The 288,358-nt window shown below is 39.2% G+C and overlaps 13 protein-coding genes and 2 pseudogenes across 16 annotated transcripts; 2 read left to right on the plus strand and 13 right to left on the minus strand.

Annotated features, from left to right (window-relative positions):
• Positions 1 to 4,712: 4,712 nt before the first annotated feature.
• On the minus strand, positions 4,713 to 122,248 carry arhgef10la (Rho guanine nucleotide exchange factor (GEF) 10-like a). Of its 2 annotated transcripts, none has more exons than XM_053316116.1 (26): positions 122,008 to 122,248; positions 113,056 to 113,352; positions 108,949 to 108,976; positions 102,125 to 102,285; positions 99,887 to 99,982; positions 99,662 to 99,786; positions 97,378 to 97,486; positions 96,152 to 96,252; positions 95,610 to 95,687; positions 93,891 to 94,070; positions 92,698 to 92,814; positions 87,040 to 87,132; positions 85,930 to 86,100; positions 83,846 to 83,991; positions 82,813 to 82,985; positions 78,812 to 78,927; positions 77,340 to 77,467; positions 65,800 to 65,900; positions 48,906 to 49,027; positions 32,664 to 32,750; positions 25,470 to 25,684; positions 24,436 to 24,593; positions 20,461 to 20,603; positions 13,146 to 13,317; positions 8,881 to 9,003; positions 4,713 to 8,300 (listed from the first exon to the last, which is right to left on the minus strand). In XM_053316116.1, exons 2-26 carry the CDS (start codon positions 113,345 to 113,347, stop codon positions 7,750 to 7,752), a joined length of 3,786 nt encoding a protein of 1,261 aa, XP_053172091.1. In that variant the 5' UTR covers positions 113,348 to 113,352; positions 122,008 to 122,248; the 3' UTR covers positions 4,713 to 7,749. The 2 variants fall into 2 exon arrangements, with proteins under 2 accessions (XP_053172091.1, XP_053172090.1); XM_053316115.1 differs by having other exon boundaries at positions 99,662 to 99,789.
• Positions 122,249 to 126,720: 4,472 nt separating this feature from the next.
• On the minus strand, positions 126,721 to 161,122 carry chd5 (chromodomain helicase DNA binding protein 5). The gene is made up of 40 exons (XM_053315122.1): positions 161,056 to 161,122; positions 154,553 to 154,704; positions 148,709 to 148,927; positions 148,037 to 148,155; positions 147,220 to 147,461; positions 147,008 to 147,120; positions 146,751 to 146,877; positions 146,291 to 146,457; positions 145,173 to 145,391; positions 144,585 to 144,791; positions 143,830 to 144,041; positions 142,966 to 143,097; positions 142,637 to 142,745; positions 142,279 to 142,470; positions 141,920 to 142,120; positions 141,521 to 141,658; positions 141,228 to 141,349; positions 140,866 to 141,039; positions 140,305 to 140,446; positions 139,730 to 139,861; positions 139,372 to 139,489; positions 139,151 to 139,275; positions 138,710 to 138,959; positions 138,321 to 138,493; positions 137,565 to 137,739; positions 136,200 to 136,286; positions 135,921 to 136,009; positions 135,280 to 135,413; positions 134,490 to 134,634; positions 134,088 to 134,247; positions 133,885 to 133,964; positions 133,551 to 133,746; positions 133,377 to 133,466; positions 133,048 to 133,191; positions 131,507 to 131,615; positions 131,165 to 131,297; positions 130,772 to 130,967; positions 129,680 to 129,843; positions 127,809 to 127,935; positions 126,721 to 126,922 (listed from the first exon to the last, which is right to left on the minus strand). Exons 1-40 carry the CDS (start codon positions 161,120 to 161,122, stop codon positions 126,795 to 126,797), a joined length of 6,009 nt encoding a protein of 2,002 aa, XP_053171097.1. The 3' UTR covers positions 126,721 to 126,794.
• A 1,367-nt stretch (positions 161,123 to 162,489) lies between these two features.
• On the minus strand, positions 162,490 to 166,537 carry rpl22 (ribosomal protein L22). Its single transcript, XM_053315892.1, has 4 exons — positions 166,492 to 166,537; positions 165,987 to 166,097; positions 164,843 to 164,967; positions 162,490 to 162,682 (listed from the first exon to the last, which is right to left on the minus strand). The coding sequence occupies exons 1-4, from the start codon at positions 166,501 to 166,503 to the stop codon at positions 162,538 to 162,540; spliced, it is 393 nt and encodes a 130-aa protein (XP_053171867.1). The 5' UTR covers positions 166,504 to 166,537; the 3' UTR covers positions 162,490 to 162,537.
• A 2,252-nt stretch (positions 166,538 to 168,789) lies between these two features.
• rnf207a (ring finger protein 207a) lies at positions 168,790 to 187,396 on the plus strand. Its single transcript, XM_053315890.1, has 17 exons — positions 168,790 to 168,980; positions 175,316 to 175,448; positions 176,083 to 176,227; positions 176,557 to 176,638; positions 176,734 to 176,809; positions 177,240 to 177,365; positions 177,882 to 177,928; positions 179,317 to 179,389; positions 179,561 to 179,629; positions 179,993 to 180,061; positions 181,250 to 181,356; positions 184,208 to 184,385; positions 184,891 to 185,076; positions 185,356 to 185,407; positions 185,518 to 185,635; positions 186,234 to 186,326; positions 186,867 to 187,396. The coding sequence occupies exons 1-17, from the start codon at positions 168,790 to 168,792 to the stop codon at positions 187,015 to 187,017; spliced, it is 1,896 nt and encodes a 631-aa protein (XP_053171865.1). The 3' UTR covers positions 187,018 to 187,396.
• zpr1 (ZPR1 zinc finger) lies at positions 172,705 to 174,545 on the minus strand. Its single transcript, XM_053315891.1, has one exon. The coding sequence runs from the start codon at positions 174,437 to 174,439 to the stop codon at positions 173,096 to 173,098; it is 1,344 nt and encodes a 447-aa protein (XP_053171866.1). The 5' UTR covers positions 174,440 to 174,545; the 3' UTR covers positions 172,705 to 173,095.
• Positions 187,397 to 197,324: 9,928 nt separating the features above from the next.
• Positions 197,325 to 205,781, minus strand: agtrap (angiotensin II receptor-associated protein). Its single transcript, XM_053316564.1, has 5 exons — positions 205,740 to 205,781; positions 204,483 to 204,517; positions 204,125 to 204,233; positions 202,800 to 203,007; positions 197,325 to 198,444 (listed from the first exon to the last, which is right to left on the minus strand). The coding sequence occupies exons 1-5, from the start codon at positions 205,764 to 205,766 to the stop codon at positions 198,323 to 198,325; spliced, it is 501 nt and encodes a 166-aa protein (XP_053172539.1). The 5' UTR covers positions 205,767 to 205,781; the 3' UTR covers positions 197,325 to 198,322.
• Positions 205,782 to 212,427: 6,646 nt separating this feature from the next.
• On the minus strand, positions 212,428 to 231,503 carry draxina (dorsal inhibitory axon guidance protein a). Its single transcript, XM_053316542.1, is given in 7 exon segments — positions 212,428 to 212,540; positions 214,030 to 214,119; positions 214,405 to 214,494; positions 215,383 to 215,503; positions 219,630 to 219,862; positions 221,147 to 221,667; positions 231,442 to 231,503. Coding segments are annotated over 7 exon segments (1,230 nt in total).
• Positions 231,504 to 236,355: 4,852 nt separating this feature from the next.
• pank4 (pantothenate kinase 4 (inactive)) lies at positions 236,356 to 251,673 on the minus strand. 3 transcript variants are annotated; one of them, XM_053316526.1, is made up of 19 exons: positions 251,515 to 251,666; positions 250,983 to 251,065; positions 250,482 to 250,687; positions 249,632 to 249,815; positions 248,505 to 248,597; positions 248,113 to 248,266; positions 246,779 to 246,960; positions 246,569 to 246,650; positions 245,321 to 245,421; positions 243,012 to 243,167; positions 242,012 to 242,124; positions 241,379 to 241,466; positions 240,924 to 241,075; positions 240,162 to 240,217; positions 239,742 to 239,791; positions 239,326 to 239,430; positions 239,144 to 239,244; positions 238,631 to 238,699; positions 236,356 to 238,055 (listed from the first exon to the last, which is right to left on the minus strand). In XM_053316526.1, exons 1-19 carry the CDS (start codon positions 251,636 to 251,638, stop codon positions 237,809 to 237,811), a joined length of 2,346 nt encoding a protein of 781 aa, XP_053172501.1. In that variant the 5' UTR covers positions 251,639 to 251,666; the 3' UTR covers positions 236,356 to 237,808. The 3 variants fall into 3 exon arrangements, 2 of the variants coding, with proteins under 2 accessions (XP_053172501.1, XP_053172500.1); XM_053316525.1 differs by having other exon boundaries at positions 250,482 to 250,690; positions 251,515 to 251,663; XR_008321155.1 differs by lacking the exons at positions 236,356 to 238,055; positions 238,631 to 238,699 and having other exon boundaries at positions 239,326 to 239,396; positions 250,482 to 250,690; positions 251,515 to 251,673.
• Positions 251,674 to 254,232: 2,559 nt separating this feature from the next.
• On the minus strand, positions 254,233 to 254,864 carry LOC128356120 (transcription factor HES-5-like). The gene is made up of 2 exons (XM_053316563.1): positions 254,742 to 254,864; positions 254,233 to 254,631 (listed from the first exon to the last, which is right to left on the minus strand). The coding sequence occupies exons 1-2, from the start codon at positions 254,862 to 254,864 to the stop codon at positions 254,233 to 254,235; spliced, it is 522 nt and encodes a 173-aa protein (XP_053172538.1).
• A 3,113-nt stretch (positions 254,865 to 257,977) lies between these two features.
• Positions 257,978 to 258,631, plus strand: LOC128356118 (transcription factor HES-5-like; annotated as a pseudogene).
• A 6,364-nt stretch (positions 258,632 to 264,995) lies between these two features.
• On the minus strand, positions 264,996 to 265,561 carry LOC128356128 (transcription factor HES-5-like). Its single transcript, XM_053316570.1, has 2 exons — positions 265,439 to 265,561; positions 264,996 to 265,328 (listed from the first exon to the last, which is right to left on the minus strand). Exons 1-2 carry the CDS (start codon positions 265,559 to 265,561, stop codon positions 264,996 to 264,998), a joined length of 456 nt encoding a protein of 151 aa, XP_053172545.1.
• A 3,593-nt stretch (positions 265,562 to 269,154) lies between these two features.
• Positions 269,155 to 269,720, minus strand: LOC128356131 (transcription factor HES-2-like). The gene is made up of 2 exons (XM_053316573.1): positions 269,598 to 269,720; positions 269,155 to 269,487 (listed from the first exon to the last, which is right to left on the minus strand). The coding sequence occupies exons 1-2, from the start codon at positions 269,718 to 269,720 to the stop codon at positions 269,155 to 269,157; spliced, it is 456 nt and encodes a 151-aa protein (XP_053172548.1).
• A 5,746-nt stretch (positions 269,721 to 275,466) lies between these two features.
• On the minus strand, positions 275,467 to 276,032 carry LOC128356132 (transcription factor HES-5-like). The gene is made up of 2 exons (XM_053316574.1): positions 275,910 to 276,032; positions 275,467 to 275,799 (listed from the first exon to the last, which is right to left on the minus strand). The coding sequence occupies exons 1-2, from the start codon at positions 276,030 to 276,032 to the stop codon at positions 275,467 to 275,469; spliced, it is 456 nt and encodes a 151-aa protein (XP_053172549.1).
• Positions 276,033 to 281,906: 5,874 nt separating this feature from the next.
• Positions 281,907 to 282,562, minus strand: LOC128356112 (transcription factor HES-5-like). The gene is made up of 2 exons (XM_053316556.1): positions 282,440 to 282,562; positions 281,907 to 282,329 (listed from the first exon to the last, which is right to left on the minus strand). The coding sequence occupies exons 1-2, from the start codon at positions 282,560 to 282,562 to the stop codon at positions 281,907 to 281,909; spliced, it is 546 nt and encodes a 181-aa protein (XP_053172531.1).
• A 3,200-nt stretch (positions 282,563 to 285,762) lies between these two features.
• On the minus strand, positions 285,763 to 286,416 carry LOC128356113 (transcription factor HES-5-like; annotated as a pseudogene).
• Positions 286,417 to 288,358: the final 1,942 nt, after the last annotated feature.

Genomic DNA, 288,358 nt, shown 5'->3' on the forward strand with positions numbered 1-288,358 from the left:
AAGCTGCCAAGCTTCCTGCAAAGCCAAACCCCCTCTCCTCTTTTTATCAAGAGAATGAGTGCATTTTGAATAAATATCATACCTGCCACCACTGATATTGATTCTCTATGCCTTTGAAAAACTAAGAATCTTAACTGCACCTTGTATGTGGCTGTCAGGCCTGATGCCCTGTGGAAAAAGTACATTACTCACACTGCTTTTTTAAAGATGAGAAATTGGGCTTAATGAGTTAGTGTCAGAGCTTTTTCCATACTTCACTCTGAACTGACTAAGCAATCAAAACAACAATTCAGATACTACTGTACAGCTCAATGAACCCCCTCCCATGACACAATCTGAAATATAGTAGCATAGTAAAGCCATGACAAGATGGTTATATGACTTCCTCTTGTATCCTAGCACTGTCTTGGGGGCAGTAATATTGTACAAAATGTAGCTGTGTTATTTACCATAATACAATGAAAATGTGTTTAAATAGCCTCCATCTGTCATGCTGAAGAGAACAACACTAAAAGGTACTGTATATCTCTTCCCCCAGGGAAGGAGAGAGGCAGGAGTGAGGAAGGAAATAAAGATAGAAAGGGTGCTGTTGAAGTGTGAGTGAACTATAAGTCAGAAAAGTAGAGTAAAAGCAAGGGGGGAAAAAAGACCAAATACCTGACCCCTGCTTGTAGAAACAGCTATCATTAAAAACAAACAGGCCAATAATGAATATTATGCAGCATGCCTGTGAATCCCCAGATACAGGTGATGCAAGTATTGCATGTCACACAGACAGAACGTGAATGTGAAGACAAGATGTTGTTGTTTTTGATGCTGAAAATGATTCAAGTCATATTTTGCTCTTCTGGTGAAATGCAGCCAGGTTACCGCCACATTCAACACGTTATTTACCTCTGAAATGTTCTCTGGCTGGCATCCAAATTCAACAAAGATGCGGAAGGAGCAAGAGTGGTCCTGAATGCTAACATTCTCATTTTGTGTGAATAGTCAGAGAGATGTTGGCATAAAAGTGACTTGATTCACTGTGAGACATAAAAAGAAATTTTATCTGCTCCACAGTGGCCCCACTGAGATAGTAGCAGAGAGTTATAGCAATAGATATATGAATTGAAGGTCACCCTTCAAAGGCCCAAACAGTCATAGAAAATAAAACACTGCAAGACAGAAGGAAGTGCAGAGCATGTAAAACTGGCATGTTTATACATATAACAGTAAATAAGAAGTGAGGATAGGAGTATAGTGCGCTAAGACATTATATAAATGTGTTTTGAGGAAATTGCCTATAAAACTCCTCAGCTGCACTTCACCTATTATAATTTTACAGACTGCAAAAAAAATAAACGATAATGTCATAGCTGAAGGAAAGCACAGCAATAATAAAGCATTGCAGAGATACCACACAGTACTACATTTATTTTTCAGTGCTTTTATACGGATAGATGGACAAAGAGATAAATATTGTGGGAGTTGATAACTATTCAATACAGGCATGGTGTCATGCCACTAAGCAGACCTTGCTCCTAGGGGGCAAGTTGAATAATGTACAGTGATCAAAATTTCATTAATCTTTTGCATGATTAAAAGGTAGTAAATAAAACATATCTGCAGGCAGCATTGACAGCATAGTAAAAGACAAGTCCACATGAAGCAATGAGGGTTTGATGGGTCGGAGCATTGAACAGGCACTGAGGGAGTTTTGTTGTCTGATCTAAAAGTTTGCTGAACTGGAAAACAATATCTTTTATTGAAATATAGATAATTTTTGTGGTTCATGTGAGATTGACTTTGCTAGGGGAGACAGCCACATCTGACACCAGGATGTGACCCCAGCCGCTCTCTGTGGGGCTGTGCACTGGTTGTTGACAGACATCAGCTCCGAGCATTGATGCAGGGTGATAATAACACCCCGAAACAGCCCTGTGTGGGCCTTATCCTCGCATTCTCTGTATGCAAATCATTAGTTACTGCCTCCTTTGTTAAGCAAGGTTTGTACAGTGTGCTTTTCTTCCTTTATCATTCGTACTGCCAAGCCTGCGGAAATGAAAAGCAATGCAAATATGCCTGGCTCTTAGGAGTCGGCAGATAAAGCAGGGAGACCTTCAAACTGCAACGCTTCATCCGCTTCAGTTTAGCCTTGACCGAGGCATGCAAATTATACCTGAGACGTAGGGAGAGTGACGCCGCAAGCTGCACAGGCGCAAAGCTGGGGCTTGAGATAGGCAAATCTCTCCTGGAGCAGGGTTAATTGGCAGAAAATATCTATAGAAAGGTTTAGAAAAAGGGGTTTGTGAAGTTCCTCCAGAAAAAAAAGCACACATATTTATGCCTTATACTGTTTGAGACTTGACAGTGAAACGCTTGCGCAGCATTTCGACCTTTCATATTGTCATTTCGCTTCTAGGCAAGGATGTGTTCTACTGCTGACCCAGGTACTGTACAAGGCGCAATTCAGCACTGCTTTATCAGATCAGTATTACATTCTCAATTCTCAGTAGAGTTTTATGGACCCTTTCAGGAGCTTCCTGTAGTGGTGTGATACTTATTAGGTTTCTGGATGCTGGTTTACGTATTGGGTACTCTCCTAGGATAACATCTAAGCTAAAAACTTTGGATAAATGAGAGCTTGCGGCAAAACTGAAAAGAGTACAAGTAAACAAAGCCTAGATTATACACATCCACAGAGGATGAGCAGGCATATTAATGGCAGCGAGTACTTGTTTTTCTTGCTGCCCAATTTAATGCAATATCGAACTGAATCAATGCATGAATGGAGAAGACAGGGCTTGACTAAAAATATGTTTCTGTAACATTTTTTTTTCATAATGAGCCTCATGCTGATTTACGTGATGCCAGCAGTATGTTTGGAAGTCTCAGCTGGCTATGATCAGTTTACTCATGTACTGTAAATATCTAAATGTTGCTCTACACACCTGAACCTCTATCTGGACCTCATTAGTCCATCATTTATGGTTTATTTATTTCCGCTAATTTCCTGTATAGGCAACTGCTGATGCCCAGTTCAGCCCCTCTCCCCCACCCGCACCCCTTCATATGACATTGTCAGCACTAAAGGGGGGGGGGGGGGGGGGTGCGTTTATGTGGCATGACTGCTCCATGTGGAGTTAGTAGGAAGACACTGCTATTAATGTAACTTTCAGGTCAAAGGGCAACAGCACCCATTGACCCGATGATTGGTCATGAGGAAATGGCACACTGCTTCATTTCCTACTATGATGGATAGCGGATTGGTACTTCTTTGACACATGTTGAAAGGGAGCAGGATAAAGAAACACAGCAAGGGAGACAGAGAGACAGAGATAGAGACAGGTAAAGAAAGTCAGTGGAGGAGGAGGAGGAGGAGGAGGAGGAGGAGGGGTGGAGGAGGGGTGGAAGAGGAGGATAGGAAATAGTACTAGGGGTTCCCCAGTGTGTTTTCAGCTGCAGTTTCATAACAATCCTACCTGTCTCCCTGAAGTGCAGCGTGCCAGCGATGACATAAGCCGCTGGCACTATACCTAGGATGAAGGTGAGATGGCATAAAGGATGTGACAAAACCAAGTCTCACTGGTGATCATTTAACACAGAACTTTTGCTCAAAAACTGCACTCCTTCAAACTGCCTGACTTTACCTGTAATTGATAAAAACTGTCAATTTCAGGAGACTTAAGCAACTTTTTTTTTTCTTGCCTTTCTCGCCTTGTCATTGCCTTTGTACTTTAACAACATGGTTAATCAATGTGTTTGTTAAAGAGAAAGTAACAAGAAACAAATAAACTGGACTGTGTGTACTTTATTGCGATTTCTACAGTACACTACAGACATTATATTAGATTTGTCTCCCTATTTTTACTCTGTAGTTTTTTAAACACTGATTTCCAGTAGATGTAGAGGTAAGCTCATTGTAATTGGAATAACCAAAAACCAAGAAAAAAGTGAAAGAATAATCCAAATGATACATCAAAAACAGGATTTTCTGGGGCTGAGTCATATTGAAATAGGAGAAGTGTAAAATCATTATCATAATATTGCTTTACAAATGCTTTAATATCTTTAATCCTGAACCACTGTATCTTTCACATCAAGTGTGTTCTTAATGATTCTAAATCAGTCATATAAAAAAGATCACACTCAAACTCATGTTCAAAGATATTTTAATTTAGCATAAGCTTGTTAGACAATGTTTAGACATTTAACATGTACTGTACCAAAAGACACAAGCGCTGTGTTTCCATATGCCTTCAATGGCATAAGTGTAATACTTTATCAATGCTTAAAAGATAACTATTGCCAAGTTAAAGGAACAGTTAGACATTTTAGGAAACATACTTTTTTTATATGCTTTCTTGCTAAGAGTTAGATATAAAGATTGATATTACTCTCATGTATGTATGTTATATACTTAGCTTAACACAAAGACTGGAAACAGGTGGAAACAACAGGCATGGCTGTAACAAGATCCAACTACCAGAACCTCTAAAGCTTAATAATTAACATGTTTTATATAATTAGTTTAATCCAAACAAAAAACAAACTGTAAAAATGACACACTGACTTTACAAGACCTTTTTTCCTCAACAGGTCTCAACAGGTTTCCCAGAAATTGCTTCCAGCGAATAAATAGTCACAGACATAACCCTCCATTAAACCACAACTTAATATTTTTACACTCTGCTGTTATTAAAGATTAAACAAACAAGGTATAATGTAGTACGAACATGTTTTCTCTCAAACTTCCAGTCCTTGTGCTTTTTGCAGCGAGGTGTGACCTGTGTGACCTGTGTGAGCTTCTAAAGCAAGTCCATCAAAATGAAAACATGTCATACAGATATTCTTTAGTACAAGTACACAGATCATTTGCCTCCATTACCTTGATGAAGGCAAGGTAAGACAGCCACTTAAGTGTGTAGCAGAGAAGAGTTGTGCAACATTTAGTTTTGATTTAACCTCATATTTAAGTACTTTCAATCTTTATGTACATCTTGGCAAGAAAATAAATGAGCAAATTTCTCAAAATGTCTAAATTTCTTCAGAGCTGGTCTTTTAATTGCTGATATCTGGAAACACATTGAAATTGCTACAATGAAGTCTTACAATGAAACATGAGCCCTCAGACAGTGTGCAAGTGTAAACAAGCCTACTCTTCAATTATCAATCACTTCATGTGGTTGCCAAAAAGTACAATAGCGTATGAGCATGGAAGATGGTCTGTTAACAGTAAGAGATGTTTACAACAGACAGTGTGGGTAATAACTTCCTGTCTGCTTGTTTCTGGCTAATACAAGAGTTTGTTTAAAACCTGTATGATAATCTGACTGCTTGTCAGTCTTTTTCTAATTTTTAGCAACTGTGCTACATCTCAGAGATTAACTTTGTGAGTACGTTATCATAACAGATAGAAACAAGGACCGAACCTGGAAAAAAGAAAATCCAATTTGTAATAAACTGGTATTATCCTTTAACATCACAGGAATTACTGCTTAAAATTGTTTCACTCTCATCTAAAACATCAACACTGTTACAGAGTCCGCTTTATAAAAAGGGATATTGGTTTAATTACAGTAGTATAGTAGCAGTTTCTAATTAGTAGTACAGTACGACCAGTCATGAGTATTAATATTCTGCGCATGGATAATACTTAGTACACATGTAGTGTAAGCAAATGAAATGTATGAGTGTCCATCAAAGGTCAAGATACTTTTGAGATTAAATCTCAGCTGTTGGCGGATAAGCTTGAGGAACAGTTCAACAATGCAAATTCTATGGTGGCTTCTGTGAAGGAGTCATGTATATTTCATTAGGTTTCTCAAGCAGGGATACAAGCTCATCCTGTTATTCAGACTGAACATCTATGACCATGAGGGTGTTGTTTCTCCAGCAGCAATGAATCTCACATGAATAAGAGTATACATTTATGACGTGACACTGAGATTTACATTTAGATGATAGCATTCAAGGAGAGTTTACATCATCTTTTCTTTTTTTTTAATGATCCTGGCAGACAGCAGGATGTTTAAATGCTTTGAATCAAAGTGGTAAGGAGGAGAAGAAAAGGGAAAATAAACCTCAATGTGGCTCAGGGAAATACAAAACATGAACTTTATGCTTCATCTGTGATGAAGGGATAAGGCGAGAATCCATGTGTGGTGGAAAGGCTAAGTAGACACAGACGTGGAGAACAATGATATACAATAACCTTCACTATTGCTCGGTTTATTGAAAATCCTCAAAGCCATGTTCATAGTCGGATGGCCTCCATCTACATGATTACCAAACAAAAATGGAGATGCGAGATTTTCTTCTAACAGTGATGACAACTTGTTTATCTGAATCCTCATATCCTCATCATAAAATATTAATGTCTGCATTAAACTCCAAGTGTTTACCAAAAACACTATGATGACAGAGGGAAAACAAGTGTTTATGGACAAGGTTTAAATGACTCAGTGGCCTTGCTAATGTCACAAATAATATACATCAATGTACAGTGTGTTAACTGTAATAGGGGCTCATCTTAATCAACTCAGATGCTATTGAAAATGTAGTGAGAATGATGAGTGCATGTAAATATGCTCATTTCTCTTAGGTAGGTTATCTCTGTTGAGACATAGCCAACAGCAGTTTGGATGGCTGCAGCATTTATTACATCATCTGCTTATAGAGTTTAGCTTTTAACTGGAGCTTCCAGCTAATGTGAGTTGTGTATTAAGAAGGCGGTGAACACATTTGCTTTATGCTGATGATAGATGACAGTGAATAATGAAAGATATCTGTCATTTACATAATTTGGACAAGATAATACTTTAAAATGTGATACTGAGAAGATTCTTTTCCTCAAATTAAACTGTAATAATTACAGGATTTCTACAGTGCAAACATAGATTCTGCTATATAAAGCAATGACTTCTTCTCTCCCACCTTTTGATTTTGCAAACAGCAAAAAAAAATCCCAGTTAGTTTTGATGATTTTATGGTCAGTCTGCACTAACATGACCCACCTCAAGTAATCCATGGTAAGCTCTCGGAAGCAAGTCATTTTTTTGTTACCAAACGTTTTTGCGATAGCTGCAGCAAAACCAGAAAAATTAAGTTCTTTTTTTTTTTTAAAGAGAGCCCAGATTCAATTTTGAGACACAATAGAAGGTATCTTACATTCACATTGTATGGGATGAGAGAATGGCTGGCAAAGCTAATAAAGTGATGCTAATGTGCTTTGTGATGCGTTGGTAGTCCCCAGCTTTCAGCTCTTAACAGATGGGATCTCTCTCGCAGGATCAGATAAAAGATGTCCATCTCTAACTCTGCAGAGCATGGCGGATTCAACAAAGGCTGCCTCTCAAAGGCATGCTGTCCATGGGTGCTCACACAGAAGTCCTTCACATACAAGAAATGTGGCAGAGCACACACAGCAATGATGAGGTTCAATTGAGGCATATTAATCTTAACTAAGGCAGGAAGAGGAGCCAGATCAAAATAACCACAAGGAACTAATCTGTGGCGGCCTCTGTCACTGCTGGGAAGATGATGACGTACAGTCCTTACCATTCAAATGTTCTATCGGCTGACAGTACCTCTGGTGAAGAGCATATAGCTTCCTTATTCCACATGCTAAATTATTAGATGTCAAGTTCTGTAATAGTGGCAACACCCTCTCAACACATATTCAAATCCCTTGAATTTATGGAACAGGTGACTCAAGGCTAAGCTGGGATCTATAAATAAGCTTCACCTTGCCATATATTTTCCATATCACACTGTCAGTGGGAGCTGCCATACCATTAGAATATTCTCTAAAGCCTCCCCACTTGTCCTAGTACCTGCTGGTGCACCTTCTTTCAGTCTACGGAAGCCTTTGCCTCCAGAGATAACAGCTGCAGAAATCACCCTGTCTCTGCGTCCCCCGTCCCTCTCAGAAGGACGCCCCCGAACCCACATTTCTGGGTCATCACTGAGCTCATATATAGATCCATCTTCCACACTGTGTTCCAAAGACTCCAGGGAGGAGTCTGACGCCTCATCGCCCAGTGCTGTTAAAGGCCGCCCAGGCAGCCCTGATGTGGAGCGCAGCTTGTATTGCAGCAGAACACCACGTCCTTTGCCTCTCGCCTCTCCCTGGTAGGAACTGGAGTGTTGTAGGGATTCCTGAGAGGAGGTGTCACTGCGGTCTTCACCTCCACAGGCAGAGTCTGGGCCATCAGCGATGGAATCCCTCTTCAGAAGTTCTGGAGAGAGGGTGCTGGTGGTGGCTACCAGGAAGTCCACAGAGCCATAGTGGGCATTTAGAGAGACCATTCCCTTTCCTGTAGGGGGCAGGCAACAAAAATATTCAAATGTAGAGAGACTACAAATACTATACGTCTACAGGGCAAGTATTACAGTATCAGTGACATCAGTTAATGGAAATGATCATGCAAGTCACAGCTTGAATTGTGTGCACTGACAAGAATTGAATCATTTGTTATCAACACTTTCACTGTAATTATTTATGATAATTCTACTGCTGTAACTGTAATGATAGTAGCTACATGCTGTGGTGTGTTTACACATTTTCAATAAAGTAGTCTGGAATAAGATGGTCATGAAGTGAGGTTTGCGCAAGTGGGAAACTAACAACCTCATTCACTTGGCATAATAAACAAACCAGTGCCAGGCAGTTTTTAAATTACCCTTGCAAGAATGTATACAGTATGATTTGTGTGTTGGCTGCCCTGTAATATTTGCACTGATTCCCACAGCCCCAAGAAAAATGTGAAGTGTGACCTCAATAATGGGCAGTGCAGAGTAATTTTCTATAGTGAAAAAAAAAAAACCTCTCCGTTTTTCTTTTGACCTCTCAAGAGCCTGTTCAATCACATTCAGCCACCTCCCTCTGATCCATACCTGTTATTTTGGGGATGCCCTCCAGTTTGGGGACTGGAAGAGTGATAATTAAGCCTTGGGCAGTACCAACCCATAGCAACCCCTGGCAAATTAGGAGACTTGTGACTCGTATGTTCTTTTGACCTGCAATATAGAAAACATTGAGAGAAAATTGAATTCAGTTTTTTTTAGCCACCTTTTATTATAGAATGACACATGCTGCAGCTCTAAATTACAACAATGATGGTGCCTTTTGGAAGAATAATATACAGTATATTTCCCTGATGACAACTTTGATAGACTGGAAGGTTTATATTTCATAGAGTGAATTATGAACTTCTATTGATTGCGTTATTACCTGAAGTTCTTCCAAATTGTGTGTTTAGCAATAATCTGGGTAAGTCTAGCATGATGAACACAACATGATAGCATGAAAAAGTAAAACATACTTTTATTGTTGGTTATCAGTGTTAGCTTTGGGTAGGGTTTAAGCTCTGTGATCAATCTGTATTTGACAAGCTTAACACATGCACAGCACATCCACCTGAGGGTCTGTGTTACATAAGATTATGAAAAATTGGATTTGTCTACTTGCTACTGACCCAGTTGAAAGGAAAACTCATAAAAGCGCAAAGTTGGAAACAAGACTTTTTGAACTTGGTATATTACACATTTCTGTTTTAGATTTCAGTGGTTTTGAAATATTTAGATTCAAAGTTCAAAACGGATATGTAGGGAAGTTCTTGCTAAAATGACAGACATCCTAAGGTACTTCAAATGCAGACATTACAGTCCTTTCAAAACGGGTAAGGCCCTGATGCCCATGGTGCACTCACACAGGAGCATTAAATCTGACCTTTTCTCAGGCCTGGGTGGATGTGAACTGTCAGAGCTTAAGTGACATTTTCCTGATCCTTTTGGTTCTTTTGCTGCAGGTATTACAGCTAAACCCCTCAACTGCTAGAGTTTAGTGCCCTTCGTAAACACTGAACAAACTTAACTTCAACACGGAAAACAGGTCTGATCTTAACTGACAATTAAGAGCGTGGACAGCTTTAAAATAGTTTAGACAGAATATTATAATACAAAGAAGAGATTTTTAAAGACTTTTAAATTAAGTTTAATGTTTAGTCATGTAAAATATAACAGATATCAATCACAAGCATATTATTATCAGACTTTGAATGGACATAAAGTAAAATTAGTAGATATTATTTAGCTATTAGCTATTTAAAAGATTTCTGATACTCACACTTAAGAGACAAGTAAAAGTTAAGTAGCCTTGGTAACATACTCTGATATTTTAGAAATACCTGAATGTCTTTACCTCATCATACATGCACATTGAGCATCCATGAGTTGTCTGTAAGTAGTATGTACTTACAATAGCAAGCGACTTTATCATTGAAAAAAAAATGAGAATACCTAGTGTTTTAAGTGAACCCGCTGATAGGAAAAATAGATGAATAGTGTTGTATGTACTGTATGGTTGTTACAGATAATCAGATTCAGTCAGATATAACAAGTTGGTATTAGTTTTTCTTGCAGTTCTCTGTTAATGTGACAGATGAAGAAATCCAGGGAGAATCTCTTCCACCTAATGAAGTGTCTTGATAATCCTTGAGGATTATGCCGTGACTTTCTTTGGATACAGTTAACTATTTTCTTTTCTTTCTTTGTGTGACAGAATCTGATGCAAGAGTCCACATACATTTTCTGATGTGAAGTTTTCCATTGCAGAAATGTTTTTGTATTACTGTCGGAGAAAGGATAATTGCACACTCTTATTATACATGCACATCCTTTGTTTCCAGTTAACAAAGGGGTGAAAAACATTGTTTGTTGCGGATTTATTTTCGCATTCCTTCTGTGGTCCCTCAGCTCTTGGCTCCCATTGTGGCCTAGTTATCTATAGAACCATTTATCATAATATCCATGGCAACCATAATTGAATTACACCAGCACTCATGTGATCACAACTAAAGAGAATGCTCATTTACATGTGTAGCTGTATTTACATGTTTGTTCTGTATCATGCTCAGATTATTATGATTTGCATTATGAGTGGCTCAACAGTGTCATTAATTAATTCATTTCACTACGCAGAGATGAATCCACCCTAAAAGGAAGCTGATACGGTGGAGGTAGAGCAGAGGAGCGCATTCAGCTAACAGAGAGCAGAGCCCTTTAGGGGGAGACCTTGGAGGGTCACAGCAACGAGTTAGATGCTGGGAAAAAGGCCTTTATCTCCAAACTGTCTGCCACCTGCTCATATTGCCTCAGAGACTATTTGTACTTTGGTTAGAGAGCTTAAGTGAGAGAGTGATGCTCATGAACACCCACTCTTGGGTTACCATGAAATCTGAAGTTAAGTCTGAAGATGTGGGCGCCGGGCATTGTCTATAAGAACAGCGATAAAGACGGATAATGACAAAGGCACTTGAGATTAAGGAGGTATAGCTTAACCTCAAGCAATCTTGCACCTCCAATTTTTGCAGCAATGCACACACTCCGCGGTGTGTCATGGGTTTATCGTGGGAGCCGGTATTTGCCTTAAAAAAGAAGATGTCTCCCAAGATAAATGTTTCCGTGTGATATGTCACTGAGGACTTTATTTTGGAATATTATTTTTTCACCCTAAGGATAGAACTATTAAAGGCATTAGTAGAGAAGAGATCAGCAGTTTCCTCTGCCTCAGAAACTTCTCTGTTGTTTACTGCAAATGGAATTCCCTGTTGAGTATAAATCACATTAAGGGGAGAGGATTATGGGGTATATCATTACTGCATGTCCCAGCATAATTCAAGGAGAAACCTAGGGAAACAAAGGTCCATTGATAGCGAGAAACTATCAGTATTTCATGAGCAGTATCTATGGTTGTAGAGTGTCGGGGGATCCTCTTTTCTCTTGTGAGCTCCACATATCACAATTTAAGTCAAAGATCCTCTTCCTTTCTGGACCCTAAAGACATGAGCCTAGCCACTTTTTTTTTCCTTTTCACCCCTGTAACTTCCCCAAGGGCCAAGCCTTAAGGCTGCCACCTTCCCTCAAATCTGTTGCATATTTCAAGCAGAAGCACTGGCGCTGGGTGAAAATGACCTCTGGGTCACTGGTTTTCTCCAGATACCATGGCCATAGGAGTCTGTTCTCCTTAAAGTCTCCTCTTGAACAAAAGGGGAAAAAGGGAACTTTGATCTAAAAGAGAAAAGTTTGGTGCCTGAAACACATGCCTGTTTTTATACTTTATTCTTCACTCACAAGAGAAAACCTGTTTTTTTTTCTGATGAGGTGGAGTGCTACCACAGCTTTGAGTATTGCTCTAAATACATCAATCACAGTCTGGTGTGACTCAATGAAAAGGACAACATTTTCTAAATCCAGATGCATTTATACCACTCCCTGAAGCTTAAAATGATTTTCACATGTACTGAATGGGTTGATGGCCCACGTGCAGCAGCCTGAACTTGTCGGAAGCGAGCTCACGCTGTGTCTTATGTATCACCATTAGATAGTTCAAGGTATGCTTCACAGCTATCTAATTTGTTTACCATGGTTATTCCCTCTAAAAAAAGGCAAAAACACCCACACTCGCTGATAAATATTTCATCCATCATGAAGGAAGGCACACAGGAAGTAATGGGCTATCTGTGGCATCCTAAACGGACTGCAGTGAAAAGTAAAAGGGGGGGGGGGGGATTTTAAAGCAGAGCGGATGAGATGAAATGGGGAGTGAGAGGGAGAAAGTGGGACAAATAGAAAGTAATATATTAACTTAAAAGGGGAAGAAAACAGAGAGGTATATGCAGAGAAAAAGAAGTAAAATGGGAATGATACTACAGAAGCACCGACGTTTAATGAACAAGTGTTTCCATGGGAACCCTTAATATGGAAATCGTTAAGGTTGCCATTTAACTGCCTCTCAATGACTTTATTTCTTTTTTTATTAATCCCTATCTCTCACCCCATGGCTCTATTATGACTTTGTGAAGGCCTCAGATGGATACTTATTCAGGTCAGTCCCAGAAGTGCAGGACCCAAGGAGCAAGTTGGACAAGACAAGAATATCATTCTGGGGAGGAGAGCGTCATCAGTTCTTAACTGAGGCTCTTTTTAATACAACAGAGAAAAAACTGACCACAACAAATGAAATAAAACTTTGTTGTACAATTTGGAAGTAGCACACAATAAACTGTCATTAAGAAAAACAGTGATGCAGTATGAGTTATGTGTTTCAGTGGGTTGATCTCTATATATGGAGGTCAAGATCAAGTGTGATGTGTGCATACCAGTGTTCAGCAGTGTTGAGCGTGTGGAGATATTGATTTCCTGCAGAAGCTCCAGTGTTTCAGTATGAAAGAGACGAATGGAGGAACCCTCGGAGAACGCCATCCACACCCCTCCACCGGCGCGTGCCATGTGTGCGACGCTGACCATTGGGTCTGGATGAACTTCAAACTTCTGTAATAAGAACAATAAGACTTTTATTAGAAAGAGGCAACAGAGGAAAAAAAGCAATCATCCACATCATCAACAAAAAAAAATTATGTTCATGATAAAAAACTAAACATTTCCAAAGCTGAAATGTTAGCTCTCTCTGGGATTTTATGCTGGGATAATATTGATATCAAGTTGACATTATTTGGGGGACTTTCCGAAAAACTGTTGAATGTAAAAACAAGAAAAGGCAACATAAAAAGACATTTGAATACAAGTAAGGGTTAAATTAGACATTAAAACAAGCTAAACTAGAATAAGACAGATAACACTGGAATGAAAGTGACAGTACAGTGTAAGATATTAATCAAAAGCTTCAAATTTGATTTAATAAAAGGCAGTGGCAAACTGAAAATTATTCATCCTTGATTTAAAAGAGAAGAGAGTCACAGCGGACCTGCTGTTTTCAGGGAGTTTCCTGGGATTTCCAGATATGTGGTGCATAACAAAGCTAAGTGCTGCTTCTCTATGTTTAGTTTTGTACAGAAAGCAGACTTGCCCCAGATGATCTGACAGGTCTAGATAGTTCATAGTGTAGCAGCAGAAATGATTTTTGGCCCATTCAAACCATTCAGTGTTTTATAAACCAACAATAGTATTAGAAAATCAATTGGTTGACAGACAGGAAGCCAGTGAAAAGATGTGAGAACTGAAGTGATGTAATCCACTTTCTTAGTCTTAGTGCGGACTCGAGCAGCAGCTTTCTGAATCTGATCGATTTTCAGGAGACCTGTAAAGACACCGTTACAGTAGCCGTGTCTACTGAAAATAAGTTTTTCCAAACCCTGCTGAGACATAAGTCCTTTAATCCTTGATATATTCTTCAGGTGTTGTAATTGTTTTAATTGGCTGTTGAAACTCAGGTGTAAGTCCATGACACCAAGATTTCTGGCTTTGTTTGAGATTTTTAACATTATCAACTGGAGCTGGGCATTGGCTTTTAATCTTTCTTCCTTAATTTCAAACACAATTACTTCAGTTTTATCTTTGTTTCTGGCACTTTCTGGCAAATTCTGGCACGATGATTTGTTCAATGTACTTATTCAGTGCTTGTATTGGACCAGATAGTCCCCTGGTGATGTGGTAGTGGATTTGAGTGTTGTCTGCATAATTATGGTAACACATTTTGTTGTTTCCCATAATCTGAGCAAGTAGGAGCATGTACAGTAGAGGCCCACGAATGGAGCCCTGGGGAGCTCCGCATGTCACATTTGTTTGCTTAGATGTGTAATTACCGATAGACAAAAGTAGTTCCTGTCCTTTAAGTAGTATTCAAACCACTTTAGTACTGCATCAGAAAAAATAAAAGGTTTTTGAAAAGTTTTTGCTTTCACTTTATATAAACTTATCAAAAACATACAAATCAGTGCAGGAAATTCACGACTGTGACTTTTCAGCATAGGACACACTTTGACAATACAACTTAATTATTGGTATTCTATTCAAAGTTGATTTACTGCAGTGTTCATCTATATCAAAACATTGTCATAAACCTGCCATGACTGTATCAAGACAAGATGAGGTCAGTAGAGGCCACATGAGTCTCTCAAACAGTGGTTGTGCCACACTCGCTTTTCTATAAATAAAGTCTAACTGTGTCTCCTAATTTTGTAATTTACAGAGTCCCTGACGCACAGGGCATGTTTTTGCATCATCCCCCTGGTTTCTATCTTTTTAAAAGCACAATGGGAAAAGAGAGTTTCAGGCACACAGTCTTAATGAGTAGCTTGAAATAAATGCAATGAGCCTTATCATGGCAACACATACCGCCCCTGCGGTCCAAGGCGTGACAAGGGTTGGTTTGGGCATCATCTTGAAACTCCTATCACTGTCAATGCATGAGTTGCATGAGGCTAGGCAATTAGTCAGTGAGAGCAAGTGAGAGAAGATGAGAACGCACCCCCCCCCCCCCTTCCCCCCTCAACCCAAGTACACCGGCGGACAGGGATTACCACCTGTTTGTGTGCCCTTGCCAGTGGGTCCTCCTTTGTTTGAAATTAGGGAAAAGGAAAGAAGCCTTTGATGTGTTTTCTCTTTTAATTGACTCCTCAGCAGTGTGTACTGCTCCGCCCGGGAAAGACTGTACAGTGCATCTCTTCTTTTTTCAAGTGCAGCCGTCAAAAAATTAGATATCCTTAATGAAATGGCACATTTCACCTTCAACAAACCATTGCAATTCAAATGAGTTGACAAGTTTGTAAAGAAAAAGTACACAGTCCTGCTATACTTTATATGATGCATAATTATCACATTAATCATTATCAAGTGTGGTGGCTCTAAGAGGAACTTCCAGCTAATCACTGCCTGACATCCTGTAATTGTTGAATGCCATCTTGACTACCATATGTTAGAAACCACCTGGAAGGCATTCTGTGATAGACAATGTATATAATACTGTCATCTCAATGGGCTGGGATACACAAGATAAAATAAAGTATATACACATTTTTAGAAATAATGTATTCATAACTTTCAAAAGATATCAATTAACATTTAAGGCAATACAACAAAATAAACGTATCCAAATATTTTACCATCAGCATAGAAACCAAACGTGTTACACGGCCATTGCACTGTGGCAAATGCAAGATAAATAAGTACAAGCCATAACTGTTGCCCCCAGCCAACAACCTAGTATTAGTCTGGTGGATCCAGCATTGCTTACAGAGATGAGGTGGTCAGCGAAGCTTGACAGCAGTAATGTGCCCTCTACACTCAACTCGGCAGTGTCACACTAACAGCAACATCCATCCTATAAACCTTCACCAGCAGCTGGAATAACAGCAGAGATAAAGCCACAAACACTACAGCTGGTCTGAACAGCTCATTAGTCCTTCATTACACCAGGTGACAAGGTGTCTGTGTCCTTTGCTGAGCCCTAAGTCCACATCTCCACTGTTAGCTATGGAGAGGCAGTCAAGTGGACATGTGAGTGATAGGAGTAAGCAGATAGAAAAAGACATAGTAATGGGAAGAGGAAGGAACAAGGCCTGCCAGTCAGTATTGATCAAAGGCTCTATGTCCATGCATGTCCTACTTTGTTAAGGTTTGGCTACATTGGGGAGCAGAGAAAGGGGGTGCCTTAGACCTCTACAGAGTGTTGAAGTTTGTGCTGCTCCGTAACAATGTAGAGATCTGCTTTTAAAACCACAGAAAAAGCTGATAGCAGAGTGTTTGCAATCATGTGCTGCAGGAACAAATGCTGGCATGTGTGAACAAATAGAATTTGTGTAAAAATCAAACAAACAAAGAGCTGCATTATCTCCACATTCAAATCAGCCCCTACTGTGTGACTATCTAGAAAATAAAACATTTGATTGGTTGAGTTTTTCCTAATTTTCTCTCCAATTACGTTGTTTCAAATTCCCATTGTGTGTTTATAATTCCTGCTGCTACCAAGCCCTTTCAGTTGGCCTGATGGGAATGAAAATATGGTTTATCATTGTGTACTTTTTCTGATGAGCCCAGATTTTTTGAAATATTGTTTGTATTTGAATTATATATCATCATGTTGTAGTTGTCATTGCAAGCATGTTAGCATGCTGATATAAGCAGTATCTTAAAGAACAGTGTATCCTTACAGACCAACTATTCAGTCATTTCATTCATCGGGGGCCTGGAGCCAACCAGCTGTCATTGAGTGAGAGGCAGGGTACACCTTGGATAGGCCACCAGTCCATCACAGGGCTAACATATAGAGACAGACAACCATTCACGCTTTCACGCTCACATTCACACATATGGACAATGTAGAGTCAGTTAACCTCCGCCGCATGTTTTTGGTCTTTGGCACGAAGCTGCAGTACCCGGAGAGGAGAACATGCAAACTCCACACAGAAGGGCCCCAGCTGGCCGGCGGGTTCGAACCCTGTGAGGCTACAGTGCTAACCACTACACCACCGTGCCGCCCACAAATCAATGAGTGTGTCTGAAAACCCTGAAGTCAAAAACTGTCAAAAGTATAATTTTAAGGCTTTGTGTGCTTGCAACAGGACATCTGCATCTTAAGACAGATGAAACAGCATCTAAATCCTCACATTCTTTGCAGCACATTTGTCTGTCTCTTTGCTCGCAGCCATTGTATTGTTGAGGTTTTGTCAGCACTATATTTTTATTGTATCCCCACTGGGGTGGAGTGTACATAATCAAATCGTACAAAGCTAAAGAGTACACAGAAATGCGTAAGTAGTGAGGATCCTTTGGGTTCCTGTTACAGGTGAGTTCAACACGGTTGAAAGTATACAACCATGTTTATTTTAAAAAGACTGTAAAATGTTTTATTTGAATAACACTGTATCATCAAGGTATTGACTGTGAAGATTTTAAAACTGACTTGTGTAAAGCAGCAGGGTGCAGGAAGAGCAAAGTCATGGATAAATGATTAAAAAGTACAGCAAATCTAACAAAGCAATAAACATCCACAGAGAAAAACAATGTATAAAAATGAAGTAAATATGAATCCATGACCCTCTAGCCCATTTCCAAGTCATAGAGCTTGGTACGGTGGCCAAGTTATGCTTCTCCAGATTCTGGATATGCACCACAGCCCATGTGAAGCAAGCCCTCATGAGCCCACATTAGTGAGGAAGACAAGGTTAGCAAAGAGGTAACCATAGCTGACCTGTTAAGCTCTGTGGGAGATACAGTGAACCAGAACTGTGCTTCAACTGCGTGGCCACTCAGCTGATTAAGCCCGTGCCCCTGGAGGATTGGGCTAAGGGAAAAAGGTGAGGAATAAGAGGAGACATCCCTAGTCAGCTCACTACTGATTATAAGGATCTTGAGGCCGGCTCAATAAGCAGGTGTCTCTGTATTTGAACGTCCAGATTTGTCAGCTGCTTTTTTTCTGATTTGTTGTAACTTTTAAGAGAAAATGTAACTTATAACATCTGTGATCGCAAAGTGAGTAGGTGGTTGTTCATTTTCCCTGCTGATAATGTTGCTACTTCAAATTGAAAATGCAAAAAAAAAAAACACATGCATTTTGTTAATAGTCAGTGTTTTTGTTTGGCTGCTCAAATTTAGCATCATATTTTTTAGTTGTCATCAACCTCCTTATTTATCCAGGGAAAGTTTTCTTAGCACACATGCTACGTTTCAACACAAAAGGCTTCTAACCATTCACACAGCTACGCACATTCACATCTGGGAGCCATAATTAAATGGTAATGGTTTGCAGTTCAGCATCTGAATACCATATTAACATTACCCAGAAGAGTGTGTTTTCTGTCATTCATTATTGTCTACCACAGCCGGAGAACTCGCCCCCATGTACCACCTCTAATGGCACACACACACTATAGATGAACACCTTGGAGAATGACTGCACAAAAATGGAAGGCAAGACAGAGAAAACACCCAGGTTGATTTTCGCGAGATAATGGTGCGCATTCCAGCACCATAACTCAGAGCTCAGAGCGCTACAAGAAAATGAAGCTTATTTGTGTGTGAGAGCTCCAACAACTACAAAGGGTTTGATTCGTTGTCCATGCAGCAGCTCCAGGCAGTAAATCTTGATGACATCACAGATTAGAAATGCTGGCTCTCTTAGGCTGTGTGCATAAATCTTTTCAGAAAATGAAAGGAAAGGAACATTTCCTCAAATGCTGCAGAATGAATAAATAAATAAATAAAAAGAAAAAAAAACACCTTGTCTGGCAGTTTCACTGATGAATCCATCCATAAAAGTATTCAAACCATGTTTTGGAGAAGACAGAATATTTTTCAACTGGGAAGATGGGTGGAGTTGACCTTGCAGATAAGAGAAGCAGAAATCTAACATTCAGTATTTGCTTGAAGCTCATTATTTAATTGCTTTACTGGGACATTTCTTTCATACAAAAAGCGTTTCAATTTCCAAATGTTTTAAGATTGATAGGTTTGCTCCCGAACACTTTAAAGATAATGGGCCTTATGCATGAATGTTTTCTTATTTTTCCTCTTATATTTGTTTTTGAACAAAGCAACATGGAGGAAAATAAGAGACTCAGCCTGCTTCTCCCAGCCGCCTGATGAATGCCACCTGTTCATGAGTTGGTGCGCGTTCATGTGAGCATTAGCATAATCCACACCTTTAAAAACTGCCATAGACGGCTCTATGTTTCGCTCTGTTTTGTGGGTCAGCAATCATTCACAAAAGGTTCCCAGAGTAAGAGTAAAAACACAGCGCAAATTCAAGTCACTGCTGTCAGAAATCAGAAGATAAAAACACATGACAAACTTAAGAGTGACAGAAGGAGATCGGGAACAATTAGAGAATGTAGATCAATCTAACGTCATCACAGCAGCTCTGCACTGTGACAGGAAAGACAGGAGGCTTTGACGTGAAGTTAGATGTTGGAAAAAGCGTTCTGTGATGGGAGGCAGTGAAGGGATAGTGACAGTCACAGTGATATTAGTAGAGGATATTATAGTCTACAGTGGGTGATGTTACACTGTCAGCTGCAGCACAACATGATGCTGGACAGAGACCTGCAGAGAGACACAGAGGCAGCTGTCGGGAGTGAGAAAAGTTTCCAAGCAACTACTGCAATGTGGAAGTTGATCATAAAGTTGAGAAGAAAACTTTTTAAATGAATTGGCAGCCTATATGATGAAAATATGCTTAACAGAATACATATTTTGTATTAAATTAGTTTTTCTTAAGTATTGTATTAAACTCAAAATGAATGCAGATTAAGGCATTAGAATTGTGAGTCAAACATTTTAACTAAGGCAGAGGTGATCTATTCATCACAGATCTGGACTACTCATGAATTGAATTTGTATCTAAAGAGAAAATTCTAAGTACAATAAAACTGATGAATGACACAAATCTTCTTAAATGAAGTGTGCTTCTAGCCTGAGGCCCCATTGTACTTAATTTATGTTTTGCAATGTGCACAATAAAACATGGAAACCTGAATTATTTCCATCCAGTTTCAGTGATTTCCATCAGGTGGAAAAATTAGTTTTCATGACTTTACCTTAAAATATTTACTATAGTATTTATGCAAATAGAAAATGAACAGCAAACACAGTGTTCCATGATTCAATATACGCAGACAAACTTCCATAATGTCCAGCTTAAAGGCCAGAGCAACACATTACTGAGTTTTTGTAAATTACCTGAGTCTTGAGGCTGGAGATGTCCATGACTGTGACGTAGTTCCCGCAGCTTGCCCACACTGAGTCATCCAGCACCAACAACATCCGTACTGGTTCTGAACCCAGATTTACACATCTGCAGGAATCAGGGTCCCAAAGATCATCTGAAAAAACAATTAAGGACAATTACTTAATATGATAGTCAAAACTGTGAAGAAAGCCTTAATGTTATAGATTATCATTACAGCTATAACTCACAATTATATTAAAATAGTACTTCACCAATTAAGCCTGGCAACTGCTATTACATTGCCGAATTCACCATGAACACATTTAAAAAAAGGAACAAAATCATTTCCTTGTCAAAACCTGGTGTCCACATTCTCCACAGTGCAACAGGGCTGCCAACAATTTAGACACATTAAACTGTGTTGTGACAGTAAAAGCTAATGCAGCCTCGAGCCGCTAGCCTCACGTGGTGATGAGGTCTGGTAACCTCACTTCTGTCAAACTCCACACACCCCCAGATGTTTTTCATTTTTCAAAATTGTATTCTTCAGCCCCCATCAGAGGCAAATTATCAGACTCTGTGCAGGTCTCTCTGGATCAACAAAAGGCTTTATGCAACTTTTTTTCACATATGCAGCAGTATACTCCCAAGACCTGTAAACAGACTTTGTTTAAAAATCAGTGAAGCTCTCCTTTAATTGACTCTACACATGCTCCACTTCTATTTGAACATTGTCACATTGAGCGAAGCAATTAAATTCAATTCTTCCCACTTGTACCACAGCAAGTTAGCTTGGTGTTTACTTTAAAAAATACACTTAGAGCTATTTAACGTTGCTGAGCAATTATTAAAGCATCAATGGAAAGGCTCACAGTGGAGGCTTGTTTCTGTCACTCTAATAACATGAAAAAAAAAAAGAAAACAAGTGAGAATATGAACTACAGGGTGACTAAATAAAAAGACTGTGGACTTTCATTTCAATAGAAGACTCCACACACTGTGCAGCACAATGTTTGCACCCCTACCACCAAAATTAGTTAGTCTGGTGTACACTTAAGTCCATATTTCTCTCTCTGTCTCTCTCTCTCTCCCTCTCCCTCTCCCTCTCCCTCTCTCTCTCTCTCTCTCTCTCTCTCTCTCTCTCTCTCTCTCTCTCTCTCTCTCTCTCTCTCTCTCTCTCTCTCTCTCTCTCTCTCTCTCTCTCTCTCTCTCTCTCTCTCTCTCTCTCTCTCTCTGCTTCATCAGTAAAAATGAAAAAGACATTTTTTTTTCTTCTTTCGCTTTCTTTGCTTTTAATCACAGAGTACACGTTGCAGCTACCACAGAAGCACATTATAAAGTGAATTACATAAGCACTTCCTTTACTATGCGTTAATGAAGCACAATTAGAGTAGAAAGTGCACCCAGCCATTTAATTAACATTTTGCGTTGTTTATTTCTGCCTTTCATTGCAGAATAGCTTTACAGTGCCTTCTGACTCCCACAGGTTAATTGCTTGGCATGTTATAAAGGTCATTTTTCCACCTTTTAAAATTCACTCTTGTAAATGTCCCACCAGCCCGTTACGCTAAGCAAGACCAATGCCAATGCTTTTTCCCTCTTTAACATGGGTGTGGGGGAAAAAAAGGCTTGTCGCACCAGACCAAACTACTCTGCCTCGTCTTGCTAAATATTGTCATCGTCATTTGATGTCTGATGTGTGCATATATCGGTGAGGAAAGCTGGAGCGCATTATTCACTAAGTTACATTGTTCTATGTGTATTCATACGGCTTTTGATACAAGTCTCAGCTGTAGCCTTGGCATTTCCTGGCTGCTGCAGACTTGTTTTTAGACAGTAGCACGCTAGTCAAGGGCATAAATCTTTAACAGATGTGCCGAATCCACAAACATTTCCCCGGCACCCTCCAGAGCTTTTCTCCTGTCCTTTTTTTTTTTTTTTTTTTTTTAAATATATACAAAGCATGAATAGTAATATTTAATCGGCATGCAGCAGCTTGGTGTAATTAATCACTCTTTCTGCTTGAGAGGAGAGAAGAGCACAGGAGGAAAGCAAGCACATTGACATACTGTGGCCAGGTAAGAGGAATCCAGTGATAGAGCTATTGTGCTCCTGCTGGCAGCGAAGACCGCAAACCTCTGCTGAGATGGTGTTAAGCCCCCCACAATGCATGACTAAACATGGCATGCCATCTACCACATGGTGAAGTGTCATTTTCATACAGTCGGCTTGAAAATCATCACCAGGAATGGGAAGTATAACATAAAAGGGAATTTTATTCTAAGGCAGTCTTTTGAGATGTAGTCTAAAATTAATATAATGTTACTAACACGCTCATTCTAAAAATGGGTATACTGAAAAATGTAAGCCAAGTGACACATAACACTGATATTTACACAGTGTGGAAACATTTCAATAACAACACAATAGATGTTTTCCTACAGAGTTGTTATAAATATATAATGCTAGAAAACTCATTTGTTCTAATTAATTCACTGTAGAAAAAAAAATGTTTTTGTTGGTTAACGAGCAAGAATTTAATAGAAACTTTTTATATCTCATTAATAGACAGGAGTGGCCGACATACAGAAAAAAGTAGATTAAATATCTAATAAGCCTATATCAGTTTCTAACATAGATATTTTAATAGTGTAATTGATTGCAACATTATTCCCTTTGTTTTGTCTAGCTGCATTTGTATTACATAAATGCTGGGGTTTACAGTGATGACAGGCCTTATTTACTGTATCTAAAAGATATTCAAGTTCATATAAATAGCATTTAGGAAATATATATAGATTTTTTTTTTGGTCATTTTTCATTATGTATTGATCATTTCATTAGGTAAAAACCTGATTTACATTATTATACATTATTGTCATTCTAGATGTGTGAATTATTGCCAATCGTTGATAAGATGCATAACTCCTATTCAGCTGACGTAAATGTGCATTAGATATATTACATTTATGTGAATCTAATAAGAGTTAAAAATAAGAGTTATCATTCAACTATCTATATATTACTCTGTTCAGACAGTCAGTATCTATACATTTTCAAGATGTTTCAAGGCTTGATCAAAACCTAAAATGCTTACTAATAATTCTTTTTTACTTTAAAGAATCAATAAGCTGCAACAGTTTGACTTCCTGTTGACCTCTGAGTAATCATGCAAGAAGGATGTGAGTAGATGCATACGAGTTATCACAGAACAGGATGCTCTATTATCGATGAGGGTGTGGTTCCAGCTGCTTGTCACTGCTGAGCTGGTGCAGGCTCCTGCAGAAGTAGGAGCTGTTTTCACTTTATACACAGAGGTTCTGTTTCTTCATGACCTCCAACTTTAAGTCCACTAATGAACTTTAATGCAACCTTGCTTGAGGAACAAAGTGTTTTAGTTCCTCTAGTAAGATTGATGCACACTCAGGTTAACACAGACTAAAGATTCAATTATCCAGGTCTTTCTGTTTTGTTTTCTATTTTAATTTTCATATTGGGTTTTGTTGTATTATAATTTCTGCATTCAGTTAATACAAGGTCAAAACTGAGATATTGTGCTTGTGCTGTTATCTTTCATGGTTTAGTGAATACATTCATCAATATATTGAGTTATTATAAAACCAGGATGTTTCCCCTTAGCCTCTCATTAGATATTAAAGAGAGTGAGAGTCATAGTTTACACTATACATGTTTTTATTCAATGAGATCTCTCGGTCACTATTTTACCCAGTACTAGAGTTTAAAGAGGTTGAATGGTTTGTCAAATACCACATAAAGTGTTCCTCTTTATAAGCCTTTGGAGAAAGGGGTTACAGTTACTGTATCTATCATCATATTACATAAATACAAAAAAAGGAGTCAATGTAAACTACGACTTCTCACTTTCCAAAAAGACCACACATTGAGGGTGGCAATAGGCACCACTGTGACAGACACTAAACTACAGCCATCAGTCTGGAAACAAAGCAACCTTGGAAGCACCTTACCATTGTTGTTTCTTCCATAAACCATCATGTTCCCGTTCCGCAGGCCTGCAAACAGGAAGCGAGAGGAGTGCTTCAGGCACAGCACAGGGCAGCCCTCTGGGTTATGAAGGGTCAATAGGCACTGTGCTGCAGTGTCCACACTGCCGTAGACCAGAATGCTAGAAGAACAAAAGCAACACAAGCCAACATGATAAATGAGTGTCATTTGAAATGACAGAGTGCCTCGTTTTCATGCAGTTTGATTTAACAGTGCACTTTGGAGCAAAGCATTGTGTATGTGCAACCACTCTGTCTTTCTCATGTTCGAAATGCCATCTGAACTTTGCTGCATCTTATTGTCTTCTTCAGAATGACAAATGCACATCGCTGTTTGTTTCTCCATGTCTGAGAAGAAAATGTTAAACAGCATTGGAGTTGACAGTTTTTCAACTGTGCTAAAATGCTGAAATTGTATTTCATTTTACTGTACGTCTTGTTTCTTTTTCCCTGGACAGACATTTATAATGAAAGGGGATGAGTCAGCAAAAAAATAAACTGCTGAAACATGTCCTCTGATTTAGGTTTTTATACAAACAACTAAACACTACTGTAAATGAACATTATAGAATAGTGGTAACATAATGACTGATCTGAAATCTAAGAATATTATCTTTCTGGAATAAAAAATCATTCACTGTAACTATGACAGGAGACTGAGATTAAACCTATCCTCAATTACACGCAGTAGGAAGCCAAAGGTTTATTGGATTTAAAAATGAAACAGTGACCTTAGAAGTAGTGACAGTATTGATGCTGTGTTGGGTATCAACTCTGAGTTCTTGCTTTGATGAAATAATGACAAGCAAATCTATACTGCTAGAAATCTTAGGGGACCGTAACAACAGATAAGGGCAATATTTTACAAATGAAGATCTGAAGGGTACTGAGAGAATAGCATCTGTGCTCTTATCATTTTCAAATTTTTGTCTTGTCTTTTGTCTATATCAGCACAAAAGATTGGGTATTTGTTTGTCTCTGTGATAGCAGCATCTCACCGTCCATTGTCTAATCCAACACAAATGTTGGCTCCCATCCCCGAGGGGGCCTTCTGAATTCCAGTCTCCACGTCCTCAGTCGGAGAAGGTTCTGGCACATATTCCAGACATCGGACCGCAGAGCCTATTTGCAAGCTCTTCACAGCCCTTGGCATGGGCCTGTTGAGGGAAAATATCTCTATCTGGCCCTGAGAGCCTTCTCCTCCACCAGCCACCTGTAGGGAGAAGAAAACCTAGTTGTAAAAGGTCAAGGCCCCATGTTCCGGCGCACCAATGGACTGAATCGTAATGCTATAGGTAATAAACTATGCTGTTGACACATTTTAAAAAAAAGACCAGACCAGCCTCTCTTAGATAATGCTTGCAATGTGTGTTTTCTGCCTTCAAATCGTGTAGGCCAGAGGATATTGTCTCTTAAACATTCTCTACCTGTCAGCAATTTAGATTTCAAATAAGTTCAAATCAATTATCCTTTCAGACCTTGTCGTTTGTAGTGCCCCCCCTCCCCCCTCCCCCTTTTTTTTTTGAATATCACTTAGAATTTTAAACACATTATGTAATGGATTCACAATGGCATCTCTCCAACATCAAACAATTCTTGAAACTCTGCGATCTTTTCATCAGAGAAGAACAGACAGGGCTCTGAGTTGCTTAACACTGAGGCTTTTTTTTAGAAATTACAAGATCAAGTGACTGATCTATTGCCCAACTCACTTCATAATAATATTAAAATTAAATAATTTTCAATAAGTCAAACTGGCATCTGATATTAACATGTCCAAGGTCACACTTAATGCTTTGTGTCCCAAAGAAGTAAACACAAGCATAAAAGAAGAGTTGTTGAAAGGTGGGAAGCTTCAGTGGCTCCATTTGGACAAAGTCTCAATCAATGGCTGTAGATGTCTGTCCTTTTTTGAAAAGAGAGCAAATTTAGAAAAAAAACTCCCTATCAAACAAAGCAGCTAACCTTAGATATTATCAAAAAAGGTCGACCAATCATAACAAGCTTCCCAAGCTGATCCACACCCACAGGATGTGTGTCTACCTCAATAGAGGTTTGATTTCCTATGTGCCACATTCATATTGGCCTTTGTGTAAGCCTGTCAATGCCAATGCTGAGAAAACGAAGACTGCAGGAGCCCTCCAACCTGTCTCTAATGCATTTCCAATTAAGGTGCCATTGCTCTCATTCCCAAACAATTAAAGTGTCCCTGTGGGTTTTCAATATGATTTCATTCATTACTCCTGTTTCAGGCCTAGTTGGATGTCCAGAAAAAAAATGTCCATCTTGGAAAAGAAGCACAGCTGCTTGTTGCTAGACACCGAAGATTTATTCTCTGTATGAATCACATCGTGCAAATGTGACATGAGCTAAATATAGTCTTTAGCTCTTCTCCTCCATGCTCACCCTTATTTGCATGCAATCATTTGTTTGATTTGTATCAGCGTGCTGAATCTGGACAGGAGCGATCCTGTGGGCTCTTGAGAATGAGCCAGAACAAATAATGGTCTGTTGCACAGGGTGAAAAGAAGATAGGGAAGACTTATCTTGCAGCGAGGAGCCCAAAAAAAAGGGAAAAAAAGAAACACAGCTTCAAGTGACTGTGTAACGAGAGCCAGAGGCAAGGCCCTTCCTTGGCCAGACTCCTCCACAATTTATACAATCACGTGTCTATCTGTGCTTCCTAAACCCCTCCATACACCACCATCAGCACTATCCCTGTCATTGAACACAGTCGCCTACTCTTTTCGATTCAATCCCCCAGATATCCAGTTCAAATACTGTGCCTGGACAAAGTCTTCACTACTTATTTAAAGAAATAGATCTGGAGTCATGCCCTGGACAGATTCCTCCTCTCAACTTGGGAGAAGCAAAAACTTCCCAAACAGTAAATGCCCTGCCAGCATTAATTAGATTGGTCTGGAAGCAGCGAGAGAGCGTGGGAGAATGGTCATGATGGCACACTCAATGCTCATTTGTATTTATTACATTAAGAAAGCAAAAGCATGGGTCACCAGATTGTTGTAGTCTGAAATGGCCTCATTTCAAGTTTCCTATTACTGACACTCTAATGAATCCTGACTTCCTGATATAGGTGTATAAAATGAGAAACTTAAAAGGCAGATTAAATGCAAACTTTATCTAAAATTGTGAAGTAGGATGTTGGGAAAAGTGGGACAAGGAAGGTGAAGGCAAACAGGGAAACACTGGGGTATCAGGCTGATTAGACACAATGTCATTACTCTGATCAAAGCACATAGAAATCCCCATAGCCCATCTCACTTTAACATGATTAGTGTCATCCCTTATTTGACAAGCCTGCCAGGGAGGTAGAACCAACTGGGGGCGGAACGCTCAGCCACTAATTATTCTTGCCGGATCCGCAGGCCTTCTCTATTATTTTTTCAGTAGATCCCAGTTTCTCTCTTGCTTTGGTTACATATCGTACGGTACAGTATGTAACATGCACAATAGTGAAAGAAGGTCAGATGTGCTCACTTCTGAAATAACTACTTGTCTTGTTTCCAGAATTTCTGGAGTGTGGATAAATGTACTGCTAAATGGATTCACTTTAAGGTTTTTATTTCATTTGTAATAAAAATGTCTTCTGGTAATTCAGGCTCTTAGGTGAAAGGCCTTCTTTAGCTGGATGCCATGCTCAGAAATTCTTGCGCGTGCCACAGCCCTTCAGTTCACACCAGACGCGTATTTCTCTGCGCCGATTGGCAAGCGGCTCTGCTCGTCGACACTTGGAGTTGTTTTTTCTCACTGTCTCTGTTTGCGTGTGTATGACAGCTCTCTCTCTTTTGTGTGTGTGTGTGCATGCACGTGCCTGTGTGTGTTCATCTCGTGCTCTGATTACACACACACACACACACACACACACACACACACACACACACACACCGCATTTGTCAAACAGGGTGTTTAATTATTAAAAAATAGTTTTATTTTGAAATGCTTTATTTTGAAAACTGGATTCTCTCGTCGTTGCTTTGTTTGACTTTCTGCCCGGCTTGACACATTCAGCCATGGCACGAAAATGGCTCTGCTCCTCAGCGCTTTGTAGGTAATCGCAGCGCTTCCATGTCCGGTCTGAACCTGGCCTTAGACTTCCAAGACTTGGATCTTTACACTTAAGACTTGAGACTTTATATGACATGACATAGACTTGTCTCCAATGACTTTAGGCTTGACTTAATAATGCTCTACTAACAGGTATCTTTGCTGTATGGCTATTTGGCATGTTTTACAAATATTGCTAACTCAGCAGTTATCAGTTATAAATACTGATAACTGCTGAAACAACCATTAATGGCTTACTCTTCATGAATGCATGCAGTTGTGAATGAACTGAAACATTCTAATCTAGCCTTCAATCATTTTACTGGAAGTATTTTCCTTCCAGACCAATGTTACACACAGCATGTGGGAAACCTACCTTTGTTCCTCCAAATAGTGTGGAAGGACAAGGACAAGGTCAAGGTCGTTGAAGTCATCTATAATAACACGTTCTTATAAAGGATGAAGGTCAGAGTGGCATAGGCGCATTCAAACAGATAACACAATGCCATAAAATGCCAGAGCTCCACCATATCTCCTCTCTCCCATCTGAGTGAGCATCCACTAGTCTTTAGAATAGCTCCACAAAAGCAATTAAGTCTTACAGACACTTAGCCGTACTGTGTCTCCTGGAGGGCCTACACTTTATTTAGCCACCTCTTAGGTCGAAAAAGGATTACCTGATAAATTGCCCACCATCTTCAAAAAAGAGGAAGAACAAAAATTGAAACGTAAAGATTAATAGCAGATTCTTGGCAACATTTTTTTTTCCTCTCGGAATTTCTCTCTCTTTCAAGATCCGTCTTAATTCCCACAAGTCCAGGGATTGTAATGTGATAGTCTGACTGCACTCATCATAAAACACCCTCCAGCAGTTATCTACCACTACCCTTTATACCAGGGGTCTCATCACATCACTCACAAACTACCAGTAGGTCATAAAAGTTTGAAAAGAATATGTACATGAATTTGATAACACAAAGTCACTTGATAAACCTGTTGAAATTTCTGTCCAATCATATATCACATATCACAGACATCCCGCCCCCTTATGACACAAAATGATTATTTGCCAATCAGCTGTTGAATAAATGAGTAACACTGTCGTCAAGTTTGGTTACATGAAAGACGCTGACAGGCTACCAAACACACACACGATTTTTACAGTGACTGCAGAAAAAACCAGGCCAATAGAAGGGGAACAATAAGACTCTTTCATGAGGAATGGGACAAATGTGAAGGACAAGTGTGTATGTCTCATTTGTGGTGTAAGTGTGTCAGTTGGTAAAAGATGCAACATCGATTGCCACTCCACAACAATTGTTCACAGGACTTCCCGGCTGGTAGCACTCTACCAACACAGAAGATAAAGGAGCTGAAAACAACACTTAAAATACAACAGTCGCTGTTTACTAAAGCGGAAAAGATGCAGCCAACACAGCAGCACAGACTTTAAAGTGACACTCCTAAAAAAGCACAAAAAAATGGTGAGAGAGAAAAACAAGAGGTGATGACTCCTGTGGCTGAAACATTATTCAAGAACCATAAAAGTGAGATAGAAATTATGACTGAGTGACCTGCTGCTAATACTGTGGCAAGGAGAGTGTCTGTGCAGCCTGTGAATGCAGCAGAGCAGCTAGAATGGGATGTTGACAGGTGCAAATGGTTTTTGATTCGATGTGATGAGTCAGTTGACTCTAGTGATATGACCCAGCTGGCTGTCTTCGTTCGGATGGTATTTGACTTTTACACAAAGGAAGAGTTTCTGATCTTACTTCCACTGAAAACTACAACCAGAAAAGTTGATATTCTGGTCTGAAGGACAATTTTGTGAAGAGAAAGATCCATATTGAAAAGCTGGTGTCTGTAACCGCTGACAGAGTGCCACTAAGAATTGTATGCCCACTTTCGTAAATTTATAAACTATCATTGTGTCATTCATCAACAGCTTTTATGCTTAGAAAGTCATGGGATTTATCATGTCGTATTAAAATGATCAACTTTGTCGGAGTGAAGGCCAAGCAACACAGAAGCTTCACACTGTCCCTGGAGAATGATCTGATGAGTATAATATCCAAACTGAAATCAGATGGCTAAGAAGGGGTAAGATACTACAGATTCCCTTGCTGAGTGAAATCAGGGTTTTCATGGAATCAAGGGAGAAGGATACACCATATGGTCTGGTGCTGAGCAGCCTACTTGATCTTACATTACAGCTGAATGTAATGACGCATTTCCACTACACAGTTCCAGCACTACTCAGCCTGACTCGACTCGACACGGTTCCAAGAACGACCTTTTCCATTACAAAACGTACCTACTCAACGTGGGTGGGGTCGTCATAGCAACGGCTCAGCGATACTAACGTGACTTCGTTGTATACGTGACACAAACACATAAACAATGGAGGACATGGAGGTGATGGTGTACTTGCTGCTGTATGTGGCTTTCTGTCACACACAAAGCAACAAAATTGAGCCGTGTGGTTGTAACACTGTTGGCGGTATTTAAAAATGGCGGGTTTGATTCTTGTGTGGGACGGCTCATGACTCTTCCAGCGAAGACTCTTCTGACCAATCAGTGGCCGGCAGTCTGTTGACGTCACATTTTAGTAACGGCTCGGCTCACTTGGAACCTCAGCAGAGCAGGTACTAAAATAGTAGCAGGTACCAGGTACTACCCCTAGTGGAAACGCAAAAAAAACCGAGTTGAGTCGAGTCGAGTCGAGTCGTGCTGGAACTGTGTAGTGGAAAAGCACCATGTGTGACTAACTGAACCACTTGAATCTATATTTACAGGGTAAAGAAAAGGAATGATGTGATATGATCAATGCTGTTAAAGTGTTTTTACATTCAGCAACTCAAAAACTAAAGGTTTCAGCAATCATCCCCAGTCTAAAACTGTTGGAAAGTCATGCAGAGGCAGGTGATGCTTTGAATGTACACAAGTATTGTGACCTACTGTACAAGCTTGGACAGGATTCAGCAGACAGATTTAGTGACTTTGAGAAACTTAAGCCCTGTGTGACACTTATTGCCAACCTCTTCATGAGGGTGGACATAGGTGAGATTTCGGGACAGATGGCCGAACTGTTCTGTGTCAATCCTGTGGAGATGGAGGTTATATAGCTGCGTAATGGTGCCCATCTAAAATCTCAACAGTATTCACAGCATATCTGGACCATTGTAGTGCCAGAAAACTATAAGAACCTTAACCAAGCAGCTCTGAAAATGTCTGCTTTGTTTGGGTCCATATAACTTTGTGAAATGTAAGTTCAGAGCAAGACTGACAGACAAACATGTCAATTACTACATAAGCGACAGCCCAAGTGGATACACTTAAGCACACACTTGTCTTGTTGACTCCATGTAGTGCCAGTCATCTCACTAACTGCAGAAAGACTGAGACTGTGAACCGCAGGTGATGAAGGTAATGATAACTTTTTCTCTGACATTATTATTTATTATTATTTGAATTATAGTGTGAGCTTGACACACTGAAAATGTAAAAAAAATGCCTCCACACACACACACACACACACACACACACACACACACACACACACACACACACACACACACACACACACACACACACACACACACACACACACACACACACACACACACACACACACACACACAAAACATGCTGGTCAATTTAAGATCTTTTGAAATAAAATTTGATTCAATAGCAACATTTTGTGACTTTACACACAAAAGAAGCTCATTGAGTTCCTCTGAATAAAGATCAGCCATGTGAATAAAAGTTACTAATAATATAAAACATGAGTAGCTTTCAGCCATTTTAATTTTGTCAAATTAGCTCTAAGAGGTAAAAAGGTTGGTGATCCCTTTATACTGTTTTAATTCATAGTTTCCTAACGACATTTTACAGAGAAAAACTGAGCTTTCTTAGCCTTGAGATAATTTTTTTAATTCATTTTTTAAAATACGTAAATGAGAACTAAGTGTAGAAAGGGCATTTCAGTGGTAGTGGTAATTGTTTTAAAAGCCAAAATGTTAAATATGAATATTCCTTGTCATTGATTCTAGTTATTTGGCATTCAAATGTACGTGTGGGTGTGTGTATATGTATGCATGAATGAGTGTAAGCAACATATTACTTACCCAGAGATAGCCTTGAGGTAAAGAGGTGCTTGCTGCAGAGAAACCCAACAATGCACAGTGGACAGGATTGTGGAGGGCAGCTTCAAGCTACAAAAAAGAAAAAGAGACAAAATTAATATTTATCTATTTTGATCATGACTAAACACCAGCATTTTCCTTTTTTTTATTCTTTTGATGTAGTTAGTAGCAAATTGGCACTGCCTTGTATCACTTTTCAACTGGTGAATATAACTTTGCCGTCAACAAGTACTTTATTTCACACAGGAGTTGACAGCTTCCTGCCCACATTATAAGATGTAAAAGCAGATATATCACACCATACATTTTTCTGAAAGAGTCAGTCAGACACACTATACGGTTAAATAGAGTATCCAAAAAACATTTGGACTCTTCTTAAGATTTTATCTCCACAGTGAATTCATGTTTTGATAGATATGTGTGTATAGTTTGTATCTAAAACAGCAATTGTATAAGTTGAACGCTAAAAAATAAAAAAGGTGATGGAAACAAACAAGACTAACTCTGCAATGTTCCTATCAGTACATAACCTGCAGGTCTTACATTTTAGATTGCTTTCTGCTTTCAATGCCAAGATCATAAGAGCAACACTATAAATAATGCTCCATGTATCAGTCAGTATTGGAGGCAAATATTAAAGTTTTGTTCCAGTTTCAACCGTCATTACACAATACTTGATTTCTTTCTTTTTTTTTCCATCCACAGTTTTGGTGCTTACTTTTATTCCTGCTGTCCACACACTTATTATCAGTTTCCTACCATGTATTTGGTATGTTTTGTTCAGCAAACTTGACAAGAAAGTGAATAACAATTTGACAATAGTAGAAGGATAGACGGTTAAAAATCTTTCCGTTTCCTGGTTATTTCAAAAATGCATAAAGATTGAGTTTATGATTACATGATTGGTGTAATCCATTTCTACACCACAATCATTTCAAGCTTCAATATACACAGAGCAATCACTTAAAAGACACAGGGGGGTTAGTAGAACTGCACTGTGACATTTACCTTTAGAATTGAAATTGGTCAAACCTGTGAATACACAAGAGGCTGAAGTCCTGAACCAAGGATGCTGTTTGACTATTTATTAGCAATACAAAGAGCCAACATCTTACAAAATGGGAAAAGGAATCCATATTCCGTAGACATATGGCAGATTTGTTTGCCTGAAACGCAGAGATGGAGGTTGACATTTACAGTTAGCTGATGTGCATCAAACCTCTGCAGTGAAAGCTGCTTTTCTAACCAGCGGTCTATCTGGTATTGAATTGATTATTATTTTCGGTGTATGACTGCTGAGGGTGGGCCATGTGACAGACGGAACAGCTAATTGTGTGATGTCGGGCTGGTGGGGTTGTGAATGGGTGAGACGTGGATGAGAGAGGGGGGAGGAAAGAGGAGGGGGGGGGGGTCAGCGATGAGTGCAGCACGTCTTTAACTGTCATCCTCGACGGCAGCAAGTATCAATCACGGGTAATTTATAGCCTCCTCTGGCCAGGATCCTAACCCCTTTTCTCTCTTGTTGGGGGTGTGTATGTAAACAGTAAACACCAAAAAAACATACTAGCCAGTGCTTTCCCCATCTGCACTGCAAGGCTATTCCTCCACTCCCCCTGTGTCTTTCTCCATCTATTCAAATTCACTATGCAGATGCATGGCTTATCCTCTCTGTCAGTCTCTCAGTCCCACGCTTACATTTTTTTTCCCCATCTTTTACCTTGTTTTATGCTTGCTCTGTTTCCTCTGTCTCTACCTTTTTTTTTCTCCCTCTGCCCTTCTGCCAGCCTTTCATCAAATGCAGTGAAATGTTTTTTGAAAGGTAATTAAGTGGCAGTCTTAATAGGTACCCATATGGAAAGCCCTGTGGTTAAGAGAGAGAGAGTGTGGCTGCGGACCAGAGGGACTAGAGCACTATTGTGGACTGGCTGCTGGTAGTTTGGTTGTGGTGGATTTTATCAGCCACCTGAGACTGGCAAGCATGGTAGGCCAATTTTCACAGGCATAGATTGCTTTGTATGTTAGCACTCTCCAGAGTACACCTGACAATACTAGCGGGATATATCCACGCTATCAGAACAGTCCAATCACAACTTCATAAGGTATTCAAAAGCAGAAATGTGCACTGGGATCACTCAGATAAAGAGCTGATGTGTAAATGAGGAGGCTTGTTTCTTAATGAGATATCCACCATTTGAGAAATTTGACGCCTACACTTGTAAAATGATTCTGGGTATAAAAAGGAAAATCTCATTTCTGAATATTGTACAAGTAATTAGCTATTTGCAAATGTCACAGTGTTGTGCTTAAAATATTTAACTGTCCTCCCTTCCATAAGGGACAATGATTCACACTAAATCCATAAAATCATGAAGTAATTAGCACAAGACGTGTTTTTTTTTATTAAATCAATCTGGAATGAAACTGCTATTACATCAAGCAACATTTTGTATGAGAATGGCTCACAGGATACACAAGGATACCACAGCAAGGACAGATTGTGTTCCCATTAAAGTGCAGACAGTGACTGTGATCAATACAGTAAACCACTCGTCCACTTATTGAACTTCTTTAAACAGCCAATGGATAGAGCCTGGGTGAGCATAACAACAAAGCCTGTGAGATCATTTCTACCTGTGAATGTGCAAATTATATCGACAGACACACAGGAAATGGAGGTCTTCAGCAATGACCATATCAGTGGCGATTCCAATGCTAATAAGGTATCAGTGAGGCACCATTTAAAAATCAATGCGATCCAAGCTTTCTTCAAGTCAATTGTCAGTCTCTTTTATAGCACTGTGTCTGAGTTGGTGCATGTGTGTGCATGTGTGTGTGTGTGTGTGTGTCTGCAAAGCTGTAGGTGTGAAGTTGAGAAGCTGAAGCAATTCCCAGGTGTGGAGGCAGGATGAGAGAGGAAGGTGAGCCTGTAAGCTGGTTGAGGGAGGTTTGATGGAGGACTTCAGGGAGCGTGGGGAGGATAAGGGAGGAAACGGGCAGGTGAGCTAATTAAAGTGAGATTTGTTGATGTGATGAGAGGGCGGCCTCCCAGCTGCTGGTTACCAATGACCCAATGGTCGACAGAGAGTCCGCCCCACCCATTACCCCAAGAGGGCGCCAGCCCATATGCTAGTTCCAGGTGGCAATAGTTAGCAGAGAAGCATCCATTGCTTTTATGTAAGATAAATGTAAAATGTGTATAATTAGATCTTTTCCAGGGAATGAATGGATGGGACCATTTATAGTGACTGTGAACACTTTTTGCCTAGTTACCCAATGCTACATCTACTGGCTCTATATCTCAACAAATTTAAGTAGTAGTGATTATTATCCGTGGTTTAATATGACTGGGTAGAGTTTTAGTAATTAATGTATATATTTAATGATTGACTCTCAGACTGTCAGAGCAGTGTCCCCTGGTAAGAATGACTTCCCCAAAAGAAGTTAATGTTGTTTTTCTTCCCAAGGCTACACAGGTGCGCTGTGTTTACTTACAGCAATATTCCTCAGTAAGCACTATGAAATCTGCACTCAGATATGTGGAGGACACGCATCGGATATGATAGAATTTCTATCCAAAAGGGGTCCATGCATCATATTAATCGGGGCCTATAATGTTATCAATGACAAGACACACTGCAGCCAGCATTGCATTGTTTGGCCTCCACCATGCATATGTAATGGATTCTCTTTATTGGAAATACTGCTCTACAGTCACTTATGAAACAATGCATTAGGTGAAACTCCTGAGCACACATTTCTGGACTGTTCAAAAGAAGAAAAAAAAAACAACTACTGCATAGCCTCCTGAAAATCAAATAATGAATAGTATCTCCAAGAAAGGCAAGAGTAAAGAGAGCTGGGTGCTATATTAGACCCAGGGAGAGAAAATATGCCTGTATTTTTTTTATTTATTTTTTTTCTAATTCCATAGTCACAGTGCCTTCCTCCCAATTCCACATACCAACAATCTTTTACACGCACTAACAAGCACTAATAGAAAACTTCCAGTGTTTATTAACTGGTAATTGACTAGTGCAGGCGCTCCCTCCCTACTGCAACCCCACTGCCTAAGGCTACAAGCAGGAAGGCCGCAGAGTGAATCGCCAGTCAACCTGAAATTACTTACATCCAGAGCACTGCTACAGGTAATGCACACTAAACAAGCTACTAACATAAGAGATTTTTGCAAAGTTGCTGCTCAGTTTATCAAGAAAGCAAGCTCTGATGAAAAGTGACACTACTTCATTGCTAAAATATAAACGGAAGCTGAGCGCGTTAACCATGTTTGGTCTCGATTTGACCTTTTGAGTCAATTTGATTTCGCAACTCAAACATTTACCAAGGAATAAAACTTGAATAACTTATTTCTGACATTAAACTGTAATCACTTAAGATATAATAAAATAGATCCATATTGTACATTTAGACATGTAAGGAAGAAAGTAGGACATTTACTTCTTTGATTCATTGTAGATTTTTCTTTCTCAAGAGCTTGATATTCTAACTGAGGGTATAAGGAAGTCAAATGAAAAAATCAGGGCAACTGGGAACAAAAACAAAAGAGATCTGTGAGAAAACTGAAAAACAGATGGTGAGATCTGAACTGAACAAGAGAGAGGATGACTGTTCACTGTGAGTATGCCTCACTGGCATAACTCAGCAGGGGGGAGTACCATCTAATTTTCAAAGTAAAATTACCAGGATTACTGAGCCTATACGACTGATTCTGAACATACAAAAGGTAAGTACCCTAAAATTGAGACCTTACTAATTAAACCATGCTTCACTGACACACCTATGCATTTGCTTTTACTCTTTAACAATTTAATTGTGTTTATTGTTAGGTGGGAAAGTGGTCTTTGTGCTCTCTATCTATGATGCTCTTGTTAAAGCACAAGTTAAATTGACACGACGAAGGCTGTTACTGAACTCACTCCCTTGACTGCTGTAACTCTTCCTTTACTATTATATTCCCCTGTACAATAAACACTCTGCAGAACACAAAGGGATTGTTAAATACATTTGAGGGGTTTCTGAGTTGGTTAATGGGAGAGTGAAAAATATTTCTGATACTAAAATATGTTTATTTTATTATATTATCCTTAGATGTCTGTTTTTGTCTAATGAATTACTGCATAGTGGCTCTTTAGACCATCAAATTATACAAGTACAACAACTTTGTTTCTCATTTTAATTTTTTTAATAGGAAATACATTGAAAGACTATTAATAACATTACCAGCTGTGGTCTTGAACCAATAAGAAACTGTTTTCCAGCAGGTTTCTTGCTAAAGCTAAATACAATAACCCGTGAAGTAAGGTCTTCTATTACATTACATGGCTTTTCTACACATAATTTCACCAGGGTGTCACTGACAAATATATACTATCCTATATCTCTTACAGACATGTGACAAATTAAAGGTAAAACCAACGTAAAGTGTCTTGGTAAAGTGTTGGGCCACCACATGTCTCCAGAAAAGTTTCAATTCACCTTGGGTTTTAATAATATGAGTCTCTGAACTCTACTAGAGGGAAAAAACATTCTTCCAAAAGATATTCCCTTATATGGTGTTTTGAAGATGTTACTGGAGGGTGCTGTCTAACATGCCATCCAAAATCTCCCATAGGTGTTCAGTTGGGGTAAAATCTGGTGACTGTGAAGGCCATAGCATATAATTCCCATCATTTTCATCAAACCACTCAGTGATCCTTCGTGCCCTATGGATGAGGGCATCAGCAGAAGAAGAAGAAGACTACTCCCATCAGGATAGGAATGTTTCATCATAGGACTAAGGTGATCACTCAGAACAACTTTGTATTGATTTTGAGTGACCCTTCACTCTAAGTGGAAAAGTGGGCCCAAACCATTCCAGCAAAATGCCCCACATAGCATAGTAGAGCCACCAGATCCCCGTTGAGCATTCAGACCTCTACCAGTTTTTCCTTTAAGTTGTCTCCTGCTTGTATCTGATGGTAAATTTAGCTTCTTTGAACATTATTAAGCTTTCAAAATGGTGGGAAAAGTCTTTTAACTAAAGATTTAAATAGATCTGAATCAGAACCCAAAGGTATTTTACAGACTTCGTGTGTAGAACGATTTTTCAAGTGACATGGCACAGTCTCGAGAGATATCACGAGTAGACGGTTAGCTACTGTATTGCATATAAGCTATTGTATTCAAACCACACTATATGGACATGTACACTCCGATGACTCAACCATAGCGAGACAGCAAAATGTTGTTTGCTCATTATCTGTTTTCCAATACATCACACTCTCTAATGAACCTAATACAAAAGGACAACAGGATCAAAGTTGGAACTTGCTGTTCATGTTATGATTTCATGAGCTAGATGTCACATCGTGATTTAAATTCCTCCAGCATCTCCAAGCAGAGATCAAAGGGCCAACCACCTGCTGTGCTTGCAGGCCTGCGTTGCACTCAGAATATTCAAAGTCATTTGAAGACAATAAGATTAAACCATCTGCATGAGAGGGCTGAGTAGACAGCCTGATTTTTAACTCTTGATAGGCCTGTATCAGGTCCTTTAGAGGTGGTTAGGACTTGCGGCAAAACCATGTGGCTATCAGCTTATTATTAAAACCAGCTCAGGACATTTCCTTCTATTTAATAACCAGTGTCTGTACAGTACCGATTCCCTGTCTCCCCTGGCTATGCCACAGATCATATCAGCAATAAGTGGAATGAAGTTGGAGAGTGGTTTTGCATATCGCTGCTCAGAGCCACAGCCTGACATTGGTAGGACATCACAAACTCATATTCATGACTCGACTGAGATTTTCTTCCTCGTGTCCTTCACCGCTCCTAGCTGAACGATTGCAACACGCCCAACAAATGTGATGCAAATTCGTTGTGTCGCTATGCCCCCTCTTCACGCACACAGACACACACTCACACACTCACACAGATACAGACGCACACACACACACACACACATACACACACACAACTCCACAGACCCACACTGCTGACTCCTGCGGTCATGGCAGTTCCAACTCTGGATGAAAGCAGTGTACTGCCCCTGCATTAATGGGTTCAAAAGAGGACTACAGGCCAAAACTTCTCTGTGTAGTCAATCACTTCCTCCATCTTCCTCACCCCTTCTGCTAGAGACAGGAGACATCGGCACAGAGTCCAGAAAAGCTTTGCATGAGCAATCTTAACCCACCTCTAAGAAAGAAACTGACACAACGGTTTGTCAACATGGAGTAGTAGATGAAACCCCGGGCACAAAGAGGGGACAAGGCTTTCCATAATCCTTAATATCAGATGGCAGGAAACACAGAACAAAAGGGGCTCTGGTGCCAGCTCAGATCAAGCCATGTGGCAGTTGACACTACTTTTGCCAAGGAAGCTCTGCACATCAAGGAGCACCTCTCAAATTTTGAGTCTGCCCCTACAATCCTTGGATCCTAATTCTATGGCCTGTTTGGCATAACATCTGACAAACACAAATCACAACTGTTTCACAAATACTAATCCACTACAATTTAGGCCTGATTGTTTCCAGTCTGTAATATGATATTTTGAAAGTTTCTTTTTTTTTTTGTTATTATTGTATTTCTTTTCTAGCCATCTTATCCCAATCAGCTCGGGAGTTTGTTTTGATTACAGAGCTGAAAAAGGGAATGACAAGTTATCTTCTTAGTTTCAACTGACTGAAATCAAACTGTGGAAATACTTTCTAAAACATATAAAAACTGAAGTGAAAGTTCACATTTGCAGCTGCTTTAAAAAGAGACCAGAAGGTAAAGACATATCCTTAAATATCTTAACATTGGACGACAGCAGTAAATGAAGCAGCATTCAGAGCGGTAGTAGTCCATGTCTTGAAAGCAACAGTAGCAGGAAGACTAATTACCAGTGAAGAAAATAAGGAGAGAACATGCCACTGCAACAGACAGGATTGGTTTGGCACAATAGGAAATCAAAGAGAGGGCTTTCTTCCTCCTTCTTTCAATTGATGCAGTTTTTGCCCATCGTCCTCTCTGCATTGATGTATAATCACAGAGGAAGAATGTGACCGAATTACCACATTTAGCAGATCTGCAGGATTTCCCTTCTGGGTGCATAATTTGTTCGTGCATGCTATCTTGACAAGTACAGAGTGAGCACAAACCCTAGGCCAGAGAAGAACTCTACTCTGAGGCATTGCTAGAGAGTGTCTATGATTCCTGTAATTAGTATGTTAACTGCCACAGCAGCAGATCAGGCCTTACACAGATGACCTCGCTGCCAAGCAGTGGGTGTGTCTACTCTGTTGATATATATACATGCACCATACTGCCCTCTATTGAAAAGGAGAGAATTTAAGTGAAATCAGTTCATCAGTTTGCATGTAATGGAAAGTGTGGATGATACATGATACAATTCATATATATATATATATCCAGTAAATTACTCTCTATCAAACACCTTATGTTGCCCTCCTGTCTTTACAACAGCAAACTAAAAATCCCAAATCAAAAACAAATCTTTGCAAAGATCCAACAGGACATCTATGGTGGGATGAAGACTGCTGAGATGATCACGACACGATAAAATGATTATATCAACATGTCAGTGCTAACGCTGCATCTTTGATATTTGTAATGTTTATTTCAATACGCCTTTGTTCATTTCAATATACACACACACAACATCAACATGGCAACTTGCCAGTATTGGCCAATGAATGGGAAAGGCTATACTGTTGGCAAGCATGGCAGCTATTCATAATATAACTCTTCTACGCTCTCATGCTGTTGGTAAAAATAATCTACTATAAAAACATTTGGTATGATAAAAACACTATCACACATAAGAAAAAAAGAGAATCTGGACAATTTGAACTAGTCTAATAAGCTTTGGACATTTTGCGTCTCTGGAGGAATTTTCTGTCTTCACATTTATTTCACAAGTGCTTATTACATTTCTGAATATCACACCTACAGAGCGTCTCGTGTTATTAACTTTGAACCTGTCAGTCGAGATTCATGCCGAGTGCAAACCCATCACAGCTATATTTCTGCTTCTGTTGTTCTTGCATCTTTGTTTGCTGCTTAAATAGAACTTCAATTCACTGCAAAAAGGAGGCACAACTGGGATTTGCCGCTTTTGGCTTGAAAGTATCTTCTCACTATTACTTAAGTTTAATAAACTTGATTTCTGATGCTTCTTAGCCCTGGCAGAGAAGAGATCTAGATCTACAAAGAACAAAGTCTGACCTCTGCACACTTCTGGTGCATTGGCCAAGATGTTGGGAACTGTCACAACTCCCTCAGAGTTGTTCTCTGCGAATGCCAAAGTTTGACTTCTGCTCCGACCTCAACGAGAGGTCCCCTTTGATCGGGAGTGTTAAGCAGTCAGAGCTTGTGAACTGTCACTGCCCCCTGTATTTGTGACAGTGATATGTTTGGTGTCTGGATTTGGGTTTTCCTGAGCTGAGCCACGCTGACCAGAAGGGCCAAGCCGTATCAGTTTCAGCGATAAGTCTGCTGTGATCCAGCTTCACACAGAGAAATTAGATTGACACATCCGTCTGCATTTTCATATTCTGCATGCCAAAAGCTTATCTGCCCCCTTTGAACTTGGAGGATGAGTAGGAACCATCTGTTTTTTTGTTGAGAGAACTGTGGTCCGTCTTTACAGGGGCTTCTTACTCTAAGAGTGGCTACAAAGTTTACTTTACTTTTGTGTGAAAAGGATTTTGAGTGCATTTTAACATACAACAATAATTAACCCTCCTGTCGTCCTCGAGTCAAGGAAGGAAGTTAGGAAGAAGAAGAAGGAAGGGAAGGAGGGAGGAAGGGAGGAAGAAGGAAGGGGAGGAAGAAGGAAGGAAGGAAAGGAGGGAGGAGGAAGGAAGGGAGAAAGAAGGAAGGAGGGAAGGTGGAAAGGAAGGAAGGGAGAAAGAAGGAAGGAGGGAGGGTGGAAAGGAAGGAAGGAAGGAAGGAGGGAGGGAGGGAGGGAAGGAAGGCAAGAGAGAAGGAGGGAGGGAGGAAAGAAGGACAGAAGAAAGGAAGGAGGGAAGGAAAGAAGAACAGCAGGAATGGAGGAAGGAAGGAAGGAAGGAAGGAAGGAAGGAAGGAAGGAAGGAAGGAAGGAAGGAAGAAAGAAAGAAAGAAGACACAGTCAAAACAGATGGGGTCAATTTGACCCGGGAGGACGACACAATAATGAAATAAAACTGATCAGGAGATGTTGTTCTGAATTTAATTGCAAATATATTTTTCTCTCAGATATCAGCCTTGCTAAAAACCTTCAGAACACTTTTATTGGTTGAAGGAAATGTAAGAGTGTATATGCATTTAATGCTGTAGTCTGTTCATTTGAGTTGTAGATGCCACATTAGGTTCTCCTTCATGTCTTGAAAACATCAGCATGATATTTGGTGAGAATCTAGTGCAATGAAAATGTAGTCTAAAAAAAAAAACCCTCAGAAATACAAATCAAACATCATGCAGAAATTAATTTTTGGTTCATGAATACACATTGCTTTGCGGGTTTGAATTCTAAGTAGAAAACAATTTGACAAGTCCCCTAAATTAAGAAACTGGTGGGGAGCCACTGCTGACAAACAGTGAGAGATCTAAAAATCATGTGTAGAAATATGGTGAAGTTAAAACAGCCAAAAAGGAGATGTAGAGCACAGCACCATTAGAATTGTTGGTTATTTTCACAATTCATTTGACCCTGACAGTCACAGAAATGCCTACATGCTGTATATTACTCATACTATATTTTTAAGAAGAAGCAATATACAGAGAAAAAGAAAAACCAAGCTCCGAAACAGAATAGTGTGCACTCCCCAAACAGTCTCAAGCACTTGCACATCCTGCTGTTTGTGTTTTTGTGTTTACCAGGAGGATATTACTGCAGAGTTAGAAAGGGAGCTGTTACAGTCTGGTGGATCTGTGGTTAGAATGAGCTTTTAATCCACGCTGTGGCGTCTATTCTTGACAAATCAGAGAGGTTGCTGATATCTCCTACTCTGAAAGGTAGCAAACGACCTTCAAGAAAAACAGAAGTTGAAGCGTTGCATAAGGTGTCAACTTGATGACTTTACCTTAAAAAAATTGTAATAAAAAAAAAAACAGGCTTGAGGTAGAGGAAGAAATAAATCATCAGAAAGGTACTGCATCAGTGAAAGGCCACCTTTTCACACTGTCCTTCTCCTTTTTTAATCCATATTTCATAACACGGCATCTCATCTGAGGTTGATACACTATTGAACCCTTCCTTCATCTTGGCTGCAAGAGCTTTGAGTCATTATGTTCGTAAATCAGTCTTTCACCAGACAATGCCATAAACATAGCCATAAACAGTATATTTGCTGCTGCCAAGGGTGCCGCTCAACAAGCTCATTTTCTGTACATGCAGTCACTTTCATGTGGTTAGCTGAATGCATAGCGGTGCTCTCTTATCACTCCATCAGCAAGGAAGATGGATGACACAGCGAGTAAGGGGGACATGCACAACATGCCCCCAAAAGCACCAGCTAGTCTAGTAAACAAGTACAGACCCTGTGACCCGGTACAGTGTGATTGCACAGATGACAAAGACAGAAATCACCTACTATATGACATGTTTAATGGATTTCCAGACTGAATCACACCCCATCCAAAAAAAAAAAATCACAAAAAAATGTGTGATCTATGTAAACTAGTGAAGTGTATTAGGGGTGAGATGTGAGCAGGCTTTGCAGTTTTCTGAGCTGAGACACAGAAGCTAATCCTCTAAGAAAAAGAGAAAGGAAGCTAACCCTGATGCAGCCCAAACCCTTTTCCAGTTTGTCATTCCGCACTTCAAAGCATACATGATGAAATCCCCCAAGGTATTATAAGAGCTCTGGCATAGCAGCCATCCTCAGCCCTGTCCTAGCCTAATGCCTCATAAACGGAGTCTGGAAACATGTCCCTTTACTATTTCGAAAGTCTTTGTAGCTTTGGATCTTTAAGAACCTTTTAGAGTTGCAGAGGAAGAGGTGCTTTCCTACTGGAGGACAGATGGGGAGTTTGAGATTCATTATGCGGCCAAAGGGATTCCTTTTCCCCCTGACCGTAAAATAGTGCACACACAGGATGCACATGGACTTCTTGAAGAATGGTTAGATCAGGACAGAGACCAGGCATCGATCTTTACAGCTTTGCTGAAAGAGCGTATATATACAGAAATACAATGTGCAAGGAAATATGTGTCCCAGATAGAGACAGGCACATAATGTAAGCCATTCAGTTCCCAATGCACTGTGTGACGCCATTGAATGCCACTTGTTATACTGCTTGCTGAGCTGACAGATTATTGGGCTTTGTAAATACATCCATTATTGGCCTCCATGCTTCAGGCTAACGTAGCCTGTTGGACAGAACTGAAACAAACAGTTGATGAAACTCTGTAAGGTTCATGCAGTCAAACGGGGGAAATGAAAGGGAACAGTTGTTATCATCCGTTTTAAGTTCCAGACACTAAGTACAAACAAATATTACAATCGATGCCAACAAAAGGCATCTGTTAACAGATACAGTTACAGTTTCAGTCGTTCATAACCCAAATTTTAGTATTCCATTTCTCATGATATGAAACAGAAAAGAAATCACTAAATCTTCACATTTTGGGAAAACGGGCAAATGATTTACAAATAATAGTAATTTCAAAATGTAATTTCAGTTTTGTAGAGGAGCCCATTCAAATGTAATCTACAATCTATTTATCTATCATTTCTAAAGGCATCAATCTTGTTAAAATTTGATATCAACTTGCTAGTTTTTTTGCGGAAAATGATATTGATTGCTCCATTTAACAGCTGGTTATCCTATATAGAAAGCTGGTTCAGCTGTTACCCTTTCTGCTACAGTATCTCCTCTTAATCCCTTAACCCAACCACCTCACACCCTCCCTTTGGGCCAACTGCCAAACCTGCTCTGTATCATCTTTCAAAAAATGGCAGAGAGGGCAGCGAAATGGAGCGTGCACTGACTCTTTAAACAACAAGGACCCATCAGAATGTGGTTTGTCTATTAGCCACGATAACGCCTGATTCTCTAGGTGTGTGTAAGTGTGTGTGTGTAAAAGAGGGAGAGAGAGAGAGAGAGAGAGAGAGGGAGAGAGAGACGTGGAGAAAATGAAAGAGATAAATTGAGAGGAGTCAGTCTGCCCCCGCTGTTCTCACTCAGCAGACTTGTGATAAGGTTTATCTCCGGTGCCTAACGAGTTCACCCAGTATCCCTCTCCAGCTCCCACCGAGTGGACCGGGGTGCGCTGAGCAGCACACAGCCAGCAGTGGGTTGAGCTCCCTTAGGTGACCTGTGCGTGTTGTTCATGCTACGCTGCTTTAGAACTTTATTTTCTGTAGGAAATGGCTTCGGCCCCTTCGGCCACATCTCTTTTAATCTGGGATTTCTTTTTTTTGCCTCCTTTTCTTCATCCTTTCTACTCACTGTAACTCAGACTGCCAAGAGAAGCTGCAAGAGCTGGAGAAAGAGATGCTGCGGAGCTTTGGCACAGAGAGGCGTGTGTGTCCCAGAGGCAGTGGCTGAGGCACAGATGGAGACACAGAGAGGGGGGCTGCTGCTGAGTTAAGCCCCTAATCACAGTCTGCTCTGCATGAAGGACTTAAAGTCACTCCATTTAATGCTACCTTCTCTTTAGTCAAAAAAGGGAAAGAAATACTACTGCTTACCTCTTCAGCTTTCTGATACCTAGGCCCCCCATTCTTATCACATCCTCATTTTTGTGATGCACAAAAGTGCATAGCCACAGCATATACAGTAGTCAAAAGGAGAAACGTACATGGACGTACAGTTGCATGCTCAGCAGTGCAAGCATAAATGTTCATGTTTCACATTAGCCTTAATAACATGAGCGACCATTACAGGCTCATACATACATACTCAATTTGATACGCCTCCGAAAAAAATAAAGCCTCATGAAATAACTTCATGGTAAACCACATTTGTGACTGACATGGCTGCTATGCCCTTCACTGGTGTGCTCAGGTGCTTCATTTGTTTGTGCAGGGAGTGGAGAATACGAGCAGATCCTCAGAGATTCAGGGGGTCCCACTGGCTCAAAACATATTAATTGACTTGGCTCCACTTCCAGCCAGATGTAACACACTTTTGCAGAATGCTCGGGAACGTCTGCAAGACCTTTTGGGAAATCCTCCGCTACCATGTCGGAGCTACACTTTCTGCACTTTCACAGCTTCTGTTTCACCTAACCTTCCTCTCTCATCCACATGGCTAGCAGACTATGGGTTGGCATATAGGTCTTAATCTAATGTTGGAACATTGATTTATGCTTGGGTGTCCCACAGCCATTAAGATAATTGCATGATCACTTTATAACATCCTCCCCTGGTGGCAAAGGTAATTTGGCTCCCCCCAGCACCCACCTTGCTCAGTAAGACCCGTAACCACATTATTGCAATAGAAAATGTGGTTGGAAATATCATCTTTCAGTCCCACACATTGATTTCATACCATTTCCTCTAACTTCTAACACCCTTTTAGTCCATCTTTCACCTGTGCTGACCATTTGATCTATTGGAGGCTTCTAGGTCTTAACAGCTTGTATTGATTGAAATTATGCAGTATCTTGAGTAGATGCTCTCATGTCACTTTGTAATTCTAATAGTCTAGGTATTTTTGAGTGAGATCATCACTTAGACAATGTATTTTTAGCTGTTAGGGCAAAGCAAGTGTACTTTGATTGCATTCAATGGGAAATGACTGTGTTAAATGGCACTAAGATGGCTTTCGACAAAATCATTATTAAAATAAAGATTCCTCAACCACTAAGGGCTAATGGCTGCTTTAGAAGAGAAGTTAGTGTCGGTGAAAAGTCAAACTACTTTGACAGATTGATTCTAAGGGAGGCATTTTCCTTCCTGAGTATAAATACTGCCGGTTTATAAACATTAATCACATTTGAACCTGAACTGAATTCAAACTTAAAACTCAGCTGTAACAGGATTCAGTAAAAAAAAAGTCTTCCCTTCATTAGTCATTATCAGTTTTAGTCTTATCGTTATGCAACCAAATGAAAGCACGTGATAGTTCCTTCTTACATGATACTACAGTAAGTATTTGGTTTGGTTTAGAATATAATGTATTAATAAGGGTGATGATGCAAAGTCTTTTTATCTACGCTGTCACCCAAGTCCAGATGTTGTAATGCAGAAGTTAGGGTTAGGGTTAGGGTCAACCATCCCATATTTTACCATTCTCTTTATACCAAGGTATTATCTCTGGTTGTATTAGGCCATTGTAAGTAATATAGCAAATGAATGAGATGGGCTGCTTTATTTTTCTGAAATTTGGCGTAAACACAAACACAAGATAAATCTCCAGGTGCAAACAGACATGGGCTTGACCACTACTCTTTTTGATCATTTTGGTGACCACAGGTTCAAACTAGGCGCAGCTCAGAGTAGCCTCATATATTATTAATAGGAGAAACTCAGAATAAGCAGGTGGAGCTGGCTGAGCTTCAATCCGAGCCAATCACATGACTACTTCTCATCCACCCAAAAGCAGCAACAGGTGAGGAGAGGCTAAGAGGTGAGGTACGCTGAGGTCTCTCAGAGAGAGAGAGAGAGAGTTCAATAAAAACACTCAGCTATTAACTATTAATGTGCATCAGCCATAATATGTTGTCAGTGGTATGATAACATAGTTTTGGTGTTACTCCTCTTCAGCATATCTGAAAAGCCTCATTTTATTTCTTCAAACTTTAGTGAACTTAAGTCCATATGCAAAACATCAGTCTTTATTTATCCAACGGGAAAAAGAAAATCCATATACTTTTAAAAATTAAACAGATTTTCTACTTTAAAAGTGTTCTGGTTAGTGCTTAGTGAAGCACAAAAGTTTACCATTAAATCATGCAGTGATGCTGGAAGCTTTAAACAATTATTGAAGTTATCCGTGCTGTTTGTAAAGTAAGCAGCACGTTGTGAGGGTCGTCTTTGCCAATAAGTTGGTCTGAGCAGGTGGAAACACAAGTGAATGTAATTCCCTAAAAGCATGGAGAGTGTTTCTGCTTCCATAATCTGCATGTATCAGTGTATTTTTTTAATGTATTCATTTTTATCATTTATTTATTTCCCCTGTGTGCCCACAAGCTCGTAGACAAACTAAGAAGTTTGTGCTTTGTATGTGTTGCACTGATGCTATTACTGATGATTTCCCTCTTGTTTTGGCAGCAGTGGACTCTTACCTTTCTCTCTGGTGACTTTGCAGCAAAGACGGGCATGTGAGAGGCAAGCAGCGGACACAAAAATGGAGCCATGGTCTTCCCTTCATCCTCTCCATATAACCAACCTGGTGAATTCTCCTCTCCTGAAAAGAAAAAAAAAGAAAAAAAGGTATTATTTTTAATTTCTCATTGAGGTGGTACCAACACGATGTTGTTATAGTTTATCAGCTTATTTTGTTTGTTTGTATGTTATACTTATCAACAGCAATACATTTCACCCCCACAGTTGAGCCAAGCTGAAAAATGTTCCTTCAAAATACGTCAAAACCACGCTAAATAATTAGAAAGACATTGCCCTACCTCAGGTATGTAATATGAATGGTGTTATTAGCATGTAAATGTTATAATCAGCCAGAGGTTTATTCCCTGCTGTAGGAGGCGAGGCCAGGTACTGCCAACACACGGTCTCAGCAGTGATTAAACCTGCACTTAATCAACAGTGAGTAAGCCCCAGCAGGAAAAAGGCAACTGCTGGATTTGAGTTATAATAATGGATTTACCTGTTGTGTGCGCCATTTCAACGCTCACAGCTCCGTGCTTTGACAACAGGTGCCCCCCTGACAAGGCACTGGGCAAATCTGCCAAAATACTCTTATTATGTAATTTTGCAATCATCAATTTCAATCTACTGAAACTAAATTGTGCATGAAATTTCACAGCTTGCTAAAATTTGCTCCCTGGTTTGTTTGTATATGTTGCCTTGGAATAAGATACGCTTTACATGTAATTTGCCTTGAAGGTGTGATCACAAATGCAACAGACATGCTTGCAGTTATTTTAAAAGTGGACAACAGGGTTAGTTTGATAAGAACATTGTTTTCTCACTCTTATTGTGTTAAATTGGTAGATAGTGCACTTAAGGACCAATTACATGAGTTTGCACAGACAGACAGTGCCAGCTAAAATATATCTTCTAGGAAATCTTATTTTAGATTTTAAAATGCTTCTTTGCTCTTAACTTGCTACTGAAAAAAACGGAGATAAATATAACATCACTCTCGTGACTTGAGTTTTGCAAGAAGGGCATCCCAAATTCAAAGCTGAAGTACATCTGAATAAAAATTGCAAAGCATGGTTTAACAGAGAGAGAGAAACACACAGAGAGAGAGAGAGAGACACACAGAGAGAGAGAGAGAGAGAGACACAGAGAGAGAGAGAGAGAGAGACAGAGAGAGAGAGGTAACAAAAATGATCAAGGACACGAATGAACAACATTGGGTAGTGTTAGGAGAACCTTTGGGAATCTCACAGTTAAATATGATCTGATCTGATTTAATCAATTCTCAATTGAATGAAGAGTGGGCACTATTTTCAGTCCTTTGCTCCATTATACTGTGTCCTTAGTCCACTGAAATACAAGTTAACTGCATTAATTAATGACTCAATTAATGTGAAACCATATTATAGTCTCCTGGCTTTATGAGAATAACAAAATTGAGGTGGAGTGCTCTGCAGTGTTAGTATAAGCATTATAATATTAAAAAGGCATACTATCCAGGATTTGTCAGTTGTTGTTTGCAAACACATCATTCAAATTTGAAAGACAGCAGTAGTGATGCCATGAATCAGATAAATACATTATGTTGTGATTGCCCATACATCGGCACAACCTTGCGGGAAGGTGTCACATTGCCTTATGCATTGGTTTGTTGTGAATGCAGCCAAAGTACACGCTTCTTCCTGTCCGCTGTGGCCTCTGAGTGTCGCTCAGCCCCACCCTTGGTCAAACAGACATACACCGCTTCTCTTTATACATCCATGACACAGACAGAGAGCAGAGGAGAGCCAAGGAGACAGTGATGTAACCCGGTCGCTATGTTTTTATAGAGTCTCGACCTCACATCCTGCGTGCTGTTTTTGACTAGGGGGCTACACACCCACTACCCAAAGTAGTTGATGAACACAGCAAAGCAATAAGGAAATACAGGCAGAGGGCAGGATCTCTGTAGATACATACAATGACGCATACTTCTAATGGGTCTTAAGTGATAACTGAAAGGGATTGTTTTTGCATGAGTCTCTATATAATTTTTTGGAAAATCCTGCGTATTATACCTTTAACTGATGGCACACAGCATTGCCAGAAACACCTCTCACCCCAGCCACAGACTGTTCGTCCCCTGTGGGAACCGCTACAGGAATTTCTGTTCTAGGACCAGCAGGTTCAGGAACAGCCTCGTCCGCTCAGCTGTCACCTTGCTGAACTCTGCACCACGGTAATAGGCCCACCATCCCCCACCCGCACACACTTAACTCCAATGATGGAAAATGTGCACATTTTCACCTTACAGAACGACAGCATCGTCCACCCCTCCAATCCCCGGATATCTTCACAATACACATTCTTTTGTCTATATATTCAAATATTTAGTCATTAAATCAAATTAGAAAGACAGTCAGTCAAGTAGCAGTTTACATCCATGTGTCCAGAGTCATTTGTGCATTTTCTTTCTACTGTATGTGTTCACACACTTGGCCAATAAAGCGGATTCTGATAGGAGTTGTAGTCATGACAGTAGACGATGCTTCAGATATGGATGTTGCTACAAAGGAGCTATAAATTCCAAAACACGGACGCTTTACAATCATCTTCAACCAGGCAGCACAGAAGATTTATACAATTACCACAGTTCCAAGACTAGTGACACCAATTCAGTATCTAACCAAATTTGAAATGCCATCGCTTCATTTTATTCCTTATTACACATTTGTGTGAAACATTTGAGTGCGGGGTCACAGTCACTTTTGACCACGAAATTCTAATCAGTTCTTCAAAGACTCCGAGTGGATATTGATGAATATAATGAAATGCTCTCCAGGTGCTCCTGACTGAGATATCACATTCATGGGCCAGACATTAAGTCACAGTGACCTTGACCTTTGACCACCAAATCTAATTCATTGTTGAATCCAAATGGATGTTTGCACCAAATTCGAAGAAATTGCCTCCAGGCGTTACTATGGTATCATGTTCATGGAAGTAACAGACGTGTGGATGGACAGATGGACAACTACTTGTAACCACTGCCTGTTTTTGATGATAAACTACAAAATGTGTCTGAGTTGAGTTATGCCCTTTTCGTCAACATCACATTATTAACTAACATGTCAAAAATGGATTTTTAACATTTGTGAATTGATTCAGCATCGCAGGAGATAAGAATAAAGATGAATCTTTTTTGAATCTTTTTTTTTTTCAGTGTTGTGACTTTTCATTTCTTTCAATGATTTTCTCTGCTGGGTTTTTCAAGTTTTCTTTTTCAGTCTGTTAAGCACGACAAGCAGAGTTTCATTCACAGCCTCTGAATTCTCAACAGAGAGCATCTCACAACCTCTGCAAATAAAAGTCTTTGCATGGCTACACAACTCTAGGGTCAAGATGTATGAAATTTAAAAAGCAATGTCTGTCTGCATATTGTATGATACAAATCATACTGTGCACTGTGATCACACTGAAAGAAAAGAGCACATTATGTATGTCAAATCTTTTTTTAGGCCATGTTCATTTACATTTTCACAATGTATTCTTAGAGGAGGCCTTCAGGATAAACAATCTACAACAAGATATTGCAACAGTTAAAGACAGCACATCCAATTACTGTAAGTACTTCTATAAGTAATCATACAGTAGTGGAAAAAAACAGCAATTGTGAAAAACTGTGAAAAATGAGATAGATAACTACAAGTTTTAAGTCATTCAATCATTTATATTTACAGTCATCTCCAGTGTTATTTAATAATTAATTTCTTTTGTCGGGATTGGGGGGAAGTGTGTGTGGCCTCTGGGCTGACTATCCCTGAGCGAGCCTCTGCCTCAGCGTGAGGTCACTTATTAAAAGACTTCAACTGAGGGCACATTTCTGCAGGTGGGGCAGCAGGTCCAGTGATTTCCTTTTCCCCTGAGTAATCATTAAGTTTCTTCACCTTATTATTACATTAGCATACATAATTCTTCGTTTGGGTGTGCTGACTTCTCTCCTCACTGAATATGTCTGTCAGTAAAAACTGATCTGGTTTCCAATTTAAGAGAAAGATAGATACACAGAAAGATAGAAAGAGAGAGACTGTGATACATACAAATGGACAGAGAGAGAAAGGGGTTGTGAGAGAGCGTAAATTATCCTTAACCTTCAGTCTTTGCCATGTGGTAATGATGATGAATAACGGTGAACAAATGATAAGCACAGACCTAAATTGAAAACGGCATTAAATAGGGACACGCAGACCACTCACCTCAACGCACGCACACTCTCTTAAATACACACATACACATCATGCACACAAAGCTACACTATATCAAATATACATTTATTTGCTTCAGTGGAACCTCTAAACACAAGAAAACATAGTAATCAAGAGCTGTCATCGTCTAGTTCAGAAGTTATTTATCTATCAGAAAAATACTTTTAAAGTAAAGTCAGTTTTTTATGTTATGTAGACTAAAGTGATCGGTAATAACTTGCTTATAAATAGCTTACTGTTTTGTATGTTTACTAGCCACTACTTGCTAACTCCTACCTGAGTACATCATTGATGTGTATAAAATTAAGATCTAATTGAAAGCATTTTATTCCATGTATTCTGTGTTTTTCCTGGAATATTGCCTTGTGAATTATGCTTCATGCCAAATTCCCATCATGTTGGATTTACCATAAATAGGACTTACCGACTAAGGGATGAAAAAAACAGTCATGTCAACCTCCTATTGGTAATTACAAGTGGGGGTCTGGGACATGCGACTTACTGTGGCTTCCAGTATACCAATTAGTGTCAAATGTGCGGAACTGTGTCGACACAGGCAGCAAACTGCAAGCAAAGCCACTAATGTCAGCAGTCCCATATAATAAAAATCAAAACCGTAATTACGTACTACTACTAATACAATGAACTGGTTATTTTTTTATGTGGGTGGTCAATTAGTTAAATGGAAAAAGCTTTGAATAGAGATTCCACATGCAGTGTACTGTAAAAATGATTCCATATGAAGTGTCTCTGGCCCCTACAGCACAAGGACTATAGCAAGTTCTTACTAAAAACACCTGAAAACAGAAATAGAAACAAAACAAGAATAGAGTAATATGTGTTACAATAAAGGTCTAGGTGTCAGGGATGTAGCTGTCATTTCTCTGTTGAAGGACAAATGTTCACACACATCACCAGTTTGGCTTGAACATGAATTCATCTAGTTTGATACTTCCATACATAGCAATACTGAACATATGACATATAACTTACCTGGATGTACTCGTTCTATTATTATAATGATGGTTCTCTGAGTGAAGGAGAGCAGTGGGCTTTTATAGAGAAAACCTTATAGGACAGTGAGTGCACAAATCCTATCCGGATAAACCAATCTGATAGTTCATCACAGAGCCATGCTCGTATTCACACTACTGGAGATACATCCAACCTCTCTTTTCTGTGCCAGGTAAAATTGGAATTTCAGATTGATCTAGTATCTGCAGGATGTATTGACTGCTGACAGATCTGTGTAGTGATTCCCAACCAGGGGTGCTTGTACCCTTGTGGGAGCTTCTGCAGTAGCCAGGGGGTACGTGGAAGGACTGTGGAGTAGCTCAGTAGTAGATTTGAAAAAAAAAAAAAATAGAAAACATGATTTGTTTGAGACGAGCTTTTAACTATATCTTTAAGAAAACTTCAATGAGAATGAAATACGTTACTGTTCTTTTATTTGAAATTCACAAAATGGAAATTGAATTGAAATGTTTTAACTAATCATCTTGTAATGAATCACTTTAGTTTTACTTTCTAAATATATAATTATCATATGCAGTATGCAGCACTGTAAAAGGTTTCCCATATAGATATTTTATAGATGGATCATTTTGGTATTTATGGAAATAACAACCATAAATATAAAAGTTAGATACAATCACAAATACTAAACAGTAAATTATAAAGAGTAGAAAATTCTAACATAAATTACTTAAAGAATCCAATTATCACAAATTATAACATATTGCTAATAAAAGTAAATTGCACAAATCCTGTATCACATAAATACACAAGTAGAACAATATAAATTGTGTTATAATTTGGTAGTGTGATTTTACTTTTTGCATCATTAGGCTTCCATAGCTGCGCTAGATTCCTCCTACTTCAGGCTCTCAGTATAGAGACCTGAGGTCAACCTGCTCATCTCCTCATCTCATACTTCTGTGAGATATTCTCAGCAGGTAGAAGCTGCAACAAGGTTAATGATCCACACATGACATTATAAAAAGAAGACATGACGTGCGAATGAGCGATAGAAAGCCGATCATCTTTTTTTCTTTCTTTTTTTTGGTGCTCCCGTTAATTATAGATTTCTTCTTGCGAGATCTCGTGCCACAAGCACATTTATTTTCATACTGACCAATAAACTACCAACTACAATAAACCAACAGCATATCTTCCACCAACCTGAATCAGCTGTGGAAACCGAACATGAACACGAGTTAACAAGCAAGCAGAGAAGTCCAAATGGAGAACTTCAAGTGTTGGCTAAATGGTTGAAACTAACTAGACCAAACCTTCTGGGAAAAAACAACAAAAACAAAAAGTAAACTAAACATTCATAATTCCAAGATTGCTTTGCTTTGAATGACAAAATGTCTATAATGATATTCACCTGTTTAATAAATGTATAGTGGGTGGTGTCTGTGAAATAGTTCATCAGATAAGCAACAGTTGGGAACCACTGGATTATGAAGCTAGTAGTCATAAAACTAGATTTACGTTCTTAATATAATATAATAAATGATCTTAATATTAATACAGTAATACTACAGAGGTCCCACCAATGTCCACGGCATTGAAAATCTAGAAGTGTGTGAAAAACAGTTTAAAATGTTATTCTAAAAGCAAGGTGTTGTTACTTTGAACACTAATTGCTCTGAAACTGCACAGAAAAAAAAGCATTTTATTTCTATTTGATGTGTTAAAGAAGAGATTATAGAGAGTTCCACTGCGCTGCACTTTATTTATCTACTGTGTTAACGAAAAACAAACTTTATGAATGATGAGATTCACCGAGCTAAAGGTTAAGGTCATCGACTTTGTACTGAATCCCAGCTACTGTACAATAACTATGTATAACATCATTTATGGAGACGTAGGGTCGGAATGCTTAACAGGGAGATTTGGTTTCTCGGTTTCTTTATTCCAATCATGCTTTTGTTTCAAGTCTTTTGCTGATGAAGATTAATTTGCAGAGCATGGAGCTGTATCAACCCCAGTGACACAAAGGGCAAAGATATAGACTAATTAAATACACCAGTGCAATTGATATTTCCCATGGATCAATGCAAGTGTGGGATCTGTTAATTAAATCCGTGATAATGTTTACTCATCATAAACATTTCCCATGTTTGAGCATAGAGAGATAGGATGATAATCTTTGCTGTCTGACAGATTAATTTTAGGGCTAAGGAAGAATGCCAGCACATACGGAGTAAATGCCTTTTTTTTGAGGAGGATGAGGAGGCTTCTGTTTAATGTTTTTATTAAAAGTGTTATCAAAAGAAAATCATTTCAGCTAATGCATTGAGTAGAGACATTTTAACAGCACCAAACAAACAAAAATAACAGTTACACAAAAGGTTGAGCTAATGTTATTTGAACAGATGCAAAAAAATCAGTCACCATAGCAACCAAGCAATCTGAATCCTTGGGCTAATGAAAGTAATGCCCTCGCAGTCTTCCCTAAAGCCCATGCAGTGCGGTTGATTTTGCATTCTCCCCCCCTCTCTTGTATCCTGTGCGGTAAACATCGGCATGGCACAGGTTATCACACAGTGGATTAAGAAGGCGTGTCAGAGTGTGTGCCAGAACCTCCTAGCTGCACTCCACTCATCTATTGATCCGCGTGCGAGGGAAAAAGCGAGGGACCTGCACACTTAGCAGTGTAACCGCAGGCAACAACCCCCTGCCTGCCCTCTGTTCCCTGCAGTGGGACTGATTGCTTGTCTCAATCATCCTTTCACCACCGCCACCACCACCCCTTCCATTCCACACACACACACACACACACACACACACACACACACGCACATGCACATAAACGCATACTCCCACACACCCTCAACTTCTCTCTTTTGCTTTTCCCTCATTCATTCCTCTGCTTGTGTCTCCAACATCTAGGCTGCAATCTCTCATGATTTGATGGCCTCTTGTTCTTCTTGTGAGGGCCATCAAAGTCTGAAGCCTTAACCCTGTCTGAAAGGGCTGGGACGGCATAGTAGGAAGCAATTAATTCTGAGGGGAGAAAGTCCATTAATTAGGCAATGCTTCTGGCTATTTCACGAAGACGCATCTGAAACAGTAGGGCCACTCTGAGAGACATAAAAGATGCAGTGGCACACCAGGTTATTAATGGACCCTAGGGCTCCTGGCAGAGCACCACCATGGGGTAATTCTCACTTTCTATTTCAAGGCCTCATAACTACACCACATGCACTCACAAAGTGACAAATGCTGTTTATTGGAAACGTGTCTTATCTTGGCTGCCAAAGCTTGACTACCAGAGCAGCTTCAGCATTCTGCTAAAGGACAACAATCTCTAGTTAAACTTTCTTTTTTTTTTAAACCGCAACCAACTACCTGTGCAAATGTTATGGAAACGCTCAAGGTGCAAAGGGTTCACAGAAAAGCTCACAGAATTAACAAGGCATTGTTAATGGGCAATTTACTGATGGGATAGGACTTTAATACGGCATGCAGGAATGACACTAAAAGCAAATATTCACACGTGGCAAAGAGAATGCCACAATACTGCTATGTTTCCTCTAAATGGAGGTAACAGGATAAACACTGATGTGAGGATGGGTCTGGGTAACTGAGTTTTGTGATGTCTAATCACTCACTAAATCATGCATGAGAACATTAGCTATTTGTGGTGTACACCATTCAGGGACATTTCGGAGCGGGGCACCCATTTCAAACTAAACAAGCCCATGGTTCGGTGCGTTTGAAATGCTGATTCAACTGTCTCTCCTGAGCACAGGGCATGCCTGCCTCCGCCTGCAATGACGAGGAAGCCTCGGTGACAGTACACCATCCGTGAAATTAAATCAACAACTCCCTTATTGTAATTACATTTGGTTAAATGGGAAGGCAAAGTGTGGGTGTAATACAATTAACATGTAATTGTCATCCTGACCAGGTTGGTGCTGATCTATTTCCCCAAGGGATTCAATGAAATCCATCACCCCACCCTCTTGTCTACCATTTGTTTTCAAATGAATGATTTGATGAGGACCAGTGTGTCACAATGCTGCTGTGTATGTGTGAGCCAACATGTACCGTTACTCATCTAGGTGCTGCTACAATCAACTGCACATGATGACTCTTTTTGATTGAAAAAAAAAAACAATCACAATTAACTTATTTGCATATTCTGGTATGTGAATGTCACTGTATTCCTTATTATTATTTCGGGGTAAATATTTTAAATATAAAATAAGTGAAACATCTAACCCACTTACTTACAGTTTAGTCATTTTTTTATGTTTTTTTATTAAATTAAATTAATTAAAATAGCAATAGAGTTTTAATTTAATTTTAAAAAGATGATGTGCGACACTTCTCTAGTTGCATGGATGAGGTAAAAGAGTGTATTAGCAACATCAAGGACAAAATTAACTCAGAGAAAGGTAAGACTTAAGTGCTAGGCTCTCCTTACATACAAGCTTGAAAAGGCTCAGAAACCACTGCTTAACTTGTTGGAAAAGAATGATGTTATCACTTTACTTGAGAAATGGCTATCTGAAGCACTGGGCCCCACAACCTTTCCTACAACATGTATCTGTTGTACTCTGCTGTACCACACATGCTCCCCAGTCAGGCCCAATCCAGGCGAACCCCCTCACCAAGTGTCCTCATTATGAAGTTTTCAAACTTCCAAGATACAGTTTGAGTAATGCAACCAGCCAAGGCAAAGTCAAGATGCTGCTCTGTAAACAGGAGGTCATGTTCTTACCAGACCTACCGGTGGAGCTGCACCAGCAGAGGAGGCAGAGGAGATGTGTTTTTATGGGGTAAAACAACAACTGAGATCCCTGAACATACACTATGGAATAGTTTACTCAGCCAAGCTTTGTCTAACCACTGATGGACATATATGTGCGGTTGAATCCCTGCAAGACACTGAGAAGTTGGTTCAGGGTATACAATGCATAGAAGATGCACAGAGGAACTAAACTGGATCTATGGAGATTATCACTAATTTCCTGTACCATGCAAGAAATTACACTGTTTGATGTGTTGAATAAGAAGTGAACCTACAAATGCAAAGGGTAATTTTTTCACCTATTTATTTTTGCTTTGCTTTTTTCCCACTTATATCTAGTTATTATGGTGTTAGCTTGTCATATAATGGCTGATATTTTCATTTAGATTAGCAGAGATGTGTGTTTTTTTGGTTTTCACCCTACCGTTGCCTATATAGTCTTTGTGAGAAATGGACTATCTATATGGCCGACGTCCCTGAAGTGTACCCTAAATAAATGCTTGCTTGTCCATGAAAATATCAGATGGTTACTAGGAGACAAAACTGTCTTTTTTCCCCTTCTTGGGGAAAGAAGGGGAGTGTTGTTTATTCTAGTTTTGTTTCAACTGCTCCCTTGCTTCCAGTAGATCAGTTTGTGCACTTAACTATACCCTAAGGTGAGGGGGAGGGTGGGAGGGTGGGAGGGAGCAAGAGGTTGCTCTGTTCAGGATGACCGCTAAGGGGATTAGTTTATGGTAGAATTTTGTTGTTTTATATGTTTATATGCATTCTTCACATATAACTCTGCATTAAGGCACACTCTTAAGTTTACACTGAAGCAACATCTTTATTCCTTTATAGAGCTGATAATAAAATGTGGTTTAATGTTAGTTTAAGATGACTTCAAATAAGAAGAAAGACCCCCTGGAATGTAAGGGGGATGGGTAAAATTACTAAATTGAAACAGGTTATTACTAGGTTTAAGCAGCCTGATTCCTTTATTGTTTTTATCCAAGATACTACAGTCATTTACTTAATGATGAATTACTGAAGATAGGGAGGATTTGGCCAGACCAGGTACTGGCATTATGCTTCTCCTCTCACTCTAGAAGGGTTATAGTGTTGGTTCACAAGTCTGTGCCATTCAAAGTGATTACTGCTATTTCTGATACAGCTGGTAGGTAATTGGTGGTACAGGGCACTCTTTTGAGTGAAAATATCAATTTGACCTAAATGATGACAATCCCTCATTGCCTCCCTTCCATGTACAGTAATGATAGCAGACAATTTTACCTGCACTCTAGACCTATACCTTAATAATCGTATATTTGTGCCAGACATCTGTCATTCTCAAAGTAGAAAGAAAATACAACAGTTTATAAAGGAGCTGAACCTTTGCAACCCACGGAGAACGCAAAAACCAATTGAATCCAATTAAAGGGGAATATTCATGTGATTCATCATCATTTAAAACCTATTCTCATGTGGATCATTTTTTAATTTCCACTTCTCTGCTACCCAATAAGCTGCATATATGATAGCACTGTTTCGTCAGTTCATTCCCCACTTCATAATTTTACAATGATTTGCAGTTAATCAGAGTTTCTTCTAGATGGCACTTGCACCCTAAAATGTTTCAAGATTATGATTTCATAAAATGTGTTTACTTTGCAATGAAAATGGACTATTAGATGATTACTTGTTTCACTAGCTCCAAATTAAAAAAAATCAAACATAACTGGACTCTGAAATCAGAAAGCTGGAGAGAGTAGCAAACCCTGATAATTCAGTACAATCAAAAAAGAAAAGTAACTATTTGACCTTAAAAGTTGAATATGAGCAACTTTATACAATAGTAGCTGAAAACAATCCATTAAGGCTTAAGCAAACTTTATATAACTTTTATAACTTTTTTTGCTGCTTTCACCTTGACTTTTTGTCACAGCCATGGAATTGTTGGCAATAGCAATAAGATCACATCCTTAATCTTAAGTACTATGACTATAGGGGACATAGAGCATCATATCATATTGATGCAGATGATGCCATAGCATTTCTATCAATACTTTGAAAATTCACATCATTGGTCTTGATATTTATATGTTTATATATCAGTCAATTTGACCAATTTCCCAAATGGACATGAGATAAGAAAATCAGCAGTACCCCACCTATAAATGCCATAGATGGTTATAAGTATCTGGATATTAAAATAACACCAGAGATAAGCACCCTAAGTTAAACTTGTTATGAGCCCATATTAGCTTAAGTGTTGGAAGAAGACACAAGATGGATAACATTGTCTCTGTCCATAATGGGAAGAATAAATATAATTAAGTTTAATATATTGCTGAAAGTTTTTATGTTTTCCAATCGATTCCATTGGCTCCTCTACCTCCTTCTTCATTTTCCCCCAAAAAGTCAGGAAGCTCTTTTGAAATGTTATTTGGAGAAATGTGAAGCCATGACATAGACTTTCTCTTTTGTACTTGTTTTATGATAGGGGAGGGTTACAACCACCAAATTTTCATGGGTATTACTGGGCTGCCCAGTGAAGGGCTTCAATGTTTTGGTTTCTAGAGAGGTTGCTCTGCCTTGGTTACAAATTGAATTGTTGTCCTCAAGGGGTTGACATTGGATAGCTTTTTATAATCGACTCCCTTTAGGAAATGAAGAAAAAAACACGGTTAATCCTTTTGTGGAAAACACTATTATTGTCTGGCATGAAGTACATAAATATCTAGGCGACTCCCCAGTGTTGTCTTGTGTTTCACTAATGTGGGATAACACCTCAGCCCAGTTAAAAATGACATGGGATTTAAAAGTGGTTAAATAAGGGCACAGTTAAACTACTGGATCATTACGAAGACACCAATCTAATGTCTGATGAGCTGAAAGTGAAGTATAATGTGCAACAGAAAAATGTGTTGCTTACAATTTAGAAGCTTTATTATGGCACGCCTAAAACAATCTCAGATGTCAGCACTGGAGATATTGTTAAAAAAAAAGCCATAAATACAACTCTGAAAGTAAGAAGCAGAAAGAGCACATATGAGGGGATGAATGGGGTATAATCATTTCAAAGACACAAACCATCAATGCTTGACTGAGATTAATATAACACTAATAATAATACAATATGGATAATGAGAATGTACATCACTCCTGTGAAGTTAAATATACTTCTTAATATTCCTGACCAAAATGCAATAATCATCAAGGTGCTTTACATCACTACTTGTGTGAATGTGAGGAGATTAAAAAATTTGGGGTTTGATGGTATGTTATACTGTATCTCTCAAATGGCCATTTCCTCAATACCTCTAAGTTCAAAACTGTGTATACTAAGCATTTACACAGACAATTGCTCTCTTACTAACAGAACAAAAAAATGTCTATTCATTTTCAAGTGATGTTTTTATTTTTTGTAGTATTATTATTATTTTATATACTATCATATGTTCAATTTGGTGGAAAGTTGTGTTAAATGTATAAAACCAATAAAAGCTACTTTAAAAAAAAAGATGATTAGAAACTATTAATACATTTTTTTCTCATTCATATTTTAATGAAAATACTGATAAAATGTTTTGCATTTAAACTTTTTGCAATTCATTCACCATTATCCCTACTGTCTGACTTTATTAATTCCATTGCATGCTGGGACAGTTTTCTGGCCCCTGAGATCTCATACAGACAAGCAGCTATATTAAAAACAATCATTAACAAATGGGCAGAGAGCTGAACTTTCAGGCAGTCACTTACTTTATACATCTGGAAAATGTTTTGTCACTCAATTTAAGTAACTAAGCTCTTATTTTTGTTTTTATAACCTTCCAGCTCTTATCAGCTAAGCATTCTAAAACGTTTCCATTAACCTCAGTTTGTGAGGTTATGTGAGATTGCAGATGGAGAGGTTTGACACTGTGTGGGCTGTCAACTATATACACATATATATATTTATATAAATTTATATTAACAATTCCAGAGAAAGTTAATGTGAAAGGGCCCTGTATAATTGCCTGAGGATAAAAATAAAGAAGAAGAAAAAATTAGCACAAATTCTTTTTTCTTTGAAGGATGTTCTATTTGCTTTTGCATTTGTGTCTGTGCAATCTCTCTCCATGTTTGGTTGTGGTTGGTAAGGACTGCAGGGTTTTTAAAAATTCAGTGATATGTGATATATGATACATGATATGAGAGTTATGTCTATGGCTTAATGGAGAAAAAAAAGATACTTCAAAAGCAGCATCTGTAGCAGAACATCTGTCAAGAAGTTTTAAAGTGTCATGCATATATCAAAGTACAAAACACACTACTGGAAATTCAGTTCTTTTTAAATGCATGCTGTTACTCTCAAACAAAATACTGACTTCTTTGGGGTGAATGTTTCCAAATAATTCAGATGTTAAGGAAAAATGCTCAAACTGAACTCAAGTTTAAATACATGCTGTCTGTCATTTTAACAAGAGATGAGTGAATCAATATCCAAGTCAAACATGTTAGTCTTTATTTTCTCTTCAACCTCACTGCCCAAATGTGTGTCTTGAGCTTGATATATTGAAATCGCCTCTGTAATCTATGCCCTCCCTTCTTGGTCTACTTGTCCTAAAACAAGTTGTCATCTCTTATTTTTTATTTCTTGTTCTTGCTCTGTGCTCTATTACTTTTCCTTGAACCTCGGCTTGTTCTCCTTGCACTTGGGTACTTGTCATTTTTGGGGAATCAGAGCTTATACTTCCTCATGGTACTGTCATTTGCCTTGGAGAGTAGATAGAAGTGTTGGCCAAAAAAAATGTAATCTAAAATGTAATCTTTGTTAATTTCACCTAATCAGTTGATTCATCTGGAACTTTCTCAAAGTCAAACAAAAAAAGGTAAAGATTTCAGGTTTATCTTTTTACACACAGGAGCAGAAGTTATGTGACAAGAGCTCGAGGCTGCAAGGTAATAGCACAGACTAACAAAGACAGATTGGTGCTGGCAGTCATTATAAAGTCAATCAATAAGAGAGTAAAAAATAATGTGGAATATTTACATTTTGATAGCATTTTATCTTTGTCTTCAGTTTTGAAGTGTGTCTTTTTATCCACAGCTGTACGATTCAAAGAAATTGAGAAAATTCAATAAACATTTATTTGGTGTTTTGTTCTCAAGTGAATGCCAAATAAATTCTGTTTATTGAATTAATTTAGGCAGAAGGAGTTAGAATGACATATTTCGATACTCCTCTGTTCATTTTATTCTCCTCAAGTCATGTCTGAGGTTTATGAGAGAACTCAATTTATGGTCTCCATAAACATTATAATGGTATGAAGTTTTTCATCCATATGGACAGCTATGGATAACATGCATGATTTGGCTTTAAATATCACCCATGTCCACACAGCAGCCATAGGAGGAGGAGAGCTGCATGTTATAACTATGCCAGTGTCCTCATCAGTACGCCTGGTGTGTTGCTGATAAAGGTGTGAGCTACAAGGAAAGGCTGGGGATCCTGCGCTTCACTGCAGCCGCAGCATCCTATGTGCTCAGCCTGATGTTTTTGATGTCACAAACTATATATACAGCAAGCTCTACTGGAGAGTCTGCAGACGTGCTGTATGCTTCATACATTGCTATACTACTACTGTGAAAGGTGAGCCAGCAGAACAGGGGAATAATCAAGTGTTTGTTGTTTGTGTTTGTTTTTTTCTTTATGTAATGCTCAAGGACAAAGAATCTCAAGATAGACAGGAAGCAAGTTTATTTTCTGTAAAGCACAAAAGCGTCTACCTCTTGACCTTTGACCAACCAAGGTCCCATTGATTATCTCAAGACTATGCTTGCGTATCAAACTCTTTGACAACACATCTATGGCCACTTAAATACAAAAGACATTGAATTGAGTGTCCTTAAATCTACTTTTAATAACTTCCTTTAAATCCTTGAATGTTTCTGCGCAGGCATTCACAGCAATGGCCTCTGGGATATAAGAAACCGCAACAATACGACTGGAGCTGCACACAAGCGCAGACATATTGCATGCACAACAAATGCAGAATAAAGTGTGTATGACAAGGAAGAAACGCTCAAGGCGACTCAGGGAGTAGCAAAGGATGGAGAAAGAGTCTGTAGTGGTGAGTGGGTTGAATATGCGTGCCATCGTGGCCAAATAAGCAGATTAATGTCCTCAGTAGTCGTGTCTTTGTTTTTGCCACTGGATGACAGCATGCATTGATGAGCCCCAGAGAGGAAGATATACTGTAATATAGTGTGGTCAGGCTGCATAGTAGGCTTAGGCCTGGCCAGTGCAAGGCAAGGGTTGGAGGAAAGAGGTTAGGAAGATAAAAAAGAACTGTGCTGCTCCCTGCTGGGCAGGGTCTGGCCATCTTTTTTTCTCAATGAATGAACATTGACCAGTGCTGAGTCTCTACACTGACACGTCAAAATATGAAAAAAAGAGAGACCTAGTCTTCAACATGATTGGTAGAGAATTTAAAATACTTCCAATGTTTTTCCAAGCACAGTAAGTAGCTCTCATCTTTGCTGAATGACAAGTAATGTTTGGCTTCACAAAGATAGATGACATCTTAGAACACAGTTTACTAATTTAACATTTGCCTCTTTCCTCAGCACATAAACTTCCGATGACCCAGTTGAGTGTCTTGGTTTTTCTCTGATTATGTAAGTCTTAACACCAGTTTTAGCCAATAGAGAGTGAAGCAAACACTGATGATGTGTCTGAGCCTCTGACTTAAAACATTGTTATTGCATTTCATTGCATTACATCATCCTGTTTAAATAAAAATGACATAGTAATCCTATCTGTGCGCGTGTGTGCCTCTGACTGTGAGTGAAATGGTGAGTGTGCGTGTGTGTGCTTACGTTGTGCAATCTTGGCAAGGTGCAGACGGTTGACCCAGGAGATCTTACTAAGGGGGTTGGGAGTGTTGAAGACCACCATGAAACTGACAGGACGGCCTGACCTAGAGGAGAACACACACAAACACACAAGTTCAGATGCGGGAATAAATCAGATATATCAATACTGAATTTTTAACTAAGTGCAAAACAACACAGGATATACACACTAGTGCTGGCTCGTCTCTTTTTTTTCATTTCATCATTTGAGCAGGTCAGACAGTCCATATTGCAAGATATTGGGAATATTTACTGGGATTTTATACCAGGCTTCAACTGGATTGCATTGTGCAACCCTGTATTGTGTAATGATAACAAAGCTGAACCATAAACCTTGAAAACAAAATGTACTCCCTTTACTGGGAGAAATAACTGCAGGAACCAATCATTTTTTGTGGTTGTTATGTCTCTGTGCACGCAGGTTATTGCTGTTATTACTTATGGCTTAAGTCTACTGTACTGTATGTACTGACACAGAGCCGCATGAAACAACATGAATGTTACTACAGTATGTTACCTTGAAATTCTGTAATTACAGTAATTAAAATGAATCAATTTTAAGTTTCACTCATGTGGAGTTGTGATGACAATAAAGCACAACGCAAACCTGTGAATCAAAAAGGTTAAGTGGCTTGTACAGACAATTAAATCTCTATCTGCAAAACAAGACAGTGAAGAGGCATTCAACACATAGAGCTTTAAATGCAGAAGGCAGCTCTAACCTTACTGCTACATGCAAGGGATTTTATTTTCATGCCACTACACGCAATAATGAGCTCAGATGAGCACTAAAAACTGATGGCCAAGCATTCCCATAGAGCTGGTAACTGGTAAGAGTTTATGCTACTGAAGAAAAAATTGAAATCTTTGGTGTTTTAAACAATAGTTAAAAAGAAAAAATTCCAATTTAGCAGACTGAAACTTAAATAATGATGATGTCACACTGATATTAAAAGGTCTGCTTATTTCGTACTGATGTATATGAACTTCTAATATCCCAGGTAATTACTGTAAGATTATAGCGTGTTTCAATGATTCTGTTTCAATGATTCTGTTTCCATGTCTTTACTGTGAGACTTATTACTGGGTAAGAGTTCAACAGTAGGCACTAGAAACATGGGAACTGATAGTTCTCCATCACTGCTTACGTTATCCCGGCTGAATTTCCAAGGGGCAATTGACAACAGAGAAGGAAAGGAAAGGATTTTGATGAAAAAGAAAAAAAAAGGAAAAGTGCATTTCATGACACATTTCGTGGGTGTGCTATATGCAAGTAGAACAAAAGAGCCAGAGAAACAAGAGACCAACAAGGAAATTACATTTTTCATTTCATGGGATTTTAAGTTTAATACACAAGCTTTTTTTCTGTCAGAAGAGTTGCTTGCATGCTTGTAGTTTTACAGCGGTTAAGTCCAGCAAGCTGAGGTTTTATGATTCCAGCCTTCAACACTGAGGGCAGGTTGTGATGATCACACAGCCCGGTCGCGGTAAATTGGTTATAGGTGGGCTATGACTCTCAAAATGCTACTAATATGTGGCCTCCACCGGGATCAGGAATTGCCAGCACAGACTCTGATCAGTGAGAGCTTTTTGGTGCCAATTCAAGCTCAGGCACAGTTGGACACCAGACTCAGTGTGTGTGTGTGTGTGTGTGTGTGTGTGTGTGTGTGTGTGTGTGTGTGCATGCGTGTGTGTGTGTGTACACAAGAAACACAGAAATAGAGCAAAAGAAATAGAGAAAGTAGTGAAGATGTAGGTGTACAGGTTACATAATCGCTAAAATACAACCTTGTGTGTTATAGAACACATGAAGCATACTAGCAGTTAATTTTCTGTTTTCCTCGAAACTGCATTATTGTTGGAATCCAAGGAGCCGACTACACTTTCAATCCTCTGCAAATAAATTTAACACTTTTCAAAATCTCCTTTAAAGCTCACAGGTGGTGAGTGTTTGATATATTTTGGTGAAGTATCCCTTTAATATCTTAATACACAATATCCTGGTAAAGCAGAACAAACTTGGCTGAGAATTGATGGTGTTCAAAAATTAAACAAACAAAACTGAATCATTGAACAAAAGTTCTCAAGAGACGGATGCTGTGTCTCGTGCACAACACCTCCTAATCTATTTATATACTATTCCCATTACAAATCCATAATTTAAAGTTTAACAGAGTTGAAAAATGTCCTGTCATGCTCTTCAAAGTAAATCATGCTAATACAGTTTGCTTAAGGCCTTGTTACATGCCACTGACACATATTCATGCTGGATTTTGCATTTCCCCCGTCTATGTATGGTAAATGTCCACATTACTTACAGGTGTGAGTAAGTGTATGTTTCCTAGTGGGTTCACATGTAGAACTGGTAAGGTGCAGAATATTTACCATAGATCCCATCAAAAAATAAAATGAAATACTAAGTTTAATTCACTCCTGACAAACAAACAAAGAAAATAAAGAAGATTCACAGACAAAAATAACATAAAACAGTCTTTATCACTGTAAATGTGTTTTGCTGTACATAACAACTTACAGCAATATATAACCTGTTTCTGGGCAGGTTTATTTTAATTTAGGAAGGAAACTACAGAAAGAGATTGTAACTATATATGAAGTGTATACAGTCAACTTAAAGGGAACCTATTATACTCATTTCCATCTCTACATTCTTATTTTTTGACTCCACTACATTAGCTTTGCATGATTCACAGTCCAGAAAACTCATTTATCTTATACTGCCTCTTTATGCAGTCCTTCAGTTCAGCCTCAGTCTCTTGACAAGGAGTCTTTGCTCCTGTCTCTTTAAAGCTCACCAACAGATGAGTCCACTCTAATCTGATTGGCCAGATGTCTGGATGTTTGCCAAGGGGCAGCCGTATCAGAGTAATGTAAAGTTACAGCTGATGCAAACTCAACATTTACTGCTTCATAATAAAAGCTTTTAAATGACTCAATAATGGGAGATTTTTATTGTAAACAATTTAAAAGAAATTAAATGTGTGCAACAGTAAATTAGCAAAGCTTCATTAGCAGCAGTAAAAACCAACTGTCACAACAAGATATGGAGATATTTAGAGCTCCTGGTTTAGCGGATCAGTTAGAAATACAGGGAGGAATAGAACAAGCAGAAACAACCACAGTGAGATGTTTGATTGAACGCTGTTGTACACCTCCAACAGGTAAACAGCTTATTTTACTTTGCTGTGCTCTGTAATGGAAAAATGTCCAATCTTAAGTCTTCAGGTGCCTCAGACTGTTTTGATTCATGTCTCACTCCATACCAAACTACTATTACTGCCAAGCAGGTGCTGAGGTTCTATAAAGTAGCATGCTGTGAGCTACTTGTATATTTGTAGCAGCATCTCATGAGCTAACAAAGTATTTTTCTATACAAGGATGACCTTTTGGATGATTATTATTTTTTTTATATCCCTGTAAAAGGCCAGGGAGTCCGAATCTGATTCTTGTCATAAATTTTATCATTCGGTTTTGTTGCCACAAAATCAACAGTGATGCTGTCTCTTGGTCTAGTTACTCTTTTCTTACTGTATTTAGCAAGAAAGGACAGGAGACTCATCCAAGCTCTCCAGGGAGCTATTAAAAGAAATATCTGCTGTTGAATATAACAGAACATCACATGTGATAAACCAAAAATTATCTCTCAACCAGGGGTCCGCAGACTGGCTGATCCATGTTTGATAAGTATTACTGGTCATACTCTAGAATGAAATCTTGTTTTGATCCACTCCGGTTTATCCCCCTTTGAAGTTACTGCACGATGCTCTTAATAAAATGTTTTTCTGTATCCATTTCAATTTAAAAGCCCTCTAGCATTTCAGTGGGCAGAAACCTTTAATTTCTTAATAAGACTCTTATTGTGAAATATTTGCATGTTGTGAAAAAGTCCTTGATTTGCAAGGTTCATGTAGCACTTAATATGTAACTGCAAACACACAAACTAAGAAGAGGAACTGTGTTTCACCATAGCATAGCATAGCATAGCATAGCATAGCATAGCAATATGGAGAAATGGCTCTGACTAAACAAAACGGCCATCTGTTTTGGACCACAGTCAAACAGACACTAGTCAACAGGAGAGGAAAGCAAAGCTAGAGAGCAAAACAGGTAATATAAATAGGATTACATCATATTCATGTTGATTGTGTATATATATGCAGTTTTATGCAGTTATTGGGGGTGACTGAGAGGGTCTTCAGGACAGCTCAAAAGGGGTTCCAGTATCCAAAAAGGTTAAAAAGCACAGAGTTAGAGAAACATACAAACTAATCTGGTTATAGACTTCTATCTTAGAATTTAGCTTCCTGAAACACCTACTCAATCACAGTTTGTTAGACGCATCGTTAAATTTAAATATTTGGCGGTCTCTCCCATCAACTAAAATAGATTAACTGCTTATTGCTGAGCAATATAAAATGAGACTGGCATCATCAGCTGTGCATTTGCAATGACTCAGCCAATGTGTAGGCCTATACATTGACAAGGGCACTTTGTTGTCTGGATTGATCAGGATTTATTGGAACTACAGTAAGCTGTCGGGCCAAGGATGAAACATCTTTTTAAAGCATTAAGCAGCTTTCCAAAAATAATGGCCTTGCCTCAGTCACCTGTACAACCATTTCACAGTGATTCTGAGACAATGAAAGAAAGAAATGAAGAGTGCAAAAGAGTGTTTGAAAAAAAAGGGTGGGGGGGGGGGTGGAGGACTGGGGTTTAGGCACATATATGGAAGACAATTCTACATTCAGACATCATTAGAAGGTAATTAAGTGGAGAACGGACCACAGTCTGAAATTCAGCTTCTATCGTACCTGCCGCTGCTGGCTGCAAATTCATTTTAATTTCATAGAGCATGGAAGAAAAAGGCAGAGAGAGAGACACACACGTACAGAGACAGAGAAAGACTGCAGACAAGAACAGAATAAAATAAGATCTCAAACTTCCTTGACATGTTGAAAAAGTGGAGCTTTCACAAAGAAGTGTAATTCATACAATGCACTGCTTAAATATGGCAGAGGCAATTTGCTGAAGACAGAAGGGGAGACAGGGTGTGACGAGAATACAACTACTCACTTGGTTGGATTCCTTAGGCAACACTTCATACCCACACGGCCTCAAACATGCTAAACTAAGCGCAGTCTCCGATTCCTCCCTCCTGCCCGCTGATTGACAGCCGCAGTGCAGGTGTGGTGCACTGCCAGAATGGAGAACTACACTCGGGCATGCTGGCAGAGGGGAGATGAAGAGAGCTGAGAGTCAGAAAGGGAGGGGTTGAGGAGAGAGGGCAGAGTAGGCCAAGGGAGCGAACGGAGGAGCCAGCCCAGCTGATTTATGGGAGCAGGTCAACGCTGAAGCACACATGTGACACTAATGCACAAGGACAGGACAGATGTAGGAGTGAGTGCTGAGTGGCAACCTGTCATGCACCCATCCTTCAGTTCACCTCCACAGAAACAAACAGAGGAGAGAGAAAGTTTGCTCTGCAAATAGTGAGACGAGTTAATGGAGACGGTGTCCCTACAAGGGTTTGTTGATCTAGTTCTAGACAAACTTGACAATCAATCAGAAAAATATTACAAGAGACTTAAGGTATGATCAGACTGAGTGTGAATCATAGAGGTGACACAGTTGTATCCCAAGTCAATACAAGGACACAAGTGTACACAGACAGACAGAGGAGTCACTGTAGGCGATGTGAAATGAGGCAAAAATAACAGAAAGGACAAATATCTCAAATCAGTCAATCACATACAAACACATCTGATGTCTGTGCGGTCAGTACACTGGCTGTTTGTCACATGCATGCATGGACCTAGATTTGGTTATACACAGTGGTAACTTGTCCCTACCAATATCAAGGCATTGCTGGATTGTCCCTACCAACTGTAAGATCTCTGCAGAGTTGCCAGGATTGTGTGTTTTCTGAAAGAAACTGGCTATTAATGATAAAGAGTGAAATAGGAAGATGTGGGAGATACTCAACATGATGATCTGGTACCCTCAACTTCAAGTAGTATGCACTGTTGACTAGAAGCAGCCTGGTAGCAGCAGGTGGACGATCTGAAGCGGTGAGTATTTATAGTTTAAATGTCCCAAACCTCACAGGACTGAAAACAACCCCACTAGTAACAACTAAGATTATTTGATGTTGTATTTAATTTCAGGTGTTAGGTTTTGTTTGCTAATTTGCCATTGCTGCTCAATGCTGCTTTAATTAAACAGTTTTATTACTATTGGTGAAAATTTCTCCCAAAAGCAAATTAGGACATCTGGTCCTTTTTTAAAGAGGAACCAAAGTGTCAGTAACAGTTGAGCTTAGTTAAAAAGAATGTTCTGTAATCAATTCAAACATTAATCTTTGAAATTAGTGGGAGAAATATTGACTATTTGATGCTGTGTCTCTCCTTTCCCATGAGTGGATCAACAGCAGTTATTACTGCATATGTGTCATTAAGACATGAACATTATTCATACGCTAAATTAGCCACAGCTTGTCCAACTGAACTGTTTGTGACTGCTGGGAATCATTTTTATAATAAAAATCCTGTCAGCAGCAGCAGCCTGAGAAACACAAAGGCACATGGCTGAGCTGCAGCCTCTGAGGTGAGCTCTGATGTCTCAGAGACACACAAACAGGTGAGCTGCAGCCTCTCAGCTGAGCTCTAATGTCATAGTGAAGGATCGGGCCATCAAATGAAACTCTTGGGTTATGTGGTCCAAATCCACAAACTGAAACAAGGACAGAATCTCAGGTTTAAAAACTTTACAGGAGCTATTTACAGCTACACTTCTGTTTTAATGAAACAGTTATTGTGACAGTTCATGAGGTTACTTATAAATGTTAATTGTGCTGTCAGATTTATGGTTAATCTATCATATCAATAAAATGAAATGTAAAAATGTAAAAAAAAAAAGAAAAAAGAAAAAAAAGAATGAATAGTATGAGGTAAAAACAGGCATCCACTCGTGAAGTGTAGAGTAGCCATCTTGTGAATAAAGCCTACTGATTGAAATTCCAGCACCAAATGGTTGTATCAAGTTAGCCTTCACCTCTCCTGACAACTAACAATGTGCTACCAGTCACTAACAGCACTTTATTACTGTGTATGATGCAAGATAATGAACATGTATTCAATCTGGTATGACCTTACATACTGTTAATTACCAGAAAATACCTGGTTATCAAAATTGATATGATCCAGGTCTGCACCTTTTGTATCGTACACGTCACTGCTGAACCACAGAATAACACAAGACCTTGTTATAATCTGTGTTCTAAACAAGGCTGATACATTTAAGTTCATTTTAAATGCTTGCACTTCAAATGAGTGAACTTGCACTTGTGTTTATATTGAAGAAGGCGGTGACCCGGTGTTACTTATACTGAATTATCCGCCCACATTATGAAAAGTTAATGCAAGAATTCAAATTAATATCGTTCAACTATCTTTGCTAAGGTTAAATGTCACATCATATTATCTACTTGGGGTTATAGTCACCACATGATTATTACACAGGAGCATTTACTTCTTCATCTTTACTTAATTTAGACAGTTTATATTGTTTTAAAAAATCTGTAATTGTGTGAACTCAACTGCATTAAAACAACTTTAAATTCAGGTTGGAGTCTTATTAGCAGTTTGTTCAAAAAACCTCATCATTTAAGGTTCATTCCACTCAAATCATTCCTAAAGTCTCCATATAAAGAAATAATCTAAACAGTGTGTGAAGAACACCTTGTTACTAAATGATGTGAGGATCACATTTCTCCAATTTTTTTGGACAGCTCACAAAGCAACACAAACTCTTCCATGAAAATGCCCTTTAGCTCCAACAACACTGCACCTGATAACTGAAAGTGAACTGTGGTTATTCCTGCCTGTGTGAATGTGAAGAAAAAAAAGAAAAAAAAATGAGCAAGCAACCTCTTGACAAATAAGGCTGAAAATGGTAGAGCAGAGGTGGGGGTGGATGCAGGGGTGGAGCTATTCCCATTCCATTATACACTAATGCACAGAGACATGACAGATGCTAAAGAAACACTCCGCCATCTTGAGAAGTCATATGTAAAATCGAGTTAAATGGGAAGACATAATCCATCTCTCTGTTTCCATCAGTTTGTGACAGAAGTGTGAAACAGCGACACTCATTCTGAAAAGACACGTTGCTGTGTTTTGTTTTTGTTTGTTTTTTTGTCATTTGTCATATGTCATTTCTCAGTGCTGTAAGGACATAAACAATGAAATTACATTAACTGGAAAAGAATATAATCGACAGAAGGATATCTCAAAATCTGGACAAATAAAACCAAAACAATCTGTAATGATAAACGAAATTATCTTGATCTGTAATTGTGAGAAGAAACCCTGTAAATGGGATCCAGCACACCTCTCTTCAGACAAACCTCTTTGCTGTCCAGACACAAGGTAAGGTCACAAGGACTCTCTAGACACTCTTTGGGAGCATATCTGTTTGACTCTCAGGCTCTCAGACTCTCAGCCAGAATGAACTGGGAAAAATAAAACCTGAATCAGTCTCATGACTGTGAATGTAAGGTTTGCCATCCACCTCAGGTAGCCTGTACAGCCTCCATAAAAGGGCCAATGATAAAAAGAGGCTTTGTGCTTACAATACCTTTCCTTCATGTATGCTGCACTAGTGGAAAAAGAGGTTGGGGATGAAGCAACAAACACATTTTGTTAAACTATGAAATTTGAACTCTGTATTTATCACTTGCCAGTATGGCCCATGTATCTGTGCCTGTGGTTGCTCCAGCAGACGCAGTAAAAGAGGATGTTAATGAACTGCTGTCACACGTAGGCTGCTGCCTTTGAGGCAGCAGTCAGGATTCTCCCCACGTACTCAGTCTGTTTGCAGTGTGGAGGCTGTGATGTGCTGCCTGACTGCAGAGAGTCGCTTGCGGCCAGACAGGAGGGGACCAACTCAGTACAGGGGGTCCCTGCTGCGGCCCCACTCTCTCACCAGCAGAGCAAAGGCTCGACTGTGTGTGCAAAGGCTCGACTGTGTGTGTATGTGTGTTTGTGTCCCTGTGTGTTTGTGTCCCTGTGTGTTTGTGTCCCTGTGTGTGTGTGTGTGTGTGTGTGTGTGTGTGTGTGTGTGTGTGTGAGAGAGAAGCATGCGTGCTTGTTTGCAGGTGCATTTGTCAGTAGCATGTGTCAATGCACATACAGACACAGAAAACACTGTTGTGCCCTGTAGATGGTTACACAGATTAGTGACAAAACGAAGAAGAATAGCAAGGGGAACCCACTGTTTGTGTGTGGAAAATATTGTGGGTGCGTTTGTGTTAGTGAGAAAGACAGAGCCAGGCTGCCCGCTGCTCTCCCCTGCAATCTGCCACTGCTGCACCCTGGGTAGTGTCAGAATGGTTTGGGTACCCACTGTGCCACCTGTCACCCCTAGCCCCGAGGCTCACTGCCGGTCCAGCCACCCGACTCCGAGGCCCAGCCTCAATTAGATTGCTATCACATAACCCCAGGACTGGCTCTTTTTCCCTACAGGAGATCCCTCTCTTTCAGCTGACATTGTTATCTTTTCCTTCTGCCCAAAAACTCTGTGGCCATCTCCAAGTATGAATTTAGCACAGGGCTTGCTCTACATTATTTAACTGTTAAATACAAATCTACATCTTGGACATATGTAGGGGTGGGAAATCTCCTTGTCACTGCAGTTGCTAATGACATTATCTGAGGAACTCAGCAAATGGGGTACCCCTTGAAGGGGAATTCGGGGACTCTCTTGTAAGCATGACATCTGGCTCCACCAAACATCTGAGTAAGCAGATTGGCCCTGCAGGCCTGGTGTGACAGCCGACGAGGAAGCTGGGAGATGTGGGAGAACTGATCTGCACAGCTCCGCTGCTCAAGCTGTCACTTTAGCTTGGCTTGGCACAGTTAGATTCTCCCTGGCTCTGAAGCATTAGACCCACTCTTCTGACTGCCACTGCCCTGCCGGCACAGAGCCAAGTCTTTCATGGGGGAGGTCGATCATCACTCTCACTATTTTTTTCTTCCTCTCCTTTTCCTGCTTAGTCTCTCTCAGCAGGGCTCTGGCTTCTCTATCGCAATCTTTCTCTTTTTGTCCTCCTCTGCTTCTTTCTTATCCTATCCCCACCAGAAGCCATGAAATGGGATCCATTATAATCTGCCATTATTTGCTATTCCTAGTTCCTGTGCTATAGTCTAAGCTACACATATGCTCTCTCTTTGCTATCTTTGTTTTTCTCTAAGTAGGTGTTCAGTCATTCAGTCATCACTCCACCCACCACGATCCACTTCAACATGTTAAGACAGTCACTTTAACATCCTATGTATGACAAGACACTTCTATGTTAAGGATTGCATATAAGTGTATATATTCAGCACATTCAGTTTTCAGACAGATGAGTGAAGAATCTATTAGGGGTCATTTTCTGCATTGCAAGTAATCTACTTGAATGCCATAAATATATGAAAAACATCAGGGGACTCTGAGGAAATAATTTCCCTTCTAAACTATATGGCTCATTAACTTGCTTATCACCGTTTACTTTTGTAAATTCTCTTCTAAAGTCAAATCTAATATGAATCCTAAAGCTGGGAGATGAATGATACTACTGCAGCGTAGAAGAATATTCTACTCCGTTGCTCAGATCGTGTCTTTTTGCAAAGATTCTGTAAACATAAAAAATATATAATAATTGAGTAATTCTGAAGGTAATGTACCAATGTCAAATCTTAGATAAAGGCTCATACACAACAGAATTCAGGAGGGGAAAAAAAGTGTCTCTATTCAATCCTGAAAAACATTTTGTGGAAGCTATTCATTATTCCACCAGAGTACTGAAGCAAGTGTATTATTTGAGTCAAGTAATTACCCACTCATGACAGAATAAACTGTTCCTGCCTCTAATTTGCAAAAGGTTAGTGTGTCCTGTTGGCCCAGTGACCTAAGTGTCATATATGTAACCACAACATGCTGGATTTTCCCCTCTTTCCCCTTCTATTTTGTGCCGCTCTCATTTTGTAAACCAAGCAAAAATGGCAAAGTGTAATTACAAGGAATACAATTTTAAAAAAATATATAAAAAAGTTTTTTTTTAAATTGTCGCAAAGGGTGTAGGCATTGAACTTTGGCTGAGAATAAACCTGCTATACAAGAGATTCCAACGGCATACAAAATGTCAAGATTCTTCATCATTATAACCCATGTTGTAATGTATGATAGCCTGGATCTGTCTATGTTTTTTCTGGTTATTTCATCATTAAGACCTTTTCTGGAATCAACTCTGCTGTATAAATCAAGCACTTCCATCTTTACGAACTTGTTAAATCAATTACCAATATGAGATAAATATTTGGTGTTGCTGTTGTTGTTCATTATGCTGCCTTTTTTTCTTACTCCTATACATGTGTGAACTCACATTTCAAAATAGGCTACGCATTAGATTTACTTAAAGCCACATCTGTATTTGTGGTACTACTCACTTGTCTGGCCTGCCGGGCACCTGCAGGCGTAAGCGACATTTGTTAGCACTCTGGATCTGTTCTTCTTTGATGCGAATAAGCCTCTGCAGAGCCAGACACCAGTCCTGTGCCACGGTGGTGTTCAGGTTCTTTGATGAAAAAACACACACACACACACACACACACACACACACAGTTAATACTTGTTTCTCAGCTGGGTCATACAGTATGTCGTCTAGCACGCATACAAGCATAACATGCATAAAGAGGCACAGTGGTGTAATGTAGATGTATTTACATATTGATATACTTACTAAATCCAGTCACATAAAACCGCAGTACATAATTTGAAACCACATGCTCACGGCATTTTTATCCCGTCAAATATAATGTTGAATTCAATTCAACACCGGCATCCATTTTACAGTAAAACCTAGTCCCTCAAGTCAAATAGTATCAAATCAATTTTCAGAAGTCAATGAGCTGTGGAAAAGTATTTCGTCTTTTTGTGCAGTGGACAACATTATAACTAGGTGGAACCTGAAAATCAGTGATTTAGTACCAGGCCAATATCACTCCTCCTGAGGACATTGTGCTCATTAAGTGCAGAGAGGCAAAGGTGCCGTTATTAGCCTGAGAGGCTCTTTGGTGATTGCTGGAGTATACCTCCTGTGTGTTATGTAGTGTATGATATTGTTAATGTGTTAGTGGCAGACTACTGGGATGTGTCCTGATTTGAACACTACAGGAGGGCACTGCCGGATTCCTTTGCAACATAGCAAATCTGACACTTGTATCAAATATATCAGGAGGAACATCTCATTCCCACCATTGTAGCACTGTTGATGATGAGGAGATAGATGGGAGACTTCATGCTTTTAGAAAATGATAACTCAAGAAGAATACGAGACCACTCTTTGATCACATTTTAAACATCTTGCATGCTTTTGCCATTTCTTTATGAAGAATAGCAGATATTTCTCTCAAATGGTTATCTTTGTGCTATCCAAACTTGATGTATTAGTTTGCAGGGGAATCCAGCAGTTTGAATTAACTGTGCGTATTTCAGTTTTGTCTTTCCTGGCTCTGTGATCCTTCGTTGTGTTCTCAGGGCTTAGGAGTTATTGTAAGGTAAGCTGCAGTTTACAGAATACATTCCATATTTCACATAGTTCCAGTCAATATATTGATATTACACAGCTTACAAATCATGTGTAACACAGAAAAGAGAATAGCAGATGTGAAGGTCAGGATGTGGGAGCATTTTAAAGAGGCATATTTGGACAAAGCCTGAGTGAACCAGGCAAGGCTATGTAGTGATTTGATGGAAGTAACAATCTGTGATTTCTTTGATTTGGCCTGTACAGTCAACTTGACTGAGGAAACCTATGGCTGAGATGTTGCCTTTCTGCTGACTTCATTGAATTATTTTCCACATTTTTCCTGTGAGATAGTCCAGGGACAATAAAAGTACAACATGAAGCGGCATGTACCTGGTATTGTCCCTGCAGCGTGCCCACGAGGAGAGTGACCTCCTCCACAACAGAAAGGTCATGTTGTAGTTCCTGCAGCTCCTGGTAGAGACGTGGAGGCCCCAGGATTGCTTTACCTAAGAGGTGGGCGACACAGAGCTTGAGAGTTTGCGATGTCACTGACATATTGCACATTCCTTTGTAAAAACACATTGAACTTATACGGCACACTGACAACCACACAGCACACACACATTAAATACAAAGACAGAAAGGTTAACTGCCTTAACCTTTTTTCATCATACTCACATCGCTCAACCTATTATTATATTACATATATTAAATATTTATACAGAAGGGGTATTAGCAATTATTATTCAGTAATAATCAATTAGTGCTGCAAGTACTGATTACTTTCATTATTGATTTTGTTGCTTTAATTATTGATTTTTTAATTGAAATTAGTTAATCTATACGAGTGATTTAATCCATAAAACAAAGGAAAAATATCAAATATCAACAATTTCAAGCAGCTCAGGGTTATGTATAAAATAATTCTCTTTTTTGAGAAAGCAAAACCAACAAATGTGTGGCATTTTTTGATTTATTTGTGGCAAAATTGTTGCAAATTAAAGGATAGGTTCACATTTTTTGAAGTCTATCTTAAAACAATCATCATGTACCTAGTTTTGTTTTTGATGATGTAATCGTTCTTCCAATTTATTCTGTCCATTAAGAGATTCTTTTCTGATGCACTTCCAATGGAAGAGATCAGTCCTGTAAAAACACATCCCACAGTTTATATGAGGCTTCAGCAATCTAAATTAGTCACATTCAAAATGTTTATGCTAAATGGACTGTACTTTATATAGCGCCTTTCTAGTCTTTACGACCACTCAAAGTGCTTTACATTACATGTCATTCACCCATTCACACACATTCATACACTGATGGCAGGGGCTACCACGCAGGGTGCCAACCTGCTCATCAGGGGGAATTTAACCATTCATTCTCATTCATACACCGTTGGCGCAGCAACGGGAGCAATTTGGGGTTAAGTGTCTTGCCAAAGGACACATCGACATGTGGACTGGAGGAGCCAGGAATCGAACAGCCAATCTTCCAATTGGAGGACGACCGCTCTACCTCCTGGGCCACAGCCGCCCCTTCATAAAATATATTGAACTTTAAAAAGAATAACTTTGGAAGATATCCACTTGATTTGACTGATTCAGACTTGAAGCCTCATATTATCTTCACCTAGATACATGTATTTTTGCAAAAAATGAGGGCTGTGGATTTTGGATTTTTGTCATCCATCACACACTTTAGGAGCGGACCTCTTCAGGGCCAGTAAGAACAGGAGGAATGACTACAGCAAGCAGTACCTGTTCAAATGTTCATATGAACCCCTGCTTGAAAAATTGTGACCCCATCCTTTAATATTTTCTGCCAGCTTACTATTCCTGTAAAGGGTTAATTTGTTATAATTAATAATAGTTTCAGTACTAAAAATGATAGACATGATTGTGGACTTTTACTTAATAAACACACTCTATGGAGACAACAATGGCATTGCCTCTGAAAACTAGTGGAAGTACAGACAGAAAAGTTGCTTTTGCAAAAACTCCAGTGGCACAAATAAAAGAGTTGCGATGTGTAGATGGATCGATCTTCATTATTTGTGGATTGAGAGTGAATTTATAAGTTAAAAAAAGAGTCAGATGGAGAAACTGTTATTTGGAGCTATGATGCCCTTTTGCTGGCCAAAAGGAATGCAGGTGTCTCATTAGACGCAAAATTCGGCATCGATTGAGGCCCGCTACCTTCAAAGTCTCTCTCTGCTAGTGCCATGAATCAATATCTGTGTCTCCGCCTGTCTGCCATCCTCCGTCCTAGCTCCCTTGGCCCACATCTCCCCAGCAGCAGGCTCCAGGAGAACTGCCTAATTAAATTCTGCAGGTAGATTTTGCTCCAGAGCTGTCCTGCATTGTCACTGCTGCCACATAATGAAGTAGTAGAAGAGCCGAGCCGGTAGGCGGGCGTAGTGAGGCATGTTCCTCTAAGGGGAGCTGCCTCCTTTTGTCTATCCACTTGCATAAATGGACTGAGAGGAAAGCCGTAAGAGGAAAGGCAGTGAGAAAAAAAGAGGGGTGGGCTGGCATTGTTCATTTAAGGAGCTCCATTGCAGCTTTTGGGGTTTAATGGGATCTTTGACACAGGCAGCCACTGACATCTGTCATCTGTGTAAGGAAATCAATAAGTGAAACATCTGAATATAAAGGGGGTATGCTGCGAGCTGCAAGAACAATGTCTTCCTGTTCTCTCCGAGGGGATTGCCTGAACCCCTGCACAGGTTCGTCGAGTCCTCTGGGGGCCTGCTGTTGGCTGCGGCCCGAGAGGTGAATGTGCTGAGTTGTAATCCAGCATAATCCCGTTGTTGAGGCAGGATATGGTTTTCACACTCAGACATGGCTATCCACACCGGCCGCCAGGCACGTAGCTCTCTACTGGGGAAGACCAGAGCCCAGAGGGGTCCATCCCTGCTTTCTATGGAATAAGTCAGCAATCTAGCACTCAGCCGCTGTGCCAGTGATGCTAGCCAGTGGATTTAAAGACAATGCAGTTTCAACACCTGTATCAAAACCTTTGTTTGATCCGCAGCCAAAGCCCACTGGTATATTTCTAACAAAAAAAAAGTGCTCCTAACAGCAGGTCAAAAGAAAAGAAGCAATGAGGGAGGTATAATGGGGGTAGAATGAAGGTAAGACAGCATGAGACTTAACATCTGGCACAGTCAGCTTTTAGAAAAAGAGCACATATATTGGAGGGCCTTTGGTGTGTTAGCAGGAACAGAGAGATAGTCCGTCAGGCATATGAGCAGAGACAAAGGGAAGAGTAAGAAAGACAGGCCTGCATTTCCCTAAAGGCCAGCTTTCTTTAATAAAGAAGGCCACAGGGGCCTGCAGGAGATGAAAAATGACTCAATTTTGAGCCATGCTGAGAGAGTGCAGGATTTAAACTTGACACCCCACAGAAAGACATCACAAGGGATGGAAATATAAATAGATGGGACGGCCTGTCAGAATGAAAATTTGGGGAACGGCCCCACAGATGTTCAGGGAGGTTTCTGGATAGACATGATTAAGGTGACTGCACCATGTCGAAAAGGTAAAAAAAAAAAAAAAGAGTCAGAATTCAACACCCTCTGTAGTGCACTACATTTGCAGAATTAGACACAGGTAAAGGAAGAGAGACAGCTGCAATGAGAGTTAACCTTAAATGATCCCAAAACCTTGCTGCAAAGTTGTGGGTATACGCTACCTGAGCAACACCGAAAACTTAATCCAGTGAGATTCTGAACCAGCTCTCAAAACAGTAGATGCTTGCTGAGCATGACACGGGTAGCTCTGCAGAAGGCACCATTAATATTTAAGTCATGGAGCAGCAACTTTAAAAAGCCTGTACCATTACATCCTGATAAGGCTTTGTATCTCCCTTTTCCCATGGCACATTTATCAGGGATCTCGTCAAGCTCTGTATACACCAGAGTTTTGTGAGGGGTGGTGGGAGAACTAGTGTTTCAACCACCGATTCATATCTACTGCTACTGGCTCTCTAATTGGGCCTGGAAAGGGAGGGAATAATCTCTGCAGATTGATGACTCCACTCTAGATGTGTTTGTGGTCTATCAGAGAGTGAAATGAGACTGTGGGGATGCTGCAGCAGGGGGCTCTCTACCCCCACATCTCTCTCCAAGATAAAACACCCCAGGCAGATGGGAACAAGTGTGACCGTCATCACCATCCTTCTCACAAACACATCCTCAATCAGAGTGACAAGCAGCACGGACGCATCTCCAGCCCTCCCCGGGACACTTGAGAACAGAAACACATTAGCTTTGCTGAGTCAGAGTTAGGGGCTGAGACTAAAAGTCAATCCAAGTGATGAGATTAACTAGAAAATGACACATGTGGGAAAGGAATGAGATGAGGACTGGTTTGTTTGGGGTTTTTTTTCACCTGAAGCACAAGCACCACCCTGCCGTTTGGCCCCGCTCTGTTGGAAGATGGTGTCTTTGTTTTGAGCGCCCTCCTGTCCGACTTCTACTACTTGCACCTGCTGCAAGGGGGCGCTCCACTTCATTGTGTATTTTGGGCCGACAGGGACCAGGCTGCTGATGTCTGGAGGCCCCCTGGTGGAGATATGAAAAAAATGAGAGGAGGCAGTTTAGAAAAAAAAACAGCCTGGGAGATATTCCCTCCCATTCCGCACCCTGCTAACAGCACTACACCCGGCACTCCATAGGAGGAGGTGCTCTTTGAAATGTCATGAAGAAGACTAGGGAGTAGGAATTACAATCTTTATGATCACCCATGTTCCCCGCCAAAATTGTACCCCTGGCTGTGAGGAGGAGCTCATTGCTATTCATGTATTCCTGTAATCAAGCAGATAATCAACATTGTGATCGGTTTGTCAAGATCCTGGAGGGCAGACAAAGTCAACTTTGGGACACTTGAGTTGAATGAGACGTGGAGTCATAATTACTTTGAAGGCTGAACAAGAGAGCTTTAAGCGACATCTTTGACAGGAGCTTTGCAAAATATACGAAATCCCTTTCCTGTTTACTTCTCCCAGGAGAGAGAGAAGGAAAGAGGGAGAGAGATGTGATCAATGGTGCTGTCACAGAAGATAAATTGGAAAGAAACCAAAAAATGTTTTATGTCAGTAATCTAGGACTCCTGTAGCTGTAGTTAGGCATTCTACCATTTGTTTAAAGCTGATAAAACTCCTGCAACTCCAGATAGCGCTCAAAACCCCTAGCAGCTATTTCTCTTTGCTATGCAGTTCGCCAACATATCCTTGCAAAACTTACGGTATCACATTAGAGCCCTGTGCCACCTAATAGATATTTCTCCAAACAGTGCAGTTTAGCAGACTCTCACACAGACTTACACACAGTTTCATGCTAGAACTACGCCTTTTAAACGCATTAACAAAGTATTTATGAATGCAAGGGCATTTAGCTCAACTTGCTTTACAAGAGGGACTTACTTGACATTTATGTTGGCACAGATGAGTACATCATCAAAGAGGAAGACCTTTCTCTCCTTCGACTTCAGGACTTGTCCCCGCTCGCCGTACACAGTCTCTATAAGCGTCTCACAAAGGACCAGTGACCCCTGCTCCGAGTTCAGTTGCTAAAAGGGACACAGCAATCAGATCAGAGGCAGAGGAGACAGCATCACAAAAGGGCCAGTCCTCCAGAGTTCAGTGCCTGGAGGACACACAAGTCAGGCTTGGAGGAACAGATGTCTCATCAGGGATTAACAACACACTCATGCTGCTGAAGGTCATTTAATGTGTGTATACGTATACACATATTAGGCACACAAACAGTCGCACCCATAGCCGGTTCACTCAGCAGACTTAGTGAAAGAGAGAATGCACATGTTCTTACGCTATCTTCGCTTTGCATTCATGTTTACAGTGATGAGAGTGAAAGACAACCTTCAATTCAGTGGGGCTACAGGATTTATGTTTTAATTAAATACTTCCAAGACATGCTTCACATCATTCTTTGTCTTTTTGTCTGTACTCCGCTATCCACCGTACCACTACCACAGAGTCCAAACTGGCTTAACGTATGAGCGCTGGGACACACAATCCTCTCCACCACAATGAGGCAACTACACATGGACAGAGATGCATAAACACTTTTACACATCCGCACATATGCAGACACATTTAAAGAATCCAATAACATGCAATTTATGCTACAGTATGTTGGCACATACAGTGTTTTCCAGTCATCTATATGTTTGGCAAGAGAAAATAGCAACAGAAAGCTTTTTTTATCACTTTGGTCCAGATTCTTTATGACTGCCTAAATCAATAGTTCCAATACTGTGCCAATCTAAGCCGAACTCATTACAATTTAAGTAAAGCCAATATACTGCAAACTGTAGGTAAAGTCCAAATATGGAGTTTGATGTTTGTGATAGTTGAGAAAAGGTACCAATTTTAGCAAATAATAAATCTATGCTGTTTCCATTCTAACACATCTGACCACATTTCACAGAAGAGGATGTCTTATCTGCAGGCAATCTGCAGCTGCTTCTGGTTGTGACTTAGATTGCACACAAAATGAGTCATTGGACAAACTGGGACTGCCGTTTGATGGCCACAAAACTGTACCACTCCCTCAAGAGGTGGGCTGCCAGAAGAATACACCCTTAAAATCTTCAAGCATCAATAGGCACAGAGGGCATTGCTCCATGCACGTGTGCATGAGTGAGTGTGAATCTGTGTGAGTGTGTGCAAAACCCATTCTCACTCACATTGTTATCGGTCCTATTCCGGTGACTTAGATACTTTGAGACAAAGAATGAATATTTCATTGGATGGTTATGGGGGCAATAGAGGAGACTGTTTCCTATTGGAATTCTGCAGCGTCACCTCAGCAAATGGAATTCTGTGTGGAGTGGAGGAGATTGGCCGAATCAGCTCATCTCACAGTCCTGGAAAGCAAGGGCTGATAGAGAGAAATAAAGAGATGGGGGGAGGAGGTGAGAGAGAGAGGAAGACAGAGGAAGATGCAGTCACACTAGAGAAAGAGAAGAAGAGCATATAAGTGGAGTGAGAAAGTAAGCAAGAGAGTAAGCAAGAGAGTGCAAGAGAGGAATAGAGAGAAGGTAAAGTGGGGAGAGAGAGGAAGAGGCAGAGCGACAGTGTGAAAGAGATAGCTCTCTTACATTTTCCAATTAAATGTCTCATTTACCCCCTAATTCTTCTTATTCAGAGCAGCATTTGTTCAGATTTGCAGCGGCAGGACTGTAATTTCAGTGTGGTAATGGAGAGGCAACGCCTCTGCCATTGCATTTGGTACTGTTTAGGGATGATAATGGGCATCATTTCTAGGAGATAATTTCTCTAAATAAAAATGCCTCCGTAGATTAATGTGTGCGGAAGTGATATAAGCGATTGCTATATACTAGTTTAATTTATAGGTGTTTGGCTCACAGTGATAAGACCGCAGAGGAGTTAAAGGGCTCACAGTTGATTTGATTGGGGTATACGTGCGTGTGCAAGTGTCCGTACATGTGCAAGAGGGAGTGTGTGTGTGTGCATCCAGTCACCTTACTGAGCAGGCGATCACTGACGGTGCGGGCTAGTTGTTGAGTCTCTGCAATCTGGTCAGCTACTCTTTTCTGTTCATTCAGCTTCTCTGCCAGCATCTCCAGCTCTGTCAGAGCAAGCTGCAGGGGCAGACGATCCACGTGGCCCTTTGGTGTATTCTTAAGCATATCCTAGCAAAGGTCACAAGGAAAGTTTTCAGTAAAAATCCAGCAAGTAAAAAAAAAAACCTAAACCAGTCTTTGTTTATGATTTAAAACATTCTTCTGTTCTCTTTAGGGTTGTTGTCTTTGCCTTGAAAAGCTTAAATCTTCATCAAATACTCTCTTTGAGTTAAAGTATTCAACTGCTACAGTTTCCAGAGGATGTATGTATGTGACATTGACTTTCCAGTGGTTAAGTAAACATTGTCAAGATCGTTGCATAGCATTTCATACCCATTTGTCAGCAGTGCTGGTTAAGACAAACCAATAATAGAAAATTTGAAAGCTCAAAATGATCAAAGTCTGTCTAACCGCAGGCTGTGTGGCTTGCATGTCTATCTTTGTCCTTTGTCTATGAACACTCTGTGTTGTCTTGATATGCATCTCAGATGTACCTCGGTGGCTTGAGCTCCAGTTCCCTTTAATGTATGATTTAATACATACACTTCCTCTTTGGAGTACTGCATTTAGGCAAGGAGAAAATGCCTGATTCACATTCATAACTTATCTTTTGAATTCATGGATAATCAATGCCTACTGAGGGATGAAATGAGCTACTGCAGTTCCAGCAAGTCAAGCTCAAATCCAAATCTTTGCTCAGAAAGAAAATAGAAGAGTCAGGATGTAAAGCCAGAAGTATGAGAAAAACTTATATGGCTAGCTACTTTTCAAGCTCAGGCTAACCCCAGTGAAAAAATAGGTGAGGTATGATTTCATACTTGTACTTAATAACTTCAAATCCATAATCAATTCTGTGGCCTTGCAGCTTTGCATCTTTATTAGTGTATGCGCTGCAGGATCTTTACATTAACTCTAGTTAATAGTATTCTAGTTTGTAATACTAGGAGGGATTCACTTTATTAAAACAAATGAAATGACTGGCCCTCTACAAACAACATATTTCTTTACCTGCAGGAGCAATATAAACTGAGGGAATCGTTGAATGGGCTTAACCATGAGGCCGTACAGAGTGATCCGGTCAACACTGGATGCCTGCTTCTTCTGGGGGGGAAATAAGGGGAGAATACAGCTGGGTCAGAAATGTAACAAAATAATGTTCGAAATATCCGCACATAGATCCCATGACATGATCAACATTGAAACATTGAAGACTGTAGCCCACCAAATTCAACACACCTGCCTTCATTCAAGAGTTTCCTGAAATGTGAGGTTAAGTGATGCTGTGAGCTTGGTTTGGCACCAAAAACTGCTAATAGATGCTGCCAAACTTACACTGAAATAATTAAAAACAATAACACATTATAAGAGCTTGCTAGATACAGCTATGACAATTATATTCCTACTTTGAGAGGAACTTGACAGAATCCTCTGTAGATCATGTGTAGGCGAGTGAGTGGGTGAATAAAATCAGGGCCAGTTAGTCATATGAGAATATGAAAGAGGAGATTTTTTGAGAGTGTTATGTGTTATGTCTAATATATTACTGTGGGTGTAGGTCAGGAGCAGATATAGTTTTGGTGCAGTGTCAAGTCTGTGTCACGATGACACCATCATTATGAAAAGGAAAATCATTGCACATATTCAGGTGGTATGGCACAAGATCAACTGTGAGACAGAAATAAAACAAAGCAAAAAGAAAATATTTCTTGCTGAAACATAATAGATCCAAGAATGTCAGTTATCTGACTGCCATAGCTAATATGTAATTTGATTTATTTTTACTTTACTTGTTTGTTACACATTTTTCCTTTGCCTGTCGGAAAAATGAGCTGAATGAATTTGATTGATATGTATTAACTTAGCTATATACTTACTAAAATATAATGGATTGACATTAATGTATTGCAAGCTGATAAAAAGCCTGAGCAGCCTTCTTTAGGCCCTCATTGCTACTCCTTATCTCCTTTTTTTGTATATGCACATTTTAACCTTTTTCTAAAACAAGCCTCTGTGCACCTCAATATTATATTGAAGCTCTCTTTTAAAAAAAAATACTTTTGTACCATAAATATGTCCACACGACAAGGATTAAAGGAGTTAGTTTGGCTGGAAAGTTCCATACAACACTCAGCCACAAAGTCACAAGGACTCAACAACCTGTGTCACTGGCCCGCATCTGACTGCCTCAGAGTACCGGGACAGTGATGCATTGGCCTGGAGTGAAGCCACCAGACCAGAAGGTAAGCCCCACTGTCAGGCCCTGGTTTGCTCAGCAATCAAATGCACCTGCAGTCACCTGGGAACAGAGCCGGCACCAGAGGCATCTTAGCGGCCGTGCAGGCCTTCACTTTTCTGGTAGGCTGTGAAATAAGACTTGACCCTGCACACCACCAACTTCAGAACCAGCTGGATGCAACTCATGGCTGCAATATGCTTCTATGCTTCTACAAGTTGGCATAATCCACATATTCCCTTCACTATCACCCATTGAACATGGAGGTTTATTTTACCATCTAAAAATCTTTCATGCATTAGTTTTTTTTCTTTTCTTCATTATGTACTCCTTACTGGTGCTTAGTTACTCGTAGATATTCAGCTATAAATAAATGTCATCATTGATCAGTGGGAAGTTGTCTCTATGTGTTCAGTGTAGAAGACAGTGTCAGAAATAATTCAACTTCCTGGTTATGAGACTAATTAATTTAATGACTTTTTAAAACTGTTTTCCCTTCTAATGGAGCTAGAGCCCCAGATTTCTACATAAGTGCAAAATGTCATTCAAAACTAGGTACATTACATGATATCTACATTATTAAACCTTCAGTCACTGTTACATATACAGTATCATCATCACATATGAGATATAATCAAATTATATTAATAACCTGTATGTCATTTTCAAGGTACAGTGTTTGGTATTAAGTATGTAAAATCTTATATTGTTAATAATATATTGAATAATCGTTAAAAACAAACATTTTTTTTCTTTTTACAAAATTGAGCTTAAAATATAACATGGAAATCTAGATACAGTGGCTTCTTAAATTATATGTTACAAATGTTACAAAATTTGCAGCATATTTGACTTTGTTCAGGTAAAGTCACATGTACAGTACTCAGGCAATCACAACGGATCTAATATTATCCCACAGTACTCGCCCTGTAGCGTAACCCAGCTTCGAATCCATGGAGTTCACTTGTGGAGCAGCAGGGTGCACAGATTGGAGTGCTCAATTTGTACTCACAGAACTAAGGTTGCAATGCGTGGCTGTATTATTTTTCACAAGCCTCTAAGAGGTTCTATATGTCCAGTGGGACAAAGGCCGACATAAGCGGTAATGCAGCACTATAAAATTTCCCCTCCCCAACCCCTGAGTCAAAACCATAAAAGGTTTGGGGAGCACCAAATATAATTTTTCTACCACACCTGACCAGGTGAAATGTCAGTGGATATGGAGAATGTTTTTTGCTTTATGCACTGAAAATGCTTGAGTGGTATCAGGTAGACAGACTGACTGTTGCAGCTGAAAAGGGTTTCAAGGAGAAAATCTCAATCTCTGTTTAGGAGGGCAGTCATGTTCAGGCAAACCTGTCAAACAGAGAAGGTGGCTAAAACCCTAAGACTACTTGAGATGATATCAGTGCAGAGGGCAATATAGTTCACCTGACTGATCACTGTGAGGACATGAGCTGAATTTCCTGAGCTGATAGACAGGCCTTGCCTATCAAACAGAGTCAAGTTTCCCACTGATAAAGGAGCCTGAACCAACAGCATGATCATTTTTAGATATGTCTCATCATTTTGTTGTTTCCATCTAAGGGGACATATTATGCCTTTTCTTGTATTCTGTCATTTATGTACTGTTTTAACTATGTCAAACATGGTCAAAGCTGGGTGACTTAAACATCTGCCTACTCAGATTACGCTTCACTAAACAATTGACCACAGCATCTCTCCTACCGTTCAGTGGGTGCTGGAGACAGGATACTGTCATGTCCAGACACAGACAGCTGCTCTGATGATTTCCCCTATCCTCTCCACGAATGCCCCAAGCTAATTGGCTGGAATAGTGTTGTGTGGCTCTATCTTAGCCACTTTGTTTCCCCATTTACAGAACAAGGGCTGTGTATAAACACCTGATATTTTGCAGCACACACACAGGATGGACAGCTAGCAGACGGTGAGGCAACATTTGCTGAATTTGAAACAATCCTTCACCAGAATCACTGACTCTATCTTTACTGACCACAAGAGGAGACTCCTCTGCAAAGAGGTCTTCACAAGTCCACTCAGTTCCTAGTAATTATCCAGTTGTGGTTTTTATTGTTTGTTTTGGGGTTTTTTTTCTTCAATTAATTTATGTGATTATTTTGAACATTTATAACGATTTCAGGTTAGGTTTTCAAAGGGTTTGTTTGAAATCTGACCAACATTTTAGATCTGTGTATTCCCTTTAAAGTGTATCTTTCCTGAGAGAGGAATAGGCACCATCCTCAGCACAGTTGGAGAGTACGCTAGAGTTAGCTTGCAGAAATAGCATAACCTGAAGCATGAAGGTCATGGCTATTGTCATCCTCGTCACTGTCTCTTGTCACCCTAAGCAAGTAACCTACAGTCCAAACAACCAAAAGCCTCCGGGATGCTGGCAGCCATGCTCCGAATGAGGATCAGCCACACCCACAGGTGGGGAAGCACCAAAATGCACAAGGAAGAGAGGGCTTTCTCCTTGACCACAGGTAATCGTCTCAATGTAATGTTTTTCTTTCGGTCACTGAATGTAAGTGGATTCTTGTACTTTTGGCAAAGATTAGAGCTGACTGGCTGAGCAAGTAACTGCAAATTTCAGTGTGTTGCTCTGCAGAAGACAGTGGTCAAGCTTTTAGATCCCATTAGGAATGAAACCTGTGTGAAATAGAGCAGACCATAATTTCGGTTTCTCAAACAGACAAGTGGAATTGAGAGTTATTTAAAGTATATTTACAGAGGCTTTGTCGCCAACTATTTCTGTGCAAATTACACTATAATGGGATCTCTATCTACTTGTGATCAGGATTTTTTTTTTCATTGTGATATTTTTCTGGCAATGTCTTATCCCTTACTGAGTGGAAATACATTTGTTGCCAGGCAACCTTATCACCGTAGCAAGAAGCCTCGGCATTAACCGAAATGCTGAAACTGATAGAACTGTCCCTTGTGCTAATTTTGCATCCAAACCCTTAACATCTGCTTTTGATGCCAAGAAAATGGGGGAAATGGGTAAAACTGACTATGATACTGGATTTGTTCAGTGAACAACTTCTCTCACAGCTGATATGAATTAGATTAGACCATAACATCTCCAATAGGTTCAATAAAAAAAGCCATCCAAGAACTGATTGATAGCATCCTGTGCTTTATACGTACACAGATTCTAAGACAACTATTGGTCTCAATAATGATAAACTAATGGGACATAATGATCTTTAAATCTGATTTGCTGATATTTCTCTTCTATCAAGGTTTATAATCATTCAGAAAATGACATTCAATCCACTTACTTTTGAAAATTCTATTACATGAAAAACAACCCAATTTATACACAATTCAACTAGATTATCTGAGAATGTAGCTCTTATATTGTATCATAATGTCTGCATACTTTATTCAAACACAGCATTTAATTCTCCAGGTAATTTTTAATGGTCATGTGTATGCAGTTAATGCATCCACAATATTTTTAAAAGCAACATAATGAAATCTGTCATTGATTTATTGTTTTTTCCAGCTTGCGTCTAGCCAATTTGTTACTCGGTTTGGCTTAACATTGCCAGTGAAAGCTGTAGCAGACAGTGAGAGAGACAGAAGAGCCTTTCAGCAGAGAGGACGGTACGCATGTTATCTGGAATAACATGCATGGCTGTCAGCTGTGTGATCTGGTTCTGTAAATCAGCATTACGGCTCAATGATCCAGGTCATAGTCATGCATGAATGCCGGGCACACAGGGAATTGTTAAACTCAGCACATCCAAATAATTTCTTGGCACCCTCCATGAACCCTGGCACATTTTTTCCTCTTGTTCATGATCCATAATTAATTACAAGTTAAAAAGTATAACCCATCTTGATTGGAAGATATCAAATTTCCACTTTCTGTCTTAGGTAGACATTAATAAGAAGTGTTGTTTTGTTTTTTTGTTTTTTGTGAATCAGCTTCTTTTTTTCTAGTTAAGGTATTTGACATTCATCCATTTGCAGATTCCTCCATGTTCCATAATAAATCTTATGGGAACTGTTCAAGATATACCAAAAAAATATCAAGTGCATAGAGAAACAAGCATACAAATACAATGTGAATACAGGACATAAATTGCTTAAATCTGATTGTCACCCTTAATGCATAATACATCGGATAGACAACACAGTTTCACAAAATCAGGACACACTTTCATACTATCCGTGAACCCAAGGTAAATAACTATTTTGTGTAATTAACTTTGCTTTGTCTGTCTCCTTAAAACCTAAGAAGTATAAATTATTGAAGCCTTTTGCTTTGGGGCTTTGTTACATTCGGCATCTGCTCAACATTACAGAGAAAAACAAGGAAAGGAGCAGAAAAACAATTTAGAAAAAAAAATGAGACGACAAAAATAAAAAACTATAATCATACTCTTGGGGGTAAAGCTCACCTTTAAAAACTCCAAAAAAGCCGGTTTGGACATGCATGCCTTTTTAATGAGAGCCATGGCGTTGGTGAAGTTGTTCACGTACTCACTGTATACATCCAGCACCATGGACTTGGAAAACTGTGGAAACAAAAACAAGCATAACCATCTGAATTTGTAACAATAGACCAACAATAAGAGGGTCTAGTGCACTGCCATGTTTGATTATTTCTTCTTTATACCAGCATTCACAAACACAGTCATGTAATTTCCTCTGACATCTTGAATGCCTGGCTAACCATCTTGTTTGTGGTGTGACCTATAGGTAATTTCAATGCAAAGAGAGGCTGGAAAATGGCCACTTAAGTATAGTACTTTAAAAAATTGGTTTGTTTACCATGCCAGTTGCCGCAACACCCTTCACGAGCCATTTAAGAGGTTGGGCAAAGAGGGATGAGGTGGCAGTGTTTGTGTGTGTGTGTATGTGTGTGTATGTGGGAGGGGGTGTGTTCTCTCTCCTCAATTAAACCCACACCAGGCAGCTGATAGTAGCAGTTTGAGGAGTACTGGGGAATTAGCAAATCACATGGAAGAATTAACCCTCTTACTTCGCACCCTTTCTTCAGGATCCTGCCTCTAAGATATTGCTACAAGCCCTGCAGGTACAGACATACTGTCACATGAAAAGGGGCAGCTCAATGAAAGGTACACAATTCCAGCACTTTGATTTTCCAGTGTGGCCTCATTTGGTGGTAGGTCTTAGGATATCAATGGAACAGCACTAGAATGGCCAGCAGAGAAGGAGAGGGTCGAATCAGCCCCTCTAATAGGCAAATAATGAGTGAACCTCATGGTTGAGCACAATGCAAAGCCTCACAACAGAAAACTAAGACTGAACACTATTATTCTAGTGCCAGAATCTGTAAACACATATCCCAAAGAGCATTAGATGCAGTGGAGATATTCATCACAATTGTAATTGATTCCATGTTTGGGGTAAACTGTCCCTGTTTGCTCAATCTAAAACCTGTAGCTCATTATAACTCTGGAATCAGAAATGCCAAGAAAAGAAAATGAGAGCATTTATTCAGAATCCAAGTCTTTGATTGCATTTTAGACAGAAACACACAAAAGCAAATATCCGTCCAGTTTGCGTTTCATCTCACACAGCCATATATGAAGATACATATTAAATATGCTCATGCACGCACACTAACCGAAGCAACAAATAAGTCTCCAATTTTCTCACTGGTGTCCCACTCAGCCACACGTGATGCCAGTGCAATCTGAAACATGGAGTGGCACTGTGTAATCTCCCTGATTCGGTAAAATATAGGCCGGATCTTCCGTGGACTCAGGATGCGAGGATCAGCTTCCATCAGCGGTCTGTGGTATTCCTGGTGAGATTGTAAGAGAAAATTGAGTTTGTTTGTGAAATGTCTGTGTGTGTGTGTGTGTGTGTGTGTGTGTGTGTGTGTGTGTGTGTTATGGCTTAAGTCACTTTCAGGGACACACACCAGGGGAACAGACCAAGACCAGTTTATTGGGGATGTCTTGTGCGATTGGGGACAAAAGCTGTGTCCCTAATTGGTAAATGTTGATTTTTGGGTCAGTGGTTAAGGTTACAGTTAGTGTTAGTGTTAGGTTTACACAAGTGGTGGTTATGCTTAGGATCTCCAGGATGATGTGTAAGTCTATGTAAATACCCCAAAAATGACTTATATGTGTGCAAATATGTGTGTGTGTGTGTGTGTGTGTGTGTAGTGCTGGGGGGGGAGGTGGTGATTGTTTGGGTGGATGTGCTTAATATGAATCAGCAGTCCACATTCCTTAAGCATCTCTTCTTTATAGCAGCATAAATAGACAACTGAGGGATAACAGACATATATCTCTATGAATCGAGGAAATGTAGTCATGGCGCCTGGAAGGAAATAAATCCAAAGGATTCACCCATAAAACAGCATTTGCCACTGGCAAACATGTTAAAAACTCAAGGTGACTCATAATCATAAAAGGCAGAATAATAATGGTGAAAAGCAGCTCCCAGCAGAGTTACAGATGCAAAAGCAACATGGTGGAAGGAGCATTGATTGATTCTTCAGTCAGCACTCACTGGGATTTTAACCTACAAAAATGAGTTGACAGGCTCTTTCTGAATGACAATTTATGACTTCTTTGAATCTGAATATACCTTATTATTAATAATTATGTAAGATAAAAACACAATTTCACACCAAAAAATGTATCTATTCATCAACAGTGATGGTATTTTTTGTTTTGCAAGTCTTATCTGTGCAAATCCATCACACCCAGTGAATACTCTGCAGAAAGAACAGGGGCAGACAGCACAACATGAACAACTGTGCAATTTGTTTTACAGCAATAATGAAAGTTACACCCCTCTATGTCTAATTGTGCTTGTGGCCTTTCATCTTTTTTTGTTATCTGTCTGAAGACACTGCATTTACCACTTGGCTGGACTCTCTGAATAACAAGAGATATTTCAAAAGCCCTAAACCTCACAAAGCATCACAGGCAATCACGTCACTCGACAACAAAGGTAGTGCATTGTATCTTGACAGTGAAAGATTTTGCAGTGCATAAGGCAGCCATTGATTGCTGCTGATTCCATTTCAGGAGCTCCTCTTATTTTTTTTCTGTGATGAGGAGATAACAAGTCTCCTTTCCCACCCTAAAAAGAGAGATTAAAGAAGAGAGGCTGCACCCCATCCTGCACAAGCCTGACAGTCTTTCTCTCTTAGCATCAGCACGCCGCCACAAAAATGAGGACGGCTGTTTTATCAGGATTATTTATGCTGAGACACCTCGGTAATTTGATGGATATCACCGCTTCTCTTTTCAGTGTAATTCATAATGGCTAAATGGTGAAGATATTGCATGTGGCAGAGGAGGACAACAGGGACTTAACAGCTCACCTGCAGGATCCTCCTGAGAGACTCCAGGTAGCTGCGCTCACTCTGAATGATGGAGCCAAGGATATGGCGTCTGACAACCTGCGTAGACAACAGACCAGTCAGGAAATCTAGCACTAAGAGGACATGATGGGACTGCAGTGTGCGGTATGCTTTCACTTAAGCATGGCGCTGGTTGATGGATTGCACTATAATCATGTGTTTGTCACAGGAGGAAAAAGACTCAAAGAGAAGAAGGTCTGTTTGAACAGGCCTCCATCGGAGTGCTGAATCATTTGGTTTTTGCATGTAAGCGGCTGTTCTAGTTGTTATAAAACGCACCTCTTTTCCAAACAGGATAGGGAGAAAAGTGCACACAGGTATGTAAAAATAGAGAAATAACAACTGAAGGTTTTTAACATGATAGCCTAGAGCCTTATCTTTCAGCTTCTGGGTACAGCATATGTTCCCAGAAATGCTGGATTTTAGTACAGTACATGTTTGAACATATAGTAGATGTATTTATTTAAGAAAAGTAAGAAAAAAAATAATCCTCTTATGTGCACCTGGTGGCTGGTCAGCCCTTCTGGCATGGGGCTCAACTGTGGGGGAGGGTGCTTCACTTCTGACACAGCTACGTCCAGGTATCCTGCATCATCCTCCTCTTCTGCAGACATTCAGAAATGAAAAAAGAAAGGTTAAAAAGAGAGTGTGTGTCTGTGTGTGTGCGTGTGTGTGAATGTGTGTGTGCGTGTGTGTGTGTGTGACAGAGAATGAGACAGAGAGAGGGAACAACAGAAAGGCAGCCTTCAGATCTCACTGCAGCTAGAGACACACTGCGACATACTAAGTTTATTACCTCTAAAATATGAAGAGACTTCTGTACTCTCGGAAAAAGAGACAGAAACAGAAAAAGGAGAAAGAGAGAGAGAGAGAGAGAGAGAGAGAGAGGCAGAGAGGCCTTAGGGAAATAAAAGAAAAAAAACTTTCAAAACATTACTGTATCTCTGTAGGAGTAAAGGAGGAGGCACACAGAAGTGCATCTGCAAAACACGATCCGACACACTCTCTTCTCTGCATTGGCACAAAGACATTCAAAACTCAAAAAAAAAAAAAAAATCCCCACTTCACCCTTAACCATAAAGACATAGATACCAGAAGCTTTCACCGTTCCAATTAAAGACTTTGGAATGATAACAGAGGATTGGTGGAAAAGAAATATAATGCCGTGCAGATTCCCCTCGATCAACACCTAAAAATAGCAGCACTGGCCTCTTTACCTCTTTGTGATTGCTTGGAGATTTGTTTGAGGCGTGAGTCTGGTATCTATGGTTTAAGGAGCTACTCAATACTCCATTAATGGATGCTAATCTCCCTCTATTGTCAGGCGACGGTGCCTATAACACAACCTATATTGTATGGCATGAGTTGCTCTATCCATCTCTTTCTCACAAACTTTACTTGACCACATTGTCTGTCTTAAAACTGTGAAAGCCTGTCTGTTTTATTTATTATGTTTATAATCAGTGAGATCTTTCTTTTTCACAGCGCTTTCATTTCTCCCTGAAGGGATTTGTATAAAGAAAAAGTAAGACTTTCAACTCTATCTGCCTGAAACACAACTTTGGCTTGGCAAGCTTCACACACATGCAACTGCCAAAGAGTCAACTGTAAGGAGTTACAAAAGACAAACTTTACAACTAGTAGCCATTACTAAAAATAAAATAACATTCATCCAAAAAAAAAGCCAGCTGACCAACATTTACAAAGTTTTCATACTTCTCTGCTTTACCTAATGTATCCTTTCTTTGAAGGAAGGAAACTTTCCGCATGACGGCTATTTTGGTCTTTTCAAGCCCATCCTTCGTCCCGCTCCTCGCCGCCTTCATGAGCTGTTGAACCTGGTTGGAAGAAGCAGACAGACACAGAGAAGGAGCGTGAGAGCACGAGGAAAGTGGCATGCTGTGGAGACTTGATAACCTATGGTGCTCCTCTAGAGAGAGATGGAGAGGAGTGGAGCTCAGTGGGCTCATCACGAATCTCACCATCTGCGACTCCCTGTGGGTCGTTGTACAGCCTCTAATCAGAGAGTCTATGAGCATATCATGGAGAGATTATGGTAACAGAGTGAGCTCCACATCAGAGTAACAGAGCTGCATCGCTTAGTGCGAGAAAAATTTAGCTGACCACAAACTCCACTCAGAATCACAGAGGCCCTGCAACCAGACTCCACAGACCCAGAATACACCCAAGGTTGGTAGTATTTTTAAATGATGTTACTACAGGAAAGTAGGTCATTATTTGGGGGCAAGTTTGCACTGGTGTTTATGCAAGTAAATGCGCAGAATATTATTTAATAATTGATGTGTCCCATAAATGTGTCTTGATATTAAACCAGACAGGGAAAGAGAGAGAGACCGACAGAGAGTCTCAAAGGAAAGTCACAGTCCAAAGGAAAGCTGGAAAGGATGGTGCAGATAGTCAGTTAAGCCTTTGAGTCAGCTGAGCATACAACCCAGCATATTTCAGCTCTGGGTGATCATCAATCCTATTGGCAAACATCTAGCAGAGTGATTTAAGCTCTGCGACGGGGTGAAAAAAAAAGTGATATAGCTGTGTTCTCTTGCTGCTGGTGAGATACCTTGATGTCATAGTTGTGCTTGCCACCCAGCCTCATGGCCAATTCACGTTTGGTCCTGGCACATCGTTCCCTCAGCCGACACACTTCAGGAGAGAGCTACAGGTGGTGGACAGGGGGGGGGGGGATGGGAGCATTGAGGGCAGGTCGCGTTTAGCCACAAGAGGCGAAGGGAGAAGAAATAGAAAAGGGAAATGGAGGGAAAGTGATGAAGGCAGAAAAAAAAAAGCTATGCAACATTGGGAGTTAATCACAAGCATAGAGAGTGAAAGCTTGGAGTAATGCTTTGGTCAGAGGGGTTATGCTATATAAGGCTAATGGCCACTGATTTGTAGAGAAGGATGTGGGGGAAGGGTGGAGGCAGTTTAGGGCAAATATTATAGAAGCAAACTCTGTCGCAGCTTTCCCAGGCTGCTCAAATTAAGCAGTGAACTGAACAAGAGGAGAACTTCAGGTACACTTGGTGAAAAATTAATCGGGCGAGACTAATTAAAAGCAATGTGTGTTTTTGAAGAGGGCTGTGCAAGCTGAAAAGTATTGCCAGGGCCCTAATAGTCAAGGTTTCTTCATTAATTGTTCAACCAGTGAGGCTAAATTCTTCCTTTTGTTCAGTGGCCTGGGACAGGCATGGAGAGAGAACTGTAGGGAGATTTTTTTCTTTTTTTACACCACACCTTCCTGTAATTACCTGAGCAACTCATTTTCTGTCCCATAACATCAAGCGTTTTTTTTTTCTTTGGGTTTTTTTTTCTTCCCTCTTTGGTCTCCCTCCCTTTCTCAAAGCATGGATTTATCTCAGGCTTTTCTTGGATTACAATGGAGTAATATTCTACACAAACACCTTCAATATGTAAAAATATGTAAAGCTAGGTATACATCTATACATTAATAAAGATTCAACTCAGCACAATACTTTTTTTAATAGCATGACTTCAACAGAAACAGTGCATGCACGTTAAAGGCTGGTGAAGCATTAAGGAAATGCAGTCCGATGTGAATGTGCACACAGTGCCATCATGTGGAAGACCGACACTGTAACCGTGCTGCACAACACTGATGAACAGCATCCTTGGCAAAGAAGAGGCATGGAGATCTAAGGCTTTTCAAACCGAAATACCTCCTGTTTATTTTCATCCCACAACAAAAGTATAAACCCCCGACAGCCTGCTATACATTTTTCATGTTCTTTATAGTTTCCTTCCAGTTCTATAAATAAATAAAGAAAACTATGGTAGGGGAGCAGGAGATGAAATATTCTCCTTGATTATTTTTTAAGTGCTGGAAAGAAACGAACCAAAACAACCTGGACGGGTCGTGATGCCATTTAAAGTAAACACAGGGGATGATCTGTGTGAGATAAACACACATATTAGGCATGCATCCATACACACACACACACACAAACACACACACCACCACCACCACCACTACCACATACCTTGCTCCGTGTTGGTTGTTTGCTCTCGTTATCAGACTGCTCGTCATAGCTCTCAAACTCGCTGGAGCTCCACCCATTGTCTGCGTTCACAGGAGCAATGTCCCTCTGAACATCTTCATAGATATCTGCTAAACACATATAATTACAACACATCAGTAGGTCCACAGCAAGATTATAAAACAGCCAGACATCCTAAACAAACATATTAGTGTGCCTGATACTGACCGTCATCAGGAGAGAGGGGGTCCTCACTTGGAACATCATCATAGATCACCTCTAAAACCTCCGCCGCCTGCGACTCAGCTTCAGGCGCACGTACCGCTGGTAAAGACAACCAGCAGCATCAAAGTAAACAAACATTGTTTTTTAAATGAAAAAAGAGTGGCGCCTATATTCCATCTTTTTTATCTCCCTTTCTGTTTGATAGCTGCACCTCCTGTTGTTACATGAGTTTTTTTTTTTACATTTCTCCCCAAAAAAACAAAGCACACTCACAGACATGCACACACAGCTTCAAACTACATTGCCTGGAAAGATAAAAGACACTGGATCTTCTTCTTGCCTCTGGTTAGGAATTTATACACCCTTTGAATATTTACATACTTATTGTATCATTTGCATTTAAAGTTGTGGTTCCTCAGGGAAATCTGGTTCTTATACATGTTGCCATTATGGCTTTGTCCATGCGACTCAACATGTTTGTATCCAGCTTGTTTGAGCTATTGACCCATTCTATCTCCACGCTCGGCAGGATTTGTCATTAACTGCTTTGAGAGTGTTTCAGCCTAATTTAGCTCAGTGAGCTTTATTGATTTGGTTTTAAACTGTGATTTGTCTGCAACACTTTCGCTTAAGCCCTGAGCAGCAACAATCACTGTTTTCAATTAATCTGATTGGAGATGTGTATTCTGTCATGGATTATTCAACAAAGTTCAGTCAAAAATTTGAAATAACCTTGGACACAATCCAGGAGATGAACTCAGACAAATGTTTTTTCTACAAAAGAGGATTATACAAATGTTCTTTCGATCTTGCTCATTTTCCCCCACGCTTGTGCATTCAGAAAGGACTCAGAATAGAGAAGAAAACAACTGGATTTGGACTTCTCCACTTGACTATCAGCATATCTGCAAAGTGACTAGGCCTCCTGGGGAAATGGGTTTTTATTTTCAAACGTGGTAAACCAGAACTTTCCTATACAGAGACACAATGGCTTTCCTATAAATTATAAATTCATTCACAGGTTAGAGTGTCACTGGAGGCAATAGAACATTTCCTAATTGTTGCAAATGTGAGATTTATAAAACACAGTAAAGTATTTGCGAATGAATATCAGATAATCACATCACAATGTTCCACTACCACAACTGAGGAGTGTTGCTTTGACAAACAGGAAATACTTCATTATTCATAATGATCCATATAAACTTTGTTTGGTCACACTGAAGCAGAACAGACAAGTTTGCCCTCAAAGAAGGTTCAAACAAATGCAAAATCTTTCCTGGAGTCTGGTTTTCAAAAACTAAACATAAAAAGTATCAAATGTAAAAAAATACAAATGTAGCACAGTAATAGATTTCTCATTAAGATCAGTACAGAAGTAGCAATTTATTTAGTCTTGCGTTAACTTGCTTTTCCCATTTTCTCTATTATAATTTCAGACTTCTGGAAGAGAGCTTTAATACAATTTTATTATTAACTCAGTTTAAATAAACAGTACACGTTCAAAATGACAGCAGGGGCCTGTGTGTGAAAATACATCAGAAGAGTGGGGCATAAAAAATGTCATGCAGCATTGCAGGGCTCCTTTACATCTCTCATTTCTGAGCCACCTTCAAATAACAGCAGCACTGCTGACTGAGTCAAAATCCAAAAGCAATTTTCCTTCATGGAAATGGTTCTCTATTGATCCTCATCCTGAATTAATTGGATTCATGTCATGTCTGCGTAGAAATCAAATCATGGCAGAAAAATTTGTGCGTGTGAGCTAGTGAGTATTGTGTTTGTATTTTGGACTGTGTCTGTGTGTGTGTGTGTGTGTGTGTGTGTGTGGGTGTTTGTGTGTGTTTGTGCATATGTGTGAGTCTATAGCTACATATGTGTATCCGGCTACTTTCTCCTTAGAAATCAATGAACCATAAGATGACCACAGGTCTGTAATATGGTGTTCTTGCCACCTTTGATCAAGGTCAAGAAATGCAATGTGTGGTACTAACAAAATACTGGTACACAATTTATATAGCCAATGTCATTATGGTGTGGTCCACAGTACTGTTTACGCAACTCTGGCAGCCCAATTGGTTTTCAATCCAATCTGTCCGCGATGTGAACACTATAATACATAGGTGGAATGAGCTTGAATCCCAAGGCAAGCTTAGGTTTAATCTTTCTGGTCTGAAATTGAACTCTTGATCTACAATATAAGGTGCATCACTTCCCTGTCAATGTAATTTAGTTTTGTACCTTCAGAGATGTCCCTCGAGCCAGAGCTTTCCTTAACGGTTTCCTTGCTGTTGTCTCCAGAATCAGCCCGCACCTCCACAGCTGATGGTGCCACAGGAAGCCTCGGAAGTTCCTCTCCCACACGTGGAGCTGGGATACTGGGATCGGCTGGTGTTGAGGCCCTGGAAGGTACCCAAACATTAGCACAGTTAAACTGACACTGAGTGCTGTGTGCCTCATTACAAGTTAATTTCAGTTAGAGGAAGGGGAGGCAGGGTGGCTGGAGGTGGGGTTGAAATAGTTCTTTGCTATCCAAGCATGCAAATGCACACTCCCTTAAGTCTGACAGAACACACATTGCTGCCGTCAAATGTTTTTGGCTTCATGTTTTTAAGGAACAACAATGATTACCTCTACCACGGAAACGGTGTGTTTTGTTCCTTTTGTCTCGATTTACCATCAAATAAACAGTTGGTGTGTTTACTTGATAGTAAGTAAAGATATATCAAATAGCAGTTGAAAGATTTCAATAAATTTCAGTGGAGCATGAGAGCATGGATCACGTTGTATATTGTGGTTACTTGAATGAGAAACTATTAGAGCTTTTCTCAAGGTTTTTGAAAAAGGAACGCATTTGGAGGGTTATTCAGCTTTGGTGAAGATATGCACTCTGAGTGATTCTCTTATTATTCCTAAGTAGCTTTTTAGACCCTTTGGCCATGAAACCTTTCCACTTACACAGGATCTTAACTGAAACAATAAAAATAGTAAGATAGTGCAGTGCATGGATCCTCTCAGAGTAGTATTTGTGACGAACAAAGCCCTGCTACCATTTCTCACTAAGTTGTGTTAAAGGTGACAACTTTAGCTACCTGTAGGATAACTGCTGATATATTCATTCAGAATAACTTTTGCAAGGTCACATACAAGAACAAAAGAAGAAGAATCACATCTACTGCTTGTTGCTTGGGTTATCTAACTTGCCCCTGAGCACTTTCAAATTATCTGTCATGCCTGCGGCTTACTGTAATCACCGCTGGCTTTTTGAATGAAAACATGCCCTGAACCAGCTATAAAAAACACACTTTGACATCACAGGGGAAAATCTTGTTGACACAGCTATCACATGTCCTGTGTTGATGCTGCAAATGAAGGATTGTCCTCCCCCACATGACTGATAATATGACAGCATCCAGCATGTAGGAGAGTCCCATCTACACTAATTAAATCTGTCCTCTGCTAAACACCTCAGCAATGTTTGCAATGCCAGCAGCAGCAGCAGCAGCAGCAGCAGCCACTCAGAGTGATGGGCATCTTGCAGACAAACAAGACATGCCAGGAAAATAATGTGCACAAAATGCCATCATTTGGAACTGTTGGGGAGGCAGCCATGCAGACACTCACACACTGGAAGAGAAAAAAGAAGTATGCCATCTGTATTCAGTCTTGCAAACCATTATCTTCCCTTGAAGGGTACTGCACCAGGTAAAGCAGGTATTATGAAGAAGAAAGAAAAAAGGATGCACAAAGCACAAGCAGACAAGGATAGAACGTAATCAGTCATATATGTTACCCAACACAGAACAGTGAAAGGCAATATTCACTACATGTGATTCATTTAAATTGTGTAAATTGTCAAAAACTTTTTCTTTTTTGACCTTGACCTTCCTTAGCCTTTCAGCAAACCACAATAATTTAGTGCTTCAATCTAGTCCAAAATCAAGTATTTAAGTGTTACATGTATGTATGTATAATATATGCAAATATAACATATTCTACACATTATGAACTGCGTCATGCTGTCTCTACTGTGCAATAAATCCCACCATATATCTGGAAGTAGATGTAATGCCCTGCCAACATATCATATTAGAAGCTACTGATAGCCATTTGGCTTTATAGTCATGACAGACTGCGAAAGACTTGGAAGTATTACTCAGCACCGTTCTCAATGATGTTGGATGATCATTCGTCTAAATCTAAAGAGCAAAAACGATCTCAACCCACATGAAAACACAATAAAGAAGCATTTGTCAACACATTTCTTACGATTAACTGATCTCTTGTCATTAAAATTGCCAATGTGGAAAAAAAGAGTGGAAGCAGAACAGTAGCAGTGTCTACCTGACCGTACGCATTCATGTCAGGTGTGAGTGATTTGAGCAGTGTAGCTCCATCGATCCAAGCATATCTTTGCACACCCCTTCACAACTTATCTGTGCCTATAAGCCCTAGTGAGTGATATAGCTGAAGGACAGAAGCAGGAATCATTTTTCAATGCAAATGACATAGCCTGGGGCAGAGCACAGCCTAAAGTAGAGGCTGCTTGAATGCAAATCTCACACTTCCATCTGTTTCCATTCCCTTCAGCTACAGTGCTGTGCCAGAGCAGCACTGCCTGCCACAGCTCTACCTGTTATGCCCCCTGGTCTCTCCTGGGTATAGCTGCTCTCTCTAACTGCACAAGCATTGTGCTGACCATACTGATGGAGGTCTGTTTGTCCTCAGGTCATAAATCTCCTCCATAAACAATTGCACACTGCTTACATTGAAGCATTCCCATGATGCAGCGGGTGTCAAAGGTTGCTCCACACATGCCTCCAATTAGACAGCACTCAGGGTATTTGGTTCCTTGTGTTTGTGTACATGTTTGTTCTGAATGCTTCTACAGTATCAACCTTCTCTATGGCTTTCACAGCACATACAACCGAGGCAATTATAACAAGGTAAATGGTCTTAAAAAGAAGTGGCTCTGAAATATAAAATGTCTTCTCTAAACAACATTAGATGAGTTTCTTCAGAAGTCCTGCAAGGCTGCTACGGGTAAAAAGATGAGGTCAAACAAAAAAAGGAGTTACTTTGTTGGAAATAAAAACAGCTGAGGTGACGTTATGCTCTCTTTAGAGCAGTAGGTTAGAGCCCTGTGTGTATAAAACAGACGCATACATGCCATGTTGTCATGGTATCTTTTGTGTGGATCTTTTCATTGCTGAACTTCTGTTCAATGCGTTTAATGAAAACTATCTGTCAAGGGGTAAAAAAGTAAAGTCAGAAGTAAATGTTGGCATCAAACACTGAAGTGCACATAAAACTCACAGGAGAGAAATGCTGCCTTGAGCCTAATAGCTGTAACAAGCTGATGTGCTGTCATTGTAGCTCTAAGAAAAAAAACCCATATGTCTACAATAACAATCGCAAAGTAATTTTGGCAATATTATCCTAAAACTGCTGACAGATCTGGTGGATGTGCTGACAGTCTTAACACCTTGATTGTGGAAAGTGCTATTGATAGCTCTTCTTTAAAAGGCAGACTATCGACTAAACCCAAGTGGAAATGTGCACTCAGCAGAAATCTCCCTGCATGAGAAATTGCCAAGACCTCACTGTGACTCTGTCGCGCACACACAAGCACACACATGCATGTAAGCACACACACATGCAGTAATTCACTCACAAATGCTCCCATGTGCACACAGCACAAACGTATATATACACACACACACACACATACTCACACCTGTGCATAAATACAGATCCTCTTTCCAGCACAGGAAACCCCACAGGAATCCAAACCCTGAAGTCCACTATCAGTAGAGGTTTCTCAGCACACTTCCTAGAAGCCCAGGTGGGTGGCCTGGACAAGTCAGGGGCCCCGCATGACTACATCATGCAGGCCACAGGGCTGCCTTAAATAGACATACCAATGTAAAAGAGTATATATTTTATGTGACAGTCTCTGAATTGCTTTCATATGGTTAAACCTATCTGATGACTATCTAAAGTAATTTAAACAGATGCTAAATGCACACAGCCTTTATGAAAGTAGGGTAAGATTTACAGAAACTACATTTCACTTTTCATTTCATTTCATTTTGTAGTGACAGCTGAGATTCTAATTGCTCAAGTCATGAATTAGGATAGCTGACTTTTAAATGGAGGATCTGGGTTTAAGCTCGCTGTAAGCAAGTCGAAGTATCCTTGAGAAAAGCTCCAACTTCCTATCAGCTCCGGGGCTGCTGTTCTGTTGATGACTTTGACTGATGACCTCCCCCATGGAAGAGGCAGGCAAAAGACAGCAGCCCAAGAGGAATCAATAAACTATCACTTACAGATCTGAGGCCTTCAAGCAGACTGTCATCTTGATTGTGTGAATGATGCTGTCAGACCACACTAGGTTTGAGGTCATTTCACTCAAACACACACTCATCCAAAAAGCATATTAAATATAAGTTGGATTTATGTGTTTCCATATGCAGATGGAGGAGACTTAGCAGGAGGTTTCTAACTCCTATAGTAAAGCTTTTTGCTCTCATTCCTGATTTCCGTACATTTCAAGGGTAATTTCATCCAAATCACAATGTCTATTTCCCTCTTAACTCTTGTCTTATTGAACCATGCAAATTTAGTTTCGTGTGGGAAGATTTTGAGATACCTTAAATATAACCTCTTAAGAACTCACACAGGTGTTTTCAGTTATTCTGGCTGATTAAATCTCCACTCAGGTTGAAGTCCTGAATGTGGCAGAAATGATGTGCCTTCACTGGACTCCATGCCCTAATAAGAATAATATCAGTGTAATTTGTCTCTCTTTAAACATATGCAACATATCTAACAAGTGAATAAAGATGTTGTCAGTCAAACACAGTCTCTACAATACAGTCTTGGAAGGAGGTCCAGTTAGGTAAAAAAAATAATTATAATCACCTGTCTGAATGTTCTTTAGATGTGGGGCTTTACACTTACTTCACCAAAAGGCAAGGCAGTTTTATTTATATAGCGCATTTCATACACAATGGCAACTCAATGTGCTTTACATAAAACAGAAAAACATAATAAATAAAACATAATAAAAACAAAGTACAGAAAAATAGAAAGAGAGAAATAAAATGCTAGAATAGAGCATTAAATATAAGATTGCAGTATAAAATAATAATTAGCTTTAAAATCATTAAAAGGACATAGAGTGCAAATGAAAGATTAAAATGTAAAGTGCTAATAAAGTGCTAAATAAATAAATAAAACAGGTGAATGTGTGTGGCTCATAACACTCAGAAATACAATTTAAATAGCAACACAGCTTTCCAGAAAGTCCCAGTTTATAATTCACACACAATTCACAGTCAACTGTCTACATTTGAACTATTTGCCTATGAAGGAATTGTCCCATAGGCCTTTTTTATTCATTTTGACATGCCACCCCAGAAAAAGCAGAGGTGTAATTCCTCCTATGACTGTATTTTCGTCAGCTTTGGAGATAGTTTAATAAGGCAGCTGTATTCCCTCACGTCCTGCCTTTATTTATTTATGAGTGAATGTTGCTATTTCCTCCTGCTGTGTTTTTTTCCCCCGTCACTTTTCTCACGCTGTCAAAATCCCTTCATTCATAATTACCTGACCAACGATCACAGCAATCAGTCCCTGGCTGCTCTTCTTTAAATAGGCCTACAGTTGCGTTTCTGTCATCCTGTCTGTCAGATCCACTACTGCACACGTCACGTCCTCTTAACTAAAAGTTTCCATCGACCAGCTGATAGATCCACTCCACCACTACCACCAGTATCTAGACTCTGTGGGGATCCCGATTTTCCCGACAACCATTTAGCCTCTGGGAGCAATGACCAACATTTCTAGGGCTTTGTCAGCAAATATCTGGATAATGGATCATGCATACCCGGGCCAAGACTTCCTCTTTTGTGCGCTGGTCGATGTTTACAGTCCGATTAGCAATTTATGACTGTGCAGATAACATTTTGATCAATCTGTATAGACAAATGCAGGCATATGAATGCAGATAAATAAATGAAATACCCTAATAAATAGCTAAATTGTAATCAGACGGTGGCCGATGTGAGATCGCGTTTTGGCCAAAGCGTCCCGCCTCCTACTCTTTGGACTACCTGCATGCACCCACAGCCTGCTCAACCTGATTGGTTAATACAATTAACACTACAGACGGAAACCAGAACAGTTCAGTTCAAAGTCTAGGCTTGTTAACTACAGAGTCTGCATTCATATGCAAGTAGCTGTTTATAGAGATTAGGGGGATTCAGTCTTATCACCTGCCTTCAGATGGCTCTGTGCTTAATGAAGATGTCTCACATCAGTGGAGGCTAATCGACAAAAATCTTTCTGTGTTGTTAATCTCAATAAATAAATAAATACACTTCAAGCTGATCTCTAATAATCCGTACAGTAATGGAACTAAGCCCTTAATGTTATTAATTACACCTGTCTCCTCCCTGCTATGACAATTTAATGTCTGTGAAAAAGGTCCATTGTTTCTGTGAGGAGAGTTTGCCTGAGTTATTAAAATGTCTTTTTCAGTGCCTTGTGCATCACAAATAATTTTCCATTTACGGGATGGCAGCTGAGATTTTAAAGCCTGAGTGAGGAAAACCAACACTATTTGCATGACTACATACCATGAGGGTTACATAAGAAAATGTGTTTTTTATGAATGGGTGAACTGACTGTAAATTAGATTTATCCCAACAGTATGATGGAGTATAAGCAAGGCTCTTGATATCATACTGTATGCATCATCATAGATTAGGCAATCCATTGATTTCCCTCTTGGATTGTATCATCAACATTACTTTATTCCTGACATTCCCACTTGTCACTGTGGGTGTGCCTTGCCATCTGGCATCTAAATGTTGTACAAATAGATGCAGCATAACATTACAGTATCTCAAAGCCACTGTGGTGTGTTTGGTTGGAGTGTAAGCATGACATTATCTCCGATTTACTGACATAACACTGATGTGATGTGGTGTTGAGTTTACTTTCTCCATTGCCCCTCAGTCATTTTCTCCATAGTGTAATAGGAATTAGAGTCAACTTACCAGCTGGGTGACTCACTAACTGGAACATCTGTAAAAATTAGGAAAATGGCAAACATGAGTCAAACAATTCCAAAGCAAATGAAACAATATTCTGAAAAATTAGTGGCAGAACTTCTCAAAAACAAAACAAAAAATCTATCTTTATGTCTAAAACTGAATCACACTTGCTTATACTGATATACATGTGTTCAAATTCAATTAAGAAGAGCTGAACAAGCAAAAGTAAATCTGCTATAATTAGGCAGGTGGTGTATGGTTTCCTTTACACTGATCTATAATGGTTATTCACAAGTCTACAACAATGTATATACAAGCAAGGTGCTGTTAAACAAATGCCAAGATCGATTTCCCTTGGATCCCAGCATGTAAAAGCTTGTCATCTGGTAAATGAGGGATCAGAATTCCCCGCTCTCTTGCTTTGCTGCTCTTAACCCTCGATTACATAACAGACCTCCACTACACACACTACTATCAACGTCCAGAATTCCCCTACGCATCTCCACAGCCCACTTAACGGATTACCACACATAGACTTGGTAAAAAAGCTTTTAATTTAACATAACTTGTCCAAGACCTAAATCTCCCTCTTAATCTGGGCGTGTAATTACCAGGGCCTGTTTGCAACATTACCCAGGTAGTAAATATATCATACTTATATCTACATAACTTCATCCAATTAAGGGGAAAGTTAACTCTGCTCTCTTACGTCTGTGTGCCTGAAGCAATAATTAAATCCTGTAAAGTAGAGATTAAAACCACACACACTGAAGTAGCTGAAGTAGTTCACACAGTGCATGTCTATGAGAAACTGATCAGATTGTATTAACTAGAGAAAAAATATCAAAATTTACATCTTAGAACAAGTTTATCAAACACAACTTTGTGTAGTGACTAAGAGATGTGTAGTGGTTCATGTACAGCTTCTGGATACATGACAGAAATCCTGCAACTATGAATTATCTCTATGATAACATAAATAATAAAATAAACTGGAATACCATCCAGTTTTAATGTCAAGTACCAGACCTCACCTGGGCACAAAAAATCTTTACTGACAAATAATTTACAATTTTATTCTCAGTATTGTATTCATTTTTTTATTATCCTGACGATACACAGTTTTGGTTCAGTCCCAACATCAATAATCCACCTTTACTGTGAGCAAATCCAGACTCTTGGAACAAACTAATGTTGGGCTTTCCCTTTTTTTTTTTTTTTTTTTTAAACACACAAAAAAACCCTCATCAAACCCAGACTTATAGAACAATTACTTTCATACTCATTTAATGTTGTGGTTGGTAGATTAATTGTAATTAAAGGCCTTACAGTCCACCCACAGTTCTCTCACACAGGTGTGCATGATTCATTGTGTCTGATTAAGCCTTCACTCATGACTACCGGGTGTGTCCAAGTCCTTTATCCCTTTGAGCTGCAAAATTCAGCTTATAAAATTCACCTTGTAAAAGTTTACTGTCATAGTGTGACCAAAAGCAGGAAGTGAAAAGAAGTGTATGGAGAGTATGCATGGTTGTAATCATAAACTGCACAAAATGGTTTAAGTAGAATATCAACCACTGTACATTCTCCATCTTGTGGTCTTGAACAGGGACTCAAAATCTACATTAAACACAGCAATTATATTTAGTTTAATCATATTATAGTTTATATTGAGTTCATTTGTTGTTACAGTATGTTGTTTTTTATCAAATTGCACATAGAAAACCAAGGGATGGGTAGTACTGTAAGGCTTTCATCATCAATAGGTATGATAGTTATTCTTTGTTTGTTTTTCAGTGTATAAAATGACAGAAAATGCAGATTATTATTCCCTGAAGCCCAAATTAGCATGTCCAGTTGATAGGTTTTTGTCTGCTTAGCTGTCAAAAATCCAAACATGAGGCTTACTATTGTAGCAGTAATCTTTTCTCAAAGCACTATTAAGCAGTCCTCTTGGCTTTTAAGCTTGACACACAAGAATCTTCAGAGGCTGTAACGTCTGTTCATAAAAAAGACTTTACTGAAAAAGTAAAAAATAAAGTTACAAGATTCTTCTGTGTAGCTCCGTGGGATGCTTAACCTAGTCTGCTTAGGGGGTGGTGATGTCATCTCTGGTATACAGCATTACAACATTTTTAAAGGAAAACTACTAAAACTTAACAAGTATCAATATGGCTCCTACAACTATCATGAAAAAACTGTCAAAACTAGAAAAAAACTCACTTTTAAGAAGTTGGTATCAGAGAGTTTTGTGCTAAAAATGACAAACAGTGGTGCTAATTAATTTCCTTTCAATTGATTAATCATCTAATCATCTCAGCTGGGGATGTGAAATGCTGACTGACAGCATCAGTAGGGTGAGACAATTTCTAACACAATCATTGGTGACATCACATAATTTGCAGCAAAGCTTTGCCGCCTTTACACTGTGCAGAGGTCGAATCATCAGGAGTTAAGTGAGACACCTGTGAGGGCCTTTAAAGAGGCACTACACACTAAAACATGTTTTTTGAGCTGTAAACTCATTATATGACTGTACTGTGAAGAAATATATCAATACTGGTGTTAATAATGACAATAACATCAAATTTCATGGGTTAAAAATGGCTCAACCTGTCATCTGCTGTTTAAAGTCAGTCATGAAAAGGTATGACCAAAGCTGATATAGAGTCAACTATATGGAAATTCTCTAATTCATGAAATTCATATAGTGCAACGATAACACTCACTTCCCTCAGCCTTGAACTCATTTTCAAATGCTAATGGAGAGAGACAGTTTTAGCTGCAGGAGCTAACAGCAGCTACAGCGGAACAGGCCTGCTGCTCCGTCTGCGACTGTTCGCAGGAGGAAGAGCTGCTGGCAGCCACAAAAAACAACATAAAATCATCCTCGCATCTCGCCCTGCAGCTCTACAACTCTCTAGCTGTCTGTAGTTGTTTTTTAAAACATTAAATCACGATGTAACCAGAGCTCTGTTCAAACTGTCTTTACTGTGGGTGAGCTGAATGTGTCAACTGATGGTGAGGGCCCAGTTTTCAGCAGGGCTCTGGTTACACCGTGGTTTAATGGTTTAAAACAACATTTAACCAGCTGATAACTACAGAGACAGAAAGTCAGACACTTAATGAGCTGCAGTGTGAGATGTGAGTGGGGATTTCTGTTGTTTTTGTGACTGCAAGCTCTGACTTCTAGCTGGTTTAAATGTTGTTGCACTTTTTGTCTTCTTCTCATTATTATTACTACTTGTCGCTGAGCAACTCTTGCACTCTTGCCTCACACTGCCACACTCCCGCCTTCCCTTCCCCCTCTCTTCAGCCCCTCCCACTCCTCTCTAAGCCCCTTGCCTGCTTTCTAGTATTTTCAAAATTATGCAGTGGGTGGAGTTAGACTCAGACCCCCGAGGTGCAGTTACACTGGTTGGGTGGAGTGAAAGAGTAAATGATGTCTCTTTTAGGTACAAATACCTCAAAATTGTATCAAAATTATATTATATACCACTGTCAATTGATTAACCCTCCTGTTGTCCTCGAGTCAAGGAAGGAAGGGAGACAGAAAGAAGGAAGGAAAGGAGGGAGGCAGGGAGGAAGGAAGGAGGGAAGGGAGGGAGGAAAGGAAAGGAAGGAAGGAGGAAATAAGGAAGGAAGGAAGGGAGGAGGGAGGGAGGAAAGAGGAGGGAAGGAAGGAAAGAAGGACAGAGGAAGGAAAGGAAGGAAAGAAGGACAGAGGAAAGATGGAAGGGAGGAAGGGAGGGGGGAGGAAAGAAAGAGAGAAGGAGGGAGGGAGGAAAGAAAGAAAGGAAGGAAGGAAGGAAGGGAGGGAGGAAAGAAGGAACAGTCAAAACAGACGGGGTCAATCTGACCCAGGAGGACGACAGGAAGGTTAAACTTTCAATACATTTCCAAACACTAGTCCATCTTGATGCTAATACAGCTGCACTTCTACTTGAGTCAAGTTTTGAATTACATTGCGAAATTGCTACTTTACTTGGAAGCATTTCTTCCATAGTTAATCAGTACACAGTCATCACTTTGGGATTGCTTTAACCAACTGACACACAGCTCAATAATCTCTACAAGTGAACAACCAATGCTCCAATATGCTGAAAGTACCTGTAGTGGGAGTTACATCCTTGGTGGGACTTTCCTCTTGTCCAGCAGGAGGCAAAGGTTTGGAAAGTTGTTGTGTGCTGTCTGTGACTGTTTGTGATACACTGTCTGATGTCCCACTGTCTTCCTTTTTTGACATCTGGACAGGTTTTGCATATTCAGGGCTGACCCCTTTACTGTCCTCCTGAAGTTTCTCCTCATCTGTGCTGTCCTCAAACACAAATTCTTCCCCTTGCTCCTCATCCTCCTCCTCTTCATCCTCCTTTGGCGGATGCTGAGTTATCACAGTAGACATGATAGCTGAAAAAAGACACCAAAGTTAGAAAATTAGATGTCCAGCATTTCAAAGTGACAGCTATGATGAAAAAAAGATGAAAGATTTTGGTATTGAAAAGAGGTGCCAAAAAGGAAACATCAATCCTCTTCAATATCAGACATACTGAACAATTAAGTTAAGTTAATGCTTCTTTCTACAGGGACTTACAACAGTGAAAACATTGCTCATTGCTCATTAGCACATAAAAAAAGAGCAGCAATCATGTTCTAACTAGTCTTTTCTCCTGCATCTGACAAGCTGCACTTAACATTACACCAGGAGTTTCTGCTTGAACTTTAATATGCTATTTCAAGACATTAAAATTGTTGTCTAAACTTCCATCCTTCATATGATGGGAGTTATTTGGATAGAGGCAAAAAGGTTTAGAGGATTGGAATGTTCTCTGGTCTTTATAAACACAGAAAAGCTGCTTAGCAAAACAACACCATATAAAATATCTCTGAGATAGAAATCAGTGTTGCACTAAATAACAGTGTAAGAACCTGGAACAAACAGTGAAAAGTCAGATTGATGTCTTCACTAGTACATACAACACAGGGCACTTCCATTGCAGTGCTTAAAAACTCTCTAAATTAAGGGACTTTTTTCAAACAGTTTGACGGCTTATAAGAAATAAAACCCAAGTTTATGCACACATAAAACAACTCCATATATCAGGTGCAGAGGGAGACTAACAGAGTCTAATCCTAACACTACATAAACCTGACATATGGCGGGGTGGAAAGACTGTTAGCTAAATCAAAAAAAATCTGAAGAGGCTTAAAGGCAGATTAATTAAGATATCCCAACACCCACTGATGAAAACATGTGCTATAACATTAGCAGTTAACTAAGAGGTTAATTTGATCATGTCTTATCAATAAAAACAGGTAAGACAGACAGCAGCTTTGACATTTTAGGAATTAATTAAGAAAATAGATGAACAATTACCAGTACCAGTATTTGCAAACACATAATAATAATGTTTTACAGTGATTTAAGACCCATTCTACTTCCAAAAAAGACAGCTGTGCATGTAGATCATCAGCTACAATTCAATTTGATGTTGACATCCAAATAAATGCGTAATTTTCCATGACACACATTCCCTCAGGTATTACTCAACTGCTTATTATAATTGTTTCACTATTTCACAAAGTGGGGATTCTTCTTGTGTTGTGTTTTTCTACATATTACTGTATCAGCCCCCCACTACCCCACCACTCCTAGCATATGCTTCATATTTTGATTAGCACAGTGTTGAAACATTCTTGGGCCTGATATAACAGTTTATCAGGCTCATTGGGAAATGACCGCATGGAGTGTAGGCGGCTGAACACAGGCCTGACACACCATGCTCGTGGATTCATTGTCAGCACTTATTGTTTAACCGAGGGTTGTCGTGATCTCGGCTATGTTTCTCATAACACTGCTTGCTGACAGCTATATTTGGACATGATGTTTGTTAGAACTGTGAAATTCAGGAATAGTGATAGCTTTGTATCCTGTATTACCAGAATATGTGTGTCTAAAAGGTCTTTCGGTTATAGTTACATAAAGCGAAGAGTGCTACTTTAATTAGAAGTCAATCCGCTGCCTGTTTACAACTTATGAGATACCAATGCAGCCTTTGGATACAGTCACCTCCTCTGTACTGTACCACAAACACAGTCTTCAGCCAGCCCACTCACTGGTCAAATTAACAATGAGTCTTTTGTAGAGGGAGAACTTCTGCTCAGCCTCAGAAAGCATTGTTTCTTACATTCGTCACTGCAGTACTCATTAGCTCACAGGTCATCTGGGCCATGGCTGTACAGTCTGTGGTATCACTCAAATAGACTTTTATCAAAGAAAAACAAATTCCTCTTTGAATAAATTTGTAAGGTTTAATTGACTTTTTTTTGCCACTGCACTTCCACAGTACATATTTCACATTATTTGCTCGTTGGAGTGAAGTGGATTGAGCAAGCATCACAGCGCCCCTGATGTCTTTGAGATATAATTGATATTTTCACATTATTACAAATCAACGAGGCAGATACCGCCTTGAATAAAAGTTCAGCTTGACAACACAAATAGAAAACTAGAACTCCAAAAGTTTTCTACTTAAAATAACCTCCTCAGGATCAAAATGACAGGTATTCTGAGCAAGTTTCTTTCAGGGGAGGCATTTGGACAAGCCATCAAACAGACTCCAGCTTAGAAAAATAAAGAGCCTCTGGAGTGTGCTGTGTAAAAGCTATTCTTAAGGGGGGGAAAATAGGATACATCACAGAATAGAGATGAAACCAACTCCTACACACCCTGTCCCTGACCTACATAGAGCTCTGGATACTCTCCCATGCACTGTGTACCAAATGTGGTAATGAGTGGAGGGATGTTGTAAGTGTACAGTGGATAGTGAACACATCTCATGGGTGATCTGTGGCACACCAGGTCACACATTTGTTGTGCACTTTCTGTTTGAAAACTGCCATCATTACACTGGCTTGTTTTAAATGTGGCAATTCTTAGATTTGTGTATTTATTGGTGCTGTTTTCATTTATTTTTTTATCCTCCATTCAAACTGGAGTTGGATCTCATAACACTCTGCATTTGATTTATGTTTATGTATACCTGATTCGATCTGCATTTCTCTCAGCTCCCCATTGTATTGTGCTTTATTTCACAAAGCAGTAAAGATATGCAATTTGCTTTAAAATGCAATTAAATGACACAAAGAGAGAAAGAAGAAAAAAGGCGTTTCAAGAACAGTAACTGTATTTAAAGTTTTTTGGTTGAGATTCAGAAAATCCACTGGGCTGTATATTTAGTTGTAGCCACTGTTTCACAGAATGCTGCACTTGACCAACTGCAGACAAACCTCACAGCCATTGGTCAGTGGCAGTCGGGTATATCAATAGACAATGGTAGAGAACAGCAGCTGGTGACGACTGAATAAACAGCTTTAGAAATCTAACAGAAAGTCACTGAGAGCACCGCTTCTTTAGGCTTCTCCTTAATAGAAAATGTTACAACAAACAGTCTACAGACAATGACAGGGTTAGGGTTAGACCAGCAAACCATTGACAACAATAAACAGTGCCAGGCGGAGACGAATCTGACTTCTAGCACTCTTTCCTTCTTCGGCTTTGCTGAGGACTTCCTATCAAAAGATACGAATGTGTCTCAGCCAATTTAGGAACCGCTAACAGCTCCTTAAGAACAGATGGAGTGTGTCTTTCTTTCCCTGTCAAAAGGCATAACAATCTGAGTGGGAGGTTGTTCACAGACATTTGTGGATTTCATGGTTTCGCTTAAACGCAATGTTGCCCTACCAAAGATTTAAGAACACAGAAGAAGCTAAGCCTATTGCATTATATATTAAGATATGAATATTTAAAATATCACTTTAAATGAATTTCTGAAGACTGTGTACCATGTGGAATATCATACCACAGTGTAAACCCAGCACGATAAGAGAGTTATCTATACAAGTGGTTCTCAGCGTTTGTTGGTGTGCAGAACATCCAAAATGATACACATCAGACCAAAGAGCCGTATTTGATGAGATGCAGTCTCAGGGATCCTGATCTGGTAAGATTTAGCTATTGCATAACTGTCTATACTGTAGATTGGCAGATTAACAGAGTTTGAAACATATGAACTCATTCTTATACATCCTTTCATTGCATTCATTTCTAATCAATTAAATAATAGTGAAATTAAAATGTAGCACATTTTTCTGGAGACTCCCTGGAGCCCTCTCAAGGATCCCTGGAGGTCCCAAGTCCTTCAGTTTAGAACCAGTGATCTATATTTAGTTTATTCCTACTTCCCCCACATTTGTTATCATCTTGTCACTGTTAAGACATGGGATAGATTATTCATTCAGGAGCCAGTCTGGCCTTCATATGCCCTTGGCTGTACAGAGCCACTCAAATAATGTCAGTCCACAACAGCAGTGATGTGCCGGTGGTGACACATTAGTCAAGGACACAGTGGGAATAACCTCCACCTCCCATCTGCCATGTGGGCACACAGCACAATAGTATACCAGATGCATGTGTGTACTGTACTGTACAAATACTGAATAGAGATAAGAATGTCCTGAATGTATTAACCAGACAAAGCTTTTATCTAACAGTAGAAACGCTTTTGAAAGTGATAAACAAATATATACAGGCTAGACTTTGGAAGATGTTTTTTTTTGTAACACACATTTGTTCAGCACAATAAATCCTGCAACAAAAAGGTTTCTATAGGGCAGTGTTCAAAAATGTCAAACCCCAATCCTATTATTACTTTTACACTATTTGCAAAAATGGTAACAGCATTGTTCTTAATGGCTACAGACAGAAACAGAGAAGAGGAGGATAAGTCTGACATCTATTGCTGCAGACTTTCTGTTTGATGACTGTCATGCTTGTCACCTTTCTGTTTATTTTATAGAAGGAGTGGCTGTAGTAATTATGACTCAAAGTTCACAGACACAGATTATATACAGGGCTTGAGAGTAAAGGTGCCTTGGTAGAAAATGTGTTTGGGATATTTTATTTTAGGCCTATTTATTTATTTATTTTAAACTATCATTCAGCAAATAACAAACTGAACCAAGCACTGACTACAACCAAGCACATCTTCTCTCGCTGTTACTATGGTTACTAATGCTGGCTGTCTACTCAATGCAAGACCTGAAATGTTCCCGTGGTACTGTAGTACCATCAGTCACACACAGCCTGCTGACAGTACCTCACAAATATGATGCACCAAGTTAAAAGAAATACAGTGCTACTCTGGCTGTGTGAGTATATTAGCTAAACCAAACATTCATGATTTCAATATATTATTTTGATCTTTTTTTGTTACAATCTAAGCCTTAAACACTTATCAAACATAGCTGGTACATGAACAGTAGTGATATGTGCCATTGCAGGCTATGCAGTTATTCTGCAGATTGGGAGGGATGGGTCATAAAAATACATTCTGTATATCAACATTTGTTAGCAGATGGATTGCAGGTGGTGAAATAATATATCATTAATGAGGAAAATATTAATTACATTCTCTAAAATGTGAACATAGCAGAGAGCAGAGCAGAGCAGAGCTGCAGAGCTGCAGAGTTGCGGCCTGCTGCTGCTCTGCAGTTGGCAGCTTCATTTTTCAGGAACAAATTACTGACTTACAACGAAGCAAACTAACAACAGGGAATACAAAGAAAAATACAGACACTAATAACAATTATTTCTACAATCATACAAGAGCGATTGCTGGAGAAATTGCAGCATACGCAGTACAAAAATATGAAACTGTATTGCACAGACACAGTTCACCAACTAATCAACTAGGTTAGATTTAGTGATTTGGAGGCCCCAGGCAAACTTAGTCTTTCTTTAGAAAGTAGAGACACAACAGGTTTTGGGACGGTTTACATTCACTTCAAAATGGGTAAAACTGGTTTTCAGTGGCGCACAGGTGGTCGAGTGGTTGAGGCGCATGCCACACACACAGCTGACCACAGTTCAAATCCCGGCCAGAGGACCTTTGCTGCATGTCACACACCTCTCTCCCCTGTGATTTCCTCTCTCTTCTGCTAATAAGAGGTGTATACGCCAGAAAAAAACTTCAAAAAAAAAAAAGTTTCCAGGATGGTGGTGAAAAATATTTGGAGCCCTGTAAAAAAAAAGACATATTTCCACTTTTGGATGTGGCAGGTTGAGTGGATGGATAGATTCCAACTTGTAAAAAGTGGACTTAGTGGACTTTAATGCAGGAGACGGCTGTTTGCTTCCCGTTTCCAACCACTAGTGTCTCATCTCCAACTGTGAGTCAGGACAGTTTTTTAAAAACCCTAACCATGATTGTTGTGGCATTTGCTGTTGCCATAACGACAATGGTTGCCAAATTTTAAGGAGGCAATAGCTTTAACCGACACCACATTTGTGATCATTTCAACCCAAATCATGATCTTTTCCCCAAGCCTAACTATGTGATTATTGCACCTAAACTTAACCAGACTTTAAACTCAGCATTGTTACAACATTACAGTGATTTGTAATGTTGTGGAAGGCACAGACAAATTATGTTGTCCTGCAAATTACTGCCAATGGAGGCAATATTACAAATCACTCCTATGGGTCGTTCCTATGGTAGAATACATGGTACAAATGACCTATGTGGTTGTATAAAAGTGCAGCCACCAAAGTAATCAGTTTAGTCTCAGATAGATGTCTCTGTTTTGTGCACTTTAAAAGTTTAGTATTGTATTTTCATAAAGTTAGGGGACTCACAGGACACAGATACAAGTACAAGAATGGTCAAAATCAATCAAAATCAATGCTGCAGAGACAGAAAGACCTGACTCATAGTCCCTTGCCAAAATCAGTCCTACATTTCCCATAATGGAACTCAATAGCATCTTTTTGTTAGATTTGTTTTGTTAGATCCAAGCTGCCTGGAAAATGATGATGTATTTCAAGCTCCACACCCCTTGAAGAACAGATAAACTACAGGACAATCACCAAGGTTACATTCTCACACAGCTTAATCAAGGCCACCCAAGACAAACAACTGGTTTTGCCCACTGAGGAGTCCTCCCTGTGACACATGAAGCCACAGGAAGTCAAGTCGTCATGTATAAAATTGATGGAATTCCCCTTTAAAATGCTACTCGTAGGAATCCAAAGACAGCGCTGTTTTCTGCTATTTGTTTCTTGATTGTAAGGATAGGATGTCAAACAGGTCAGTTTATCAAAAAGTCAGTGGTGTCACAGATCAAATACTTTTTTGAAGTGTTAATTGGATTTATTGTGTTTATGTGCTCTCTCTTTCTCTTTTTTTGGTTAGATGATGAGTTATAATCTTACTAGCACATGGTGTATTGTTTTATGTTTTGTTGAATGCTTTCCCATATCCAAATCAAAACAGCAGGATGAAGTTATCTTTGACAGCTGAGTGGACTTCAGCCACTTCCTTTGCCAAATTTAGCCTGATCTTGCTGTAGGACAGAAGTATCACAACATGAGCTGCAGTTGAAACCACAGACAGAAACTTCACAGAACAGTATTCTTCAAATTCCTTTTATAAAGATGTGAAATGTGTGACGTAAACAGTCACTAACAAGTATGTTTCTAGCAGGTGCAGTGACCTGACTCCTGGATTCCCACAGTCAGATGTTGCCTCTGGCATCGGCTTTGTCACTGTGTGTTTGATGTTTGCTATTGTGCAGCTTCAGGAAGCGAGGCTTGTCAGTCCAAAAGTTGGATGGCTGCTCCTTTGACATGCCAGTTGAATCACTTATGAACATACACTCCTTAATAGAAGATACAATGCTGGATAATGCTGAATGATATCAAAGTATTCAGGAAGTGCCATGATGTGTTTTTAATATTGGCCAGATTTAATCTTTATAACCTTGCACAATGTAAGATCAAGCTTAAGATATTTCAATTATGGGTTCAAACCTGTGTTGGTCTGCTCCTGTAGTCTGTCATCAGGACTGTTTACAGGAAATAAATTGAGTCACGTTTGGGTGTTGAGATTATGACAGCAAGGTAGATAAGCTTCAACTTGCAAACATTCCTGAATTCGTCCTACTGGATAATTTCCCCACATTACCACAGGAATGTGGTTTGTCTTTAACACAGTATAGCAGTAAACATTTGGCAGACATGCCTCCACTGTCAAATGGCTGATGACTGTGCAATTGAGCAACATGGCCTTGCATGTGTACATGAGATTGCGTGATTGCAAGTTTATGGGTGAATCTGTGGTAAAACTAGGAGGCTTCCCATTGATAGTGAAGTCTTTGTGGTGGCTTCAGACCATGCATGCATGGATTGTTAATGTCTGTGCTGGACTGTGACTAAGAAGAAAAAAATCTGATACAGTGAGTCCATGGAGTTTCTTTTAAAAAAAAGGGGACTTGGACATCCGGCAAGTGAGGCAGAAACAGTGCCCTTGCTCAAAATGCAAATTACTTGGTCAGAGGTCCCTTAGCTCCCCCTTCAACCCCCTCACCCCCATCACCCCCCTCACCCCTTTCCTCCCAGTCTCCCCTCTCTTTTCTGTATAGAGGCAGTGTGAAATCCATCCTGGGAGGGGCTATTGTACTCTGGGAAGTAACCGTCAAATTGGAATGGTTAAGGCCGGACCAGGCCAGGGAATCTCTTTTTATAGCCTGAGGCTGTGGAAGAGCTGTGCAGCATTGCTGAAAAAGAGCCAGCCAGAGGTGTGGGTCTGGGATGAGCCGCCAGTCCTTCAGTCATCCTTCCTGATGTCTGTCTCAGGAACTGCTGCTATCATAACAAGGCCTCACCCTCTGTAGCACTGCTGGCTCTCGGAGGCAGGCTCAGGTTTAATCGTCCATGATGGTGTGTACTCTACCAAAGGGCCACACGGGTATCTGCAATATCCATCCTCTCCTCCTTCCCTTGTCCTCTCAGCTGCCCCATAGCTGTCGGACTGGGAGAGAGAGAGAGGCACAGACCAGAACACCCACCCCCTACTCCACTCCATCGATGGCCCCCTTGGACAAAGCTGCTGTCTTTGCAACATGCTAGCCATGCTGAGAGTGAGGAGGAAGAAAGAGGAGAGACAGAATACACAAAAGAAAGAGAGGAAATGTTTGGAGCATAATAAAAACATGTAGGTCTCTCACCTCCTTGTCCTCAGTAGTATGTCCTCCGAGAAGCTTCAGGCACTCCCTGGTGACCCTTTAATCCTTGTTACCTTCCATAAACTCCCAGGTTTTACCACACTGCCAGGTCCAGCACATTCATCTTTATAGTCTCCTGTGAGTGCTGCAAGTGGCTGAACACAGATTGGAATTCTCCTGTGCTGTTTACTTTCCCACAAGTTCTCCCGGCTCCGTGTGCACTAGCTGCTCTGGATGAGGTAACCCCCGTTTGTTCCCTCCCCTTTCTCTCTGTCTCTCTTGGCTTTCTAGTTCTGTCCCTCCCTCTGTCTCCCCTCTGTGTCCCTCTCTTTTTTAGATGGGTCCTTTCCCCCCATCTGCCCCTCCGGTCTCATTCTGTCCTTTCTTTGGTTTACTCCCTCCTCCCACTCTAGCAGACCCCTGCTGCTGCCCAGACAGCAGCACAAAGCAGGGTGAGGGTTCTCAAACACAACTGGCCAATGGCAGAGTGACAAAGTCAAGCATGCAGCCAATGGAAATCCTAGGGGGCGGTATTTGCACCAATCACTGAGGATATTCAGAGCAAGTGGGCTGGACAGAAGGAATTAAGGGCAATGCTGTGTGACAGCACTTCCGTGTGGGACTGAAGTTATCTGTTCACACTGTTCATGGGACAATTGTATAAATCTGTCAACAATGCCGGAGATTTAAAAGAGGGAAGGTGGTGAGTGATTTGTGGTCAGCAACACAAAAGAGATTTGAAGTGAGCAGCCAAATGCATTGCTTCATTCAATTAAATACCTTTTAATAGATTTTCAAAAGCAAAATAATGCTTTTCATATACAAAATAATAATTCAAAAAGCACTTTGTGTAAAAAAAAAAAAAAAAAATCAAGATTGAAGGTTATAAGTATAGCGCTAATGAAAATGTATTTAGTCAGCATATGAGAAAACCATTAACAGCTTTGGGGTTTTTAATTTTTTTTATTAAACCTTTATTTAAACAGGAAGTCTGTTGAGATGCATCAAGAGATATATGAAAAAAAGAGTAGCCAAAAGAGTAGTTAATACACACACATGCACACAAAATCTGAATGTTCAGCTAAATAAGTGTAAAAGCATTAATTCACTTATTAATCCACTGATTGGATTCATTTCAGTCATTAGCTATATATTATAGTAGCACAGTTTTATATGATATACTTTCTTACATCCTTTTATTTAGGAAATCACATGAAAATATTGAGAACTCTTAAAATAAGTCTGAGAATTTGGGATGAAAGAATGAATTAATGAAAATAATGAAATGAAACTTACAAATATGTCATCATGCTGTCACCGTAGCCGATCCTGAAAATAAATATGATTAGATTCTATTTACTTTAACATAATGATGATAATGATGCAAAACTTGCTGAGTGGGTTAGGGTTAGGGTTAGAATTAGGGTTAGGGTTTGGGTTAGGGACAGGTCTGTTTTAACCCTTAAATCCTCAGGTGTCAGAAGTGTCAGAATATTACTGATATTACTGATGTTACACTAATTATACATATTTCAAACAAAAATATTGATACCAATGTGGAGTCATAATGAAGTTTTCATGCAATATTGTCACACTTTAATTTCATATTCATAGTTTTCCATTTGATATGTTTTGTCTTTGAAGTAGTTTCTGATACTACTCTGTGAATGGTCTGCTATTTTTATCTCTGTGACTACACCAGTGCTTCTATTTCTGCCTCTAATCACATTTACAGGACTGCAGGCTCATGCAGATTGTGACGTGCAGCAGTGGAGAACACTTCACCATAAACACAAGGTAACCTGTGTGGTAAACTCAAGAAAGTCAAGTCAGCGTCTTAATTAAATCTGGAGTAGTCCTCATTTTCAGCTTAATTATTCATGCACACTCATCTTGATTCCTCTGCAGAATGACTACCTGCAGAAGAAGAAGAAGAAGAAAAAAAATCACAATGTCACTGTTGTCCAGAAGATTTATTAAAACACATTGAACAAATACACAGAATACAAATAAAAAGATGACAATTCACTTTTTCATTCAATTGCTATACAGCACAAATATCAGAACCATACACTGCTTGGAGCTCATTGTCTGTAAATGCTAGATACACTACCTCCTCCCCAAAGTGAACCGTCATATAAAACGCTTCACATGCTGTGCATTCACTGCAACAAAGGTGCCTTTTATCAGGGTCTTTTGGTAGCTTTTGAAGCCATGTTAATAAGCATGTACATACATTGTTAACATATTTATAATATTAGACTGAAGCCTTTTTTTTCTAACAGACATTACATTCATACTGACTTCAGTTTGATTGCATTTCATTGGAGTATCGTGTTTTTGACGTCATCTCATGGTCATCACTCCAGAGGGAAAAAGACAGGATTTTGATTGATGAGCACATACGGTGCACACTGCAGTTCTATGGCAACACCATCCAGCAGACATTCATCTTTTTTTTTCAGTTTGATACATAAATCTATATGAGATGGACTTATTTCTGAAAAATCTTTCAAGTATTTACATGTTTCTGAGGTTCTATCTGTCAAGCAACCTAATAAATGTCATAGTCAAGTAATTGTTGGCAGGAACAAAAACACAACGAACAAAACAGCACTGATAAACACTAACAAAGAATAGCGCAGAAATTGATATGATGCTGTTCAAGGTTCATCTCATGGTGGTTTAGAAATGAGTCCCGTTATGTTTTGAAACTGAATTTCGCTTCTGTGGTTGAAGCATGTCTGAGAAACAACAGGCGAAGAGGTTGCAGTGACACAATCTAGGTAAGGTGAAAGGGGGTCAGAAGAGAGCACCTCAGGACAATCATTTGAATTGGCAAAAAGAGAGTAAGAAAATACGCTCACCAACTCTGTACAACACTCCCTCTTCACTTTAGATCAGACCAATTGTCATCCCAACAATTTCATATAAGTGCTGTGGCAATGGCAATAATAATACAAACACGGTAATGCCACTGGTCTTTGGAAAAGAAAAAAAAAAGACAAATATGTCAATAATAATTTGCACTTTGAGTCCAAACATTCGAGCATTGCCTTCATAGAACAGGAAATATAATAAGTTTGAATTTATAAAAGATTGTTTCACAGAGTGGACAGTCACTTTAGCACACAATAGTAGCTGATGGAATGAATAAGGTATGTAGCTATACCATGCTAATGTGTCTTCACTCTGGGTAAACAATATTAAATAGTAAAAACTCTTGGAAGAACTAAAATGTAACTGAAGAAGCTAGAAGAGGAGACATAATCAAAGATGTGCAACATTGGTCCTTAAAAGCTGATATACAGAGAATATTCCTTCAAATGTCGGTTTAGACTGTGACATTACCAATTACAGTCTTTACCTCTGTGGAGAGAATACACTGCATCAAAGAACAAATCATACTGGATCATCTCCAGGTTGGGCCTTGAAGCCCCTTGAATGGCACCAAATGACCAAATACATCTACTTTTACTTTAACATAAAGATAAGCAAACAAAAGCTAAGTTTGCAACAAATACTAGACTTGAGGTGACGTTGTGCTGTAAGCACATATGTTCTTATTCAGTTCTAACAATGAAAGGGAACTGGGAAAGTCCCTGGGATGTAAGAGGAAAAAAAGCCCTCCCAAACTCTCCACTCAGGACTCTGTTCTCAGTTAGGCTTGAACATTGAGGCCCTGTGTGTGGATGTCGACGACATGAGTTCCTGTTTATAGCGCAGCTCTACAGCCACTACTAACATTCAAATATAGAAAGAATCACAAATATTGTACCATACACAGAAATACTCAGTCTTCTCTGAAATGCAATAAAAATCATTTTTGCCACTCCCAAAGTTTCTTCTGCGATCTTCATGTACGATACCAAGCCAGGTTTCTGATTTCACTCATGTATGTATACATATTTTCACTATGATTAAACCTATGTGAGGTAAAATAAACAGCAGTCTCTGAGTATATACAGTACAAGAAGCCAACCCTTGCAGCCGGTTAGTGGTACTGCAGTTATGTGTATCTGCAGCTGTAGCAGAGATTACTTTCTCCAAAGTACCAGCGGGTGGCAGTCTTTAGAGGATTCAGACAGACTGTGTCCAGCTACTGCATACATGATAATAGTTTTTGATGCTTTCAAATAAATATTTTATCCACTGGTTACTACATGAATGACAAAACACATTTTCATTTAAAGTAACAATATTGGCCCTCAGAAAAACAATCTCCAATCAAACTATGACTGAAGACATCCTTAAATCCTCTTCACAGGGAACAAGCTCCAGTCGGGCACAGTCACAGTGTACAGCGAATAGGCAGATGGATAAAAGCAACAGGGTACACGCAGAATGAAAAAAGTCGAGGCTGGCACGAACAAAACACACATTCCAAGATTAGAATGAGCCCCAATCAAGAGCATCAGAAACTCAGTACTGCCAAAGTTTCGCCTTGTAGTGCAGGGCTGGAAAAAAAATCCTCTTTCAGAAAAGCTGCTCCATTTTTCCTCTTAGTCTTCAGCTCTCTAGCACAGGTTAACAAAAGCAAATATCTACTGAAATACTTCTATGGGATCCTTGAAAGATAAAAGTGCAATTGTTAAGATAGATACATCTGCATTAATCAAAAAGTTAATCGCTTTGCCCGTAGACAGAGAGCTTGATTTTGTAGATTTGAAGTCAGGAAGGAGCAGGAGAAAGAGGGGGGGAGGGGTGTGGCAGAAGAGATGGGCAGCTATCATCTGTGCAGTTTCCATCCCTGGGAGTCGCTGACCTCAGGTCAGTGTAACAGAGCTGGTCTAGTCTTCAATGCAGATGACATCACTAGGTTTGGCTGACTTGAGATCAGGCGTGGCCACATCTCTCAAGGAGTCAAGTGACTTCTTGTCCAAATGGCTTGTAGGGGGTGGGGGGCCATTAGATGACACTAAAGAGGAAAGAGATGTAGTACTTATGTGGTTAATTTTAACAAAAGAGAGTGGGAACTAGAGCAAGGTCAGTAAATCCAGCCTTTCATTGCTATTCAGCTCACTCTTTACTTCATTCACCAGGATACCTGATACAACTGCTAAACATTGTCTTTATACATTATCCAGCACTTCACAGCATCAATCCAAAATCTTCTGCAGTAAGTATTAATAACTTTAATGGAGTCACTAGATCCACTGTATAAAGTGACTATTGCTGATTATAGAAATATGAGTATGCATTTCATGGAATTATCCTCTAATACTAAACATGTCTAAACTTTAGGTGATCAGAACCTTGAGGGTTGCTAATGAAGCGACTTCAGAGTTTAGGTGATAAAATAGTTATTGGGGCACTCTCCTGATTTTACACATCAAGGTCAGTTTAGGTTATAGTTGTATAATGTCTTCTGTAGCTCTGAGGGGAGACTTCCAAAGTCTGAAAAGATAATAAAAATATGGACATACATAATAACAGGACATCATGAGGGTTATTTGGGATTAGAGGCTACACATGTATATCAGAAAGACTGCATTACAAACTGAGTTCATGGAGTTGAAAAACATTGGCATTTAACAGGCAAGGAGGCTCTTATGAATGATTCAATTGAGTTGCATTATGGGAAAACTTGAGCCGGGTTAAAAATGACCCACTACTATCCATACTATGAAGGGTCAGAATATCAGCAGTATATAAGGGTTAATCTTCCTGAATGGCATCATCACCTCTAACTGCTGACAGCTGAACTTCAGACAATTACAGTCATATTAAAAACCTTTTGTTATCATATGTTTTCCATGTATATGATCTAATGTAAATGTTAAACAGACAAAGTTGATCCTTACCACTAACATATGGTCCCAGAGGCATCTGGCTGTAGTTGACCATCGGCTGTCCACCTGGCCCTCTGAATCCTCCACCAAAGCTGCTGCTGTACATCTGGGAGCAGCCAAACCCGCCCTGGCTAAAAGGCTGAAGAACACAAATCAATTATTATTCCTTTCTATATTAATGAAAGAGAGATGGATGCTAACAGCAGTGTTGCTTTCATAGAACATTAACAAAAGCAAGATTGCCAACTGTCTCCCTGGTTACAAGATGTTGGCAGAGCAACCAAAAAAGCACAGTCAGACCTCGTGATCAATCGCACTGCTTGGCTGTCACGATGTGTTGTATAACTGAGAATAAAACACACATTCAATTCTGATGAACAGGTGCAGCAGAGATGAAAGAAATGATTAATACAGTCTGTTAAATCCTTTGAGACTAAAATGTGGAGCTAAGTGGTAAAAGTAAACAGCTTAAGGGTTATTTCTTTTTTTTCGTCTTTTACACCTGGGGAAACTCTTCCATGGGGGATAGTGATTTTAAGTCTCCACAGGCTTTTGAAGGAATAATGTGGTTGTTGAGTCGTGACTAGCCAATAGAGTACTTCAAAGTGTTGAGGCCATTTATTGGCTTTTGCTTTTTTCTTCTTCAATTTCCTGAGCCTTCTAGCATATTTTAGTGAGCTTTGTTTCCTCCCTATTATGACTCACCAGCCTTCATTGCCTAGTAACAGCCAGCGGAGTCCAAACCATTAAGGAAGGAGTCAAGTTACTCTTAGTGAGACACCAGTTCAAAAACAAAAATCTCCATCTTAAATGTGTTCAAAAACAAATGAGTCCTGATAATAATAATAATAATAATAATAATAATAATAATAATAATAATAATGATAATAATGATGATGATGATGATGATGATGATGATGATGATGATCAAAGTATCAAAGAAGCTCAAAGTGCTTCAGAACTAAATAAATGACATACACCCAGTGCTTCACATCAAAAAAGACATAAAAACATTTGAATGCATCCTTCATTGGTGGTAATTTAAAAATTAATGGGTTATTTTAGACCCTTTTTAAATTTGATCTTAGCACCCCCAAAAATAAATAAATTACTATTGTATTCTTTTCTTCTAAAAAAAGATTTTCTATGACTTTAATTATTTTGCGGTTAGAAACCGAACAAATATTTATGCTACAGGTTCAAATGGTTTTATTTTAACAGGTTTAATGTAGTTTGGATAGTTCTGTCATTATTATATAGTCTTTCCCTCAGGGTTCATTAACTATCTTAGAGTCCTCTCTGTAGAAATCTGTGATTGTTTATTCTGAACCATTATTATTATTATTATTATTATTATTATACACTATAGATCGCTACGTATTAGTATTTCTTGTTGTAATTTATGTTATCCAGTGAAATGAGTAATTTAGCAGAGGGTTTGAAGACTTGCAGGTCATTGTATGTCAAACTCTCATGAGGATCTGAGCCCCCCTACAGGTCTGGTCCTAGAATCGCCCCTGCTCAGAAGGTATTTCGCCATGTGTGCACAATCTATAAAAAGCGTAACAGAACCTCCCTTTTCCCAACAGATACAGACTCGCCACCAGACTTGATTAACCGAAATAAGCCTCTTTCAGCTTACCCCAGATCATCTTCCCATGGGTTTAACCTCACTTATCTGTGTTGGGTGCAACCTGAAGCTGCCCCGAAACGAAACCACCATTAGTGGCACTGTAGTGGCACCTACCAACCATTGCCCTCAAGCACTTGTGTAACATAAGATCATTTTATTTTTTCACAAAGAGAAGCATGTCTTGTGTGTGACTTGAGGGTTTTCTAACGCCATCTGATCTGACTTCCATGAGCACCTCGTCTCCCCTCACCTGTTGCGGTGGAGGTTCGCTGCCTCGGCTGGTGAGGCGACTGAGAATGCTCCTCTCAGACATCTGCAGGCGGGCCGACACCGGCGGGATCCTGGACAGCATGTTGGGCAGTCGTGTCACATCTGCTTTCATGTCACTCAGAAGTTCCTCCAGCTGGTTCAGCACTGTGAAGGTAGAAAAACAGACAGAGAGGGATTTGACTTGCCATTTAAAGCCCACATGGATACTGAAGTATCAATTAGTGAGGCAGATATCAGTGAAACAAAAAGCAGGGCAAGTGCATGAAAAAGTTTTGAAAAATCCTATTAAAAATTGAATGTAACCACAAATCGTTAACAAAAAAAAAAAAAAAAAAAAGCTCATTAATTGTGTGATCCAGGGCCTGAAATTAACAACTGCCAAGAACTAAATGCCATGAATTTTGTCACGGGAAGATAAATCAATAAGGGTCACAGGCAACAACATTCTGAAACGCTAATATTTCTCAGTTGAATATTTCATTGGTCTTGGCCTCCTCCCAAACTTTCATCCTACTAATCACTGTAAGCATGTTTTGATTGTGAGTCAAATTAGCGCAAAATGAAGCTGCTGTGTCAAACAGGATCTTTACTGCCTGCCTGTTACATGCTCTACAAATATCAGTGATGTGTATACATTTCCATCTGCTTTCTACTCAATTCGCTTCCTGGATGGATGGACCAGTCTGTTTCCAATTAAAATAATTCAGTATTTTAAGGGTAACAAAGAGTCACTTCACTAGAACACATATTTTGTAGTACTATATTGATTTTTAACTGGCTGAAAAACTTATTCTAGTGGCACACAATGTGAAAAGGGAAATGATGAATTATTCAATAAAATAAATTACAATAAACCCCATCTGACTATAATTATATGTCTCTCAGTTCACTAATGAAATAAAAAAAACACAATACAGATTATCTGTGGGCTGACAAATGTCTTAAGTATAATTTATAATAGTAATTTTGCCCTTTTGAGGAGGGTTATTTCTCTTGTGTACCATCCTTTGGCAGGTGAGACAGATATTCTGACAATTACAGCTGTGGCTATTTTTAAAACTGGATGGCAGACCTTTGTGCAGCACGGCATTGGCAGGCTTGTTCCCTGCCAGAGACTCTTTGGACAGGTGCTGGTGGGACTCCGCCAGACATTCCACCTCAGCGAAGCGTGTGTTGAGAGCCATGGCTGGGTGACTGGGGTCCTGGGTCATATTCAGGTAAGCCGCCCGCCTAAGCTGCTCCTCAATCACCAGAGCTTGCTCCAACAACTGCAGAGACAGAGAGACAGAGAGACAGAGAGAGTAAGTAACCAGGACGGAAAGGAAAGCAACAGAATGAAACACAGATATGACGGGAAGAGAAAAGTACAATTTGTTTCAGGTCATTCAGATATAACAAATCCGTTAATCCTTGAATTATTTCAACCTTCAGTAGTTACTTTTAATTATAAAAACTTCACAATTGCCTTAAACCGACGAGCCAGGAACTTGTTCTTCATCTCTAGGTAGTTGCCCTTATGCATCTCCGTCTTGAAGGGCTCGTTCAGAATAGCGTAACGTGGGTCATTCTGAATATCCTGCCAGCGAGCATAGCCGTGTCTGAGTTAGAGTCCAGGTCAAGGATAACAAGTGAGTGCACAGAACTTCATGAAATTCTTCACAAGAAACAAACAGAAAAAAACCATGAAGATAGGTTTGTGGAACATTTTGTAAATATCAGTCCTTGGACTGCAGCTGCCCGCGGTCATAAGTGATTCAGTACTTTGCCAGATGCTGAGCTACTCGCTCCTAAATCTGGGAAAGGATACGTTACGATGCCAGCCAACAGCCAGTAGTCATGGCGACGATGCCAGATGTCATGCATCTTTCCAGAAGACAGCGCCGCTCGCTCTTCAGTTTGCCAAAGGGTGTGCAACTCTGACGGAGTAATAAAGACAGACGGTTTTTACAAAAATACAAAATAATATTTAAGATGTCTCTGGCGGGGAAAGATAAACAAAAGTACATTACCAAGCTATTTCATTAGCACCTGAAATAGAACATTTAGTGAGTTGCATAATCATAAAGTTGGGATGTGTGTATTTATTTATTTGTTTGTTTTTTTGTTTATTCATCCAGCCAGCCGGTCTCATTGAGATACAGGATCCTTCTTTGAAGGAGATCTTGTTGAAACAGCAGCATAAGCAGACTTTTGCAGCCACTATAGGTTCTCCTACACACTTGGAAGGGGGGTGGGCACACTAAATTGGAAACAATCTGCAATCTCACCATTAAATGCCACACAATCCTACACACTGGTCCTTTAAATGAGCTGTTAGCACTTCTTTAAAGTTATAGGTCATAACTTAATCTCATCAGTTATCCCTGCCATTACCTTTGAGCGGCTGCCCCTTCTGTAAGAAACAAAATATGTTTATTTTGTGCATTTGGGCTCAGTGTGAGAGTCTCTACTCTGTTATGCTTGTTTCTCTCCAATGTTCTCTGTATTTCACTAGGGGCAGTGCTTAGCAACCATGATTTATACAGCTGTAACTAGGTGCTTTATGACTATAAACACATGCAAATGTTTGTACAAATATTAAACTGAGAGAGGGGCATAATATTACCTCTAAAAGAATCAGATTAGTAGATCTAGTGCTATAGTTGCCTGTATGGTAAAAGGCTGGAGACATATATTAAAGAAAGAGAGTAACTAGCCATACACAGCATGCAGATGTAAGTGAGTTCTGCAATGTTCTCCATTTATTCACATGAATTTGGACATTTGACAGAGACGAGAAATCAGAGACAAAAAAAATCACTTGCTGACTTTATCACTAACAATGTGATTCTGTTCAAAAGAGTTACATTTAAACGCAGGGTTTCCAGCTGCAAGATGAAATTATACCAATTCTTTCCCCATCAAATCATCACATGTGCTGTCGTACTGTCCTGGCAGCTCTTTCATTATTCACTGTCCATTCATAGTCTCTAGATAGCATCATAACAGTCTTGTCTCTTCAATAATTAAAACTGAACTGCATGATATTACAGACCAATTATATAGACATTTTTCATGACATTTTATAGAAATAACTCTTTTGGTCTAAAAATGTGTTCTGCTGACAAACACAATACACATTTTGTAGCCCTCTAATGTTTATTAATTGACTCTTAAGTGACATAATGTGGTTCATAATGAGGTTGTCTATGAAAACTTTAAAAGTTTCCTGCCTTTGGAGTATAGATTGCATATTTTAGATACCACTCAACCTCTATTGATATACCATTAAGTGCTCTATTGATGCCCCATAAACACACTCACTATGTTGCTGCAAGTGAAAGGATTTTTTTGTAGCTTTGTTCTTACCTGTAAAACCGCCATCAGCGATATTAAACATGAACTTGGCTTTAAATCCATTTCTGTCCTCCCTCCTGCTCTCATCCATCTCATCCAGCGTGTCTTTATCTCCGTTTAATCGCCCCTCTAATGCATCTTCATTTTTCACATCATCTGCAACAGCTGAATCAACAATAGTAACATGAAGGAAATATCTTTGAAGACACTTGGCTAAATTGGGGTTAAAATTTAATATGTAATAAAGGACCACCACTAAAGATTTGTATTTGCTTTACCTTAAAAAGCACAATTATTGTACTATTCATATAGTTTCATTCAAGGATTCACAGCTTGTGTACCTGGCTTATTTTCCTTGTCCTCTGCTTTTGCCAGAGGAAAATCAGTATCTCCTTTTTCTGAAGATTTCTCTGTTTCTTTGCAGAGCTCCACTGAGAACAATAAAGATCAAATTAAACAAAGTACAGCACTGCAAAAAAAGTTATATTTTTCAACATGAGTCATTCACCACTCACCTTTTGGCGAGGTCTGACTGGCTGATAGTTCTGACTGTCTCAAAGTGGCTTCTTTTGAGTTGACAGATGGCTCGTTTTTTTTGGAGGGCGACTCGGTTCTGTCCCTCTCATCTCCTGTTTTCTCCTCTGAGCTGGCCTTGCTCTCTTCACTGTCAGCTGCTTTCTCAGATACAGATGCCGCCTCTGCGCTGGAAGTCTGCCGAGGGAAACAGGAGGAGGAAGAGGAAATTTGGTAGAGGGTAAAGAGACAAGATAAAAGGTGTCTACAAGAAGATGGACAAGACAATAAAGAAGAAGAGAATAAAAGTGATGGAATAGAATTAAAAGGACTTACTTCCTGCTCTGACAGTTTCTTGCTATCTTGCTCCGAGGTCTCCTTGTCCTCAGTGGTGAACAAGAGAGACTCGGTCTTCTCTACAATCCAGAACACAAAAACAACAAGTCAGACTTTTTCAAAAAACTTTTTATCTGAGCATGAACTTTTCTTTGCACTTGTAGGAAATTATATCCTGATATATGCAGACACTTTGTTCTGACCTGGAGGAATGGGGGTGCCGGGCTGCGTAGCAATGGGACTGGCTGGCACAGGGGTGTTGGGATCAGAAGATACACTTTCAGTCAGTTTCTTTAGCTCCATGCCGATGGGAATCAGATCCGGAGAACTCAGCTTTCCATTTACATGCTCGAATTCTTGCACCTACAAAGAAGAGATTAAGTTAAATTATAATATAATTAAAAAGTCTTTAGAGGCCAACAAAACCCACAGCATCTAAAAACCGGTTTGTAGAATGTCTAGAATGATAAAAAGAAGAGCATTTTCCCTTCTCGTCTGCATTTGCCTCCGTTAGACAGTGTGACCTACTTTGACTAATCTCACAGCGTTCCCGCAGAACATTTGGTATTCTGTGTTGAAGATGTCTTTGCTTGAATAACCTGTACCTTTTTCCTGACAAGGGACATGACTCCGATTCGGGTGAGAACATGCTGACGAGATAGTCCCTCACGTGGGACTCCATCAGCAAAGGTCTCTGCTCCATCTGCCCCCGGCTCGCATAGATGTCTCATGAACAGAGACACGTAGGCCCTGTTGGAAAAAAACAACAACAAAAAAACAATAATACATATGACAAGGGATTCCTATTACTATTTAAAACTGCTGTAAAAAAGTATTTATGTCATAAAATTGACTGAAAATTTAATTTTCCAGAATTTAATTTAATTTAATTTAATAAATAAAACATGGAGGATAAAATTAATTAAAAAGGAACATATGTAGAATATCTTTCTAAAATCCTGTCTATGGCAGTTGTAGAGGTAGTAGAAGCAGCACCAGTTATTGTAATATTAGCACTAATATTAATCATAGGAGCAATAGCTGTAGTAATTGCAGTGGCAGTACTGTCATAGTGGCAGTAACTGAGTACAGGTACTTTACTTGAAATGTTAAGAAATCACAAACCCAAATCTAAATTCTGAATATTTATGCAACGTTCTGAAGTTTGGGTAACCCTGAAATTGGCAAGGCCAACCACTGCAAAGTTGATATGAGCACTAGACAGTTTTGCCCTTGGCGAACCAATGACATGTGAGGAGCAAGTAAAATAGCCCAGAGCTACCGCTTCACTGAATGGTGGCCAACGTTTGACTGCAAATGGACTGTGTGAAAACAGAGTTAATTATAGTATCAAATACCACAACTTGGTATATCAGTGTTAAAGGGCGTCATTACCTGAATTCACGCTCACTCTTCCCTCTCAGGTCCCTCACCAGCCAATGGGAGTTGAAAGCATCCTGTGGAGGCATGCCCCAACGCATGATGGCATTGAGGAAGGCTTTCCTCTGGCGAGCATTGAAGCCCAGGACCTTGTAATGAGAGGAAGCAGCTTGAGACAGAAAACTGTGTATACATATTTGAAATAGAAATGTACTCTTTAGTCAAAAAGTCAGAATTGAGCAGAAGAAAATCACAAACTGAGCAGCTTGTACAGGTTGATAAACACACATTCTGGTAAAACAGATTTGCATGTCTTGGGAAGATTATTCTTATTCATAAATACATAAAAACAGTGTAATATAGTATAGTACATTCAGCTTTTGGTCATTTTTAACGACAATTCTATTTCTGTCCTTGCTTACCTCATCCCACAGAGTAGTTAGGACAGCCAAATAATCAGCTGTTTGCTGACACTTTGATCTTAAAGATACACTCCCTGAGTCTGTTATTGGCCTAAATGGTCAAAACCATCCCATCAACAGTATCTCACACTGTTAAAAAAGCTACAAACTGCTTCAAACAGTGTATATACCTCCACGTTAACATGCATGTGAATATCCTGTAAAGTAGACTGCAAAATCTGCTGTCATTCATACCTCAATACTGCCCCCAACACGTGCCAGCAAGGGAGGCAGCGGTTTGTCTTTCTCACTCTTCAGCTGCCGGCGAGACTGTCTGCGCCCACCTACATAAACGAAACAATACTCATATTGGTAGGATCTCTCTTCAGTGTCTCCCCCATGTGAAAAATGACGTATGACCTCAATAATTTCCATAGAATCTTTTGTCTGGTGTAGTGCTATCCCTAAATGTTGTGTTGTTTGAGTAGCTCAGTAGTTATATAAAGATGATAATGATGTATTTTTGCTTTCTACCTTCAGGCCTCTCCTCGAAATCTTCGTCCTCGTCCTCGGACCCCACAGAGTACTCCGACTGATTGTCTGAAAGATCATCCTGCCACTCTGAGCCACACATCAAAGAGAAACAGTACATTGCATTCGCTTCCATTGGTGGCCACCTGAGGGCGCCATGGCACTGCAGATTACTACAGACCACTACAGCTGGGCATGCACACTCAACTACTTCTGTCCTCTGGAAGTGAGGTGAGAGTTGACTACTCTGGCAGACAATCACTTTAAACTTAGAGGGTACTCTAAGCCGTGATGGGTTTTGAAATCTTTACACTCTAACATTCAACTACTGTTGAACCGTGGCCATCAGAACCTTGAGGCCACTCTTAAAAGTACAACTACATGATGTATAACTGCAATAGACACAGAAATTGTATTATGCACTATTAAAAGGAAGTGCTTTAAAAATGCAACTGAGAAGACTTTATAAATGCATGAGATCCAAGAACAGCATAACACACTCTGTAGCTGATTGAATGCAGGTCAAAATCTCCTGCTGAGACTTACAACCTAAGAGGATTTAATAAACATGGTGATTAATTTCTGTGGTGTTCTGGCCTGAACTGATACATCCAAATTATTCAGATAATGTCACCTTGTTAAATCACTAATGAAGCCAAGCAGGCAGCAGCTGGAGTAGTACTGTTCTGTTATTGGATCATCAGCTAGATAGTCAATTGAAATGCGTTTGGTTAAGAGCTATTAACTTGCACTAAAGCCAGCAGAGAGAGAAAGAGTGTTACGCCAATCTATATAATGTTATATTATCCAAAGCTTCAATACAAATGTCTCAGTTTAAAAGCCCAGGATCAAGCTGCTGAAAATATTACGCAGGTATACTTTCATGCTCAGCTCAGAGAAATATCCTAAATAGAACAAATGAAGTGTTAATCCTTAAGATGATCTGTTCAGTGGTAATTGGGCAAACAGCTCCCAGAATGCCATTCAAAACACTCAGTAATGACTGTTGGAGGCGGTAATACGCCGTGCAGCAACTAAACTGCTGGAAAATCATTTGAAAAAGACAAGAGACTAATCCGTATAATGAATGTCAAATCGGGGCACATTGAGCGTTTCCTTTTGAAGATAACAGAGCAGAAGAAAAACCATAGCCTCTTCTTACTTTTAAAAAATACTACTAACTTTTTTGAAACCTGTTTACAAGTCAGTGGTCAGCCAGGAAGCCCTTTTCTATATTCTGTGTATGTATTGTGTATTTCTGCTCATATTTAATTATGGCCTTGATTGCTGAACCCTGGCACCAACTTTTAAAATTAGCGGTGGCATTTATAGATGTGGTGCCCATGGTGTGCCTCTGTGTTTGCTGACCTTGGTCCTCCTGGGTCGTATCGTTGTAGTTGACTTGCTTTCGGATGCGTTTGCCCTTGCCCAGGTTGCGGGCCAGATCCTCCTGCTGCTGCTCGTAGTGATGGCGGAGGAGTTTTTCCCAGTAGTCTGGGTCCACGTTCTCCTCCTGCTTGATTATCTCCCGCTCCACCTCCTCCTGCACATAGACACACACACAGGCAAAAATGAATAAAGGTACTATGTAAACTTCTGTAATCTCTGGAGCAACTGCAAACATTTCTGAACAGGAACAATTGATCTAAATGCTAACATCCTTGGGTATGTGAAAGGCGCTATACAAATCACACCTATTATTATCACTATCATTATTATTAAAATACAGCCTAATACAGATACAGAAGATACAAAATATATAATTTTTTCCTTTTCTTGTACTACATGCTGTTATATTTTGTTGATTCTTCTACAAAGAAACAGTTCCCCTTCAGTATATAAGCATAAAACATCTCTGTTGCTCAACGATTATCCTTTAATTAATGGATTAACAACCTTTAACAATGTAATGACCCTCTACAGTCAATAATAATGTGTACCACGTCACCCCTGTGTGTCCTCATGCATCAGCCAAAAACAATACAGGGCCTGCTCATCAAAACATTACTCTTTAGCACCACCAGTTGGCAAGTCCATCACAGGGTATCTTTATAGTGATGCTGGTTTGAAGTTGTGTGTCTGATACTCAAACTCTCAGACAGAGGAGCTTGAGTATATTCTCACCTCTCCGTCCTCTTCTTTCACCACATACTGAGCCACCTTGAAGGAGCTCAGGTACTCGTTCATGTTCTGAATCTCAGTGTCTTCAGTGGCATCCTGGCTTCGGTCTAACAGCTTTGAGATGGCATCGTCGTCATAGTGAATCACATTGCCCTCCTCACCATCTTTGTTGTCACCTGTTGATGAGAAGCACAACACAAAAGGCCCTTCAATCAAGAAACTGCCATTGTGATCAGAAAGTCATTTTTGAGAAAAGCAGGGTTTCTCCAAGGTCTCATTTGTTTATAATGTCATCAAATAATAATGATCTTTAACAATGCTATAACAGTTTATATATGTCAAGGGTTGTAAGCAGACCAGCATCTATACTGTACCCTGGTGTGCAGACATACCCCCCAGGGTTCGTGCTGCTTCCATCTCATCCTTGAACAGCTCCTCTGTGCCAAACTTGAGGATGTCATCCAGTTCTTGTTTGGACATGGAGCCAGTTTTGGAGCCCAGGCCGGGCCGTACCACCAGGTGGGTCAGCATCATCTTCCTCTTCGCAACCTGAGTGATTCGCTCCTCCACTGAGCCCCGCGTCACAAATCGATAGATCATCACCTTCCTGTTTTGGCCAATGCGGTGGGCTCTGCTAAAAGCCTGGGAGAATCAAATGATGGACCGAGAAAAGAGATAGTTATAGGGGACGGCAAAGAAGTGAAAAGCTGAACGTAACAACATAAGAAGATTATTAAAGCATTCTCAAAAGCCATATAATACAAAGATCTGTTGGTAAAAAGCTATGACAAAAGCATGCGTGTCCATCAGAGATTAGGTGAGATATTCCGTACTTGGATGTCATTGTGGGGATTCCAGTCAGAGTCGTAGATGATTACAGTGTCTGCACTGGCCAGGTTGATGCCAAGACCTCCAGCACGTGTGGAAAGCAAGAAGCAGAACTGCTGAGCGCCCGGTGCTGTGACAGAAAGCAGAGAATCGGTTTGTGTGTCAAAGCATGTGAAAGAGTGTCCACAAAATCACACCCAGATAGATTGTAGATTAGCAAACTCACCATTGAAACGGTCAATGGCCTCCTGCCTTAGGCCTCCAGTAATCCCTCCATCAATACGCTCATATTTATAACCCTCGTACTCAAGAAAATCCTCCAGCAGATCCAGCATCTTTGTCATCTGTAAAAAATAAAATGGTATTAAAAGATTAAGCAACTAATCAGAGTAGAGATTATTAAAATTAATAAAACTGCATCTCCACTCAGAATTATGTTTGATAAGATATATAAAATATCAGTCTGCCACAAATAATTGACATTGCTAGTGGAACAGCTAAGATATGGATGGTTGGATTTTCAGGATTTTCTGGCCACCGATCGATGAAAACTTTCCCAGACATAACATTTATTCAACTGTTACCTGAGAGAAAATAAGAACCCTGTGTCCTTCATCTTTGAGTTTCTTCAGCATTTTCTGAAGCAGAGTCAGTTTTCCTGAGGACTTCACCAGTAGGTTGCCGTCATAAGAACCGTTGGGCAATACAGGAGCCTCCTGCAAATACAAAAATCAATTCCAGACATCAAATAGAGAAGTACCTGCATACTAATAATAAAAACAATAGAAATATCTTGCTTTTATTTTACTGTTATTATAAAGGGCAATTTAGGACACATATTTCCAAAACAGCAGAGGTGGCAAAAGTACTCACATTCCATACTTAAGTAGAAGTACAGATACTTTCTCCGACATTATAAAGTCGCAAATTTGCTAGTTTTATTCTGCCAAGCAGTCACATAGTACAAATATTTCTTTACTTCCCACTTCTGCAAACCAGCAGACAAGAGTTACAACTTTCTGATTAGAGGTCGGTAGAAAAACGACCATAGCATCTCTGCACAGGCATTCCTCTCATGCAACATTCAATTTCATGAGCCAAAATTTGACTCTCAGTATTGATCACCAATATGCATCTACAAGTAGAGTTGCTGTCTTACCACAGCAGCCACAGGGAACAGGTAGGGATGGTTGCAGCACTTCTTCAGGTCCATCATAATGTTGAGCAGGGATACTTGGTTCCCTCCTCCCTTTGAGTTCAGAGCCTCAAAATTTCGCGTCAAGATGAACTTGTAATATTTTCTAAGGGTCAGAGGACACAGATGGGACTGAATCATGAAAAGTAAAAAAAAAAACGAAGTGCAAAATCACATCACATTTTCATATTCATTAAATTCCACTTTTTAAAAAATAAATCATCCCTCAGGCAAAAAACATGATCCAGGAGAGTGGAAAAACAACCTATTTTAGCATAAATTAAAAATTCATTGTTTATGCACCATATCACATTTTAAATCACAAGACTACTAACATTCACACTGTGCAATCGTAAACAGATTTAAAATATTATTTTCCATAATGACAGTAACACCTGCTGTCACATCTACTGATATCAGCTTGTTTGTCCCATTTTCTTGTCTCTCTAGTATGGCCACCTGTACAACTTTTAATGTCTACTGCAGTTATTTTCCCATTAATATTTATTTTATCCCAGGTCATACTTCTGCATTGGGCTGAGTTCCACTCTGACAATCAGCTCTGTCTTTGCAGGCATGTTCTTGAAGACGTCAGCTTTCAGCCTCCTGAGCATGTGAGGCCCGAGCAGGTCGTGGAGCTTCTTGATCTGGTCTTCTTTAGATATGTCGGCAAACTCCTCCAGAAAGCCTTCCAGGTTACTGCACAGATTACAGATCACACATAAACAATGAAATAATAATTAAGGGATTATCTAATTGCCAAGCTATGCATCCATCCATTCATCTGTCTAATAAAGGATCAATCTATCTATCTGATGAAGCAACTAACAGCTACAGGCAAGATCGAGGGGGATTGAAAAGATAGATACAAGAGATGGGAAACTTACTTGAAACGCTCTGGGGTGAGGAAGTTAAGCAGGTGGAACAGCTCCTCCAGGTTGTTCTGAAGAGGAGTCCCAGTCAGCAGCAGCTTGTAGTAGATCTTATACCCGTTGAGAATTCTGAAAAACTGGACAGACACATTTTATGAGATGTGACACATGTAAAACATCTTAGTGGATAAACATTTCCTACTCCTATCTCTGTGTTTTCCTGTTATTTTCCTGTTATTTTCTGTTTCTGATAACTTCCATACTGTTTCTGGAACAGGCAGCTACCAGTGCCAGAAATGCTGTTTTACCTTTGATTGGTTGTTTTTCAGTCTGTGGGCCTCATCTACCACCAGACAGGCCCAGGTGATGGAGCCCAGAATGGCTTGATCTATTGTGATCAGCTCATAGGATGTCAGCAGCACATGGAACTTGATAGGAGTGTCTTTCTGCAAGGGGAAGAGGGAAGAACTTGAACAAAACATATCTAATGTTGACCAATTTGGTGTAAAAATCATGTGTGTGGTGGAAGGAAAATGATTTATTACTCTCTCTACTGCATTGTGCACTAAGATCTACTAATTCTTTATGCTCAGTTAAAAATAGGAACTCTACACCTGAAAATTCAGATGTTAATGTCAAGGATGTAAACCGCCCCAACCCCAAACATCTGAAAACATCCGGATGCGGTGTGTGTGAACATGAAGTACCTTCATGCGGAACACTTTTCTTCCTGATTTTACTGCGCTGTCTTCAAAGGTAAACTCGTTCTCCCTGATGATTGCCCTGCTGTCTTTGTCACCGGTGTACGTCACCACATAAAAATCTGGAGCCCACATCTCAAATTCCCTCTCCCAGTTGATGATAGTTGAGAGGGGTGCGCTCACCAAGAAGGGCCCCTTAGAGTGACCCTAAGGGACAGAGAGAAGAGGTACATAATTTGGTGAATGACTTAAGTCTATAGTACCTTTTGTACTATTAAAATGTGTATGCTTTTTATACCACACTGTGATATTTAGTATGCTATGTCATATAGACATAATAAAAGAGGGCATTCTTCCATCCTCACCTCCTTATAAAGGGAGTAGAGAAACACTATTGTCTGCACCGTCTTCCCTAGACCCATCTCATCAGCCAGGATGGTATCTGTGCCCTGAGCCCAGGAGAACCTCAACCAGTTCAGGCCCTCCAGCTGGTATGGGTGCAGTGTTCCTCCAGTGGCATTAATATACCACGGCTGATGCTCAAACTTGATTGTTGGCTGGTGAAAAGAGAACACAGAAGTACTATTTGAGTAGAGTAAAGGTACAGTATTGTTTATCAGGCTAAATCACAATATAATTCTCACTCAATAAAAAAAAAAGTAAAAAAAGAAAAGCTGTTTCTCCTGTGATTTGACCAAAGTGCATCTAAATACCCCAACTCACATCTATGATTGGAGCATCAGGAGGGACCTCCCTCTTTTGATGGTCATCTTTGAGTCTCTTTCCTTTCCTCACCACCAGGGGGCGTTGGTCCTCCCCTAGAATTTGCTCCCTGGCAATATAATCAAATAATTGCAGCAACACATTTGCATGATGTGCTCAATAACTAAAAAAAAACAGGGGCATCACAGATTGAGGGCAGGGCAGAAACGAAACAACAGCAGATGTGGGTATATTCCTTTGTTTATATCTGTGCGCCTGGGACTTATTGTGAGCTATGCAAATAGGCATGGAAAAATATTAAAATGATTCGTAAGATATTGTTAACCTACCTGTGGTCCCAGTAACAAGCTTTATGACCGTCATATTCCGGGACGTCAAAATCATCCACCTCCCAGGTGCACTGGTCATAGGGCAGGTCTCTCCACTTGATCAGGTAATGCACATCCCCATCTTTATCAAAACTACAGGCAAGGACAAACATAAACAAAAAATTCAAGGTCAGGGTTTTTAGATCAATAGGCTATAGATCAATTTAGATTAATTATGCTGATCAATAATAAAGCTCTGTATTAGGGGAATTAAGTTGTTTTTTAATTATCTGTTAACTGTAACAGCACTTAACACCATCACATTCAAAATCACATGAAAGCCATTTGCTGTTCTTACAGCTGGAGGCAGATGTGTTGAGGAATACTTTTAGATATATAATTTAACTCGAGAGCAAATCTACTACAGTCAAAACAAATTCAAATAAAACTCATGTCAGTACATCTCATCATGAGGTTACAGGCTCCACAATAGGACTGGAATGTCTGGAAAAATCTGCGAAGATAATACCGGGGTTCATTCGGATATGAAACAAATGCGCATTTTCTGTGGTTTTGAAAACCTATCATCTCTAGCATACTCTGAAATTTGCTGAAGAACATGTCTTCTGTCATCTATAAAATTATATTGCATATGACAGCAAGCAAACTGAATTCAGAGCTGCTTCTTCACTTCAAGGATTCTGGTCTCTGCCCTGCAACTTTCACTTGTTCACATCCAGCCGGGACCTCATTCTCTGTCACCGTCTCAAAATTACATTAAATGCCAATTAATAAAAAGTAATTTAAAAAGTAAAAGAAGAATCTTAAAAATGAAGCAGTGTAGGAACCTCAACATGGAGAATGTGTGTAACTGAGTGCAGCCACCTGTGGTTGAGTATCCTGTGCATAACCATCCACTCTGGTTTAATGCCGTAGCGGTAGAAGCGCTCCTCCATCACAGCGTACTGGGGGTCTTTGCTCTTTCTCTTCTCGTTGTTGAGCTCCTCCTCTCCTGAGCCGTAGTCATATGGCGGAGGTTCGTCCATGTCGTTCTTACGCTGGTAATTCCGATACATCACGGTGTGGTACAGCTCCAACTGCACAACCGCAGACAAAACCCAACAATAGATTGTGCTTAGTACCACTCAGCATCACCTCTGGCGAAGAATGCAATGTATAATCTATCCACGGGATTGAGACTAATTTGATTAGCTACTCAAAGTTCCAGAATGGATTTAATGAAAGGAAGACGGCCACAAAATAAATTAGGCAAGCTATCCTGTCTCTTGAGAAAGAAGGCGAGATGTCTGCGGGACCAAGTCTGAAAACAACAAATTGTTTTTTTTCATCACTAAATTAAATGACACTGAGATTTGAGTGCTTTGAATTCCCTACTAATTGTGATTGCAGTTTGGACGGTTTGACAAGTGAAACAATGAGAACTTACTTGTATACTTGTTTAATGACTGACAAGAAAACAGCTAACATTGTAAATTAAACAGCAAAAGATGGTTCATTAAAAACCTCGGTCTCTTGGCTCACTCTTTGTGTTCCACATCTTGCTGAGAGAACACTTGGTTCCTGTGGCCAGAGCGAGCAGAAATGTTAATTTGAGATTGGACCTACTTCTGGTGTCTCACCTGCAGCTCGCTGACCCAGGAGCAGTGCCAGTACGAAAGGCCGGCCCACTTAACAAAGAACTCCCTCTCCGGGTGACCCTTGAGTGGGGGTTTGGTCAGTGGGTCTGTTGGCTTGCCATCAGGGCCTACAGGCAGCTCAGCTGGCAGCGGCGGTTCTCCCCATGTCCAGTGGAGAATCTTTTGTACTTTTCCTTTTAGAGGAGGGCACTAAGAGAAAAAGGAGAGGTGTTGTGATATTATAATGCATGCAGTCATCTTTACATTATGCCACAGAAATGATGCAATATTGGTGAAAATACAGATATACTTCACAAATGTCAGTGAAAATGTTTGATAATATAGTAATTAACAGCGCCCCCTGAAGATTAACTGTTAAAGATTAGCTTACTCTGCTAATATAAGATATCAGATAAGATAAGATATCCCTTGATTAGTCCCACAAGGGGGAAATTAACATTATTAGAGCAGCAAGTGGACAGTAAAAATAGAAGGGCATCGATTAAAAAAGCAAAAAGAACCCTAAATAATAAGTACGAAATACAATAACAATAGTAAAAATTCAGGATTTGGACCCAAAAGTCAGCTCACCATGCAGCGTGGACACAACCACTCTCCGTTGGGTATCTCGGGCAGAGGTGGGTTGAGACAGTGGATGTGGTAGGATGATGGGCAGGTGTCACAGCACAGTAGCTCTCCTCCATCTTTACACACTCTGCAAAACTCCATGTGGTCATCTTCTTCCTCTCCTGGTGCCTCTTCCTCCTCCTCATCATCATCCTTTGCCTCCCACTGGATTCCCTCCTTCTCCTGAGAGACACAGTTACCATAACAATGGTCCAGTGTGCAGCAGAGCGTTAAATACTCCTAAATGAGGTTCACCCACCTTTGAGTTTGACCTAACGTTACCTTAAAGACACATTCATGACATCTGCTGATTGTTTTGATTTGTATGATGATTTGTGAAATGAATACAACTCTGAAGAACATACATGAGTGACTTTCTTGTATACATAATTATAGTTGTTTTCTCACAGCACAAACATAGTCAAACTCCACTAACAGCATTAACCACAGCTTTATGCAAACAATATCTTAGATCAGTGGTTTCCTGTGTGGATATAGGGAACCCCCACAGGGTCAAAAGATAAATCCAAAGGGTTGTGAGAAAAATAAATGTTTCTGCAGAAATCTCTGTGCTTTTTTCCCCCTGTGAAATACAGGATCGTTTTATCTCCTTTAAAGGCCTTTAAAATTTATTAAATTAAAGACTCCAAGATGAGTAAAATCACTCTTTGGCTCAACAGTTCATAACTGATAGACATACAGTATAATCTGTTATGTGAGGTTGTCAGAAGGTCTTACTCTTTACAGGTCGCTCTAAAATATCCCTGTGCACATGCTGTGTATTCAGTAGTATCACAAATCAAACCTGCACAGATTGGAAGAAACTGACATATATGGTGGAAGATATCTTGTGTAATGGAAGTCTAGAACCAAGGTGCATATTTACAAGCGCATTTATGAACTACAGGATCTAAAACATTTATGTTCTAACCCTGTGTTCATGCTAATACCAGTCAATGTCAACATATAGATTCTACCCATTCAGTTCACCAGCTGCACTGTCCCATGAGTCACCGCTTATGACATCCATAAAACTTACACTACCATAAATATACAGTATCTGATCAAATTAATCTACTCACACAGTGTGGACAGCTCCATTTGCCCTCAGGGGCCTTCTCCAACTCAGGGTCCAGGCAGACCAGGTGGTACGCTCTGGGACAAGTGTCACACAGGATGATCTCTCCACCCTGCTGGCAAACCTCACAGTAGTCCTGGTGGTCTGTCTCATAGCCGTCCCCATCCTCCTCTGGAGAAAGGAAAAGAAAGAGGCAAACAGGAAGTGGCAGTTTGCACATAAAAAAGGCACTTGAATGCAACCGCTTAGTAACCAATAGTATAGGTTAAACTACACATTACAAAGAGAGCGTGAGGGCAACATGCCTTCAGAAAAGATTAGCAAAATAAATAAAGCTTAAGAAAATCGTTTTTAATTCCGTTACTCATAATCAAACTAAACAGTGTGGTTCTGAGGGTTTTCAATGGGATTTTGGAGGGGGAAAAAGCACCACAGAGCATGGCGAGCGTATAGAGTAAACATACTTTTTCTTTTTTTCCGCCCACGTCGGGCCTTTTTCTTGGTGGCGGCCCCCGAGGTATCAGAAAGCACAGAGGCACTGTGGATGCTGATGTCATCAAAGTCTGACTCCTCCAGATAGTCCTCCTCACTCTGGAAAAGCATACATACAAACCAAAGAGCTGTAAGCTACACTAAAAACGATATTCAAAGTAAGCAACGTAAAGTATACAGTAGTAGAGTAACTAAGAGGATGAATGAGCTACAAAATAACCAGACATACCGAGGATGCTTTCTTCTTCTTCCCACTTTGGCCCGACTTTGATTTGGTCTTTTTCGGCTTCGCTTTCTTCTTCACCTCTTTTACACTCTTGCTTCTCTTTCTAACTCCTGGTCCTGAGACACACAGATTTAGGCCACAGTTGGGTTAACAGAGTGGTATTTTCGCTATTATTTCTAAAAATATGCGTTCCGTCACAGTTCACTGGGCCTTACCCTTTCCCTCTTTGGTTTTGGCTTTTTTGATTGGCCCCAGCTGAGAGCTCGGCTGGCTGCTGCTGACAGACGTTGGCTGTGCCACGGTAACCGTTTCCACAGCGGCGGCCACAGCGGCGGCCACAGCGGTTGCAGATGCGCCTTTGAACGGGTTGTTGGCACTGAATTCTCGCCACTTGGCCCCTAACACTGTCATCATCTTTGACATGGGAATCTTCGGGTTCTTCTTGGCAATAAGAGGCCTGAGTAAAATCAGGGGGAGAGGAGAGACAACAACAGCAGCTTTATTATTTCACACTTCATTCCCGTTGATGTAATTTCTACTTCCCTCAGCACTGGAGGGATCTGGGTCTTGATTTTCTGACACCCCGCTGCCCCTTAAGTTTTGTTCTCCCTGCTTTGCTGTGTGTATGTCATGTTTGTGATTTGTCAGCCAACAGCTTGAGGTTTGGCACATTGGCCTGTGAAAGACAGTGGGTCAGAGCACCGAGTCCCAGAGCCTCCCGGCTGTCACAGGCATCCAGTAAGCAGCTGACTACTCACAGGGGGCACTGCAGGAGCTCATGCTCCACTTTGTCGGAGCAGAGGCTTAGCCGAGCCAGACAGCCCCAGGTGAGACAGACTCTTTATACCAACATCCGAGCTTTCTAGCTCAAACAAAAAGAGCAGTGTTTGCTCGTCACACCACACTCTACTCTCACTGTGGAGTTTTTGTTGGAAGCCTCTCAGTGAAGGACTCTGACAATCCGCAAAAACAGAGACAGAACAAAGGAGTTTAACAGAAGTTGATAATCCAGACAAGAAATTAGATGCTTGCCTGAGGAACTGGCTGAAAGCCTTGTAGTTGGTGATGGTTTTATAGTCGTCTTCAGTGAAGCCATACTGAACGTCTTCGAGACCCCACTCTTGCATCAATTGGCTGGATGATTTAGGTTCCTAGGGAAATGCAGATGAGAGAGATCAACCTTCATATGTAAAACTATGAATGATGCTTCATGAATAAAATATTGATGTTAAATAAATTAGAACCCTGATGGTCAGACTAAATAATAAAGCAAATGCACAGTTTGCAATTGCTAGACCCTTGCAATACATTCCTACATAAAGGTTTCAAGGATTTAATACACAGTTTGACTACCACAGTGCTGAGAAGGCAGGTAAACACCATAGTTTAAGGTTTCAGTTGTATACTTCTGTTCATGGATGTTAGAGTCTTATGGGCAGGACAGTCATTGGAAAAAGGTAAGGTTAATAAAACTGCACTAAAACTGATTGTGGAATAAATTCATCATCATTTGCTGCCTTTACCCACTGAAACGCCTTCATTGCCTCAATCTGCAATGCAGAGTCCACCTTTATTTAAATCTACACTGAAGACTTTTCATCTGTTTAGATAGGCTTTGTATTCATTTTGTTTCTTTTGTCACTTGCTGTGTTCCTGGAAAATGAACTTGAGTTATGTGAAAAGCGCTTCAAATCACAGACTCACTTTCAAGTTCCCATCATCATCGTCGTCATCGTCATCTTCTTCGTCTCTCTTCTTCTTCCGGGGTTTTTTCTCTTTCTTTTCCTTCGGTTTCTTCTTCTTCTTTTTGGTGGGGCCATACATGCTACTCTCACTCTCAGAGCCTATTTCTGGACGTTCCCGCTCTTCTTCCACCTCTGACGTCTCCTCCAGGTCGCTGTCGACTCTTGCCTGGATTCCTCCCTGAGGCGTGTGCATAGGAACACAGAAACAACATGTACATGTACAAATAAATGCCCACTGTTGGTACTTTGGTATTGGCAGTAGCAGGGCATGAGCATGGTTTAGGTTCATGCAGTATTCCCTGATCTTTCTCAGTCTGGAGCAGATAAATACTGCATGTGCATGACTTACATTTTTCGCAAACTCCAACTATTTTTTTGTTGAATGAAATCTTCACCTAAGCAGTCTGTCTTTGATGTAGTCGAGAGCTGCGGCCAAACTGCTATTTTTATAAATGTAAACAGGCAGAATCTGGCTTTGAATCTTGCTTTCACTCTCCACCTCAGGACATGACTGTGACTGACAAAAGCTTACATCAAAGCCAGATTCCTGTGTCACAGCTGAATTTCAAATCTGAATTTTACCATTGGCATGACAGAGGAAATCTGTCTTCATTTAGGAGTTATCTTCTGAGACAGAATTCCAAATCTAGCGATAAAAAGAGGGGGAATAATTAAAATATGAAAGTCAATGATAGGGCAAATAAGCATGGCATTAATTTTGCCAGGGTTAGGGATTAGAGCTCCCGCAGAGGCCACCCACACTAAAAACATATGCTGTCGTACTATAAAGCACTTTGGATAAAAGCTTCTACTCGATGGCATTTGCATAAATTAAATTACATCACTCTAAAGTGTCACTGCTTAACTAATATAATTCTTCTTCCTGTGATAAAATAGATATTATTGTGTTATATGCTGTTGGTGGCAAGTTGATGAGGAGTCTAATCACTCACATGTTCACCTTTTTACACGTGCTTTGACAACAAACTAAACCAAGAAACAGTACACCTCAGGCAGTGTAGCCAATCACAGCTCAGAGCTGATCTGTAGACTGAGCTGCATCCTGCCTGTTTAATATGAGACATCTGGAAGGCTATATGGATTTAACGGTTAACAGGTGTTGTTTGTGTGATCAAGAGAGTTGCATATGAGCAAATTCATTGGTGCGTGCTTATGATAGCATGTGTGTGCATGTGTGTGTGCGTGAGAGAGAAAGAGAAAGAGAGAAAGAGAGAGAGAGAGAGAGAGAGAGAGAAAGGGAGTATCTGGTGTTTCTCTCGTTATGCACCCCTCACCTAATTACTTGTGTGCTTGTGTGTATGTGGGAGTGTGCATGTTCATATATTTGTTTGTGAACATATTTATCTGTGTATATTTCTGACTGTGTGTTTCTTTTCCTTTAATCTACAAATGCATTTTTTGGTTGCATGCATGTGTGTCTATGTGTGTCTATGTGTGTGTGTGTGTGTGTGTGTGTGTGTGTGTGTGTGTGTGTGTGTGTCTTGTTTGTTTTATAATCTCTCATTATTGTGTGTCTCTTCCCACATGTGTTCATTTGTGTGTCTTTGTGTATGTTCTTATACAGTATGTATGTATGTGTGTGCATGTGTGTGCACATTCTATGGAGTGAATTAGTGCACAGCGGCTTTGTGCTCCGCTCGCTGCCTGTTGCTCAGCAGGCCTGTGTGGATCCATGGAGAGACTTGCAGGCGTTTTGCTCTGTAGCGCAGTGGAAAGGCTCACGTTGCCGCAGCGCCCGCCAACCCTACCAGCAGCCTGGCTGTGTTGCCATGGCGACCAAATTTGTGCAGTGTCTGGCTCTCTCTCTCTCTCTCTCTCTCTCACTCTCTCTTCCTAGTTTTCTCTCTCTTTCTCATAGCTCACCCCCCTGCACGCCTTCATTTTCTCTCACTTTCTCTCCTTCACAACTCATAGCCCCCCCTCCCCATCCCTCCACCCCCCACATTATTTTCTCTCTCTCACTCTCTCTCTCTCTCTTAACAGCTCCCCCTTTCTTTTTCTCTCTCTCACTCTTTCTTTCTATCCTGCCACTCACCCCCCCCTCCACCCCCCCTCCTCCATGCACACACACTCTATAACAGTGGCAGCCAATGGAACGGCGCCATCCAATCAGACACGTTTGCATAACGAGCTTGTTATGCAGAGGCCTGTGGTTGCAGAGCCGGTGCTCCAGCACCCGTCTAGACAAATCTCATTTATGCATAAGAAGAAGAGGAGAGAGAGAGAGTAAATTGAAGATTGTAGATGGGGGATGGGAGTGGGGGTGGGGATGGAGGAGGGAGAAGCAAGCAAGCAGAACCACTGTTGACTTGAGAGCAACTGCAAAGACAAGGTGGAACTGTGCAACAACCCCACCGTGGCCCACAGTTCAATGATAGACACACATCATAGGACCAGAGAGGACACTGGTGGCAACAAAGAGGGTGACTCTACTTTCAGAGGGAAGAAAATCAGATAAGTGCTGATAATGCAATCAAATTAGATTCTTCCCCATAATGGCTTAGCCTTAGGGAGATTGCATAGCATGCCACAGAAAATATCAAATGAGCCAAGAAGTGGATATTCAATAAAATGTAGTTCACCAAAAAATACTGCTGTAAAAACACTATGGCTTCTGAACAATTGCCTCTTCTTTTTTCCCAGAAATCAGCAACAGCTCTTTGTTGACTCACAATCCCAGAGAGGATATTGAACTTATAAAAACAAGATACAGGCTCATCCCAGCCTGACTTCATTTCAGCAAAATGTTAAAGCTACAAGCAGCTCTTCACAGCCTTGTGGAGGTTTTATGGTGGCAAAACCACAGCATCTCCTTTTCCAATAAAATTAACAGGCTTTCTATAAACCCAAATTCCATTGATTTAGTAGATCTTTTTCTTAAAAAGGGCACAGAATATCTCTCCATGTCTACACAGCTCCTTTGTTTCTGCTGCTGATGAGAAAAAGACAAAGGCAGTCTCTCCCTGGCTACCATTCCTCCCACCAGTAACTCTGACCCACGACTGGGATGTACCACTGACAGTCTCTGACCCCAATTGACTTTTGGCCCTTGTTTGACACCAACCCTTGGGGAGCGATTGGAAGTGAATTACAGCAGCAGTGGTTCCTCGGTGGGAGGGCAAGAGAGAAAGAAAGAAAGAAAGAGAGAAAGAAAGAAAGAAAGAAAGAAAGAAAGAAAGAAAGAAAGAAAGAAAGAAAGAAAGAAAGAAAGAAAGAAAGAAAAGAAAGAAAGAAAGAAAGAAAGGAAGAAAGAAAGAAAGAAAGAAAGAGCTGCAAATTGCTATGACGCAAAGGCAGTAACAAAAGCAGAGCGGCATCACGATCAAGGCGAAGTGAGGTGATGCGTGTAAGAGACAAGAGGGGAGAGGGAAGGGAGAGGAGAATACAGAGCAGAGTCTGTGTGTGAAAGGGAAGAGAAGAGAAGAGTGTCAGAGGGAGTCCCCCCCCTCATTAGCTCGGTGAGACCCAGAGCTCAGTGTTTACCACAAGCAGCCAAAGGGCCGGGTGGCAGCCTGGCCAGCCAAGCTCCTCACAGCACTGCTGGCAACTCCAGCCAGCAGAGGGGAACATCCTGGCTATGTCACTGACACTGTTAAAGTCACTGCCAACACAGGCGGGAATCACACTGGGAATACAGTTCAGTGCATTCCTGTAATCATTGAATGAAAATTCATTATAGCTTCAAGGTTTGGTTAAATTTTCCAGAGAAAGTAGAAGTGGGTGAGGCTTAAGAGTTTGCTTCTCGTCTATGTAATCAATGCAACCAGACAGCGTTATGTTAAAGGTGTTGCCCATAGTAACAAACCCACACGTAGCCTAATTATCACCCGACTGCAGTTTACCTCAGCTCTTTTACTTCATCTTTTACGTTTTATGGTGTTGCATCGTATTCTGTAACTTGTCAGATTCTGTGACCTAATTAAGAAACTTAGTCTTCGAGATGTTTTGTGTAGAAGTCCAGTTCCCCTCGGAGTGAGAACTTAATTTAGGTTATGATTAGGCTTTTAAAGATGTCTGGTTAGAGTTAGAGTTGAGATCAGATGAGGGTATGATGAAAAACAGCCGGTGACAAGATTTAAACACAAGAAAACGCAGAAATTTTGCTCTCATCAATGTAATTTCCAGCAGCAGTCAACAGTCTTCAGTGAAAAAGCTCTGATAAAACCACCGTGTGCTACCTGTCCAGCACCAAACAGTAGACAGTAGTCAGAGGTAGTGACTGGCTGGTGAACAGGGGAACATAAGAGACATATTTACACTAGACTTAAATGGCCAGAGATACAACTCTGAAAGAATGCTTTTTTTTTTCTTTTTTTTTTTTGCTTTATGCTAATTTTGTTTTGTGCATAATTGCTAACACAGTTGCCATAACAACTTTAGAAGGTGATAATAATTCAGATGTTGTGAAATAACATGAACTCCCTGTTGCAAATAAAACAATTATTAAGAAGTAATACAACACATCCTGGCACAATTCAATGCACTTTGGGGTTTCGGCTGCTACATCTTAGCCTACATTGACTGGTAACCATGGACTGTAAAATAAACACTGGGCATAGCCGCTGTGACGTCACCCATTGGTTTGTGGACTCCTATTTTGAAACCTCGAGTTTGCACTGTAATTGTCACCATCAAGATGATAGAGCTGGGGCTAACACTAGTGGCACAGTGGATTTACAGTATATGGTTAACTGTGATAATGCAATTTTTTCTCTAACAAGAATCAGGCTTAAAGCCATTAAAACAAAATTTACATACCAGAAAATACTGTATGAGACTCCTTACAGTGTCTTTTAGTATAATCATTTGCTGAATGAGACTTTTTACCTAACTATTACAATTAGATTTCATGAACAGAAAACAAACTGAAATAAAAATGGCTATAGCTACGACTGTACTCGCCTTGCCTGTGACAGCACCCACCTGTCACTCAAATTGGCTAACCTATTAATTATGCATAACTTTAAGGCTCAATACAATTTGAACGAGTGAGACATATATAAAAACTCATAATAAAGTTGTCATGGATTAGGAAATTAGCTATAGCCTAGAGACCAAAACAGCCTCTAAACATATTTAGTTCTGCTGTGAAATTGGGCATTTTGGCATTTCCTCATTGGCTTCATTTTTCAGGCCCAGAGGTTGCCACTTGCTGGCAATGTAAGCTTCTTTTTGGCTAATTTTAGCTAATTTTACATAGTTATTCCAGTATAACACTTTACTGGGTCAATAATGAGTCCTCACTACTTAACATTTCCATCATTCTGTATTTATCACTCTTTAGCAAAAGTAACAAAACTGGCTTAAAAAAATCATAATTGTTAAGGCTGGAAGCAGTTCAAACCTCCAACCTGTTGTATAAATGTTGGAAAATAAAGGCTAGAAAAGCTAGGTTGTCAAAACAACTCTGTCACAGCTCTGACTCCCACTGCTACCTTGGCATCGACACTGTACTTCTGACATGCAGTCCCTGCTATCAGCACTAACACCACTAGCACATATCTACACTCTAAACTGGCACTTGGTGTCCACAGCTTACACTGGCAATAACGGTGACACCGCTGCCAACCTCCCCTAAGCCAGAGACAGTCCACTGCCTCTCATTTAGATTACAGAAGGAGTCCAGCAGCCAAAACACACCTTTGATCCAATTGCAGAGACATCAAAAGAGCGATGGCTTGAGAAATAGAGAAAGTGGGGTACAGCTTGAGCCAAAAAAGGCCTGCCAAGCCGCTGTGTCCGGGGTCATGACAGATGGTATTGAGCGTGAATTACACCTTACCTCCTTTTTCCTCTTCTTAACTTTGGGCATTTTCCCTTCTTTCATCTTTTTGGGCTTCTTCTTCTTTTGTTGTTTGAGTGACTCATCATCAGAGAAGAAGCTGTCGAGCGGCGTGAGGGGAACAGTGTTTCGTTCAACTTCGTCATCCTCATCTAGACACACAGAGACAAAATATTACCTGCTTTAGAAAGTCAGAGTGAGATGAGAAATTAACACTTAGAGCAAAGCGTCCTGGAAAAGTCTGGAGAGGTTGGCTACTGTCGAGTTTGTTTAGTCCGCAGCCAATCTGGCTTGTAAGGAGCATACATTTTTCTATTGGCAAATGGTATTTGGCTTGTGCTGCAACCATTAATCAATTAACAGAAAATGTATTAAATGAACTGATGATAATTCTAGTGATTGATTAAACATAAAGGTATTAAATATTTTCTGGTGACTGCTCAAATCAAATATGAGGTTTGTTTCTTTGTTACAGTGTAAATGAAATACCTCATGGACTATTGGTTGGACAAGATATTGATTTGAAGACATCACATTGGGTTCCAATCATTTTTGACTATGGCTTTTTTCTGATCTTTTTCTATCTTATAAACAATGATTGGTCAATAAGATAAAAAGAGATTAACCAACAGTAAGAATTAGTTGCAGGCCTGGTAAACTGAAAATATGACAAAGTGAAAAGTCAATCAATGTCAGGGCAGCAGGAGCACTTGACAAAATAAACCTCATAATTACACATCATTGAGTGTGGATCAACGTTGAGCGCAAATAGATGGAGTGCCTGCTCTACCGCTAAATGGGAACTCCCTGGAGGACCACTGAGGTATACTGAGCATATCTTCTGCCTTTAATGCTTGCTGGGACTAAAGCGACCTGCTGCTGGTTGTCAGCTGTACTGTCTCAAAGCTGCTGTGTACAAACGTGCTGACTGCTGAGCGCAGCAGACTTCAGTGATGCCATAGTGGGTCACAGAGGAGTAAGTAAGGGAAAGACAATCCCAAACAATACATCACTATAAGGAGACACACAAAGAAATACACACAGGATGCAACCGGCCTGTAAAGGTTGATATCATTCTCTTTCTCCCTCCGTATCTCCGACTGTCTTTCTGTCTTTTTCAGTCTATCCATCTGCGTGTCTCCCTTGCTCTCTGCGTCTCACACAGACAGACTGGAGGGCATGAAATATGCAGCACATGTATCAGAGTCAATCAGCCAACACTAGCCCTGCAGTCTACCACTCGAGTGAGAGATTGGGGAGGAGGGATTCCTGTGTAGTAGACACACAAACCTCACCAACCACTTATCTTCTATTTAGCAAAGCTAGCGGGAGGTAACCCCACACACACACACACACACACACACACACTAGTGGCTTCAAAGCTTTAATCAGAGGCAATGACAGGCTCATTGTGTTTCTTCTGACCACTAGATGAACTGTGTCACCACTTCTTTAGTGTTAATTGGGGGTAACGTACCCATTATTTTTGTAGTGAAGCTGCTTACCGATGACATTTTTTCACAGATATTAATTACCTTAAAATGTGACTACGGTTATGTTAAAATGAAGGTGCTTTTTCCCTCCAGCACAGACTCACATGTTTCTCTCCTTTTTATTTCTCTCTTTCTAAATAAAGCCTTCAGATTATGTATTCACTACCTCAAACAGGAAGCCCTTTTATGTCTCAGATGTACATTCGCTGTATCTATGTCATGATGGGAACACAGAAAGCCTCACATCTCTCTTAGACACACAGATGATGACATGGCTCAGATGCAGATGGAGATGGGCCTGAATTAGAGAAAGCACACAGTCCATCATTTCACACCTTTTTTTTTCCACTGGCAAACTATAATTTACAGGTAGAGCACACATGGCTGATTAGATAAACCAGATGATGCCAGAGTGTATCCCTTGCTCTGATTTCTGTACAATAAATCATTCAAATTTGACAGTGGTGTTGCAGTGTTACTGATGTAGGGTTTAAAACTTTGATATGTGGACTAAGTCGTTTTGGTCCCATGCCAACATTATGGCTCTGGGGATGGCAATGTCAATCTGTTGATCTTTCCACTGCTGAAATATTTCAACACCTATTTGATGGATTGCCATGAAATTTTGTACTGACATCCATGATCCCCCAGAGGATTAATCCTACAGGCTTAGGTGGTTGACATTTCTAGCACCACCAGGTGGTCAAAGTTTTTACTTATCTTGTGAAAATATCTCAACATCTACAAAATGGATTGGCACAAAACTTTGTACGGCTCATGGTTCCCAGATGATGTATCCTAATCACTTCGACGAGCCCCTGACTTTCCACTAGTGCCATCATGAGATTGAGTTATCAGCAGATGGATTGCCATGAAATTTGATACAGACATTCATTATCTCCAGATGAGATGAGTCAGGTGGTCTCCTGACTTTTACTCCAGCACCATAATCCAAACGTTTTTTTTTAAATATATCTAATACTTTGGTTTATGGTTGATACCTACGTAACAAACGGTCTCTCAGTCATTTAATTTAATTTTTATGTAATATAATGCAATTAACAAAAAAATAAACAAAAGATGTCTGTGTTTTACACCTGCACTGCCTTATAATCTGAACCCTTCCTACAGTAAATGGCGTGTGAATTCCACAGAGGGAAAGCCATCAGGGGAATGATAATCTTTCTTCCTGGTGAGTGGACCAGACTGTGCCAGGAGAGGGGGGGAGGTCGCCCAGTCATGTGGCACAGGGAGGTCTGGCACCAGATTCTGTTAGAAAAAGGACCAAAGCTCCACTTGGCACTCAAGCCTTGTGTAAAGTGCAGACGGATGGCAGAGACACAGTCCTGACCTTCCTACAAGGGCTTGGCCATTGGACTGACCCATTATGAGGGAGATTCATGAGCAACTCCCAAGTGAGGAGACTTGAGTTTACTGGAAAACACATTAGCCGTTTCTCTGTTGGCCACTATGTGGAAATACCCACTTAATGTTGCCCTGCATTGCTTGCCATGAAGGAGGAGGGGAAAAGAAAGAGCCAAAGGTTTTCTCCTCTTCATTGATTAAGTGCTTATAGCTCAAACGCCTTCAGACAGACATCCATATACTATTATTAGAAAATGTAATCATGAAAGTGATGAAAGAATATAACCCAAATATCACCATTAAAATCATATCTGTTACAGACAATTTTATGCACAAGATCATTTAATGTGCAATGAAACGCAGATATAAAACACTCTTGAACGCAGCACAACTCAACTGCAAATACACATTAAAAAAGCATCGCTCATGCACGAGCGACGTGCACGCGCAGCAGGAATAAAATGGTGTCAACTTTCACAGTGAGGGATCCATAAATAGACCCTTTTCCAATTGGGGATAACATTTGTAGGCACACAAAAGCCCGTGATAATCTTTCAATTTTAGGGAAGAACAAAACAATTAAAACAGAAAACACAATGGAACAATCTGTGACAGTGTAAGCACCCAGAGTGAAACAAAGGGAATTAGGACACTTTATATGCCACAACAAATAAAGGCTGTGATAGGACAGCTTTTGGGGGTCTAAAGTTCCCCTGGGATGTGCTTTGACATTGTTGTGTTTTAATTGCATGCAAGCATCTTGATGAAGGGAAAAATCTGACCTGGATTCCTGACCTTGTCTGTCACTTTGATGCCTGTTGATGGAGGCTGTGAAACTATCTGAAAACAACTTCTATATCAGTGGCATAACAAGGGGATTTTCAACACTTTGTATATGGATAATGACACGATGAGAAGAAAGATAAAAACAGATGATGGCAAAGATATTGACCATTGTTACTGAAAACCTATTATAATGTCAGAATAGCAGCTCTTTATTGCCTTGTGGTATAGCTTCAGAAAGGTAGGTCAACTAATGTTCTACATGTTTATCCTTCTCTACAATGTATCCGTTATCAGGGTGTCATCATAAAGCAATATAGAGTAATGGAGTCCCTTTATAGCCAACAACACAAAAGAAGCTAAATCATATCAAAGCAGACATATAAAGTAATTTCAACTCACACATGAAAAACGTTTTGATTTTTCAAACTGGATTACTCACATATCTTCACTTGCCTCTTGCCATTGTCAATTGCACCTTTCCTCTCTCGTGCATGCTTAGCCAACTACTGGGTTATTGGGGACACGCATCAGTGATTGTGTTCTCCCTCAGGCTACGGCTGGCAGCCATAGATGATGCCTCAACTGCTCAACGCTCTCTTCTCTGTTTCTTACCTTCCTTTTCTCTCTGCCTGCCTGCCTGCCTTTTTTTTTTTCTCTCCGTATTGAAAACCTCCACATGCACACCTGCTGGTATTAATGTGGCTTATCAAAAAAATATCCCATAAATTATCCTCACAGAAAGAACAAAGCATTGTCGAGAGCAACGCTGAGGTATTTTCAAAAAGCAGTCTCTGGATAGAAATCACATCTATAAAAGGGTAAACCAATTTAGTCATAAGGTTATATTATGATTCACATCCTTTTTTAGTGACAGTGGAAGAAATTTATCAGTTTTAGAGTTTCAGGATCTTCATAAAACACATGCAAGATTAGCAAAAATTGAACCATGGCATCTCAGCTGTGTGACATTTGATTTCGGGACAGTTACACAACATTGCCAATCCATCACATGATTAAACAAAACCAATGTGAGTAAAAGATTTCTCATCTTTTTGTCACAAACACACCTGGACCCCTTTCTCTCTTATGTCTCCAGTATCTATTAGCAACACTAATGAAATACAGTAGGCCTATAGACTATACTGTATTTTATAAAGAGGTAAACCTACTATTGGAGACAACATTTCACTAGATTTTTACATTCCCAACCTTTCTTTCAAACTCACTCTATTATTATAACCAGAAAACTTTCCCCCTATTGTGACGTGAAAGGAAAGCTGAGGGTAAAGCAGCATCTTTTATGTCGTGCCCTTGACATTAAACCATCAAATCGTCTGACGCTCAAAGAAGCTGGAGGAAGAATAAAAGATGAAAATCTGTGGATCTGTTGACTGAGGTGGTTAAACTGACACCATGTCTTAAATATTGCCTGTCTGTGTCCAGTCGGATGCAACAGTGGAGCAACTCATGACACACTGGACCAGGAAACAGACCTGGTTTGACACAGATTTTAATAAATCTACATTCAAATTGTATCTGCTTCTTTTGTTGTACTATTCTGAATTATTTCACCTGGCTTTTTTTTTTACGATGTGTTTTTGTAAAGCACTTTGCAGCATTGTTTTGGGGACTGTTGTAGAAATAAAGTTTATTATCATCATTATTATTTTAATTAAATAATAGGCATAGCTGCTATAGCCCTACAGCAAAGATACCCCACAGCTGGTTTACCTAATCACAGAAGTCAAAGGAACATTTTAATTGAATACAATCAATGAAGCATCAATTTAACTCAATACTGTGTCATCCTTAATTGATTGAAGGTGTCATCTCAGTAGCAGGCCCACAGATAATCAACAGAAAGGTTGCTGGTGTGGACAAACTTACAAAAAGAAAACAAAGCAGCCATAAGTTACCAAATGGATTCTTATACAGGCTTACAGATTAAGGTCACATTTAAAGGAGGAAAAAAAATGACGTATGTAGTACAGTTGGTGTATTGCCAGGATGGTTGACAGATAAATTGCCCGGTCACGAAGCCACCATGTAAACTGAAATGAGCTATGGGTTACTGTTAATTCCACTTAGTCCACAAACAAGCTGACCATGGTCACCAAACAGGACACTAGGTCTGACAGTGAGGAGCACATTTTGATAAGCACTGTTTACTGTAGCCTACACGTGGCTTTCACACCTCTGCGGCCATGCAGTGCAAAGAAAAGAAAAAGAAAAGAAAAGAAGAAAAAAAATGAAAGTTGGAGCAGCCTCCTGATCACAAGTGGAAACAGCAGCGCATCTTCTAGCCTATAACAAAATGAACACGGATGCTGTCACTGTAGCCCATTTCTACTTAAAAGCATATGCACACATTAATTGAGAATGGCAGCAATCATCGCAGCACAACACTGACACTGCACCCAAATACACTGCCATGTTTTGGGCTTTTTTTTTTTTTTTTTTTTTTTTTTTAAACAGCTTTCTGAAACAAACTTGAGTGTTTTTTTTTTAGGACTTGCTCGCAAGCCATTCACTTGTACACGCATGCAGCCCTGTGAAAGAAAAAAAAAATCAGCCTTTAGAAAAGCATGCAAGCAGGGTTTTTCATCATTCGCCAAAAATCAGGCTGGATGTGAGGACAGCCGGGCAAAATACAGGAGAAGAAAAAAAAACACGTTCCCACCTTTAAGACACTAGGTCGTGCAAAAAATAATAGCATGACTCTGCTTATTGCACCCCACCCCTCCTCCTCCTCCTCTCTGGTCTCAGGAACGCAGGACAAGCCCTTTTCCCCGCATTCAAGGCGTAGCGGCGCAAAATAATCTGAAGGACACCCCGCCTCCCCCCCCCTCTTTCCCTCACCTGGCATATCGTCTTCAAAATCCATGTCGTCTTGTCCCTCGTCTTCATTACTCAGCGACCCCGGCATCTTTATCTCATAGCCCCCAAACCCCCTTTTAGGTTGAGAATACAGAAAGTTAACCCTCCAGACGCCGCAGCCCCGTTTCTTTCTTCACCCAAAAAGAAATCTATTCGTCGCTCAGTTAGAATTTTCTTTTTCTTTTTTTTTTTTTTTTTTATTAATTTTTTTTTTTGCAGTGGATCTATGGTTTTTTATCTTCAAGAGTTAAAAAAATATAATAATAATAAAAAAAACATTTACATTTTTTTTTTCCACTGATCTCTATCCAGGTCTTCCAGTCTGAAAAATAAGAAAGACAAAAATGGAACACACATGCCCAGATTGTGACGTCTGGTCTGTTGCCATGACGATGCATCCCATAATCTCACCCACAACTAGTTAGTCATGCTCTCCTAGTTACCACTTCAACTAGTAGTGTGCATAAAAATAAAAAAATAAAAGAGGGAGAGGGAGAGAGAGAGAGAGAGAGAGAGAGAGAGAGAGGGAAAGAAACACAGCAGCGACAACGCCATGTGCCACTAATAGGAGGATACACTCTCTCCTGTCCCTTGCCTATTTCCTATTTGGAAGAATTGACACATAAAACTTCTCTTTTCTGGAGAGAAAAAAAAATACAATAGCAGCTTCTAAAGACTAAAATGTTTAAGCATAATAATTATCTTTTATCTAATCTGCTGGTAAAAATAAATTAATAAATAAATAAATCACACCCATCTCAGGTGGACACGAATCCAAAAAAGAAAACAAATCCAGTTTCTACATTTTGCTTCCAACTTCCACAGTTACTCCACACCAAGTCAATGCACTGAAGTGAAGACTGATGACTGCATGCTGTGAGGAGGAGTCCTGACCGCCAGTGGTCTAACTGTTGTCAAGGTTACCACAGCTGTAACACAAGATGCCCCGCAGAGCTCACCAGAGAGAGCACATGAAGTTCAACTTCACTTCATCTATCAAAATACATAAATCAAAAGCTTGAACTGTCCTGGCTGCACACACACACTGAGGTTTCATTGTTCAGTTTTATAAAGTGCAGGTGTACACATTTTAATGCCTAGCAGTCTATTTACATTATTCACTTATGTACTTTTAACTTTAATGATTATGTACATGCGAAAAGTAAGTATTCTTTCCATTAGGCTGGGTACTTCTCTCTTTGGAAATCTCAATAGAAGTCTTAAAAAAGGTGTTTAAATATCTTGTTTAAAGGCACCGCTCATTTAGATTACTACAATTCTGCATCTGAATATTAAAGTATTAAAAACTACAATGGCAGAGAAAAGGATTTGTGTTGTGTTCATAGCTGTGGTGTGTAGCTCAGCTGTGTTAACACCAGAGGAAAAGTATATAATTTAAAAAAACAACAACGCTGATTTATTTTTCCTCTCTCTTTTGAAATTTTATTAAAAGGGATGTTGGCTTTAATCTTCGTCCTCTTCCTCCTCTTCGTCCTGGTTGATCTGGAAGTAGCGCAGCTCGTAGCTCTCCTTGGTGTTGGCCACCACTCTCAACCAGTCCCTGAGGTTGTTCTTTTTCAGATACTTCTTGGTGAGATACTTCAGGTACCTGGAAGAATTGAGAAGAGGGGATGAACACCGTCAACTTTTTACCCAAATATGTCATTTTCATAATTTATTCAACTTTTTAAAAATATTTTGAGCTTCGGGATATTAGGTCACACAATATTATCAATTTAATGAGAGATCAAGGTTAATATCAACATCTGCCAGTGATCATTTCCACTGTTAAATATAAAATGCACCGACAGTCACCCTCTGCTGGTGGACTTCCAAACTGAGACCCACATAGTCTGAATTCTGGTTGCATGAAATGTGTCTTTACTTTCATTCTTTGAACTGAGTTTATTCAAATTCGTGTAATTAGATTCTTTTGGTGACCTCTTGAACTTTTCTATAGTGCCATCATACCAGAGTTTAACTAACCCTACTGTATTAATCCATTGTGTTATTTAAGTGTTTGTCAAAGTAGCACAAACTGAGATGATTATTAAATGTTGCCAAAGGTGAATAAAACATTTAATTCATTGCAGTCCTGTTTTGCTGCTGAACTGTAGTGGTACACACACACACACACACACACACACACACACACACACACACACACAGGCCGAGGTTATGTTTGAGGCGATCCAAACATTTAAAAAGTTGCTCTTTCCACCCAAAATGTCCAGTTAACTCTAAATGATCCACAGCCCTTGATGCAAATAGGCCCCTTTTACACAGATGATGATTTGCCATGTCACATTTTTATTTCATTTAGCTGCTCTGGTTTCAGGGTCCTGGTTTCCTGCACACTGGCTCGCTGTCATGGCTTACGTCATGGTTAGATAATTCTGAGGCTATGTGGGAAAATTGTTTTCAGAGCTTGAACTTCCTACTTTCCAAAAGGGTAAATGTAAAACATTTAAATGGCAAAGACATTATTGGAAACTTTGGAAAAGCTTTCAATTACTGAAATCTCAGTTTTCACAACACAATGATGAGAAAACTGTTCAAAACTAAGTATATTCATACTGTTAACTGCAGCAGTCTCTTAACAACTATGTGCTTCAGTTTTGGGATGTGATTACCTCATTTTATAATACCCAAAACTCTAAATTTATGGACGAACCCTGAAGCACTTCCAAGCTCACTTATACTCAGATTCTTTTATATTCACAATACATAATACATATAATATAATACATTCAGTTGTGAATGGCTTCTTTTTTAAATACACATTTTAGGCTCCATTCTCAAATTCTCAACATCCTAAGTACAAAAGGCACAGACTCCAGGGAGGCCAATCATTCAAAATAATTGATTCCCAAACCTGCATGAGACCTGCTGGTGGAATACAGCAGGAAAAAGAAAATGCTGCTGGCTAAACAAACACAATGTGTTAGCTCACCAGCCTGACAAGGTCATGCCAGTGGTGCATGTTGATCGAGAAAACAGCTGACCGCAGCCTCAACTCTCTGGGAAATGGTGAACTACAAACCCTTCATATCTACATTTCTACTCTACAGAGGTGAGCTCTACATTCAACAGATATATTTACAGGTGGAGTATCGCCACAAGATCTAGCCTCAATTAAAATGAGCACCGGTGAAGTTCGACTTATTTGGTGATTTTTAATGTCGTCACTATTGTAGTTCTTTATGCTCCAAGTAGATGAAAACCCCTGCCTGAAGACCTGAGAGAGACCTCCACACTCAACTATTTAAACAGACTAAAAATATTACTTTTCACAACAGCCAATGGCCACTGTGTGTGTGTGTGTGTGTGTATTTTGACATTTGCATATTCTGCATTGATTCAAAATGTGAATGCACTAAATCCTGTTGATGCATATTTATCTTCTGCAAGTACACTTTCACAAGCATATTTTTATTTTACGATTGGATTTTATTTTATGTAAAGCCCTGTGTATGAAATGTGCTGTGTAAATAAAGTTTGACTTGAGTTATTTGCAGTCAAGTACTCCTTATTTTAAAGCCAGTAATATTGAATAATCCCTCCCTACATATTACTTCCTCACTAATTACTGCTGTTATCAAGTTCAGAGACCTTTTCAAATTAGACATGTCACACTTCTGTCACAGTGTCTTTGCTGCCCTGTTGCAAGCACTGTTCAGATCAGCTGTTGAGAATCATGAGATGGAAAAAAAAAAAAAAAATCCAGTCAACTGATAAAACATGACAGAGTTGAACTGAATTGTTTTACCTCTTTGAGAAGGGAACTTCAGAGTTCACTGCGATCTTGCTCTTGCTCCTCTCAATGGACACCACTCCACCACCAAGGTTTCCGGCTTTGCCATTCACCTTGATGCGCTCCTGCAGGAACTGCTCCTGTAAACAGAGAGGATACAAGAAGTCAGGCATTGCAAAAGGGATAGTACACACAACCCTGAACAGACAAAAGCTGTTGGAATAAGAAATGTTATATCAAACGGTGTGATGCACTTACCTTGCGAGGCAGCTTGATTCATAAGATCATATGAAAATCCCTCCTGTCAGGCCTTAAATGCTAGTGTCCAAACCACCGGCGGTTCAGACCAATCACTATTAGGGCTTTGTATTGTGTAAATAATTATAATACCAGTACCAATCCAAGTATCCTTACAATTATACAGATACTTCACTGGATACCCATCATGTGAATAGAAGTATTACATTTCATAAAATGCCACAACCTCTTAAGTCCTCCAAGCTTAATTTTTTTTTTAATTTTTACACAAATGCATGTTTAATGTCTTCAAAGTGGGCCTATCACTTGTTGCATTGATTGACTGTGAGCAAGTCCATACAAATAGTAATTTTCTAGCTCTGGGTGCAAAAAGGATCAATTGTAGGTATCATTTGATGAGAGAAATTTTGATACTACTCTGTATCAATTCATTTCGGTCCGCACCTTACAAAAGGTATTGAGTACTGACACCCAGCCCTGATCAGCATTCCTACTCTCATGAATCAGCTGCCTCGCAAGGTAAGACAGTAGTCACTGACGATTCATCCAATCATATGCCAAGTATGTTTTTGAAGGTGCCTGCCCCTTTTCCAACCAGTTTCCAAAGGTGATTTTTCGGATGGTTCTGTGTAACAAACCATCTGGCATGTCAGATTAGTAATGAACAGATAGAGAGTTTCTTCCAAGCACTGACAGGTGACATATTATGGATGACATCTTTGTTAGTCTCCATTTAAAACCATACTGGATGTTAGTGGCCTGCCTGTAGCCATCACATCCAATAGCTAAGGATTGATCCCTCTGATATGACAGCAGTGTAAGACACTCAGGGGTCTCTTATCTGACAGCTGCTACACACTGCACATGTCATTCTGATGAAAGATGGGACTGTTATACTCACAAAGTTGGCAGCATCCATGATCCCATCCTCAACGGGGTGAGTGCAGTCCAGGGTGAACTTCAGGATCTGCTTCTTCCTCTTCCCACCTTGTTTCCTGACCACCTGCTTTTTCTGGGCAGAGATTATAGAAAAAGGGTGACTCAAACTGAACTAAAACCACAAAATTAAAGAAGTAGCCAGATATTGATGTCCATAGCTATACTGCTACTACCACTGTGTTTTCAGGGCTATTTATGACACCGTATTCAGTTTAATAATACTCATTTTTTATCATCCACGAAACTTTGCTGCCGATGTCACGTTCATCTGCTGCTAGCTAATGTTAGCAACAACAGATTAGCCCAACGTGGTTACAGCCGACATCGTAAAATAAGCTTTAAAATAGGCTCAAAACATTCACAGCACATTTAATAAGGTACACTGATAATATACACTCCCGCCAATGAAGAGAATAAGATAAAATATATCGTCTATACACAGTTTATTTGATGATTTTAGTACTCACAATCGGGGCCATGGCTGACACTCTCAGCAAAAAGGAAAGGGGGACGTCTGCGCAGGGAATATAATACCCGGCCGCGCCATCGAGCGCATCGATTTATCTGAAGTCGATTAACCAAAAAGAGTGGTTTAAACCGCAGTCTATGGTTTAAACTTGAAAATAAAAGATTAGTATGAGTATTAAAAATGTAGTTCACAAGCTAAATCATGTAGCTCCTAAATAAATAGTATATGTGCAACAAGGTATCTTTTAAACTACTACCATAAACTACTAGCATATGTTTTAAATGGGAAGAATAAGATAAGATATCCAATCCAACTTTATTTTTTTAAGCACTTTAAAACAACCATAGTGGACCAAAGTGCTGTACAGAAGAAAAGACATAGCTCACATAAGGCATAGAATTGCATATATAAAAAACTCAAATAGAATAAAATTAATTAAAAGACCTAAAACATGAGTAAAAACAACAGCCATACAATAAAAACAACCAAATCAAATAAATAAAATCAATGTCTCACAAGGTGTCAAAGGCCAAGGAGAAGATATTCCTTTATTAGTCCCCCAATGGATGAATTTGCATTGTTACAGCAGCAAAGTGGACAGAAAAATAGAATACCAGAGCAGCAATAAGAAAGAATACTAGGCCTAAATACTAAGTACAAAGACAATAAGAAGAAGAATAGTAAAAATATGTAATAAAGATAATTGTGACATTATTATAGAAAGAGTTCAGTCTGCAGTCCAGTCAGTGAGCCAATATTTCCCCCAAAAAATATCTGCTCTGTGAATAATAATTAACAAGTATGTAGCCAGTGTGTTAAAGGACTTATTCATAATTTTTCAACTCTGTCTTAAAACTGTCAGGTGCCTTAATGAGCTCTGATTTTTTTCTGGCCATAATTAATCCTCCTGTTCATACTGGATATTAGAAAATCTCTTCATAATGCTCTTACAATTTACCTGATAATAGAGCAAATATGTATTTAAAAGATTATCTCAAGTTGATATGAAGCTTGAGCTGTTGAAATGGTGAGCCTATCCTTTAAACATAGGTTTTTATTCATATATACAGTAAGGCTTTGTTACAGTTACTGCCACCCTATATTTAATCACTTTTAACCCTGAAGTCACATGATATTGGTACTCAATCACAGACTAGCTTGTTGCTCTATACTTTAAATTAGTCAGAAACAAAATAGGAAAAATGTAATTCTCTCATAAAGCACCTTACACTTGGAACAATCTGCAAAAGGCTTTAAAATTAGATTATTTACCACCACTACAACAACTGAGCAATCTACATGGCAACTGATAAAACTAGACAAGACTGTCTGATAAGGTTGAATTCTTCATAGCGAACTAGTAAGTGGACCTTCATACACCATCATGCTACCAAATGAATGAAACCAACACTACATGTAACTCTTTCATTGCACTGGTAGTGATGTAACACCTCTATTTTTATCATATTGCACGTTTGTTATATATATTATCAAGCTTAATACATGTGGCACTTTTCTAATAAAAAAAAAAGTTTATATAAGAGTTTATAAAGGGCTTAGAGTTCATTAAAAAGCAATGCTTTGTATGACAAGTTGGAAGAGTTCCTCTTAAAGTGTTGTGGAAGATTTGCAATGGTGTAATTGTCACACCATTCCTTCCACTCACTCTGGCCTGGGGTCTGAGACGTATTGCCGTATGACATTAGAAATAGGGCAACTGTAGTTTTAATCGGTATAGGGCAGCAATACCAAATGTCCCTTTTGCACTCTGGCAACACTTGGGGGCTGGCATGAGGTGTGTGCTGTCAGCTGCCTAGCGGAGGGACCCCGTCGGCCGGCTATTGAAGAGTTTCTGCATTGTTGTCATTCCAGCTGGGGGTAGCAGATAGCAGCACTGAAAGGTAAGACAGTGGCTGTGTGTGCTCACTGCAGACTGGCCTGTTGCATTTACAGTAGGTTTTGTTAGCTGAATATAATGTTGTTGTCAACAGTGTCCCTGGTTGTTGTTTAATTGCCGTCTGTGGATTGTGTGCTATCACTGAAGCTCCAGGAAGTCATCACATGTCTGACAAGGTAAGAGAAAAAGAAGAATTAATTCAGTATTAAATGAACTGACTCATATCTCAGCTTAGCCAGCCTTATAGAGAGTTGAACTGTAATTCTACACCAATATAACATAACACATGCCACAGCTTCTTTGTTTGTGTGCTGACAATGTGATGATGTAGCACTTTAAAAGCTTTTACTCCAGTTATACACCCACATACCTGCCATTCTTCACGCACTCTGTTTACAGATGGCAGGAGTAATCTTCACCAATTTGGACAACCTGTGCAATGTGGATTGTACTAATGTCCACCCGCTGGTTTGTCACCTGTGCCACGAGCAATACCAGTCCCCGTGTTTGTTGGACTGCTACCACATCTTCTGTGCACGCTGCTTACGAGGCCGGACCAATGACAGTCGTCTCAGCTGCCCCCTCTGTGGGTAAGAAATAGCACTGTGAGGTTGATCTGGATCAAATTAGGCTGCATATCAATTAATCATTTTTTCTGTTGGCACTGGAAATGTCTGTCATTTCTGAACAGCCTGATAAGAAGTAAGTAGTTTATAATCTTTATTTCCACACGCAAATTGTATTACAGACTGACACTCTGCTCTGATACTGTTTACAGGCAGTGTTGGGGAGTAACTAGTAACATGTAACAGTGTTAGGTAATTTAATTACAAAATAAATGTAACTATAGAAAAAAATTGTAGTTTAATTATAGTTACTTGTGAAAAAGTTGATGACTACAAAGCGGCTACATCTGAAGTCAGACCTATAACAGTTTTTTTCCTTATTAGTTACTGAATACATATATGGGTTAGCTTAAATGGTGTCACAGTACCAACTGCTGAAAATATTCGTTAAGTAGTAAGCAAAAAGTAATCAAATGTAATAAGTTTAATCACTTTGATTAAGTAATTTAAATACTTACATCACTTATTACATTTTAAATAGAGTAATCTGTAACCTTCCCAACCCTGTTTACAGTTTATACAGAATTGAGCTGCAACAATTAGTTAATCAATAGACAATTAAGTGCAACTATTCTGATGATTGATTCATTGTTCAAGTCATTTTCAAGCAAAATGTCCAAAACTGACTGGTTCCAGCTTCTCAAATGTGACTAATTGTTCATTTTCTTTTTTACATGATGGTAAACTTTATGTTTTTGAGTTTTGGGCTGACATTTGAACACATCTCCTTTGAACTGTGGGAGATTATAGAGAGAATTCTCTGACTGTTTTCGGACAAATTGTAAAATAATCAATGAATCAATGATTGATGAAATAATTGTCAGATGAATCCATAATGAGATTTATCATTACATGTAGCCCTAGCACAGAAAGACGTTTCCTTGTGTGTTGATATTATTAGAAAAAAAACCCCCCTCAAGCATGTTAAGTGTTCTTTTGTATTTGAACTAGAAATGAATGTTGAACACAGTGTTTGGTGTCTGTGTAGGATATTCACACCTATTGTGTCATAAATCCCCAAACAAACAGAACATACGAGGCCAAAGGTCATGGACTGTTTTAGTGGATTATAAATACACTCAATTTAAATTACAACCCCTCACAGCTTGATAATACTATTTAATGAGCAGGTGATGTCAAACTGCTCAAATATGATTAAGCTTGGAGGAAAATATCATGTCGCTCCTCAGAGGGTTTGGTGTGACGAGCCAAATTTCTCCCACAGGCCCCAGTTTCGGCCAGCGTTGCTGAAAGGGATTCGTTCCACATAAGTCGATTAGTAGATTGGTTTGGTTCCTGCAGGAATATTGAGGAAAATCCTGTTGGATTGAGAGTGAGGAATCAGTGTCTCTGTTTTGGTTTTAGGGGTGTGTTCAGTGACCCTTTTGCTGGCCCGGTGTGGGTAGGGCAGACCTGAGTGGCTGGAGCAGCTGCAGGGTCATCCCAGTCTCTGATTTAGCCCTTGTACTCAACACTCGGCAGGGCCGGCAAGTTCCACTAAGATCACTCACACAGCAAACAAAGCATAGTGGCATTTGTCACCGAGGCCAGCAGCTTACAGCAATCAAAAGCAGTCACATGATAGCAATCCAAATCATCCCCTATTAAGGAATGACTCGTGGTTTACAGTCACCTTCAGGTCTGCTATATAAACTTTACTTGATTAAAAGACAAAGGGATGGATAGAAAAGAAGTGTATGGTGATTATAACATGAGTCTGTCTACACAGCATCAGATTTAATTTGACCCAAATGTTTCATTCATCTCGTGCGAGGGTGAAGAGATCAGCAGATAAAATGTGATGAGGGATGGGTTTTAATGTGACTACATTATTATTAACTGCTCTTATCATGTTCCCTAGATGCAGTTTCAAAGTAAGGACTGCTTTCATGAAAGAAGAGCAGCTTCTCAGTTCCGATACTGCTAAATCACAGATACCGCCACCTTTTCTCATATAAAGTTTAAATATATTTGAAATCACAGTGACCCTGAGCCCTGATTCTTTCCACGTGTCCACACTTTACTTTGAGCAGTGTTGGGGAGTAACTGGTTACATGTTGATGATTACAAAGGGGGTTACATCTGAAGTCAGACCATTAAGATTCAGGAGGGTTTCTTCCTCATGTTTCAATATTTAACATGTTACTGGATATATATTTAGCTGTTTTTAATTCTTTGAAAACTATGGGTTTTTTTTATGTTTTGTAAATAAATCATAGCATGGGTTTAAATGGTGTCACAGTACCAATTAACTTTGGACATTTTTCATAAAAATATCTTTATTTTATATTACAAAATCTACATGAAATGATGATAAATAAATCTTGTTTTTTATAAGCAATGATGTCACTTATAAATCGTTTATTTGTTCATTTAGATTTTGGTAGGATTAATGGGTACACTTATCCCAACAGTTGAAAACATTCATTAGAAAATGTAAAAAGCTACATTACTTTAATTGAAATAGTTACTTATTACACTTTAGATAGGGCAACTAGTAATCTGTAATCTATTACATTTCCAAAGTAACTTTCCCAACCCTGACTTTGAACTAGTTATTGTCATTTTAATATGATGATACAATTACCTAGACAAACTCTGACTGAACCTCAGGAGACTTCCACATGTAGCTTACCTTACAGCTATTTGATATTTCACCTGTAATTCATATATGCATTATAATTCAGAGTAATATCAACATGATTTTATTCATAGTACACAGTACTGAGAAATGAGAGCAGAGTAAAAAAAAATGCAAGCATTTTCTATGTAAATCCCCCAGTGGGCACAGAGCTGCTGTGCTCTGCTGTCTGGGTTCAGGCTGCAGGGGTCTGCTGCCTGGCAGCTACTATTTCCAGCAGCAGCAACAGCAGCAGCAGCCTGTTAACAGCTGCTCACTCAAGAACCATGTAATCTAGGAATTCACTACTCTGCTATTAGTGGAACACAATAGAGCCCTGTTGCTATGAAAACTAGATAAAACATGCACAGCAGAAGGGGAGGAACATTTGCATCAGAGCAAATGAATCAGATTGAGGTTAACAGACATAATGTTTAAATCAAACAGGCCAAATATGATGTAGCACTTTTCTACCTGAAATGAAATGTTTGTTTTGTATGATTGTTTAACTCTATAAATAAATTAGCTTTTCTCTAATCCAGTATTCAACAGAGGCAGAACAGAAGTGAATCCCCACATATTTTAATGATTCATTCATTAATTTAGTCAAGCAGTCTGAGTTTCAATTCAAATGCCAAAGATTATCTTCTTCCAGCTGCTCAAATGTGAAGATTTGCATATTTTCTTTACACATATGAAGATCCCACTTTGGTGTATAATGGACATTTATCACAATTTTCTTACATTTTGTTGACAAAATGATTAACAAAGAAAATAAGTGACAAATTGATATTGGAGATAATTGTTAGTGGCGGCTCTGATATTTAATTATAACAAGATTATCCTCTAAAACTGTCCTTAAAAAGCAGCCCAAACACACACACGTGCTCATACTACAATATAAACCCTGCCTGGTCGTCAAACTACTTATGAAAATTGGTGCAGAGAATTCATTTGAATCTACAATATAACAGCAAACATTACATGCTTGTCTTTTAACATCAAAACAAAAGAGCAGAGCCAAACTTTCAATTTAGATCTGACTTTAGATGATGTCACACTTCCAGGTGTATAAAACAGATTAATTAGTAACACTGTGTGTGGCCCGCTGAGATCATTTCTTTTAACAGAGTGCCATCTCCTGGGATGTCACAATAATGCAGCCAACACAGAGTTCAAAGGTTTCTCTTTAATAATGGCAGCAGCACATTGAGATACAAATAAGGATTCTTGTGTGTTTTTATGCTCAGTTTTTTTTTCTTCACTGCAAATTTAGACAACTTAGATTGTATTTTGTGATTAACGTACTGATTGAAACCAACATTCAGCCAGTGTTTAACTCAAAATGTATGAAAATGGCAGAAAACAGCGATATAATTACACTGGTTTATGACATAATTATAATTATATATATATATATATATATATATATTTAGTCCTATAAGCTGGTGCAGGTGGTTCAGTCATCCTCCTGATATCCTTCAGTCTTCATATCATTCAGACCGAGATCTTCATTCTGCTCCGTTGATCGTGTGTATTTATCGACAGTCATCTCAGGATCTGGATCTGGTGCGTACACGTTCTGCAGGTAGCTGTTCCCCGCCGGGTCATCCAGGACGACGTGGACGTCCATCTCTCCGGCCATAATCTTTTCTAGCTTCTCTCCAAACTCCTTGAGCTTCTGCACCCGGTCTGTGCTGCCGCTGTCCCCGCAGATGAAGGGGTTTTTGGAGACGATCAGGTCCTTGATGTCTTTCAGAAGCCCCTCCAGAGTGGTGAACTTTCCCCCCAGAGCTGCCATCCCCAGCTCAAACTCCAGCTCGGGGATGAGGACGGAGCACGTCTCCGACTTGAGCACGTCACGGGTCATGTCTGACGGGTCGGTGATGTGCAGGGTGATCTTGGTGCCCAGCTCCTCTGTGCCTCCGCCTGATTTCACCTCGTTGGTTCGATGTCCGCAGCTGTCGCAGTTGGTGGCCATGATGATGACCTCCTTGAAGTGAGGGATCTGGACGAGCTTCATGTTGGTCGAGGCTGGAGCGTTGCATTCTGGGCAGTTGGTGTCGAACATCAAAACCTCATTCCTCATGGTGTCCAGGTCGTTGCTGGGTTGCTCTTCCTCCTCCTCCTCCTCCAAGTTATCTTCAGTCTTTATCCCCAGCTGTATGTCCTGCTGAAGGCTCCGCTTGAACGAGGACACAGTCAGAGCCTCATCTTTCTGAGGGGCGGCTGGATTCTCCACAAAACTGTTACCAGACGGGTCCTCGATCACCAGCGTGAACTCATCCTCCACCTCTTTTAACTTTCTCAGCTTCTGGATGAATTCATCGATCTTCTCGGCCACCTCAGGGTTAGTAGCTCGTCTGACAGCTTGATCTTGCTCCAACCCTGCAACAGCTCGGTCTAAAAGGCCCTCGATGGTAGAAAGAGAGCCTTTCTGTGTGAAGGGAGGGATTTCAAAATCAAGCTCAGGGATCCTGGTGGTCGCACTGTCTGCTTTCACCACCTCTCGGTTCAAGTCTTGTTTTGTTTTGACTCTGAGTGTGTAACAAACACCTTGCTCCTGGATGCGGCCAGCAGACTGGATCTCGGTGTTGGACCAGCTGCAGTTGTCACAGTTGAAAGAGCTGACAATGATTTCCTTGAAGAAAGGTATTCTGGTGAGAAGCAGACGTGTGGTACCGTTCTGGTAACAGTGCATACACAGACTCTCTATCTCTGTAGGTTGCCAATCATCGTCGTCGGCGTTGATATCCTTGAAAACGCTTCCGCCTCGCACATTGTCCTCTGAGATAACTGACATGTTTCCCTTTATGTTCAGTCTGTTGACATACGCTGTAGCTGCTCACTGTGTCGCTCCTTTTTACTGGAACTTTCTAGATGACAAGCGGCACACGTTTGTATCAGCGTGTTTCAACAACCTTCTTCCGTTTCTTCTTCCGCGTCCTCTTCTTCTTCTACGGCGGCGGCGTCCTCACGTCACTGCTGCCCCCAGAGGTTATCTACGGTACTACACCACGCTGTGTCTAAATATAGATCTATATTTGTAGCATTGGAAACCTTTTTATTTTGTTAGGTAAGTTTCATATCTACAAAGCCAAAATATCAACCCCCCCCCCCATTAGTTAAGTTATTTTTAACTGAAATAAAATATTGTATATAAATATATATATATATATAAATGAGAAGTTTATCAAAATCTATTCAGAATGTTTCAATTGAAGATGTCTGTCACTTTTACTTTTACGATTTATTCATTTATTTTCTTTCTTTCTATTGAAATGATTATATATTATTTATACCTTTTTAAAAATCTTTTCTTTATGAACTGAATTGACTGAATAATGTTTCTTCTCCAGTGAAATCTGTTTTTATATGGTCTACAATATTTTCTGTGTCTGTGTCTTTACATGCTTAAATCTGTTATGGATTTGCAGACAAATTATATATTCATTAATAAACTACTAGCAAACTTAATCTAAATCAAGTGTGTACAAACTCATTACGATTCTTCTTTCCACTTCATTTAATTTAATCAAATCAAAGTATTTGAATTATTGCTGACAGACTGAACTTGTAGAATGAAACAGATAATTTACAATATTATTAATCTGAAGATAAATGTCATAATTCTCACTTAACATATCACTCAGCCTGTCTGAACTTGTGTTTCCCACAGATACACATCCATACTTAAAGGGAATAATGCCCTCCCACCAGAGGACCGACTGCTGAGGTTTCTGGTGGACAACAATGCAGACACTGAGGAGACCGTGCAGTGTGCGAACTGTGATCAGGAAAGTAACAACAAGGTACAAAGTGACAGACACATTCACATCAATCTGTATATTATATGAGGGCTTCACCAGAAAATGTTATGACTTAAAATAATGATTATTGAATTTTGTATTACAAAAAACACGATGCATGAGTTGCTTAATGCCAAATGATGTAAAATAGAAACTAAAGATTCAACAGCTCCATGTATTGTTTGAGCAGAGTGTGTCCTTATTACTGCTGACAGAATTTCTTTTTAACTCTAATTTTTTGCCCTTTAGGCAGAGAAGTGTGCATAGGTGACTTTACTTTAAAGAGCATTCGCGTTTGCAACACAATATTGAAATTATGGATGTTAAAGCCATTATATGTAGAATTTAAAGTGCTCATAGCAGCTTTCAATTGATTCTGATGGTATAAATTTTTGTTAGTAGAAATATCCTGCTGGAAAATGTTGCATAATTAATTACTGTGTTCCCTTTATGTGCCACTTCAGTGCACCTTTTTTATAGTACCAGTGGGGTGTGCCAAAGTCAAAACATTTAACATTAACCACAAATATAGTCTCATATGGCCTTAAGTAATGATAATAATGCGTAAGGCCAAATTATTTTTCCCCTTTGTCTTTAAATTGATTTTTATTTGTTGTTGTTTGTTTGTTTTGTATAGGACACTGGGGTGATGTACTACTGTAACACTTGTAACCAGCCACTATGCAGCGCATGCAGGGAGCTGACACACAAGGCCAGAATGTTTTCCCATCACGAGATCGTATCCCTGGCCAAACGCACCAAAGCCAAACACAGGAAGTGCTGTGAGTGCCACCTGTACCTCACTCACTCCAGACGTGTTACAGGCCAACAGGGTGTTATTACACCAGAGTAAAAGTGTGTTGCGCATGAAAGATGTACTCCCTGCTGTGCTCTGCTTGAACCTCTTGGGCTACATCTTAATCAAATGCTCAAATTACAAGTAAATATAGAAGGCAGTGATATGAATATGAAAGGCATGATGTTAGCACTAGGTGGTAGACTTTGACCAATGTGAGTGAGCCTGTTTTAAATCACAAACCTGTTCAATGGAGTAACAGAATGTTCTAATGCTCTTGTGGGCTGAAGTTAAATGACATCTCCATCTCCACAGCTCTCCATGAGGAGCCCTACATCCTGTTCTCAACAGAGAATAAGTCCATGCTTTGCATCAGGTGCTTCAGAGACATGCAAATGTGAGTGAATCCACCACACAAAATGTATGACTGCCAGAAGTTTTTCTCTTGTCTTCTCCTCTCCTCTTAAATGAAGTGTTGTTTGTTCACCACAGGGAGAGTCGGACGCACTGCATTGACATCGAAACAGCTTACGTTCAAGGATGTGAGATGTTGGACCAGGCTGTGTTGGTGAGAGAGTCCTGTCTGTCCATCTACATATTTATTACACATTCACAAAAAGAACATTATAAATAATTCAAGCACTCAGCAGCAGTAATGATGTTGTGAAATGTAGTGCAGGTGTGCTCCAAATGTGTTAAAGTAATGCTTTTTCTAAAACAATATTTTGCACGTTTCTAAATGAAGTAGGTTCAAACATAAATAATGGTGATTAAACTTCAGTGCTTGTGTTAGTTTCGGTCCTTGGATTGCAAAAAACACAGGCAGTACTGCATCAAAACATGTTAACTAGTATAGCTGTACAGTAGAGTCGTCTCAACTGTGACTATATTTCATCATTCTCTGAGCTCTAGTTCTGATAAAGCTTCTGATGTTACAGTCAGTAGTAGTAACCCACAGTGGCCTTTCTTTGACAGTGAGCTTGCTCCTCCCTCTGCAGGTGGTGAAGGAGCTGCAAACTTCAACTCGAGAGGCAATCGTTCTGCTGAGAGCAATGATAGGAGAAGTGTGTCTGAATGTGGAGGAAGAGGAGAGCGCAATCTGTACCCTGTTCAACAGTTTGCAGGTTGTATAATCATACTGATATGATATATTTCCTTCAATCCCAAAACTATTATGATAAATAACATTATCACAATGTTCTGACTTGTGTCACTTTGCATGCCAGGTGGATTAAAACACATTAAGTCAGTTTAGAAAGAGTACGTTAAATTGTCACCTGCAGAAAATGTAACTAAAGTGGCCAAAAATGACTTTTAGTTTTTATTTAAGAGTATTCACCCTGTAATTCTGGCTAAATATAATGTTCATAAATATTTCTCTAAAGTAGTATGCGCTGTAAGTTACTATCCCTTCCATCTGACTCCATTAGCACTGCCTGGCCACTGGATGTCTCTGTTGATCTAATTGTGAGAAGAGTGCAGTTCCTTTGCATAATGAGTAATAAGAGATCACAAACCACCAATTTACAACCATTACTTTCCACAATCTTGATAATTCATTAGGTATTACCGAGCTTAAGGCCATTTTCACAGAAGTATAAGGAGTAAAAGGGGCTGTTTTCTCTGTTCTCATCTAACAGGAAAAACTAGCAGAAAGGAAGAAGATTCTACTGAAAGCAGCTCAAAGGTAAAATGAAATAAAATAAAGATTTACTGTTCTTATATAAAAATGCTCCTGTGTTGCCGTGAAGCTCACATCACATTATTTACCGGATTGAATGTTATTCTCCTGCTGTCAGTAGGTTATTTGATATGTTTTTTCCCCATTGTATCATGCTGCTTTGTACTCTGGGTGATGAATAGCAGCACCCTGTTTACTCTGGAATAATCTCCCTCCTCACCAAACACATTTTCTTGGGTGATTTTCATTTTAACAAAGCATGGTACTAAATTAAAACCACTTCAGTGGGATTACATATTGCAGTCAGTGGTTGGAGCTTGTGTGTGGATCCAATCAATGAATATGAAGCCAACTGAGAAGTATCAGTATACAAACATACAGTATGTAAATGATATACTTTTTCAAATCCATAATAAACTGCTGCAGGAAAGCCTGGATGCAGAAAGCTGATTGCCTCCACACATTTAGCACCTACTTCATGGCCTAATGCACCCATTAATGTGTGTAGCTGTTTTCAGCACTTAATACCACCCAGAGAATAAGATCTGAACTTTCTTTTTTTTTTCCATTTATGGCAACCTGCCACTAAGTTACTCACTATGTAGCTGCTTGTGTGCAGTCACATGACTGTAAAGAGATGAAAAATTAACAAATTACTTTGGGAATAAAAGGCTAATGTTGACCACTCCCAAACCACTAACTTGACACAAACGCACAAGTATTCCCACGTGTCTGTACAAGATTTCCTCTACATTAATGAAATAATTAATAATTAATTATCTTACAACAACCCTACAGGAATCATTAAAGTTTGATTTAATGTCACCTAAGGTTTTCTCACTAATTAGTCTCAAAAACAATTATTGCACATCAGTTACATTTTTACAAGAGATTGATGACTAATCACTGAAATGATATATATTATATATTTGAAGAGAAACAGACTCAGCAACAATTCAAGATGCAAAAAAAAAAAAATCTGAATGAGAACCATTTCCGAGCACTTTTCTGTTTCAGTGTGTGCTCATGTGCGCAATTGAAGAAGAACAATTTAGTGCATGTGAGTGAGTGTATCAGGTTGCACTCTGTGGGGATCTTTAATGATATTTTTTGTGCCCAATGTCCTCCATCTCTCTTTCCCTTTTTCTCCATTGCCTGGAAACCATCCAGTGACTGGGTTCCCGGAAAGGTGTTAAAGGCTATTTATGTCAGGCTTTGTGTGTCCTGTGCCTGTGTGTTGTTACAGGAGAAGACAGATAGATTAGCTTCTGGAAATATGAAGTATGTTGTTTGTGGTTACACCTCCCTGGACTGAATCCACTGTGCATCTCAGCACGCATGGATTTGAGTGTGTAATGTTACATGTTTGTGTGTGTGGTTGTGTGTGCTTGCAGTCAACATGAGGAGAAGGAGAAAGCACTAAAGGAACAACTTTCACATCTTTCTGCACTCCTCCCAACCCTCCAGGTACTGTGGGACACAATAATGACCTCATAATGAATAATTATATCATATTTCTTGTCACAAACCATTGTAATGCTTTCCCCAACACTTCTATATAGTTACAGTTATTGGTGGGATTCAATTTAATGCAATTTAAATGCCATTCAGTCAACCTTTAACCTGTGATGTTTTTAGGTACACCTCGTCACCTGTTCTGCCTTCCTCAGCTCAGCCAACAAATTTGAGTTTTTGGATATGGGCTACGTGAGTACAGCCTCAAATAGAGGACTTAAACTATTGACTATAATCCATTATTATTGTATTTCATTAGTATTTTACAAAATATTAATACCGTGTCAAAGAGGAGCGTATAGGGAAAGGGAAAAGTGAAAATATACAACATAAAATATAAGCATGTTGGACAAAAACTGTGAGCAAATAGTGATGATGTATACTTTGACGCTTAACCTATGGGTACAAAGTTTATTTTGTGAGGAAGTTTTCTTAGCAAGAAAGAAGTTACAATGTTAGCTGGGCTGAATTGGGTTTTAAATGGAGGCTGTCCATAACGTCTCAATGAGGTGAAAGAGGTCACTGAATCACACTCGGATGTTCTTGCTTACACAGCAACTCATGGAGAGGCTGAAGAGGATTGTAAAGCTCCCTCACCGACTGAGACCAGTGCAGAGCAGCAAAGTGAGTAGGAATAGCAGAGCTGGAAAAGGTTACCTTCACAATGTAATCCACTGCAGTGCACTCTTTAGTTGTTTCTCCTGCTAACAATGCAGTTTCACCTGTTTTTCTCATATGGCCTTGAAGCCCAGCCTCAGCTTTTCTTTAAAGATAAATGAGTGCTGGGAGTTCTAACGGTACAAAACTGCACAACAACCAGCAAAATGTAATGAAATATGACACAATGGTTGTGAAAATGATTATTTGTGAGTATGATAGTTCACTTTTTACAGAATAATTTAAACTCATGGGCCACCTAAGTCAATCTCCAGGAGAAAGATAATAATTGGTCCTTGAGTTACTATTATTGTATTTTTAAAATGTGGCAATGTGTTTCTGGTGGTAAGCATTACCTGCTGCAGTGTTTCTCCACACAAACCAGCATTCCTACTATAGATAAATCAGTACTTATTACTATTAGTATACCAGGCAGTGATAAACAGTGGTGAAGCAGAAACATACAGATTGGTGACAAACCCTAACCCTACCCCTAAGTGTCACTTATTGAGGTGTTAGACTACCACAAGCCACCAGAACAGCCTCCATACAAGTCGTTATTATTATAGATATTTCTTAATTTGGTGTTTTGATGATGGTGGTGGACAAAGTTGTCTAAGACTTACCTCCAAAGTCTCTCATTCTGCTGGTGTTCAGTTTGAGATCTATGATCATATTCTTTGGATTCTTTGAAATACAAAGAATATGATTCATATGATCTTCATAATCATTCAATCATTCAGTATCATTTCTAAAGTTTAACTGTTGTACTAAAGATGTCTCCTACTTCATAAAGTCAGTGTTTGTGCACTGGAGGCTTCAAGTTTCCACATAACGCTTGTATAAGTTAAATATTGGACCAGGATTGACTTCCAAACTATTTGTGATGTCACAAATCATGCTCGTAGACCGGCCCCTTTAAATCAGCTATGAGCACAGAGAAACTTTCCTCCTTTAGCAGATGAGTGTGAAAACAGCCCTCTGATGTCAAACTCTACACATACATCATTCTGCACAGACAAGTGAAGTGAATCTCAAACATTCAACCTTAGGTGCAAGAAAAACACGTTTTATGAGTGGAGGGGGACTTGAATAGAAAAGGTGTCTTGTTCGCACTCTTTGTCTCCCAGCATGAATCTCTCTGTGTTGCATTAGATCAACACAGACTACCGCAGTGAGTTTGCTCGCTGTCTAGAACCCTTACTGCTGATAGGACAGCGCTGCCCTCCTTCTGTCACCGGATCCACAAGTGTTGGAACAAGGTAAGATCATTTCCCTCAGTGTCCCTGCTGCCAAATATCTTTTAAATGTAATCATCAAATGATCTCTTCCTGTAAGGTTTTAGTTTGCAATGTCCTTTGTTGTCTGAATATCACCATGGCATCTTTTGGATGCTTCCAAGAACGCAAAAAGTCTGGGCAGAAAATTTCACACTTGTGAGGAATCCAAACCCAAAATCCCCGAATGGTTTACAAGTACAGATGGTAGACGGCAATGACTGCAGTGAGAGGAAAGGAGGCGCCATGCTGAGTCCCACTATGGCAGTTATGCTGCCTGTCTGTAAGCTCTGTGCACTGATATGTTTATGTAATTCACCTTGTTGTATGAGTACTGGGAGGGCTGCAGTCGGCCTTGTTTTAGAAAGCGCCGGTCCTGCTGTGGCCAAGCCAGAGAACACAGCAGAAAACATTACAGGAGAATGATGAATGAGTGTGGTGGCCTGTGGTCACTGTATATATAAATACACGTGATATATGTGATGCTTTGTTTTTCTTGGAGGTCAGTTGTTAAATTAGATTAGCTGAAAAAGAGAATGCATCGAGAGGAGTGGTTATATGACTAGACCATATTGTCTTAGATTTTAGTAAAGGTGCTCTTTAATGTCATAGATTCCTTTGAGAAGTATATTAAATGCAACCTTTATTTATCACTGCTCTCTATGACTGCTTCTCAGAACAAAGAGTTTTGTTCCCTCTCCACGTACACTCACAAACACCCCATCCCATTTTTTTCCACATCAGTGTCTCCCAACTGTTCGCAGGTCCTTAAGCCCACCCACTAATGCCAACATACTGACAACTCTGCTTTCCAACTTGTTCAGTGCCTTGCCAGTGCAAGATGCAAAGTGGGCAGGGACTGGTGGCCGGCCGACTGGCACTATTTTTATCGTAACTTCACAGAACTCTCTGGGATTCATCTGGAAGTTGGCACGCAGGAGCGGACGGTTCGCTTTGTTCCAGGCCCGCTGATGTCACTGCTTTAGCATGGGCAAAGTCTTTAATTGGCATCAGTGGTGGAAGGACAGAAGCTGGATGTGCAGAGGATGACATGTGTATGACAGAGAGAGAAGGATACATGCTTTAGACAGATCTTTTGATGCATCCGCACTAGGGAAGAAGTCAGGAGTAAGAGTATACAGACTGAAGGTAAATTGCTGTATATTTTGTAATCTTTAACTTACTGAAGTTTTATTCTTCTGTATAGAGCAAAATTAGACTAGAAACATGCATGTGTCTGATTCAAACACACCATGAGCATGTGATGTGTGTCTAAACTTGCAGTAAAAACCCTGATGCATTTATCTTTTTTTCCAGTAGTACATCTCTGAGTAGTAATGCCTGTAGTGGAGATTCAAGTGAGTTTGATTTATAAGCCAAGAGATCACAGATCTGCCAGGCTTTCTACTCTCTTTTGAGAATTTCTGTTAGTGAGAAGATGGCAGTGGTTACACAAGGTGCTTGACTTGTCCGCGCCATACTTCACTTCACAGACGGAGGAGCAAATGGGTTTTTTCTTACCGTATGGTACTTCAGAATGCCGCCCACGCTCTGTAGCCTGTTAGTCAGTACGTCTGTTGTGTTGTTGTGTCTGATACGTCCTAAATTCCAGTCTGAAAGCTCTTTCCCCCAATAGTCAGTCGATAATGTAGGATGCAAACCCGGGCAGGGATTGGTGCATGGCCAGCTGGCCCTATTTCTTATCATAATTTCACAGAACAGAACAAGTACAGCCATGTTCTTTCATGCAACTGATGCTTCTGCTTTAATACTGGCAAAGTCTTTAATTGGTTGTGTAGGGACACAGTCTGGAAGCTCAGAGGACAATATTTGTACGGACACGTGAGAGAGATGTATTCACACCTAGGCTATTACAGAATGGCTTCAGGGCATTTATGCTGTGTTAGGCATGAAGCCAGGGCTCATGGTGATGGTGAAGAGATTTGAGTGTTATGAGTGACAGCACATGCTCTCCTCACTGTCAAGTGTGCTGATTTACGTCAGACACACAATAGAAAGAGCGGGGGAGTACTGTCTTTTGTGTTTATTCTGCTTCAGGACTGATTGAAACTTAAAGGCGATAATTTAGTGTTCATTTAAATGAACAGAAAAGTTTCATTGTATGAAATGTGAACATTTTACCTCTTTGCCCACACTTTCATGGAGAGATGGAAACTACCATGGAAGTGTGCTTCAGTGAAGAACTTAGCTGCTCAGGTGGAGGAAGTGACATATCAGCAGTTTTGTTGACTGAAGAAACAATAAAAAGTGTGTGTTATAGCAGAAAACACAAAGATTAAAAGATCAAACAGAGATTAGATCATTGTAGATTTGATTGCACCTATGAAAATTATTAAAAGGTATATATCAGTCATTTAGAAAGTAGAATGTCATTGAAAATAATAATACTGTAACACAGTAACATAAATTCAGGATCAGTGTGTTTTACATACAGTATGGACACAATTCCCAAATAATGGAAAACTCTGGGACCCAAAAAAAAAGTATACTCAAAATAATACGAAAATTGCTTCGGGTTCTGGGTGTTTTGAGCAGAGTGAGAAGAAAAGGAATTATATAATATCTATACAGTGAGCCAAGTGTGAGAGCAGAGCCAGTTTATTGACCAATATAATCAATAACGAGATTGAATTTATTGAACACAAATCATTTGAAGAGACAGGTATCAGATAGAGGTAATGTTTTGTTGCTATAAAGGGTTGATGGAGAATGATGCAATTAAATGTTAGAAACACAATTATTAATGTTATTACAGTTATTATTGAGAGGGGAAAAAAGGCAGTTATGATACTTTTTGTTTTTAACCTCACCTCAGGCTCCAGTCCCCTCTCTCCATGTCTTGCCACTCTCCATCTCTCAGTGAGATGCCCCTTGGTTCTGTTTTCGGGCGAAGGCCCACATCTCACCGCAACATCTGCACAAAGGTCCTCCTGGCTGAGGGGAGAGAGACACCCTTCACCGAGCACTGCCACAACTATGAAAACTCCTACAGGGTGAGTGCTATATGAGTACATTGACATTTTTTTGCCAATTTGCTTTTGTCCAGAACATGTAAAATTGATCTCAGGTGTAGTAAAGTAGAAGTTACTGTAAAGTTACTGTAGAAGCTTCATCTCAGAGCAAAGTCAAAGATAAGGGCATTTTGTTACTGTGAAAAAAATGGAAAAAGTAGAAGAGACTTTGGGAATAGTTTACCAGAAGTACTTTATATTTTAAAAGATGAGTCCATAACTAGTTTATGAATCAATCTGGATTGAGGTTATTTAGTATAGCTGCAGCAATACTTCTTCCTGAGGAGACATCTCTGATTCTCAAAGTAAAGCAGCAACATAAATTCCTCTGAGAACTCATCCTCGACCTGTCGAGTGGCCAAGAGAGGTTTTCACGCTCAGATGAACTTCACCTGGCATCTGTACACCTATCAAATCTCTACTGCTTTAAAGACATTGAAACAAAGTGTCATATCCTATACTGTATACTGTGTCTGTGTGTGTCCAGATTCTCCAGACAGAGGTTCAGAGTCTGAAAGACCAGGTCCAGGAGCTGCACCGAGATCTAACCAAGCACCACTCAATCATCAACACAGATAAAATGGGCGAGATCCTTGACAGATCGCTGCACATTGACAGCCAAATAGCTTCGCAGTACTCCACAGTGGAAACTATGAGAGTCATGTTTGAAGAGGTATGCCAAGTGATACCTTGATGATTTGACCTTTAGTATGTACTGGTATTTATCAGGCTTCACTGGAAGAAAAAAAAAAGTTTCCTTTGTCCTCAGTCAGTGCTGCATACTAAAAAGTCATTGTTAACCATTGTTATAAATTTAGGCTTCTTGGAATGCAAAGAAAGGGAGGGAAAAGAAAAGTAGCAAATGTCAAAGTATCCCACGAGTCGACTGATTGCAGTTAATGTCATATTTTACTTCGGGAGAATCAGCTCATTTATCTCATTTTCTTCACAGATGTGGGATGAGACTTTTCAGAGGGTCACTAACGAGCAGGAGATCTATGAGGGTTCGTCTTCAACAGTCACAAGACAGATTTGAATGTATTGCTTAAACCTTTATCTCTATATATTTTGATGTCCTCATTTTACTTACATTTTCTGTGTTTATTGTGTCTAGCCCAGCTTCATGATCTGATGCAGCTGAAGCAGGAGAACTCATATCTAACTACTATCGCCAGACAGATCAGCCCCTACATCCTGTCCATCGCTAAGGTCAAAGAGAGACTTGAGCCCAGGTGTTGTATCTAGAGGATGTATTACCTTCATGCTATACTCCATCTGCTGCTATATTACTTGACTGATGACAGTAAATAGGAGCAACTGGAAACTCCTCTTACCTCCTAAGGGGCTATCCCTGCTTGCAGCATGAGGAGGAGATATTTATTGATAAAAAAATGTCAACAAAAAAATGTCTTGTAAACAGTGGTAGTTGTGCTTTATGGTTAAAGATAAATATATGATATTCTATATTGTTTTTCAATGCCATTAAACCCTGTAAAAAGATCCAAATCAACTGTGAGTTGTATGCTCTAACACATTTTCTCTATAGAGCTTATTTCTCTGAGCCTTGCGTGTTCATTTATTCCTTCACCATGAAGATGGGTACTACACCATATATTATATTAACCACTAGGGCTCCAATTTTGTATTCATGCACAGCTGAAAATAGTGCACAAATTACTTTTTGAGTAACATTTATTAACAACTACAATGGGCAGCTGCTTTAAGAGATTACTAAGCAGAGACTAACACATTGTTGGTCGTTATTTTAATGGATTTTTTTGATTAATACAGAATAACCCTAGCTTTATTATTTCAAAATGTATTTTCTAGGTTTCAGGAGCCTAAAGAGCACCAAGATGACCGCACAGAAACAATGCTGAAAATCTATGAAGACAGCACATTGACCAAAGGAAGTCAAGACAGGTATGAACTGTAGTCTTTCTACATGTAAAGCCTTATGTAATGCTAAATTTAACAAAAAGTAAAAGATTTGTAGTTGCACACACAGCTCCAATACATATAGTTATAAAAACAGCCAGCTATACATTCAGCTACAGAAACAGGAAGCTTTAAAAGCTTCCCCCGGTGCAGGAATGATTTGATTGATGAGGCAAGATTTGTATTTTATATGACAATTTAATTGCATTGCTTGTCTGCAATCTTATATCTGGCCGTATGATGAAACGGGCGTTGAGTTGTATTTTAAAGAGGAAATCTTCTTGTGGCTGATTTGATTTGCAGAGCTAAGGAAGAGTTTGAAGCTATTCATATTCTGTAGTGACAAGTCTTGTTTTACTTGTCTCACCGGTGGTATATTTGGTTTCTTATGAAACCATGTGGGCTGAATATTCTTGTGGGGATGACAGGATAAAACTTAAATCTTCAAAACAGTTAACATTTATTGAGTATGTGTCTACGTGCTGGATTTTTGGAGTGAAGCCCCTCATTTATTTTGTTTGACAGCGACAACCAGACGTGTGTCACAGACCAAGAAAGAGACAAGAACAACCGCCCGCTGATTCTCGAGTCAATGGAGAGCTCTGTCAAGACCAATCGGCCAGGCAGGCAGAGGGGCCCCGCAGAGACATCCAACGTCAATGAGATGCCTTCATAAACACCTGTCATTTGATTTCTGTCCCTCTCGCCCCTTGCCTGCCCCTGTGCAGCAGCGTGCCTTAATTCAACTATAACAAGCCCAGGATGGTATGTGGCTTCCTCGGCTGTCCAGATACTGTACATAACATCTCAGCTGCAGGGAGCTGTCAACAGCTCCAAGGTGGAAACCTTTGACAGACTATGCCAGCACTAACTAGATGTGGATGTGGAGGTCAAAGACATACGACAGCTTCATTGCTCAAGATAACAACACTATAAAGAACCGCTTTGTTATTATTTAAGAGCCATGAACTGCTTTAATGAGAGATCTGGAGTGGAGTGAATAATATCCCATTTGTCTTTTTGTTGTTTTGTTTGTGTTTTGGCTGTTAAAATGATAAAATACGCTGAAAGTGTGAATTATTGTTCTGTCCGTTTTTTTTACAGTGTGACTGGAATTGCTTTTTTGCACTATCTATTCTTTGCATAAAACATTTTTTGGTAGGCTGAGGGCTTATGATGGATGACTGGCCAGGTCTGATTCCCTAGAAGATTGTTGAACCGGTGTGACAGCACAGATGGAACACAGCAAATGCAATGATGTGTGTGTCATTCTGGGTGTCAGTGTAGGTCACATGTTGTGTGTCATGTGTATCAGCCCTAATGCATCAGTCTCCTTCAAAAAATGAGGCAGTTGTTTCCAGGGGACGGTGTCTGCAGTTCCCCCGCAGTTTCTACATCTCCATGCAAAAAGTGGAAAAGCTGGAATTACAGAGGTGTGTGAATGCAACTGGCCTCGCCTTAACCCCAATCTCCTGCTATTTTTTTTAGAATCCACACTCCTACTGAATATCCCAGTCTAGCAAGGCACGGTGTACTGCTCTATGAAATATATTCCTCTTAGTTTGCCCCTCCAATTCATCACATGTCAGTGTCAGCAGCATGCTTTAAGGCGTTTGCCCTGCAGGAAATCAGCAGGTAACTGTGCTGCTCTCTTACTTCTCCTCTCCTCCTTTCTTCTACACCTATTCTCCATAATTAGTCTGGTTGGTATTTTAAACAGATCCCATGTTGAAACTGACAAGAAGTGGAGCATAGAGGTATTTACCCTCCCACTGCAAAGGTATGGTGATCTGGAGGAGCTGCCATATATCACCAGCAAAAAAAAAAAAAAAAAAAAATTAAATTGATTTCAGGAGATAGTGGTGCTATGAGTAAAATATGTTTTTCTTTTTGAAGGACTTTTTATTCTGAAGAGAAAAACATGTTTGAGAAACACACTGGAGCAATTCAAGGTGAACCCTCCCCACCTGCTACCTGCACAGAGACAGGGACGGCCCATATTCTTGGCACAGCTCTGGATAATAATGAGGACCCAGACTGATGGCCTCAGCAAACAGGAGGAGAAGGTTATTTACATTATATAGACTGAGCTAAAGTGGGTTTGTTCAGAGCCACGGCTGCACAGAAAATATTGGGGTCATGCTGGCCTTAAGGAACAGTCCTGCTCTGCAGAGGAGTCAGAGGTGCAGATTCATTAAAAATACATTTGTGACAGCAGAGTAACAAATGGCTGTGCCTCTGCTCTGGTCCTGTACTCCCTCCCCGTGGTCATTCATCATCTGCGCTCATCGAACCACCACTGTTCATTATTCTCTCTCTCTCTCAGTCCCTGCCGTGCTCCCTTACCTATCGCCTGAGGGGTGGAAATAAAACTCCGAAGGTTATTTCAGTCCGAGGGAAAAAAGTAAATTTTTAGAGGTATTCATGGCACAATTGGAGGTAAAGTTCATAGAGAGATGGCTCTCATTTGTTTAACAATTAAGCGGGACACACCTTTGCTCCATTCACTTTACAGCAGGTGCCAGCATAGACACTGAAGGAAGAAAGCTGACTGCAAGGCTCCTTTTTTTTTTTCAAGTCTTCATCACATAATTGAGAAAAATACCATTAAAGATAGAAGAGAAAGAGAAATATAAGATAAAATGAAACTTTAATGACCTCCATGGAAAAATTGGGTCACTGGAAAAATAAAAGATGATCACATTTAAAAGAATACAATTAGAGCAAATACAGCAGATCGAGATGGGGAAAAAATGGTATAATGAGGATAAAAATGTTACATACAGACCTTCACTTGTTATAAGCAGGAATGATACAGAACTCCAATTGGCCCTTAAAATCCTTAATGACTGAAGACAGTTTTACAGATTCATATATTTTTATAGATTTTTATATTTGAATTATCGATTGCGCCTTTAAAACTCGATGAGAGCATATGGGAGTAGTCCAGACTTGCTATATTGCACATTAACTTGATCTTAAAACATGGTCCCTGGACAGTTTTCAGGCTTCAGTTCTCAATCATGTTTGAGACGCATTTCTTTCTACTTTCTGGAAAATAATTATTTGGCCTTGAGTCTTATACCTGTAGTGCTGTTTTTATCACCTCTGATATATATTGTATAACAAAGACTTTACAGCAATACTCAGAGCTCTGTGAGGCATGATCACATGATCACAATGACAAATGTTAACATGCTTTTACCATGTTGGTCACCATCTCGGTGTGTTGGTGTGTTGGCATGCAAACATTTGCTCGTTAATGCTCAACAAAATGTCAAACATCTGAGGATGATGGGAATGTTTTGCAAGTATTTACAAGTATCAATCTAAATATAGGACCATGTAAAATTTGACCTGATAGTGGCGCTGGATGTAAAGTCAAGAGAATCTCCAAAGTCATAACAATTCATCTCATGGGGAATTGTTACCCAGGGGGTTTTGTTACCCAGAACAACATGCAAAAAACTGGCAGTCCATCCAATCCATCAATAGTTACTGAGAGACTCAAAACCACAAATGTCAACTTCATAATGATGCTGGAGGAAAAGTCAGGGGATCACTAATGTCACTGAGATACATTGTCTAACAACGATGAATGTTGGCATAACATTTAATGACAATTTATCTCATCAAGGAGACTGACTGGCCAACATTTGCCACATAGAGCAACATCACTACCATCACTAAGACTTTCTCTTGAATCAGTGATGATGGCAAGACTTATATGAAAGAGCACCAATATAAAGATGATTGGATACTACTTATTAATTTTGGTTTTAGTAGTTTAGCTTAGAATACACTGTTGCATCCGCAATATAATACTTCATATTATTTTTGGTTTAGTTTGTGGCAATACTTTCTGCTGTTTCCTTTACAGTATCTTCATTCTCCATACTATGACCGCTCTCTGGCCGCAGGCATTGAAGCAAACTCTTGAAATATTCATCTTGTTCAATGAAAATTGCTGTGATCTGTGCTTGACACCGATGTCTGTACTTTAAAATTACGCACATGTGGATACCTTGATTGTTTTAATCAGCCTGATGAGCTCTAAATTGGTTTTATGGAATGACTTCATCTCCAGCAAAGTCCAGCTTTTATTAACCTCCTCCCAGAAATACTCTCTAGAGAACAACAAGTCACTGTTTTGAGGCTATTTTGTTTCATTTTTAACAGAAAAATCAGTTCCTTGCCTAATGGTGGGGGGGATTGTTGGCTCCCTTCTTTACTGGCTGCTGTAGACTGGAGGGTAATTGGAATCAATTTTGATGCTGTTATCGCTGGTGACAGATGCACAAGGCCACGGTGTGAAAAGGTCAAGGGTTGAGAGAGCCCTCCCAAGAGACCAAAGATGCTTGAAGCATAAAAATGTCAGCCCTGAATCAATTCCACATGTGAACACTGGTTTAATCTCTGTGGTGTTTTGAGCATGACTGCTGTAGTTTTCTTACTGCGGGCCACTGAACAGCTCCAGACAGCAGGTGAAGGTTCAGTAAGATGTTCAAGATATGGAGACGATTACTTTTTCCACAGAGGTATTTCCATCTAGGGATTCCTGCCAAAAATCTCTCTGATTCTTTCTCCTGTGTGCCCAAACTCAATTAGAGACATGTAGGTCAAAGCATGTCAATATTCTTTATCACTCACTGCTACTGCGCTGTATAATTAACCCAGGAGTCAGAGCCAAGGGTTTCAATTTGACCCCAACATCTCCAAGGGTCATATTTTTACTCCCATCCTCTTGGCGAAGTGTGTCAAGGAGAAAACAAGGTATTTGCATTTCCTTTGCATTTATGTATTAAAAAAACATTGACATATGATATATTGTCATAGGCTGATCTCAGTCTGACAGTTTAGTTTACACTGAGGTGAGGAGAATCAAAACAGAGAGAATTTGTGACAAATAGAAAAAAATAAGAGAAAAATAAGTATTACTGTTCACATAAATCCACCAGTAGGGGAGACTGGGGTTGGTTGTCACACTTTTTACTCTGGTGAGAATTACTGATCATCAAAACATCTTTCAATAATCATTCCTACATTAAATGGAAGCTCATGGTCTTGGCTTGAAACGGGTATCCCTTTCACTTTTACAACTTATTGTGACAAGAAGTAATTAACCATCAAAGACACTCTGATGCATTGTGACAACCAACCCCATCACTGTGTTGGTTGTCACATGATACGGGGCTGATTGTCCCTATAATTATCAACGGGGTTTCAGTAAAAAAAAAGAAAAAAGAAAAGTGATTTAAAAAATGTGTAACTTTTTTAAGATAGAAACACCAAAAACATTTTTTGAAATGAACACCACCTCTATAATAGTACTCTTCAATGCCCCATGTGTTTAAACCATGGATTTGAACCAGGTGATTATTTGTTTAAATTAGCCTCTGTTATAAGAAGTAAAATAAAGGAATTTACAGTGCTGAAAAAAATCTAGTCTCTATTAAAACCATTGTTTCATAACATATCAGTGTATGGACCACATGTGACAACCAACCCCGACTGACTTCTTGACAAACATTTTAAGCTAGCTACCACATGGCTTTAGTTTACTGGCTAAAAACGGACTCAAATCAAAGCGATTACCTTTAAGTGTTTGATTTTTAAATGACTAATAACTTTCAATCTTTTACTACAAAAACAACACCAACATGAAAAATTACACTCCCCCTTAATAAATACAAAACATCTCCTCACCTAAATGTTTTCTGTGTGTTCCACAAAATGACCAGTGTAAAATGGGCAGGATGTTAAGCTAACATCCTGCCCATCGGATATCCACATCGGATATCCACATCATGTCACAGCGCCCTCTAGTGTGTCTGTAATAAGCACTGTGACAACCAACCCTGGTCTCCCCTACTCTAAAACATTAGGATTTAAAGTTGTAAAGATAAGAGTGTGGTATTGATTTTGATCATTTATTAAAGTTTGACTTGATAAAGAGGCAGAATATTACAAGAGACCTGCAGCTAAATCATTTATTTCAGGCAGGTAAGTCACTTGTCATATGTGCAGTGGATTTTCTGTATCAATTATGAAGAAGTAAAAGTTCTTAGTTTCGCAGTCTGAAGAATAAACAACATAAATTCTTTTTAAAAGATCTATCGGCCAATTTGATTTGAGAAATATTGGTCTCCTGAAGATCCTGTGAATATGACATTTCTTATTGCGTTGGAAGTCTGCTTGCCCTGAAGCTGCACAAATTCATTCTTTCAAAACCTCTCCAGGGATTGTCACTAATGCAATAACAGAGCTGACAAATCGAGTTCCTTTTATTGCGTCGAACAACAATGGCAGCGAGTGAGCGTGTCCTTGACTCAGAGGAATCACAGGTGTGACTATGAGGATGTGTCAAACCTGCATGCATGCAAGACTCTGGAGAGGCAGCCCAGCAGCTCCTTATTAATCAACAGCTTGTTGGGCTGCTGGCCATGCACTTATGTTCCTCTCCTCCCCCCACCTCCTTCTTCTTTTCCCAATCCACTTTCACCCCCGCCACCACCACTCTCTTCCTCCATCTCTACTCCCCTCCTCCTCCTCATCCTCTTCCCTTTATTTTATTTTATTTTATTACAGCCACGGTATCCCATGCTGGTCAGGAGCTCAGTACAAATTAATCATTAACAGGTTACCTACTTAGTTAATTAACACCTCTCTGAGATGTTTTGTAAAGTATAAAGAAAGACACAAAACACAGCAGGATTTAAAAAGAAAATAAGACTACACATTGATTATTGTGAACATTTTAAACACATATTCTGTAACTGCTTTTTCGGCAATGTGGAAATTGCCAGAAAATTCCTGCTTGGCCCAAAGTACCCAAATTGATTTAAAATCACTGCTCCGCTCTGCTAACATCATTTTCCACTGCAAAGTAAAATAAGCTGATTACCTGTTAGAGGTATGCTGGTCGTCTAGTGCAGAAATAATGTGTGCATTATTTCTAACTGACCCACTGTTTGAAGGCAAACATGTTGTTGTTGTTTCAATTTTGCTCCACTAACGAAGCTCCACTAATTTAGTAAAGAACACTTTTCACTTCACAATAAAAGTCTCCATTTAGTAATTTAAAAGCTTTTAATTTGGAGCAGTAATGTAGGCAATGTTGGGTTTCCATCATCAGTAACTTAACACGACTCATATGTGCTGCCTATAGACAGTTGGATAATCAGAGCAGAGTGAGCTCATTGAGAGGACCGCCTTGAAGAGACAGGAGCTGAGACTGCTTGTTCATTTGCTGCATAAAGGGTCAGAATAAGATAAATAAGGATCCTTGTAATTGTGAATCATGCACAGTTACTCTAGTGGAGTCCAAAAATAAAAACCTGGAGCTAGAAATGAGCATAATAGGCCCTCTTTAAGATTCTTGGCAAATTACTGCAACCACATGTTTCTCCTTGTACATCTTGTTGTTTTTGCAGGTCTGTGAAATGCTTTGCAGGTTTATTGGCTGACATTTCTATTGGCTGACCCACAGTATGGCAACCAATGTACTGTCCATGTGCAAACTGGCTCTAGATGCTCTTAATTCTTCTTTTTTTATGGCCTGAAGTGTGGTTGTGTGAAGTTGTTAGTGGATGTAAGAATCACTGTATCTTTCCTATTGTTACTTACTGGAATAGTTTCTTTTAAAGAGAGGACTCAAGTGGATAATTGACCAAAAGTTAGTTTATTTTAAATTGTGTTTTATTTTGAAATGTTTTGGTGCTACTAAACTTTTTCTCCATATACATTTGAACTGTGTGCTTTACTATGTTTTACACATTTTATGCCGGCTGAGTTTAGCAATCCATCAGAATTAATTCAAGTGCACAAATTGAACACACTTTTCTATAATTAGCCGCTAAGTACTTTATTCTTTTAAACTTCCTAGTAAAGCTGGGATATTAGTCTGTAATCACAGACCCATGAAAAAAATGCATTCCATGTTTTGTAATGAAATAGTTTATCTCAACTTTAGGCTGGTGTTCCTGTACTGTGCAGGTCATGATAACTCACCTGATGACATTTATTATTTATATTTATGTTTCTATGTATTGTACTGTTTTTTTGTTTTTATGTTTTTTATGGTGTGAATTTGGTTGTAGACTGCTGTTGCAAATCAAATTGCCCCTCGGGAACAATAAAGACTTTCTAATCTAATTTAATCTAATCTAATCTCAGCAGTTTACATACTAAACATGTGTTGCAACTTGCCAAATAATGAGCATACACTTGTTGCTTACAAAAAAAGGTGGACTTATGTTTTCTTTTATCCAAAGGGACTGACATCCAAACTCAAAAATTCAAAATCTGCTAAAATTTAAATAAGTAAAAATGATTGGATTTCTGCTGCATAGTTAAATATACAGTCTTTGTGGTACAGACAGGGGAATGTTAGCATGTGTTTATGCTTATGAATGTGGACAAGATCGCTGTTGCTACTGCAGTAATAGAAATTTCATTCATGCTTTTTAACAGGCCCATGGGGCACAATATACTGAACAAACAGATGACAAGGCTTTTGCCTCAAGAGGCTACAGCTCCACAGCTGAACACACTTGAGGACAATAAACGATTCAAACCAACTAGAGTTACTGCCTTGAAATAATGAAAGCCATCAGGGACAGAAACCTTGAGTGCAAGTTCAGAAAGTGTGTGTACTACTTTGATATTTTAGATAATTTATTGGACTACACTTGTTTTCACTTGGGGTACGGATGAAATATGAAAATCAGGTGTGTGTATTCCAGGTGCATACATTATTATCACTCTAATTACTCTTGTTATATTTGCTATGCGGGAGGCTGCAGACAGAATATAAATCTTTCACTTTCATGAGACTTCATATTATTAACATTTTAAATCAAGTGCACAGGTGCTGTTGGTTAAACAGAGTTTGGAGTCGTTGAACGTGGATTAAAAGTGAAGATGGTATGTCTGTGGAAATAAGGAGAGTGTCTGGTTACAAATAAAAGCAGAGCAAGATGAGAAGGATGAGAGTAAACAACATGTGTGACAGAAAAGAAGAGAAATAGATCAAAGAATGGAGAGAGATGAATAATGAATGACAGCAAGAGTGAGACTTGTATTGTCTCGAAATACTTCACATTATTCTACATTCAGATGCAGTTTGTTTATGTAAAGATGTGCATGGTTTACATGATTATTAAGTTTCATTCAATTAATTTTCTTTCATTTCATTTTTATTTATTTTTGATAAAACTTGCCTCCAAATTTCCAAATCAGAAGCAACCTTGAAAAGAAAACGGTTCATAACAACCAAAACAAATTGTGTCAAATATGATCAGTCTGAAAAAGGAACATTTTAGAAAATCAGGGCCAAAAAGGCAGAGCATAAAAACAAGCAGCCCACATCTGTCATTTTTCTTTTACAGTCTTGACTCAGTGAAAATTGGATTTCAGTAGCAGTTGTAACAGTTAATATCATGGAAAATTATTTAGCCTTGTGCCTTTCAATCTTATTTTTCTCAGAGCATAAAAAAGCTACTACAGTGACAATGTCTGCGTTATTTTAGGATCTACTCACTTTATGAAGAGGATTGTTGAAAGAAATCAATCAGCATGAGAAAAAGATGTATTTTCTTGTCATGTTAGTTGATTTTTTTTAACAGTTTCCAAGAAACATAATATGTAAAGCAGAATTCATTCAATTCAATATGTTTAACCTCAATGTGATGTTTTTTCACAGTACAGTATCTTGTAGTAGTCTCTTACAGGACATCATTTAGCTTCATTATAAACCCCTGCTAATTGCATATTTCTGTTAACATGCTTAGTGCAAAATTTGAGTTTTTTAAAATGATATTGGTAACACTTTATTTTAAAGGTCATTTCCAGATATTTAATGGTATAATATTTTACTAACATAGTGGTGCAATTTGGTACAAGTCATAAGAAAAAACATTAGGTTGGTAGAAAAGAACCCTAATGTGGGTTCCCAGTTGTTAATTTGCAAACATCCTTGATAAATGTCTTAAAGTACTTAGTTTGTTTTAGTATAGTCATGTTACATTCTTTCTTAAAAACTCCTTAATGAGCACATTTCCCATGAAAATGAAAAGTTAAACAGAAACTACTTTTAGGAAATTGTTGGGAAAAATATACACATGAAACTAAAGCTCAACCAAAGTAACCTTTTCACCCTTTTATAAAATTTACCAAATTGCATCACCCCTTACAGTAAAATGTCCTCAAACTTAACCATTAATTACCAGGAAACTAATAGAAAATTGAAGGACATGTAAAACAAAGTGTTAGCATTATTCTCTATTAACAAACAAAAAAAAAAAAGAAATTACAAAAACCAATGTATTATCTTTTTGTAGATATTTTGTCAATCCACAATCATCTGCAAGCATCAAGCAGCACTTTATGGGGGATTGTTTTATACCATAAAAAGTGCAACAAACAGCAGTTGAGGATTTTGATCTTCTATCCTATATATGGACATAATATTAAATGGACATTATACAGTAATGTAGTGACTTAGCAGGGGGGGGGGGGGGGGGGGTTCTTGAAGGTTGACCTGTGGAGGGAGCAAGGTAACGTCTTCCTGGATACTGTGTCTCATGTGCATTAACTGAATGAAGATAAGATTACAGGAGGTATATCAGCAAATAAGGTGCCTCATATGATCTATATGATGAAGGACCAAGGCACTACACTGGTGATCATTTCACATAACCATCATAGTTAGCACATCTCAGATCTGTCACAAAGGTTATTGTGATTTCAAAACAGGAACTTCAAACTTGTAACATTTTCAAAAGAGAACTGACTGAGAGAACTTATAAGTCTGTAGGCACAACGTCCTCTTACCTTGCACTCTAACCACTATCACGGTTTTGTAATTTGCAGATTAACACTTCATTCAGTGCTGAATGAATAATGTGCTGCTACAAATATGAACATTTCAAGGTTTAAAACCCTTCATTTAACATTTTTAATGTGAAAAACTGCCATGCTTCATGTCCCCTGTCTTTATACAGTAGGAGCAGTTCGACAGCTACAACATGTGGTCTGTCTATTTATTTAAACAGGTTTTACAGTAGGAACATTATGTATTTATGACAGCCTATAGGCCCTTCTCTTAAATTGACAATAAGTATAAAAATGACAAATTTAAAATGGCTTTAATTGAGAGAAAATAATTTTATCTACACAATGAATTGCTCTTTACTGGATCAGTGCCAGATGTAACAGTCATCTTAATAATTACTTTGCATAGATCAACATCAAGCTATAAAAGGTACCATAAAGTTCTTGCTTGATTTTGGTCATAATGTTTTCAACTCAGTCAAAAGATTTCACAGCTCTAATAAGATGAAAACGTACAAAGACACAAAGTAGCGTCTACAGCATGACACTGACATTCCTTTCAGTTCTCTTGTGTATAAAACTGACCTGTGCTTTAAGCATTACAGTGCCTTAAAGCAAAAACTAATTGGAAACTAATAATTACATACAAGGAGCAAGTAGCTTTACAGAACACAAAGAGAAAGGGACAAAACTCTTCATGTCTGTAAGTGACACATTTGTAAAATGACTAACTTGGAAAAACATAAACTGACAAAACTGCCATAGAAACAACAGTTCCATTCAACACCTCTCTACTAAAAATAGTAGGTGGCGACAACAGTAACACAGCATGGAGTGGTAGAACAGCATTTCCTCTGTATTTATTCAGCAGTGATGTGCCAGCTCAGCAAAAAATGTTGCCACCTTTGGAGCAAATATGGCATTAAAATAGATTTGATTACACCACATTTCACTCTAAAAAGCCAAACAGAGTTTGTGATTTACCATCATAATACTGTTCAATTTGTTTTCAGTGCTGCAATTTGCAGCAAACTAACTGTACAAAACACAAGGAGCGATGTGAAATTGATTTTAAAATTGCCCCTAAGCACTGTACTGCTGCATAAAAAGTCAGAGGAAAACACTGCATTGTTCACCGCCTGGCTCTCTCAGTAAGTGCGGACTGGTTTGCTGTCCTGGGCCTGGTTGAAGGGGTTTGCTGGACTGGAAGACTCATCCTGCTGGTCAATGGACTGGTAGGCCTCTCTGTTTCGTGCCACAGAGGGGAAACCTGCAGAGACAAGCCAGAAGTCTTTAACAAACACAACCCCTGTCATGCAAATGTATGATTCATGATCATATCTAATCAAGGCCCCTGTTTATGGAGCACCACCTATTGTTGATATATTCATGCAAAGAAGAAATTAAAAAAAAACTTCCTCAAATGGTTTTTCACACTGATTTCTCTTACAAAGATTTATGATACTATTGGGTAGATTTGTTATCTTGACTGGAGCATCTGGCCACCTTTGGATAAATAATGATTATACTGTTGGAAACTGTCAACATAAAGTAAAGCACACGCTGCCACTGATGAACACTGGATTGAGAAAAAAGAAAATTACATTCAAACCAGCTATCGGAGTGGTGCTTAAATTCCTCTCATTTCATCACTCTGACAGTGAACTTTACATCCACATCTGTAGTTTGAGGACAGTTTGGCCACAGGAACAAACCATTACCCACAATCTGAGACTGGAGTGTGAGTCTAAACAAACAAGTAATCCATAATCATTAGATGGGTTTACACTGACAACCTGCTCACACACACAGCTCCTGGATGCACTATACCTCACATATACTTTATAATTAATTCTATAAAGGCAGTATACTGACATAATACATCTGAAATGTCTGAAGGGGCTCTCAAAGATGCCGTATAATAAACAACCTCGACTCTGTCATGACTAGAATACAAATCACACGTTTTTGAAATTTCAAAAACCTCCACAGTCTTACCTCTGCATGGCCCAGGGTCCCATTACTGTGATTAACATCTAATGTTAATTTATACTGTTATTCTCATTGCAGAGAATTTGGAATATTTGAAGAAGAAAAAAAAGTTTTACTCATGCAATTGTGGTATATATTACATTTTATTTAAAAGCATAAAAATATAACTCTAAAGGAATGAGATATGTTGACGTCAGCAAACTTTAAATCATGTCTTTTTCTAAGTATAAAATGCTGCCTAAGCATACAAACATGTCACAGTCACTGTCTATTATGAGTCAACATTTTATTGACTTTAATTAGGTTCATTTGAGGATGTGCACCATCAGGCAGTGCTGCCTTAAATATATGCAAGAAAAAGGAGGCACACACACCCAAATGAGGTGTCTGGAGAATAAAACTATGAATAATACATGGATGCAAAGTTGCAGAAACATATAAAACACATATAATACAACAGACATGAATACAAACATACAGTGCTGGCAAACAGAGCTATAAGAAAGGTCATGAGAAGTGATGGAGCAGACAAGATGAAAAGGCAGATGCACATAATACAAAGAGGAAGATGGACAAAAAACATTAAAAAATTAATAATTAGGAAAGAAAAGTCAAGAAAAAAAAGTATTCTTTTTTTGTCCTGCAGCCTGATTTGTAATCTTACTTCCTGCATGGAAGGAGATGGAAGAGGATGATTGGAGTAGGGAAACAGTGAAAAAGGAAGAGGGCAGGAATCAATAGCGGCGGCCAATAAAGGCACTGTCAGCACTATCCGTGGTGCATCGACTGTCCACAGAGGTCTCAAAGTCTGAGAGGTCAGCAGTGGAGAAGAAAAAGAGGAAGAGGAGAGGAAGAGGAGAGGAGAGGAGAGGAGAGGAGAGGAGAGGAGAGGAGAGGAGAGGAGAGGAGAGGAGAGAAGAGAAGAGAAGAGAAGAGAAGAGAAGAGAAGAGAAGAGAAGAGAAGAGAAGAGAAGAGACGAGAAGAGAAGAGAAGAGAAGAGGAGAAAAGAAAAGAAAAGAGAAGAAAAGAGAAGAGAAAAAGGGACAAAAGACAAATGGTGAAATCATGACAGGAATAAAGTGACAAAAAACATGACAGTGCAGTGTGATGAAAAGCAGGAAAAACTGGGAGTTTACAAATAATGACGTGCAAGAAAAAAGTACAGGGAAATGTAGGTTTCATAATGACTGAGAACTGCTCAATTGCTAAACTATTGCCCCTCTTAGTTACTGTTGCTATGCACGTCGAGCTTTCTGTTGTAGCACAATTCATGCTCATGTTTATAATGATAACGGTAGAAGATTTATCTCAAAATTATTGGTAATTTTTTGAAACAATGGGGTGTATGATTTCTGACAGAGAGACAAAATCAGACTTTCATTTTTTAACAGCTCACAGTGGATGTGAGTCATGAACAGAGTCATTTGTGAGTAGTATGCTAGTGATGACCAAAGTGTTGCAAAAAATAGTCGATTAATCAAATGACAGAAAATTCATCTGCTACTACTTTGATAATTGATTTGTTTTGAGTAGTTTTTAAAGAAAGAAATACTAAAAAAAAATCTGATTTCAGCTTCATAAATATGTGTTAGTCGTGACTAAAGAAGACATGAGGTTTCATTAACCGATAACTTGAGAAAATAATTGACGGATTACGTGATAATAAAAATAATCATTTATTTGCAGCCCTAGATAAGCTAACTCTTAAGCTTTAGAAGTGGCCAAACACACAGTTTAATCCATTCCTCACAGTTCTGCTGTTGTGGTTTTCACTAAAAGCCTAAAAAAAGATAAAGTGACTTTAAAATATAGCCTATGGACTATCGCTCTTACAACAGCCCCACGCTTAATGCTTCAGCATGCTGCCAAATCAAATGCCTGACAGTATCTGCCATGCCCAGTTACGACTACTAAAATATGATGTGTGATTTCTCAGTGTTGCAGCCATAACTGTATAAAAAGCAAACATACGAGTAAAAAATAAATACACAAACACAATAGGATTTAAATGACAGACGAGGGCCGGCAATTAAAAGCACAGGGAGCCGTGGATACCTGAATCAACAATTCACTCAGATGCACCTGATTGCCTCTAGTTCCCAGAGTGCTGAGTGCAGCAGGGAACCATGTTAATGCCAGCTACGCAATCAGACAGCAATTAAAACGTGCATTGTGTGAAACCAGCATTAGCTACATTCATCAGTCGCTACACAGTCAATCACAGTCTAATGGACACACCTGCTGTGTGTATGTGGTGATTCATCAATATTCAATTATTCTCAAACATGTAAATCAGGACGTGTATTTTGTCAACTGCAGTGCTTCATGACAGTGCAGGAGAAATTGTACTACTTTTCCCAGTGTGTCAATTACTATTTAAGCTGTATCACAGTTAATAGTAAAAATTAGTCTTTTTTAGCTTTATACCCCCACCGCCATGTTTATTTGTGTCATTGTATTTGGTGGTTTTTTTTACAAAGGCAACCACTGGGTGTGTTTGGACAAGAGGACAAGGAAAGCTCACTCTCCCCATGTGGAGCCATTCTCCTCCCTGTTTCCATCAAACCACACATAACAAATGATGAATACGACCACTTCTGCTTAATCCAGATAGATCAGCAACATTTTGAGGGATTAAAGAGTCCAGCAGACGTCAAAGCTCGGTGGGATTTCTGATGGAGCCTCTCTCAGCAGAGCAAGTCCAAGCCCACAAATCAATGACCACACACACCGCTAATCAAATAACACATCTTCAGTATCTCCTGACTAGTCAATGGAAGAAGTGTACTTATCACTTGTTTGCCCACAAGGCGAGAACTATACACACAACGGTCAATAACATCACAAAATCTCTATTTCTGTGGACAAACATGCTGCTCTAATACAAACTCTATCTATGTTTATTATCACATCCATCCTGACCTATTTTCTATCATGCCAGGACATACGTTCGTCAGCTCACATGGATCAATAATGTTCCTTCATGCAGAATAAGCCTGAGTCAAATTGGTGGCCGAGATGAGACACAAACGTTATAAACAACTCGTGGATAAATGATTTTCCTGCCCAGCCGAACTGCAGCTCAGATATTTCACTGCATTTAAAGTCTTGTGACTGTAACTAATTAGTTTGACTGTGGAATCATCTGCCAGTGGTTTAGCACAGAGTCTTCCCAGTTTGTGCTGCACTTGGTAGGCCTTTCATGACAAACAGCATAAAACAACACAGAGGGGAGCCTCAAAGCGCCCTTGGACACACGCATCACACTGTACCTTTAGCTTTGGTCATACTCATGCATTTTTTGTGGGGTGTGGGAAACCTGAGATATTTTAGAAAAATCTCTCACTGCTTCATAATTAAACCAGACTGTGATCTTGTGAGTTGAAAACCCTGAGTTCAATTTTTTTTGTGTCATCTGCTTCTCAAAATGAAATTAGATCACGCTCAGTTAATTTTCTGAGAATTAATTCCAATTTATTAGCCTCATTTTCCACTGTTCAAATCTTATTTTTGGAAGCCTCTCAACCTAAAATCTGCATTGTGTGAACTCTTCCTTATAACCATTCTCAGTGGCACACAATCACCTTATATTACTGTACTTGAATGAGTGAAAAACATCTGGGGCCACTCACCAAAGTTGACGTTGTAATCTCCTCCACGTTCCCGATACATTTGGTAGACAAAGAAGCAGGAGGCAGGTTTGAGCAGAAGACTGAGGATGGCCATCCCTGCACTGAAGCGAAACACATCACGTCCCCTCTCTGCATAGTCATTCAACGGGTAATAGATCCCAAAATGAATGATGTCTGTCAATATCGTCACGGTCATTCCCATGAGATACTGAAGAGAAAAGACAAAAAAAGAGACAGATGGCTTGTCTTAATGGACACACATGGCATGTTAGGCTTTTTAACTTATTATATATGTAAGCAATTGAAAATGCAGTATAGTCCTTGCAACATATGGTACTGTGTGTGTAAAATAAAGTAATCCCTGTGCTGAAGAACGCAGCTTTCTGAGGGGAAATGAGAGAAAAATCTTACTGTACACACACTGGGTAAAAAACTGACTGCCAGAATGTCAAACTGACAATTTCAGGCAGTGAAGAAGAAGTAAGGAATATAAAACACCTTTGACTTCTTGATGAAGATCAACTCTTTGAAGTGTACTGTACTGTATGTGTATCATTATCAGATGATCTAGGACAGTCATTGGTATCAGAAATAATTCTTTAAAAGCCAGAAATGTGACTTAAATATGTGACTAGCTGACACTTGAAAAGATATACTGAACACGTTCCAGATATTGGAGTTAATGGTTAAAATAAAAAAAAAGCATGCAGTAGGCTTCACAGCACACGAGGAAGCAGGACTTTCTTCCAGATCCTGTACAACTGATTGAATAAGAGAGTGGTTGATTTGACTTTGAAGATAGATGCTTTATGAACCACAAAGAATCATGTATATTGGTTTTTTTTTTTTTCAACTTTTCTTTTCTCTCTGTTTTTCAGCTCAGTCCACCAGGATCTTCACTCAGGGACTAAAAAGTAACACTGGACTTTAAAGCTCAAAAGCCTTCCTGATGGCAGTAGTTGTCACAGCTTCAATCCAACACTCACAGAATCTATTACTGTCAAAAGTGTCATTGAGCAAGAAACCGTGGCTACCTTCTCACTCCAAACCCTCAGCTGTCGTGTATTTGTCTGGCATGTGACACATCTTCACAGCCAGGGTGGTGATCTGCTGCTTCAAACTGACACACTGTGAAAGGCACAGCTACTGTACTCCATGCTGAATTAAGACAAGCCTATCTTTCTGAAAGCTACGCTCACAGATTGTCCCAGATTCCACAGACAAATAGGTTAGCACGGATACGCAGTGCTGTGCCTTAGAGTCCTGTACGTGTCACATGATGGTACAATTACAGCAAGCGTGAAGGAATCAAGGCGAGGACTCACCATGAGCACGGCATCGATCGAGTCCCTCTGTGCAATGGCCCAGACCCCGATGGCTAAAACAGTGAAGTTCCCCCAAGCAAAGGAGGGGGGCAACCACGCCATGCATCCCCTGCAGCAAACACATATTTTAATAATGTTTGATTACATAAAGTATTTGGAAATAGATGTGTATAAGTACCTAAAGCCTGAATCAAGACTTTGAGTCAATCTCTGTGTGAGCATGTGTATGTGTGTGTGTGTGTGTGTGTGTGTGTGTGTGTGTGTGTGTGTGTGTGTGTGTGTGTGTGTAAGGTGCCAGAAGAGGAGAGAAATTCCTCAGGTTTGTGAAGAAAAGAAAAAAAACTGCACTCGCACTCACCATACTGTAAGCAGCCAGTGAACCAGTACTATGGCCTATGATAGAAAACAAAAGACAAGAGTTAATAAAAAGACATTTAGAATTGTTAAAGACTTCTTAAGATGAGATGATTATTCAATTGAAAGAAAATTAATCACCGATAATTGGATCAATCATCTGGAGACCAAAGATTCAAAACACTATCTGGTTCCAGCTTCTTCATTGTGTAGATTTCCTACTTTATATTTCTCTGTTTATATCATTGATAATTGAATCTCTGATGAGTTTTAAGTTGGTTGGATAAAACAAGACATTTGAAGCTGTCACTCATTCTGTGAAATAATGAGAATAATTGATAGTTGCAGCCTCAGTCAGTCTGTGTGAGATCACAAAACGACAAATCAAGACACCTCTGAACTAAACTTTAAGTGATTGATCAGTTTTCATCGTGTATAAAATACAAAGCTGCATCAGGATGGCTGATTTCATTGCTCCGCAGATTGCTGATTTGAATTTTTACCCAAATCATGCACAATTTTCCACAGATAATCACATTCTGAGGTACATTTACATTTCTTAATTTTCTGCTTTTAAAAGTTTAAGTTTCTGAGTTTTGAAAGTGAGTGATTTTGAACAATTTTAATATTTAGAAATATGGGGGGAAATGACATTACTTAATTTAATGGTGTTTCCTTTGATGGTTTCAATATGACATCAGTGGGAATCTTTTATCAACAGACATGCGTTCAGCCTGTTCCTCATAGCAAAACCACTATCTCTAGTTTCAAATCACATTTACTGCCACAGTTCCTGCACATAACAAGTGACGCAATTATCAACAACTAACAAGATATTGGTTAATGTGGTGAATAATGGAGCCATTTTATTTCCACTAGTCTAGTTCCAAGTAGACTCTATTTCAGCTTTTGTTTGATCATTTATTTTTTTGATAGCAGATTCATTAATATGTTGATATTTCTCATAATGTGGTGCTGTCAACAGTTCTGTTGCGCATCACTGAAAACCACACTGTGCACTTTCACAAACTTTTAGAGGGCTAAATAACTTCTTCATCTTTTTACCACTTAACAAAAATCACAAGTACAAATGTCATGTGTGTCTCAAGAAGAAGCAGGTATTACTCACAGAGGAACTTCCAATGAGTAACAAAGTTTACATCAACATCAAACTTTAACACCGGTCTTTGTTGAACACTTTACAAAGGCAGGCTATCATTAACACTTCCAATATCACAATGAAGTAAACAGCAAACCTCACCTTTAGATTTATGGCAGGGATTTCCATAATGAGGCTGTTTGGACAAAGCAGCTCTACCTTGATCCGATTCAGTGCTTCAACTTGTTGAGGGCTACATGAAAAAAACTGCAGGTTTTTCTCTTACACAAACTTCTGTGCAAAACTCCTCCTCCCCTCTGCTCAGCCTGCAAACACAAACCATGTGACAGCAGCCTGACTGTTTCCCATGTGACTCACACCCTCACCACACACCCTCCTCCTCCTCCTCCACCTCCTGCTTTCAACCCTTCAGAAAAAAGGAAACCACATGAGCATCAGCATTGGTCACAGTTGTGTGTGTGTTTTTTTTTTTTTTAATTTGCAGCCTTCAGTGAGTGCGGTGTCCCTCCAGTGGTTTGCTATGAATGATCAGGAATGTAGCATGTCCGTTTGAACATTATAAAATAATAAAAACTCTGCTCGGTTCAGCTTACAGATAAAATAATTGAAATATATATATATATATATATATGTATATTAAAAAAATGTAAAAATTAAAAATGTAAATAATTTAAATTTAGTATTTTACCATTACATTTTTTACTTGTCACTCAAACAAAATAACATGGCATGCAACACAATTAGTGACGGTTGTAAAGGCTGTAGATTTGTGCCAGCAGCAGTCTGATGATTTAAAATGTGACTGAAGACAAGAATTTATCCAGCAGGGACTTTTGAAGTGCGATACAAGCACCAATATGTTTAAATTAATCATGTAGACTGTAGCTTGAACAATTTCAGTCAGAAACATTTATAAAATAATATGTAGACCATGCAGCACTACATCTCTAGTGCTAAACAAAATATATGTTGGTAACCAGCTTCATAATGTACTCAGGCACAACGTTGCTTTCAACTCAATCCTAATCTCAGCACGCAACATGCTCACATTAACAATGTTAACATGCTAACAGGTATAATATTTGTCATTTTCACCATCTCGTGTAGCATATTAGCATGCTAACAGTTACAAATTAGCATTAAAGTCAAAGTAGAGCTGAGGCTGTGAATGTCATGCCATAAATTATGAAAGTATTGGACAAATATAAAGTTTTACCTGTGCTAGATGAAAAGTTCATATAACCAAAGTTTATGAAGGGAACATGGATGTTTAAACTACATTGCTTGGTATAAAAAGGTCAAACTCCAGAAACAAGTGTATGTAGAACAACTTTATTGTTAGACCTGAGTGTGGCTTGTGGCCTTCATCAGAGACCAATGCTGAGGGTGGGAGGGTGTTTCTATGTATTCTTAGTTATTTTTTGTGATTTCTATTTGTTGTCTTTGTGCCATGTATTGCTGCCTTGATATTTTAAATTTCCCCTCAGGCATTAATAAAGTAATCTATAAAGAACAACTTTATTGTTAGACCTGAGTGTGGCTTGTGGCCTTCATCAGAGACCAATGCTGATGGTGGGAGGGTGTTTCTATGTATTCTTAGGTATTTTATGTGATTTCTATGTTTGTTGTCTTTGTGCCATGTATTACTGCTTTGACATTTTAATATTTTAATAAAGTAATCTATCTGGAACAACTTTATTGTTAGACCTGGGTTTGGCTTGTGGCCTTCATCAGAGACCTTAATGAAGGCAACAACCCAAAACGTGTTGGTCTAACAATAAAGTTGTTCCATAAACCTAAATGTTGCTGGTGTTTTGACCTCTTTGGACTATTTTCCCTTCTCTGTGTACTTTGGAAGTATAGGTGAAGTTGTACCAGAAACCCCTACTCTGCTTATAATTTCATGGTATCCAATAACTATCATTTTGATATTTTGCTCAAATCCACATATGTAAACCTCAGAACAAAACTCAGGGGAATGAATCTCATGAATGTCTTTATTCTTTAAAACTTCATGCCAATAAAAATCAATCATAAATCTGTTGATATATTTCAGCAATCAAAAGACCAACAGATACAGTACCAGCAGCCTGAACAGACATGGATCGTAGCATTAAGGGTATAGTTATGTTAAGGTTAGGAAACGTATTGGTTGGTTACACATACAGATTGACATTCATTGACTTAGACTTCACTCACAGTAGATCAAACCGAATCTTAATCCTTTTCAGACTGATGTTCTGCAGTGATGGTGCATTTTGTTGACTTTGGCAGGTAAAGTTTCTAAAAGACTTTTCTCCTACACTTTCAATTCTTTGTTGGTTCCAAGCAAATTACTGTATTTCAACAACTAAAGCTTAGATTACCATGAAATTCAGTATGGATTCATAGTCCCCAGAGGATGACTGCTATTGATTTCTAGAGACCCATTCACCTTTTGTCTTGAGCCACAATCAAAATCAAATAGCTTGGATCTGGAAACACAGCAACATTGCAACAACTCAGCTAGACAATCAGACAGAGCTCAGCACCTCATTATCGATAGGACTGATGGTGAAAACTGTAAAAATAAGACCCACGTTTTCAATTAAATCAGAACTGTATGGAAAGTTTTTCTGTGTGAAAAGGCTCAGGACTGGTGCATATGGAATCTGCAGCTTTTGAGATTTCATTAATTCATTCATCAGATTAACACATTTATACAGTCAAATAGTACAGAGAGAGTAGATACTTCACTTCATTAAAGATATAATGAAATGAATAAGAATAGAAGTTTTTCCTTAGGACACATTTTGGCAACTGAGCCGTCTCCCTGACAACTCTACAAACTCCACATGTGCCAATGAGGACAATGAGATGTGTTTGAGAGCTCTGGAAAAATGCAATAGGCTGATCTTGAATTATTATATTTTTCTATTAACATTATTATTATTAACATTCATACTCCTGTTTATATCAACATATAGGATACAAATATGTTGAAATAACAATACCTATCTATATACCTATACTGTACAATACAGTGCAAAGTTTTTGGGGACTGAAGTAGCCTAAGTTTTTATTAATCAATTAAGTTTATACAAATTGCTATAACGTGAATTGCTATGAAGTTTATACATAAAGTTTATACAAATTGCTATGACCACGCTTTGCCTTTAAAACACCAATTCTCCTCAGTACACTTTCACACAGTTTTTCAAGGTACTTTTACTTGGCAGATTGGTTGTTTTAAGCATTTTGGAGAAGTTGCCACAGTTTTTCTGTAGATTGACGCTCTCTCAGTTGCTTCTGTGTCTTCATGTAACACAGACTGACTCCATGGTCTTTGGGGGCCATACCAACTGTTGCAGGACTTTTATTTTGGGGTCTTTGTCGTGCTGCAGCATTACAATTTCTTTTCATACCAATCAGATGCCTCCATAATGGTACTGAATAATGGATAGGAATCTAAACATATAAAGTACCCGACTTTTTTCTACTTTCCTTTTGTTTTGGGCCACTGTTCACTGTTCTACATGCATAAAATCATGAAATATTAGTCACGTCTCGGTACTGTGACAGCCCCGCTCACAATTGCTTATTCAAAATGGTGTCAGTCTTGAGATTTAAGCACATTTAATTCTTGAACTCACTGTAAGTCACCGTGGAAATGGGCAACAACCAAGTCTTTAAAATGCTAATGTGAAATGCACTCTTGGTGATTTTTTTCCCCCTTTCTACAATCAGACACACTCTGACACATCCCTTTTCACTTTCTGTCCACTTATTTCTTAAAGGAGATGAGCCATGGTGTATGACTCAAGCATGGCAGATGGCTACTGCGCTCGAAAATCGATGCGAACCCTGACCTCCAGGTGACCTCTGACCCCTTTGACAGCACATGATTCAAGACTTTTCTCCCTGATTGAAGTATTTATCCTTTCAAATAAATCAGAGACTAATTTAGCAGCCGTAATAGTCTGCGTTTGTACGTATGTGTGTCAAAATTAGATCGGGGTGTGACAGATGGACATTTATTTAATTTGAGTCATAATGACTTTAACCATCAAAGGAAAAGCAATTCAAGGAGAAACTAATGTAATTACAAATAAACAATCCCTTTTATGTCCTAACCTGCAGTGACAGACTTCACAAATGATTGACAGACTCATAAATGCTGCAAAGATTATGTTCAATATCCATCTTCCACATGTCATTTATAAACATTATATCTATTTTTAATGTCCAATTTCCTTTTCATCAAATGGTTTATGGGTTTGTTGTTTTTATTGTCTCTGAAGCTGTAGAGAGACTGCAACATTTCTCCCAGCTTTGTTTACTCATATGTAAATTGTTCTCACTGTTGTACCTGCGTCCTTAAGAGAGTGCCCTAATCTTGAAAAGTTAGATTAGGATAGCAACTTTGGTAATTAATTACTTAAAGAAAAGCACAAGAAAGGTAGAAGTGCCTTTACGGTGCTGTTGATGTGAAGCTGCAGCTCTGCCGGGATGTAGCTGCGTGTAATCTATCACTCTGCTGGCTATGAGCCAACAGTGTACTCCACTAGAGCGCTCTGTCAGAGGTAAGTATTAAAAATACATCACTGCTGCTTTTATTCTGCAGCCGTAAATCAGGATGGCACAATCACAGTCCAACTGAGCTGCTGGTTAGGAAAGAAAAATGAGTGTTACTTTCTCCAGCTAATCAAATATTGATATGGATAGATTTTCAGAGGCTTGTGTGTTCGGATCATAGACACGCTGAATGTTATTGCTTGCACTTACTCTAATGTGTCGTAAGCTTTGCATTAAGAGGTTCTCGCACAGTTCAGAGTGGTTGGGGGATAATGAGCTTCAAATTTGCAGTGTCCATTTCATCGAGATAGATGACGCCTTATACTAATGATTCAAAAATTCAAATTTTCCAAGAAAGGATCCTGTTTTTGGAAATGTTTCATGTGACAAAATCAATTCTGAGAAAAGGTCATGTACATCCTTGTAATACCAGTTTCATGATTTCAGATGTGTGAAAAATAAGTCATTAAAGTTCCTATGCTTCGTCAAAACAGCAGCTCATTTACCTTCTCCAGCCACACACCAAAAAATCAGGATCTAGCAGGGTTCCCTTGTGAAGTTTTAAATGTCTATATGAGTTGATAGTAGTTGCATCAAAAGTGCTTTCCCCTCTAAACCTCTTAGTTTTATTTCAAGAGCTGGTTACACCCAAATAAATATTTCACAACAGAAGCAATCAATAATTTTCTTTGAATTTTAATACTGTTGGTTCATTTTGCTGATAATACTTCAGTACTTTTACCTAAGTAGGTTTAATCAGGCTTTGAAATGTTGCACTGGATGTAACAGAGTATTTTTTCATGGTTGTACTGGTATAGTTTTACTTAAGTAAAGGATCGTAATACCTCTTTCAACACTGCCCTCAAATGGTTATGGTCTTGAGTTTGAGTTTTCCCATCAGACAGCTCCAATAAAACATAAGGACGGGGCAAGATCTGTCCAATGTGACCTGCTGCTAGACTGCATCTACACTGTGATGACTGCACAGACAAAATAAAGTCATCAGGTCATGCCCCCATTATGATTATACATTACAATAGTGTGGTCATTTGTCAATATACTATATTGGCACAATAGCATCTGTGCATGTTGACTTTTTAAGGACTGAAATTCAGATTGTAAAAAAGAGTAATTCATGCTAATGCCTAACAAAGGTGAAGATCAGTGTTTCTAAATAAAGGCAGGTTTACACAATAAAATGATTATCCTAGTAAGAGTTTAATCATGAAAACAAAAAAGGCAGAAAAACACCATATATAGACAAACATGTGTTTAAGTACAGTATAAATAAAACATATATTAAGACATGTAAAAGGATGGTTAGACAAGCATCTTTGTTTATCATACTACAGTTAAGTACATTTGAAGAGTAGTGGTATCAATTTAAAAAAAAAAGCTGTTGGCAATTTTAAACACATTTATATTTACAAGTCAGGAGAGTCTGGTTCAAACTGCATTCACAGATGATTTCTAGCATTTGTTTGGATGGACATGGTGCCAGGAAACAAAGTTCATACAATCACAGAAAGTATTTATGTGTAATTTCTGTTAGTGACAGTTTACTTCACTCAATCTGAATGATCCTGAAGCAGTAAAAGTCTCCTGTCTGGGACTCAAAGCACATGGAACAAATACTAAAAACTATTTGCGAACATTGTTTGACTCAAATCAGCAAGACAGAGACAATTAAATGCAGGAGAGACTGTGAGAAACATTTAAAGAAAAGCTTTCCAAACCTCACACTGAGTGCTCAATATGAAACTAAATCCATACTAACCATCATTGTGGTGAGTATTAATACAAGTATTAACAAGAAGATGTTTACAAATTTTATTCAGTGATGTGTCGCCAGCCAGGTGAATCTTTTCTACCAATTTTAAAGTAAAAAACAAAGTGACTAAATTAAATGGTTAATATGGATTGAGTGAGTTTTGGAAAGCCCCTCTTTCTGTTTTACTTCAACACATGTAAACAATACTTTTTCAGTGATACTGGAATGAACAAACCCAAATTCAGACTGATTCTAAATTTAAAAAATAAGTGCTTAAAGATGGCAACTTGTTGGATTGAAAAGAGTGACACGTCCCACAATGCAACATGTAGACAGCATTTCTATTTTATGGCATTTAGAGGCTTTACGTTGTGGGATCGATTTGAAAAACCAGCAAGCCGTCACCTTTAAGTACTTGGTCCTTTTAGCAGTGTCATGTTCTGTCTTCTGTGTCAGAGTGGTCTTTCCTGTTCCTTCCCCTTCTTGTCCTCCACCTCTTCCTCCTCAGATAGTGATGAAGCCTCCTTGGTCACTGCTGACTGACTCTGGCACCACACAGCGACCCCTCCTCCTGGTCACACGCCGCTTCCGGTGGAATTTAGCGTAACAACGAAACCCTGAAAGATTGTAAGTAACATGTTACCTGAATAGATTAAACACGTAGATGTGCTGTAAGACATACAGGAAGTTAACATGTATGTACTGTGGATGAACTGCTCATTTTCAAACCTACATTAACTGAGTTTTTGGACACTTGGGGGCAGTGAATACAGGCAGTAACTGCACCACTGACATATTATCAACTTATTAGCAAACAGCTGCTTATTTACACATCCAACGGTTATGGAGCAACATTACCATCTCTGTTTTTGCTCTCTACCAACTCCTAAAGGAAATATCTGGCTCTTTAGCTGCTTAATGCTCCTCTATTACCCCTTTTCCACCGAGCTGGAGCTGGTACTGGTTCGGAGCCAGAGCCTGACTAAGCACCAGTTCTTTGCTTTTCCACCACCAAAGCTCCAGCCCGGAGCCTCAGAACGGGAGCCAGAGCAAGCACCAACTCTTTGCTGGTCTAAAGCAAGAACTAGTACTTGCTGATTAAAGTACTATTTTTATCTTTTTTTTTGCCAGAGCTGTCGTCTTCTTTTTAGTTTCCATCAGGCTAGATGCCTTGCGCCATGTTGCTGCCTCTCACTGGTGAATCATGGAAGTGCTTCAAAGGTGCGCGCTGGCTATGTTATACAGTGACGTAATCGCGTGGCACCTTGGAAAAGCAACAGGTTCATAAGAGATGCTTGGATTAGCACCAACTGACCACTGGCTCTAGCACTAGCTCAGAACCAGCACTGGCTCCAGCTCGGTGGAAAAGGGGTATATGTTCACCAGTTAGTTGCTAATTGTGTCTGTTTGCTGTTTGGTGATGAGCAGGTAGTATACAGTGGGTTTTTAGAGCTTTTTCTCTAAAATCAGCTGCCCACTGAAGCCAAAATCAACATTATAAGAGTGCTAAGAGTGAAAAAACTGCTGAATTGCAGGTGGACAGCTAAACAATGGGGTGAATATCATTATATGGCTGTGTAAAGCCGAGGGGAGCTGCAGTGATGCTGATAATTCTCTGTAGGTTCATCACTACGAATGACACCTCTGACATTACACACTGTCATTTAACACATTATTATTTTGTTTAAAATGCTTTAAATGTAGAAGAGCAAACACTTCCTTTGAGTAAAAATATTTTCTGTTTCATTTCACATAAACAGCAAAATCTGCAGTGATATAAAAGTAAACCCATTTTTATTTCACCACCTTTAAATATTTATGAAATCTGACCCCAGAGTAGTTTTCTGTTTACCACTGCATCACTCAGCTACTAATTTGGGTCACTGTGGGCACCTCTGCTCATCACTTTTTTACTATTTAAAATCTTAATGATAATGACATTTGAGAGAATGAGTTAAATGCACCACTGCACATGAAATCAATTATTTGTCTTGCTAAAAGAGAAATGTTGAAACTTCTACCAAAATGGGAAGTAGCAGCGGCATGTATTGTATGACGCTGTTAAAACATCACATGAGTATGACTGTGTTCCCCTCACTCACTCACCTTCCTCACACATGCAGTCATCATAGCACTTGTTGTTGAGGCCTCTGTTGTGAGGTTTGCACTCGTGTTGTCTCAGGTCACAACAAGAGCCTTCAATAGATCAAAAAAATAAAACACATGTTAAAATCACATGGAAATACTTCATATGAAACACAGAAAAACTATTCTTCATATAATTTAAATACACAAAGAGGATGACAAACTCCAGCATGTCAAGTGTCAAGTACAGTTTTCTTTTTCCATTTGTATAAAAATGATTCACTGATGCTATTACATGATGTGTGGGTGTTGGAAGTTGATGGTATTTGTTGCTGCCAATTTGCAAAGTTACCCAGTTTTTCTGGTATTGAGAGCGACATGTAGATGCAGACTGACCTGGGAGGCAGTCCAGGTGGTGGTCACATGGCTCGATCGCATCAGCATCTGCAGTCACATTTCCACTGAGATTCTTACTCCGCCTCTTGTCTGCAGCAACAAAGAGAAATACAGTTTTAAAAAGTTAAATAGTAAAGGCTTGTCCTTCATACAGATTGGTTAACTTGTCACTTAAAGACTAAATTCAGCTATTTTTTGGTATAAACTGAAATACAGTTTTAAGTGAATAACATCATTTGTGAGGACTTGTTAAGCTTTTTAGGTCATGGTCATATGCTTTTATTTTGCATAATTATGGAAATCAGTTCACATCATAAATATCTTTGTTATTAGTATACCCAAAAAGTAAAATAGAATTAACCTTGCACATATACAACATTATGAATTAAACATTTCGGGGGCAGAAATTAATTTCATATTACTGATGCTAGTCACACAGTTTAGTCTACGGCACTGGTTCCAAACCTGGGGGTCCCGACCCATATTTGGCTTTCTTTTAGGGGGAAACTTTCTTTTGATACATGTCTCAGTATTGAAAGTTTATCTCTGTATTCATTTTTTGAAAACTTAATAACAATACTTTCAAAATGTGGCAAGAATAAGTCTACTAACGCCAGGGAGGAGGGAGCACTGAATATGGGTTTAAAGGATAAGAGAGTTATGAGTTTGGCTTCATAGAAATAATGGACAAGCTCAAAATTGAGTGTTTCATTTGCATTGAGAAATTGGTGAAATGAAAATCTGAAACCCTGCAAGTGGAAAGTGGGAGTCACTAATGCTTACTGGCTACCTTTGATGCCATAAAGTGATTTTAAAGTGCAATTCCAAAACCTTGACATCTGGGTTTGATTGAACTAATTGCCAATAATGTAGGCTAATATTTTATTTCCATATAATACAATAATCTGTTATAATAAGGATAATTTGAGTTGGATTATTTCCACCAACCACAATTCACAATTCAGGCTAAATACTGACCTTTCTTCCTGGAAGACGGCCAGGTATCCACAGGTTTCATGTCCTCATAGTCTGTCCAATCAAAGAGCGCCATGTCCAACGTTGGCATCACTTCTCCTTGACCTTTTCCTCGTCCAGCCCTCTAAAAAAATGAAACACATTACACCTCATAAGTCCTATTCAACCACATTTCAAGAACATTTGAGCCTCACTCTTGTTCTGTATAGTAAATCCACAGAGAACAGCTCAAACATGCTCATATGCAGATCTGTAAACACCTAATCCCATCTTCAATTAGTTTTAGCATGCTGCATAATATCTTCTTTATTTATTTATTCAAAGACAATTGTGAGCAGAATATGAAGATGTGCATTAAAAACATGCATTAATCCTAAATTTGACCCTATCCAGCATATGAGTCCGCTGTAGAGAATTCATTGGAGAGATCAATTCTGTCTCCACGGATGAATCTTCACTTACTTCAATTAAACCACAGCAGCAGCAGTGGGTGGCTATGACTGTGTTTTTCTGGCTGTATTGCAGGTAAACAGGTTCAGGGTGAAACACGTGAAACACATCAAATCTTATTGTGATGCTTCATCGATTCATAAAACGCCCTCACTGAGACGACAGAGATTGCAGAGCGTTAAAAATCAATCGATTGGTAACAGAGAATATGACAATATATTTTATGGGATATGTGACCCACAGTCAGGAATGAATCAAATACATTACAGCATTTGCATTTATATACATATACAGTATAGGAGGGCAGTTGGCAATTAATGGAGCCTGCAGCTGATCAATGCTGAGACAAATATTGACATTAAGCTTTTTATTCCTGAATTTCTTTTATATGAAGTCTCCCACTAACATTTGGCTAGCACCTGCTTCTGTATTTGTAGTGTTCTTAGGGGATTTTACTTCAATTTGAAACTTTAGTCTCTTTTAAAAGATGGTTTTGGTCTTTCGGTCATCTCATCGGACTATTCTTTGAGTTTGAAGTTGATCTCTGTGGTCAAGAAAGTACTGAAATGAGCCAAGCATCAGAGAGTACCATGTAAGAAATACCATGTGTGCCGATGCTTGAGGTGTTTCAGTGGTCATAGCTTTACAATTGAATGTAAGAAAGTTGCTCTGTTTAATTAATAGCAAATTATAATCTAACCTACTTACTTTCATAAATCCCTACAGTAATGATTTCCCTAGATGGTGTTCTTCAAATATCTTTCTGCCATCAGTAATGTCATTGCTCTTTCTCTCCAACACTTTCATCCTGTTTCATATAATAAAAATTCCAATCCATGGTCCAGGTTATAGACTTTAACACCTCAGACAAAAAAAAGAGTATAAAACAAACTTAATTAATTAAAATTGATAACAAATTTCAGAAGGTTTTACAATAATCTAACTCAAACATTTAATACCTACAGTAGCACTGATGTGTAATCATTCACACTTTTTACATATCTACATATGTTTTATGTTTCAAGATGTGGTTTTACTGTGTGTAGTTTTCAAATACAACATGGATGGATAAAAGATACTGAATTTTGTCTTTTCTGCTTGCTCCCTGAAGTTGAAGTCAGTAGTTGGACACGTTTGGACTCAGACATAAATCCACATAAAGACTGACTGTCATAGTCTCAAATATTTGACCTCAGTAAAATATTGTTATTCATATGAGCGTTTGATGGCACTGCTGTAAAACAAATCTCCTCAGTGAATTGCTCCTCTATAACTCTATAACAGTACAAGCCATAAAAAAGTTACACCGTCATTTCCCTCACAGAGAGGAAACTAAATAGAAAGGTTAGACAGTATAATTAAGTCAGTCTCTTGGGGGATTTTTGGTTCCTGAAAGACATCTATCAAAAATACGCTCTTCGTAGAAAGAGATCCATACTTGTTTCCTTTCTGCCTTAGGATATGGGCTTGTATGGAGATATCAATTAGATTAATTGCAGCGGGCAACCGGCTCGTGTTCGGCTGCTCATTAAACCATCAACAGAAGATCGAACATTAATTAAGAAGCTTGTGCCACTGAACCAGGGTTCAGGAGAGGCTGAAGAAATCACTTTTTGACTTCTGCACCAGTCCGATAATATTATCTCCTGGGATCTCAGATATTTTTCTAAACCAAATACCAAACAGTCCAGTCATCAAACATGTTGACTGACCCGGGAAGTCACACAGAGTTACGAAGACTCAGTTTGTAAAGTCTCAACCAAGAGCTTCAAATTTAGATGTTAAATGTTAAATGTCACTCATTCACTTTGTTGATGAACGCTAAAATAGTCAATTATTTTGTGGTGGGTTGTAATGCTAAGCTAGTAGGGGTACATATACGTATATGAGGAAAGCAGTGATTCTGGGTACATATGGAGGGCCACAAGCTGAGTTTGTTCTGTCTTAATGAAAAACTCTAAAAACTTTAAAGGTCAACATTCAGACTTAGTTTACATTTAATTTAATGCAGTTCTGGTTTAAGACACGGTTTTATATGATATCAGCAAAAGTGCAAACCTACAAGGAGGATTAAGTAAATATAAGACATTTTAAAAAGTGTTCCCCTCATTGGACAACTGGTGGACATAGTTATGAGTCTTAAGGCAACTCCTATTATCACACATCATTAAATCCAACACTACATTAAGTAGAACGTATAAAGGTGACTTAAAGGTTGTTAAACATGTTTTTTTCAGCGTAGGGTGGGAGGGGCTCATAAGGATCATAATTCATATCTTTACTCATGCTGCACCATCACTGTACAGCACTATGGGATTAATTACATACTGTTCATTTTCTGACCCTTCACAGTCTCCTCTCATAAATATTCTCTACAAATCTATTTTTCATTCAATAAATACCTCATCAGTCATTAATAAATGGATGATTAATCTTTCATCAAGCTTGCAGAGAACAAAGAGAGTGGATTCTTTAGTTTTTTATGCTATTTGTTTTATGCAGAATAGAACATTTTCAATTACACCATATTATTATGCTTTATTATCTAAAAAAGGAGAACACAGCAGCCATTGTGGTATAAATGGATGTTATTGAATAGAATGCAACAACATTTATTTCTATGTATATAAATGTGCATTTCCTTTCTTGTATATTCTGGGTCACTTTAGGAAAAGTCATAAAATGTAAGGTTTTTGCTCCTCTCAAATATAAATATGGGTCATGTTTGATCTAAACAGAAAAACACTGGCTAAAAATATGACTAGTATGTCTGTAAAGGCAGAGTTGAGGACATTTCTGCATTTTTCTAAGGTTTCTTTCTTTTTTCTTTCTATTAATGGTGAGTGTGGACCTGTACTAATAGTACTTGAAGTCACTTTATGGGAATGAATATCTAGTTAAAAATCATTTTAAAGGAACAAACAATCTTCAATCAAATCTCAAGTCCAGCTGTCTTCAAACTCTCCACTCCCATTTCCACTGGATAAACATCTCAGTTCACAGAAACATCTTTAGAAGTGTGTTTTTCTTCAATAAAACAACTGTCAATCAAACAGTGTTGGCAATTCAGTAACTATGGCAGAATTTCCCTAAGAACGCCCAACAAGCTGTTGGGTGGTTTTCACAGCAGCCATGACAAATGTTAAAGATTTCCTGACATGGGCCCTGGTTCAATATCTATTGACATGAGGTACCTTCTTGTCTAAAAAGTCTCATTTGTAACGGTCATATGATTAAAGTAGACACAAGCAAACCTGTGATGTTTTCTTTTTTTCTTTTTGTCCCCCTCATAAATGCTGTTGATGCACACTGTTGAAGCATCATGCTGGGTGAATGTGACAGGTGGCGAGTGGTGCCCCACGCACTCATGCAGATTTTTTCTGTGTATGTGCCCACAGTCAGACACAAAAAGGACTCGGAGCTGTGTGTGTTCAGCACATACATTTGGTCTTGCCTTGGTTTCTCATCACAGAAGAGGAAGGTAGTTATATGAAGTGTGCTGCTGGGCTCAACTGTGTGATTTTGATCCTAAAGGCAGTGTTTTATTACAGAGAACACGGTCATATCTATCACTGTGACCAAGAGCCAGTGAGTTTGGCCTGCTGGAGGATATTTTTCAGAAGGAGCACTCTCAGGTTCTCACTGTAGAGAATGTCATTTCTAAGATGAGCTATGAGGTTTGCGGCGGCGTAACGGCAGTAATGGGGCCCATTTTCAGTCTATTTCCCCTGCACACTGGAACCACACTGAGGCACAACAGACGCAGCCTTTAATAAGCACTTGGGTTTCGCTGGGGTTACCTGGGGTTTGGTGGAGGCCGGGGGCAGCGTTGGGGGATGCTCGTTCATCACCGTGGTAACCATAGAGGAGCCGGAGCCAAAGACGGCGGCGATGGGGGAGGGGGAATCACTGGGCGGGGTCACGCTGAGTGAGTGGGAGGCGGCAGAGGAGGCGGCAGAGGAGGAGGAGGGAGGCTCGTCGAACAGATCTCTGTCCTTCAACGCGGAGCTGAGCACAGGCTCCGGAAGAAACCCTGGACGGAGGAGAGAAAAGAGCAAATATTGCATCTAAAATGAAGTTTCATGAGCTCAAAATTTGCCTTTTTTTAAACCAAAATTTGAAACATTGAATATCTTTGTTTGTTGTGTTTGATTCTTTATTCATTAAAACCTCAGATGTTAACAAATGTTTATAGAGTTAATAAAGGAAATTGTGTGTCCAGCCTAAATAATGGAAGATGTGTCATTCCTAAATGTCTTATTGGGTTAGTTCACCCAAATTACTAACAACACATTTTCATTTTTTCCTTAACACAAGATCCATTCAGTAGCTGCTCTGGAGAGTTCAATTGTTTGAGACAATCTTCCACAGCAGATAGAGTTTGCCTCGTTTTCACAGAATTGGAGATGTTCAAATGATAAAACATCAATAAAGTCTGTATAGTTTGCTTGTAGAAAGTTTCAACATTTACAATTTCTGAGCTGACAAAAGCTAAAGCTGCTGTTTTCTGTGAGAGTGAACTTTCAGTCTGAAGGTTTGGGTTGTATTTGGCCATGTTTTGAGGTATTGGTCTCTTTTTCTACTACCACTACAATTCAGTGGAGGTCAATAGAATTACATTTGTGGTGCTTGCAGAATCGAAAAGTTACATTAAAAACAATCAGCAGCAATGAAACACTGTCCCTGTTTTTCTGGATAATCCATGGCCTTGCTGTCTACAGTTTTCTTTGGGACAATCAATTCTGTACAGAGTAGATCCAAAGCAACTGTTCACAATGGAGTCTATCTAGAATAACCACAACAGTGTCCATGGAGAAAGAGATGTCGTTATTAAATTGTTTAATGTAATTATTTCATTGGTTTAAGCACCACAAACACAATTCAATTGACCTCAATTATATTAAATTGGAGTTAGAAAATGCTCTTTTTTCAATTTAGGTGAACAGACCCGTCATTTAATCTAATCTGAGCTCATTCCTGTTGCCTTACAATAAACAAGACAGACCAAAATAGGCCTATTTAAGAGCAGACGTTTAGACTTGTCATAGTAGGAAAAGCGTAGGTGTTACTAATAACATTAACATTCCATTCAAGTGTCCCAGTAAACCATGACAGTGTGACAGTAAACTGGCATGCATAAAACCTGGACCCTGAAACTGATTATTTACACCTGTGGTTTTCCTATTGTGACATGTCAGAACGTCCTCAGTAAAAAAAGACAGAAAGCTTCGTCTTGTTTGTCCAACAAGCAGCTGTGGAGAATTAGTTAGAAAGGGGGATCTACTTTTTTGTATGTCTGGGTCTGCTGGCAGCTCACCTTTCCCATGTCGCCCCTTGTCACGTTGACTCCCTTGTCTCCTGTGCTCAAAGTGATGACCATGCCCAGACCCATGTCCGTGCCTCCTCCCCTTGCGTGTCCCCAGAAGGTGGTTCTCCCGGGCCAGTGATGAAGTCTTCATGCCCATGCGAACTCTGTCTCTGTCTCTTCCTGGGCCCAGCTCCAGTTTCACTGGGCTCAGACCCTCCAGGCCTGTCCCATCATCCTCAGGCCTGGCCAGGGGATGCATGGGCCTGTGGGAGAGCAGCCCAGCTCCACCCTGGGCACCACGGGCACCCTGGCTCCCGTGCCCTCCACGGCCCCTGCTGTAACTGTGGCCCTGTAGGCCCTGCAGAGGGTGCTGTAGGGCATTGCTGCCACCTGCTGAGGTCTGCGCCTGTCTCCTCTTGCCGTGAGGAGCTCCGGGCTCAGAGCTGTGTGATGGTGCCAGGATAGCACACAGGAACACCAGGAGCAGACTCCAGGAGAGAGCCATTGTCTGTAAAGCACAATGCCACCTGCTGGGAAGAGAAAATGCATTTTAACAGTGCACATATATGTTGTATAAGTAGATTCAGACAACAGGTACTGAAACAGAAGGTAGATTTTATGATTGATGGTGATTATTTAGAAAACTCAGGTAAGTTTCTTCTGAACAAACCAATTTAGACGGATTATATCAACATTTCACTGGACACACACAAATCCCATGATAAGACTTTTTCATGTTTAAGAAGAATTTACTTTTGTTAAAATCTGTGTTTTAAAACCTCTTTTAAAAAGAAAGAAAGACTCCAATACAAATCAGTTTTTCACTACTTTCTTGACATGCAGGATTAACATGAGCTGTTTTGTGATTTCTTGATGAAAACAAGAAAGAAAGCAATTATTTGTGACATAATTAACATCTTTATCAACTGTAGAGATTTAGATTATATTGAGAACGTATGGACATTTTTATATGTTTTGAAACTTTTTACAGTATTGCTAGCAGCTATAGATTTTGAATCCAAGCAAGCTGCAAACTTTTCAAAGGTTTGATATTCAAACGATATATTATTTAGTGGAGTATTCCTTCAAGGCAGTATTGGTGACTGTGGAGCCATTCATGCTGCTATTTAGGAGTCTAGTAACATTAGCTCGTCTACTTCAGCTTTTGTATATGACAACAAACTACAAATTAGCTCTCTCTTGTATTAAATAAAGACATGGAAGTAGTAAAAATAACAGTCACATAAATCAATGTAACATCCCTCAAAGAGACAACCCTCAGTTGGCTTCAAACCTCAGCTGTCTTACGCAGAAGCTCTATCTGAAACCACAGACGTGTTGTACTAGTGTCGGGTATTGTACTGTGTATGTGTTCTCTTCTCTGCTCTATTCATTCTCCCACAACACCACCCTCCCAACTCAGATTGCATCTCTCAGCCTCTTGAGCGAGCCCCATTTATCTGCACTTGGTAGGGTTTGAGGAGGCGATAAGAGATGGACAAACACTTGTGCCTCTTTTTTAGAAATGACTTCCCAGCCGTCATTCTTGTACCTTCGGGGCTTACTCAAAATGAGATACTGCACTGTGCACATCCTTCATCACTGCCTATTCAGTGGTCTCAAGGGTCCTCCAGCTGTACCTTTCATTACAAAAGTCAACATATCTGCGAGGTATGCCTGAACTGAAACATGAGGTTCTGTATATCTGCATTAAAAGCCAGGCGCCTTTTCAAAGTGTGAATAAAATGATAGCGGTGAATCCAAAAACCAAAGTGCCGGATAGGAAGGATTTTTTTTCCCTTTTTCATTCTCAGTTTAATCAACCAATGTACCAAGTCACACAGCAGCCCTGGTTCTATTTAAATTGTAGTTTATTTACTCTCATAGTGACATTTCCTTTTATTTTGAGTTATGATGGCATGAGGAAGACCATAAAAAGTTGTATTTCTTGCAGGGGTGATACAACTGTTATTTGAAATATTGCAGCATTTACAGTATGAGCCTTTTTTAAAAATGTAACAGTATGTAATATGTATCAATATTACATTTAAAAGCTAAAATTGATGTTTAATGCAGCAAGCTTGTCATGCATTACATCAACAAAACTCCACGTGTTAAAAATCTAAATAACAAATTTGGGTTTTTTTAATTCTAATTTGCTTGAAATAATTATTTGTAATCATTTATAATTATCTCATGTAATCACAATGCAAAGTGCATCTCCAATACGCCATGCTTTATTGACCACAGCCTGCAAAAACCACCTCGGACACCAGCTGTGACCTGTAGAGCACCATAGATACCAAGTGTATTATCATCATCTCATATTAGAGCCTCATTTTAAGGATGGGGCTAGAAAGAAGTGTGGAGGAAGGATTTATTGTCTCTTTTATTTACTGGCTTTTATTTCTAAACACTTTATATATTGGTTGACCCTCCTTGTTTCTGTTCAGGTGGGATGGGAATTGGGTGTTCTAGTTTGAGATAGACTGCCTAATTTTTCTGTTGCACAGCACTGATGTTATATTGCAAAATGTTTGTTGAGGAGAAGAAAGCAGAGTGTACTGGGCAAGAGATGTGTGACATGTTCTTAATTTACACTGCAGTTTGCGCTGGTCTGTGTGTGTGTGTGTGTGTGTGTGTGTGTGTGTGTGTGTGTGTGTGTGTGTGTGTGTGTGTGTGTGTGTGTGTGTGTGTGTGTGTGTGTGTGTGTGTGAATCCTCAAAGTTAGAGTGTAGGCTATTTAATTACTGCCACACCCAATTTTGTGTCTTTTTTTTGTTCAAGACACCAGATAACACCAACACCAGTTATTCTCTCTCTCTTTTTTTTTTAAGTCTGTCTTGTCATGTAAGATGTCAGGTTGGAGGTTGTTTCTTAATATAATATGGTTTGTTTTGTACTCCACTTTAATAGGCTAAGACAATCCATTGCCACAGACACACAAAGCCATTATGGTTCTGTGGCAGGCGACTCCTTTGTGTTAAAAGACAAACGGTGGTGCAGGGCGTACAGAAAATCAATGAGGGAGAAGTATTGAACTGCTGGTGATGGTGTGTGTGTGTGTGTGCGTGTGTGTACATGTGTGTGAGGTGGAGTTAGAGGGGGTAGATAAGGTCTCTGCTCTTTCATCACACTGACACAAACCAAGCTGAACACACACACCCATGGGGTTTTTGCAGTTGGTTATTTAGGTGTTTCTAAGAATGGGACAGAGGTGGCAGGTCGTGTGTGTGCGTGTGTGTGTGTGTGTGTGGAGTGAAGAGGATGCTGGTGATGTCAGGGGAAATTTACAGTGCTAATGCAGGCAGCACCCAGGAGAATTTAGAGGCAGACTGCGTCGGCTGGCCTCTGGGAGTTCGACCAGCTGTGCAGTTTGCAAACAAGAGTGTGAGGCTGGCTGCTGAGGTGAGACCTTTATCTCCAAACAGGCCTTCAGGGTGTCGGGAGGGGTGGGTGTGGGGTGGGGGGGGTGATGGAAGCAATCGGCCGTGTCACGCACAAAGTGTTTAGCCAGGATTACACTTTGTCTGTTTGACACATGAGGTGCTGCTGGTGTCAAGCGACCTGTACACCGTGCAGACAAAAGGGTGATTTAGAAAGAAAACATTCAAACATAACTGTGAGACGGAGCAGATGGAGGAGTCTGCGTGATCACGTCTCCAGAGTCCTCAATATACTGTACAGTATGTATTACAGGAATAGTTGACAAGTCGGGAAATACGCCAATTCTACTCCTTCTTATTCATCAAAAAAACATCATCTATGAATATTATTCATTTAAAAGTTTAATTGCTGGACACAAGATGTTTCCTACTTCACTGTAAAGTCCTTTCCTGTTTGTGCACTGGATGATTCAAGTTTCCACATCACACTTGGCTCTCCTCCAAAACTGTTTGTAATGTCACAAATGAATGCTCGTAGGCTCGTACCTTAAAACTGTATTTCCAGTGAGCACAGAGAAACTTTCCACTTTCAGATGATGAATGTGAAAACAGCTTTGTAGTCTCAAACTCTGCACATAGCCACATACATCATTCTGCACAGTGAAGATGATCAAACATCTAATTTAAGGAAGAAGTGGAAAAACACAGAGGAATATAAAATACAGACAGCAGCTTGTTGGCTCAGCTTAACACAAAGACTGGAAACAAGGAGAAATTTGTCCAAATGTACAAAAAAAAGAAATGTGAGAATGACAAGTTTACAGAGGGGTTACGTGTGATACTCTTTCTTGGCAAAAGTCATTTCCTGGGATATTGTTGAAACTACAGTCTGTCTCAAGCTGCAAGTAACGATTCATTGTTGATTGATCAGCAGATATTTTTCAATAGATCCTTTTATGTATAAAATTGCAAAAATAATGAAAAATGCCTTTTATATTTCTGATTATCTCCCAGTTTTGGGATTTCTTTAGAGTCAAACAGGAGTCAAACAGTTCCACTAAAGGACTACTCCATCCATAGCTTTTTAAACTATCGTTTGAGCATCATAAACTGGATCTCTTTCAAATATTAGATGATAAAAAGATAAATTTCGAACTCCTTTAACGCAAGATTGAGGAGATTGATTTCTGCTGTGACAGGATTCAAATGGTTGATGTATTCATTCCTTGTCTGTACCTGCATATATCATTTAGGACTGATATTCAAAACGTTTGGAGAAAAAAAAGAACTTGCAAAGAATCACCTGAATTGGAGATAATAGTAGAAGCGGGGTAAAAAAAAACCCCACAGTGATATGACCCTACAAAAGATTAATTTTCCTGACATGAAAGAAAGATGTGACGCCTCCTTAGAAACAGAATACACCGTGCATCAACCCCATCAAACCTCAGACCTGAATAGACCTGTCATCTGAAAGGAAAGGCAAGCAGTGACGGAGGGGGAGCGAGTATCTCCTCACAGCAGTACCCTGTTTTCCTCTCTCAGACTTTCATGTGCCGCTAACAGGTGGTCCTTTGAGGAACATAGGATGGGGGATGATAATGGAGCACTCTGGGTGGCATTCCGGGTTTTAAGCGCAGTCTCTTGTGTGTGATAAACAATCTCTGCAAACAACACAGCCTCCTGCCAGAGCCTGTATTATACATGGCTGTGTGTTGTAGGTAGGACACAGCAGGGTGAGCATCTGCTACTGAGGCGATGGGAGGCCAAATGAGCGGCCTGGAACTGACGGGTTTCAATTCTCAAATGAGATAATCCACCACAGCACAGCAACATTTCAACAGACTGAAAGTGTACGGTGAAGCTGAAACAAATATGTTCGGACTTAAGCTTCAAAAGTGTCAGAATAGGTTTTAATTTAAAGAAAACATATTGAAGGCCCTGAAAACTGATTTTGATGGTGGCTTACATGATCGCAGCATTTTCTAACAAAGATGATATTTCTGTCTGTGCTGTTTTTTTTTAATTTGAAATCTTTTTCATTGGATCAAAAAGGGCGAGGCTCTGTTAGTAAAATGTGATAAACACACCAAACACATTTTGATTTATTAATATTTTGAAACTAAATTTGGTGATTTGACTCATGCTGCCATTCAAATGTGATGAAGCCACGCCCACACAGTTCTAAAGAAGCACATTAGATTAGTTTTTTTGTGTTAAACTCTTAAATTCAAACTTAAATTATGCTTTTTCTGGGTTTACGTCATTTATATACTGTTATGGTATCAGATATCTATTTAAAACATGGTCACAATTCCAAAACCTAAGATGAATTCATATAGAAACGCTGCCTACTGAACAACACATCCTTTTTCATTTAATATGCTCACATGAAAAGTTCAGGCAGCGTTTTCCTTGTCCAAATCCATCCAGAGCCTTTTCAAATGTAAATGTTTGACTTCAAAAAAAGGAATTTACTAGAACTGCAAAGACTGGAGCACTGGCTCTTGTGATAGACCATGAGGATCATTTTCAATTTAGCCTTTTTCTTTAGTTCTTTAAAGTCCACATACTGAAAATACTCCAAAAAGTAGAGGCTTGGATAAATTGAAAAATAAAAAACTGTCTCCGTTTTAACTTCAGATATTCAGAGTTTGATCAAATCCAAATTTTTCAGTTTTTAAAATGACTTCATTACTTAAAATTTTGATTTAATGTAATTATTATCATTAACTCTTTACAATAACACTAATGATTTATAATATATATTTTATATTTACAGCTTACAGTCAATCAAAGATACTTACAGCCAAATAGAGCAACATCAGAAAGTAAGCAGCCAAAAAAAGATGGTAATTTTGTTTGCAGAGTTAAAAACAAAACTACTAAATAAAAAGATGTGTGCCACATGGTCTGTATGTGTCACTGCTCTGAAACCCACCAAGCTGAGCATATACACCCTGAGATTTACAGTTGGCTGTTTCGATGTGTCTCGACTCAGGACAGCCTTTGAAGTAGAGAAGATGCTCGTGATGTCAGGAGAAATTTACAGTGCAAAAGTATAACTGTGTAAAAAGCAACAAAGAAAACTTTTTAAAAGGGGCGTGACACACTGTGGACACTTTTATATCTCACTTTGACCTGAGTCTGGAGTTTTGATCTGAACCGAAGATCTGGAGGTTGTAATATTGAGTTGATGGATATCTAAACTCAGCAGAGAAAGTGTGTACTGCAGTATAAAATATCATAAAACTCTTGAATCAATGCTGTATTTTCAGGAAGCCAGAGCAGGGAAGCTAAAATGGTTTACATTTTGTTGAAAACACAATAAATGTGTGTGCCAGAAGCTTTTATAACCTCAGCGTAGAGTGTGCGACAGCCACCAGGGAAACATGAATCATAACGAGACTGAGATAAGTATGAAGTGATAGGTAATCTTGCAAGAAATTACAAAGGGGGCACTATTGGAGGGCTGGATGATTAAGCTCTGATGAGATCAGAGACCTCTCCAGTCTGTGATCAATTGGTCTGTCCCTTAAGCAAAGCAGAGCTTCTGCAACACACTTGTTATAAAAATATACTTAACATCCAGCGGATTCAGATCTGTAGCTGAGATAAGGAAGGCGCGCAGAAAAAAACGCTGTTATTAAAGTGCTGCATCTTTAAGGTTCACCTGCTGTGACACCAAACCTCTAGGAGCCATCTGCTCCTGTTGTTTTATCTTTCATAGCAACCAGCGGGGCCATAAGGATCCAGCAAACAAAGACTCCAGAAACAGGCTGTTGATGCAGGACTGTCATGTCAGGCAGAGGCCACCTTTAAGACTTCTTTCTCCTCCTGGCCACATACAGAGATCAGAGGATTTAATCAGGAATACTTTCCAGTCTATTACTGTCAGAATCACTCTGTAGATGTTATCTACCAGATCAGAAAGTCATTGGCTACCTATTAATCAGGCTTATGAGCATGTGCTGAATGTGTACATTTATTATAAGCTGTCAAACGGGACCTACAGGTCACTGTAGTAGTGTGTGGCTACAGGAACAAGCTAAATCTCTCCTTTTACTGTCATGACTCACTGAGCAGCAGAGTATCTCCCTTAAACAGGCATGGTAGATAATAAGAAAAAATGCATCATTAAATATGATGTATCACAAAGAGTAAGTGTTTTGTCCAGCACAAATACAATAATTCAGCTTTGCTTGAAACAGAGCCAGTCCTCTTTGCCGCCAAGTGATAAAGCAGAATATTTGACACATAAACACTTCTATCTCTCATCTCTTGCGAAAGAGTTCTAATTTACGCCACCAAATTATCATAAAAATCAGCTCAATAACAAGCATCCAAATTACAGCTTCAGTTAATGTCTCTGCATAATAAACACCTCTGCCAAGCTGCAGTTAACACCATAAAACATCATTTCCTTGAGGACCAATATCACTGACTTCAGCAATATTTAAAAAAAAGCTTTGTCTCCCAAAATCCGCCACAGATAATATAGGTGAGATTCACACATTGACTGGGAGGTTTTTTGCAGCTTTTAGGTGTGTATTGGATGGTGAAGGCCCCTGGAAGCAGTACAGGGTGATAAAAAAAACAAGAGCCATAAGGAAGGTCCATCTGTCAGCAAGTGAGCCGGAGCAGAGAGCAGGGAGACACAAAATGATTCAGTGGTAATTTGGTCGCAGGTACAACAGATGTGGGGCGAGACCAGAACATTGTCACTGGTGCATAGAAACATCAGCATCATCCTGCGATGTGGCCCTTATCTCCCATTTGAGTGCACACACACACACACACACACATTCACATCCCCAATCACACATCCACACACTTTCTCTCTATAACAATCACTGCATGCACACAAATACACACTCACAGCAGGGGGAACCTCCTCCAGACACCCACATAGAGGCATGTTCCAAAAATGCTGTGAGACACAAACAGCACCAGAAGCACAGCGAGAGGCATCCCACAGAGAGAAGAGAGAATGGGAGAGACAAAAGGGAGGAGGAGGAGGAGGAGGAGGAGGAGGAGGAGGAAGAGGGAGGGAGGGAGCGAGACACTGAGAGGAAAGGAGAAAATAAGATGTAATTCTGTGAGAGAGGAGAAGAGTGAGACATGAGGGAGGGAGAGGAGAGGAGAGGAGAGGAGTGAAACTGAAATCAAAGCAGGAGAGAGAGAGAGAGAAATAGAGGGAGGATTTATCCTGTCTTAATTAGAACAAAGTGTCGGTGGCATCTTTCATTTAGTGGCAGATAAGGACAGCAGCTGAATCCCCCTCTAACACAGAAAACAAGAAAAAGCATTTGGCTTTTCAAACCCAACAATTAAACTTGTACTTTGCTATAACCCGTGAAATCTGGACACCTGGGTCTGTATGTGGACGTTCTGCCTGGGAACAGTTTGACCGATCAGCGGGGGGAAGCACTCCTGTTTAGAAATGGTCAAGTGAAGCATGCAAAACGCATTATATGAACCCCAAAAGTTTCTCCCTCTTTGGTGGAAAGCGGATGGGCGTTGATTGCCTGCCAATGTTGAAAGAGACTTGATAAAAACAGATGCAGCCACGCTTGGCAGTGACGTTGGAGGCCAGTTTCACACCGTGATGAGGAGACTGGATGGATGTAAGAGTAATGTGGCCTTTTGGCTGAAAATCAAAAATCTGGATAAAAGAAATAAAGAGACTTCCTTGTGTAATGACTGAAAGGACAAAATTAAAACAAATTGCAGCACTTACAAGATTGTTTAAATCCTTTTTTGGGAGGTGGGGGGGGGCATTTTTAGGTTGGATCCTCTGTAACTTGGAGATGAATGATGAAAATTCAAGAATACTTCATGACAAATTTATTTACCCATGAACATCAAATGATGTTAGTGTGTCCTCAGGCCTCTTTTTATTTTCATATAAATCACTTATTAGTGAATCTGAGTTTTGTTTTGGCTCGAGGTCAACTCGCTGTGGGGTCTCTCCACACTCCTTCTGATCACTGTGATGCTTCCCTGCTGATTGACTTGCAATTAATTAACATCAGCTCGTTAATGTGAGTCCACAAATATTGCTATGTTGCAGTGTGTTTCACTTAATTGCATGGTGTCACACTGACAATCCCAACTTTAATCTCCTCTGCCTCCCTACCTATCTCTCTCTCTCTCTCTCTCTCTCTCTCTCATACACACACACACACACACACACACACAGTTTCGCTCCCCCTTTGTTGTGCACTGAGCAACAATGAGCTGTCAAGAAGAGATAATCGCTGCAATCATTTTTGATTCTCCTCACCATTCATCCAATAAATTCCTTTGTGATGTTGATCTGATTTCAGAGCATGACAGCGGGCGACACCACGCCACAAAAGTTCAATTGATTATCGGGTTAAATCTGTTTTTCCGTATCAAACCAAATCTAATTTTGCTGTTTGCAAACAGTCCTCCTTGCTATCATCCATCTGCATCTCTCTCAAAGTCAAATTGCCTTCTTTTTTATCAGAGAAATAGGGAAGGACACATTTGCATTAATTAAGTTATTAACTTTTGGAACATTATTAAGATGCAACATCGGTGCGTTTTTACGCACAGGTGTAAAATCAGATAATAGCCTACAGTGCAAAGATTATTTGTAGTAAACCTATATTTCAATAATGATTCTAGACAATTACAGCTACAAAACTGAGAACTACAAATAATCTGTTGTAGCCTCTGGGTAGCATCAAATAACCAACGGCACTTCGGGGGATATAAAATACCGCAAAATAAGATAAAGTCACAGTAAAGTGATTTGTGCAGCACTGAAACACTAAAAATCCCTTTAGAGAAACCAAACCAGAGATTTTCCGTTATAGATTAAGATGAAACGCCACAAGCACTTACAGTGAGAATAATCCAGTTACTAGATAAAGAGAAAGCCATACCCGCGTTTGTTTGTGGTTGTTGTTTTCCTCTGATGTTGTTTAAGGTTTGAGCAGCAGCTCAGTCATATGGCTGCAGGCTGACAGCGGACAGGAGCCAAACACAGCGCAGCAGCAGCAGCAGCACCTCTGTAGTCCGCTCTCCGTGCGCCCCGGGATGTGCAGAGCATCCGGACTGTCTTCTCCTTCTTATGAGGAGGAGAGTCACTGGCTCCGGCTGCGCGCTCCCGAGTGCGCGTCCCCGTCAGTCCTGGCTGCCTGGTTGCCTCTCGGCGGGGCTTGTCCCAGCAGGTGAGACAAGGACAGAGGGAGAAAGTATTGACACAGGAGCATTGGCATTCCTATCGGCACTTCATTCGCTCATTTCCTTGAGAGTGGATAAAGATTTTACATAAGTGATCCATCAAAATGTTTTTTCACAGCTTCATGATTGTCATCTCAGACATCCACAGTATTTAAATGTCCAAAAGCACCTCAACTGGATCTAATTGGCTCCAAAGTACACACACTTTTACTATAGTTTGTTTCAATATGCACTTATATTTTAGGCAATAGTGTGTATGTAGTGTGACTAACATTTGAGGAAGGTCCTCTCCTTTTTTAATATTATAGTGCTTCATCAAATTTATAAAGTGAGAAATGGATTTGCCTAAACTGGACAGCACCCTGACTTCAACCCAATCCAACTCAGGAAGGATTTCAGAAACACTGTACTGAGGTCATAAGTGCTCCCAGACCCACACCCACCCACAAAAATCCAACTCACTGAAAGACTTGGATTTGTATTTTCTTTTTCTTTTTCCCCTCAATATTCTTAATGTTACTTTCTGTAAGATTTTGTTCCCAATATGAATGTTCAAATTATGTTTCAACGCCTTCTTCACACTATCAGGAACAAAATCCAGGTCGCTAAAACCAAACATTTCACAAAAATTAAGAAATATGTGTCCTCATTGGTAGCTCAACGACCCTGAATCCAACACCTCTAGGTAGAAGTGGAACACCAACTGTGAGCCTGTGGCCTCAATACCCAACATCAGTGTTGGACCTCTCATGTGGCTTAATGGGAGCAAATCCTGTAGCCAGCTTCCAACATCTGGTGGAAAAGGATAAAAGAAGACTAGAGGCTGTTATATCAAATGATTTTGGGATGAGTGTACTGTATGGGTGTCCACATACTTTAGTCCAAGTACTGTATGTTACACTTGATCTGCAGGGTTTAATTTCTACATTTTAAATCGATTCTTTGTCCTTTAAGAGAAATAATAAATATACAAAGGGTGTTTGTGGCTTCTTGTATGCAAAACATATGATTGATCCTGCATTCAATTATATATTTTCTTCTTATCTAGCCATTCACTAACTAGCATTGAGTTTGGTTTTTCATATGGTGGATATCCTTTGTGAATCCTTGTAACTGCATTTTTCATGCTGTGTTCATCCTTGATCTTACACAGTCAGTTGACTGCAGAGTGCCAGCAAGACTAATTCAAAATCTACACTGTGAGCCTGTTGTGTGGAGACAGATTTAATGTTGTATATTTGGAGAATGATTGTGTATAAATCACTTGGGGGAATTGGTTGACATTTGGAATTTTAGTTTGTTTTGTCTGTCCGCCTGAAAAATAGCTTGTTAGCATTATTGAAACCAATGAACAAGCTTTATTCTTATTTAGTTTGAATGCAAACAATGCTGACAAGCCACTTAGTGGAGTGTGAGAGTAACACAGTGGGGCTGAGTCTGCTGAAGGAAGATAACAGACCCAAATTCAAAATACGTTCTGAGAGCTCAAATATCTTCTTTTGTAAAGGGACCAATTTTCACTCTAATGTATATAAAACATGCACTATGGCTTTATATGTGTTTGATGCATGTTTATGTATGCATCTTTCGTCTGTTAACTAGATAAAACACTTCTAAAAAGAGGCTAGTTTGCATATTGACCCTTCATTCAGTATTGCTCCTACTCAAAAACATATAAACAGTTTGGGAGGTTTCTTTTTTTATTGGCTTCCATCTTAAGTTGAGATTTCCTCATATTGCTTCATGCTTAAAGTCTGTGAAGGCGTATTTGAGCATGATATCAGCAGTGCTGTAAAGTACAGGAAGACATTTGAGTGGGATCCCTGTAGCTTCTGCTAACTCCTGTGAGACTGAAAAAGCTTTTCTGGAGATCATAATGGGAGTCGGTGTCAGTGATACCAGTGCTGGAAACCAAACTTTGTTCAAAACTGTCAGGTACACAGGAACTGCTGGCAATCCAGGTTTTCTTCACTGAGAATGCTAATGGGTGGAGTTGGTTGTATTAAATCAGTCATTCCCATCCAGGGGGGGTACTTGTGCCACAGGGTGTACTTTAGCATTTGCTAAAAGGTACGTGGAAAGATTGTGCATCAACTCTTTGAAAGTTGAAAAACTTTAAATTATAGAAATATATATATACATCTACACATTATCTGTGTTTGGGAGGAAAATGGACACACAGTTGTAAGACCTGAACATCGCGTGACGAGACTGAGAGCGCATACAGCAATCAACTAACAGGAATAGTTGTAAGATGCAGCTTTAGAAAAGAAACCACATCATTGACATCAACAATACCAGGATCACTGTATATTTATAACTGCATAACCAGGATCTTTTATGTAATTTATAATGTTTACTAGTTCAAAATTGATTCAAATGAACACCTTTGATGGTTAACCCTCTGACATAATTTGAATGTGCTGTCACAACAAGGCTCTCCCTAAATCACAGTGTCACTTGCAAACAACATTTAACCAAAGACACCCAGATCTATAAGAAAGAAGAAAAAAAAAAAGTTGTTGCAAATTAAAAAAGGAGTCACAAAACAAACTAACTGTATTGTAGCACAAAGTATCATATTGTAAGTTTAAAGTCATCTTACCAAATTGATGTTATTGTAATTCCACAAAAGGTTCAGCTACTGTGTGTTGGATTCAAAGCTCAAGAAAATACTGCTATAGAAATCCCTGTTTACTGTAACTACAGTAATTAGTGTTATGCAAACAACTGCAGTCAATGCGGCACTGTTTTCTCAAGGCCTGTGTGCGTTATGAGCCTTGCCTATATTTGGAAAGTTGTACAGTGAGAAATCATGCAGCTGCAGAAACACATCCATGCCAACTGGAATATATGATGTTATTTTATTATGTCAAATTTTTACAATGCCAGTTTATCTCCAGACACAACCAACTTTACCTGAGAGTTGCATTGTTATATTTTTGGATCATTTTAAATACTTATTTTTAGAGTTGGAGCGATTAGTCGATGAATTGATTAGTCGGCAGAAAATTAGTGTATCCGAGAAATTATTTTAGTAATTATTTTAAAGTAAGGATGCCAAAACATTTGCCTGTTTCAGCTTCTCGTGAAGCTTTGATGCTTTTTTGTCATATATGATGATAAACTGATTATCTTGGTGCAGGAAATAAGATATTTGAAGACGTCACCTTTGATTGATTAATTGATTAATGGTGAAAATAATCAGCAGATTAATAAATAATGGAATAATCATTAGTTGCAGCACATCTTTACATTTCTACCATTAGACCAAAGTCAAATAGTCAACTAGTGTTCATGGCTATCTCCTGTTCAGATTTTGGTTTGTTCCTCATCCTGATCAGTCTTTCATTAAAGTCAACCAAATCCAATCTATTATTTTGGGCTTCTCTTTTCATATCACAGCTGCAGCTACAGCATAGATGAGGCTACAGTGACATTTCATTTAAAGACTGTAAAATAATAAAGCAACTTAAATCAGAAGAGCAACATCTACAGCTCTGTTCCCGTGACTATAACCGAATTAAACAAGTTGAGGTAGCCAGGCACAGTACAATGTGGACTATTGGGAATTATTAACTATTTATGATTTATATTTGTATTTATGGACAGGGAATACAAGGGAATGTGCAATATATTATTTACTTATATTTGAGATTTTAATTGGACCTTTCTGCATGTTTCATGAATTGAAGTGTGATGGCATTGCGATGTTGCTGCTATGGGTGATTTGGATTGTTTGTTTGTTTGTTGTTGTTTTTTTAAATGTGTCGTGATGTGTTGTAAAACTAATTGCCTCTTAGAGGACATTAAGTTTTTCTAAGTCTAAGTCTTTATTAACGATTTCCTATAATATTTTTGTATATGTAGAATTTAAACAGACTTTTGTATAATATCTGCACCCAGGGGGTATGGATCTACTGTGGCAGGAAGCTTTGGTTGGGAGTACGAGAGCCTCTTTTAATCTCCAGTGTGAACTAAATACTAAAGATTCAGCTGCAGTTTTTCAACCAGCAGCAGTACCTGAGAGTCCTGGTTCACCTGCAGAATATCACTGAATTAGATGCAAAACGACTGCAGATGATGCAGTCCGAGGGTCATGCTCCCATGTTAGAGGAGTGGCGGACCATTTACATGTGAGCTTAGCAGACCGCTGTCTCATAATTCGTCCCTGAGTGTGCTGATGCGGCAGAGATACATTGCTGTCCATGTGGGATATTATCTAAAAAGAAAAAAGTAAAACTGTAAGTACAACACAAAAGAGAAGACTTGACATACATTATAATTCGATGTCACTAAATCCATGAGGATGTCTTGCAGATCTGGTGTGTGTGTGTGTATTTGGGGTGGAGGGAGGGAGGGGAGGGGGGGGTTAGTGGCAGTAGCAGTGATGAGGGAGAGGAAAAGCAGGAGGACCCCCTGCCAGGCCTCCTCATACATTATCAGCTCACAGCTTCCCAGCAGGCATCACCCACCACATACCAGGATGTCAAGCCTTTATACCGCCAGGGGCAGGTTTAGTTTTTTAATATGGGGCACCTCTCAACTCTCAGCTTCAAGCAGTCAAACTCTTCTGACACATCCACAAAGTGAAAGGAACACACACATGAAGAGGAGTAAAATAAAATGTTTTAACCGTTTAATTAAAACTGATTGTCAGGAGAATAATACATAAAATTGTGCTTGGTGTGCTTAACTGAAATTATATGCAAATGAAATGTATATACATACACACACACACTTGTATATCACATATATGTACAAATGTCAAATACAGTATTGCAATGTGAGTCTACATGTCAAGCAACTGACTTGACTTGAAATGTTTTCACACCGAGACGAATCTGATCCTGCCTTGAATTTCGATATTTAGGATGAAGTAACCAGTATAGTCAGCCACTTCACAATCACACAGTGTTTTATGTTTGTTACAACTAGGTGCTGCAGTATTATTGCCATCAAACGATTGCATTTTGGATTCAGAGATGGATTAACAACTCCAACTTACACATGCCAGGTAATTACAGTGAATCCATGGACTCGTGCCACGGCCGGCTCAGTGACAGAAAGTTCCATGTGACGCTTTGATCAGATACGGAATATTTGAACCTGAATATGCAGTGTTAATTTTGACACCAAGCACCGTGGGAAAGAATTTGAGAAATTATAAAAAACCTACTTCACAGTAGAATACTGCCACCTTGTGGAGGAACACGCCCTAATTTCTTTACTCTGTGATAAAGTGCTGATTTCTCTCACTGGTCAAACATTTTCCCTGATTCCACTTTAACAGCTACACAAGTGACGATGATTCATTTCTTAATCTCAATTCATCTACTGGCAGTCATGAAAAACAGGAAATGAATTCTTCCTAAATTATGGTGTGAAATTGCTGGGAAGCAAAAGCACATATCTGTTTAGTGTTGTAGCCTTCAACTGGAATTAAAAGCGATCTAGTTGAATTCAGAGTGAATGATGCTTTTATCACATCAGCCTCAAGGCACATTAAATACACTTTTTTTGTGAAAGTGTTACCACTGAAAGCTATAATTACCCATACACCTCTCTCTAACACACAAACACACATCAGCCAAAAAAAAATCTAATTTTCCCATGTGGGTGCATGTGTGTCGTGTGTCGTAGGCAGCATCTCATTGACATAAATAAACTTTTTCATTTTTCTACGAGTTGAAAGTTTCAACTGTCAGAACAGTGTGTAAAAGTTTACTGAACACAGACAGCGATGACTTCCTCTCCCATGAAAACAGACTCCAGGCGCTGCATGAAATCAACAGTAATGATGGCAGCAAACTCAGTGATTGTACAGGATACTGAATGGAGACCTGCGTAAAAGCAATGCAAATCATCTTTATGAAACCAGCGCGAAAATCAACAATGTTTTAAAATAAATCTGTTAATGATCACCTTTTTAAATCCGCCTAAAATTTTACAGTCAGCTTTACAGTCGGTCGTTCACTCAGTGGCAGTATACGATGTCCATCCTTACATTCGGAGCTCCAGTTTGACTTCGGCGTTCTGTCCCGCTCAAACGTGACGTTCCTCTCGCTCATTAGGGCGTCAGCGCTGCAGAGTCCTCGCTGGGTTTTTCAGGCGGTACCTCGTACTTGAAGACCACGCTGAACAGCTTCCCTCCCAGCCGGTCGGCCAGCCACGAGTTCTTGATGACGGCCATCTTGAGGCTCTCGCAGCTCAGCATGGCGTAGTAGTTGGTGTGAATGGCTCGGCCCATGCCCTCGATGATCACCAGGTCGGTTTGTCGCTCTCGCACCACCATGGCCAGCACTTTGTCCAGACGGCTGGGGAGACACAGAATTTGTTTTATTATGTAGAAACTTGACGAGAGGTACCATCTTGTTTCAAAAGGTCAGCATCAAACACTTCACTGATCACGGTAACATTGTTTCTGCTGCAAATAATCACAATACAGAACAAACAGGTTTCTACAGCAGGCCCAGTCTGTACTCTGCTATTAATCTGTTGATTATTATCTCAATTACTCAATCAGTTGTTTTTGTCTGTTAAAATGTCAGAAAATGGTGAAAATATCGATCACTGTTTCTTAAAGCTCAACCTAAATGTCTTTCAATCCACAACCCAGAGATATATTGAGTTTACTGTCAAAAACTGAAGAAACCAAAAATTATTCACATTTGAGAAGCTGGAAGCAGAATAATGTTATCATCATGACGTATAGTACGGCCACAAAATCTGGAAAAGAATAGCAGGACCAGATGCCTGTGTCAAGAAAAAAAGGTGGTGGTAATGAGCTGAACTGTGTTATAGGTGTCATATTGCCACAGTATTGGGATCATATGGTTATCTGGGCTGGCCTGGCGGTCAATGTCAGATGTAAAACTGCCAAATAACCAACCTCAGATCCAAACAGGGAGAACTGGAACCGCTCTGGATCAACATCAACCTGTCCTCCCTCAGTCCAGCCCTGCAAATCAAACAGACCACAGTTCACAGCTGCTGTTGCTCAACTGCCTAAAAATCTTTTTAGGCATGATATTACACATTATTTTTGATAGAAAAATTCTCAACATAAACTCCACTTTACTGTCATGGCCTACATCAGCAGATAGAATAGTTCAGAAAAGCTTCAGAAACACGAATTAGACTTTGTGTTGAGAATTGTTTTTGTCAAGCTGCTGTTTCCAAGTTCAATAATGAATCTACATGCTGAATCATATATCTTATTTTTGATGTTACTCATATGTTTTACAGTGTAAAAGTAAGCAGTGTCAGTAGGTTCTTTATTGTTGGCTGTGGAAATAACAGATCAATAGCTGCATTTTTTAAAGCTTGAAACAGATTTTCTGTCTGTCCTTGTTCAGCAAAAAGATTGCATTAGTTGTTTTCAACTTCCTTCATTAATACTCACTGAATCACTGAATCCATGGCAGCGATTCTTTCTGTCAATATTTGGAGTTCACCATTTGTTACGTCGTTTAAAGCCGGGCCCGAGTTGCTGGCCAACACAACCTAAAGGCAGATGGATAGAAGAGTTGTAGTAATGTTTTATCAAAATAACGGGTTTTTAATGACACTGCTGGCGTCCCTTACCTCTGTTCCCCTAGAGAGAAGCTCTCTGACAAAAGGCATCACTCCTAGAATGATGTCTACTCCACTATTATCTACGAAAAACAAGGCACACTTATGAGGAGGACCCTGCAAGAGAAAAACCAGGATGGATTGTATTCAAGCACTAATCATCAGCAGCAGAGAACACAGAAACAGCATCACAAGTATATGAAATATTACTAATGAGCGCTGTTATCTCTTTCCTCTTTGTGCTCAGTCAAAACATGGTGGTGCCTGGTACTGTCAGTGTCTGAGTTATGTGTGTGTGTGTGTGTGTGTGTGTGTGTGTGTGTGCATGTGTGATTCATTGTGCCGTCAAGTGCCTTCGATAAATCCTCTAACCTCCCACCAACAATGAAAAAATGAAATAAGTAAAAAAAGCAGAGAAGGAGCCTGACCCTTTGTCTCTCCAGCCACTGGTCAAATGAATCAATGAGCCACGGCCGCTCTGTCAGGAAAAAGAAACACAAAATCACTTTCAGACACTAACTCAGTGCACTCAGAGTGATTCCAAATATCCCTCAAAGTCACAGTTTTTCTATAGCTACTCTTGTTTAAAAAAAAAAAAGACATTAGAAAGACATTAAGAAACAATGAAGTGGGTGTGATAGTGATAGCTATTAATATGTGGTTGGCTGAACTCTGGATGTTGTCTGGTTGAGTCAATCTGTATTTACATCTTACATTAGCATGTTTTTCCGTGTCCAGATAAGGTATCAGACAGATGATGTGGCGCAAGTGTGTCAAGTGGCTTGGTTGCAGAAACTAAAAAGGTAAAATTGTGTAAAAATAAGGTTAACGAGAAGAACCTCAGATACCTTCCAACTGCCGTTTGGCTTCCTCAAACCCAAACTCAGGATCGGACTCCAGGACGCTGCATGACATCAAGACAAAATATGCAACAGTGTAATTATAAGACAGATATCTGAACCACAAGCAGAGAAACCACAAACCTCGAGATAAAATGTTACTGCAGCCTGGCCAGTAAATCAAAAAGGGCTGCTGTCTGGTGTCTGACTGAGCTGCTCTCAGACTGGGCGATATAATAAATGGCATGAATTCAATCAATTTATTTTTCTAAAGAGTGAAAAAAGTATTTTGAGAGATATGGCCAAGAAAAGTTGGCTATAGCTGTCAAAAGAGAAGATTACTATAATTCCCTGTGATCAGTCAAAGCTTCAGAAGGCAACACATTACTAGAAACTAGAAATACTGCCTCACATGTTCTCGTGTTCCTCACATACTGCGTTCACGAGAATATGACGGACGTACGCTCAATCTGAAAATATCATGAGTGTCTCAGGCCACAGCTGTCGTCGCTGCAGTGACAGAAAAATCTATGGTAAGTGCTTAAGTAATAATTTAGATGATTTTAATGAAGTTCCTTTCTATCCATGCTGCCTGCTATTTACAGGCTGGTTAATTTAGGGTTGCTTAACTTAACCATGGCAGAGAAAAACTGCCTGTTTTCTCGTTCAAAGACTACCCTCCTCTTCCTCCTCCAAACCATGATCAGCCAAAACAGAGCAGCCCATCAACCGAGCAGCTCAGAGGGTTTAAAAGCTGTTAACTCCACTCACTCTGACACAGCCTTGGCTCCCCAGTCAAAGACATTACCAGCCAGGACGCCCCTGACCAGGGCAAACTGTCTCTCCTCCCAGCTCAACGCCTCCAGGGACTTCACTGCCTTCAGATAATATTTGAGAGCTGCATCGTTCTCCCTCTGTTTAATCTGCAACAAAAGAGAGATATGATACAGCTTCCAGTTCAAATGAGAATAAAAGACTGTTTATCTAGCTGCATTCAGAAATTAAAAAAACAATATTGACTTTGTTAAAACATGGGAATATGTTACTCATGTAGAAACTCATTTGTAAAGTGGATGGAAACACTGTGTGAAAACATAAACGGTATGAAATACATGACACCGATCAGTAAAAAGGTCAAACCGGCTGTTTAGCACACACACAAAAAAAAAAAAAAAATAGAAGAACACAAGCAGAAAACAAAATTGGTTGATAGATTTCACTCAGACCTTAGAGTAGGGATCAGGAAAGTTGAACTCGTTTAAACAGTGTTCCCTCGTGTCTAACAGACTTCTGACAGTGAGGGATCCATAAGCACTAGGTGAGAAGAGAAGCACTCTACATTAGCCAGAGAGAAAAATACACACACACACACACACACATACACACACATACGCGGGCACACAAGCACACACACAGACACACACACAGACACACACACACACAGCGGTTTGATGCTTTCATGTATTTGATCTGTGTTGAAAGAGACTGTATCACAGCTTGACATAACTGTGTATAACTATAGCAACCTGAACATTTAAAAAGTAAGAATTATTGAATTTTCCTTTTCCTGGTTTCTGAAAATATGGTATTCAAGGTTTTGGGGGGGGGGGGTTTGCAACAATCATTCACTTTATGTCCACTGGCACAATCAGTACAGCTATGCTTTCACAGTGCACCCCATTCCTAAAAACTGATACAGTCAAGAGATTTCCCTTTTGTCATTAACAGCACGTGTAGGCAGTTAGAGTAGTTATGAAGATATGAAACTAATGCAGACGATGAAGAAAAGAGTTGAGTTTTAGTCCAATAAAAAGGGGTCGAAACAGATGAGAGAGCAAAAGTGGAGACAAGTTACTTACAAAGGCTGGTGGCGGAGGGTCTGAAGCTTGTGTCTGTATTTCTGACGGAACTTCTCCGCTCGCTCGGCTGCCTCCGGCATGTCAGGCTGGCTCGCTACAGCTCTCTTCACCACCTGCTCGAGGAAACAAGAACAGAAATCAGCCACGTTCACAAAATCTGAGGCTCATCAGCATTTTACAAAAAAAAACACAGTAGTTTCCAAATGTCAAAGCCATGTGTCTCGGTGTAAATTGCAAAATGAATTGTGTGATTTTTTGGGCATATTTTAGTGCCAAAGCGTTTTGCAATGTGTCTTTCAGTCACAAATACACAACATTTGATTGTTATTAGCTTAGAAATCATATGTTCACTGTTGGTATCATTGCAGAAAAAATAGACCACAATACAAAATGTTACATGTGGATTGTGAACACTGTATTTGTTTTTAATAATCCTGTACCCCTGCACATTATGCTATTAGAGCTGCATGTCATCTATTTTAGCTGTGTTTTTTATTTGTCTTTAAAGCACAATGGAGTGGTACCTGCAATGTCATTATATGTAAATATAATAACAATAAAGCTTTCTATATTCTATATTCTTTACACAAGCAGGATGGCCTGTTCCCCTCTCCTTCCTCTATCTCCATCTGCAAAACTCCAAACAGTAACAAGAATGCTTAAGATGCAGGATTCAAAATTAATATATGTATACAATTATTCATTTAACATACTTGATGCACCAATCATCAATAATATTATAATTCACCATATAATGTAACATAACACCTGGTCACCATTGCATACTGTGGTTTGATCCAGTGAAAATATAATTTGGCTTGAATGCAAAACAAAATCCAGTAGTATTGGAGGCAGAGGTAGAGAGCTTTACAACCCACAAAGATATTTTTTTGCAATACAGATTTTAATATGAATTTATGAGCAAGATAAATAAATGTTAAGGTCATTTTATTTTGGTTTTAACAGATTTTTCCATCTAAAACATAATCTGCTGTCTTACCCCGTCCAAGGCCTCCTCGAAGCAGTACAGCCAGTATTCACGGGCCAGAGCGTCCTCGGTGAGGTCCACAGTGTCAGGGATGTAAGAGGAAGGGTCCTGCAGCAGGGGCAGGTTCACCAGCTGCCTCTCCAGACGGTCCATCTCCAGCATGTCAAACTACAACACAACAAAGAGAGAGAAGATACATACTGTCTGTTTTATGTATAAACTCGCTTCTTCCAGCTTGCAGGGTCTACTCCATATTATATCAATTACTAAACCACCTTCATCTTAGCAATAATGTGAGAGGCTTTACTCTTGTTAGGTTTTTTTTTTCTTCAAAGAAAAAAGAAAGCTGAGAGGGAGATGCAATAAGGAAAAAACAGGATTAATCCAAAAAGCCAGTGGGAGCAAGCGGATTCATTAATTAGAGACACAATCAATAGTCCATTAGAGGAATTCAGTTGTTTTCAAAGAACAAATTGCGTCAATAGAAGGTTTCTTGAATGATACGTCAACAAGGATGGGCTAATATCTATTTTGAGTCATTTGCTGTATATAAAGATGGACGTCATGACAGCTCCCCAAAAGTGAAGCCAAAAAAATCTTGATCGCACCCTGGTGGCCGGCTACAGTATAGGTCATAAGTGTCGCCGCCTCCAAGTTACTGAATGGGACATGAGGCAAACTACAAAAAAAAAAGAACACATCAAAAATAAGATGTTTTCTGTCATTTTACATAGTTCCTATCATGCTGATGTTTGTCTAAGTGCTCATTCATCTAATAAGGTTATTTTGGGGGGGCTTTTTTGCCTTTATACAACAGTAGGTAGCAACCACGATGGTCATTGCTTGGTCACTGCACAGACTCAAATGATCTCACACAAGCAAGACAGCAGCTCCAATAAAGGAAATATTATGGCTTCACTTTTGCACAGTTATAACTGGTGGAGACTCCTCATCCATATTTATATACAGTCAATGTTTTAAGTCTTGTGTCACACTTTGTCATTTGGCACTACTGAAAACTAGTTTATTAAAGCAGGGGATAAAAAAGGATTTTCAGTGATGAAAGAAGGCCCCGCGACAGCTAATGTTGTAACAGCTCTGGATGTTCTACAAGGCCTGCATGCTCAAAGTGTCACACCAAGCAGTCAAAAAGTAAAAGTTCACACAGTTATTGGCTGTCATGAGCATTAAACCCTGTCACATGAAATTATTCCGTAACAGCTAACACAATAGCAAGATCTCTTGCCAAATTAAAGCTATGCTACAAATCTTGCTCTCAAAAAAAAAAGGGGGCTGGAGAAAGTTCCACAGCAAGTTGCTCTTACGCAAGTGAGCACACATGTGAAGGCCTGTCACAAGAGTGTTTAGGACTACATAACAAGGCACCGTGAGCAGCAGCAATATGTCACCAAACCAGTGCACACAAGTAAAACAGGCGGAGATACTTACGGGAAACTGAAGGAGAGGTTAGACAGAAGAATGTGTGGAGGGGAAATGAAAAGACAGATTATCAAAATGCAGAGACTAACGAATGTCTTTGTATGATGTTTATGGATTCAGATAGGACTGTGGTGACTGCTATTGCTATAAATGAGATCAAAAATAAATTAGGAATACCACCTCACTCACAATGTTTGAAGTGAAGACTTTGAAAGGAATTTAACAAAAAATGTGTTAAGTTTGACTTTTGATCAGCGAATTCTAATCCTTTCATCCTTGAGTCCAAGTGGACGTTTGAGCCAGATGTAATTAAATTTCCTCCAAGCATTCCTGAGATATCGCGTTCACCAGAATGGGATGGACATGAGGTCACAGTGACCTTAAAATCTAATCAATTCATCCTTGAGTCTAAGTGGAAGTTTTTGCCAAATTTGAAGAAAATTCCTTCAGGATGTTTCTGAGATATCATATACATAAGAGAATGAGACAGACGTGAGGTCACAGTGACCTTTGACCACCAATATCTAATCAATTCATCTGTGAGTCCAAGTTGATGTTTGTGCCAAAGATAAAGAAATTCCCTAAAGGTATTCCCAAGATATTGCGTTCAAAGTATGGGGGTGTATAGACTAATTGATAGATTTATAGACAACCCAAAAACATAATGCCCCTGTCCACAGCTGTCACCAGTACATACATATACTAAATAAATCACAAAAGTAAAAATCTGAGATATCTGAGTGAAGAGAGTGGGAGAAATGGAAACCAGTGAACAATTAACAGAGTGAAAGTAGGTCATGAGGTTTGAAGTAGTGTCTCATGGTACTTGACCCAGCTTCAGGACTTCATATCTGATCACCCTTTGCTTCCTATAGACTCACCGTTCCACTCCGTGCACGTTGCATGGGATTCATATCTGGAGAAACGCTCATCAGGCCTGAGCTTCCCGCATAATTCTCACCCCAGCTGTACTGGTTTGGATCTAGAGGAGGCAGAGATGCAGTTATTACTGTATTATTTATGGCATAACATACACTGATATAGTTTGATTTCAAAATCTGTGTTATACCCACTGATAAAATAACATTTTGTTATTATTTTTATCTTTGCTGGTTCTTATGCTCCGTTGAAAGTCTTCCATATTCTTCCAAGGCAGTTAGTTTAATGTATTTATGTCAAGAAAAGACTGACACTGAAACAGGAGGTTCTTAGTTGTTTCACAGCTGGATTCCAAGGTTTTATATTTATACCTGATGTCACTGAAAACTTCATGCAAGAATTTATTTCTTTTAACACTACAGACCCTGTTTAAACTGCACAAGCACAGTGACAAGTGTAGCACCGTAGGCGTACAGACAGCGCAGGCATCTCCATGTGCACCTGCTATTTTGGTTCTTGTGTGTGAAGCAGTGCAATGTGCTGGATGAAGGTGAATGTAGATCAGTGGGTGTGGTGGTTGTTAAATATTCTTTCAGCTCAGCAAACAGAGAACTTTTCTTCAGGAAATGTCAGCTGTGTCTAGAGTGTGTTATGACATGAACACACATCACCACAAATCTGTATCCAAAGACAGATGGATTCATTTTTTGATTTGGTGAAGCCAATTATATGTTAACATTAGACTGACACTATTTCAGCAATAATTATAAAATATCTCACTTCATAAATTCATTTTCTGTACCCATTTTGGTTTAACTGAAATAAATAATGCATAATCCAAGCATTAATCCTTTGTTGTAAAACATTTGCAGCCAGTACTTAGTTTGATCTTGTTGATAAAAATCACCAAAGCAGCAGCAGATTGACGTTGCACCAGAAACTGAGACATCTGTTTTCAGGGAAACATTTAGGACCAAGTTTCAACCAAAACACAATGAATGTTCTTGCCCTGCTTCATTTGAATGAACCTCCCACGCCTGCACTTCTCCTCCCACATGTGCACCATGTGCTCTGCAATACCACAGAAACATGTAAAGCAAGTTTCGAGGTCAAGAAAATATCAGTCAGCGCACTGCTTGTGCTTGTTGTCACAATTCCATGGAAATAGGGTCTTACAAGTTTACATGTAGCCATAATGTGTGAATGAGGACTTGCATAATGTGTGAAAAATGCACAAGATATTTCCTTACTGTCCTCCTCTGCTCCTTTAAGAAACGCTCCAATGGCCCCAAGATAGCCTTCATGCCTCAGGAACAAAGCCTGAACTTCACCCTATAACAACAAAAGAAAAGGGGGCGTTAATATGACATTTTGATTTGTTCAGTAGGTAATAAAACAGTGTGTGACTAAGCTGGGTTATCAGTATATCTGTGAGAATGAGAAAACTAAAGAATATTTGCCTTGGTGAAGAAGTTGATGCTGTAGGTGATAGTGTGCATGGTGACAGGGTGTCCTCTGATGAAGAATCCTCCAAAGTACACTCTGGACAGGTTGTGTAGTTTGGCATACAGACAGGCCAGCTGTCCGATGTCGTTGCTGATCATATGTAATAAGCTCTTGGCCATGTCCTCTTTAGAGAATTCTACAATTAAGAACAGAGTATTGTAAACATGCAGGCACATGTAAAGAAATTTCACTGGTCTCTGATTATTTATGGACTATTAGGAATCTAGCAGTAACTACATTCAATGGGGGTGAAACTTTTCATGTTCCAATGGGAAAGCCTCAAGCTATGTCCAACCTTCTGTTCAAAACAGTGACAAAAGTTATATGAATATCTAAATGCATCAAACTTTTGAAATATCTCTCATTATACAAAATATTACAATATGCATTGGACCGGCTGTTTAACAGCAGATATCAATGTCAAAATCATTGTCCATACTTTCAAACTGAAACTGTATAAACCATTCAAGACGGTGGCAGATGGGCAGTAACAGCCAACACAAGTTGTGAAATTCTGTGGAGCGATGCCACCTCTGCATTTCTTAACAGTTACAGTGCAGCACAGGGACAGAGCATAGCTGCATTAGATCTGGGTGAAAGGTAATCAGTGAACTTTAACACAGGTTTGTAATAAAAATGGATGCAAAATGCTCATTTTACTCTGCCATGGTGTGTAATGGAAAAACCCTCACTGCATGCAAGTTCCATTCAAATCATAGCTCAGTGTGATTAACCCCAAAACAATAGAAAAATGTCATAATAAATACCATAGTAAAGCAGTGAACTCACTATGCAAAGAAATCTGTCATGAGTTAACATCAACTGAGCTTTAACAGCAGTCTGAAGCTGGTGCTTTATAGTCACAGGGCTGCAACCCAACACATGACAACAAGCATTTTGGATGACTGAAATATGAAGTAAGTACTGAGCCATATAGAGGACTAGTCTGAGCAGAAAAGTGGAGTATATTGCATGTGAATTTCTATCAACATTGTGATAGTTTTGTGAAACTAGGTCACTACTGAAATAAATTCTACTCTGCCATGGATCTAAGCTGCTGCCCTCAAACATCAAAAGGAGTGAGTTAAAACATTTTTACAGCCACCTTTCATGTTCAACATGGGTGGGATACTGCTTTAATGTATTTTTGATCCAATCAATTGAATGAACTGCAGATATGAGGTACACAATATATAGTCTGTTATTACAGTCTTCCATTAAAACAAACCTGGACATATACATATATAAGAGCACAGGGCCACTTAAAATCAAAGTGCCCATGCATTACCTTTGTTAGCAGTAGCAGACTTCCCAAAACTGCTTGCGATAAGATCTCCAGTCAAGCCCAAGGACCCGTAAGATCCTCCGTAGATATCTTTAACAAGCATATCAACATTTGTGTGCTGCCCTTTAGAAGCCAACTGTAGCAACTCGTCAAATCTCTACAGGAGACAAATGGGAAAAGTTCATGTGGCTTAAGGGAAAAAAAATATTGAATTTCACTATGACTGTTTTTCTAATAACTACATCAAAAGAGGAAAATTAGTTGTCTCACATAGTCAAGAAAGTAGCAAAGAATTTAAGCAGTACTCAATCTTTAATGGTTGACTTCTAAGTAACAACGAATAAATAAATAAATAAATAATGTGCTAGTAAAGGAGGTCAAGTTATGCAAGATACCTTGGTTTTGGTGAGCAAGGCTCCAAGGCCCCAGAACGTCCCTCCACCTATCGAGCTTCCTCCTATACGTTCAAATTTATCCTCCGATTCAACCTGTTGAAGAGGGAAAAAAACGACATATTGCTTTTAGTAAGAGCACAAGATCTTTGCCTATACAAATGCAAATTATCAGGAGAAAAACACATTTGCACAATAAGCACAGGATGTATTGTCACGAAAACCTTCATATGCTACAATATTCTGACCTCTAGTAGCACTATGGAGCCGTTGTCTATGAGTGGGTCCCCATTTTGCGTTGCGCATACATGCACAAGGGCACACATATAGACCAAATAAACAGTCCTATCAATGGTTTTACACTATTCCAATGAGCCACACATGTCTGTACTGCACCAAGAAATTCAGCAATGCACCAACAAAGGTGGGGAATAAGAAAACTGCAAGCTGGTAAACACGAATGTAAACCTTGCAGGATTTAAAATGCTATTTTTTGTATAAGAGCAACAGGTTTGGTTACCTAAAGTATGTGCACAATGCATTTCAGTAAGTAAAACTGGATGTAAACGTAACTTTTGTTTGTTTAACCCACTAGCTACAGAACAAGGACAAACCTGTCTGCAGAGCAAAACTGATACAGGATTGTACAGGCAAATAAAATGCTTGTACAAAAAAAAGGTTCAATGAGGGTTAATCCAAGATTTGTGACATGGATAGACTAAAGGAATGGGATCTGATCGTTTATAAAAATGAATTTTTAAAAAAAATTCACTTGAATGTCTGTGATATGCTATTCTGCCAACTCAGATGTAGACAATAAAATATGCAGAACACGTGTAATAATGACTCATGCTTTTTTGCTGTAATATCTTCTGCATTCAATTTAGTTTCATTCACATGTTGGCCAGTGTAGGATGTAGGCTCAAGCAAAAATATGTCACTTTGAAATGTAGAGTTAATGTTCTTATTTATGAAGAAATGTAGATAGACTTTTGTTGGCTATAAAACATTTTACTAAAAGAAACATACCTATACTCTTAACACCTTGAAAGGAAAGAAATATGCTTTAGTTTAGCTTCTAGACCTAAATCCATACACCACAGACAAATCCTCGATTCATCATTTTTTACCTTGACTATGGAGACTCCGGAGCCGATGTTTACAAGCAGGTAAGGAAAGATGTCTGGATTAGTCGTCTGAAACCGAAACTCTGAATCAGCGTGTTTGGCGTACACGAAAGCCTCGTGGGGTATGTTCCTCAGCACAAAGTTACAGCCTTTGATGAGGCAGGTCATCTCATCCTCTTTGTCCACTCTGCCACAATGCAACAAATTAAGAGGCCATTAGTTTGAGTCATTCTCAGCCAAAAGTGAAATAAAGCCAGAGCAGAAGAATTATCTTTGAATATTATGTGCCAACAACTTTTACTACATTGCGAGACATCCACATTGGAGAGCCACATATGAAGATTTTTAATTCCAAACAAGTACATCGAGCTGATTTCACAGATTAGTTCCCCTTCTCTGAGCTTAATTACAAGAGAAGCATTTAATGCATGGTTCTCACAGCCGATGTCTGGAGGCACACACAGGCAAGTCAGCCATCATATGAATGCTCAGTTGCTTTCAAATGATGTTTGGCTAGTCAACAAAGTGGCTGACATAGTCGGTGAGCCAGTAAACAGAAGATATTTTCCAGAATACTCTCCATTAAGTCCTTCCACAGCCTAATGAGATCTCTCCTAAACAAATTTGTCCCCTAATTCAAGCCATTTAACAGGAAGAGAGCAGGATATTGGTTTCTGTATGAATCAGTCACAGTAAGGGAAGAAGGACCATTGTTAACTCTAATTGGGCCATCCGCAAAACGCCAGATGTTTGCCTCCCTTTCATTTTTTTTGTCCGGGTTATATCTACAGTACAGCACTATGAATCACTACAACAAAAGCTAAGATATTTTGGCCCCCGTCTGCATACTCACTTGAGTCCCAGCTTCCTCTCAATGAGCTCTTTGAACTTGTGCGCCCCTCCACCTGTGGCTTTGATAACTTTGGTATCCGTGTTGACCAGGTGATCTTTGATGAAGTCCAAGCATGTTTCAATGTAAGCATTTTCAAACTTGATAAAGTGCAGGCGTGCAGTGACCTCTTCCTGCACGGATATTTCATACAGCTTGTCACTGGCGGCCTCCTGGGAAACAGATAAGACACACACACACACACACACACACACACACACAGGACAAAGATCTGTAAATGGGCCAAGGTCAGTATATTCCCCATGAAAATCTAGCAGTTTAGCATATATTAGGCACGTGGTGATGTTTGAATGAGAAGAAAATGCAGCCAACTTGAAGGCAGAAGCATTGCAAGTCCATGCGGTTTGGTATAGGAAGATTAAGACTGTTGTGAGAAGTAGGACGACTTGGAAAAAGACACTCGCATAAAGCCACCGTTTATATACTAATGCAGAGAATGATTACCTTTGCAGAGTGGTCGAAAGATCGCACTTTGGCCACTTTGTGTTGCACAGTTGAATAGTAGGCGAGTTTTGTGAGAGAGCCACCTGAGGAAAATCAAAACAGCATTGCTTACTACCTGAGGGGAAGGCAACAGAAGCAGGCTCGTATTAAACATATTAGACAATCAGGACGGGCAGGTATATATGAAACAGGTATATAAACACACAGGCTAACTAGCAGCTAACCTTGTTGTACTTGTTTTAAAGTTGTACGTTTTGTTTGGCACACGTCGGCTTCACAAGAGACACAAATAACCATGAAAGCTCGTCACATTTCTTTACTTTAAGGTACACTGACTTACTATGGCACAAATAAAAGATAGACAATAATTAATAAAGGTTAGCTTTGTCTTGTTTCTTGTTTACATTACACTAATAGTCATGTGTTGTCATAGTATGAACTGCGGCAGAGCTAGTCTATAAACATACAGATTAGCGACGGTCGAGCAGAAGTAACAGACGAATAAAGAGAAAACTTTAATATTTCCAGGTACCTATGTCTATGGCGAAGCGTTTTGCGTTCTCCAAATTGCGGAATATCTCGTCGGGAGGAAGAATAATGCTTTTATCCATGGTGTGACTACTTGAGCTGCTGTCAACTCGACCACATTCCGCCATGGTCGTTCACGATTTGACGCTGCGTGCGTGAGTGCGTGGGTGCGTGCGTGACACAGCCGTCCAATCAGCGAGCAGGTTGCACAGGTTGAGGAGTGGATAGGTGCACTTTGTTATTGATCCCAAATACATCAATGATTGATCCCAAATTGAGAAATGCTTGTGTTACAGCAGCAGGTCATCCAGGTATTTGCATCGGAACACTAAATACACGTATCAATACAAGAAGAGAGAAGTTAGATCTTTTTTTTTTACTGTGGTAGTATTCAGATTAGGTTGTTTACTGTTTACTGTTTTTGTCAGTGTAAAGAATGAAATAGCTCATTGCAAGATTCAGCTGATGACTTTACATTCAGAAATATAAATATTGGTAAAAAAAAAAAAAAAAAAAATGGTTCACATCATGTTTCTGTGTCTCCAAAGATGATAGTAGTTCAAGACACTGTACTCATATAGAGTAGAGGGAACAGCTTCTGTATCTTTTCAAAAGACAGAGATGTGTTTAAAACAAGCTAAACAGTGGTAAACTGTATGTTGCATTGTAAACATTTGGTGCCCTAATGAACATAGTCAGAGATGTTAAAACTAGATTAAGAACTGTTATAATTGTTGGTTGTTTGCATATTTTAATGGGTATTTACACATTCACATAAAAATTGGCACATGCTGTTTGGAAAGGGAGGGATGCCAAAAGGAGTACATAGCTTCTATATTGTGGATGTTTGAGGTGGAATTAACTATTAAAATACACTATTTATACAGTCACAGGCCTCTGCATTAGGTACACCTGTGCAATCTAAATCAACCCAATACAACAGCTCTGCCATAAATTCTACTTTTATGAAGTTTATACATTTTTAGTTTTTAGTTTCTGCTGACATTGTCATGAATGTGACAATTCTGCTTTATGTTTATTATTGAGATCATAGTGGCCACTCTATTAACATACACGAGGGTGGCTAATTATTAGGAACACACCATTCAATATAATGCACCCTAAAACACCACCATCACCCACTATGACCTCAATATTAAACATAAAGCAGAATTAAAGCAGAGCTGTTGTATTGGATTGCATTAGATTGCACAGGTTTACCTAATGAAGAGACCAGTGAGTGTATATTACAGGTATTGGACTTCAGATGATGTAATGATGGTTGGTAAAATCATTTTTTTAGAATCATTGTAAAGATGTTAATGGAAAGTAACAAAGTACATTTAAATAAATTATTTCCATTTTGTGCTACTTTATTCTTCTGCTTCACCACATTTCAAAGGAACATATTGTACTTCTTCATTCACAACATTTAAAGCTATAGTTATTAATCACTTTGCAGATTAACTTGATAATATATGATGCATGATTGTCTCTGAAGTCACCCAATTGCAACATTGAAATGCTGCATCCATGTTAAATGCCCCAGTAATGTTAATTAAATACAGTGTAATGATATAACTCTCCAAAAGAAGCCACTCTGCATAATAAGTACTTCTGATGCTTCATATAATTTTTCTGCTGATATTAATGTACTTTTACATGTGCAATGGAGTATTTTTAGACTGTGATATTACTCCTTTTACCTGACCTGCTACTTCTTCCACCACTAAAATCTGCTCATGCTTGCATACTGTGTCTTGAATAATAATAATAAAAGGGATCAAGGTATTTAAGTGTAGAGACAAGTTTTTGCATTGAAGGGCACATACGTAAACTAACCACTAGATGGTAGTGCTGAGCCATAACAGAGTCACGCGTGTCCTCTGCAGCCCCGGGGATGGAGACAACATCAACAGCGATATAAAACAATGCAACCCAGTATCATGCCACAATCAATCCCTTGATAGCATTCAGGTGAGGTTGTTTACTGTTGGTGTAAAGAATGACATAGCACATTTCAAGATATAGTTGATGACTTTTTATTCAAAAAGAATAAATGGGCCACATCATGTTTCTCTGTCTCCAAAGAGGCAATATAGTGGTGATGATACATCACAGCAATAACTTGTAGTTCAAGACAATGTACTCAAATAGAGTAGAAGGAACATCTTCAGAATCTTTACAAAAGACAGAGATTTGTTTAAAACAAGCTAAACAATGATACACCCTCTTGCACTGAGAGGAAATAAGATGGACATTTACAGTAAAACATGCTGACAATAGGACAGATTACTGCAAGACCCAACATGGGTCAATGTTTTTTACAAAGTAAAATATACAAGTTATAAGTACATAAACACACACACACTACCAGAAAATAGCTGAGATGTGCCAGCTCCTGTCACTTCATTTAACTTAAAACAGAAGTCAAAGAACTTAAAGGAAGGTGTACTAATGCTGGCCAGTACTGGCCAATCATATTGAGAGATCAATAAGAGAAAAATAGTATTCACAGAATACAAAACAATGTTTTCAGATTTAAAAATATATACTTTCTTTGAAAATATACTTTCAGACAAAAATGAAAGCGTCAGTCCAAGAGGACTTTATGATGAATAAAATCACCGCTCTGTTATGTTTCAGAATTATGTTTCTGATATTAACTTTTGACCAACATGGTCATCTGAGTTTGTCTGTAGTGACTCCAGTCTGTATGAGTCTACCACGGCCTCCAGAGGGCGCTGTTGACTGGACTCTTCTCTTTCGTGATGCTGGTCTGGACTGTGGAGCTCAGAGGAGAGAAGTCAGGTCTCTGCAGCGTGTTGAAGTGGTTCAGCAGTCTTCTCTGGGACTGTGTCTTCACCTCCTCCTTGGACAGGAAGTGTGCCACCTCTCGGACACACCTGGAGTAGCCTTGATCCACAGCTGCTGAGCCAACACCTTGATTCTGCTGCTGCAGCTGTCTCAGGAAGCAAACTGTCATCTCCAGGATGTCTGCTTTCTCCATCTTGGAGTCTGGCTGCTGTTTGAGGAACTTTGGACCCAGGAGAGACTTGAGCTGCTCAATGCTGCTGTTGATTCGCTCTCTGCGTACCTTTTCCACCAGAGGCTTTCTGAGCTGAAGAAAGAAGAACAAAGTCATTAATACACTTATCCTGGAGTTTAATGATAGCATGAATAAAGAAACTTCTCATTAAGAGATTAATTCATCATGAATCATCAATTTACCTTGTGGGTCAGAGTGTGATGCTCCTGAGAGTTGGTCATTGCTGCAGTGATTGTAGGTGCCATAGCTGTATCTCTGTGCTGTAGAGGTCTCTGTAGAGAGAATCTGACCTCTGCTGGCTGCATCCCTCCTATTTATAGTCCCACATCTCCATATGAATGTGTGGGTCTCGGTCTGGCTGAAGTTTCTCACAGTCTCAGCCAATCAGAGAGCTCAGTAAGACAATAAGGCATGTGGAGCATGCAGCATGCTCAATGCAGTTATAGTGCCCGAGGGACAATGGTTAGGTCTCAGGGGAACAGGTGGAGGACTGGTGGGGGTGATGGAGAGAGACTCACATCGCTCTGTGTGGATCTGGGAAAGTGGTGACCCTGTAGAGATCAGATCTGATGTCTGATGCTGAGATCAATGACTTCGACTGAGCACACGCTCATCAACCCATCACACACGTGGGAGAATGAGACTGTCTTTAACTTTTTAAAAAACACCTTCATACTGTATCTTGGAAGCATTGTTGCATTTGAGGCATCAAATTAGTTATCAAACCATGGTTTAAACATCTCTACAAAACATATGTTTTATGTTGAAGCCAACATAATTAATTAATAAGACCAGGTACTGAAGGCCTTATCAGAAAGAACAGTAGCAGAAATGAACACTACACTATTGTAACAGTCTGATGTATATACAGTATTGTAACAAGGCACTCACTGAGTAAAACAGTAGAGTGAACGTCGCTTCTGATAGTCATCCAGATGAAACAGATGTGCCCTCTGTCTTGTGACAGGTTGTTGCAGTGAGTAAAGAGTTAGTCAGGCTTTCCCACACTCAATCCTGTGAACTGTGATCAATGCACCACAAAAGGAGTTTGAATGGTTTACTGATGACTATTAGCCCACTGTTGTTCAGGGGAAATAACCTGACGGCACTAACCATCTGGAGGGAAAGAGCAACTACTGCAATAGAGTTTTCTATAGGTTGGAGCTGAAGTTCGAGTAGATGTAGTTGAGGTGGAAGTTATTTTTTAAGAATTTAAACATAAAAACCACATTATAAGTGGTTTCTTATATCCAACAATGAAGGATTATATATCAATTTGTTCTGAAAGTCCAACTATTTTCTTTTCCGTCTCTTGTATTTTCTGTTCCATAATTTAATCCACCCTCAGTCTCGGGTTAGTAAATTTAGAGGTTTCTACAGACACATGGAATTTAGACAAAGGTATATGTATGTCAAAACATGAAGAAAAACAAAAGTCTTTATAACCCTTGCTGTAAGGGCAGCATTGCGGTGGCATTTTGGCATCCACCAATGGAACGAACAAAAGGTCTTGAATTGAAATGATGACCCATTAAACTGAGGGGAAATGAAGTTGGCAAAAGTTAGAGCGTTGGCACCAAAAAGAGACAGACAGAAAAAAGACAGAATGAGGAAAAGAGTGGAAAAATCTTCTTCTGAAGTGTGCCAACTCCCCTCGGAGAATAGTCAGGTGCTGGTGGGGTTGTGGATGCTAATCACACTGAACTGTGACTCTGCTCTCACAGCTTTCCCACACTCTGTCCATTGACCGAGCTCCTTCCCAACAATAGACATGTGCCTTGTTAAATGCTAATTCATCCCCACACAAGAGGCTCCCTGCTCTCCCCTGAGGATAAAGTTTGTTGTTTAGACACTCTCCTCAATTAAGAGAGGAGAACAAGAGAAATAAACACAAATATTTTGACTGGGAATGTAACCTAACAACCAATCTAGTAAATGTATTTAGGTGCAGAATTGATAATTAAATTATATCTTTAATCAATTATTATTATTTTCTTACTTAAAGGACTGGGGCTGTGCATTTTTAGTTTAAATTTGAGAATGATGATAAATAGATAGTTATAGCAGTACTGAAAGTACAGCAATAAGCTTTAATAATTCTCTAAAATAGTATTTAATTTACAATTTAGTTTAGTTTCACAAATGAAATTCATATTAGCCTTTCATTGTTTGTTTTTTCCACCTGATTTTTAATAATCAGGTGAAATATACAAAAGATACATATGCACATACAAAAATAAACTATATGATTGTAACATACATGTTGTCAGATTTAGTGAGTAAAAAAATGTAAACATTTAAGATGCCGTGGTAAAGACGCCCACCTCTCTCTACCACCTCCTCGCAGACGTCTTTGTCTGGTCTGCCTCTATTGTCCCACAGGGGCTCTGTGAGTGAGTTTTCTCTGGTTTCCCACACTCTGTCCATTCACTGCCTTCAAGAACAAAAGAAGTGTGTCTGGTTGCACATCACATTAATTATGGAGTCAGTTTACGAGTTTTGTCTCACTGCTTCTGAATGGGAATTCCTGTCACCAAGATTCGTCATTACTAGGCTTTTGTAAAAACGCTATGAGGAATGCAGACATGCTAAGGATTAATGAACGTTCAAAAGCTCTTTTTTTACCCCTACTTTAGATTCAAATTGTTCCTGTGCATTCCAGGCTGTTTATTATGACGGGAACGATGAAAGGCAATCATTCCTGAATTGATTAGGTACTGCTCATGGTGCTATAACACTATGAATTTGAAGTTAATGATTATTTTTTAATTGCTGCTATCAAATTGAATTTAAAACATGATCAAGCCATGATCATCCAGGTTTAATTAGGAATTTCAATTTTTAAGACTATTGAAAAGGGTTTTTTGCATTCAGAATTTGGATCTAGTAACACTTCTTTAAAGTTTAGTATGAGTACCGCTTCAACTGCAGATTTCACATCAACAGCAGTTTTCCCATTTATAAAGGAGGATTACTTCCTTGCATTAAATATAATAAGACTTACATATACATTTTGTTTATGATACTGAAATATCTGCATGTTCAGTCACCATTACTTCATATTTGTTTTGTTTTAATATTACTGTCTATCACATACTATCGCCCACGTGTGTGATGGGACGTTCAGCGTGTGTTCAGTCAAAATCGTTGATCCCAGCATCAGGCATCAGATCTGATCTCTGCAGGGTCACCGTCTTTCCCAGATTCACACAGAGCTCTGTGAGTCTCTCTCCATCAGCCCCCTCCCCCTAACCTGTTCCCCTGAGATCTAACCATTATCCCCCAGGCCATAAGAGCATTCAGCATGCTATATCCTTTATTGTCTTACTGAGCTCTCTGATTGGCTGAGACTGTGAGAAACTCCAGCCAGACCGAGACCCACGCATTCATATGGAGATGTGGGACTATAAATAGGAGGATGAAGCCAGCAGAGATCAGATTCTCTACAGAGACCTCTACAGCACAGAGATCCAGCTATGGCACCTACAATCACTGCAGCAATGACCAACTCTCAGGAGCATCAGACTCTGACCCACAAGGTAAATTGATGATTCATGATGACTCAATATTTTAATGAGAAGTTTCTTTATTCATGCTATCATTAAACTCCAGAATAAGTTTATTAATGACTTTGTTCTTCTTTCTTCAGCTCAGAAAGCCTCTGGTGGAAAAGTTACGCAGAGAGCGAATCAACAACAGCATTGAGCAGCTCAAGTCTCTCCTGGGTCCAGAGTTCCTCAAACAGCAGCCAGACTCCAAGATGGAGAAAGCAGACATCCTGGAGATGACAGTTTGCTTCCTGAGACAGCTGCAGCAGCAGAATCAAGCTGTTGAGTCAGCAGCTGTGGATAAAGGCTACTCCAGGTGTGTCCGGGAGGTGGCACACTTCCTGTCCAAGGAGGAGGTGAAGACACAGTCCCAGAGAAGACTGCTGAACCATTTCAACAAGCTGCAGTCTTCCTCTGAGAAGAACCTGAGAGAGGCTGACTTCTCTCCTCTGAGCTCCACAGTCCAGACCAGCATCACTAAAGAGAAGAATCCAGTCAACAACATAGTCTGGAGGCCTTGGTAGACACCTAAGGACTTGTATAAAATTGAGTGAAACTCTCTCATATTGTACAAGTAGTTGTACTGATGAGCATTCTTGTGGTCATGTTATTGCATATGTTACTGCAGTTTTCCACTTGTATTGCCTTTTGTAAAGGTTAGATTCCATGTTTCTGTGATATTTGCAGATAACAGGTTCGCTACTGTTTGTATTTCAAAAGCAGCGACATAACTCTGATTCAAAAGTTACTCTGTGAAGTAAATATTATTGTTCCCTATTGGAATGCCTATATATTGTTAGTAACACTGACATGTTTGTGCTTTTTCTCCATATAGGAGACACTGTTATTAATGTTGAACATGTTTCAAATTGATGTGATATTCACATGTTATATTGATACAATTTTAATTCTGATGTATTTGTATATATCTTAAGTCTGCGTTTTTAGCATGAAATAAGTTTGTGCATGAAAAAATCCATCAAGACAAATGTGCTGTTTCTCTGTGGGTGACAGCACTCACACCTTCAGTGAAGGATTGTTGTTTCGAAAAAAATTCAAAATGAATGTATCTCTTCTAACCAAGTGGCATTAAAACAATCACAAAAAACAACAACATTTATGCCTCATGATCATCAGTTATTCATATTTCACTTGATCTCAATCCAGTGCATATTTTACTTCATTGTATTTCATACTTGGAGATAACATAGCCAGCTGATAAATAAAACACTGAGCGAAATGTCTCAGTTACATCACCTTTTGGTAAAGTAGAACTTAAATGAGCAGCAAAATCCTACAGTAGCACATCTGTTAAGGGAGTGATGAGTGGGTCTTTTTACACACTGACTTCAGTGACAGTAAACCAGATGAGTTAGACGGTCACAAAGCTGTTTTTTCAACCCTCCAGCTGGGTTAGGGTTAGCTTATGGCTGTCATCACATCTACAATGTCTGTAATCAGTGCAAAATGAGACGTTTCGTAATAAATGGGTGACAATTTAACAGAAAGGCCAACATAAAGTGTCTTAATGAGGTGTTAGGTCTCCACAAGCCTCCTACATAAACACCACCACTTCCACAAAATATTTGGTTTTGATGGAGACAGTGTGAGTCAGTTCACTCCACAATCTGTCATTTAACTGAGATCTGACTGCAAAACCTGTGTTATATAATTTAAATAATTTTATCAAATACTTATCAAACATTCAGGCTGCACTTTAAAGACAGATCTGCATTCAATATGTTTCTCTTCCCTTTTCTTTTGGTTTATTCTTTAATTAGTCACTTGTACCTGTATAATGGTTGCTGTTAACAGTGGTGTAAACACCAGTTTTTTTTTCATTGAACAGGTACTGCTCACATTTATGGTGTTTAAATTATATCATATTGCTGAAAGGCTCAGAAAAGATTATATTTGCTCCACTTAAAAACTCGAATAAAATTTCTTGTGATTGTACATCAAGAATATGACTGCACTGATTGAAGTTAAAATGTGTTATTTCAAACTCTGGTAGATTTTTTTTTTTTTTTTAATTGTGTTATACCCAAAATTGATTCAAATGAAGTGACATGAAAAAGCATTTATGTCAAACATATTTATTTTCTTGGAATCTGCAACAAAACCAGAACAACTTAAAATCCATTTTGGTAACAAAACTGATAAACAAAATAACGTATGCATACACAGCATACATAAAATAATAACAAAGCCCTTTTCAGAAGAAAGGTAGGTTTTTTTTAGAAAAAGTATAAGATACATTATACCTTGAAACAAGGCAGTACAATTTTTACAGGAAGAACAGGTTGACATTGTTCTGCTTGGCTTAAGGCATTCAGTACAATTTCTCAAGCTGAAATAAAACATCCTCTATCTGTCCACCCATACACTCATAATTTTATCAGACAAAACACAGCAGCCAATGTCTGCATAGTTAAGAGACTTGGATTAATACTCAGTGGTTTTGTTTATAAAAAAAAAAGAAAAAGTAACCACTAGAGCCATAAATCCAAAAAGCAGCACAACATGTTTTAACTAAATTAGCTATTCTCTCTTCTCCTCAGTCAGTGACTTCTTAGCCTTTAACTTTGAATCCACTTTTCTACCTCTGATCATCATCCTATTAAGTGACAAATATGGGGAATTACCCAGAATACTCCAGGTTTTTTTAAACCTCAAAAAGAAGTTTTTTCTAAACTGTTTCAATAAGGCTAATGAGCCTTATTAGTCTCGTAAATCTGCTTGTCATAATGCAAAAAAATGCATTTCTCAACAGTCAGCATATTTTCAACACACATTCTGTGCACATATCAAAACACATAGACGCAGTTGGCATCAATAAAATCTGTTGTCGTTCACAGATCAACAAACTGCAATCATTTGAATGCAGTTTCAGTGATTTTTCAATTGTCCATTCCAGCTTCGTGTTTAAAAACACAATGGAGCCAAGTCGTCCTCTGCGTCAGGAAAAAGGCGTAAAATGTCCCTTGAATATTTGGAGTAGCCGTTATGTGACAGCAGGGCTTTTCTCAAGGTTAGGAGGGACTTTGTTTTCTCCAGGATGTCTGAAACAGAGATCCCGTTCTGGATATGTTCTTCAATCAGAGCCTTCAGCTTCTCCACTCCAATGCTGCATTTCCTCTCCAACATGTTGAGTTTGCACCTGAAAGAAGTAAAGTTGTGACTTTTAGTAACATGGTCATCAGTTTAATGAAAAGTGAAAAACCTTTACAGAGATAAGATTAATTTACAGTTAAAGACAGTTTGGTTTGGTGACTTACCTGAAGAGCTGTTCCTTCATGGTGTCTTGAAGAGCAAGGTCTGCGTAGAGAGCCATTTTCTGGTTAGTTTCTGCAGTTGGAAAGTTCTGCTGTTGCTTGCGAAGGTTGAGCGGGTGTCTCTGCTCACATATGCGTCTCTGCTCCGCATTTATGCTGCTCATCCTGCAGCTTGTCTGCTGCTCAGCCAATCAGGAGGCTCAGAGCTCAGGACAATAGATTGAATTTAATGGCTGTCACACAGAACAGGTGGGATGCTTTATCTGTATGCCACAGATCAATGAGGTCAGTGGGAAAATGTTCTTCCTCAAGTGGACACGACCCGAGTGACTATAAACTGACGTGGTGCTGAGCCTGAAAATGTGCAATGAAAAGAAAAAATAAAATAAATAAAATATTAAAATAAAATTCTTATTGGCATGAGAATGTCCTATATATTTATGCACAACAAAAACAACTTTTCTGACTTGTAAACTTTCATTTTTATTAAATGGAAGATGAATGGACAGCTCACCTTCTTTCTCACTATAAATCTATGTTAGGAATAACTGGAAAGGTGCTTAGTTTGTATTATTTATTTAAAGAAAATAATCATCAAACTCTAACATCAGAATATATAAATAAAAGCATTCCTTCAAAAAATTACCCAAAAGCTATAATAATATTCTAATGTTATATTTTCTCACTCTGGGTTTCCCAGCAGTGAGTTACAGCCAAACCAGATGGTTTATCTGTGAAGTGGCCTTCTGTCCCGTCCCTGCCTGAGAACCATCCTGAGGCTTTGTGAAAGCAGACACACTTCTATTGTGTACACGGCTGAGCAGACTGCATACAGAAGTGTGGGAAGCCGTGTGTCGCTGTGGCTCCCAGCCTCAGAGAGAGAGGAGGGCGTGTGACTGGGGCACGTTCAGCCTTGTGCAGGGAGCTGTGGGAGCTCAGAGGAGGGGAGCTTGGAAACCGGAGCCCCTACACAGACAGCAGATACATGGAGACAGATGGAGACGAGATAAACAGGGAGGGTAAACCCACCTGAACCTGGTCAGTTTCCAGTCGTGTCACTAAATATATTTTTTAAACTGTTTCTCACATGAATCACATACATCTAACTCAAAGTGTATGTTCATATACATCAAGTATTTTCAGAAAAGAAGAGTGCAAACAGCAAGAATTGCTCAGAATAAAACCACTATCAAACGTCAATAATAATCTGACCTCTATGGGTGACTGGAGGGGAATGGAGAAAAAATCAACTAAGTTTCTTGATTGTTTGATAGATTGATTTTGTTTATGGATCATACAGTGACAAACGAATCCAAGGGATAACATTTAAGAGTGAAAAAACCTATTTCAATATTGTCCCAAGATGTTAAGATAAATAAAACACAAAGAAGCACAAGACATTCATCATAAAAACTAAACAAAATGCAATCTTAAAAAAAAACAATAACTACATCACCTCAATTTACAAAATGAATAAAAAATAACTCACATGAGAAAGACAAAGACAACCAAAACAAACTATTTCATTGGAAATCTCACTAGAGATGTGTTACCCTGCTCCATAAAAGTCCTAACCTGACTTCTATAAGCCCTTTTCATATTTCATATTTAAGGGCTGCTCCACAATATGACACCAGTATCAAAAAGGCAACATTATTCACTCGGGGCACTTTACAAGAACATAAACTGGACCTGGTATTATAGTTACGCTTTAATAATTTTGTACATATGATGCAGCTTCTGTTGTTCAGCTCTAAGCTGTACTGGCAGCAATCCTGCCCTTCTGAATTAATTGTAACTTATATGAGTTTGAGGGGATGCATTTAATAAATAACTAATAGTATTATTTTTCATCACCTGCAGCAAGTTTAATTGACAAACCACTGTACCAAGCAGAACATACGTAATCAAAATAACACAAAAAGTTGAACTTAAGTTTGCCAGCACACTTATTAACATTTAAGCAGCGATAGATTCACAGGACAGGAGAGTAACTTCTCCGATATTACTCCTAAATATGAGACTCTGAGATTCAATTTCAGCTCCATTACAAGAAAATGTCAGTGTATTTGTTTTTTACAGCTTCCTCTTAGTTCCAGACAAGATTGACTCTGTTTTAATCAATATCTATCTCTCTGACATCATTCCCAGATACCAATGAATCCCAACTCGACCACGATTTCATAGATTTTTCTTGAGTTTATCCCTGATATTTTGGCCAGTTAATCAGGTTCCAACTTTTAAAAAATGGACAGAGATCTCCTAAATGTGCCACCATCTCTACACCAACCCATTGCTTAATGTTAAATCTCACTGAGATGGTTTATTATTCAAGATGTATTTACATGTATTTAACGTTCTGAGGAAGACATTCATTTCTACTACATTGTATTCTTTAAAATGTCTTTATCTTGTTTACAAGACTGTGGTTGTTTCATGATGAGAACTGTAAGGGGGTCTATAATTGTAGCAAACTATTACAACGTAAATCAGCGAACCAAGAAAGCTGCAATCAAAAAGTTTTATAAATAAGCTGTAAAACAAAATAACATGAGAACACAAATTTCCAAATGACATTGTTTGTTTATTCAACAAGATATAATGAGCCACATAATGTATGCAAGCTGCAATAAGACGTGATGATACATCAAAACAACAACTTGTAGATTTCTACAAGACACACTGTACTCAGACAGAGTAAAGGAACAGCTGTCTTTATAAAAGACACAAAAATTGGAGAACAGATCACAAACTGCTCTTTAAGAGCATGTCTGAATGAGGTGAATAATTTGCTCTTAATAAAAAAAAGAAAAACGTGAAAAATGACCCTAAAACAGATCAAAATGTTATTTTCACAATGTGATGACAACCAGTCACTAAATATGACCAATTCTCTCTCTTTTAAAAAAACAATATCACAGGAAAATTGTGACAAGGTGATATTAAGCATGTGGATCTTAATTAATCACATGAAGTGGTTTAAAGTCCACTATGATAAAATGTCCATAAAAAGGACAATTAAGGTTTTTCATAACGATTAATATTAATCAAGAGGTAACAAATGTCAACATAGCATTATATTGTAACAATATTTGACATGTAGTGAGGCATAAAAGTATCACTAGAAAATTGTGATAGCCTGATTTTAAACAAACTTTTTTGAAAAAAAAAGATAAACATTTGGATCTTACAACAGATCAGTTTTGAGTAATCACAGAGATTAAAGTGAGATAAAGTCCATTATAACAATATGTCCAATAAAAGGACAGTTACATATATGATCAAAATGATCAATACTGATCAAAAGGTAACAAATGTTACCATAACATTATATACTACCAATACATGAAGTACAATGAAGCATAATAACAATTGCTGATGCAATCAGATTTAGTTCATGCAACATGCATGACAAGATGCTCTTTCTTCACTTGAAAGATATTGTTGCTGTCATTTCCTTAAGAAATGTCATCGAGCACAAACACAAAAACACACAAATGATCCTTCTGTATACAGAAGAACAAGTGAATTAAATCTCAAATAATTCAGTCCAGTAATCTTTGACCAACATGGTCATCTGAGTTTGTCTGTAGTGACTCCAGTCTGTATGAGTCTACCACGGCCTCCAGAGGGCGCTGTTGACTGGACTCTTCTCTTTAGTGATGCTGGTCTGGACTGTGGAGCTCAGAGGAGAGAAGTCAGCCTCTCTCAGGTTCTTCTCAGAGGAAGACTGCAGCTTGTTGAAATGGTTCAGCAGTCTTCCTTGCTGTTGATTCTGCTGCTGCAGCTGTGTCAGGAAGCAAACTGTCATCTCCAGGATGTCTGCTTTCTCCATCTTGGAGTCTGGCTGCTGTTTGAGGAACTTTGGACCCAGGAGAGACTTGAGCTGCTCAATGCTGCTGTTGATTCGCTCTCTCCGTAACTTTTCCACCAGAGGCTTTCTGAGCTGAAGAAAGAAGAACAAAGTCATTAATACACTTATTCTGGAGTTTAATGATAGCATGAATAAAGAAACTTCTCATTAAAATATTGAGTCATCATGAATCATCAATTTACCTTGTGGGTCAGAGTCTGATGCTCCTGAGAGTTGGTCATTGCTGCAGTGATTGTAGGTGCCATAGCTGGATCTCTGTGCTGTAGAGGTCTCTGTAGAGAGAATCTGATCTCTGCTGGCTGCATCCTCCTATTTATAGTCCCACATCTCCATATGAATGTGTGGGTCTTGGTGTGGCTGAGGTTTCTCACAGTCTCAGCCAATCAGAGAGCATGGTGAGGTAATAAAGGATACAACGTGCTGAATGCAGTTATTGCCTGAGGGACAATGGTTAAATCCCAGGGGAACAGGTGGAGGACTGGGGGGGCTGATGGAGAGAGATTCACTGAGCTCTGTGTGAATCTGGGAAAGTGGTGACCCTGTAGAGATCAGATTTACTGCCTGATTCTGGGATCAATGACTTTGACTGAGCACACGCTCATCAACCCATCACACACGTGAGGAAATAACATCAGCGGTATAATGTTTGAATTACACGTGGGATAGAAATAAATGTAACCAATCTTATTGAGCCAAAATTTAAAACATAGCATCTGTAACTTGTGCCATTTATCCTCCATTTTTAATTGATCGTTTTTCTAGATATTTTATTTTATACAATTTGATAATTTTTATCTCAATTGTTTTTTCATCAATAATACAAACATTTGTAAAACAGTACTATAACATGTAAAAAATACAGTGAGACTCCCAGTCATGACACTTGAAATAAGCTGAGAACAGTAATCATGCTGCTGTCCAGATGTAACAGAGTCTTTTGACACGTGCCTCAGTGTGAGTAGAGAGTAGATCTCACTTTCCCACACTGACTCCCTGTACACTGTGGTCAATGAAACACAAAGGGACTCCTGTGACAGATGCTTGCTGTGTGCTGTTATAGAAACAGAGCATGACATCACCAACCATCTGGAGGGAAAGGACGCCATTGGCTGGCTCTGGCAGTTTGTAAAATTTGAATTTACAGTTGAAAATCTTCAACAAAGTATCACAAGAATGATTTTGAATCTCACTGATGAGCTTCCAGTGATCATCATACATGTTGAACTTCCAATTAAAGCAATGTTGATGTATTAATGAACTTTTCATCAAAATGTTTGCTCTTCATGTGAAGGTGGGAGGCTGAGGCAGCTGTTTGGTGAAGTGTGCCAAATCCCTTTAGAGAATTAGTCTGCTGCTGGTGGGGAGGATGTCATTCACACTCAACTTTGATCTCCAGAGCTTTCCCACACTCCGTGTATTAACAGAAAATAGGCATGTGCCCCACTACTAATGGACTTTTTGAATAAACTGGCACAAGCAGCATGCAGGCGCCAAGGATAGAGGGAGGGGGCCAGAGAACCCATGTAGGATCCTCCTCTAGAAATAATAATTATACTGAAATGTGGGTAAACAAGGCATATATGAGAAAGTGAATTAATGATTTCACATTATAAGGTCATGAATAAACAATTAATACAGTAGGGTCAGAGTCAAAACACCATATTAAGCAGCTTTGTGCACTCAGGTATAATGTGACATGAATTGTGTTGTGATTAAAGCAGTTTGAGATACAGCATGAATGAAAAGTGCAGCACTATTTAATATATTATTATGTCTTGTTTGTTATTGAAGCTTTCTCTTTTTTTAAGACTCACATCGATGAAGGTTAGCTTTATTGTGTTCGTGGTTCATTTAAAAATTAAATGGGCACTGGGCATGTTGATGAGAGGAGACCATTTTGAGTGAAAGTGCTGCTATTTATTTTCCAGTTGAATGATTAGAAACTACTATAAAGTGTACAACCTCATATCAATACTCTGTGAGAGAATTATTAATTCACAATCATTTCAATTTTTAATTTTCAATAAGATAGAAGGCAAATTATTGAGCAAAAAGCCACTTTCTTTTAAAGAAAGATGGAACATAGATAAGATTGAGAAAATGTTTTGAAATGTGAAAACTAACTGCCGTCTTTTCAAATCCATGTATCAAAAGGATGTGTTTCTCAGACACAGATGAGAAATTTTACAGATTATTTTTTGTTTGATGATGAATATATAGGCAGGTTAGATACAGGACTCTGTGCAAAACCCTAAAAGTTTTAATTTTGACAAGATAAAATTGTGATATCTATCAGGAATAGATTGAATGATCTTCATTTAGGGCATCAGAGCCCCTTTTAATGTCTGTCCCCATGGGCAGAGGTCTACAGCTATTGTCCCACAGGGGCTCTGTGAGTGAGTTTTCCCTGGTTTCCCACAGTCTGTCCTTTCACTGCTTTCAGTGGAGGAACAATAGAAGTGTGCCGTATTATCTGTCACTCTAGAGACAATGTGTGACCTCTTTAAAGAGGGAAATGGTTAACTTCAAACACTTTATATTAAAACACCTGCAGCTGCTGACAGTTTTGCTAAAGGGATGCTGCAACACAATTCTATTTGATATTTAAAATTTTCTCATTTGCCTTTATGACTCAGCCTACTCCTTATAAATACAGTGTGATAACATTGATGATCTTTCTAGAAGAAACATTGTTGTTGAACATAATTCAAATTTATTATGTTGAGATGTACGTTCAACAGTTATCTTACCTAGGATGCACAAATACTATATGTGCTGACATTTAACTCGATATGAGGTATGATCTATAATAGAGACATTTATCAAGTAAGTCAGATGGATTCAATGAAAAACTGAAGAAAGTATCTTTTTCATCATTATATTGAGGATACACAAAATATCATGAAACACCAAAATTTGCAACTGGCAGTGTTTTTTATTCAACATGGCACAATGAGCCACATAAAGTATGAAATATTCAACAGGAGGTGATGATACATCACAACAAAAGCTTGTAGATTTCTACAAGACACACTGTACTCAGACAGAGTAAAGGAACAACTGTCTTTATAAAAGACAAACAATTGTCAGTATTTGAGGACACAGTACTCACTGACAAGGGATTAATACACTTAGAGAAGTAAAAGCTGATTTTACAACAGATCTCAATGTTGTTATTAACCACAGAATTCATTCACAGAATTTAAAACTCTGGTTGTGTGACATCAATGAAACCTTTTAAAATAAAAGGATAAAAATATCTTAAAATAGATCACGTCAGAGTAAAGTTAATTATAATATCATAATTGACATTTTTGAATTGATTAATAACAATAAAGAGGTAACAAATACTAACATGGCATTACACTGTAACAATATTTGACATGTAGTGAGGCATAAAAGTATCACTAGAAAATTGTGATAGCCTGATTTTAAACAAACTTTTTAGAAAAAAAAGATAAACATTTGGATCTTACAACAGATCAGTTTTGAGTAATCACAGAGATTAAAGTGAGATAAAGTCCATTATAACAATATGTCCAATAAAAGGACAGTTACATATATGATCAAAATGATCAATACTGATCAAAAGGTAACAAATGTTACCATAACATTATATACTACCAATACATGAAGTACAATGAAGCATAATAACAATTGCTGATGCAATCAGATTTAGTTCATGCAACATGCATGACAAGATGCTCTTTCTTCACTTGAAAGATATTGTTGCTGTCATTTCCTTAAGAAATGTCATCGAGCACAAACACAAAAACACACAAATGATCCTTCTGTATACAGAAGAACAAGTGAATTAAATCTCAAATAATTCAGTCCAGTAATCTTTGACCAACATGGTCATCTGAGTTTGTCTGTAGTGACTCCAGTCTGTATGAGTCTACCATGGCCTCCAGAGGGCGCTGTTGACTGGACTCTTCTCTTTGGTGATGCTGGTCTGGACTGTGGAGCTCAGAGGAGAGAAGTCAGCCTCTCTCAGGTTCTTCTCAGAGGAAGACTGCAGCTTGTTGAAATGGTTCAGCAGTCTTCCTTGCTGTTGATTATGCTGCTGCAGCTGTGTCAGGAAGCAAACTGTCATCTCCAGGATGTCTGCTTTCTCCATCTTGGAGTCCGGCTGCTGTTTGAGGAACTCTGAACCCAGGAGAGACTTGAGCTGCTCAATGCTGCTGTTGATTCGCTCTCTGCGTACCTTTTCCACCAGAGGCTTTCTGAGCTGAAGAAAGAAGAACAAAGTCATTAATAAACTTATTCTGGAGTTTAATGATAGCATGAATAAAGAAACTTCTCATTAAGAGATTAATTCATCATGAATCATCAATTTACCTTGTGGGTCAGAGTCTGATGCTCCTGAGAGTTGGTCATTGCTGCAGTGATTGTAGGTGCCATAGCTGGATCTCTGTGCTGTAGAGGTCTCTGTAGAGAGAATCTGATCTCTGCTGGCTGCATCCCTCCTATTTATAGTCCCACATCTCCATATGAATGTGTGGGTCTTGGTGTGGTTGCAGTTTCTCACAGTCTCAGCCAATCAGTGAGCTTGGTGAGACAAAAGAGGATGAGGCATGCTGAATGCTGTTATTGCCTGAGGGACAATGGTTAAATCTCAGGGGAACAGGTGGAGGACTGGGGGGGTTAATGGAGAGAGACTCACTGAGCTCTGTGTGAATCTGGGAAAGTGGTGACCCTGTAGAGATCAGATCTGCTGCCTGATGCTGAGATCAATGACTTTGATCACACATTGATCATTCCATCATACACGTGATGGAATAACATTCATGGTGTAATGTTTAATGGTTTGAATTACATGTAGGATAGAAATAAAAGTAAATGCTTATTGGATTTTTTTCAAATCTAGATTGTTGTTTTGAGTAAAAAGGTAAAACATGCTGTTATAGAAACTCGTGTCACCTATCCTCCATTTTGAATTGATAATTTACAGTATACTATTGCTTCGGCTTCATTTTCTTGTTTTCACCAGTAATTCAGTATTTTGTATTCAGTTTGACTCCCAGTCATGAAATTTTAAATAAGCTGAGAACAGTAATCATGCTGCTGTCCAGATGTAACAGAGTCTTTTGACACGTGCCTCAGTGTGAGTAGAGAGTAGATCTCACTTTCCCACACTGACTCCCTGTACACTGTGGTCAATGAAACACAAAGGGACTCCTGTGACAGATGCTTGCTGTGTGCTGTTATAGAAACAGAGCATGACATCACCAACCATCTGGAGGGAAAGGACGCCATTGGCTGGCTCTGGCAGTTTGTAAAATTTGAAATTTTGATGAAAAATATCCCACAAAGTATCACAAAAAATATTTGCAATACCATTTTCGAGCTTTCAGTGATCATCATACATGTTGAACTTCCAATTAAAGCAATTTTGATGTACTAATAACATTTTCATCAACATTTTTGCTCTTCACATGAAGATGGGAGGCTGAGGCAGCTGTTTGGTGAAGTGTGCCAAATCCCTTTAGAGAATTAGTGTGCTGCTGGTGGGGAGGATGTTGTTCACACCCAGTTCTGATCTCCAGAGCTTTCCCACACTCCGTGTATTAACAGAAAATAGGCATGTGCCCCACTACTAATGGACTTTTTGAAAATACAGCCACAAGGACTGAGCAGGTGCCAAGGATAGAGAGAGGGGAACACACCCACAGAGGAGTGCATGAGGCAATTGTGCAATTTTCGAATAATTACTTGACATTTTTGACTCATTAACAAACAATTAAGACAGTTAAATGATAAAATCTCATTCTCTTGTCTTGGGTTACAATAAAAACATTATGGCAGGTCATCAGATTAAGTGATTTTTTTCCACTCAGGTAATAATGTGACAGGAAGTGAATACTGAATGGATGCATTAGGAAAAGTGCCACCTACATGCCAACCTTGATTTAGCAAGCAAACATCAATCATGCCCATTAGAAAATGTCTTTAAAAAGTTGTTGTCACCCAAAACTTAACATAAAGTAGCAGTATGGGGAGGACAGGAGATGCAACACCTCTGGACACCAATTCAAGCGGAATAGACAAGTCCAGTGATGAAAAAACTTTCAGAGGATTTCTGTATATCATCCTTTGGAGAGATTTTGCTAATAGCTATAGCGTTCATTCTTCCAGGTAGATATGGGGCTTCAGGTTTAAATATTTACATCTATAAATGAAGTGTTCCCCATGCAAAATCAAGTTGTTTACATGAGGATCCAGGTTTTTCTCCTCCAAAACTCCAGCTTTAAACAACATCATATTAAAAGGGTGAAGCTTTATGTCCTTAGATTGAAGCCAGCTCTGAAATGAAAGCCAACATTCCTGATGGTTCTCACTGGAGGAAAATATGTTCTACACTCTCAATATCTCTCTCACAGCATTCATGTTAAGTTATTCTAATTTAATCTTTCATGCAAAAAGTGGGTGGATGGATAGATGTCTTTCTAAATTTCAAATGCCACTTAGGCAACATTGAACATGTTGGCCAGACAGGTGCTCAGTGGTAAGTATAGCTAGTTGACCTCTTGAAGGAAACTATGCTGGTAAGTGTATAATGCAGTATTGTCTTCTGTAGAGTACTGGACCTTCACTTAAAAAAAGTATGAACTTGGTTTGTCACTGTGAGGAGAAGCTCATTTGAAAATAAGAGTGTTGACTTTTCCCCCCCAACAACCTCATATCAGTTCTTTGTGGTAAAGTTATTGATTGACAATAGTTTCAAATGTTAATTTTCAATAAGCTTAAAGTCAAATTAACAAACAGTCACTTCTGTGATGAAACAGGTGAAAGATAAATAGGATTAAAATACGCTGTAGACTATGAAAGCTCATTGTCCTCTTTTCAAATCCATGTATCATGATGGTGTGACTCTCAGAAACATATGATAAATTTAACAAATTAATTATTGTGTGGTGATCATACAGTCTATGGTGGTGATACAGGTTAGATCACTGACGGAAATGTTTTCAAAAACTGTGTAAAGCCCCAAGAATATTATTTTAAACAAGATAAAATTGTGATATCTATCAAGAATAGATTAAATGATCTCAATTTAGGGCATCAGAGCCCCTTTTAATGTCTGTCCCCAATGGGCAGAGGTCTGCATCTATTGTCCCACAGGGGCTCTGTGAGTGAGTTTTCCCTGGTTTCCCACAGTCTGTCCTTTCACTGCTTTCAGTGGAGGAACAATAGAAGTGTGCCGTATTATCTGTCACTCTAGAGACAATGTGTGACCTCTTTAAAGAGGGAAATGGTTAACTTCAAACACTTTATATTAAAACACCTGCAGCTGCTGACAGTTTTGCCAAATTGATGCTATAACAAAATTGTATTTGAAATTTGACATGTTCTCATTTGTCTTGATGACTCAACCTACTCCTTATAAATAGAGAGAGATAACATTAATAATCTCATAAAAGATCCTAATTTAATAACATTAAAATAGATTATACTTACATTCACACTTAACCAGTACTGATACACAAATAATGTGTGTACTGAATTTTAACTTGATATGTGTCAATCAGAGGTATGATCTATAACAGAGACATTTGTCAATTAAAGGTAGAATATGTAGAATGAGCAGAACAACGCCATCTAATGTCTGGAGATCGTAGTCGCAACAACCAAAAAGTAATTCCAGCAGTCGGGTTGCCAGGTCCGGTGCCGGATTTTATTTTAGCTCTAACTCTGTAAATATACCACTTTATCCACATGTCTAACCTTTTTAGGCGAGAAAGTAGCCCTTTAGATCCACAATGTGACGCTAATTTGTCCAAATAACATCTGCTTAAAGTTTTGTTCCTGCGAATTCGGAGCCACTCAAGTTAGCCGTAGCGAGTAACGCACTTCCGGTCATTTTCACAAAATAAAACACCCGTTGCCTTTTATTATTAAGAAAACCATAACGATAGAGTTGGTGCTTTTATTTTGAAAACAGGAAGCGAACATACCCTCGCTGTAACTGACTTGAAACCACCGAGGTACATTACATTGTAACGCCAGTGGGAGTAGCAGCAATGTCTCTGCATGTACTGCCTAATCCTAAACATCGATTGGCTTGTGTGTGGTGTCGTCTGAAGCAGAAGAGGCTCACGGTCGTAAACATCTAGTCACGTGTACTCTGAGATGGACGCGCAGGTCAGGAAATGACGCAAACGGACCGTATATGGTTTGTTATTTGTGTTATTACATTACGTGTTGGACTAAATACATGGACATATTGAGGAAAATATTCCGGTTTTATGGAAACGGATTTCATATTTCACAAGAATGGATACTTGGCGAGCTGTACAGAAAGTCCTGTGTCATAAGATGATCGTTGTGGATAAAGGGAAGACTTTGAAGGTATGTAGGCATTATAGCTGTTCTCACTTAGCTGAGTGGCTAGCCAAGCTAATCGCTAATACTGCTACGGCTGTGAGCAACCATATAAGTCGTGAGTGGTCTTGAATGAATCAGAACAATCTAAGCTTTCCAATAGTGTACGGCATGAGTATATATGTTTCAGGGTTAGTGTTTAAAACATTCAGAAGAACGTGTGGCTACCTCCTAACATCCGTCCCGTCCCGTGAACGGAACAGCGTGCGTTAAGAGGTTAATGATCAAATATCAAAATCCGAATAGCGTCAGAAAGTCAACCCACTCTCCACATTTCCATTGCTACCGTTTTGATACTTCATGGTACACAAACAAATAGCATCTCATATGAAAGCTAAGACCCTGCCGAGTTCAACAGTACCACTATTATTGCGCTAAAAACTCAGTGAACCAGCAGCATACAACGGTAAACAACCACTTATTTACAGCGACTAACAGATATTCTGTCTTACCTTCGAAGTTTTGTGATGAAAAGTTGTACTTGACAGCAAAAAACGCTGGTTTTAGTAAGTCCAACACGGCTGTGTTTGTTTACAACTCCATTTCACCCAGTGCCAGCCTACAGTAGCTGCACCGGAACAACAGACAACTCTGGCAACCCGCACTTCCGGCCGCTAATTGGCTGGTACAGTGTACACAGAACGTGTCAGAACGTCATTGTCGAACCCGTCAAAAAATTTTAAAAATATTAATTCAGACTAAATTTTTTTTTTATGGAAAAGCAATACTTTCATTCTGTACCCCTCAAAACGCCCCGTGGCTGTATTATTTTTTTTTTTAAATATAGCTTTTAATAAATATTCTACATATTCATAATCTTTTTCTATCATGATGGAGGAGATAACCATGAATCACAAAAAACGTGACATGACAACAACATTTGCAACTGGCAGTGTTTTTTATTCAACATGGCACAATGAGCCACATAAAGTATGAAAGATTCAACAGGAGGTGATGATACACCACAACAACAACTTGTAGATTTCTACAAGACACACTGTACTCAGACAGAGTAAAGGAACAACTGTCTTTATAAAAGACAAACAATTGACAGTATTTGAGGACACAGTACTCACTGACAAGGGATTAATACACTTAGAGAAGTAAAAGCTGATCTTACAACAGATCTCAATGTTGTTGATAACCACAGAATCCAAATTCATTCACAGAATTTAAAACTCTGGTTGTGTGACATCAATGAAACCTTTAAATAAAAGGACAAAAAGATCTTAAAATAGATCACGTCAGTTCATTGTGATATCACAATTGACATTTTTGAGCAAGATGATTAATAACAATCAAGAGGTAAAATATACCAAAAATGCCATTATATTGTAACAATATATGACATGTAGTGAGGCATAAAAGTATCACTAGAAAGTTTTAAACAAACTTTTTAGAAAAAAAAGATAAACATTTGGATCTTACAACAGATCAGTTTTGAGTAATCACAGAGATTAAAGTGAGATAAAGTCCATTATAACAATATGTCCAAAAAAAGGACAGTTACGATCAAAATGATCAATACTGATCAAAAGGTAACAAATGTTACCATAACATTATATACTACCAATACATGAAGTACAATGAAGCATAATAACAATTGCTGATGCAATCAGATTTAGTTCATGCAACATGCATGACAAGATGCTCTTTCTTCACTTGAAAGATATTGTTGCTGTCATTTCCTTAAGAAATGTCATCGAGCACAAACACAAAAACACACAAATGATCCTTCTGTATACAGAAGAACAAATGAATTAAATCTCAAATAATTCAGTCCAGTAATCTGAGTTTGTCTGAAGTGACTCCAGTCTGTATGAGTCTACCACGGCCTCCAGAGGGCGCTGTTGACTGGACTCTTCTCTTTAGTGATGCTGGTCTGGACTGTGGAGCTCAGAGGAGAGAAGTCAGCCTCTCTCAGGTTCTTCTCAGAGGAAGACTGCAGCTTGTTGAAGTGCTTCAGCAGTCTTCCTTGCTGTTGATTCTGCTGCTGCAGCTGTGTCAGGACTAAAACTGTCATCTCCAGGATGTCTGCTTTCTCCATCTTGGAGTCTGGCTGCTGTTTGAGGAACTCTGAACCCAGGAGAGACTTGAGCTGCTCAATGCTGCTGTTGATTCGCTCTCTCCGTAACTTTTCCACCAGAGGCTTTCTGAGCTGAAGAAAGAAGAACAAAGTCATTAATAAACTAATTCTTGAGTTTAATGATAGTATGAATAAAGAAACTTCTCATTAAGAGATTAAGTCATCATGAATCATCAATTTACCTTGTGGGTCAGAGTGTGATGCTCCTGAGAGTTGGTCATTGCTGCAGTGATTGTAGGTGCCATAGCTGGATCTCTGTGCTGTAGAGGTCTCTGTAGAGAGAATCTGATCTCTGCTGGCTGCATCCTCCTATTTATAGTCCCACATCTCCATATGAATGTGTGGGTCTTGGTGTGGTTGCAGTTTCTCACAGTCTCAGCCAATCAGTGAGCTTGGTGAGACAAAAGAGGATGAGGCATGCTGAATGCAGTTATTGCCTGAGGGACAATGGTTAAATCTCAGGGGAACAGGTGGAGGACTGGGGGGGTTAATGGAGAGAGACTCACTGAGCTCTGTGTGAATCTGGGAAAGTGGTGACCCTGTAGAGATCAGATCTGCTGCCTGATGCTGGGATCAATGACTTTGATCTCATCACACATGTGAGAGAATAACAATTATAGTGTAATGTTTGAATTAAAGTAGGGCTTAAAAATAATTTTTGGTTAATTTTTATATATAATTGCATTCAATGGTAAAAAGGTCAAATATAGTGAGTGAAATCTATCATATAGTTTGAATTGATAATTTACTGTATTTGATTATTTTGACTTAACATTTCTTGTTTTCACCAATAATTCACTATTTTGTAAAATAGTACTTCAAACAAAAACAGTTAAAAATGTGACTCCAGTCATGACACTTGAAATAAGCTGAGAACAGTAATCATGCTGCTGTCCAGATGTAACAGAGTCTTTAGACACGTGCCTCAGTGTGAGTAGAGAGTAGATCTCACTTTCCCACACTGACTCCCTGTACACTGTGGTCAATGAAACACAAAGGGACTCCTGTGACAGATGCTTGCTGTGTGCTGTTATAGAAACAGAGCATGACATCACCAACCATCTGGAGGGAAAGGACGCCATTGGCTGGCTCTGGCAGTTTGTAAAATTTGAATTTACAGTTGAAAATCTTCAACAAAGTATCACAAGAATGATTTTGAATCTCACTGATCAGCCTCCAGTCATCATCAAACATTTTGAACCTCCAGTTAAATTACTGCTGTTGTACAAATTAACTTTTCATCAAAAGTTTAACTCTTCACGTGAAGGTGGGAGGTTGAGGCAGCTGTTTGGTGAAGTGTGCCAAATCCCTTTAGAGAATTAGTCTGCTGCTGGTGGGGAGGATGTCATTCACACTCAACTTTGATCTCTAGAGCTTTCCCACACTCCGTGTATTAACAGAAAATAGGCATGTGCCCCACTACTAATGGACTTTTTGAATAAACTGGCACAAGCAGCATGCAGGCGCCAAGGATAGAGGGAGGGGGCCACAGAACCCATGATCCTCCTCTAGAAATAATAATTATACTGAAATGTGGGTAAACAAGGCATATATGAAACACTTAATGAATTACTTCACATTATAGGATCATGAATAACCAATTAATACAGTAAAATGCCTAAAGCTCTAACTTTTGTACTGGGTCAGAGTAAAAACATCAGATTAAGCAGCTTTTTTCGTTTAGGTAAAATATGACATCACCTGCCATCAGCTGGTTGTTTTCAAGTGTCGCATTGACCTAGGTTAGCTTTATTGTGCTGGTGTCCTCTTTTCAAATCCAAGAATCTTGAGGATATGATTCTCAGGAACAAATGAGAAATTTTACAAATTAATTCTTGTGTGATGATGAATATATAGGCAGGTTATACAAGGAAACTGCAAAGCCCTAAAAATATTATTTTAAACTAGATGAATTTATGATATCTATCAGTAATAGATTAACTGATCTCCATTTAGTCCCTTTTAATGCCTGTCCCAATGGGCAGAGGTCTGCATCTATTGTCCCACAGGGGCTCTGTGAGTGAGTTTTCCCTGGTTTCCCACACTCTGTCCTTTCACTGCTTTCAGTGGAGGAACAATAGAAGTGTGCCGTATTATCTGTCACTCCAGAGACAATGTGTGACCTCTTTAAAGAGGGAAATGCTTAACTTCAAACATTTTATATTAAAAATCTAAATAAAATTGAAAGTAATAAAAAAATTGCTTTTATTTATATTTAATGGGTATGTTATAGTTATACAACTACTGTACCTGCTAAATTGTATGATATGAGTCAGTCAGAGGATGGGTCATAGAGACATCTATGAATTAATTGAGAAGAATATAAGTGGTGATAGTCTATTTTTCATCATTATAGGATAACAATGACACACAAAATAACATGAGAAGCCTAAATTTTCAAGTAGCAATGTTTGTTTAGTTTACAAGATTCAATGAGAGGTGATGATACATCGCAACAACAACATATAGATTTCTACAAGACACACTGTACTCAGATAGAATAAAGGATCAGCTGTCTTTATAAAAGACAAACAATTGACAGTAGGACACAGTATTCACTGACAACAGATTAATAAAATCTATATTTGCAGAAGTAAAAACTGACCTTGCAACAGATCACATTGTTATTAACCACAAATTTTGATTGATTCTAAAATTGTAAGAATTACATTATCAAAGGAAAACTCTGGCAGAAAATGTTGGACTCACAAAAGGCAGCCGTCTGTATGTTCAGAAGAACATATGACTGCAATCTCAAATAATTCAGTCCAGTAATCTCTGGCTAACACAGTCATCTCATGTGGTCTGGTAGTGACTCCAGTCTGTTTGGGTCTACCACGGCCTCCAGAGGGAGCTGTTTTTCTTGAGACTTGTCCTTGTGTCGAGATTTCAAAGACAAAGTATTTTAAGGCTGTAATCCTGAAAAGTTATGGAACATTTAGAAAACCCATATATGATATTTTTTTAATTGTAAATAACAATTTAAGGGTCATAATCTGCATAACAAACTTAGTGACTTTGTTTAGTCCGCGCTTTTGGAAATGACAACTTATAAAACTGGTGAATGTGATTTTAAGCATCCAAAGAAAGAGTTAACGATGACCTAATGATTTAAAGCGCTAAGAGGGTTTCCAGTTTGGAAGTTAGAGTCCCATTCAACCTCTGTCTCCTCGGGTCAAAGGTCTGGATCTATTGTCCCACAGGGCTCTGTGAGTTGGTTTCCTCTGATTTCTCACACTCTGCTTTCAGCTCTGTGTATGAGTGTGGGAGGTTGAGAATGCCGTTTTTTGAAGTGTGCCAAATCCCTTTGGAGAATAGGAGGCTGCTGGTGGAGTTTAGGATGCTAATGAGACTCCACTTTGCTCTCTAGATCTTTTCCACACTCTGTCCATGTAAAGAAATGTATGCATGGGCCAAAATCAGAGGTGATTTTTAAAAGAGTTTATTTGGAGATGTATTTTGTTCTTTTTACTGTGCAGCTCACCAAAATTTAATATCAAAATATGTAGGGAGTCAAACTGGAAGTAATGGAAACCACTTAAGAAATCAACCAAGTCATTAAAGTATTCAAAAAACCAATAGCCTGAATATAATCAATAAGCTGAGGTCAACATGTGGTACTTTGCTGTGTTATAAAGTTAGCAAAGCACTGATGCACATTGTTTAAATACTGCGAATTTCTCTTTCCCAATGTCTTTTGTTAAATTTATTTAAAAAAGGCCTTAAACCTGAAATGTTATTGTAAAAAAACAAAAATTTTGTGCCACAATTTGCCTTATCAGAAAACATTATTAAGTAACTTTGCTAACTTTAGGAAAATGGAAATATATAAAACTGGTGAAGGGGATTTCAATCAATGGAAGAAAAGGCTAAAACTGGCTATATGATTTTAAACAATTAAGAATGTTTTCAGTTTTTGGTTTAGAGTCTCTTTAACCTCCTCCGTCTCCTCAGGCCAAAGGTCTGCATCTATTGTCCTGCAGCGGCTCTGTGAGTGAGTTTCCTCTGGTTTCCCACAGTCTCTGTTTTCACTGCTTTCAGTGGAGGAACAATAGAAGTGTGTCTCATTATACATCTTAAATACAATGTGTGACCTCTTTAAATAAGGGAAATGGTTAACTATAAACTTTTTTTTTTTTTTTTTTTTTTACATTACAACAACTTTAACTGACAGTTATACTAAAAGGATGGCCTGGTCAAAGTGGCTTTAAAATGTAAATGCATATAAATAGAGTTATATAATGCCACTTCATCAAATATCATAATAGAACTGCCTCACAAATTACTATCTTTAGCCACATCATGGGTATACAATTAATGTGTGGGTTGAATTCAATTGTTTTGTTTTGTAAATTAAATATTGAAACATTAACTGATGGCTTTGGTTAATTATTCTGCTTGGGTGGTATAAATAAATAAATAGCTCTCAGGTTTGTCCAAAAACAAGAACAATTGTAACAGGAGTGGATGGATTAAGATCAATTTTAACACAGAATCAGTTGCCATAGATACATTTTAGCATGGTGTTGTCATTCGGTGTGCAGTCTGCGGCCAGGGTGCCCCATTAGTTACCTGAATAATCAATATTTTGGCTTTCGGATGGTTTCAGATACCCTAACCCTAATCCTTTTCACTTAAATGGGTTATCATTTTTTGAAAAAGGTCTTGCATGGATGTGTCCCCCACCCTCCACCCTTGGTGCCTGCAAACTGCTTTGAATATTCGAAAAATCCCCGCCCAGTTTAATAGGTGATACTTTTTGATGTGCAAAGGGGGGTTTCTGTTACCCTCTTTCAACACAACTTGTAGGTTGGCTCACCTGTGTTATCTCACCTGAACCAAATCAAAATAATACCAAAGAGATGTGGAGAAGGGACAAGCAGTCGCCATCTTTATCAGCTTGGCTGCCGACCAGTTAGTTCTATATCATAATGACCTCTAGTGGCATATTTATATTACATTAATAGTATCAGTTTAAAAGAATTAGTCTATACTTGTGATAGTATTAAAAATCATACCTTCTGGATTTCAAAATACTATGAAGCACTTTCTTACCATAATACCAGTAAAGCCAAGTAGCTGTGACTGAAAACAACATGAAAACACAACATTTGAAACTGGCATTGTTTGTTTATTCAACAAGATACAAGCTCAAGAAAGAGGTGATGATACATCACAACAACAACTTGTAGATTTCTACAAGACACACTGTACTCAGACAGAGTAAAGGACCAGCTGTCTTTATAAAAGACAAACAATGGACAGTATTTGAGGACACAGTACTCACTGTCCTTTGCAATTTTTACCAAATGGATTCAAACCTTTGCACTTAAAGAGCAAAAGTAACAACAAGTAACAACTGATCTTACAACAGATCACATTGTTCTTAATAATCACAAAATCAATTCATTCTCAATATGAAAATATTGCCAGTATTGTGTCACTGAAAAACTGTGACAGTGTGACATTAATCAGAAACTTTTACATTAAAAGAATAAAAATATTAATCTTAAAACAGATCACTTCTCAATAATCACATGAAGTGGTTTAAATTCCACTATGATAAAATGTCCATAAAAAGGACAATTAAGGTTTTTCAGAATGATTAATATTAATCAAGAGGTAACAAATGTCAACATAGCATTATATTGTAACAATATGTGACATGTAGTGAGGCATAAAAATATCACTAGAAAATTGTGATAGCCTGATTTTAAACAAACTTTTTAGAAAAAAAGATAAACATTTGGATCTTACAACAGATCAGTTTTGAGTAATCACAGAGATTAAAGTGAGATAAAGTCCATTATAACAATATGTCCAATAAAAGGACAGTTACATATATGATCAAAATGATCAATACTGATCAAAAGGTAACAAATGTTACCATAACATTATATACTACCAATACATGAAGTACAATGAAGCATAATAACAATTGCTGATGCAATCAGATTTAGTTCATGCAACATGCATGACAAGATGCTCTTTCTTCACTTGAAAGATATTGTTGCTGTCATTTCCTTAAGAAATGTCATCGAGCACAAACACAAAAACACACAAATGATCCTTCTGTATACAGAAGAACAAGTGAATTAAATCTCAAATAATTCAGTCCAGTAATCTTTGACCAACATGGTCATCTGAGTTTGTCTGAAGTGACTCCAGTCTGTATGAGTCTACCACGGCCTCCAGAGGGCGCTGTTGACTGGACTCTTCTCTTTAGTGATGCTGGTCTGGACTGTGGAGCTCAGAGGAGAGAAGTCAGCCTCTCTCAGGTTCTTCTCAGAGGAAGACTGCAGCTTGTTGAAGTGGTTCAGCAATCTTCTCTGGGACTGTGTCTTCACCTCCTCCTTGGACAGGAAGTGTGCCACCTCTCGGACACACCTGGAGTAGCCTTGATCCACAGCTGCTGACTCAACAGCATGATTCTGCTGCTGCAGCTGTCTCAGGAGGCAAACTGTCATCTCCAGGATGTCTGCTTTCTCCATCTTGGAGTCCGGCTGCTGTTTGAGGAACTTTGGACCCAGGAGAGACTTGAGCTGCTCAATGCTTCTGTTGATTCGGTCTCTGCGTAACTTTTCCACCAGAGGCTTTCTGAGCTGAAGAAAGAAGAACAAAGTCATTAATACACTTATTCTGGAGTTTATTGATAGCATGAATAAAGAAACTTCTCATTAAGAGATTAATTCATCATGAATCATCAATTTACCTTGTGGGTCAGAGTGTGATGCTCCTGAGAGTTGGTCATTGCTGCAGTGATTGTAGGTGCCATAGCTGGATCTCTTTGCTGTAGAGGTCTCTGTAGAGAGAATCTGATCTCTGCTGGCTGCATCCTCCTATTTATAGTCCCACATCTCCATATGAATGTGTGGGTCTTGGTGTGGTTGCAGTTTCTCACAGTCTCAGCCAATCAGAGAGCTTGGTGAGACAAAAGAGGATGAGGCATGCTGAATGCAGTTATTGCCTGAGGGACAATGGTTAAATCTCAGGGGAACAGGTGGAGGACTGGGGGGGTTAATGGAGAGAGACTCACTGAGCTCTGTGTGAATCTGGGAAAGTGGTGACCCTGTAGAGATCAGATCTGCTGCCTGATGCTGGGATCAATGACTTTGACTGAGCACACGCTCAGCAGCCCATCACACACTTAGGAGGAAGACAATTAATTACATTTGAGGTAGAATACTGTTTCATTTGGTCAGTGAATTTAAAAATCAGTAGAAAAGGACGTTTAATCTCTAATGCTTATGTTGATGTATTATATAAAATCAAGTAACTCACATTACTTATTTTCTATTTTATCTTTTTTATTCAGGTTCCAATATTTTTTCCACAGTGTTTTATTTTTTTCAAAATGTTTTTTGTTCATGATACTCTCATTTACAAGCCACCTTTACCAGGTATTAAATACAATTGTGGTTGTTATGGCATTTCTTAAAAACTTGAGTTAAGCTATCACACTGCCGTCCAGATGTTGTAGTCTCCTGACTTGTGAGTAAGAAGTTGATCTGAGTTTCCCACACACTCCCTGAATGCTGCGGTCAATGAACCACAAAGGGGTTTGAATGCAGCTTTGTGACTGATAGTGGACGGGTGTCGTAGAAGAAACAGAGCCTGACATCACCAACCATCTGGAGGGAAAGAACGCCATTGGCTGGTTCTGACAGCTTGTAAAGTTTTAAGTAGTTATGATCATAAAGGGTGATATCAATAGTTTTTGAGAATAATTCATTCAATGTCCAATCATTTTCATATATTATAAATATTAAGTTAAATTCCTGACATTTTTTCACCAACTGGATCAGAATTTCAGCTGTATGAGTGTGGGAGGTTGAGACAGCTGTTTCCTGAAGTGTGCCGTATCCCTTTGGAGAATAGGAGGCTGCTGGTGGAGTTTAGGATGCTAATCAGGCTCAACTTTGCCCTCCAGAGCTTTCCCACACTCTGTCCATATAAAGATATTTAGGCACGTGCCAAAATTCAAACTGAATTTTTTAAGGAACCCTTGGAGGCTTTTACACTATACAGCTCACTGAGATTGAATGATAAAATATGTAGAAAGTCAAATTATGAGTAACTGTAGTATGAATACAACCAATATACACTGAAGTCAAAACTATGATACTTTTTTGTGGTTTTCTGTTTTTAAAATACAGAATATTTGGCAAATTGTTCTGTGTTCAAAAATAAAGAATTTAAAGCCTGTATTTCTGAAATGTTGTTGAAATTTTGAATTCTAAATAATAATTTAAGGGTCACAATCTGCATCACAAACATACCGTAATTAACTATTCTAATTCCCAACTTTTGGGAGTGGCAATATAAAAAACTGGTGATAGTTACTTTAATCATAGGAAGAAAAAGTTAGAAATTAATCCATGATTTTAACAGGTATAAGAAAGTTTCTAGTTTGGGGGCTGCAGTCTCTTTAACCTCCTCAGGTCAAAGGTCAGGATCTGTTGTCCTGCAGCGGCTCTGTGAGAGAGATTCCTCTGGTTTCCCACAGTCTGTGTTTTCACTGCTTTCACTAAGGGACAATAGAAGTGTGTCTCATTATGCATCAGATTAGATACAATGACCTCTTGAAATCAGGGAATCGATAACTTTAAAAATGGTACATTTAAACACCTACAACTGATGGTTATAAACCAAAAGCATGGTGAAGTAAAGGTATTTTTAAAATGTAAGTTTTCTAATTGGATTTGATAGTTTGCCCAACAGCAGAATGACATAAAGCTGATAATGCCAATTCATCAAACATCCTAATGGAGCAGCTTCACAGAGTACTATCTTTACCTTCATCATGGGTCCACAAGTAGTATGTGTTGAATTTAATTATGTTCATCAACTAAAGGTTTGGAACAGTACTTGAATTCAATCACTGAAGTGTGGAAAGTTGATTTAGTCATCATACACAGGTTAAACATGACACAAAATACATGGAAACACAGATTTAGTAACTTGCATTGTTTGTTTATTCAATGAGACACATAAAGGTTGCAAACTCCAACGAGACGTGATGATACATCACAACAACAACTTGTAGATTTCTACAAGACACACTGTACTCAGACAGAGTAAAGGAACAGCTGTCTTTATAAAAGACAAACAATGGACAGTATTTGAGGACACAGTACTCACTGTCCTTTGCAATTTTTACCAAATGGATTCAAACCTTTGCACTTAAAGAGCAAAAGTAACAACAAGTAACAACTGATCTTACAACAGATCACATTGTTCTTAATAATCACAAAATCAATTCATTCTCAATATGAAAATATTGCCAGTATTGTGTCACTGAAAAACTGTGACAGTGTGACATTAATCAGAAACTTTTACATTAAAAGAATAAAAATATTGATCTTAAAACAGATCACTTCTCAATAATCACATGAAGTGGTTTAAATTCCACTATGATAAAATGTCCATAAAAAGGACAATTACGGTTTTTCAGAATGATTAATATTAATCAAGAGGTAACAAATGTCAACATAGCATTATATTGTAACAATATGTGACATGTAGTGAGGCATAATAGTATCACTAGAAAATTGTGATAGCCTGATTTTAAACAAACTTTTTAGAAAAAAAAAGATAAACATTTGGATCTTACAACAGATCAGTTTTGAGTAATCACAGAGATTAAAGTGAGATAAAGTCCATTATAACAATATGTCCAATAAAAGGACAGTTAAATATATGATCAAAATGATCAATACTGATCAAAAGGTAACAAATGTTACCATAACATTATATACTACCAATACATGAAGTACAATGAAGCATAATAACAATTGCTGATGCAATCAGATTTAGTTCATGCAACATGCATGACAAGATGCTCTTTCTTCACTTGAAAGATATCGTTGCTGTCATTTCCTTAAGAAATGTCATCGAGCACAAACACAAATACACACAAATGATCCTTCTGTATACAGAAGAACAAGTGAATTAAATCTCAAATAATTCAGTCCAGTAATCTTTGACCAACATGGTCATCTGAGTTTGTCTGAAGTGACTCCAGTCTGTATGAGTCTACCACGGCCTCCAGAGGGCGCTGTTGACTGGACTCTTCTCTTTAGTGATGCTGGTCTGGACTGTGGAGCTCAGAGGAGAGAAGTCAGCCTCTCTCAGGTTCTTCTCAGATGAAGACTGCAGCTTGTTGAAATGGTTCAGCAGTCTTCTCTGGGACTGTGTCTTCACCTCCTCCTTGGACAGGAAGTGCGCCACCTCTCGGACACACCTGGAGTAGCCTTGATCCACAGCTGCTGACTCAACAGCATGATTCTGCTGCTGCAGCTGTCTCAGGAGGCAAACTGTCATCTCCAGGATGTCTGCTTTCTCCATCTTGGAGTCTGGCTGCTGTTTGAGGAACTTTGGACCCAGGAGAGACTTGAGCTGCTCAATGCTGCTGTTGATTCGGTCTCTGCGTAACTTCTCCACCAGAGGCTTTCTGAGCTGAAGAAAGAAGAACAAAATCATTAATACACTTATTCTGGAGTTTAATGATAGCATGAATAAAGAAACTTCTCATTAAGAGATTAATTCATCATGAATCATCAATTTACCTTGTGGGTCAGAGTGTGATGCTCCTGAGAGTTGGTCATTGCTGCAGTGATTGTAGGTGCCATAGCTGGATCTCTGTGCTGTAGAGGTCTCTGTAGAGAATCTGATCTCTGCTGGCTGCATCCTCCTATTTATAGTCCCACATCTCCATATGAATGTGTGGGTCTTGGTCTTGTTGAGGTTTCTCACAGTCTCAGCCAATCTGAGAGCTTGGTGAGACAAAAGAGGATGAGGCATGCTGAATGCAGTTATTGCCTGAGGGACAATGGTTAAATCTCAGGGGAACAGGTGGAGGACTGGGGGGGTTAATGGAGAGAGACTCACTGAGCTCTGTTTGAATCTGGGAACGTGGTGACCCTGTAGAGATCAGATCTGCTGCCTGATGCTGGGATCAATGACTTTGACTGAGCACACGCTCATCAACCCATCACACACTTAGGAGGAAGACAATTAATTATATCCATGTTAAAAGCACTGTATGACTCACATGTAACTACACTTATAAATCAGTGGATATAGAATTTATTCTATTTTTCTATTTTGTCATGACAGTAAATCAAACTATTCATGTTTTCTGTTACATTTTTAATTTTATAATTTCTGCCCATATTACTACATTTAATTTTTTGTTTAAAAACAGTGTAATTTTGAAACAAATTCTTATCGATATTAAAAACAATACAATTGATTTATTTAACTCGAATTATTTAAATCTTGAGTGAAGCTATCACACTGTCGTCCAGATGTTGTAGTCTCCTGACTTGTGAATAAGAAGTTGATCTGAGTTTCCCACACACTCCCTGAATGCTGCGGTCAATGAACCACAAAGGGGTTTGAATGCAGCTTTGTGACTGATAGTGGACGGGTGTCGTAGAAGAAACAGAGCCTGACGTCACCAACCATCTGGAGGGAAAGAACGCCATTGGCTGGCTCTGACGGCTTGTAAACTTTGAAATTGTTATGAAATTTGTCATCATAAAAGGTGATATCAATAGTTTTTTGAGAATAATTCAGTCAATGTCCAATCATTTTCATACATTATAAACATTAAGTTAAATTCCTGACATTTGTTCACCAACTGGATCAGAATTTCAGCTGTATGAGTGTGGGAGGTTGAGACAGCTGTTTCCTGAAGTGTGCCGTATCCCTTTGGAGAATCGGAGGCTGTTGGTGGAGTTTAGGATGCTAATCAGGCTCCACTTTGCTCTCCAGAGCTTTCCCACACTCTGTCCATATAAAGATATTTAGGAATGTGCCAAAATTCAAATCGAATTTTTCAGGAGTCCTTTTAACACTTCAAGGACATAACTCTTTTTTTTCTTCAATTTCAGGATCATATTCTGCATCAAAAGCTTACTTACATTCACCTTCTGATTTACGACTTTTAGAAACAGCAATATATAAAACTGGTGAGTTTAATCATAGAAAGAAAAAAGTAAAAATTGACTTGAAGAAAGTTTCTAGTTTGGGGGCTGCAGTCTCTTTAACCTCCTCAGGTCAAAGGTCAGGATCTGTTGTCCTGCAGCGGCTCTGTGAGAGAGATTCCTCTGGTTTCCCACAGTCTGTGTTTTCACTGCTTTCACTAAGGAACAATAGAAGTGTGTCTCATTATGCATCAGATTAGATACAATGACCTCTTTAAGTCAGGGAATCAATAACTTTAAAAATAGTACATTTAAACACCTTCAACTGATGGTTATACACCAAAAGCATGGTGAAGTAAAGGTATTTTTAAAATGTAAGTTTTCTAATTGGATTTGATAGTTTGCCCAACAGCAGAATGACATAAAGCTGATAATGCCAATTCATCAAACATCCTAATGGAGCAGCTTCACAGAGTACTATCTTTACCTTCATCATGGGTCCACAAGTAGTATGTGTTGAATTTAATTATGTTCATCAACTAAAGGTTTGGAACAGTAATTGAATTCAATCAATTAAGTGTGGAAAGTTGATTTAGTCATCATACACAGGTTAAACATGACACAAAATACATGGAAACACAGATTTAGAAACTTGCATTGTTTGTTTATTCAATGAGACACATAAAGGTTGCAAACTCCAA

Source organism: Scomber japonicus, chromosome 3 (assembly GCF_027409825.1).
Source record: "Scomber japonicus isolate fScoJap1 chromosome 3, fScoJap1.pri, whole genome shotgun sequence".
Classification (NCBI taxonomy): domain Eukaryota; kingdom Metazoa; phylum Chordata; class Actinopteri; order Scombriformes; family Scombridae; genus Scomber; species Scomber japonicus.

What these genes read in the sequence shown, in the direction of transcription:
- LOC128356120 (XM_053316563.1), bottom strand. Translation starts at nt 254,864, where the DNA reads ATGCAGCCAGCAGAGGTCAGATTCTCTCTACAGAGACCTCTACAGCAC. An exon ending in ATCACACTCTGACCCACAAG is followed by an intron (nt 254,632 to 254,741) that starts GTAAATTGATGA and finishes TTCTTTCTTCAG; the next exon opens with CTCAGAAAGCCTCTGGTGGA.
- LOC128356128 (XM_053316570.1), bottom strand. Translation starts at nt 265,561, where the DNA reads ATGCAGCCAGCAGAGATCAGATTCTCTCTACAGAGACCTCTACAGCAC. An exon ending in ATCAGACTCTGACCCACAAG is followed by an intron (nt 265,329 to 265,438) that starts GTAAATTGATGA and finishes TTCTTTCTTCAG; the next exon opens with CTCAGAAAGCCTCTGGTGGA.
- LOC128356131 (XM_053316573.1), bottom strand. Translation starts at nt 269,720, where the DNA reads ATGCAGCCAGCAGAGATCAGATTCTCTCTACAGAGACCTCTACAGCAC. An exon ending in ATCAGACTCTGACCCACAAG is followed by an intron (nt 269,488 to 269,597) that starts GTAAATTGATGA and finishes TTCTTTCTTCAG; the next exon opens with CTCAGAAAGCCTCTGGTGGA.
- LOC128356112 (XM_053316556.1), bottom strand. Translation starts at nt 282,562, where the DNA reads ATGCAGCCAGCAGAGATCAGATTCTCTCTACAGAGACCTCTACAGCAA. An exon ending in ATCACACTCTGACCCACAAG is followed by an intron (nt 282,330 to 282,439) that starts GTAAATTGATGA and finishes TTCTTTCTTCAG; the next exon opens with CTCAGAAAGCCTCTGGTGGA.
- chd5 (XM_053315122.1), bottom strand. Translation starts at nt 161,122, where the DNA reads ATGCCGGGGTCGCTGAGTAATGAAGACGAGGGACAAGACGACATGGAT. An exon ending in AGAAGAAGAAAGCATCCTCG is followed by an intron (nt 146,878 to 147,007) that starts GTATGTCTGGTT and finishes ATGCTTTTCCAG; the next exon opens with AGTGAGGAGGACTATCTGGA. An exon ending in TCTACTCCCTTTATAAGGAG is followed by an intron (nt 142,121 to 142,278) that starts GTGAGGATGGAA and finishes TCTGTCCCTTAG; the next exon opens with GGTCACTCTAAGGGGCCCTT.
- rnf207a (XM_053315890.1), top strand. Translation starts at nt 168,790, where the DNA reads ATGGCAGGAGTAATCTTCACCAATTTGGACAACCTGTGCAATGTGGAT. An exon ending in ATCAGGAAAGTAACAACAAG is followed by an intron (nt 175,449 to 176,082) that starts GTACAAAGTGAC and finishes TGTTTTGTATAG; the next exon opens with GACACTGGGGTGATGTACTA. An exon ending in TGCTTCAGAGACATGCAAAT is followed by an intron (nt 176,639 to 176,733) that starts GTGAGTGAATCC and finishes TGTTCACCACAG; the next exon opens with GGAGAGTCGGACGCACTGCA.
- LOC128356132 (XM_053316574.1), bottom strand. Translation starts at nt 276,032, where the DNA reads ATGCAGCCAGCAGAGATCAGATTCTCTCTACAGAGACCTCTACAGCAC. An exon ending in ATCACACTCTGACCCACAAG is followed by an intron (nt 275,800 to 275,909) that starts GTAAATTGATGA and finishes TTCTTTCTTCAG; the next exon opens with CTCAGAAAGCCTCTGGTGGA.
- arhgef10la (XM_053316115.1), bottom strand. Translation starts at nt 113,347, where the DNA reads ATGTCTACTGTGATAACTCAGCATCCGCCAAAGGAGGATGAAGAGGAG. An exon ending in AAGGGCTGACCAGCCACCAG is followed by an intron (nt 95,688 to 96,151) that starts GTGCACATAAGA and finishes TTGTCTACGCAG; the next exon opens with GTTGTCAGACGCCATATCCT. An exon ending in GGGTGGTGCTTGTGCTTCAG is followed by an intron (nt 78,928 to 82,812) that starts GTGAAAAAAAAC and finishes CCCACCTCTTAG; the next exon opens with GTAAAGCAATCCTGGGGCCT.
- rpl22 (XM_053315892.1), bottom strand. An exon ending in TCATGGATGCTGCCAACTTT is followed by an intron (nt 164,968 to 165,986) that starts GTGAGTATAACA and finishes CTCTGTTTACAG; the next exon opens with GAGCAGTTCCTGCAGGAGCG. An exon ending in GAAGTTCCCTTCTCAAAGAG is followed by an intron (nt 162,683 to 164,842) that starts GTAAAACAATTC and finishes CAATTCTTCCAG; the next exon opens with GTACCTGAAGTATCTCACCA.
- zpr1 (XM_053315891.1), bottom strand. Translation starts at nt 174,439, where the DNA reads ATGTCAGTTATCTCAGAGGACAATGTGCGAGGCGGAAGCGTTTTCAAG.
- agtrap (XM_053316564.1), bottom strand. Translation starts at nt 205,766, where the DNA reads ATGGAAATCCCTGCCATAAATCTAAAG. An exon ending in TCCCTGCCATAAATCTAAAG is followed by an intron (nt 204,518 to 205,739) that starts GTGAGGTTTGCT and finishes TTTCTATCATAG; the next exon opens with GCCATAGTACTGGTTCACTG. An exon ending in AGATTACAACGTCAACTTTG is followed by an intron (nt 198,445 to 202,799) that starts GTGAGTGGCCCC and finishes TTGTCTCTGCAG; the next exon opens with GTTTCCCCTCTGTGGCACGA.
- pank4 (XM_053316525.1), bottom strand. Translation starts at nt 251,638, where the DNA reads ATGGCGGAATGTGGTCGAGTTGACAGCAGCTCAAGTAGTCACACCATG. An exon ending in TCGAGGAGGCCTTGGACGGG is followed by an intron (nt 242,125 to 243,011) that starts GTAAGACAGCAG and finishes TTCCTCGAGCAG; the next exon opens with GTGGTGAAGAGAGCTGTAGC. An exon ending in TTCTCTCTAGGGGAACAGAG is followed by an intron (nt 239,245 to 239,325) that starts GTAAGGGACGCC and finishes ATCTGCCTTTAG; the next exon opens with GTTGTGTTGGCCAGCAACTC.